We start from the raw sequence: 288358 nt of genomic DNA, 5'->3' as shown, positions 1-288358 counted from the left end.
ACACCTTTGATAATTCTTACAGATGATCATTGCAGCCTGGGGCTATAGAACAGTAAATGATCCGCATGCAGAGGTCCGATTGTAACTAGGAATGTACATGAACAATCACCCTGCCAGGACCTTGTTCTTATATTCATTAACACAGTCATAAGGTCTGAGCAGGGTGATTGTTCATAAACAGATAAAGATAACATGACCCTCCATGCGTGGCCATTTTATGGTTGGGAATGTTTGGCTGATGAGGTAAAAGACAAGAGGCCACACTTTGCATATCAAGAAAGCAGTGGAGAACTTTTAGTAAATGTATACTGGTAAGTTACCTAATATCCTGGTCCCTACACTTACACACACATTAGAAAAAACATGAGGTGGAGTGGCCAACCCCTTTAACACCAGTAAAGACAGACTCTAAATTAGTTTTTTTTTTTTCCTTGCGCATATATTGTACAATTACATGTTCAAATGTACAGTATGTTGTACTTTGTGTTATAGCAGCATCTTGTGGTGTAAAGCTGTTACTGCAGTAAAAAAACAAACCTGCAAAGTTTTACACAGGTCGATTGATATATAAATTTATCTTTAAACTGGATGAAGACACACAGATAAAATCCATACCAGAAATTCGAGTTCTGACAAATCATGGCAAAAATCAGCCGCTGAGGTGTTTTGTCTTTTTTCTTTACACACATGTGAGTGGGATTTGTTAAATCCCATTACCTATCATAACTATCATAAGTATATAGTGTATGCTTCTTAAGGGTATAGGTCACAAGCTGAGAACTCTCCATTCACGGCAGAAACCTGCTAATAACTTCTGTGACTGGTACTGACAGACTGAATTAGAGGAGCAAGATATTCACAATCAGACCCTCTAGGGTTCAAATATTTAGGGGGCCTGAGAAAGTAGTAATAATAAACAAAATAGAAAAAAAGGAAGAATTTAATTTACTCCATTATTCCTAGAATGGAAGTAAAAAAAAGTTACAGGTGCCAGAATATGATGATGTAAAGACAATGGAGGGAATTTATTGCCTGTGTCGTAGGACATGACTGTGGTGTTTCTGACTAGCTTTCAGCTTCTATGCTGTACTAGCTTGATGTGGTTCACAGAGGTAATATATTTGGTTATTACAGCGGGCTGTTTATACTTATTATAGGGGGTTGTATATAGTTATTACAGTGGGCTGTTTATAGTTATTATATGGGGCTGTATATATTTATTATAAGGGGGCTGTATACAGTTATAGCAGGGGGCTGGATTAAGGGATAATAAGGGGGTTGTATACAGTTATTATTGGGGGCTAGATATAGGTATTATAAGGGGGCTGTATACAGTTATTATTGGGGGCGGGATATAGTTATAGCAGGGGCTGGATTAAGGGATTATAAGGGGGTTGTATACAGTTATTATTGGGTGCTGTATTTATTATAAGGAGGGCTGGATATAGGTATTATAAGGGGGCTGTATACAGTTATTATTGGTGGCTGTATTTATTATAGGGGGCCCGGCTATAGGTATTAGGGGGATGGATATTAATATAACTGGGGGACTGTATATATTTATTACTAGCAACATTTACTTTAATGAAAAAAAATTGTGGGGAGCATGTGTCCAGGGGCCTCCACCAGCCTTAACCCGTCCCTGATGTTGAATTTGCATCAATCTTTGAATTAAATGCATTTAATTGGGTCAAATGAAAGTTCTAAACCTGTTTGGATGAAAGCTTTCCATGTATCTATATGTAATTTTACAAATTCTCCCATCTCCACAGAGTGGCTATTTTCTTTTGTTTTGAGAAAGTCTTTTGTAAAAAAAAAAAAAAAATCTGTAAGAAGAAAACAAATCTGGAATTGCTTAGAATTTTTACAAAGAGACAGCCCTCAAGGGGAGGTTGTGCAGTTCCTATCTTCCGAGATTATTTTTGCCTGTTCAGATGTCTTAGTCTCAGGGCTCATATTCTACATCAGATGATCTCTGTATAGCAGTGTCCATCTGAAGTGCCTAGGGATGACCACTAAAATCTTTCCATGAGGCCAAGCACTGAACAGCTACTTGCAAATATTACTTGACTTGCATTCGTGAATTTCTAAAACATAGCTAACCTATAAATAGAGAGGGGGGAGGAGGAATACGGTTTGGCTAGACATTAGATTTACCTCATCTCTAGACATTATTTATGACATCTCATTTATCCAATGAATTTAGAGTATCTAGAAATAAACTGTATAATCAATCCATATATATTATAGCTTAATATTGTTCTTCTTGCACCCTTAGAGATCAATTTTATGCCCCCCTTCAGTAGCCAATATATTAACAGGACCCAACAGTAGCCAATATAGTAACTATGCTTCCATTTTACCAATGCAGTAACAGTGCCCCCCTATGTAGCCATTAATAAAGTCTGCCCATGAACTGTAGCCATTTAGGTGAAAAAAAAATCAATTTCTTACCTTGTAGACTACTGCATCATCTGTCCAGACTGCAATGTGGATGGACGTATAGAAGTAGGATGTCATCATCAATGTGCCACACTTCCAGGGTCAGAATGTGATGTGCGCAGGGGAAGTCTATTGGCCATTTTGCACTTAAAGACGCAAATGCCATTTGCGGTCTCGGCAAAGGAATAATTTGCGAGCAGCTGGGTCTGGCAAGATCCAGTACTATCGTTATGAACAGGGCTCTCCAATAGAGCAGGGGGTCCCTGTTATTGTACCAGGTGGATTCATTGGTCCACCAGTGGTCAAGTCCAAGCCACGTCGGTGTGCAGCTTTTAAGTTGGCAGGCACAATAAAATCATCACGTCTGCCGACTTCAGAGCCGAGTAAGAGTGAAGAGAAATTCCCCGTCTTGGGCCATGGCCCGGAGGTTGTGGACACTTGGATTAAGGCAGTTTCACATTGCAGTGGTTGTTCTCTGAATCAGGAACTGTGCAGTGTCCCATTTCACAGAATGACCACACTGCCATGCATTGTCATTAGTGTTGAGCAGGTCAGTCGTAATTCAGGTTTGTCGAGTTCGTACAAACACCTGTGAAAAATTTAGTTAATGCGCCCAGATTTGACCTGAACTTAGAACCAAACCCCAATGAAATCAATGGGCACCAGGATTTTAATACCCAAAAATGGCTAGAAAATGGTGGTTAGGGGTAGAGGGTTTCCAAATGAGAGTAATAACAGGGCAGCTACCCTTCCAAAAATGGGAAAGTACTTAAAATAACAACCCAAGAAATTTTAGAAAACAACAAAATAAATGCTATTAATATCTTACGGTAACATTGTACTGCATGATACAGATATTACCAAGACTGCACTATATCAGCCTTAAGGGAGCAATGTGCATTTCTTCAGACTGCCCCAATTAGGGCTTGTATTTCATATTTCTACCTCTCCCTTATAGCAGCCACCTCTCCTTATTCTATCTGCCCTGAAAAGGAAAATAATTCATTGTTACCAAGTTCCTGCCTGTCTGACTGACCCTCTCTCAATCAGCACCTTGTCCATAGCCCTGTCTCCTCTTTGTAATCGACCTGGGACATGTGACCCTTCCTTTTATACAGCCGTGTCACATATCTCCTCTGGCCAATTACAGTCATGCCCAATACGACGTGTCTAAGGTTGCTAGGGGCTAAAAGCTGGCTGATTGGCTTCTCAATAGCCCATCAACCAGCTTTAAAAAGTTACAACCGAACCAAAACCTTTGACTGAAGTTCGTGTTTGGGTCCTAGACCACAGACCCATCAAATACGGCAAACCCTCAAACTTTGTGCTTCAGGGTTTGCTAATAACTACTTGTAGCATAGTGATATCCCCAATAAACAGCAGCGCCAGACTGTAATAGGTCTTAAAATACTGCCGTAATGGTAGTCCTGCTCTCCACCATTGAAGGACATACAGATGTACCAATCCACTTTCTTGGAAATATTAGTAGTACTGAACTCCATAGATGACCGCACCTATGATAACTGTATCTGGTCAAACTTGTGATTGTTTTCTTAGACACTTTGTAGCTGGAGATTATATTAATTTTGTAAAAGAAAATAACAGACAATTGTATAATTTAGCTTTTATTTAAAAATACTACACAACATGTTGACTTTTGGTACAAATAGTAAACAACTGTTTAGTACACGATTACCTCTCAACAATTTGATTCCATGAAGCTGAAACAAATCACAATTCATATTGTGGGTATTGCATATTATGGAATTTGTTTCTTAGCAAGTCATAAATATCTTTTTTTTTTTTAATAAATGTTTAGAGTATGTTTTTTTTTCATCGAGAGATTACTCTCCATTTTGTGGCACTTTTTTTTTTTTTTAAACATGACCAGAATAGCAGCCATGTTGGGTGCAACTTTGAAATATCTTCTCAAAACTCAGATGCTAAAACCATTGCTTTGAAATATATAATAAGATAAAGAACAAGTGACAGAGCACCTGGAAATTTCTGAAAAGATAGTTCTGCACTTCAGATAATCTCAGTAATTTAAAAGACTACAATATAATGGCTACCAATGTGAGGGTCATATAGTCAGTGACTTGCATAAAAATCCATTTCTACAGCCTTCATAGATAAAAGTTAAAATTTTAAAACAAAGACTCAAGGCCTGGTTAATTCATGCCTGCTAATCAGGCTGGCAACATGGGAGATTTTGCGATAAAACACTGTGCTGTCAAAAAGCATAGAAATTGCTGAGGCTTCAACTAGCAAATTTGAAACACAGATGGTTTGTTCCAATGTGGTGATGCAGCAGTGACAGGAAAACAGTAAAACCTAAGCCACTGTACTAAGCTTCATCATTGTATCTGAGATCATAAAATAAGACGAATTTGAAAGACATTCCAGATCCCCAGTGGAGAGGTGGTGGTGCAAACATCACAAAACCCCATAAAAGGAAGCATAACAGCATTGGTTCTCGAGATCAGTGTAACCTTAACTTTGTGTGTGTTCTTTGTAGCAGCAGGACTGAAAAATGCATTTATATTCCAGAATGGTAGCTGGACTTTGTACTGTAAGATGTCACAGTAGTGCACAGTCCCCCTAGAGCAGTAGCAGGCTCCTGGTTGGATATTACTGCAGAGGGGAGGGGCTGGGGCGAAGTTTGAATGCATAGATCAAAGTACAAAGCAGTTTAAGGAGGCCCTGCTACAAGTCTAGCTTTATTTTTGGAATGCAAATGTAGTCCCGATGTACTCCTGATACATCTTATATACAGGCAGTCCCCAGGTTACATAGAAAATAGGCTCTTTAGGTTTTACTTAAGTTTAATTTGTATGTAAATAACTCAAAGCTTATATTTTGTGTGTGTCCCTGGGACAATGGGATTTTAAAAATATAGTGCTGTCATGGGAAAAAGGACTCAAGGATCAATAAAGCTTCATTACAGACACCAGCTGGTCATTGCAGCCTGGGACCAAAATAATGCATCCAGAGAGCTTAACCAGGGGTCACAGTGGGCAGAGTGGTCCGTCTGTAAGTAGGGGTCGCCTGCAAGTCGGGGACTGCCTGTACATAGAGGTATGGAAGAGCCCCCCAGGGATAATACTGAGCGATGCCTGTTTGCATGGTCAAACCGGCCTAAAGGCTCCCTTTAAATACTAAACAGTGTGAAGCCATTTTACATACATTATGCAGTATTTTCCTACACAGCGATCTATGAAAAGAAATTGTTTTTAAAAAGCATATTCTTACAAAAATATTTTAACACTGTACATTAGGTATTATAAGTGATGATATGGTTTGCATCTTCAAAAGTAAGCAAGCAAAAAAATAAAATAAAAAAAACAAAAAACCACCTTCCTGTTTCAGCACGTGCAAAGCGCAAAGTTTACATCCCACACATCACTTTCACAATTCATTCCACATAGGTTGTATTTAACATATACAACACAAATTTAACTATTTAAATAAGACCAGTGCAAGTTACATTGGAGAGAGTACAAATAGAATTGAACAATGAAGAGAGAGTGACTTTCATTTATAGTGTCACACAACTTCCCATGTGACTCTCATGTATAGCAAACTACAGAAACCAGAGGCATAACTGTCTGTCGGGTCGAGAGACTCGAGTCTAGTCTACCAGGGCCATAGGATGCCAAAAAGCTCTTGGCTTGCTCATTTTGGATGCAAACAATATAAAATGACATATGACAATAGGGAGGGATCGTTATAGATTTTAAATAGGGAACTATGAGCCCATTGAAGGACCCTTTTTTTTTTACATATACAGCACATAACCCAATACAAATTTGCTACATATAAATATTTAAAAAATAGTGCCAATGTGTACTACACTGAAAATGTATTAACTGCTATTTTTATACTTGTGTGTTAAAGGTAGTTTTTGAGATTGGCTGAAAAGACTGATAAGGTGCAGCATCTTTAAAGGGAAGTGTCTAGGTTATATTATTGATGTGCTAGACATAAACCCTACTCCTCTGTGATTAAGAAATAAGAAGGAAGTTGAAGTTTAACACACATAATTTTGTGCCAAATTTGACTTTGTGCTAGGATAAACAAAAAAAAAAACTGTTTTAATAGACATTAAAAAAAAAATGTAAAAATGTACAAAAAAAAAAAAAAAAACAATAAACAGACCCAATTACTACAAGACCCAACATTGGAACTGCCCCAAGTGATATCAAATCCTTAAAAAAAAAAAAATCTGTCAATGTACAAAATTTTGCATTGTAAATTTAGTTTCCATTTTAACTTTTTTAAAATTCTAAAAAGGCCAATTCCGAAATTAATATGTTCATAGTTTTTAAAATAGATTCATGTTAAAAACCAGGTTTAACATCGGCCGATCATGAACAAGATCATACGCAATTCCTAAAAGTGGCTACAACCACAATGCTCTAAGAATTTAGACCCAAGTAAAAAATGTAAAAGTAAATCCTAGGTGTATACAAAGTGCTCGCTCATTTTTTTGCACAGACTTCTGCTAATGTCCTGAATTTAGGCTCCAGTTGATTCAAAAAGTCCAGTCTGTCTTCTTCACCCCGGAGCTCGCTGCAGCAGCCAACAGATCCAGCTGCAGATCCTTTTCCCTCATAGTTGTACGAGCGAACATAATCTTCTCCACGTTGATGTTCTTCATCCTGTCCGCACATGTACAATTTCTGAAAATAAAAATATATTGTGTTGAAAATACAATACAAGTAATGGGAAGTATAATGTTACCTAGGTTGATGGTTTGCCTCAAGTTACAATGCATTTTACCTTTACACATTTAACTCCTCAAAAATGTTTATACTTTGGCCATTAACATAGCTGTGGTTTTTATATTTATTTATAAAGGTATAAGTCAGACACACGATATGAAATTGAATCATACACATTCTCCTTGGTGGACCCTGATGTCAGTTTTTCTATGGATGCCCATGGGCATACCCTTCCAATCCACAATGAACCAGAAGAAGCGCTCGGCTCGAGCGCGAAACGCGTTGTTCGGAACCTATTTTATAGATTTTTATTTATTTATTTATTATTTTGTACCTATTTTATAAAATTAAAAGATCCTGAAAATACTAATTGGGTCGTCCTAGCGCCATTCAAACGCTCAACATCGCTACATACATCCATTGAAGTTTTTTTTTTATCCCTCATAAACCCCTTATCTCAGCACCCGTTTTCACATTAATGCCCAGGTTAGGTTTTTTTTTTTTTTTTTTGTTAATTCGTTTGACAAATATATTTTCCAATCACTATAGCTATATGGGAGTTTTTTTTGGAGGGGGAGGTTTAATAGAAAAATTTCGAGATACATATGCCCTACTGTTGAACTTCTATTAACTCTTTCTGTACAGTGTATATAGAAGAACAAAAATCGGATGTTTTGCCTACATCATTGAACCTAAATAACTATTTTTTTCTGGTTCAATACGCATACAGCAATACAAAACTATAGGTTTTTTTAATGACCTTCCAATGAAAAATTATTAGGGGGAAAAAAAAAACCTTTCTATACAATTTCAACTTCCAAGAAACATAACTTCAGAAGTTTTTTTTTTGTCAATGTGGCTTATTTTAGATTTTATTATTACACATTTGGGGGTTCATTAAGTTTTTTTATTGCAATCAATATATTTTTTTGTGTGATGAATGGTCCAAACATGGCAATTTTGCCATGGTCTTATCTTCATTTAAAAGGTTTTTGTGGTACAGGATACATACTAATATAGTTTTGTAGCCTGGATTCATACAGGTGTGGGGGTACAAAATAATTTTTTCCCTTTTTTCCCAATATTTGTGTGTTTTTAACATTACATGTAGTGCAGTGCATTATAGCTCACCAAACACAGGCTCATCTAACATAGGCAGCCCTCGGGTCCTTCCCTGAGATTACAACTTGCACTCCATCTGCAGTCGCTTAGACACTGCAGTCCATGTTTCATCACGATGCCCAAGTTAAACACCCAGGATCAGAGCTTTTTTCAATCCTGGGTATTAGTGCTGGGTCTGGGCTGTGATAACACAGCAATTGCGGGCCCCGCTGTCCTGCAATTTTCTTCTGATATGCAGTCATAGAAAGGCAGCGCATCAGAAGAAGTACCCTAAATGACCACTGATGAATACAGATACGACGGTCATTAGGGAGTTATAGAATCCTTGCACTACCATTTACATAGTGTAAATGGGAAACAGGCTAAAAAAAATTTTACGTGTAGAAAAAGCTTATAAAAGTGAGTAACATAGCTTCGCTTTCACGAGAAATAGAAAAATATTTTCACCCAGAAACAAGATTCAGAAAAAAAAAGCCACTTGCTATATAAAGCGCACCGCAAAAGCCATGTTTTAAACACCTGGAATATCATGTATACAGCAGATATATATATATATATTATAAAAATATGTGTGATTCTATATATTCAAGAGCACCATTACTTGAAGGGGGTCAAAAACATTAGGTACTTACATCTCCAAGATGTGTGTTGACAAAACTATGCCAGTCTCCGTAGGCGTGTCTTCCACCTTCCATCATGTGATGTCCTCCTTGGCGAGACTGGAGTGTTAGTCTACCACCAGTTCCTGAGCCTGAATGCAGATTTGTTGTTTTTATAGTTTGTGTTGTTATTTGTCCCATTTGTCCAACATTTTGTGCACTTTCATGGGAACCAGGTGGAGCAGTTCCGACAGTATCAGGATTTACCATAATCATAGGGACCTTGAAATTGCCTTCCTGCAGGAGAAGTAGAAATATTCAAGTATCCTCTTAATCAACAGTTTAGGGAAAATGAACGCTTTTTAAGGCTATAGCTTTGGATTGCCAGTATTCCTGTACATTATACAAATGTATGTTTGTCCTACAAGGCTTTAACTGCATTCTGTAGAAGAAAATAGTTTTCCCCATTATTTGATCGCCACTCGAGTATATGAATACCTTGCAGATTCTAGGTCAAAAACGTGGGACACTTCAATTGAATAGGCTGCTTACGGTAAATCTAAAGGCATCACCCAACTTGATGCTTTGTGCAAACCCTTCATTCATAGCATTACATCTTAACCACTTACCATAACATCTGCTCCAGGTGCTTCAGTGTTGTTAATGAGTAGGTTCTGCTGTGGTCCATCATCAGGGAATCCAGCTTTAGACATGCCGGCTCCAGCTCCACACAGGCAGGCGAGCAACAAGCCTATAGGTCATTAAAATATTCATTTAGATTTATTAGATCAATTTAGACAATATCATCGTAGTAAGAATAATAACTTGGCGCTACAAATTCAGTAATTAATGCACTGGCTTCAGTTCGTACACGTCACTCCAAATGGAACATCACCTACTACTACGATAGGAGTACTCATAGGCGGATCAATTCAACAGCACAAATGATTCCTGCAGTAACATCCAGTTTAAAATATATAAACACAGATGTGTTCATCTTTTCTGCAACTGCTGATAAAGGAAATCTACAATCAAAATCCATCACGATAAACTAGGCACACCACTCATAGATCCAGGCACCGTGACTGTGGTGATCATCTTATATTTGTCATGCAACAACCATTATGCTAATGAGACTGAAGGGCTCTGAAGGATGTTACCAGTGTCCCTCCATGCTGCAGCTTCACAGGTTGTGACACCATCTAACCCTCCCTCTCTGCCCGATGTCATCTCACTGCAGCATAGGATGTTGCAGTGGTTTGGAGGGGGGGGGGTGAAGAGCGCCCCACGCACAGCCTGGCATAATTTTAAAATTTGATTTTAGAAAGAGGCCATGGATAACAAAAACAAAAAGGATTACCACAGTCACGATACTTGGACCTATGGGTAAGTGACCCTGGTTTATCAAACTTTTTTTTTACAGTTTCTGAACAAATTCAATACTAACAAAATGCTCAGCAGGCTGTTAATCACATCACAACCACTGGCTGGAAACATACAGTTGTGTTGTATATACAATAGTCTAAAATAAGGACACATGTGCAAATCAGTCATTTTGAGCACAATAAGCTTCACATTCCGAAAGTTTTTGTAAAAAATGTATTTCAAATTAACAACATTCTCAAAAAAACATGATTTGAGAATTAGACCAATATACAGCGTTATATTTTGTAGAATATACAAAATTTGAGAATCTAAAGATCTAGGAATGTGCTAGTCTAGCTATCTGGATCCACTAGAGGCAGAATTGTGTTTATAATAATGCCAATACAGCTATATTAAAAAGAGTCTAAAGATAATGTGAACTTTTTTACATCTGTGCTGAAATCATTCTGATTTACATACATAATTATGTAGTTAGCTATGGGTGTACTTTTGCCGTTTCTATAGTATTCTCACCACACTGAAAGCAGAGTCGTTATTGAGTATTTAATAAATGATAATTTAAAAAATACAAATACTTACAGAGAAGTAAAGCAAACAGCAATGCTGACAGGACCATCACAAGAATAGCCAGGCCTCCAAGAGCCACATTTTTATCTGATGAGCGACTGCTGCAATTGATACTATCGGAACAAACACATTTTCTGATCGCAATCACCTGTGTAGTGCCATAACCTTGCTTATCAACTATATTTACAGGAACCATATAAGTTCCAAGAGGGAGGTTATTGACTTCTACGATCTGTGCAGTAGTTCCTGTAAAGAAAAAAAAAAAGAAGGATGTAAATTAAAGATTCTGATCTCTTATTTGTTACCAGGGCTGAGGATCTGGCAAACCAAACCGCCCCATTTTCCCAAATCCAAATCCACCAAAAAGGTCACTGGCTCCCAACTCCACAGCCCTGGTTTCCGGGTCACTAGCATTTATAAGATAAGGCAATTCCATCCCAGTGCATTTTTCCTTTGATCTGAACATGTACATAAAATGCAGCCACATTCATCTCATTTAAAAGAATAGATCATACTGCCCCTAATAGTATTATCTGCTCTATGATTTCCACTATCGCTGTCTGCCGTCAATGCAGTATTTGGTTGCTGGAGTAGTATTTACTGCTGTACGGTGGCATTTGTAATTTCTGAGGTGGTATTTTGTGCTGTACTGTTGCATCTGCTGCATCTAGGGTGCTGGTTACTGGTGCAGCCCCTTAAAGTGGAGTATAACAATGCAACCCTTGGAGCAATAAAAGGTGTTCTCCCCTGACCCAAATCCTTAGTTCAAGTTTGAGCCTTTGTTCAACATTCCAGTGATACAAATAGTATTATCATTTACATCCAAGGTTAGCACACAGGAAAAGTGTCCATAAATCTAAATCTATTATAATATATATATTACATATACATACATACACACGCATACATATACTATATGTAAACAATACCACTTTTAAACACACTACATTTGTACACTTAAGCAAAGCCAACAAAAGTACATACCATCCTTAGCAATAATGCGCCAGTTCTTTTCAACATTTGGATCTTTACTGACATCCAATGAAAAACTGTAAGGGTGGCCATGGTGCCCACTGTCCTGATCCTCTGCTTCAATGGTTGCAGACGGTCTCCCATTTTGGCAGAAGTTAACTTCAGTTCTTCCTACTGTTGGGACGTTGTCATTTATGTCTTTAATTATCATCATTAGTGTGCAGGTACCAGATTTACCACCTAAGTGTTAGAGAAGTTCCAAGAAAACAAAGTTTAAAATTCAATGCATTGTTTTGAAAAACGCTGCTCGACATCATTTAATTATTTCCATTTTAAAGTGTGAAAAACACATAAATATATCCAAACATGAAAACCTAGCATACGGGAATCAGATTTCATTTTTCAGTTTTCTTATCAAAAAATACTGAAAGTAAAAATATTTATGTGGGTAGGAGAGGTTGTATATAGTAGGGGGAGGTGGCGTTTGTAAGGTTGACCAGCATTACTGTATGCTAGGCATTCCTGTTTGGATATATTTGTGTGTTTTTCACACTTTTTTAGTGTTTTTATATGTTTGTTTATGTTGTGGCGTACTATGGTACAAATAAAATAGCTTCAAACCTTACTTCTGGGTCAAATAGTTTATATTTTTTGCTAAATGAGCCAACATTTTCATTGCTATCATTTTGACAGCTGTGCGACATTTTGATCACTTTTTATTACATTTTTTATGTCATGCAAAAAGGTGTAAAAGTCACATTTCGGACATTTGGGCGCCATTTCCCGTTTTGGAGATCACCGTCGGCAATAACCGTTTTTATATTTTGAGAGATCGGGAATTTTGGGACGCAGCAATACCCAACGCGTTTGTGATTTTTACTGTTTATTATGTTCTAGGGTTCTAGGGAAAGGGGGGGTGGTTAGAATTCTTAATATTTTATTAATTTTTAAACCTTTTTTTTTTTTCTTCACCATTTCTTAGATCCTCTAGGGTACATTAGCCCTAGATGGTCGGATCGTTCCTACCACATACTTCAATGCTACTGTATTGGAGTATATGGTGTTTTTGCATACGATTCATTACAATGAGCCACTGGCTCATTGTAACAAATCTGCACAAACCATGCAAACTCGGGTCTGACGTAGACCCAAGGCCGTCATGGCAACCTATCTCCGCCCCCGATGACGTTTGGGCAAGCGGTGATCTGAAGAAACATGGTGGTGCCATGTTTTAAGTGCCACTTGCGACATTGCCGGTGGCAGATAAGAGGTTAACATCAGCACCAATCGCGGGTGATAGCAATGGATCTTTGCTGCCTATCTCTGTAAGAAGAGGGCTCAGCCCGTGAGCCCTCTTCATACACCCTTCATAGTGTATATATTCATATATCTGCTGCAGAGTGTGAAGGGGTTTAAATACATAACAGTTATAGTTAAAAACGTCAAGAATAGAAGTCCAACAAGAATATATTGCCATCTGACCGAAGTATTACCAAAGAGTATAATTCGAAATATAAACGTGCATAGTGCGTGTAAACTTTTGTAATCGGTAAACATTGCTAGGAATGAACTTATTGATATCTCATAAAAGCAATGAATGCAACACAATGTCCATGTTAGTTATGCCTAGTATATACAATCATATAGAAGCTAATTGCACACACCCATTAACCGGTTAAGGACCGGGCCCTTATCTGTTTTTTCATTTCCCACCTTCTAAAACCTATAACTTTTTTATTTTTACACGTAAAGAGCTGTGTGATGGCTTGTTTTCTGCACAACAAATTGCACTTCATAATGATGGTATTGAATATTCCATGCCAAGTACAGGGATGCGGAAAAAATCCAAATGCATTGAAAATGGTGAAAAAAAGCATTTGCGCCATATTCTTGTGGGCTTGGATATTACAGCTTTCCCTGTGCACCCCAAATGACATGTCTACTTTATTCTTTGGGTTGGTATGATCACAGGGATACCAAATTTGTATAGGTTTTATAATGTTTTCATACTTTTACAAAAATTAAAACCTCCTGTACAAAAAATGTTTTTTTATTTTGCCATCTTCTGGAGCTAATAACTTTTTTATACTTTGTTGTACGGAGCTGTGGGTGGTGTCATTTTTTTCAACATTTGATAACATTTTCAAATGATATAATTTTTAGGACTGTACGACCTTTTGATCACTTTTTATAGGATTTTTAAAATATTTTTTAAAATGGAAAAAAAAGTGCCATTTTCGACTTTGGGCGCTATTTTCTGTTACAAGGTTAAACGCAGTTAAAAAACTTTAGTATATTTTGATAGATCAGGCATTCTCCGACGTGTCGATACCTAATGTGTTTAAGATTTTTACTGTTTATTTATATTTATATCAGTTCTAGGGAAAAGGGGTGATTTGAATTTTTAGGTTTTTTTATTATATATATATTTTTTTTATTATATTTTATTTTTACTATTTTTCAGACTTTCTGGGGTACTTTAACCCTAGGTTGCCTGATTGATCCTATCATATAATGCCATACTACAGCATGGCAGTATATGGAGATTTTCCTCATCATTCATTACAATGTGCTATCAGCACATTGTAATAAAGGGGTTAAAACAAGAGTCTCGGGCCCATGCACCGCCATCTTTTTGAAGCTGCCGGCAGCTTTGCTGGCAGCGATCGCTGTGATATGCAGCAAAGACTTACCGGCTATGGATACAAGGCCAAGGTTAATATTCCCTGACGCGCATTTTGCATTACCCTCCGCTTCCTCAAGCAGAGGTAACGCAAAATATTTTGAATTATACTTTTTGGTAATACTTAGGTCATATGGCAATATAGTCTTGTTGGAGTTCTATTCTTGACGTTTTTAACTATATTTCATTTAATTTCCTAATTAAGAATTGATTTGATGAATACTCTTGAAGTTGTTTGGTTTGTATCTCTATGTAAAGAGTTGGTCATAATCGATTTATAGGAGGGACACTTGTGTCAGCCATCCTTCACACGGTATATGTCTGTAACAGTTCGTTCAGTACCATTTGCATTGCATAGCTTTCACCAAAGTATTCGTTACAGATTTGCAAAAATCTTTGCTCCATATATCTGGTAAAAATAAGGCTTTAGGGCATCTGGGTATAAATATCTACCACATGCTCTTGGGGGGGGGGGCTGATTGTCAAATGTAGCAGCATAATGATACCCTCTAGAACCATCTTTTACTGATTCAGCTGCCCGGCCTTCAATTACTTTAGAATATATTTCCAAGCGACTTTAGCGACTTGGAATATATACATCTGGGTAATACTCCGGGCCATTAGGCGCAACGGACTATAAGGTGCATCAGTCCTAGACGCCTTATATATGGAATAATTCCATATATAAGGCGCATCGGACTATAAGGCGCAGGGTGGCCGGGGCCGTGGCGGAGGTCCGGGGGCGTGGCAGAGCGGAGACAGACCGGAGTGGAGAGGTGAGCGGGGAAAGGGGTCCCTTCAGGTGGAGGATGGCAGCGGACCCTACTTACATAGGTCCCCGCTACCGGAGACAGCAGATCTCCAGTGGGAACTGCAGACCGACGCGGCAGAAGTTGTTCGTGCCGTGTGGTCTGCAGTTCCCGCTGGAGATCTGCTGTCTCCGGTAGCGGGGACCTATGTAAGTAGGGTCCGCTGCCCTCCTCCATACATAGGGCGCACCGGACTATAAGGCGCACTTTGGATTTCTAAGGAAATCCTAGGCTTTTATGTGCGCCTTATAGTCCAGAAAATACGGTAAACAAAATTAACTTCAAGGAAATCAACCACTTATATTATGCATGTGTGAGCTAAGCTTTCTGATTACTGTGGTACTTTTATTTTTACCGGAAACCAAGGAAAAAGTTTTAAAATCAGGCTCAGGTGAGCATCACTGCTAAGGCACTCAGCACTCTGTCTACACTGCTAGAAAGAAGTGGAGAACCTGAACCCTTTAAAACTTTTTTTCCTGCAAAAAAAAATAAAATAAAAATGCGTGATGTCTGTAAGAACACGCTGAAGTAGAAAGTGATCTTAGCTTAGTTCATAAATATGAACCTAAACTAGGACAGCACAGATGTTCCAGGATAACAATAAATGCCATTGTTCACACTAAGTTTGTCCGATTCTTTTTCTTCCTTCCGGTCTCCTGACCCCATACCTAACTATATCTGAAGAACCAGATTGGGTAATAATGTAGTTCATATCCTCATTTGTTGTGTTATAAGTATTTTTGTATGTATATATATTTTTTCTTTTAGGAAAAAACAAAACACTCAAAAAAACAAAAACACAAGACTTTTATTTAGCAAAGCTAGAGATCATGTGTAACCTACAGTAAAGCTTGATGTTCTTGGCAATATTGATAAACTATTTAAATGATCATGTTTTGGGAAATGCATAAGAATTTGCCAGGAATACTTTTTATTTTTTAGTTTTTAGCAAGCCACGGGACATCTAACAGCACAGAATACTGTTGTACTGCCTTTTAAGAATACTAAAATGCTCAAATTTAAAAATCCAAGCTCTTTATCCCCTCATCTTCTCTTGAATGTTTGTCTAATTTTGCCTTAAATCACATTTCAAAATATTCCAATATTCATCTTCTGTTATTCTGTGGAGCAGGAGATGAATGATTCTTGGATTGTAACTTACCTGTGATGTCACTGTTGTTGCCATTTTGTGATATCTGCACTTGTACATTTTGAAAATAAAGGCTTGTTAGGAAAAAAAAAAACAAATATTTCTAATAACAGAAAGGCAGACTTACTTTGATCTGTTGTCAAAATGGTTACATTGTACTGATGGCTTGGAAGTTCTTTTGACTCATAATCCAAAACTTTTGCGGTTGTTATCCGTCCTGTATTTGCATCAACGTTAACATAGGACAGTGGATCTGACAAAATCTTGTACCTGTGGTAAAAGATTAATAGAGCACTAAATAACATTAAAGAATTTTTACAAAAAGCAACATCAGTGAATAGAGATGAGCAGACCCCATGATGGCGTCTCCCTAGCTAATCATAGCCATGGCTAGTTGCCAGGGACGTGGATTTGCCAGATTGGGTCCTGCTGGCGTGACCTTGACATATTGGTGGCTGCAGAGCCAAACACAAACATCAGTTCTGCTCATCTCTACCTGAATATATTTGTTTTCAGTGCAAAACTAAGCTACACCTGGCTTAGGTTGTCCGTGGTATTGAAGTTATACTCCATTTATCAAAATGGACAACTGTGTTGCATTTCCACATGCCAGCAGCATGATTTTCTAAATTCATTAACTTCACTAACACTTATCATATAGATACACCAAATGGATCTAGAATGTCACATACCGTACTCCAGCACTGCTATCAGTTTCAGGGTCAAAAGCTGGAAAGTCTGCAACAAGTGTTCCGATTGTCTGATTTTCATTCAATTGTACTTGTTTAAATTGGGGTCGGCACTCTGGTCCTTCATCCACATTTTTTACAATGACCGTAACTGGAATAGTGTTTACAGCACTGGTCTTTGACCCAGACTGTGTTATAATAGCCACTTCATTGGCAACTGCAACTTGCAACAGAAATTGCTTGGTTTTCTCATAGTCTATTGGCTAAAAACAGAAAAAAAAAAACAGCTTTGAGAAAAGTAACAAAGAAAACATGGAATTTAGCTGAATAATTGAATGTTATAAAGATGATCTAAAAAAACTGAAAATAAACATGAAAATTTAAAATGATTTTTACCTTGATAACACTGAGAAGTCCTTCATTTGTTTTTGGGTCAGTAGTTATGTTGAAATGACCCAACTCATTCCCTTTGGTGATTGAAAACACAGCTCTCCAGTTTGCTGTGTTAGGCATATCGTTGTCCATTACAGGCATATGGAGTAGGACCATCCCGCTTTCATTTTCATTTACTTCTACCTGGTACTGACAGATAAATAGGAGACTATAAGTGCACAATTCAGGGCATGGAAATAAGAACGATATATTAATAAATTAATTAAAACGCTGCAATGGCTAATGTTTCTTTGTGTAGATGTAGATGGCTGATGTAGAACTATAGGAGCTGATGACATAGCTTTAGGGGGGTTTTGCAAATGATACAGGATTAATGCATATTGGCAAAAGACAACATAATGGTGCAGGTATCCTTATCCAGATGTTCTCTTTTGTACCTCACTGAAGAGCAATGCATACTTAGGAACTGATGCATTAAGCTGTAGGCAAACATTGAAAAGTCTCAGACTAGGGTGACAGACTAGGACATGACATCAGTATGTTAATCACAGAACACCATTTAAACATAGTGGGTGGAATGTATTAAAACTGGCACATGGGGAAGAGGGGGGCATATGATATATCTCCCCTATGTCTGGCCAGATACATCAAGAGGCTTATTCTTAATATTCTCCCAGCCAGTACACTGCACACCAGATTTCCTAAGAGGGTCTGGCTTTTTAGTAAATGTGGTGGCGAGTACATGCCCAGAAAAGAATCCCTGCCAAAGGCAATAGTAGATACGGCAGGTTGGGGCTTTCATTGCCCCACCCACTTTTAGGAAAAGTGGCATGCAAAGGGATAAACTGCCAAAAACTATCTTGGTTTTGTCTGAAAAATTGGTGAATAAGGTATAGTCCACATCCCCCAGTGTATTATACTTACTGATTGCTTTACAAACGATGGAGCAAAATCATTGCCATCAACAACAGTTATAGACATTGTTCCAGTGGAAGATAAATAGCCAATTTTTCCATCCATATCACGAACTTCAAGTAAAAGGGTGTAATGGTCTTGAGTCTACAAACATAAGCATAGGTGGTCAGGGCTTGAAAAATCAGACTTCTGTCTACAGAGAAGTTGTTCTTCAGCGTTTGCCTAAGCAAATCACTGAAGTTGCTTATGTTCTTCATCTGATAAACGCATTAGTCATTGCTGACTTCAAGCCTTTGACACAGGAGAGAAAAGAAGCCAATCTGAGCCTTAGAGGACCAGAAAGTATGTTACTAGACCGCTAAATCTCACACTAATATGATAGTAGATCTTCACACAAACCTTTACAGGTCAGTTGATTCAGATAGAGGAAGACATTAAAGGGTTTATTGAGTGAAAGTCAAAATTACTTTTCTTATAACATATAGTATCCTAAAATGATATATTAAACTGACTTTTATGCTATATACAAGTATCAAAGTCAATACCTGAGGGCACACATTTTCAAGCACTACTACAGTATACCACACACTTAGGGTCGAAACAGATGTATGATAGGAAAATGTAGTACCTCTCTGTCCAGCCTGTTAGAAGATGTAGTTATTATGCCATATTCTGGATGTATGTTAAACATAGGAGGTACTGGAGGAATTTGTTGAACAATATAATATCTCAGCTTGGTATGTGCTGATCCAGGTTGATCTCTATCTGTAGCATTTACCCTTCCCACAATAGTGCCTATACAAAGAATAAAAGACATAAAAAGAAATATAATTGTAAATACACAATCTGTTTGATAATTAGATCATTATTTTATGTGAAATAACTAAAGTATATGGGTAGATGCCCAGTGCTGGATCTCTGTAAGCGTGGACCACTGCCAATACAAAGATCCGACTTACCAGCTTTGCTATTCTCTAGAATTTCTGCACAAAACGTTGTTTCTGTAAAAATGGGTGCATTATCATTGTCATCTTCTACCATGATCATCAAGTCCAGTGGAGATTCAGGTGCATAACCATCTACAGTTTTCGCATAACCCATAACCTTTAAGATTAAAAGAAAAAAAAAATCATATGGAAAGGCAGTTTCGAATGTAGCGCAACACTGCAAATTGTCACATTACTACATGAAATCAAAATGTATAAATATTTTTAAAATGCACATGGTCAGTTGTTTGACACCTTTTATATGGCTCATGGATTTTGGAGTTCACTTGCATAGAAAAACAGGTTAAAGATGCATCACAAAACTGGCATGTTGTGAATTTCAAAATCCATGGCTGCTCTGGACCTTGTGCCCAAAGTTTATAAACTTTAAACTCAAATTGTACTGAATTATTCAGTGGCTTTTCCAGGAAATATATGATTAACTAAAACTCTAATATTCCTTTTGTGGACTGGGTTATACACATACTCACTATACCAACATGAATCAACATGTAAGTGTTCAAGTCTGATGGCATGCTAAAAGCTTAAAAGGGTTATCCAGGAACCCTTGCACACCCACCAATCAGAAGATCATTGATGCTGTGTTTATGAAAAGTAGTGCATCTCCGACCGGTTCTTTGGAATGGGACTAAGGGACAACTCACACTCACACCATGTATTTCACATCTCAAACACTATTTCAGAGTGCGGTCAAAAGCAGTGCTTGCATTAGGTCTAGAAACACTATGCAAGCACATGGGGGTAACCAGCACCAAATGTCTTGCATTGTTTAATGCATGGAAATGCATATGCGATTGGGCCGATATATAACTATGATGCTTGGAGTCCTGTCAATAGAGCACTTTGAGGTCAGTTCTTCATAGACTGAACATAAAAATGAAATTACAATTGTAAATATTCTGATATTTTTAAAACTAAAATACGTTAAAGATATATTCTGGTTAAACTTCAAATGAAAAATGCAAGAGGGAAAAGAAAACATACCTGAAAAAAGGGATATTGTTCACGATCAACTTGAGCATTGATGTATATGTCGCCAGTTTTTTCATTTATTGTAAACAGTCCAATGGGATCCTGATCTACTCCCTGTCCAGTGATGGAGTATATGATGTCGTAATCTAGCTGAGTGTCAGACTGGATCTGCAGGAACAATTAAAAAAAAAAAAAAACTTTAGCAACTGTGCCCCTTATCTCCATGTGCAGATCATGCGAGGATAATTAGCCAGTACGTTTGCGTGCCAAAACATGCCACTTGCATCTGTTTGTACAGCCTTAAGGGTATATTCATAAAGCAAAATTCTCTGTGCACAAGACAAGGCCTGGAAACCTATTTGCCATGCTAAATTGTCATAGTTTATATAATGTTTATTTCTTTCCAACTGGAGGGGGGTTGTTTAGAAAGGTTATTTTACCAAGCCTGATTGTTTGTCAATTGGTATGTATTTTGGAGGCGTTTACACACCTGTATATACAATGAATAAAAACAGAGATGGACCAAACCAGTGCCAGGATTTTAGAGGCCAAGTTGTAGCTGGTAAAAAAATGCAGCGTGAACAGAAGTGAACTATGCTGCAAGAAAAATGAGCAAGTTATCTGACCCAGAATTATTCATACTTGGCCTGGGGCAGAAGTGTTGTAAAGAAAGCACTTTATTTATTTAAACTATAACTTACTAGTCGCTAAAGATCCGATTGCTGTCACCACCAACAATAACCAACCCACTGAGTGAGCTGCTGTGAATGTGCAGCCCTACCCCATTTACTTCCAAGCAAAAGAGCTTGGCTCTTAAAAGCAAGGCAGGTGTAGGCCTATGGCTTACACTACACTTACTTATAGTAGATATGAAAAAAGTAAAACATTGCTTCTGCAAAAGAAAAAAAGGTTTTGCTAGTGCACAGTTACCACAGCCATTTACTGGAGTGCACAACACATCTGTCCAAGTGAGTAACGGCTCCAGCTTTTATCCTCATCTTTCATCTTATTAATATACATGTATGAAGCACAACTGCTTGAACTTAAATCCTTTACTTTAAATGTCTCTTTGGAATGGTTTCTTATACAGACATGAAATTACCCAGCGAATCACAGGCCCTATCGTTGTTCTGAGAGTTCTTCAGCTGAGTGACAATCGTCTACTATACTGTGACAGTATATCGGAGAACAAAAATGTGAGGCCTCTCCACTCCTATTTGCGAAGGGCGTGTTCTGGTGTAATAGTTCACAAAGCTTACAAGGGAATTCCATCACCATTAGACTCGTACAAAATTTACTTTCCAAATGGCGAAATTTAAGAAAAGTTTGTGGAAATTTTTTTGTGTCTGCATTAAACTCTTAGTGAGCAAAGTGATCGATCATGATGGACTGTCTAGATACATTAAACATGTGTGCAAAAAAAAAAAAAAAAAAAAAAATTGTCAGCTTCCAAGAGTCAGTCTGGGGTTAAAAAGTTACTTAACGTTAATTTAAAAAAAAAACACACACAACAAAGTTGGACAAATGTATGAAACAAGTAGGTCATGGCTATGGTCATAAGTGCCACACTGTACCTGCTGCACATGGCATGGATATTTTCCTCTATAGTTCTCATGGACGGAAAAAGGCATAGGCCGCCATCTTCTTTTTGTACGCCTCAATAGTTCTCTGACATGTCTTGTTTTACCAACCTGAAAAAAAGCATGGCACATTTTAGAATTGGAGAAGATTCCCAAAGAAAAGAATAACTGCAGAGACAAAGAGATCGATATGTACGAGATCAGTGGGGGCCCTGGCAGTTTAACCCTCAGATATGATACCATTATCACTTACGTTTTTGGATAGGGATTATTGACACTTCTCTGTATAACTCAGCATTATCTTAAAGAAGTAAAACTCCAAAATCAGATTTTTATATGAGACAGCCTCCTTAGGTGCAGGTCTGATCTCAATCTGCTGCTAGGCTTTCTCTGTAATACTTCCACACTCTCAACATTTCATGGTAATTGGCCAAGAATGCTTTGATGATAAATGGAACAGAACAAGTTGCATAATGCTTAATCAAAGAATACAAAAAAGTGCTTTGTCATTGCACCTCTGGATTGCAGTTGCCTTCAAATATAGAAACCTGCAAAAGGTCAGGATTGAGTTCATGATTTCCCTTCACTTCATTAGGAGAATTAAAGGGGCCATAATCCATCACCTCCACAGTCATTGCCACCCCAATCACCTGGCTATGTAGAACTATGCTATGCTATGGCTCCTGCAGCATACTAACCCCATAGGATTTAGGACAGGCTCAGACCAGCAGGGTCATTGTGAATCAAGGACCATGCCAGGACTGAACTCCAAACAATGTTGTGATATATGATGCACTGAGGACCATCCTCATCACTGTGGTCAGTCTATGAAACAGTCCATGATTCAGAGACAATCCAAGAGCTGTGGTCCCTTTATTCTCGTGATTAGTGGCATTGCAATATACCATGCCTTTATGAGATGGCAAAAAAAGACAGGACTTACCTCTGCTTCATTTACAAGCTTAACATGAACAATCTTCTCAGTCAAAGATGAGGTATCCAGAATAATAATTCCAAATGACGATCCATGATCAGTCGTAGTAATACGTTTGGTAGAATATATGACATAATGGGAATTCACATGTTCAACAACAAAATCAGGATTGTTTGTACCGGCAACAACCTCATTGGGAAGCAGACATGATTTCAGATTTACTGGTGAATGAAAAAAATAGTTATAAAAATTAGAAAGTATTGGACATGGAGAAAGACCTTAAATATATAATGTAGACATAGCAGAAGAGTTGATGTATGGACCGCATTATGGTCATTGTACCATAAGATATTGCAGTTGCAAAGTATAATTTCCACTGTAAAACTTTGCTATAAAGCTTTATTGAATTGGCACACTTATATGCTTTTTAATCTCCATAATCCTACACTGTGTCGTTTATGGATATGGATACATGGGTGCAACTTCAATATGCCCTGTACTGTAAAGCCAGCAGTCGGTACATCAAACAGAAAAAGAGTCGGGACTCTTCAAGGTAATCCTGAGTTTGCAGTATCTACTTTGCATGATCCTGGTGTTGGTTATCGTTCAGAATATTAAAATGTGAGGTCTCCAAAGTTAGAAGGAAACGCTAATCAAATGATTATTGTACAAACTGAAGGTGGTAAATTTTATGAGAATGATGACAATCTTATTGGTTGGGGGAGGACTGCTGAAGCTCCTACCGATCACATTAACCGGGGTCCCATAATCCTTAACAGATGCAGAAGTGAGTCGAGCATGCAGCTCAGGGTGAGCTGGTGCCGGTACTTACTTTCGTTAGTGTTATAAACCGCGGTATCGTGGTTTTAACACTTTTTAAACTTTAGAGCAGAAGGGGCTTCGGCGCTGCGCGCAACCGTGCGCGCGCAACATCTCCGCTATTTCCTATGTAGGCGCGCGCGCAGCGCCGAAGCCTCCTCTGCTCTAAAGTTTAAAAAGTGTTAAAACCGCGATACCGCGGTTTATAACACTAACGAAAGTAAGTAGAGGCACCAGCTCACCCTGAGCTGGTCCCCGGTACTTACAGCTTACCCCTGCCATTCTAAATGGTAGGTTTCCTTTAATAGCATTGGAAATTGCTGAGAACAGAAATCGGGCATCTCTGGTACTCCCATACAGAGTGTATAAGAGTGCGGGAGATCAATTAGAGATGAAGGGACCTCTGTTCTTGTTGGATCCCCACCAATCTTATTGTTATCCCCTATTCACAGGATAATGATGAAACTTGGTACATCTCCTTTAATAACCTCCACTGCTGTGTGTAAAATGTATCTTATCTCTAGGAGTCAGCAGACGAGTCACACGTGCCCCTTTTCATTAGCTTATGGCAGTAGTGGAAAGCAAGCATGTCTGTGACTTACAGGCAATGTAATCACAGAGCTAGGAAGCCATTTTAGGAAAGACTCAACCTAGAAATCCAGTAAAGTCATGGAGGCACATGGAAAGAGCAGCCATCAGATATACAAATCATGTTTTTCATTCCTTAGGTATGTTTTACGTTGTGGCAGAGAGTAGCTTTAAGTGTAGAAACATTTTTTTCAACATTCCCCATGTGGCTATTGTACAAATACAGTACAGACCAAAAGTTTGGACCCACCTTCTCATTCAAAGAGTTTTCTGTATTGTCATGACTATACGAAATTGTAGATTCACATTGAAGGCATCAAAGCTATGAATTAACACATGTGGAATTATGTACTCAACAAAAAGTTGAAACCACTGAAAATATGTCTTATATTCTAGGCTCTTCAAAGTAGCCACCATTTGCTTTGATTACTGCTTTGCACACTCTTGGCTTCTCTTGATGAGCTTCAAGAGGTAGTCACCAGAAAAGGTTTTCACATCACAGGTGCCCTGTCAGGTTTAATAAGTGGGATTTCTTGTCTTATAAAATGGGGTTGGGACCATCAGTTGTGTTGTGCAGAAGTGTGGATACACAGCTGATAGTCGTACTGAATAGACTGTTAGAATTTGTATTATGGCTAGATAAAAAGCAGCCAAGTAGAGAAAAATGAAAGCCATCATTAATTTAAGAAATGAAGGTCAGTCAGTCTGAAAAATTGGGGAGGAACGTGAGGAATGCCCCAGGAAAGGAAGACCAAGAGTTACGTCTGCCGCGGGGGATAAGTTCATCCGAGTCACCAGAAATCGCAGGTTAACAGCAGCACAGATTGGAGACCTGGTCTATGCTCCACAGAGTTCTAGCAGCAGACACATCTCTACAACAACTGGTAACAGGAGACTGTGTGCAGCAGCCTTAATGGTAAAATAGCTGCTAGTAAACCACTGCTAAGGAGGCAACAAGCAGAAGAGACTGGGCTAAAGAACACAAGGAATGGACAATAGACCTGTGGAAATCTTTGCTTTTGTCTGATGAGTCCAAACTTTTTGGAGGCGGTGAATAACATTAAGGAGACTATGGGGACTACTACAGGGGGTTATGAGGACATGATATGGGGGGGGGCTGTGGGGCACGTTACCTGCGGCTGAGGGCTAATGGGGGCTATGAGGAAATGGGGGGCTGTGGACAACATTACAGGGTGCTGTGGAGGACACGAAAGGGGGCTGCAGAGAACCTTTTTGGGGGCTATGAGGACAGTACAGGGGGCATTTTTGGTGGCATACAGTTGCCATAGGAGTCCCCGGATGGTGAGCACTCTTTTGCGCCACCGTGCCATCGCTGGAAAAAAGATCTTTCTGGAAAGAACAGTCTGGCTGCACGACTTCATATGAAGAGGGAAGGAGTAAGGAACATAAGAACATAAGATTTATGTGTGGTAAACTCCACAGGGGTGACCCGTGGCTGAAGAGGAGACGTGGTGATGCCGGGCCTAATGGATTAGATCGAGAAACAACTACACGTCACCTTGTGATAGATGTAATAGGTACGGATATCTCCTCTGTTTTCTGTAGCTGTTAGGTACAGTTGTTATTGGCACAACCACACGTGAAGGGGGTTATGTACAAGATACACTATTGAAAATTTGGTACATATGTATTGGGGCCCGTGCCCCTGATCTTTTGCGACAATAGCAACGCCCCTGGGACCATGATTTATTTTTCAACAGGACAATGACCCCAAACACACCTCCAGGCTGTGTAAGGGCTATTTGACCAAGAAGGAGAGTGATGGGGTGCTACGCCAGATGACCTGGCCTCCACAGTTACCAGACCTGAACCTAATCAAGATGGTTTCAAGTGAGCTGGGCAGCAGAGTAAAGGGAAAAGGGCTAAGTGCTAAGCATCTTTGGGAACTCCTTCAAGACTGTTGGCAGCCCATTTTAGGTGACTAGCTCTAGAAGCTCATCAAGAGAATAACAAGATTATGCAAAGCAGTAATCAAAGCAAAAGTTGGCTACTTTGAAGAACTTTAAACTTCCCTGCCCTCTCCTGCAGCCAGGGAAGACAGAGAATACATCTGACAGCTTGAAGCTTACAGCAGCAGTGTGTTGACTGGAGATTACAGTCTCTCAGTATAAGGGGAGGAGGTCGGTGGCTACTGTCTTGTGTTTCTAACAGGCAGCAGCTAAAGTGTTAAATACTTAAAGGGGTTCTACAGGATAGGGGATAACTTGCTGTTTGTGGGGAGTCTCAGTAATGTTAAACTCGATAACGGGGGTCAGTTGTATCCATGTTGCACTCGGTATAAATGGAGCAGACCCTTTAAGTTTGCTGTCAAACCCCTTTGCCCCACAGACACCCTGCCAAATAGAATTGCCCAATCCTCCACAGTGCCCCGGCTACTATGCTTTCTACACCTTTTATTTACCACATGTGATTTTGTTCTTATTTCGTGGACCACATATTTCCATCTAAATAAGGACTTGGGGGTAAGATTTATCAGGACGCGTACGTCAGTTGGTTCTGATGTACAAGCCCTGAAATCCTCACAATTAATGACAAACTGCTAGTAATTGTGATTTCCCTTTTTACGTCACCTCCACACCATGTTGGCACTTTGATTTTGTCTGGTTGCACTCAGTCTCTAAAAGATTCGCCATCACTGTTATGTAAACACACACAACCATTTGTGGCCAAAATGAATTATCAAACAATTACTGTTTTTGTACATAAAACAACTCACCTTTGCCAACCATGGCTCCTGAGTGGATAACAAGTGGTACTGTGAGCTTCAGTTTGTGGCATGGCTTTTCAGAGACAATTAAGGGCTAAAAAACAAAAAAAATTTATGCATGTAAATATGATATCTTACTGTATGAAGTACCACTTCAAGAAGGAAAACTTGGCTATCCAAATTATACCAAATTCTAGAGAGGGTAAAATATAAGACTCACTTTTGAAGGAGTTTGTTAAGTAAAAAAGACACCATTTAACACACTTTTTCTTTCATTTTTCAATAGTTAGTCTCCCCCACACACAATCCTAAACAACACATACATAGATCGTATGAAGGTATTCAAAAGGATTATATATACACACATTTCTAATTAAAAAAAAAAAAATTACAAAAGATGCCTGAGAGTGAAACGCGCTGTAAAACAGGATATATTCCACCAGCCCTTGTTATAAAATGTTACAGGGTCTCCTATAAATCTCATCAATTCTATTCCACAAGAAAGAAAGACTATAAAGCTGCAGTGACTATTTAATGTGCTTGTCCATCAGCCTCCCTGAGTGCCCACCCCTCCACATTCCTGTGCCTCTGTGCCGGTCTTTCTGCAGTAACCTATGTTAGGGGTCATGAGACCAGGCATCGCTGGACAAAATAAATCAGCACTTCACCCTTCTTAGAGGGACAGCTCAATTTACCACTTATTCCTGGGAACAAAGGAGCAGTAGTCCAGACATTTGTATAGGATCTTTGCAGTACCGTTTGATAAAACAAGGAGGTAAAACTGGGGGTCAGCCGTCTCCCCTGTTCTGACAACAGATCCATAGCACCAAGTCCACAATCTTGAGCAAACAAGCATTGCTTTGGGCATGTTGGGCAAGAATAAAAATAAGGATCCTCAGGATGAAATTCAACAAGGAGTACTTAAAGGACCTCTAGATTTAGTTCATTAATAAGCAGAAACACAACATTTTGAACATTTATCAGACATACAGACAACATTCTATAGATAAAGCAGAATGCTAATGTATATACTGTAATCAGGGGGATCTTTATAACTGCTCTAGGAGACCCTTCTGCACCCAACCACTGTGCAGAACCCCAAATAACTGCATGGACTGCATGAAACGTAAATCACCCCTGGGAGTAGAACTTGAAAATATTTTATTGAAACCCCCAAGTAGAAGTCCTAGGAAATGAGTGACATCTGGATATACGTCTCCATATGACTGTAATGCACAAAAAAGAAACGCCCAATGGATTCCTACTTTTTAAAAGAGAAAGGATTTAAGTATAGAATACTGAAATACATGTATAATATTTCAATACAATGAAGCTTTTTTGACACAACTGTATCTGTCTGCCCAGCTCCTCCTACTGTTCTATAACGTGCTGCCAGATAGAACACTATGTACAATTTTTCTGCTTCTCCTGTTCTACAACATGTTGCTTACAGATAGGATAGTATGTACAACCTGTAGACACATATCAATGAGCAGGAATATCTAGTGTCAAATCTTCTGGCAGACAGTCATAGAATAGGATAATCTGCTCAGTCCTTCTCTATAACAAGACTGATTTTTTAATTGAATGAACTGAATGTGACCAGTTTCCTTTAAATCTGTGTAATAAATATCTAATTGGATTCTTTCTGGTACTGACAAATATTAAAAGGGGCCTACAGAAAATGAGAACAGCAAAGAATCAGAAATCCCCATCACCGCTGTGTACTTATATTCCCCATCTTTGGGCTCATTTGCACTTGCGTGTAATGATTCAGTTTTTCTATTTTGTTTCTTCTGTTACAAAAATATTAAGATCTAAAACTTTCCATCCTAAATCTGTATCTTTCTAATTGAATTTATCAATAGTCTATATCAATAGTTTTTTTGTGTGTTTATATATTTGATCCATATTTTCCTACACAAAATAAGTGATACAGGTAATGGTTTTACATTCGGAAACGCCCTATTAATATACAAATATATTTGATCTAACTTTCAAAGAACTTCCATAACCAACATGAAAGCTTGGCTGTCATTATAGCATCAACATGTAAGAGTTTGCTTTGGTTATTAAGTACAAAGAAAGAAGCTTTAGTTCTAAAATGTCTCTCCACATTCAGAGAAATATTTGTGGGAAACACAGAATAATCCAGTATAGTGCCACTCGTTCTATCTGTATAATCGTATTCAGTGGGTCAACTCATCTACACCTCACTTTAATTTAGGGGGAAATAAAATAAAGTTCTTTTAGGTTATTAAGATCCTTGCCAAACAGAAGGCTTACAATATATTAAGTATACATTGAGAAATAAAAGATACAATGTAGACTATATAAAGAAGAAAAATACATAAGATAAACAAACATTGGCATCTTCTGTAATACAATCTGTATACAATCTACGTAGCCACCTCCAATCCATTCCTAATATGTATACAGATAAACATTCACACCATTAATACAATGGACTAGGATCAGGAAATACAGAACCTACATTTCTCCTTTCACCTTCTTTGACTAAAGAAACACCACTCCCTGGGGGTGAGAGGGTCAACACACTGTCTGCATTAAAGCCCATGTCAGCAAAAGTATACAAGAAACACAGGTTCTTCATCTCTTATTGTATTGATGAAGAGGTTTATTGGAAACAATAGTTCTATATCTCTTATTGTATTGATGGAGAAGTATACATTATATATTGCTTCTATGTCTTACATTGATGGAGAAGTATATATTATATATTGCTTCTATGTCTTACATTGATGGAGAAGTATATATTATATATTGCTTCTATGTCTTACATTGATGGAGAAGTATACATTATATATTGCTTCTATGTCTTATATTGATGGAGAAGTATATATTATATATTGCTTCTATGTCTTATATTGATGGAGAAGTATATATTATATATTGCTTCTATGTCTTACATTGATGGAGAAGTATATATTATATATTGCTTCTATGTCTTACATTGATGGAGAAGTATATATTATATATTGCTTCTATGTCTTACATTGATGGAGAAGTATATATTATATATTGCTTCTATGTCTTACATTGATGGAGAAGTATATATTATATATTGCTTCTATGTCTTACATTGATGGAGAAGTATATATTATATATTGCTTCTATGTCTTACATTGATGGAGAAGTATACATTATATATTGCTTCTATGTCTTACATTGATGGAGAAGTATATATTATATAGTGCTTCTATGTCTTACATTGATGGAGAAGTATATATTATATATTGCTTCTATGTCTTACATTGATGGAGAAGTATATATTATATATTGCTTCTATGTCTTACATTGATGGAGAAGTATACATTATATAGTGCTTCTATGTCTTATATTGATGGAGAAGTATATAGGAAACACAGGTTATATTACTTATATTGTATTGATGGAGAAGTATATATAATATCAAGTTCTTATTTTAAAGTAGGTTCATAACTAGTTACATTATAAATGTCGGGTGGGGGGTGGGCTTGTATAGATTTTGCATTGAGGCCCAGCAGATATTAGTTACACATCTGAACCCTACGCCTTACTACAATACGCTGACCTATCACCAACACCGATGAATGTATTGAGCAAACAAATGGTTAAGCCCTGGCACACATTAACCAAAGTATATTACATATCTAGTAAGAATACACAAAGCAAATATTTGGCATATATTCTGCCAGGTAGTTACAATACTGTACAACTTAAGTGCGAACGTAGCAGCGCTGGGTTTGTCATTGGGCGCAGCTCATGATACGGTTTCTGTGTGTTTTACACATGACTGTGAAATTATATTATTTTCATGCACATAAAATGTGGTATAAATATTTAAATCACACACTCAGCTCTGTAGATGTCAATATACCACAGCGGTTTAGGATGATACAACATATCAAGGAAACAGAATTGTGGATTATTATCAGCCACATTATATCATGATATATAACAGTTGTTGAATAATATTTCGTCCGGAAAAAAACAAATAAAGCTGGGTTATGGATGTAGCATAGCTGAGTGTAACATGTAGCTGTTAGAGCCTTTATTTAGCAAATCCAAATAACACTCCCAGCCCTGCTACATCACTATGTACTGTATGTACCGGTATAGGGGAAATGATGGGAATAGGACCAGCTCAGAGCACAATATTCTATAAATCCTACAACATCCCAATTCCCTACATATCCTACAACATCCCAATTCCCTACAACATCCCAATTCCCTACATATCCTACAACATCCCAATTCCCTACAACATCCCAATTCCCTACATACCCTACAACATCCCAATTCCCTACATATCCTACAACATCCCAATTCCCTACATATCCTACAACATCCCAATTCCCTACATATCCTACAACATCCCAATTCCCTACATATCCTACAACATCCCAATTCCCTACATATCCTACAACATCCCAATTCCCTACATATCCTACAACATCCCAATTCCCTACATATCCTACAACATCCCAATTCCCTACATATCCTACAACATCCCAATTCCCTACATATCCTACAACATCCCAATTCCCTACATATCCTACAACATCCCAATTCCCTACATATCCTACAACATCCCAATTCCCTACATATCCTACAACATCCCAATTCCCTACATATCCTACAACATCCCAATTCCCTACATATCCTACAACATCCCAATTCCCTACATATCCTACAACATCCCAATTCCCTACATATCCTACAACATCCCAATTCCCTACATATCCTACAACATCCTAATTCCCTACATATCCTACAACATCCTAATTCCCTACATATCCTACAACATCCCAATTCCCTACATATCCTACAACATCCCAATTCCCTACATATCCTACAACATCCCAATTCCCTACATATCCTACAACATCCTAATTCCCTACATATCCTACAACATCCTAATTCCCTACATATCCTACAACATCCCAGCCCTAAGCTGATCTTTGCACCGCTCAGCCACTAGGCTGCACCTGGAGACTTGGAATAACTTCCACAAGTGAGGAGTGGCCTGATACCAAACAGAAGTAGAAGGCAGCAGATATTACACAGGCTACGAGTATCAGCTACAGGGTTAAGACACGGCTTTTAGGTAAAAATGTGAGATTTTAGTTCCCTATATGGAGCACTCATTACTAATATTACTGATGCTGTGTGATGGGGAGCACTCACCGCTAGCAGTGCCAGGTAGCAGCCCATAATAAGCAATCCTCTGTAAGGTCCCGTGGCCCCCATGGTGATCAGGGTCCCCGGCAGGTAGGTGTCCTCGGTGTGTGCGGCTTTCCTGCGTTTCCTCCTGCACAGTCTGGCCGCTGCCTGCCTCCTCTGCCCTGATTACACTGTGCACCTGTCCCCTCCCTTGTGGAAGCCGCAGAGCTGTGACCTCCCTGCAGGGCGGGATCTGCGCTTTCAGAAATAAACTTTTATTGACTCCCTCCTGTGAGTGAGAAGCGAGTCATATTCACTACCTGGGGAGGGCAAGGTCCTCTGCTTTGTGTCAGAGGCTTGTGTGAGTCACGGCTGGGTCCAGCTCCAGTCAGACACCAGAGCCCGGAGGAGGAACCTACATTCCTGTGTCCTCTCCACAGGACACATCCATTATGTCTCCTCAGGATGGTGACTGACGTGATGCAGCGCCTGAAGAATGTGAACAGTGTCACAGCTCTGCGGCTGAGGTCATGTAGGGCTGCCTCAGGCTTCCTGCACACCTCACATCACTTTTGTAGCATTTTGGGCGAATTTTTAATCTAGTTTTTTGACAATAGTCTTCATATGTTTTTTTTTTTTTTACCAGTGCAATCTATATAGTCTGGCACTTACTAAGTATACAATACCTACATATCAGACTGTCCACCATAAGGAGACCTTCAAATACAACCAGAAAACCCGCTTCTTGTATTGTACAACTTACAATAACCCTGCTTCCACTATGATTCTGTATAAGCAGCTACTGTTCACCTATAAAAGCCTCCTACTCCACTCTATGCACGTATTCACCTGGTCTTTAATTCAGCCATAGCACTTAGCGGAAAGGAGAAGAGAGGGGAGTGAGCGCCCTTCATCCCTCTCCACAGGATACAAATGGTGACAGGTTTGGCCCACAACATATTGCCGGATTGCCAGCCCTTGCCAATCATGGCCATGGCTAGTAGTTAGGATTGTCAACTGGAGGATGAACGGGCACATGTGTGGCACCGGATCCCCGCCGTCCCGCTATTGCCGTCTATGGGGACATACATGCAGCCGCAAATTTGCTGGCGCATGTATGGCCCCGCAGACGGCAGTGTGAATGAGACCTTACATGTTAAATACGGCCCAGTGACTTTGGAGAGTTGAAATGCACCGTTTTGTCTTTGTAGCTGTAGTCTTGCGGACTGTCTAGTACAGCGATGGGCAACCTTTTGATCTTGGCGTGTCAAAATTAGCCAAAAAACCAAGCATAACTCGGGTGGTGTATCACCTTGACAAAAAAAAACATGATTTTGTGATATTTATAGTTTAAATAACAAATATGTAATTTATTTAACCCTAGGTTGTGTGATTGATCCTACCATGTACTGCCATACTACAGTATGGCAGTATATGGGGATTTTCCACATCATCTATTTATTACAATGTGCTGGACAATCTCTCAGCCTCCCGGCTACTGCACCTGGCCGTGTAGGAGCCGAGGATGAAACTTAACTCACATAAAAGTGAAAGAATTCTGATACATGATGTCACTGAGTGAAATTACACTCTCCTGTCTGTCATAAAGTGGGAGACACTTATCATGACTGCCGATTTACTTTCCTGTCTTCATCCTTCGTGTGCTGAAGTGAACATGTACCACCCTTAATACGCCTGAGCAGCAGCTAATATATCTATATGCATCTATGTGCAAACCTTGTCATAAATCCTACAAGTGACTCCAATAGGCCTTGCACCAACATTCACATCCAGCGAGAAAGCTGGATAAATCACACATCAACCAGCCAAAAATCACTTTTACCCATCTCATCCCACAAAAAATGCAATAAGAACATCCTCTCCAAAATGGTAGTGATGAAGTTAACATTTTGAAATTAAGCCCTCACATGGCCATATTAACAGAAAAACAATAAAAATATTATAGCTCTCAATGTGATCCATTGAAAAACCTAAAAAAAAAATACACATCATATCCTGTAGTGCACAACTGTCATTGGCACGGAGGGAAGTATATAAGGAATATATAAAATGTCCTAGGACAGTGGTGGCGAGCCTATGGAACGGGTGCCAGAGGTGGCACTCAGAGCCCTTTCTGTGGGCACTCAGGAATTGCCACAATTTCACCAAACAGGACCACATCCATCAAATCTTCCTGCAGTCCCAGGCAACTTAAAGGATGCTGCTCTCAATGCTATTTTAAAGCGACACTTTACTGACTATTTTAAACTGCAGGAAAAGTGAGAAGGTGTTGACTAAACTGCATTATCTTTGGAGGTCATCCTGCTGGACCCACCATTCTTCCTGGAGAGAAAGCTACAATGATGGTCTGAATTTGCCCACCTTCTTTCAACTGCATTGGTTGCCTTAGGAGAGTCAATACAATTGAATGATGTTGAAGAACAGGTAGCAATAAGTTACTGCTTGAAATGCCATGTTGGCACTTCATGGTAAATAAGTGGATTTTGGTTGTAAATTGGGCACTCGGTCTCTAAAAGGTTCGCCATCACTGTCCTAGGATGTCATCAGGATACACAAGATTAGGGTTTATGAGGGTAACATAATTGACCCCACAACCTGATAGTTAGTGACTAAATAGAGTAGGATTTTGTGCAATTCGTGGACACACCGCATATTTATATTATTTACCATCTTCATTTGTGTAGAATAATAACAAGGACATCTATGGGTCAAAATGCTGTTTACACCCCTTTTCCTAGACAGGGTTATCTTTCTGGAATTCCTTACAGCAGTACACAGAGGGGGAGGGTTTGCTTTTTGGAGCACAGATTTGCACTGTTTTGTTTTTGGATGACATGCCACTTTTGCAGACCCTCTGTGGTGCCAGTATGGTGGACTTCCCTTTGCACTTTGATGTGACCACATTTCAGAGACTAAACCCTCAACCTAATTTTGACCACCCTGGAGATCTGGGGTCATGTGACTCACCAATCCCAGAGGCTTTATACAAACTTTACCAAGATAAATATTATATGGCTGACCCTATTAGGGTTTTGTGCTTACCCAGGTAAAGTTTGTTGATAGTGGCGACCCTCTTAAGGTTTCACTAATGATTTACAAATCCTGAAATAAACCAATAATTTGTTTAGTAGAAATGATCAAGATCGGTGCATTGTAAATGCAGTGAACCAGTCTTTTTCAGCAACATTCACCAAAAACACACCAAATTCATTAATAGATCATAAGCAGTAACGGGAACAAGAAATAAAGTGCTTTATAAGATAAATAACATGTTACCCGTGTCTTAAAAAAAACAGCAATCAACAAGACGTGCCATAAATGCCCAATAAATATTCAAACATATTCTTAACATTTTACAGCTTCCATTGAAACTCTGTATTAAAATGATGAGCAAAATAATAGAGATGCGCTTATCCTGCGTCCTGTGGTTTTCTAACACACTTCACAATCACACAGAAAGCTTCCTGGCTGCCTATGAAATGCACCAGTGTGTTTGCCTGTGGCACGGAAACAGCCCAAAGCTTCAGTAGAGGCAGGGACTTGTGTGAATGAATGGATCCTTTGTATGGTGCTGTAAATTATGTCAGTGCTATATCAATGACAGGATAATAATATTATCTTAGATAAACAGTGTACCCTTTGATCTTTAGTTTTGCAATATTGCTGTACACAGTCTGCAACCTACATTTTTGTTTTCTTCCAATGACTGCACCTATCAGCTTTTCTGAAAGATGGCTCTAAATTTTTTAGGGACGAGCAGAAACTACTAGTGATGGGAAGCCCGGCTCTTCTTAGTGAGCTGGGTAATTAGGCTCCGCTCACTAAGAAGAGCCGGCTCTTCTGGCTCCTGAACAGCTCCCTTTTAAATATATAGTAGGGAGCCTCAGTCCAGCCAGTCACCCCTCTCCACACCACTTTTAACCTGATTTTATTGAGTTAAAGGGGGCATGGTGAGCCAGTTAGAGGCGGGGCTAAGTGAGCTATCGGCTTACTCAAGGGAGCCCACTCCCGTTGTTCACAAGAAATAGCCGTCTCTTTGTGCCGGCTCGTTTGTGAACGACCCATCACTACAAAGGACAGCATTATGTGACATTATGCACAGCCTGCAGGTGTGGTGTGGTATGGCTATACCAATAACACCAACACAGATACACATCCATACTGGTAGCTAATGTATGCACATCCTGTAATGTGGAAATATACACAATAACAAGAACAAGGAAAGAGAAGTGCATGGAAAAAGGTTGTATGGAAGAAATATAAGTTTAACTGGTGTTGGTTAGAGATAAATAATTCTCTTCACTTGAATGATTGCTGGCCTACATAGAAGGATATCTAAAGGTGTGGATGTGGATGGCTATGGTGATGGAGAGCTGCACTGTGTCTGGAGGGGTCCTAGAATCATTGGAGATTATTGGAGGCTGCTTGCTGGAGAGTGACTGTGCTCTTGGTTATGAAAGCCCTGGTGAATTACCACAGAATGTGACCAGAGACTATGGGAGTGCCAGCTCAAGGTGCCCTGGCAAGTTTAGATACTTGTTGAACCTGTTGATATTATAACCATTACTGTGTGTGCTCTAAAGGGAAAAAGAGATTGTAACCAATCGGTTGTGTGCTTTGTATGAAAGAATATAACCCTTACTGTGTCTATTATTGGATCTTACTGTGTATCTGACCACCAAGCCTTGTCCTTTGTACTGTAAACATTATAGTATATCTACAAGCCTGATAAACCAGGGACACTTAATTATAGATGCAGGCACTGTGACCTTGGTAATCATATTATACTTGTTATCCATGACCACATTCTTTCTAAAATCAACTTTTAAAATTCTGCTAATGTGGCTACCATAGCCCCACAATGATCTGGCTTAAGACTGTTATACTGTCACATCCTCCCCCTGCTTCATTAAAACTTGTGGAGAGATAGCTTTACGCTCAGCACTTCCTGCTCACTGTACAAGTGCGGAGGGAGTAGGGAGGAGGGTGAAACAGTTTAACAGTCTGTGAAGCCAGATCGCAGAGGGACTAGGGTTACTCCTTAGAATCATTAGTATCATTTTAAAAGTTGATTGTAGAAAAAAGAAGGACATGGATAACAAACATAAGAAGTTTACTACAGTCGCAGTGCTTGGATCTATGAGTATGTGTCCCTGGTTTATCATGCCGGAATTTGATTGTATATTTCCTTTAATGGGTTTAGTATTCAATAATTGCATAGTGCATACATTCACGTTACCATAGTAAATTAGCTGTAAGTAACTGGACTAGCTATTTGAGCGTGACACCAGATAACTCAAACACTATAAAATGCTAATTATCCATATGACAAAATGACAATTGAGATTTCTGCCACTAGGAACCCAATGAATCACTCCTTCATACGATGAGTAAATGATTATTTACAAAGTTATCGACTTACTCTTCAAGACCAGCAAATTCCTAAACATTTTTAGGGTATATTGTCACATTTTGATAAATTAGAAATCCTTTTTGTGTAATTTGTCTATATATCATAAAAAGTAGTGCTCAAAATAGAAGAAAAGTTTCTTGTTCTCATTATCATCTATTGAATATCCTACAGAAGATTAACTTGTAATGCATTAAAATTTGATATTTCCTGACAAAACTTAAAATGAATTTAATGCTTGATTAAAAAGATTAAGACTGTATATTGGATCCAAGGGTGGTGTTAGCTTCTCCCTTTGTTTTGCCATTTAAAAAAGCATTACATTGGATTTGTATTCTTACTCTTTGGGTGTGTGTATGTATGAGTGGTTCCCTCTGGCAGGTCCGTGGAGGCACTAAACAAAGGGTGTGAAGAGAGCCAAAGACTTTTCACTGCAATTTTTACCATTTACTGTATGTACAGCTGTAGTACACATATTTGCATAGGAATCTACTTAATCAATTCTTAGAATTTCTGTAAAAGAATTTTCTTAAAGTGTAATTCCAATTTCATAATGATTTTGACCAAATTGTCATATGTGATAGTGATTTTTCTGTTCTAACCTACTTGTCAGAAACCCTCCAACGCAGTAGTGAAGTGGGCAAAGAGTAATCTATTTTTGTCTTTACCCTGAAGCCAGCTATAAGCTGCCCTCATGTCCCAAGATGCTTTTTGTTTTCTCATACGAAGTAATGTAGCAACAAAGTGAGATTCCTACAAGTAGATCCACGAGTCTGGCAGCCTTTAATCCCATGGAGGAGCATGCAGAATGTAACAAGTAGTAGAAACCAGCAGTAAACCGTTAGATGAAGTGTATAGTCTGTGCTGTATGAACACTAAAAGTTAACAACTTTCTTATTGTGTAGCTAGCATCTGGAGAGCAGAGATGGTGATGAGGGGGCTGCAAAGGATTATATATGACACAAAAGGTTATGCAGTGAGAGACATAGAGAGTTCTGCAGAATCACATACTAGAAGGACCATAAGGGAAGAAGGAAGATCTTGTACATCACTATTCTTTGCAAGAGACTTTGGCATCCACAAATCCTCACAGACACACAGCTCATCACATGATCTCCCTGTCCTCAGAGAGTGAGGATGGAGTAGCAGGCCCTCTTCCCACATGTTTAGAATCTATATACTTTTTGTGTAATCACACTACAGTCTAACAGAAATAAGCACCACAGCCAGGAGAGGCAGCTACTGCAGGGACATGCTAAACTGTGGAGGATAGCAAAGAAATAGGTAAGTAATAGGCAAAGTTGTCATACATCAAGAGTTATTGCTTTAAAAAAATATCGGATTTGTGATTTAAAGTTACAGAACATTATCAATACCTAATTGTTTTGCAACAATGCATCATTTAGCACAAGGTCTTTATAAAACTTAAACTTTTCACTTAGTGTGACCACACACCCTATTTATTAGATTAATTTGTGTAATGCTCATCGCTTCTCTACACGCCCTTATTATGAAAGTTCTAGCATGACCCTGCCCAGTATAGGCGACTCACACACCTTCAGATACAGGTCTTGTATGAAGTTTGGTATAGGAAGTGGCAGGTCACACCCTCTGATCTCTAAATCCTTTGTAAACATTTATTGCTCTTTGAAATAGTTTATTACTGAATAGCAAAGGAGCAGAGTAAAAATGAACATAGAAAAATTTAATAAAACATTGCAAATATTGTAAAAACAATAAAATGCCCAGTTACTGCTGAGCAAAGGTGGCTGTGATTTCACAACATTGGGGCACATTTACTAAGGACCGTGCGCCAGTTTTCTTTCAAAATGTACACATTCTTTTAGGTTGCACAGGTATTTAATGAGTATTCAAGCCACATTTGTGTCGCACATCACCATTTTGTGGCGCAGCTGCACTAGGCATCACACAACACAAATTTCTGCACTCAGGGGTGTTCCTGTGCTCAGTACCTGCAAAGCCTGACAGAGATGTATTACACCCCCCATGTTGAAGGCGCACCAAAATATGTGGTGCCCTCTTTCGGGCAGTGCAAGTTGCGCCCTATTCATGAACAACAGGCTCCAGAAATCCTGCATCTGGCTCCCACTATACACAGGCACATAGTGCAGTTTGCACTGTTGTTAGTAAATGTGCCCCCCGTTGTGTTACAAGGAATCTAAATCTGAAGTCATGAAAAGAACATTTTTTGAGCTATAGAGATAGAAAATAAAATGTTCCAAACTAGGCATACCCCTATCAACATGAAAACTTTAAAGAGAAAGAGAACATATTCTGACGTATGCAGCTTTAAGAAAAATGTATAGTTCTGCAAATGTCTGCATGTTTCAGACACAACCTCCTGTTCCTGGCTGAGTGACATCATCTTTTGTACTTTTCCATGAACTCAAAAACATTCTGTCTCAAGTATTACATAGCTCAGTAGTATAGCTAGCTACCTAATGCACAGAAGTACTTGCATGATTCATCTGTGAATATGGCATAGTCAGCTGTGTTTTAAAGGTGTTCATACCTTAGGGACGAAAATGAACAAATAGCACAAATATATAAGAGAATAAGTAGTTCAAGTTTGACATGTGTATACATCTGACAGTAGAATCTCTATACAGGCGGTCCCCTACTTAAGAACACTCAACTTACATACAACCCCTAGTTACAAACGGACCTCTGGATATTGGTATATTGTACTTTAGTCCAAGGTTAAAATGATCATCTGTAACAGTTATCACAGGTGTCTGTAATGAAGCTTTAGTATTAATCCTGATTCTAATGACAACCCAACATTTTTAAAATCCACAGAGACTAAAAAAGTTCTGGCTGGGATTACAATGATAAAATATACAGTTCCGACTTACATACAAATTCTTCTTAAGAACAAACCTACAGACCCTATCTTGTATGTAACTCGGGGACTGCCTGTACTGTACATATATTTTTGTGTGCAAGAGTTTGTAATCACTACTGTTTGTATTACTATATAATTTATACTTAACAATGTCTGTAAAGGGGTTTTCCATCCCAGTCCATATTCACTATTAAGCCACATGGATAACATCTTTATGGGTCAAACAGAGAGCCACTTAATAGAAGCAGATAAGTGATCTATTCTTCCTCTAAATAATGATTTTCCTTTGGAAAATTGCTATTAGACAAGCTGAAAGAATGATGGTCACCTAAAAAAAAGAATATCATAGTTTATACAGTTATAAAAAGACACATGTCCATCAAGTTCAACCAAGGAAAGGAAGGGATTGGATGAGGAAGGGATTTATGTGAAACATAACATAACATGCATTCTATATAACATTCTATATGACATAACCATCAATGTTATTTAGGTGTAAAAAGGCATCTAGACCCTTCTTTAAGCTCTCTGCTGTCCCTGCTGTGACCAGCGCTTGAGGCAGCCTACTCCACAGATTTCTCATAGTTAAAAAGCCCTGTTACCTCTGGTGATTAAACCTCGATTTCTCCAGATGGAGATAGTGCCCCCTCGTCTTTTGATTTGATTTAATCTGAAACAACTTTACATCATATTTTTTGTATGGACCATTCATATATTTACATAAATTAATCATGTCCCCTCGTAGTCTTTTCCAGACTAAATAAATCTAGTTTTTTTTTCCTCATAACTGAGACCCTCCATACCCCTTATCATTTTTTCCGATGAACCCTCTCCAGCTCCAGGCCATCCTTTTTATGGACCGGTGCCCAGAACTGGACAGCATATTCCAGGTGAGGCCGAACCAATGCCTTGTACAGTGTCAATATTATATCCCTATCCCGAGAGTCCATGCCACTTTTGATACATGACAAGATCTTGCTGGCTTTAGAGGCAGCTGATTGACATTGCATGCTGTTATTTAATTTATTATCTAGTAGTACCCCTAGTACTATTTTGTGGGGCTTGAAACATAGATTACCCCTACCAATTAGAACAATGAATGGAACAAATTCAAGAAGCATGAGATCTTTTGATCAAAGTCAGTACTCCAGTTTCATGTTTCTTTATGGGTATTTTCATATTTTTCGTATTTCTTTTTAGTATGGGTATTTCTTTTTATCCATCTAGTCTATCAAGATATATAGTTAAATAAAGTTAAAATAGATAGACTACATTTTCTAGACTGTAGGATGGACTAAGTTTGGTTTACACAACCTTGCTTGACCTAGGTAATGTGACCACCACAGTCTCGGACTGAATTTAGTTATTCGAAACCAGTCTAGATTGAAAGTACAAATAGAACTTTTTTTAGACACAATGGGGGAGATTTATCAGAAGCGTCTGAGGTAAAAGTGTTTTAGTTGCTATAGGCAACTAGAACAGTTCTGCTCGCAGACACTTTTGGTAAATCTCCTCTAATGGATGTATATATTTTTCCTATGTAAAAATTAAAGCCCAAAGCAATGTAAATGAGCCATATGTCTCACATGTCAGCCTCTGTGATACAATGAGCTTAGACTTAGAGAAAAACCTAAAAATGTTTCTAGCTCTCCCTGTAAAGCCATCACTCCCGATTTATACTTTTATAGTTATAGTATTTTGCATGTAGTATTTATTTACAGAGGCAGACAATTCTAGGCCTGTAATCATTATTATTCTACACAATTGTGTTTCTAAACCTTCCTGTTAGAATATTATTTGTTCTGCTTAGATCGGGTTTCTGTTTTCTCTAAAGACAATAATGCACCTGTTGCATAGTAATCTTATCCTACTGAAAGGAAAGATTAAAGTGTTTTGTTTTCAAGCTAAAATCACACTTGATAATTGCAGGGCAGTCATTGAACAAAGCAAAATATGTAATTAATAGAGATGAGCGAGCACTAAAATGCCCGGGTGCTCATTATTCGAGACAAACTTTTCCCGATGCTCGAGTGCTCGTCTCAAATAACGAACCCCATTGTCACACAAGTCAATGGGAGACTCGAGCATTTTTCAAGAGGACCAAGGGTCTGCACAGGGAAGCTTGGCCAAACACCTGGAAACCTCAGAAAATGATGGAAACACCATGGAAATGGACAGGAAACAGCAGGGGCAGCATGCATGGATGCCTTTGAGGCTGCTTAATCGCACCATTATGCCAAAATTATGGGCAACAGCATGGCGATGACAGAGTGACCGAATGAGGCTAGATAGCATCTAAAACATCCAATAATTGACCCTGACACTATAGAAGACGGCATGCAGAGGCAGCGGCAGCAGCGGCAGGCTAGAGAGTGGCATGGCGACATACCCCAAATGGACTCAGGCTTCAAACCAATTAAAAAAATTCCTTTTGGCGAGGATAACGTGTAGCACTGTATGCATCAGTATTTTGCCTGGTTAAGGCGGCAGAGAGGAACCAAAGGAGGTGAGCAAGAAGAGCTGAAATGATTTCCTATGTGAACAAAAGGTTGACGGTATATTTAGTCGATAACACAGCATGGTGGCGACATAGTGACCAAGTTCCATAACGTATCTGGTGAAACACCCGAAAAATAACCCTTACAGAGCTCGTTTGATAAGGGGACGACATGTGGAGGCAGCCATGGAGACGATTTCCATGATTAAGAGCAACAGTATGGGGCATCCATATTGCGCTGCTATGATTGAAACTTCAGGTCTCTAGCATGGCGGCAACAGATGCACCGAGTTCCATTATGTATCTGGTGAAACACCTGAAAATTCTGCCTGACACAGCTCGTTTGATAAGGGGATGATGTGCTGTATTTCCTCTCGTGCTCCAGCGTCTGGGGTATAGACAGTTGAAATTTGCGCATGGAGACATTGGTGGATGCTGTGGAGGATCATGAAGGAAAAATGGACAGGAAACAGCAGGGGCAGTATGCATGGATGCCTCTGAGGCTGCCTAATCTTGGGATGGAGCTGGCGGTCCGCTGCCAGGCTGCCTGCCTCTCGGCTCCTCCCCACCCAAAATGGGCCTGGGGGCCAGAAGCGTTTACTTTGAAAAAATTATAATTTTCAAAGCAGGCGGGGTCGTTTGAATATTTCATCTAGGAATAATGGAGTAGCATAGCGGTTCTATTTTTAATAGTTTTTTCGGAAATGGTTCCATGATTAAGAGCGACAGTATGGGGCATCCATATTGCGCTGCTATGATTGCAACTTCAGGTCTCCAGCATGGCGGCGACAGATGCGTCGAGTTCCATTATGTATCTGGTGAAACACCCGAAAATTCTGCCTGACACAGCTCATTTGCTAAGGGGACGATGTATGGAGGCAGTAAGGTAGTCGTAGATTAAAGGTGCTGCAGTTAAAACTATGTTAGTTGGATCTTGGGATGGAGCTGACTGTCCGCTGCCAGGCGAGCTTTCTCCTGTCCAAGTCCCTGCATCTCGGCTCATCCCCACCCAAAATGGGCCTGGGGGCCAGAAGCGTTTACTTTGAAAAAATTATAATTTTAAAGCAGATGGGGGCTACAAACAGCACTTCTAAGAACCTTTTGTATAAGATCAAGTGTAGTACTGTTCTTATATGTAATTGGCCTGGTTATGGCGGGGAAGGGGACCTGCAAGAAGCGCTGAAATAATATCGGTCAATCATAAAATATTGGTGGTATATTTTGTGGATAACACAGCAGGGTGGAGACAAAGTTAACAAGTTTGATGTGGAAGCCATGAAAACAACCCAAAATTCTGCCTGACACAGCTCGTTTGCTAAGGGGACGATGTATGGAGGCAGTGATATGGACGACTTTTGGAGGCAGCTATGGAGATGAAGTGTGGAGGTAGCAATGGAGACAACGTGTGGAGGCAGCTATAAAGACGATGTGTGGAGGCTGCTATGGAGACAATTAAATTTGGATAGTGTCTGTATGTGGCAGTCCAAAAAAGTTTTCAAACCAGAGGAGCAGGTAGGTGGTCCTCCAGAAAAATTAAATACATTGAGTGCCTGTATGTGGCAGTCCAAAAAAGTTTTCAAACCAGAGGACCGGGTAGGTGGCCCTCCAGAAAAATTAAATACATAGAGTACCTGTATGTGGCACTCCCAAAAATTGTTTAAAACTGAGGACCGGGTAGGTGGCCCTCCAGAAAAATTAAATACATAGAGTACTATATCTAGAGCCAGTTGGCCCTGGCAAAAAATAGCCAGTTTCCTCTGCTTTAGTGTACAAAGAGGAGGAGAAGGAGGACAATGAGGAGGAGGAGTGCATACATTATTCAGGTTGAGCTTCTTTCACCTGGTGAAGAATGGAAATCCTGAGAAATCCAGGCTTTATTCATCTTGATAAGCGTCAGCCTATCAGTGCTGTCATTCGAACCTCCAAGGCGTACAGCGCCAGTTCGTGCCACATGTCCAGCTTTGAAACCCAGTAGTTGTAGGGAGCTGTGTGATCATTTAGGACGATGGTATGGTCAGCTACGTACTCCCTCACCATCTTTCTGTAAAGATCAGCCCTACTCTGCCAAGACTGGGGACAGGTGACAGTGTCTTGCTGGGGTGACATAAAACTGGCAAAGGCCTTGTAAAACGTACCCCTGCCAGTGCTGGACAAGCTGCCTGCTCGCCTACTCTCCCTCGCTACTTGTCCCGCAGAAGTACGCCCTCTGCCGCTAGCGCTGTCAGAAGGGAAATACTGTTTCACCTTGTGCACCAGGGCCTGCTGGTATTCATGCATTCTCACACTTCTTTCCTCTCCAGGGATGAGAGTGGAAAGATTTTGCTTGTACCATGGGTCCAGGAGAGTGAATACCCAGTAATCGGTGCTGGAATAAATTCTTTGAACGCAAGGGTCAAGGGATAGGCAGCCTAGCATGAAATCTGCCATATGCGCCAGAGTCCCAGCGCGCAAGAATTTACTCCCCTCACTGGCCTGACTCTCCATTTCCTCCTCCTCCAACTCCTCTTCTTCTGCCCATACACGCTGAACAGTGAAGGACTGAGCAATGCTCCCCTCTTCTGTCTCGCCAACATTCTCCTCCTCTTCCTCCTCATCCTGCTCCACCTCCTCCGATATGCGCTGAGAAACAGACCTGAGGGTGCTTTGGCTATCAACAAGGGAATCTTCTTCTTGTGACGAGCGCAAAGCTTCCGACTTCATGCTGACCAGAGAGTTTTTCAACAGGCCAAGCAGCGGATTGGTGAGGCTGATGATGGCGGCATCGCCACTGACCATCTGTGTTGACTCCTCAAACTTACTCAGCACCTTACAGAAATCAGACATCCATGTCCACTCCTCATTGTAGACTTGAGGAAGCTGACTGACCTGACTACCAGTTCTGGTGGAAGTTGACATCTGGCAGTCTACAATTCCTCTGCTAGTAAACTCTGGATAACATGGTTAATGTTAAATTCCACCTCGTGGGCACGTCGCACAAAAGTCGGTGAGCGGGCAGTTGGAGGCGGTGCTGCGCTGCCCTAAGAGTGGCAGCATCTGAGCTGGACTTCCGGAAATGCGCACAGATGCGGCGCACCTTCGTGAGCAAATCAGACAGATTGAGGGATGTCTTGAGGTACCGCTGAACTATGAGATTTAACACATGGGCCAGGCATGGCACAAGTGTCAGTCTGCCGAGTTGCAGAGCCGCCACCAGGTTATGGCCGTTGCCACACACAACCATGCCTGGCTTCAGGTTCAGCGGTGCCAGCCACAGGTCAGTCTGCGCCGTGATGCCCTGTAATAGCTTTTGGGCGTTGTGCCTTTTATCGCCTAGGCTCAGCAGTTTGAGCACCGCTTGGTGTCACTTAGCGACGGCACTACTGCTGTGCCTACAGCTACCGACTGATGGCGCCATGCCCACGGATGGTAATTCGGAGGAGGAGGTGGAGGAGGAGTGGGAGGAGGCCTAGTAGGCCTGAGAGACCTGGATCGAGATAGGCCCCGCAATCCTCGTCGTCGGCAGTATATGACCAGCCCCAGGGTCAGACTCAGTCCCAGCCTCCACCAAGTTAACCCAATGTGCCGTCAGCAATATATAGTGGCCCTGCCCGGCAGCACTCGTCCACGTGTCCGTGGTCAGGTGGACCATGTCAGAAACGGCGTTGGTCAGGGCACGGATAATGTTGTCTGACATGTGCTGGTGCAGGGCTGGGACTTCACATCGGGAAATGTAGTGGTGGCAGGGGACTGAATACCGAGGGGCGGCCGCCGCCATGAGGTTGCGAAAGGCCTCGGTCTCTACCAGCCTATAGGGCAGCATCTCCAGGCTGAGTAATTTGGAGATTTGGACGTTGAGGGCTTGGGCGTGTGGGTGGGTTGCACTGTATTTCCTCTTGCGCTCCAGCGTCTGGGGTATAGACAGCTGAATGCTGCGCATGGAGACATTGGTGGATGCTGTGGAGGATCGTGGAGGCAAAGGTGTGGTTTTCGCACGGGAGGTGTTTGGGCCGGGGTCATGCGCAGGGGGCTGACTAGCAGAGGCAGCAGATGACACAGGGGAAGGAGCAGTGGTGTGCCCGGCTGGAGGTGAACGGCCTTGGTTCCTTTGAGTGAGGTGTTTAGCATTCATATGCCTGCGCATACTGGTGGTGGTTAAGCTGGTAGTGGTGGAACCCCTGCTGATCCTGGTGTGGCAGAGGTTGCACACCACAGTCCGTCGGTCATCGGGTGTTTCTTTAAAGAACCTCCAGTCTTCCGAAAATCTAGCCCTCGCCACAGGAGCTTCACTGCGTGAAACATTTGGCGCTGATGCACTAGCTCTGGCCCTGCCTCTCCGTCTGGCCCAACCACTGCCTCCTCCAACCTGTTCTCGTCGAGGACCTGCCTCCGTCTCAGAAGCACTGTGTTCACCCGGCCTATCAACCCAGCTTGAGTCTGTCACCTCATCATCTTCCGATCTCTCAGTCTGCTCCCCCCTCGGACTTCCTGCCCTGACAACAACTTCACCACTGTCTGACAACCGTGTCTCCTCATCGTCCGACACCTCTTTACACACTTCTTCCACTACGTCAACAATGTCATCATCACTCACTGCGACTGCGACCGGTGGAAAACCTGGGCATCGGGAAAGAGCTCAGCAGCAACCGGACAAGTGGTTTGTGACTCTGGGAAAGGTCCAGAAAACAGTTCCTCAGAGTATGCCGGTTCAAATGCAAAATTTTCCTGGGAGGGGGCAGACTGGGGGGAAGGAGGCTGAGGTGGAGGAGCTGGAGGAGTGCTGATTTCGGTGACATGGGTGGACTGCGTGGAAGACTGACTGGTGGACAAATGGCTAGAAGCATTGTCCGCAATCCACGACATCACCTGTTCGCACTGTTCTGGCCTCAACAGTGCTCTACCACGAGTCCCAGTAACTTGAGACATGAACCTAGTGAGTGTAGCTCTGCGGCGTTTCCCTGCTCCCTCATCAGCAGGTGGTGTCTCACCCCGCCCAGGACCACGGCCTCTGACCCTTGCAGTAGTTGGACGCCCACGCCCTCGTCCTCTACCCCTACCCCTAGCCCTCAGGTTCAACATTTTCAAAATTAAAGTGTAAACTGTACATTTTTTTTGGTTTTTTTTTGGTTTTTTTATTGTTTTTTTGTGTGTTTTTTTTTTTAACAAAACGATCAGAAGAAATCACACAGCAACCACAGAAGATGATGATGATTGCTATGGCTACTTTCTAACCTACACTGACTGCACACAACTGGATTTTGTGCTGTGCCTGTGACTTTAAGTTTTGAAAAAAAAAAATAATAAATCGCCAGACTGGGCCTAATTCAATCAAAACCCTAATAAATTGTCCCACTTAGGTGTTTGAGAGGGATATGTGTATCACTAAGAGCTAAATAGAACGTTCGCAAGTCTCCCTGCGAATTTGTCACAATATGGTACTAGCTGCACTACTAGTGCCAGCAAGGCCAGCCACAAGCAAATTAAAAAAAATAAAATTATATAACGCTATTGTAGCCCTAAGGAGGCTTGTTGGGTTCTTGTATGACTAGTTACTAACCTACACTGACAGCACACAACTTGATTTTGTGCTGTGCCTGTGACTTTAAGTTTTGGAAAAAAAAATCGGCAGACTGTGCCTAATTCAATGAAACCCCTAATAAATTGTCCCACTTAGGTGTTTGAGATGGATATGTGTATCACTAAGAGGCCTAACGGGGGCTGTTGGGTTCTTGTAGACTCACTCCTGCCTAACAGTAAGCTAATATAACACCCTAACGCCTTCCCTGACCAGCAGCAGCTCTCATCCTAACCGCATCCAGACAGATAATGATGCGAGCAGCGCTGGCAGGGGCTAGTCTATTCCAGGGTCACCTGATCAGGCCAGCCAACCACTGCTATCGACGTGTAAGTCTACCACTTCATGCTGGGTGGAGTGCAGAGTCTCCTGGCTTGTGATTGGCTCTGTTTCTGGCCACCAAAAAAAAAACAGCGGGAGATGCCATTTTCTCGAGCTGGCGAAATATTCGTCCGAGCAACGAGCAGTTTCGAGTATGCTAATGCTCGAACGAGTATCAAGCTCGAGTGTGTTCGCTCATCTCTAGTAATTAATTCTTTGAAGGACATATGACTTACAGATGACCCCTAGTTAAAGACAGACCCCTCTGTCCACTGTGACCTCTGGTGAAGCTCTCTGAATGCTTTACCATAGTCCCAGACTGCAATGATCAGCTGTAAGGTTTCTATAATGAAGCTTTATTGATAATCCTTGGTCCAATTACAGTAAAAAATTTTGAAACTCCATCACTGGGGCAAGAAGAAATTTTTGTTTGTATCTACAATGATAAAATATACAGTTTCGACTTACATACAAATTCAACTTAAGAATAAACCTATGGAACCTATCTTGTACGTAACCCCAGGGACTGCCTGTACTGTGCAGTATATTGTATTGCCACTATGAACATGATGTGCCACCAAATGAGCAACAAGAGTAAATGAATTCTAGTGTGGAAAAAAACCTGAAAATCCTAGAACACAAAAAGATGAAGGTACAGATTGGTTTTGATGAATGGCTTAACAATGTACGACCCTCTTCTTCAGGCCACAAATTAGAGGGGATAAGACAAAGACTGACTCATTTGAAAAAAAAAAAAGTTCATATCTCCCTTCTCACCCACCTTCCCAGGATCAGAAATAAAAATTGTAAATAAGTTTGGTATCCATACCTCCCAAAAAGCCTGGTCCAAGGGTGTTTTTAGGTGAAAAGATTCAGGGACCATGCCCCTTATCTTTTGGCCAGAGCCCCGAATCTCCTTGGGTCAGCAGGACATTTGTCCCGCTGTCCAGGCATTTATCCCTACTCTCATTACTATCTGTGTCCTCAGGACATAGATAGTGATGAGAAAGTATCAGTACTGAGGGCTGTGCGGGACAACACTGGGATGTTGTGAAGGATATTACTGTGGGCTGTGTGGGAACATTAATGGGGGCTGTGTGAGGACATTACTGGTGGCTTTAGGGACATTACTGGGGAAAAAATTAGGGGGCTGTGGGGGACATTACTAGAGACTGGGGGGGGCATTACTGGGGACAAAACTGGGGGGCAGTGGGGGGACACTATTGGGGGATGTGTGAGGACATTACTGGGGACTGTGTGAGGACATTACTGAGGAAAAACTAGGGGGCTGTGGGGGACATTACTGAGGGCTGTGAGGACATGACTGGGGGCTGTGGGAGACATTACTAAGGACAAAACTGGCGGGCTGTAAGGACATTACTTGGGGCTGTGGGGGACATTACTGGGGGCTGTTGGGGACATTACTGGTGACTGTGTGAGGACCTTACCAGGGGTTGTGGGAGGACACTATTGGAGGATGTGTAAGGACATTGGTGGGCGCTGTGGGGGCATTACTAAGGGCTGAGGAGGACAGCCTCTACGTTACTGTGGAGACATTACTAAGGACAAAACTGGGGGGGACGTTACTTGGGGATGTGGGGACATTACTAAGGGCTGTGGAGGACAGCCCCTAGGTTACTGTGGAGACAAAACTGGAGGGTTGTAAGAACATTACTGGGGGCTGTGGGGGACAAACTGGGGGATGTGTGAGGACATTACTGGGGGATGTGTGAGGACATTACTGGGGGATGTGTGAGGACATTACTGGGTGATGTGTGAGGATATTACTGGGTGATGTGTGAGGATATTACTGGGGATGTGTGAGGATATTACTGGGGATGTGTGAGGACATTACTGGGGCTGTGGGAGGACATTACTGGGGCTGTGGGAGATATTACGAGGGCTGTGTGAGGACTTTACTGCAGGGCTGTAACGGATATTACGGGGGCTGTGGAGGAGATTACTTGAGGATGTGGGGACATTACTGGGGGCTGTGTTTTGACATTTCTTAGGGTGCGTTCATATGTGGCACTAGCGTTGTTTTTACAAACGCGAAGGTAGCTTCCAGGGACGAGCCTCTGCTTGATCGCATATGGGTTTCTAGTGAAGCAAATGTGATATGTAACCAGCACCTGGTGTCTTGTGCACTTTAAATGCATGGCAAACACCATGTGTGAACACAGCCTTACAGTATTTTGCTAGAGTGTTAGGGGTAGCAGCAGGATAACAGTCAGGTAACCAAGATGTAGGGACACTGAAGAACATAAGATGTCTGTATGGTGAACTGCACAGGAAGGACACGTGGCTGAAGAGAAGACATGGTGATGGCGGGCCTAATGGAGACAAATCACCTGTAGTCACTGGAAATAACGTAGAGATTTCTCCAGTGTTGTCTGTAGCTATTATTAGCACAACCAAATGTGAGGAGTGGGCATTACTGAAAGTGTGATACATTTGCATTGGGGCCTGGCAAAATGCAAGTGTTGTGTGACCAAATGAGCAACAAGAGTTAATAATGTATGAAAAAAATTTAATTTCCTGGAGCACTGTTACCCTATGACCAAAAATAGGAAAAGACATCTTCTAATTACATATACCGTATATACTTGAGTAAAAGCCGTCCCGAGTATAAGCCAAGACCCCTAATTTTACCACCAAAACTGGGAAAAACTATTGACTCGAGTATAAGCCGAGGGTGGGAAATGCATTGGTCACAGACCCCCCCAGTATATAGCCAACCAGCTTGCCCCCAGCAGTATACAGCTTGCCCCCAGTAGTATACAGCCAGCCCAGCCTGCCCCCAGTAGTATACAGCCAGCTCAGCCTGCCCCCAGTAGTATACAGCTTGCCCCCAGTAGTATACAGCCTACCCTTAGTAGTATACAGCCTGCCCCTAGTAGTATACAGCCTGCCCCCAGTAGTATACAGCACTGCCCTCAGTAGTATACAGCACTGCCCCCAGTAGTATACAGCCTGCCCCCAGTAGTATACAGCTTGTCCCCAGTAGTATACAGCCTGCCCCCAGTAGTATACAGCCTGCCCCCAGTAGTATAAAGTTTGCCCCCAGTGGTATACAGCTTTCCCCCAGTGGTATACAGCTTGCCCCCAGTAGTATACAGCTTGCCCCCAGCATTTAAAAAAAATAAACTTATATACTCACCCTCCGGTGGCCCCTATGTGCAGCGCTGCTCCCTCGATGTCCGCGCTGCTTGTCTTCAGGCTTCCGCTTCCATTTTCTTTCTTCTGCTGGGCGCCGCCATCGCTTTCTCCCGGCCGGCGCTCTCCATACTAGGCGCCGCCCGGGGGAAAGACATGGCAGCGCCCAGCAGAAGAAAGAAGACGGGCGCGGACGCCTGAAGACAAGCAGCGTGGACATCGGGGGAGCAGCGCTGCACATCGGGGCCACTGGAGGGTGAGTGTATAAGTTTATTATTTTTGAAGTATTTTTTACTCTTTATATTGACTCGTGTATAAGTCGAGGGGACGTTTTTCAGCACATTTTTTGTGCTGAAAAACTCGGCTTATACACGAGTATATACGGTAACTAACATTTAAATTTTTACTCATACTAGGGAATATTATGTATACCTCTACAACTAACAAAAGTTTAGCGTTACCGATGCAAACTTCATTCCTTGGGCATGGTCTTATCGCTGAGAGTGTGGTTTCAGTGAATTGCTGCATGCCCTCCACCTGAAACCTTCCAAATTACAAGATGTGTTGTGTCTGCAAACTGTAAAACAATTTTATATTTTTGTACTAAGTTGGAGCTATAACATTTTTTTAGAAGATTGCTTCATGAGTCTGTCAGTAACGCTAAACTTTTGTTGGATATGTACTTAGTCATTGGGATAGCCACAAGTGATGATTGAGAATGGTTCTACGCGTTTCAAATGCTATACGCGGCGTTAATCATTGCACCCATGCCTTGCCATGACTAGGGGTGTGTATAGCACTTGAAACGCGAAGGCCTATACCCCACAGTATGTAATATCTGGTGTTGCCATTTGGATGTTCGATTTTATTGTACAATCTTCGGAACTTGAAGAAAATAAAGAATTGAAGTTTTAAGCCTTATCGGTGCCGGAGTGAACCTTTTTCATGAGTATAGAACAAAGCTATGTTTTTATTATTATGAACTATCTTTACAACTAATTAAGTACAGTAGAAATTAGGCAATAGACAATCATTTATAGACAAACAGTATATGCAATTAATGACATGAAGAAAATGTTACATTTTATGTATTTAACCGGTTAAGGACCAGGCCCTTTCCTGTTTTTTCATGACCATTTTTCATTTTTTAACTTTTTTATTTTTACACATAAAGAACTGTGTGATGGCTTGTTTTCTGCGTAACAAATTGCACTCCATAGTGATAGTATTAAATATTTCATGCCATGTACTCGGAAGCGGGAAAAAAATTCCAAATGCTGTGAAAATGGTGAAAAAACGCATTTGCGCCATTTTCTTGTGGGCTTGGATATTATGTCTTTCACTGAGTGCCCCAAATGACATGTTTACTTTATTCTTTGGGTTGGTACGATTAAGGGGATACCAAATTTGTATAGGTTTTATAATGTTTTCATACATTTACAAAAATTAAAACCTCCTGTACAAAAATTATTTTTTTGATTTTGCCAACTTCTGGCGCTAATAACTTTTTTATACTTTGGTGTACGGAGCTGTGGGTGGTGTCATTTTTAGCGCAATTTGATATTTTGAATGATATCATTTTTAGGAGTGTACGACCTTTTGATCACTTTTTATAGATTTTTTTATATTTTTCAAAATGGCAAAAAAGTGCCATTTTCGACTTTGGGCCCTATTTTCCGTTACGGGGTTCAACGCATTGAAAAACCGTTATCATATTTTGATAGATCGGGCATTTTCGGACACGTCGATACCTAAAAAATTTTTACTGTTTATTTATATTTATGTCAGTTCTAGGGAAAGGGGGGTGATTTGAAATTTTAGGTTTTTTTTATTATAATTTTTTTTTAAACTTTTTTTTATTTTTACTATTTTTCAGACTCCCTAGGGTACTTTAACCCTAGGTTGTCTGATCAATCCTATCATATACTGCCATTCTACAGTATGGCAGTATATGGGGATTTTCTTCCTCATTCATTACAATGTGCTATCAGCACATTGTAATGAAGGGGTTAAAACAAAATAGCCTCAGGTCTTCGGAAGACCCGAGGCTACCATGGAGACGGATCGCCGCCCCCCGATAACGTCACGGGGAGCGGCGATCCCAGGTAAGATCACGGCGCCCATGCGCCGCTATCTTTTTGAGGCTGCCGGCTAGCACCGATCGCGGGTGTTACCGGTAAGCCTTTGCTGCAATATGCAGCAAAGACTTACCGGCTATGGAGAGAGCTCACTCCGTGAGCCCTCTCCATGCAGCGCGACCCGACCGCCGCCGTGAATACACGGCGGGCGGTCGCAAAGTGGTTAAACTAATTATCATTTATTGTTTAGTTGTCTCTATAAATGCTTAGAATAGTTTCTTGGAATTCTGTGCATCTCTGATACAATGTTCATTTTGATGGAAATCTACCATCAAAATCCATCATAATAGGTAATAGATAATGAGGCACACTACCAGAGCAACAAAGGGTGCACCAGATTAATAATAATCTTTATTTATATAGCGCCATAAAATTCCGCAGCTCTTTACTAATCAATGAAGACAGTGCACTAGTTTTTATTAATCTGACGGACTCTGCACTCCACAGGCAAACTGTGCATAGTACAGACTGCACTAGTTTTGCTAAATGTGGGCCCATGTGACAATATCCCTTAAACCTATGGACTAAACCTTGTTTAGTATAGGGGATTACCTGGTATGTAAAATGTTACTAATAAATTCAAAAGGCTTACAACTGAGAAAAGTGTGATAGATTTACAAGTAAGGATGTGGTAACTATTTAATAGAAGGATAATCCAAGTATAAAATTAGAAAAAAAGAGTATAGAGACAATGTGAGATTAACCTTACTGAAGAAATCAATACTAGGGGGACTGTCTCACAAGGTGAAAGAAATATGATTTTTTTTTTAAAGATACAGTTTTTTTCATGTTTAATAATGTAAATGTACATCTCATTCCGAGCCTAGGGTTATTATTATGGCAAGCACTGCTAAACTTTACTTCCACATTTGCAGATTCTTCTTTTGAAAAATTTGAAACAGGATTAGAGTTTAGAACATGGCTGGTCTTGCATCTATTTACTTACATGAGAATTAATAGGCATTTCATACCAAATATACACACACAGATAAAACACAGATACCACATCACTGCACACACAGATAAAACGGGTGGTTTTGCATGAAAGAATCATAATGAACTGTCTCTGTGGAAAAGCCAGTATTGGGTCCTATTCTTTTTAATATGAAGATTTATGACCTAATAGAGGGTTTGCACAGAGGAGTTTCAATATTTGCAGATGATACTAAGCTTTGTCAAGTAATCAATACAGAGGAGGATAGTATTCAATTACAAAGGAATTTGTGGAAACTGGAGAAGAGGGCAATGAAATGGCTAATGAAGTTTAATGTAGATAAATGTAAAGTTATGCTCTAAGGCCAAGCAAAAGAAAGTAGAATTATGTTCTAAACAGTCAACTACTTGGTAAAACTTAAGCATAAAAAGACTTTGGGGTATTGGTGGACAGTACACTTAACTTTAGTTACCATAGCTATGATGATTTTATGTATCATTAGAGGAATATATGCCATGATAAGGACATAGTTTTGCCCTTATAAGAAAAAAATCACTGGTCACACCTACACCTAGGCTTATGGCTAGGAAAAGAGGGCATCCTCTACGCCTAGAGGAGAGGCTGTTCTACCATTACTGTAACAGCAGTGAGACTAAGGAACTCTCTGCCGAAGGAGGCTGTTATGTGGATATTTGGAACATGTTCAAAAGAGACCTGGATGCCTTTCTTGACAATAAAAATATCATATGTTATGGGAAAAAACTTTGTTATTCTTATGTTGGACTTGATGGACCTGCTTTTTTCCAACCTTACCTACTATGATACTATGCTAAAAAAAATATAATATAAATGTGATGTTTATTTTCTCTTTAGTACGGTTTAGCTATAAAAAATGGCTTACTGTACCATTGTAATTAGTATTTGTGATAGGGTCCTACAAGTCCTGCAACTGCCTTAGGGAAGGGAGCAAAAAAGATAGATTTAATGCAGAAATACACAGGAACTCATAAATGAGAAGATGAGAAACAGAATAAACAATATGACCTACCTGTATAAATAATGAATTAATGTTAGGTATGATATGATGTTAGATGAAAGGTATGAACTTTTACCCATTGATATACCAGGTGATACCATAAGTAATATGATTAAATGTTTGCATGTTCAAAGATCCCTATGAGAGGCTTATTAATTACGCTATATCATACGTATTAAAACAAGTCTTGGAAAAACTCAAAGTCATTACACTCATACATGTAATAACATTTTCAAAATTGTCTCTGATGTTTAGATTCCTCCATGAAAAAATATTATTATTACATAATATTGGGGGAATAATATTGTTACAAGCAGTGAGATGCGGGCCCACTGTGCTATCCAACCAGTTTCACTGTGGGGCCAATACTATAAGTGTTATCATTAAACCCCTCCAGTATTCCCTCTTTCATCCCTATACAACTATCTGGACTTCGCTTCAGGGAGGTCATAAGGCTGCTTCCTCTTGTGGTGGTCCTGGTACTAATATAATAGGACTAGCAGTCAGAAAAAAACTGAGGTTGAACATAGGGGATCAACAGGATAAGAAATCCTTACAGCAAGACAAGACTAACTTATAAATGTTTTGCTCATGCCCTGGGAAACAGGCAATGATAGACTATATTCAGACTATATTGAGTGTCCCATGGGCCCTGGGCTGTTCACACGACAAGGGCCTCCCCACGTCCAAACCAACCTTGTGCTCCGAGACCTAATCTCCCTGACTTGTTGACACCACCGCAGCCTGTACTAACCCCCTTTAATGAAATGTGCAAAGCAGAGTCCCCCTTTAATGCAGTTTCCACAGCAGAGTCTTCCTTTAATGAAATGCCACAGCAGATGCCCCCTTTACAGAAATGTCCACAGCAGAGCCCCCTTTACACAATTATCTACAGCAGAGCCCCCTTCACAGAAATGTCCACAGCAGACTGCCCCTTTAATGAAATGTCCACAACAGAGCCCCCTTTTTCAGAAATGTCCACAAAAAGAAAAAACATTTGGCATGTAGCCAAAAAATGATTCTTTATTAATCAATGCATGATTGAACCCCAGAAAAAGACACTGGTGGACCCAGAGGAAGCCACTATACGTGACGATGCACGTGGGGCACTTGTCACCCTTCTCCCTCCACTGCATCACATAATTATCTTTGGCAGGCTAGCACAGTGGGATACTGTACTTCTTTATTGTTGTTCGTTGTATTTTTGGGCGTATAAAAGTGTATCTTGTCTATCATGGCTTTACTCAGGAGTTGTTTTTGATTCTCTTAATGCATCTATTGCATATTGAGGACATTATTAGTTGTCCTAGGTCTTCCTCTTGTGCTTTTTTTTGGGGGGGGAATTCTTTCCCCATTTTTTATATTTTTAACTGTTTTTATGTGTCTTTGTCTTGTTTTCAATCATGTATTGATTAATAAAGAATCTTTTTTTGGCTACATGACATATGTTTTTTCTTTTTGCATATTGCCCTATGTGAGCACATCTGTTGATGCACAAAATAGACCTTTAAGAAGCTGACAGTTCTGATGCTGACACCAAATTACAGGAGAAGTCAGGGGGTAGACTGGGGACACATATTGGGACTACCATAGTTGATAATTTTGAGGGACCACCCTCCATTCATAAACTCCCCATGTAGGATGCATCATCAATAAGATCTAATAATCTAATATATTTGTGTATCATCCTATAAGAAATGTACCAAATTGTAAAGTGATTCATCCTTTCACATCCGCATGGGTTTATCTTTTACTAGATTGTAATGTATTACAGTATGGGCACTCCGGAAAATTGTCTGTTACTGCAGTAGGCCAGTCTAACCAAGACAAGAAACAAGACACAAGCCAGCATGTTGAATATTTTCTTTTGCCCCACAGTACCTAAGACCTTATTTTTGATATTCAATGTGGTAATTAGGTTCTTAGATGAAGTAGACAGCTTTGTTCCACACCGTTCTCAAAATAGAATTATGGCGACTAGAAAAAAAATTCCAAATGCACCTGAGGAGTAACACCTGTTAATGCAAAATATTTGAAGTTTGCAAAGGTCATTTTGAAGGGCTTAAACAGACTGGCCATGAATTGGTTAAGGTCTGCATTTATGTCTTTATTTGTAATCTAATAGCAAGGAATTGAAACAATCAATAGAGAGTCCCTAGGTAATTGCTTTAGAAAACTAGCCAAGGGGCTGACTAGAATTGCTTTATTACAAAGCAAATGGTGATTTACCGTGTCCTCTAGTGCCAAAGACTTGCAATTGGGATTTAATGTAACTGATAATAGTAGGTAGTCCATACAAGAAATTTCATTTAAAGTGACCCTGCCTCAGTGGTGATAGTTTCTTTTACTTAGGCTACATTCACATAAACGTGTGCCCGCCGTACCGTAGCACGGCGGGCACACGTCCACGCCAGGAGAGGAGGAGGGGGTGAACATTTTTTCATTTCCATTTTTCTCTCCCCACATTCACAAATCTATAACTTTTTTATTTTCACACTTAAAGTGCTCTGTGCGGGCTTATTTTCTGCATAACAAATTGTACTTCATAGTGATGGTATTGAATATTCCATGGCATGCACTGGGAAGCTGGAAAATAATTCCAAATACAATAAAAAATGTGAAAAAAACGCATTTGCACTTTTTCTTGTGGGCTTGGATTTTACAGCTTTCACTGTGCGCCCCAAATGATATGCCTACTTTATTCTTTGGGTTGGTGCGATCATGGGAATACCAAATTTGTATACAAAAATTAAAACCTTCTGTACAAAATATTTTTGGGGCGTTTTGCCATCAAATCTTTTTTATTTGGTGTACAGAGCTGTGGAGGGTGTCATTTTTTGTGACTTTTGATGAGGTTTTCAATGCTACTATTTTTCGGACTGTTGACCTTTTGAACATATTTTATATAGAAATTTTTATATTTTTCAAAATGGCACAAATGTGCCATTTTCAACTTTGGGCGTTATTTTCCATTACAGGGTTAAACACAGTAAAAAAAACTGTTATTATATTTTGATAGATCAGGCATTTGATACATATTGCAGTATATGGGGATTTTCCTCATCATTCATTATAAAGTGCAAATCGCACATTGTAATGAATGAGTTAAAACTAGAAAGCCTTGGGTCTTCGGAAGACCCAAGGCTGTCATGGCGACCAATCGCTGCTCCCTGATGACGTCATGGGGAGCGACGATCTTCTCCAAGATGGTGGCGCCCAGGTGGAGTCCTAGGACGCCCCCTAATTTGTGTCACATGATGCCTAGTGCAGCTGCGCCACAAAACGGTTGCGTGCGACACCATTGTGCTGCAAACACTTCTTAAGTACCTGTGCAAGCAGATTTCACTAGAAAGAACTTGCATAAAGTCCTACAAAAAAACTGGCTCAAGGCCCTTAGTAAATGTGCCCCATTATGTTCCTCTCTTAATTACAAAACCACCAGTGTAATTAACCCCTTTTCATGAGCAGATCAGGTGCATTCCAATACTTGCTGGACTGCAGGAAGCGTATCCACAGAAGAATTTTGAATCTCAGCACCTGTAATAAAACCTTGAATCTTTTAAAATCAGACTTGGAGGCATATTATGTCAACATGTTTCGCACAGCACCCTGCTCTTAATCATGGCACAATATACGCAAATATGTGTAAAAGATTTAAAACAAAACTCTACCATTGATGAACAACTATACAAAACCTGTGGGTGCCGCTTAAAACAAGCGGAGTATACCTAACAGCGGGGTCGGCTCCAGGTTTCAGTAGGACCCTGGGACGAAAGGGCCTCAGTGGGCCCCTTTGCAGTAAGTTCACATAATGCATTAAAAATTCAGAAACAACAAAAGTCTACTGTTCCCTAAAATATCCCCTAGTTTATCATCCCAAACTGCCCCCTCATTGGTATTTTATATAAATCATCCTCACACCCTATGGATTCATTAGATACAGCCCCCCTGAACTCCATGGATTCCTCATGTGGGCCCCCCAGCATCTCTGGTATGCCCAGTGCTGGCCCCGGCCCAGCCTACCAGTCTATAATGTTTTTATCATTTTACATTTTATTAAAGAATTTTTGCCACAAAGCCATGCCCCCTTTTTCATAGACTGTGCGATATGCACATTGTAATGAATGAGGAGGAAAATCCCCATATACTGCCATACTGTAGGGGGTCCGAAAAACTGTAAAAAAAAAAAGTAAAGAAAAAAGATTTAAAAAATTATATTAAAAAACTTAAAAATTAAAAATTGAAATCACCCCATTTACATAGAACTGATATAAATATAAATAAACAGTAAAAATTCTAAACATATTAGGTATCGCAGCGTCCGAAATGAAGAATTTTTTTTTTACAGGAGGTTTTAATTTTTGTAAATGTATGAAAACATTATAAAACCTATATAAATGTGGCTATATCCCCATGATTGCACCGACCCAAAGAATGAAGTAGTACATTGAAAACCATAAAATTAAGCCCACAAGAATATGATACAAATGCTTTTTTTCACCATCTTCACATGGCATGAAATATTAAATACCATCACTATGAAGTATGATTTGTTACACAGAAAACAAGCCATCACACAGCTCTTTACATGGACAAATAAAAAAGGTATTGATTTTTGAAGGTGGGGAGTAAAAAATGGAAACACAAAAATTAAAAAGGGCCTCGGGGGAAGGGGTTTAGTTAAATGTTGCACAAACAGTCTTTTTGGTGCAAATTACAACCCAATTCTGTCTCAAACAGATTGATAATTCTGCCCTATGTGCCTAAATGTATACTGTATCATACAAGACTGCAGTTTGGTTATAATTACTTTATGTAATTTAGTGATGAGACCTAAATGTTAGCACAGGGCAAACTGCTAAATATTACACCTGCTGATGGGAGAAGCTGGCCACATTACTGGTGCTCTACGTATACAATGGAACAACATGTAAGAGTAACAATTCCCTTGTAAGTAGTAAACAAGAAAAAATATATGGCAAACTCTTTCTCATTATCTTTTTTTTAAAAGTATTTATTTTTGCAATTTTTGAAATTTTATACAATTACAATAAACAAAACCAGAAAACAAGATTGTCTGCCACATATTTCCTTCCCCCCATTACAGGATTATTATACAACAGCCATGGTAACAATCAGGTTCTTGCTGTGTTACAAAACTACCTGAGGGATATTACACAATAGATAACAGCAGGATACTGCAGCCAGACATCTTGATACAACACAAACAACTATTGACACAGGGACAATCAGTCACACACACACACACACCAGCACGCTCAGTCTCCTTCATCATGGAGAGGAGTATATGTCACATGTGATTATAAGGCTGTATGGGGAGTCGCGCACCATCTGGACCAGATGCGATCAAACTTCTGGGGACACTTCCTGTTGGTATACAGGGACCGGTAGTGGGGAATGACGCTGTTAATAAGTAATATCCATCTTTTTAATGGAGGGGGCTCCTGGTCCTTCCAGGTCATCACCACCACTTTTCGGGCGTAGTATAAGACAAACCTAAAGAAAATTTTGTCATAGTGGCCATTGACAACTTCATTTATGATGCCGAGGAGACACACAGAGGGAGACAGTAATCGTGGGAAATCAAAGTGTATATTTAGGAATTCCAGCACTTCGGACCAGAAGACATGGACCCTAGGGCAGGACCAGACACAATGCAGGAAGGATCCGACTTCAGCCTGACAGCGAAAGCAAAGATCATTGGGCATTGCTCCCATGCGGAATAGTCTAGCAGGGGTGAAGTATACTCGATGGAGGAATTTAGATTGGATCAGGAAGTCCCTCGCACTCACTACAGATGTGAAGTAGGACAGTTCGACCTCCCTCCAGTCATCATCTGACAGGTCAGGGATATCCTGTCTCCAGCGTTCACAGGCTCTATCAAACGGTCTGGACTTTTGCTCTTGTAGGAGAGCATAGCACTGAGTGAGTGGCTTAGGGAGGTCCGGGGTACTCATCAGAGTCTCTAGTTTGGAGAATTTCACTGTCAGGCTGAAGGAGCCGAATTGGGCTTTGAATGCGTGCCGCAGTTGCGTGTAATGGAAGCTAGCCGTATTGGGTACAGTATGTCTCTCCCTTATCTCGTTAAAGCTGAGTAACTCTGCTACCGGGGATAAGAGCTGGCCTACAAATTTCACCCCCGCTGCCCCCCACATTGTCCAGCCCGGGAGGGAGAGGAAGTGAGAGAGCCATGGATTGAGCCACAATGGAGTCCTAGGCGAGAGAGGGGGAGAGCTGCTCGGTTCTACCAGGGATTGTGCCCTACGCCAGCACACCGCTACCGTACGTAGGGGAAGTGGGGTATCAGATGGGGACTTATACCTGTACAGCAGGTTTGTAAGGGCCTCGTAGGAACCTACCAGGGCACCAGCCAGTGCAGTAGCTGCATTACCCATGTCTATATCTATCCACCACTGGGCATATACAAGCTGGGAAGCCAGGTAATAAAGATACAGATCCGGGGCAGCCAGTCCACCCCTAGACTTGGGAGCCTGAAGCAGCGCTAAACTGAACCGCGGGGCACTACTCTGCCAGTAAAAGGACCTGAGAATGCCGTCTAAGCGTTTAAACAAACTCTTAGGAAGGAGTATAGGACAGGCATGGAAAAGGTATAGAAATTTTGGGAGAAAAATCATTTTAAATATGTTAATACGCCCGTACAAAGACAGGGGGAGAGTGGACCAGGCTTTTAGGCGTGATTCCGTTGCAGTTATCAAGGGTGTAATGTTTAACTCCGTATATGCCTGGACCCTGCGTGACACCTGAACTCCCAGATATTTAAAGGTGGACACCACCTGGACTGGGACGGGGAGGGAGTGTACCCCTACATCAGATAAGGGGAAAAGGACCGATTTGTCCCAGTTAACCCAGAGACCTGAGAACCCCCCGTAGCGTTCTATCAGGGACAGAAGGGATTCCAGAGAGGGGCCCACGTCTCCAAGGTATACAAGTGTATCATCAGCGTAGAGAGATACCTTTTCAATGATAGGACCTCTAGCAATGCCCTTAATGCTATCAGAGTGACGGATCGCCACAGCAAGGGGCTCAATGGCAAGTGCGAAGAGGAGGGGAGATAGCGGGCAGCCCTGCCTAGTGCCCCTGGCCATAGGGAGAGTAGGTGAGATGTTAAGGTTGGTCCGTACCCTAGCCTTGGGATCATTATACAGTAGTTTAACTAATGCTGTAAATCGAGGGCCAAGACCCATTCTAGGCAAAAGGGTCCACAGATATGCCCATTCCACAGAGTCAAACGCCTTACAATTGTCTAAGGATAAGATAAACCCAGGGTCTGGAGACCGCTCTGCCTCTGCTATATTCAGGTGTAGTCTTTGTATATTTATGTCAGTTCCCCTCCCAGGCATAAAGCCTGTCTGGTCCGGGTGAACCAAGGATAATATCACTTTATTAAGCCTTGTTGCCAGAATTTTTGCTAGGATTTTAACATCTGAGTTTAGGAGGGAAATTGGGCGGTACGAGTCGGGAAGCAGGGGATCCTTGCCAGGCTTAGGAAGAACTACAATAAGGGCTTCTCGCATAGAATCAGGGAGGGAACCGCTGTCGAGCGCATCGGAGTACAGGCTAAGTAGATGAGGGACCAGGGTCTCACAGTTATCCCTATACCACTCACCTCCCAGCCCATCAAGTCCAGGTGTCTTACCGAGGGGCAACGATTGGATGGCCAGTTCCACCTCCTCCGCCGAGAGCGGAGCATCAAGCTCCGATGACTGTGCCGATGTGAGTCTCCAAAGTGGAAGACTGTCAAGGAATCTGGAAATCTCGACGGAAGAGGCGGACAATCTGGAGCTGTAAAGAGAGGAATAGAATTCATGAAAAACCATGTTTATGGCCCGGGGTTCTGTGATCAGGGTTCCACTACTGTTAAGGATAGAGGGAACGGAAGCACAAGGACGTTCAGCCCGCGATAAATACGCAAGCAGCTTCCCATTTTTATCTCCGAATTCAAAGATGGACGCTTCCCTGGCTAGCAGGCGCTTACTGGTGCGCTCCTTCACTACAGCTAGATGGTTCCTCTGCGCCTGAGCCCAAGTCTTTTTATTCCCCGGAGTAGGTTTCTCTAGATACTCCTTTTCTGCATTTACCAGTGCAGCGGTCAGCCTCTCCTCCTGCGCGTTTAGAGACTTTCTATGGCCAGCTACACCTGACATGAATGCTCCCCGCACCGAGGACTTGTACGAGTCCCAGACTAGGAGAGGATCAGGATGGGTTGAGTGTACATCCCAGAACTCGCTGTGCGCAGCCCTGACAGTACTCAGGACCGCTGGGGATTGGAGCCAGGCCGGGTGCAGGCGCCATACGCGGGAGTCGCTGGGGGGGCCTATAAGGAGACTAATGAGCAAGGCGGAGTGGTCTGATGCACTGCGTGGGCAATAGGATACCTGGTCAACGTGCGGCAACATATCAGGGGAGACAAAGGCCAGATCAATCCGAGAGAAGCTCCTGTGCACAGAGGAATAGAATGAATATTCTCTCTCTTGAGGGTGTTTACTACGCCAAACATCGGCGAGGTCTAGAGAAGTGAGCCACTCGTTCAGACGGACCGAGCCTGTGTCCAGACCACTTGTACGATCTAAGGAGGGATTAGGGACTGCATTGAAGTCACCAATGCAGAGTATCGGACTGGGAGGCATAGCAGCCAGCTTACTGGATATTAGGTGCAATACAGCTGGATCAAAGGGAGGGGGGACATAAATAGACGCTATAGTAAAGGTAAAGCCCCACAAGGCACAATGTACGATCACATAACGGCCAAAGTGATCCGGCGCTACCTGTATGACCTCTATGGGAAGCGCTTTGGATATGAGTATGGATACTCCCCTAGCGTAGACAGAGTAGGAGGAATGATACCCTCTAGCCACCCAGGCCCGCTTCAGGGAGAGGACCTTCTGACCCGTAAGGTGTGTCTCTTGGATACATACAATGTGAGGGGCTTGACGCTTAATGACATCTAACATCAGAGCCCTCTTGAATTTAGAATTAAGTCCCCTCACATTCCAGCTCATTACCTTAAGTGAAGACATCTTAGCGGAAGGGAAAGGGGTGTGGGGAAGGAGACGTGAGCAACCAAGCATTCATCCTTTCATACCACAAAGACATAGACAGACAGACAACAGTGAGCATAACAAATATAACAGAACTGAACTAACAATCCCAAGAATACAAACCCCCTGTCTAACACCCTAACAGCAGTAGTGTAGACCTATACCCACTAACAGTCAAAGAATAGAACAGTGGTCCCTAACTCAAGACAAACTTACACCATTTGTCCCGGGACCTTCAACCCTTAATGTATATATGATCAGGAGGTTATTAGGCAGCCATATTTAGAGAAAACCAAAGAGGAGATAGGGGAGGGGGGGGGGGGGAAGGGGGAGGGGAGAGGAGGAGGGGGGGGAATAGGGAAAGAATGAAGTGCCATATGTGGCGCACTGGTCGATATGACCAAACAGAGAACACAAATCAATCACAGGGTACATTTGTGAGGCACGTAATGTGTAAACAAATATTAGAAAACTGTAACAGTGATTTGGGACCCCTAGATAACTATTCAGGACTAAGTCCAGCATTGTCATAGCACATCAGATAAAAGGATATGTGAGTCCAGTCACTCAGGAGGTGCGGGCCTTCCAGCAGGAGCCCGAGGGGCTGCGTCAGCCCAGTGAAGTGCTTCGGTTGGGCAGGTGAAGAAACGAGTCTTCTGGCCGTCCACAATTCGGAGCTTGGAAGGGTACATCATGGAGTATTTATACCCCTTGTCACGGAGACGGGCACGGACCTCGGTGAATTGTGCTCGCTGTTTCCTGACGGATGCAGAGAAATCAGGGTAGAAGGACACTCTGCTGTTGGCATAGAGAATTTCTCCCTTGGTACGGACAGCCCTGAGGATAGAGTCCCTGTCCCTAAAGTGCAGCAGCCGGGCCAGGAAGGGTCTTGGATTGCCCCCTGGAGGGCCAGGGCGGGATGGCACGCGATGGGCCCTTTCCACTGTGAAGAACGGGGAGAAGGTATCTGCAGGAAGCATATTTTTGAGCCAATTTTCAAAAAAGGATACAGGGTCAGACCCTTCCACTTTTTCGGGGAGACCAACCACTCTGACGTTGTTCCGTCGCAGGCGGTTTTCGAGGTCATCAGCTCTGTCGATGGATGCAGACATTTGGCGCTGAAGCTCTCTGATCTGTGTCGGCATAGGCCTCTGGACATCCTCCACCACAGATATTCTGCGTTCAGTTTCGGTGATTCGCTCTTTGGCTTTGTGGACATCATGTCGTAATAGAACAAAGTCCTGTCGCAGCTCATCCACCTTGGTGACCAGTTTGGATTGGCATCCGTTAATGGCCGCCAGCACCTCTGCAAATTTCCGATCCAACTCCGTGGCCGCGTCAGACGGATCAGCACCCTCTTCATAGCTTACAAGCTGTGGCGGGCTCTGGGAGCCTTCAAAGAGGGAGGGAGAGGAGTTTGGGGACCCCTGAGGAGAGCAAGGCTGTGTGCGGGAGAATCTCCCTAACTTTTTGGCAGCGTTTGACTGTATCTGCTCCAGAACGGCTTGTGATGTGGAGCATTCCTGCGCATCCAGGGGTTCCAGGGACTGGAATGGAGGATCCCCATGGACGGATTCATCATCCGAAGGAGGTGCAGACACCCCGGACGCTGCTTTGAGCATTTTAGCCGTCTTCCTCCGATTACCCATGGCGTCTGGGCAGGGGGGGGCCAGTGATAAACAATCAGGAAGCCTAGCGTCCAGTAGTTAGCAGAGATACAGTCCAAACCCACGTGGAGTATTGCAGCAGGACTGCAAGGGTTAATATAAAACAGAACCCAGGAACAGGGGATCTCTGGGAATATGGAGGACTCAGTGCTGGGCTGTATAGCTTGGGGTCCCCAGGGCAGAGGTGGGCAGCAGCAGGGGAATTACTTCCCTACCTGGTCCTGGATCAGTCCAGCAGTGACAGGGTTAACCCTGCGCGCCTAGGCCTCAGGCAGCGCAGGGGAGTCCACAGGATGGCGCCTCCAGCAGGATAAAGGGCTGGCTGGAGCGCTGTCACAGTGCCCTCGGCGGTGGGAGCGATGTCCAGGCGGCAAGGTGCAGGAAAATGTCCCCGGCGATCGGTTTACCGCTGCACCGGGCGGCTAGGAGCGGGCCGCCGCGCGGGTCACGTGGTCGGCCGCGGGGGAGCACGGAGGAGCGGCGCGGTGTCCGTAGCCGCCTCCAAAACGGCACCGGAGGACAGTGGCAGGTGTGTGGGGCACCCCGGGGCGGAGGGGAACGGGCACAAGTGAGGGATGGCTGCCTTAGGAGGGAGATGGGGTGTCGGGTCCCGGGAGCTCCGCGGCGCACGTCCTTCTCAGTCCGGCATCAGGCCACGCCCCCTCATTATCTTGATATATGATCAGGATGCAACATATACCATAGCTTATGAAGACAAATAAATATAATAGCTAGGCTATGGCCTGTATACCTGAATCATAACCACACCAAAAAGTTTTGTTGTCATTTTTTGTTGTATTCCTCTGACATAAAAGTGTAGATTTACCAAAGTTTTATGATGAAGCCAACGGTTATTACAAGTAATTTTTTGTAAAAATGCATTTAATTTCTTTTGCCAGAGTATGTATTATACTTCCCACTCATCACAGGCATTAATATATATACAGGCAGTTCCCAGGTTACATACAGGATAGGTTCTGTAGGTTCTTTCTTAAGCTCAATTTTATGCAAGTCAGAACTGTATATTTTATAATTGTAACTTCAGTCAAATTTTTTTTTTTGGTCTCTGTGACAATTTGTATTTTAAAAATGTTGGGTTGTCATAAGAACCAGGATTAATAATAAAGCTTCATTACAGACACCTGTGATACCTGTTACAGCTGTTTATTGTAGCCTAAGGATAAAGTACAGTAAATTACCAAAATCCAGAAGTCCGTTTGTAACTAGGGGTCGTCTGTAAGTCAGGTGTAGGTAGGGGACCGCCTGTATATACATTGATATGTAAAGCAATGTTCAGTTCTCTATTGACATAGAAACAAACTGTAGTGAATGGTATTTCGAGTTATTTGTTGCATTCGGGCAGAACAGTTTTTAACGCCTGGAAGAGCGCACCCTTACTTCAGATTGTTTCTAGGACAACAGAATTTTACTTACACATGTTAAAAAAAGCAAAATCGTGTGGATGATTACTGGCTCAGTGCGTGACTAAAATGAATAGAAACTATAGAGTTGTTGTCATAAGCTTACAGCATTCCTGGGGAGTATCATTACTTTATATAATCCAGTCCATCACTTAACATACTTTATAGATAGGATATGTCAGCAGTCATACGTAGAGAAGAATGCTGAAACTGTGGGATGGTTTCTGCAAGGTGGAACTGGCAATCTATGACGATGCCCGTGTCATTTCACAGTAACACTTACATCATAATTGCAATGTCGCAATCACATTTCACAATATTCATATACCACAGGCAAATGTATGGCTAACAACACTGCCATCCATCGACCTCCCTCCATCATATATTGTAGTCTGTCTTGTATTTTATATACACACTTACATTGAATTTACTAACCAAACTTAGTGCATTGTGTGTCACCATGTCCTTCCAGCAAAAATATAAATGATCATAAAAAATGCATGACATGCTTTGTTAATGGGTTTATATGTGCGCATAACATTTATGTGCATAACATTTTTTATTTTGTATCTCTCACTGGCATCTAGTAAAATCACATTTGTCATTTTATAAAATTTGGGTGTATCCAGCTATATATCGGGTGTGTGGAAATAATTGCAGGGCATGTGTAGCTCTGACTATAGCCAAACAATCAGTCAACATGCAAGAAATAAAGGCGCCTAAATAGATGAATCATTCCCTGTAAATATGAAAGGATGCCAGATTATAATAATGATAAAATACATGTCATTTATTGGTGTCCGTGTATGAAGGCAGAGTGCCCTTTAAGACCTTCTTGATGTAAACCTACCATTTGATTGAATGCATTATGAACCAAAAATACCTTGAGAATGATGTAGCTATACTGATGCTGGCACATATCTTGTTTAATCTCTGAGCTTAGTGGTTTTTCTGAAAAAAACTATGACAAAATTATGATAATGAAGCTCTCTCACTCCTTTGCTCTCTCACTCTCTCACATTAGTTATGCACTACACCAGAGAAGGATGTAATCACTGTGTTGTGCCTGACAGGCAGAAGTAATCAATCACTGCACCATCCCCTAGCTGCTGTGCATGAGTGATTCAACTCAGGTTGATAAGTCCAGTCTGGACTGTTTAGAAAGCTCCTTGTAATGTGTTTATCAATGCTAGGCTGAAGCAATCCAGCTTTCCCTTGGTCCTGAATGCTAATTGTTTTTTTCAGAAAAACCATTTAGCGCAGAGATTAAAAAAGATATGTGTCTGCATCAGTGTAGCTACAGAATACTCAATGTTTGCTTCATAACGCATGAAATCAAATGGTAGATTTCCTTTAAAGGAAAGTCTTGTTGGTCCATCTTTGTCACAAATATACTGGGATTCTGTTGCCATATCTGTATTAAAGGGGTATTCCCACGAAGACAAGATTCTTAAATATACTCAGGATAACAAAATAACACAGTCTCTATTCAATGTAATAGGTATCTCATGCATCTTTCATATGTCCCATCTCTTTCTATCTGTCAGTGTGTTAGTACAATGTCAGAAGCCAGATAAAAGTGTTTATACACCTGTACCCTGATAATGTAACCACATTGTCACCCCACAGAACTAGATGGATCATAATGTGTCTGCTTAGAGAGTCCCTGTCCACACCCTTAGATTTTGCACTGAGCAGCCTAGGGAGTGATGAGAACTAAAATAGCAACAACACTGAGTAAAATTGTAAAGCAAGGGGTTAAAATTATTTTTATTGTGTTAACATCACTAGGGGATTGAGATTTGAAAATTTTTTTTCTACTACTTTAAAGTAGTTAACACTGCTCCCAATCTATGCTGCACTGGGGCCCTGTGCAGCGTTTATCTTAAATGCAGCTGGCAACCTTTCACATGTGAAAATTTGCCAGCTGCAGTGAGTGCGCAGGCGTGGGGACGGTAACACCCCCCGTCTTGGTTCACTCCCAGCAGCCAAGCCCTCCGCTGTCCTGGCCACGGATCCCCTTCACACTCCTTCATTCTCCACTAGTGTAAAGGTGGTGGATTGTGGAAAATAATCGCAAGTTCAAGCAATAAGCTAGCATTTGCGATTATTTCAGGACTTCTATGCCACTGAGGCCCTGATAAATATCCCCTATAGTGTAGTTTCCACTACTCTTAGTAAATGTGCCCCATTATGTAAACACAACCAAAATACTACAAAATGCTTATTTTCTATCCTTTAAATTCCTATGTGTGAAGGTCAATTTCTCTATTTATTGTTATCGGCCTCACATTGAGGCACCCAAAGGAATTGATAGAGAAACTGATTTCCTGCAAACAAGTAAGAGTGTTCCTTTGAGATTTGATAACTGGCTTAGCTTTAATCCCACATCATGTCATAAGGCTTCATGAAAGTCATGCTTGATGATAAGGGGGTAGAAGAGGTGTGGTTTTCCTTGTCCTTTCTTTGAAAACATATTTGCACGTTTCCCAGCATTCCCTAGTGGGGCATCAATGGCTATAAGTCTCCACATGCTTGCAAGAAAACCTTAATTGGCAAAGTCTCTGTAAGGAGAACTCTTACTCTCTGATCCTAGTGAAAAGCCTCTCACTCAGCTAATCTAGTTCCCTAAACTGAAGAGTTGCAACCACAATGAAACAGTGGTATTTATATCTATTTCTCTTCTGAAATAGATATACACGGTTTGCTTTAATCCCACATCATGTCTTTAGTTAAGTATTAATGCTTATAAGTCTCCACAGGCCTATAAGGCAGCCTTTATTGGCAAAGTCTCTGTAAGAAGAACTCTTACTTCCTGACAACAAGTAAGACAATGGGGCTCATTTACTAAGGGTCCACGGACCGCATTTTCGTCGGGTTTCGAGACGATTTCTGATTTGCGCCGCATTTTGCAGGGGTTTTTGGCACACGCAATCTGATTTTGGCGCAATCATGCGACACAAATCTGGGGGGGGGGGCGTGGGCAACCCAATGGATTCGGACTACGCGCGGGATTTAAAATTCAAATTGTGTCACAAGCACCGGGAACAAGAAGGTGAACTCCGGCGGACCTCAGCGGGTAAGCAACACATGCAGGATCTCGGCGCACGAGCTACGTGAATCGCGCCAGACTTCATCGGACCGCCCGGATGGGGGATCGCGACAGGACCGGGTAAGTAAATGTGCCCCAATAAATCAGACAGGGAGTCAGATTACTGGTCAAAGAAAAAGGAAGGATTAACTCACAAATGCAACCACAATTAATGGGAACCTGTCACCAAGAGACCTATTTTAGGCTCCCTTTCCAGTCCCTACAGAGCATAGTACATACACAGCCAAACAGTTTCTTTATTAAAAATAGTTTTTACAGAAAAAAAGATATGTTATATTTCACCTGACAATTCAATGTGAGCAATGACTCGTCTTCTGGGCATGTCTATAGGGGAGCACGCCCCACCCCGCTCTCAGGAAATCACTCATCCATGCGTGCTTTTCAAATCAAACAGTAGCTTAGTGGTTAGCATTACAACCTTGCAGCGCTGGGGATCTGGGTTTAAGTCCTAGGGTCAAGATCTGCAAAGAGTTTCTATGTTCTCTCTGTGTTTGTGTGGGTTTCCTCTGGGTCCTCAGATTTCCACACTCCAAAACATACTGGTTTATTAGAGCCCCGTTGGGGACGGGGAAGGTCTGTGCAGCGCTGCATAATCTGTGTGTGCTATATAAATTAAGGAATTATTATTATTAAATTTTAAAAAACTCTCATCTCCCAGCTGAGCTCCACCCCTGTTCTTTGCCTCCTGGGGACATCATCCTGCGGACAAGCGTAGTTGAAGTGAAGCTGGCCGCCTGGTCTCTGCATTCATCTGCGCATGTACCACTCTACGCTTCTGGTTGCCAGGCATTGAGGCTAATATGCAATGTACTATGGAGTTTGCGCGCCTTAGTGCCTAGCAACCAGAAGCGTACAATGGCACATGCACAGATGAATGCAGAGACTTGGCGGCTGGTTCAGCTCCATCTGCGAATGTCCGCTGACCGCGCAGGTGGAAGACTGTGAGACTTGGAGACAGTGGGCAGAACATCTATGGATGATGGATGACATCCACAGGGGGGAAAGAACAGGGGGCATTGCTCAGCCGGACGATGGGAGGGTTTTTTTTAATTTCAAAAGAGGGATCGCTCCTCTTTAGCCACGGCCAAGTGCCTAGTCACTGCTCACATTGGGGGTCATTTACTAAAGGCCCGATTCGCGTTTTCCCGACGTGTTACCCGAATATTTCCGATTTGCGCCGATTGTACCTGAATTGCCCCGGGATTGTGGCGCACGCGATCGGATTGTGGCGCATCGGCGCCGGCATGCGCGCGACGGAAATCGGGGGGCGTGGCCCAATGAAAACCCGACGTATTGGGAAAAACCGCCGCATTTAAAAACCGAAAAAGTGTCGCTTGGGGAGCGCTTACCTTCACCTGGTCCGAGGTGGTGCATTCCGGCGCGATGAGATGACTTTCAGCGCAGCAGCGCCACCTGGTGGACGGCGGAAGAACTACATTCATAAATCCCGGCCGGACCCGAATGCAGAGCAGAGAACGCGCCGCTGGATCGCGACTGGACCGGGTAAGTAAATGTGCCCCATTGTATTGTAAGGTGAAATACAATATATCTTTTTTTTTTGTAAAAGCTATTTTTTATTCCAAAACTATTTGGAAGTGTATGCACTATGCTCTGTGGGGGAGGGGGGGAGCCAAAAATGGGTCTCCTGGTGACAGGTTCCATTTCAGGTTACCGTATATACTCGCGTATAAGTCAAGTGTTTCAGCACAATTTTTGTGCTGAAAATTCCCCACTTGGCTTATACCCGGTATATTAAAAAAATAAACTCAATACTCACCATTCCGACGGCCCGGGCAGCTCCGCTTCCATCTTCATGTGCGCGGCAGCTCCATCTGCACGGCCCGGTCGGCACACAACTTGACGTCAGCAACTGTGTTGTCACAGTTGTGTGCCGGCCCGGGCCGTCGGAATGGTGAGTACTGAGTTTATTATTTTTAAGGGCTGGCAGGCTATTTACTACTGTGGGCTGGCTGTATACAATAGGGGGCTGGCAGGCTGTAAACAACGGGGGGGGTGGCAGGCTGTATACAACGGGGGGCTGTCTGACTGTATACAACGGGGGCTGGCAGGCTATACTGGGGATACTGTGGGCTGTGACCAATGCATTTCCTACTCTCGGCTTATACTCGAGTCAATAGGTTTTTCCAGTTTTTTGTGTTAAAATTAGGGGTCTCGACTTATACTCGGGTGGGTTTATACTCGCGTATATACGGTACCCATATTGCCATTTACATCATATAATTGTTTCTAAAGGTTCACAGAACACAATTTTTGTTAATCTTGACATCATAGATCGCAGACAAGAGTTAAATACAAGACTTCACCTTTTAATTGCTGTTTAACCCTTGACTAATACTTGTAGATCTCATCCTACTTTATCTGAATAATCTATAGCAGTGATGGCAAACCTTATAGACACGGAGTGCCCAGACTACAACCAAAACCCACTTATTTATCCCAAAGTGTCAACATTTAAGTACAATTTAAGCAGTAACTTCTTGCTGTTAAAGCTTTCAATCGTATCATTATCCTAAGAACACCAATACAGTAGAAAGAAAGGGTGACAAATTCAAGTTCCTCTGAATAGGAAGAATTTTTGGGCCTGGAGCTGAAGCTACAATTATAATCCAGATCTGCCCACACCTTCCTATTCCTCCTGTAGTCTCAGGCAGCACTGTCACTTTAAGATAGCACTGAGCACAGAAAGTCCTGGGCCTTCTGGGAATCCATGAACATACCTTGTGTCCTCTATGGTGATGGCCTGGGTGCCCACAGACAGGACTCAGAGTGCCACCTCTGGCACCTGTGCCATAGGTTTGCCATCACTGATCTATAGTATAGAACACAAAGGTTTTGACTTACTGAAATATTGCTGCATTGCTATAGCGGCACATATACCAATAACTGTGAACAAGTTCAACTTTTATGAACTTTTTTATTTGGCACAATGTACAATATGCAGTAGATTTCATCATGGGAACAATAAGAAAAGTCATTCAAAGAACTAGTCTGCTTACAAGAACACTACTATGTCTTTTCCCTCCCAGGATTCTAGGAGTACAGCATTGTAAGACTTTGGATACACCTTCTCTTCAGGAGCAAGTGCTTACATGTGTGTGCTTCTTCTGTTTTTCTAAACAACCATATACTGTACCACAAGTACTTGAACACCTCCAGGTTGTTCTTGTAGCTGTTCTTTTACATTCACTTAGTGTTTGCATAGCACATAGATTTATGTGTACGTGACACAATCAAGGTAGGCTTCTTAACAAAACATAAACACTCCACATTCACTTTTCTTAGAAAGTACTATTACTAATATTAACAAAAAAAACTAGGTTTTTACTATGCCAGAAATAGTCTATCCTTTATACAAATTGCAGCAGTTTTTTTTAAGTAAATGAAAAGCCAAGGTAAAATATCCTGGTGGTAAAGTAACATTTATGCTTGGTATGTGACAATAGAGCCATAAATTACACACTTGGTCAGAAGTGTAAATGGAGTAAGGCAGAAGGGACTATAATGCAGCCTTCATTAGCTGTTGTACTGGTTTATCAAGTTTCGATGTGTTGAAGTCCACTTCAACCAGTCACATTAAAAAAAATCTCATAAAAGATCCGTCTGGACAGGTGATTAGCAAGATTTTATTACTTAGGTTGAACTATGAGGATGGACTTATTAGTATGGTCATTAAAACATTATAAAAATTGCACTTGATTCATCACTGGAATGTGCTGACTATATTTACACCTGACCTGAATTTACAGATGCAAGATAGAGATATATAAAGGGGTTCTGCCTTCTGGAGATCAGCATCAGACTTTATTGTCTTGTACACAACCAGAGAAATATCAAATGGGTAATCCCATGAAACATATTATTCATATAATAAATCAATTATTTTGTAACACAAATGTGTAATAACTTACATTGGCATCAGATGTTTCAAAAAATATCATATCCTGAATGCTATGATCTTCTAGTGCACCAAATAGCATTAAATAACCTTAAATGAAATAGAAGCCGGTTCACACATCCCAAACTTATTTTCATTCCTTCAGACAATCCAGTTGTTAGCCAGAAAAAGAACTTTGTAGTCATATGCAAATAACTTGTGTACCTGGAGGTAGTCTAAGATTTGTTTTTACTCTTGTCCAAAGGTATAAATCATTCTTTACTGTCTGCTATAAGGGTATTTAGATCTCACAGCCCATCCCCTCTGCTCTGAGTAAGAGCAGTAGCAGGCTGCTAGTTACATATTGCATGGGAGGAGTGTGACTGGGAAGCAAAGATCAAAGAATATAGCTGGTTGAGGAAACTCCCCCAGTAGTCCAAGTCCAGCTACAATGTTGGTATATAAATACGTTGTGGCTCATTTACTTACCCGGTCCAGTCGCGATCCCGCAGTGCGTTGTCCGACGAGGATTCGGGTTCTGCCGGGATTCACTAAGATTGTGCGCCCGATATCCACCAGGTGTCGCTGCTGCGACGAGGTCCGCCGGAGTTCACCTGCTTCTTCCCGCTGCATGTGAGTTCTTGATTTTGTGACACATTTCGTTTTTTAAATTCCATGATTTTTCGTAATCCGTTCGGTTGTCCGACGGCCATGCCCCCCGATTCCTGTCGCGTGAAAGACGGCACCGATGCGCCACAATCCGATCATGTGCGCCAAAATCCCGGCGGAATTTGGCGCAATACGGAAAAATTCGGGAAACCCGACGGAAATGCGGCTACGGCGCCCTTAGTAAATGAGCCCCATTATCTTCAGTCCTGCTCCAATTAACACATAGAAAATTATTTTTTTCAGAGCTCTACAAAACTTCTACCTAACACTGTCTGCAGCTTTGTATAGCCAAATCTGCTGGTAGATTCCCTTTAATAAACTAGGGGAATGGATGAAAAATGACACTTATGTTTTTCTTCATGTGTTAAAAAGAATTCTTTTTCTGACAATACCTTTAAGGAGTTAGAATAATTAGGATAATACAGGTTAATCCTAAGTGATATACCTCCGGGGATTGATAACATCCATGTATAGACATGAGGAGCTCAGAAGATACAAATCTCACAGCTTTATTTTACTGGTTGTTGTAAGATTGTTAGTAAGGTGGATCAGTAAGCATTGCCTGTAAAAATCGCAACAGAGCTTTTGACACTTTCTCTAAATACAGTAATTGGTGGGTTAAAACCCTCGTATCTACTGTTTGGTTTTTTTTAAAGGGAACCTACCACCACAAATCTACCTATAAAGGTAGATTGGGTGGTAGGTGGATCAATGGGACGTGAGGAGAGCCCTTTTAAGGGCTAATCCTCACGTCCCCACACTTTTTTGTTAACTTTTATTAGACATTTATGCAAATTTACTTATGCGGCTACAGGGGCGTGGAGTAGTCGCATCTGAGGTTACACGAGGCGGCTACTCCACGCCCCGGTAGCCTCTTTTCCCCTCCTACTCACCCATCTTCGGCGTGCAGTTACGCGTAGCTGCGCGCCCTCGTCCGGCGATCCTGCCGTCTGTGCATGCGGAGCAGTGACTGCGCAGGCGCGGGCTTGCTCTTCTGCGCATACGCAGACGGCAGGATCGCCGGACGAGGGCGCGCAGCTACGCGTAACTGCAACTGTAGCTGCGCGCCGAAGATGGGTGAGTAGGAGGGGAAAAGAGGCTACCGGGGCGTGGAGTAGCCGCCTCGTGTAACCTCAGATGCGGCTACTCCACGACCCAGTAGCCGCATAAGTAAATTTGCATAAATGTCTAATAAAAGTTAACAAAAAAGTGTGGGGACGTGAGGATTAGCCCTTAAAAGGGCTATCCTCATGTCCCATTGATCCACCTACCACCCAATCTACCTTTAGAGGTAGATTTGTGGTGGTAGGTTCCCTTTAAGATACAAGGACTGGAATTTTTCTACAAATAGTAGAACATAAATGCTAAAAAGTATTCCAGATTTTATTTATCGATATATCAAAGTGTAAAGAAAATGTGCAAGCTGCACCCAGTTTAAATCCTGGCTAAGAGCTCATTCACACGTAAGTACAGGCGGTCCCCTACTTAAGGACACCCGACTTACAGACAACCCATAGTTACAGACGGACCCCTCTGCCCACTGTGACCTCTGGTGAAGCTCTCTGGATGCTTTAAAATAGTCCCAGATTGCAATAATCAGCTTAAAATTGTCTGTAATGAAGCTTTATTGATAATTCTTGGTCCTATTACAGCAAAAAAATTTGAAACTCCAATTGTCACTGGGGAAAAAAAAAAAATTGTCGGGAACTACAATGATAAAATATACAGTTTCGACTTACATACAAATTCAACTTAAGAACAAACCTACAGTCCCTATCTTGTATGTAACCCGGGGACTGCCTGTAATGGGGACCGATATGTGGCAGCACAGCACACAGTCGCTGGGTGGGATTTACTAATTCTGGCGCAAGCACCAATGTCGGCATCAAAGATCAGTCTCCGGAAAGCACAGCCCCATGTATTAAAGTTTTGCACGGCTGTAAGTAATTAATGGGTAGATTGAACTACTAAGTCGTGCGCCATAAAAATGCAGACATCAATGAGATGTGTGCCATAAACTTACATGGACTGTGTCTTAATTTTGCTCTCTGACCATTTTTTTCCTGGTCTATTGTGCACCAAAATTTGCACCAAAAAATGCAGACATAATACAGATAGATGTGACAGATAATGTGGAAAAGTAAGGCCACACCCACTTGCGTAAAAAAAAAGACATGAGTCGGGAAAGTCGGAAACATCTGTTCTTACTGGTGGAAAGTCATTATAAATGATCAGCAACAATTCTGCTCCAAAAAACCCCAAAGATCCCGACATTTTTTAGGCGCAGAGACGATAATACATCTGCCCCACTGTGTTGTAAAAACACGTTGTCTCACCACACCGTGACCGCTTGCTTCTCTATGAAGAGGGGAGGGGTGAGCAGCGCTCACCCCTCCTCCTCTCCAGCGCGCAGCTGTATGTTCAGCCGGGCTCTGGCCCAAGCAAACCTACATTGTGTGAATGTATCCTAAGGCCCCTTCCACACTTGCGTTGCAGATCACGTCAGAGTTTGATCAGGGTGCGATCAGTGTTTGGTCAGTGAAAAACGCACATTTTGCATCAGAGTTCAATCAGTTTTCAGTCAAAGTTTGTTCAGTGTCTCAGTTTTTCACGCGCGTTATCAATGCAATTTCAATACGTTATCTGCGCGTGAAAGGACTCAGGACTGAGCTCTATCTTTTCTATGGCAATTGATGCGTGAAAAACGCATTGCACTTGCATTGCACTTGCAAGTGTCTCAGAGTGCAATGCGTTTTTGATGCGTCTCCATAGACTTATATGGTGCGTTTTTCACGCGCGTGACTTGCAAAAGTTGAGCATGCTGAGATTGAAACGCGCGTTTAAAAAAACGCGCGTGTGCGCGTGAAAAAAAATGCAAGTCTGAAAAGAGCCATTGATTACAATGGGTCAGAGCGCAATGCAAGTTCTGCGCGTCAAAAGCACGCGCAGAAAACGTGCGTGCAAAACGCAAGTGTGAAAGGGGCCTAAGGGTGGAATTAATGCCCTTATAATTACAGTTACAACATAACTGATGGAACTTGCTGCATAAAAATGACTAGACTCTGTACTGGAATCTACAGTAATACAGTAATTCCTCTGCCCTAAGGTAATTGTCTTATCATGATAACCCCTCTTTAAGTCTAACCAGTCAGTAGATTCCAGTGTAACAGCTAATATCGAGGCAGACAGGGCTAACATAGCTGACCTAGAGACTAAGAAAGGAGAAAGCATTATAAAAGACTCATCTCCCTGATTTAACAGTTTCTGAGGAATTGTAAGGAAGATATCTTCTCAATGTTATCAAGGTAGATCAATGATACAATATGCATGCAGTGAAATATGCAACTGAAATTGCTTCAGCACAGCCTGGTCCTCCTTTTTGGAACTTTGACTTACCTCCAGATAACTCTAAAGTTACCGCATGATCAAACAACACCCCCACTCTATTGTCATTAGGAAGCCAGGGATAGCACATATATAATAAGATTACCACAGTCACACTGCCGGGATGAGTAAGTGTCCCTGGTTCAAGTATGGAAAAGTAAAAACATGTAAAAACACTAAAGTTTACACATTAGAATAAATAAAAAATAAATACATAAAAATATAAGCCCCTAAAATGTCACTTTCCCATAAAAACACTTCATAAAGTATAAAAACACAAAAAAAACCCAACATATTTGGTATTGCCGCTTCCATAACAATCTGTATAATAAAACAGAATCATTACTGGACCTGCACGGTAAACGCCGGAGAAAAAAAACACAAAAAACGTTCCGAAAAAAGATCATTTTTAATTAATACCTTTAAAAAAATGCTCTAAAAAGTAAAAAAAAAAAATAAGCCCACTAAAAAGAACAAATAATAAGCCCCTAACCAGATTTGACAGCCAAAAAGCAAAAAAAGTTATGCATATGAAAAGATGGTGATCCTAAAATGAACAAGATTTTCTCCAAATTAGTTTTTATTCAGTACAATTGAATAAAATACACAAAACCCCCACATATTTGGTATCGCTATGTCCGTATCAATCTGCATAATAAAACAGAATCATTATTAGATCCGCAAAGTGAACCCCATAAAAAACACAAAAAAAAAACGCTCCAAAAAAAGAGAATTTTTAATTAATACCCTATAAAAAATGCTCTAAAAAGTGATTTAAAAAATGTGATGCACTCTAAAATAAGACCACTAAAACTAACAATCCTTCTTGCAAAATATAAGCCCTTTAACAGATTTGTGAGGCAAAAAATAAAAAAGTTAAGCATATGAAAGTCGGTGATGTGAAAATGAACAACATTTTTGCCAAATTACTTTTTATTCAGAAAAAATGGGAAAAAATTAAAGAACTATATAAATGAGGTACTTTTGTAATCGTGGCGACTCATAGAATAAAAATAATATACTATTTTTATGGTATGGTTAACGGCCCCCCGCCAAAAAAAAAAACACAAACATTTTCCTAAAAATTGATGATTTTCATTTCTTCCACCAACAAAGAGTTAATAAAATCTCACCAATTAGCTATAGATGCCCCAAAATTACGCACCAGAAAAGTGCATCTCATGTGGCAAAAGAAATAAGCCCCTGTAGGTCCACATTAAAAAAATAAAAAATATATATAGCCTGTACAATTTGACAATGCAAATCTGATCTGGATGGCGCCTCCTTCCCTTCCATGCCCCGGCAGTGCGCCCATACAGTAGGATACCACCACATATGGGGTATCAGTGTACTCGGGAAAAATCGGGTATCAAACTTTGAGAAGCTTTTTTTCATTTAATCCATTGCAAATGTCTAATTTTCCACCCAAAATGAGTGTATTGTGAAAAAATATTACAATTTGTAGACTGCACCTCCATTTTGTTTTAACCCCTATAAAACACCTAAAGGGTTAACAAACTTCTTAAAAGTGGTTTTTCATACATTGAGGGGTGTAGTTTCCATAATGGGGTAATTTACGAGTCTAGCTATTATTTAGGCCTCTCAGTGTCAATTAGAAATTGAGCAGGTCCATCTAAATACGGGTTCTGGTGATTTTACAAAAAATGTGAAAAATGGCACCTGCAAACTTACGGCTCCGTACACGAAGAAAGATAGGACATGTCCCATCCTTCCCCGTGTTACCCCCTGTGCACCATGGATCTCTAGCTGTGCAGGCATACATCAGTGTGAATGCAGCCATACAAAGTAAACCTGAATAAAGAACTTTATAAGAAAAAGTTGTCACTAACTGATGAAAAATATCTAGCTCATCTTACTCCACATGTGTCTATTTATCTGCTCCCTCTGGCTTTCACTCTGCTCAATTTCAAGTGCTACAGTAAAATGGTCTAAAGGTCACTGATATGTGGAGGGAGGTGTGGAGGAGTGGGAGAGGTGAGACACAAGCACAGGAAGCTTTTTATATCACTTCAACTGCTTTACTCATACCAGTGCTGCTTAATTCTCCTCTGTAACATCAAAAAATTATGCTGCTGATGCTCCTGAGAGCGAGTTGCTAAGCCCAAATATCTTTACATTTTTTGTCCAGTTCATGAAAAGCATAGCCACATTTAGTCTCAACCCACTAGTTCAGCAGCTCAAAACTAAAAAGGTCATAAAATGGCTGAACATCATGTTACGTAAATGTTACCTATGATTTATGTTGTCTTGCAAAGCTATAAAAAGCTACAATATAGTATCCTGCAAATAAGTGAAAGTAGCAACTTACTTTCTGCTATTCTTTCAAAACTATCTAGTCAAAATTCAACTAGTGTGCTGCTTCTTTTCTCAGACATAGTAATGAACAGGAGAAAATATAGCCCGGTAATCACAAAATTGCCTGGGTCCAGGGCGGCATGTGCCATGAAGCATGATGAAGTTCCTACCTCAGACGGCAGATTGCGGATTATTTAAGGGGCAGCATATCGCCGATGGCTGGCAAGTCTGTACTAAGTGAAAAAGTACAGCTGCTTTCTTGTTTTTACAACCTCCTCACTCCACTAGTAAAGAAAACAAAATAGAAGCCTGGACAACCCCTTTAATCATGAAGGCCATGTATGTGAATATATTATATATAGGGGGACATGTATCTTTATTTTGATCTGTTTGTTGCTCTTTTTTTTGCATTTTTTTCTTTTTATTTTTTTGGACTTTTTAGGTGCATTTTTGCCAAGGTTTAAAGAATGTAGTGAGTGGGAGACTGGGAGAGACTGTGTATGCTGGGGGATGCTGTATATTTTAGGAGAGGCTATGTATACTGATGGAGGCTATGTAAACTTTAGAGTCTGTGTATAGTGGGGGACCTGTGTATACTGGATGATGCTTTTTACTACTGGGGAAGTCTATGTACTATTGGAGGAAGTTGTGTACTACTGGGGGAGGCTGTGTGCTGCTGGGGGAGGCTGTATATGCTAAGGAGGCTGTGTATGCTGTGGGATGTTGTGTACAGCGTAGAAGAATATGTATGCCGGGGGCGGCTGTGTATGCCGGGGGAGGCTGTGTGTGCTGGGGGAGGCTGTGTGTGCTGGGGGAGGCTGTATATGCTAAGGAGGCTGTGTATGCTGTGGGATGCTGTGTACAGCGTAGAAGAATATGTATGCCGGGGGAGGCTGTGTATGCCGGGGGAGGCTGTGTGTGCTGGGGGAGGCTGTGTGTGCCGGGGGAGGCTCTGTGTGCCGGGTCAGGCTGTGTAAAGCACAGTAATGGGTCTCACATTGACTTACTGGGTAACTGCCTATAGGTATAGAATCTTATTTGCATACATTTTTTGTGGTAACTATAACTACATTCCCCAGTTAGCATCTTCAGAAGAAGAAATAATGCCCCCAGAGAGTTTTATCATACACTTAGAACAATTGTACCATCATTTCTAAAAATTGAAACATAAGCATTGTATCACGGGACGGCTAATGAATAACCAAGATAGACAAACGTTTTATTTAAAAATTAAACATATTGGTTGCTCATACTTGATGGTAAATTTCATAATAGAAATATTATATGTGTACATTTTTTTTAGAACCAAATTGAATGGAATCATCCAGTAATCGTCTCAGAGAAGAAATAATAGTATAGTTCTCACGCTACTATCATTGTGGCTGATTCATTCATAGACTGTCAATCATGACGTCTGGAACTGGATAAGATTTCTCATAGAAACTGAATTTTGTTGCTATGTTTCGAGGCAAACAAAGTAATGTTTAGCCAGTTTCTGAGCCTCATTTATTTGAATAAATAAAAGTTCAGGTAAAGCAGATTAAAGGGGTTTCTATGCTCTGTATGCTGTCGACAGAAGAGACTACTTTACAAGTAAATAATTGTGCTTATTCTATGAGAAAATAGATAGATATAGAGATACAAAAGGAAAATTCAAGCAGCATCCACAAATAACATTCACGAAAAAGCCTTGAGCCTTTTTCAAGCTTCAAAAAAGCTCAAGATGAGACAAAAAGTTTCTCTGATGTTAGATTGATTACAAATCCTTTTTTAACCCCTTAAGGACCAGGCCCTTTTTCGTTTTTGCGTTTTTATTTTTCACTCCCCACCTTCAAAAATCTATAACTTTTTTATTTTTCCATGTACAGAGCTGTGTGATGGCTTATTTTCTGCGTAACAAATTGCACTTCGTAGTGATGGTATTAAATATTCCATGCCGTGTACTGGGAAGCGGGAAAAAAATTCTAAATGCAGTGAAAATGATGAAAAAACACACTTGCGCCATTTCTTGTGGGCTTGGTTTTTACAGCTTTCACTGTGCACCCTAAATGACATGTCTATTTCATTCATTGGGTCAATACGATCACTGGGATACCAAATTTGTATAGGTTTTATAATGTTTTCATACATTTACAAAAATTAAAACCTCCTGTACAGAAAAAAAATTCTTCATTTTGCCGTGTTCTTGCGCTAATAACTTTTTCATACTTTGGTGTATGGAGCTGTGGGTGGTGTCATTTTTTGCGACTTCTGATGACGTTTTCAATGCTTCTATTTTTAGGACTGTTCGATATTTTGATCACTTTTAATAGAATTTTTTCTATTTTTCAAAATGGCAAAAAAATGCCATTTGCGACTTCGGGCGCTATTTTCCGCTACGGGGTTTAACGCAGTGAAAAACGGTTATTATATTTTGATAGATCGGGCATTTTCGGACACGGCGATACCTATTGTGTTTATGATTTTTACTGTTTATTTATATTTATATCAGTTCTAGGGAAAGGGGGGTGATTTGAATTTTTATGTTTTTTTAATATAATTTTTTTTTTTTTACTTTTTTTTATTTATTTTTTTTACTATTTTACAGACTCCCTAGGGTACTTTAACCCTAGGTTGTCTGATTGATCCTACCATATACTGCCATACTACAGTATGGCAGTATATGGGGATTTTGCATACCATCTATTATAATGTGCAGATCGCACATTATAATAGATAGCCTCGATCATGACAGCCTGGGATCTTTGTGTGATCCCAGGCTGTCATGGCAACGGATCGCCGCTCCCCGGTGACGTCACGGGGAGTGACGATCGGAGCCAAGATGGCGGCGCCCACGAGCCGCCGGCTCTTTAATGCCGCCGGCAGCTTTGCCGGCGTCAATCAAAGGGTTAACACCCGCGATCGGTGCAAGCACCGATCGCGGGTGTTAGCGACGGGCGTTTGCTTCATTATGAAGCAAATGCCCGGTGAGTATGAAGAGGGCTCAGCCTGTGAGCCCTCTTCATACTCCCCCATGCGCAGTAAGACGTAAGGGTACGTCTTATTGCGCTATGGGGTTAATAGTATCTGTGTGAGATAGAAAGACAGAAAGAAAGATAGATAGATAGGTTGAAAAAAATGTAGGTAGCAATCCAAAAATCCAAATTTTCAAAGGGTGAAGTTTATTGAAACAGTGTCGACATTTCGGTGTGAACCACCTTCATCAAACTATTTCATAAGTGAACACAACCGGGTTTATATAGGAAATACACGGTACAACAATACAAGTGGGCGTGTCTTAAAGTGCAAGGTGCATAATTTACATAGAAATAGATTTGTGCATATAAAATTGATACATATATAAAAATATATTTCTATACACAGTAGTCATCACATACAAATCAGTGCAAAATATATACATCCTGGGACATTTTGTATCCCTGAAGTGTGCATAGTAATGTATCAAGGTGTGAATAGGTGTTTTAAAAAAACCTCTATTGGGTCAGGGCGTGCCTCCATCTGTTTTACATCCCACCCCAGTGGATCACATGTATTGGCGTCCCTGCAGTCACAATGCACCTGCACGTACACTGCGATCCAGAGACGCTTGGCACCATGTGTGTAAAGGGCAACACCATATAGTGTCTTAGAAATTATGCCCATAAGGAAAAAAATTAATAAAAAGTATAAAAGTATGTGGCTACTGTTTGACAGGAGAACCATGGGATATATATAAAGCAGGATGTGCTATGTAAATTCACCTTGCAAGCATATCGCTCCACTGCTAGTAAAGGAGAATACATGATACTAGAATTAAAATAAATCGATTATTAGAATTATGGTTCAGTGCATAGAAATATACAGAATGCATGTGCAACACTTATTAAGGGCTAAAATGTACCCCATCCTAAAGTGCCAAATAATGCAAACCACCATGTGTGTGGGTGTGTACAAATATGAATGTGTGAAGTTTGAGTACATTTAAGGGGACTGTGCTTTATCCCCACAGTTGGTAACTCCACTTCAATAGATTTTCAAGATTACCTCCCCATCTCAGGGGTGGTATATGGTCTATGAGTACACACTTAAGTTGGCCCTCGGTATGTCCCTTTTCTGTGAAGTGCTAGATACGGGTAAGTTAAGTTGTACGGACTGTGTAACGGTGTTGAGTGAACCTAGTTTTGAAATCTAATGTGGTCTCTCCTTTGTATAGCAGGTCACATGGGCATTTTAACAAATAAATCATACAGTCCTAGTAATGTTTAATTTTAAATTCCTTGTTATGTGTAAAGGTTTCTCCTTTTAGCTTATGTGGACATTTGACGCATGTTCTGCATGGAAAGCTTCCAGTGCGCCTCTTGCCCCATAGGCCTGACTGTATGTGGGTCTTTAATAGGCCCACTTCAGCCTTGACTACAATGTCCTTGATATTTTTGGATCGCCTACTAAATGAGTGGAGGATTATTGAATTTAACAAATGTACCAAATAAGTTGTGGGATCCTTTCTGTGCCCTGGCAGTCAGCCTAATTCATGAGGGGGGCGGCCAACACACTCCCTCCAAGCCCCTGTAAGCAGGGACCTGTAAGAATAGCCAGCAGCGCAATGCATATATTGCGCAATTACTGCCGTCTCTCTGCGATGTGGCGCACTGACAGCGCTGTCCGCGCCAAACTGACAGTGACTGCGCCACGCCAATCTTATTCACAACACCGGCCGAATATACACTCACCGGCCACTTTGACATGATGGCATCACACAGTTGCCGCAGATTTGTCGGCTGCACATCCATGATGCGAATCTCCCGTTCCACCACATCCCAAAGATGCTCTATTGGATTGAGATCTGGTGACTGTGGAGGCTATTTGAGTACAGTGAACTCATTGTCATGTTCAAGAAACCAGTCTGAGATGATTCCAGCTTTATGACATGGCGCATCAGATGTTGGGTACATTGTGGTCATAAAGGGATGGACATGGTCAGCAACAATACTCAGGTAGGCTGTGGCATTGCAACGATGCTCAATTGGTTCCAAGGGGCCCAAAGAGTGCCAAGAAAATATTCCCCACACCATGACACCACAACCACCAGCCTGAACAGTTGATACAAGGCAGGATGGATCCATGCTTTCATGTTGTTGACGCCAAATTCTGACCCTACCATCCGAATGTCGCAGCAGAAATCAAGACTCATCAGACCAGGCAACGTTTTTCCAATCTTCTACTGTCCAATTTGGATGAGCTTGTGCAAATTGTAGCCTCAGTTTCCTGTTCCTTAGCTGAAAAGAGTGGTACCCAGTGTGGTCTTCTGCTGCTGTAGCCCATCTGCCTCAAAGTTCGACATACTGTGCATTCAGAGATGCTCTTCTGCCTACCTTGGTTGTAACGAGTGGCAATTTGAGTCACTGTTGCCTTTCTATCAGCTCAAACCAGTCTGCCCATTCTCCTCTGGCATCAACAAGGCATTTCCGCCCACAGAACTGCCGCTCACTGGATGTTTTTTTTTCTTTTTCGGACCATTCTCTGTAAACCCTAGAGATGGTTGTGCGTGAAAATCCCAGTAGATCAGCAGTTTCTGAAATACTCAGACCAGCCCTTCTGGCACCAACAACCATGCCACGTTCAAAGGCACTCAAATCACCTTTCTTCCCCATACTGATGCTCGGTTTGAACTGCAGGAGATTGTCTTGACCATGTCTACATGCTTAAATGCACTGAGTTGCCGCCATGTGATTGGCTGATTAGAAATTAAGTGTTAACGTGCAGTTGGACAGGTGTACCTAATAAAGTGGCCGGTGAGTGTATATAACATTCGGTCGGTGCTGTGAATAAGCACGGCGCTGCCGCTGTCAGTGTGCCGCATTGCAGAGAGGCGGCAGCGATTGTGCAATATGTGCACTGCTGCCGGCTATTCTTACAGGACTGACTGACTGGGGCGTGGAGGAGGTGTTTCGGCCAGCCCCCCAGAATACAAGGATCCAACCTCTTATTTGGTAAGAGGTCGGAATGATTAAAACCACCTTTGCCAACATAAATTTTAATAAAAATGGCATAAATAGAAAGGGGCTGGGGAGAGGATTAGGGGGGACATATTTGGTGGGAGTATTTTTGGGGGGTGAAATGTCCTCTTTAAAGACACATATTCAAGCACTATACCTTGATCCGGGGGCCAGGGTTAAGCTCAGTGGGACCCTGTCTCCACCATTCTCTATTAGGAATGGGAAAAGAAAGGGATGCCTGCTCTCCCCTATTTTATATGAGCTAGAAATAGAGACCAAATCTATCAAGTACTTGGACATTAACATGACATTAAGATGAGAGAGCACTAAAATGCTCGAGTGCTCCTTACTCGAGTCGAACTTTTCCCGATGCTCGAGTGCTTGTTTCGAATAACGAACCCCATTGAAGTCAATGGGAGACTCTAGCATTTTCAAGGGGACCAAGGCTCTGCAAAAAAAATGTGTCATTTTATTGAGAAATAAGGAAGTCAGTCCTGTTTCTTTGTTCTTTTTATTCAACGGAATATTCGTGGAACTTCAAAAAGGAGAATGATCTGTGTTAAACATCTGCAATGTGTTCTTCACACATATTGTTTTTCACATACTATTGTGAAGAATACCTTTCTGTACTCATGTCTTCTGATAAGTTAGCAGATGTACGGAAACATCTGCAATGTGTTCTTCATTGAAGAACACATTGCAGATGTTTCAGTACATCTGCTAACTTATCCGAAGACACAAGTGCAAATCGGTGATCTTCACAATAGTATGTGAAGAACAATACTTCACAAATATTGTGCTTCACATACTATTGTGAAGAACACCGTTCTGCACTAATGTCTTCTGATAAGTTAGCAGATGTATGGAAACATCTGCAATGTGTTCTTCACTGTGTTCTTCACTTAAATGATCCTTAATGATTTTTAAATGATCCTGTGTTCACTGTGTTCTTCACTGTTTTTCACTGTGTTTCCTTAAGTGAAAGCTCGTTATCGAGCAGGCAAAATACTCGTCCGAGCAATGAGCCGTTTCGAGTACGCTAATACTCGAATGAGCATCAAGCTCAGACGAGTATACTTGCTCATCTCTAATTAACCTCCATGCAAATTTTAAAGATATTTTAACAGTAAACTATGTGCCCTTGATTTGACCTTGTGGAGTAAACTACAGGTATCTTGACTATGAAGTATTAAAAGTGTTAAAATAAATATTCTGCCTCATCTTTTGTGTCTATTTCAGGCCATCTCTGTCAATTTACCTGCATATTTCTTCCGAGAAGTGTCTTCCCTCATTGAAAAATTTGTTTGGGTGTCCTCTCCCTCTAGTGCGTAGGAAATCAATGGGTGGTCTGGCCTCGCTAGACTGCAGGGCATATTACATAGCTGCCAATGCAGTGAGTGTTTTAAACAGTTTTCCTTTCACAAAATCCAGGTTATGGGTGCTTCTTGAGAATGATCTCTCTTCAGACCCCTTAGAAACTCTCCCATGGTTACCCCCATCAGCCATTACATAGTCAGAAAGACCCTTTGTCATATCTCACACTCTGGCCTCCCTCTAGTCTAAACCAGGAAGCTGACTCTCCTATCCTCTGAAGGCTCCTTATTTCCGATTGTGGGTAATCCTATCTTTCCCACAGGTTAAGAAGGGGAATTCTTGGGGAGAACTAGAGCTGACCTGACCTTGACATTCAGATATGTTCTGGCACTCACTAGGGTCAAGTTCATAGACAACCTACTCCCTAACCAGCAAGTTTTCAATAGGTCGCAATGGGAATACCAATTACTTGTCCATTTTTATTCCACACAGAATGAAAAAAATGTGTCTGCACAGAGATTTTACCCCATTTGAGGAACTGTGTACCTCTCCACCCTTATTAAAAGGCCAATTATCAACTATTTATGGATTGCTTATTTCCTTACATTCGTCTCTACCCCCCTTTGTCCAGAGCTGGGAGCATGAACTTGGCAAAACATTCCCGATAGCAGCCTGGATTAGAGCCTTTGAACAGAGTCATAAATGTCTTGCAAAGCACAGGAGACCAATTACAAAATACTAACTCAATGGTATAGGGTCCCAGTTGAATTCCACCGCCTCTTATCTATGTTGGTGTTGTTCTCAAGCCAGAGGTACAATGAGACACATTTGGTGGGAATGCCTGCCTCTGAAAACATTCTGGGACAGGGTCCTTACTCTTTTTCACAAATTGCTATCTCTGGCCAATGACCCAGAGATAGTATTATTATCTCTGCTCCTGCATCCGATTCGTAAGCCCTCTCACTGCCTGCTCAACCATCTGTTGGTGGCGGCAAGGGCATAATTTCTAGACTCTGAAAGTGCGCCCACAATCTCTAAATGGTTTAAGGAAATTGCACATATTCAGCGCATGAAAGCATTAACTGCTGATCTCAATGACACGGTCTCACTTTGAGTGCTGATCCCCGTGGCTGGATTTTTGTGGCTGTCTAGTACACAACACTTTTGTTTAAATCTGTACCTACCTGCCACCATAGAGTGTATATAGGCCCCTTCCCCTGCCTCTCCTTTCCCCCACTTATCCTGTTTGTTTCACCCGTTCTTTCTTCTCTGTTTTAAGAAATTGTTTCTCTTTGTCATGTGTTGTCTTCTTCCTTAAAACTGAGAAAGTTACAATCTGTTATGCATAATTGTCATTTTAATGCATTTGACTTTCCTTCTATTCTCTATCATAAAATTGCTGTCTATTGGGAATGTATGTAAAATTTACTTCATACACCTTGATACGAACTTATAGACCATCTCTTGAACTCAAATGCTTAATTTAATTTCTCTTTCTGATTTGTGTCAATAAACTTTCTTAAGTGTTTTTTTTTTTAAAACTTCATTATGAAAAAAAAGCTTCTCTGTCCATATTTTCTGTTCTCACTGAAATCCTTCAGAGGGCTGTACACAGTGGATAGACAAGTACAGGAAGCTAACGATTGACTCTTTTCATAAGTCTAATCAATGTAGAAGAGTTACATAATAAGAGACCTTACTACCTTCCTTATGTTCTTTATACGGAAGGGAAACTGTGAAAACCATGAAGATGGGCAGGGGAAAAGACATACATGTTTTTCTTTAACTCTTTCAAGACCTGTTATTTTTCCGTGTTTTTTTATTTTTATACTTTTCCATTTGCTAAGCTATATGATAGCATGTTGATTGTAATTTCTAGTGCCTTTAGTGGCAATATTCTGTGGGTAGCTGTAAAAAAAATTCCAAATGTGGTGGAATTGCCAAAGATTCAGTTGCAACATTTTCTGATGGGCTTTGTTTTATGACATATATTTTTTATTCTTTGGGTCAGTATGATTGCGGAGACACCAAATGAATACAGTTTGGTTTCCTCATAATTACTTTGAAAAATCAAAAACTTTGCATTAAAAAAGTCCTGTTCTGCCATATTCTGACACCTGTAACTTTTTCAAACTGTAGTGCACAGAGCTAGCCTCTGTAATAGATAATGCCAAATAATAGTTATGGTAGTTATGGTTACATGCTCCCAGCTGTCATGACAATGATGACGTCATACTGGGCTATCTAACAGATTAACTGCCACCACTGATGTCCAGTTAGCAGCAGGTGTCTGCTGTATGTTGCAACTGACACCTTCTAGCGAATGGAGAGGGCTCAGTTTTAGGATCCCACTCCATAACCGCTTAATGCATGGCTGATTTCATTTAATAAAGTATGTTACTATTATCCTCTGAACTATTGATCTTTGCAATTTTGTCAAAGGTTTAGTCATGGTCTAACTTCAGTTAAGTCTTAATTCCTTTACAAATTTCAAAAACTTTGCAAACTGCATTTAAGAATGAAGAAAAGTACTAGGGGTATAATCATTTTAAAACCCAAGGTATACAGTATCCTGCTGTTTCCAATCCTTTTTAATATGTTCAATACAACTGTTAAGCTACATTCACACTGCCGTTGCGTAGCGGGCAACGGCAGTGCGCGGGGAGATGACGGCCGATGACGCCCCTCTCCATAAGAAGTCATGGCGCACATGCACTGCACCGTACCGCTCCCGTAGGGCGCCGCGCACCCATTGCCGTCTATGGGGGACGTATATCGGCCGTATATACGTCCCCCATACGGTAGTGTGAATGTAGCCTTAGAATTGAAAACTGTATTAATAGAACAATATAGCAGTAACTACTAAGACAGACATACAATAGACATATATAACACATTTTGGTGACTTTGTTGGTGAGACACATTTTGAGAATTTCAGAATATAAGATATAAAATGATACTTCTGACTAGTTTTCAATCATATAAATGTTTGTGTACATAATATGCAAAATGGGTATTCAAAGAAGATTGCAAACAATACTATTGCATTTGTATGATTTTGTATGAACCTGTTTAGGATTACCCTGGAACCATATATTCAGAGAGATCATGTTTTCATTGTATCCTTATTATCCTATGATTTTTTTTTTTCAAATAGTTGGATGTAGTGATACATCATGGTAATTCAGATGTATTTTTCATCAGTATTTGCAAAGTTATTGCATCTAGAGGTCAAACAAAGACCCTAATGCTTGTCAGGTACAGCGCATGTCAGAGGCACAGCATTATCAATTGCCTCTCAATTTTTCACTGGCAAACACTGATAAATTTGTATCTGGAGAATACTAAGTATTATATCGCACATTTATCTCTCGCTTTGTGATGTTCCATTGTGGGACATCACAGACTTCTGTACATCAAAAAAGTTCATACATACATTTTTGGTATCATCGCTTTTAAATCAACATCAAAATTACTGTTATACAGTATCAAGAGTACGTGGTGAATAACACAAAATTTAAAACACAAAAAAGTGGACGATTTGCCAATTACGAATGTCCACAGAAAGGGTTATTTAACCGATATAAAAATGTGTATGTAGGACCAAAATTGTATAAATTAAAGAGCAACCTGCATAGACAGAAAATGGTAAATGTAAAATGAAAGAAGATACTAGGAAACACCTATCTTGGGGTCATCCTCTGCCCTTGGTATGCAGCTGAGGAGGTGAACTACTGCAATGTGAACACAGGTTTAACTGGCTATGCTGTTTGGATTGATTAGTACCACACCCATCTATTTCCTGCAGCATTAGCTGTGGTTCATGGTCAGGTACACCATTGTGATTGACAGCTCTTCATGGTAGTCACCATCTCCCTATGTTCTGAGAATTCTGGCCCAATATATATTCATTCAGGCCAGGCTCTGAGCTCACATAAATGTCCTTCCCACCTTTCCTAGGGTTCTGGTTTCCTAGCTCCATATTTTTCTTGTCGTAATTGTTTTCATGGTATCCTGGCCTTATTCAGACTACTCTTCTATTTTTGTATTTTTTTTACTTTGTTTGCTCACTTTTCTTGTGAGCTTGATCTGGCAATTATTCTTGTCTGTTTGTACTGTTTTGTCTTTTCCCCCATGTTTTGCACTTTGACGGAATACAATTATGACTTTAGTTTTACATTATCATATTCAAGTTTAAGTTTTCTATATCTGTACTTTAAAGAAAGGTGACTGTGGCATGTATTAGGTTTGCAGTGGTTTAGACACTTCAAAGGTTATATATTGACAGCAGGCACAGACAATAAGATATTGAAAAGTCATTAGTGGCAAAAGTTTGTAAGTGGCATCGAAGCTCATATAAGCTTCTGTTATGCACATTTCTGTGCCAAGTTTTCAAGCACATTTAAGGTAATTATTGCACAAGAACTAACTTGTTTTCAGCCTGTTGTATACATTTTATTTTTGAAAGTTTCGACAATTCAGCTATTGACATTTGGCCAATACGGGTGGGTTGGAATTAAGTTGTGTTAGTTTTGCCAACACTTGGCAACTCCTACTTTTTCTTCAAGATAAATACAGATAATGCAAATTTGTTATGGGTGTTTAGGGATAAATAATTTTCTGCTCCCACACCGAATTGTGATTTTACATTGTGAAACTTAATCATTTAAGGTGTGGTCTGTGTAATTATAAATCGTTGGCCATTTTCCCGTAAGAATACCTGTAATCACTGGCATCCCTTACATGCTTCAGCCTGCAACATTCTGTTGGCATAGTACCACCTTATTAAATTATTCATGCTTCAACATAACCCTCTTCCAGAATGGGATTGTTAACAAAGACAGAATTGAATACTTACTATACCACCATGTGCATTTGATACCTACGGCAACATATGGAGATTATGTCTGAAACGGGGTCTTACACAAGCTTGTCAGGCAGAACAGTGCACAATTTAAGGGTGTCATTTATCAGAACAGGCATTTTTCATTCTGATCTTTATACCCTCTTGATCTTGTAGATCTTGTAAAGTGTGTATGTTAAAGTGCAGGCCAATTGCAACGATTGACTCCAGTATGGGTCTGAAGTAAATTATAGTGATCTTTTACTCCGCTTTTCTGTCTTAAAAGATGTTTATTCTGGGAGAGATCAATGACTCACCTTTTCTCTTCCCATGCTGCACCCCTTTATTTGTAAAGGCACAGAGGGTGTGGAGAAACCTGCATTAGTGCTATATGTTTTGAGCAAATGGTGGAGAAAAAGAAGCAATCCAGTTGTTACACCTTTTTATATGCCAAAAAAAGTTAAACATACATATCCACCTAAATGTCTGATGGGGAATGATAAATCTGGTGTGGTGTGGAAAAGAGAGGACTGGGAGGTGGCCTGACAGAGGCAATTTCCATTGCACATTATTCCGCCCAAGTAATTTTAGACAGTTGTTTGGTGGAAATTATGGTTACATTTCTGTTGTTAACACATCAATAAAATCTGAGCTTTGTGTCTGTTAAAAACACTGCAAAGTAGTGGAAGAAAATGTCCACAAAATGAATATATACAAAATGAATATGTACAAGATGATATTTTCCCCTAAACACTTTATATTCAGCACCTCCTCTAATGTACATGGTATGATGCAAGTAGAACACTATATTATATATACTCACCGGCCACTTTATTAGGTACACCTCTCCAACTGCTCGTTAACACTTAATTTCTAATCAGCCAATCACATGGCGGCAACTCAGTGCATTTAGGCATGTAGACATGGTCAAGACAATCTCCTGCAGTTCAAACCTAGCATCAGTATGGGGAAGAAAGGTGATTTGAGTGCCTTTGAACGTGGGATGGTTGTTGGTGCCAGAAGGTCTGGTCTGAGTATTTCAGAAACTGCTAATCTACTGGGATTTTCACGCACAACCATCTCTAGGGTTTACAGAGAATGGTCCGAAAAAGAAAAAACATCCAGTGAGCAGCAGTTCTGTGGGCGGAAATGCCTTGTTGATGTCAGAGGAGAATGGGCAGACTGGTTCGAGCTGATAGAAAGGCAACAGTGACTCAAATCGCCACCCGTTATAATGAGGCAGATGGGCTACTAGGAGGCAGATGGGCTACTATGAGGCAGATGGGCTACAGCAGCAGAAGACCACACCGGGTGCCACTCCTTTCAGCTAAGAACAGAAAACTGAGGCTACAATTTTCACAAGCTCATCGAAATTGGACAGTAGAAGTTTGGAAAAACGTTGCCGGGTCTGATGAGTCTCGATTTCTGCTGCGACATTCGGATGGTAGGGTCAGAATTTGGCGTCAACAACATGAAAGCATGGATCCATCCTGCCTTGTATCAACGGTTCAGGCTGGTGGTGGCGGTGTCATGGTGTGGGAATATTTTCTGCGGCAACTGTGTGATGCCATCATGTCAATATGGACCAAAATCTCTGAGGAATGCTTCCAGCACCTTGTTGAATCTTTGCCATGAAGAATTGAGGCAGTTCTGAAGGCAAAAGGGGGTCCATCCAACCCATTACTAGCATGGTGTAACTAATAAAGTGGCCGGTGAGTCTATATACAGGGTACAACTAAATAAAAGGTCAGGATGGTGGAATATCTCCCAATATACACATCGGTGGTAAAAACTAAAAATATACATGTCAAATATTCTTTCCAATGATTCCATCACTAGGGGTGGTGTGGGAGGCCACTTCAAATTTTAAATAGGAACCCCCATTTTTTGCGGATACATATTCCCCAGGAAAATTTACATTGATTCAATCTCAATCTCATTGATGCAATTGATTCAAGTAATTTTCATTGACATATGGCACTGTAATCACCAAAAATCAAATAGGTAAAAAATTGTACAAAAATAGGGATATCTCGAAAAAATACACATTGGTTTAAAAAAACACTGAAATACTTGAAACAAGAAATACTGTATGTGACAAATATTTCTTAAAAATCTATCCAATTATAGTAAAGTTGACCCTATAGCTTAACCTGTCAGGGGTGAGGTAAGGGGGATCACATTTTTTATGTAGGGACTACATTCAGCATAACCCAGGAACAACAAAATGAACTAGCAGCTTTCTGTTCTCTTCGAGCTGCTGGTCTAATGTAAGTCCCTTTAATCTAAATATCCACTTTTTCACAATTTTTGCACACATTCACACAATCCATCAACAAAATTTAAAAAGACCTAGGTCAAATCAATGTGTGGTGTGGAAAAGAGAGGACTGGGAGGTGGCCTGACAGAGGCAATTTCCATTGCACATTATTCCGCCCAAGTAATTTTAGACAGTTGTTTGGTGGAAATTATGGTTACATTTCTGTTGTTAACACATCAATAAAATCTGAGCTTTGTGTCTGTTAAAAACACTGCAAAGTAGTGGAAGAAAATGTCCACAAAATGAATATATACAAAATGAATATGTACAAGATGATATTTTCCCCTAAACACTTTATATTCAGCACCTCCTCTAATGTACATGGTATGATGCAAGTAGAACACTATATTATATATACTCACCGGCCACTTTATTAGGTACACCTCTCCAACTGCTCGTTAACACTTAATTTCTAATCAGCCAATCACATGGCGGCAACTCAGTGCATTTAGGCATGTAGACATGGTCAAGACAATCTCCTGCAGTTCAAACCTAGCATCAGTATGGGGAAGAAAGGTGATTTGAGTGCCTTTGAACGTGGGATGGTTGTTGGTGCCAGAAGGTCTGGTCTGAGTATTTCAGAAACTGCTAATCTACTGGGATTTTCACGCACAACCATCTCTAGGGTTTACAGAGAATGGTCCGAAAAAGAAAAAACATCCAGTGAGCAGCAGTTCTGTGGGCGGAAATGCCTTGTTGATGTCAGAGGAGAATGGGCAGACTGGTTCGAGCTGATAGAAAGGCAACAGTGACTCAAATCGCCACCCGTTATAATGAGGCAGATGGGCTACTAGGAGGCAGATGGGCTACTATGAGGCAGATGGGCTACAGCAGCAGAAGACCACACCGGGTGCCACTCCTTTCAGCTAAGAACAGAAAACTGAGGCTACAATTTTCACAAGCTCATCGAAATTGGACAGTAGAAGTTTGGAAAAACGTTGCCGGGTCTGATGAGTCTCGATTTCTGCTGCGACATTCGGATGGTAGGGTCAGAATTTGGCGTCAACAACATGAAAGCATGGATCCATCCTGCCTTGTATCAACGGTTCAGGCTGGTGGTGGCGGTGTCATGGTGTGGGAATATTTTCTGCGGCAACTGTGTGATGCCATCATGTCAATATGGACCAAAATCTCTGAGGAATGCTTCCAGCACCTTGTTGAATCTTTGCCATGAAGAATTGAGGCAGTTCTGAAGGCAAAAGGGGGTCCATCCAACCCATTACTAGCATGGTGTAACTAATAAAGTGGCCGGTGAGTCTATATACAGGGTACAACTAAATAAAAGGTCAGGATGGTGGAATATCTCCCAATATACACATCGGTGGTAAAAACTAAAAATATACATGTCAAATATTCTTTCCAATGATTCCATCACTAGGGGTGGTGTGGGAGGCCACTTCAAATTTTAAATAGGAACCCCCATTTTTTGCGGATACATATTCCCCAGGAAAATTTACATTGATTCAATCTCAATCTCATTGATGCAATTGATTCAAGTAATTTTCATTGACATATGGCACTGTAATCACCAAAAATCAAATAGGTAAAAAATTGTACAAAAATAGGGATATCTCGAAAAAATACACATTGGTTTAAAAAAACACTGAAATACTTGAAACAAGAAATACTGTATGTGACAAATATTTCTTAAAAATCTATCCAATTATAGTAAAGTTGACCCTATAGCTTAACCTGTCAGGGGTGAGGTAAGGGGGATCACATTTTTTATGTAGGGACTACATTCAGCATAACCCAGGAACAACAAAATGAACTAGCAGCTTTCTGTTCTCTTCGAGCTGCTGGTCTAATGTAAGTCCCTTTAATCTAAATATCCACTTTTTCACAATTTTTGCACACATTCACACAATCCATCAACAAAATTTAAAAAGACCTAGGTCAAATCAATGTACCATATATACTTGAGCATAAGCCGACCCAAGTATAAGCCGAGACACCTAACTTTTCCGCAAAAACTGGCAAAATGTATTCAGTCAAGTATAAGCCTAGGGTGGGAAACCTACTGTTCAATAAAATGTCCGGCAGCAGCGCCCACCCCTTATTCATGAAATGTTCAGCAGAGTCCCACTTTATGATTAAATGTCTAGTAGAGCCCCCATTTAAAATAAAATGTCCTAAGAGCCCCCCCATTAAAGTATAATTTCCAACAGAGCCCCCTTTTAAAGTATAATGTCCATCAGAGCCCCCTTTTTAAATGTAGTGTCCAGCAGATCCCCCCATTAAAATATAATGTCCATCACAGCCCCCCTTTAAAGTATAATGTCCAGCAGAGCCTCCCCCTTAAAGTATAATGTCCAGGATAGCCTTCCTTTAAAGTTTAATATGCAAAAGAGCCCCCCTTTAAAATATAATGTCAAGGAGAGCCCCCTTCATGATAAAGTAATAAACTTAGTACTCACCTCCAGTGCTCACTGACGTCCTTCTCCTCCATGTGGGCAGAAGCACGTCTATGCTCTCTACCCGCACACACACACTGTGAAGCAGCTTGACGTCATCAGCCACCTCATAGTGTATGCGTGAGGGCACTACGGCCTGGACTCCTGAAGATAAGAGGAGAAGATGAGTCGTGAGGAAAAGAGGATGCCGGGTGTGAACGTCGGAGAAGAGCCCTAAGCTATTTTTTGAATACTTGAGTATAAACCGAGTGGGGCTTATACTCGGCTTATACTCGAGTACATACAGTAATTTTTCAAGCAACACTAACTCCATTAGAGCAGCACATGTAAATTGAAGTCAAGTGCAAGCATCCAGAAGGCTGGCCTTCAAGGTGAAGCAACACTCCAAATAAATGTAGATTTACTCCACCAAGACAAATAGTACAGCAATATATCACCCTCTCATTGAAGGCATTTTAAAGCCTTCACTAATTGGTAGGAATTTGGGCCCATTCGCCCTGACAGCATTGGTGTAACTGAGCCATGTTTGTAGGCTGCCTTGCTTGCACCTGCCTTTTCACCTTTACCCATATGATTGAGACCAGGGCTTGTGATGGCCACTCAAAAACTTTGTCTTTGTTACCCAGTTTGGATCCAGTTTGGCAGTAAGCTTTGGGTCATTTCGCATTTGGAATACCCATTTGCATAGGTGATGTCTTCATAGATGATGTCTTAAGCTGTTGCTTCAGTATTGCCACATAATGTTTTTTCCCCCTAATGCCTATTCTATCTATTTTGTGAAGCACATCACAAAATGCCAGCTCCATGTTTCACAGTTGCAATGCTGTACTCAGGTTTGCAATCTTCCCCCTTTCTACTCCAAACATGTATCCAACATGTCTCAGAACATATTAAACTGTTTTTTTTAATGTTTCTTTTGCAGTAATAGCTTCTTACTGGCAGTACGATTTAGTACTCATTTCACTGTGGATAATGGCACATTCAGCTTAGCTCATACCAGCATCTTCACAAGGTCTTTTGCTTTTATTCTTGGGTTGATATGCACATTTTGGACCAAAGCACATCCATTTCTAGGGCATAGAATCCATCTCCTTCCTGAGTGGTATGATGACTTAACATTCCTATCTTGTTAGTACTGGTGTATATTTGTTTTTACAGATGAAAAAGGCCCCTTCAGGTTTCTGGAAATTGCACCCAAAGATGAAGCAGACTTGTGCAAGTCCACAATTCTCTTTCTGCTATCTTGGCTGATTTCTTTAGACTATTATGTTACACAAAGAAGCAGTGTGTTTCGGGTGTCCCTTAAAATACATCCACAGGTGTGTTTCTAATTATTTCAGATGTTGCCAATAAATCAGAAGCTTCCAAAGACATTACATCATCATATGGGCTGTCCCAAATTGTTTAAAGGCATAGTTATCTTAGTGTATGTAAACATTTGACTTTGCAGAAAGTAATAAAAAAATGCCATAAAAAGTTTTCTCTTTCTTATTATTCTAGCATTTGGCAAATATAAATAATTTTGGTAATCCTAACTGACCTAAAACAGGAAAGATTTATTCTGATTTCATGTCAGATAATGAGAAGAACATGCAGGTATGTTACATTTATGCCCACATTAACCGATAACATTAACAATAGATGAAATTAAAAGCTGATCTGCCAGTGATCTGCATATGAGTATCTCATGTTCATGGATAGTTTATGTAATTTAGAATTAGCTGAAATCTGTTCTCACTGATAAGCGATTGCTATGACTTTCACTAATCTTCAGTTATTTAACCAGTGTTAAAAGATCTGTTTTAAACACAGGAGGAGATTTCTGCTCTTTACTCTTTATTCAGAAATGTACGTCATTTGCTTACTTTGTGTTGTTCAAATAATAGTTATATCATTTTTCAGTGGAGTCAGTCTTTTGCATTACTTTCACTTCATAGTTCCACATGCCAACACATTTTCTGGTTACATTCTATATTATAGTAATTTTTTTTACAGATTTTATCTTTACATCATATAGCTACCTAATTGTATAATCAGTTTTAGACTATTATATAGGTATTTGAACCATAAACTCTGTAGGTGGTGGGTGGTCTTGTTGCAATGGGTCTGTCCTTTGCACTTTACATCTTTTTTTCAATAATTTCATTGTATGTTTTATGAACTGATCAATGGTGTTCTGTTTTTATTAGAAAATGTGTTTATTTGGACTTTTCCCACTTTTTAGAGATTAGTGTAAGGGCTGGAAGAAGCTATATAGGGGCTCTTCTCTGCATCGTTTATCATCAACTTTCTCATAGTAACCACATCCCCAATGCTGCACTGGGTATGTGGCCAGATGTAGACAGCTCTGTCCTAAGTGTAGTAGACATGGACCTGCTGTGAACCTGAGTGACCTCTTCACTATGGATGGAGCAGTCTGGTTCCTGCTCCATCCATGGGATCAATAGGCAGATTTGTGGGCGGTGTTGTCCCTATTGATTTTTAGGATAGAAAATAAGCTAAACTTGTTCAACAAGCAAATAAACATTTGCTTGATCATTGGCAGTGTAAACCTGTTCATAGCTGAATGATTAATATCTTTCATATTTTTAATATTAGAGGGTAAACATTAAAAGGGCATAGGAGGTGGAAAAAGCTTTTTATTTATTAGCATATGCCCCAACACCTTGAGTCAGTGGTCCCAACCTTTTTGTATCCGGGACCGACTGCACCCAAATTTTTTTTCCAGGGATGCCATAAAAATTTGTGTGCCCCCAAAATACTCCATATCTAAACACAATCCATATAATGACGCATTTTCCGCAGTCCAAAATCTAAAATGCCTCTTTCCCTGCAGCTGCTGCCGTTTCCGAAGCCTGACTTTATAGTGCCCCTTTTTCTGTAGCCCCCAACTCATTAATAAAATTTCTAACAGCAGCCGCTCCTCATTAATTAAATGTCCATGGAAATCTCTCTTCATTAATAAAATGTCCACAGAGACTATTGGGTCATGCTGAACCGTACTGTAGCTCGCTGCCCTTCAGAACCCGAACCACTACTCACCATATATTGGGCTGAAGAGACACCTTATATAGATTATGCCCAAATACATTTTTATACTCGTTAATAAATGTATTAATTCAGGTAATGTCCCTTCTGAGTTATGGAATCAATAAAACACAAGAAAGCTTTTATTAAATTATAAAATTTTAATATAAAAAGGACAGTGCTTATAAAAAAGGGGGTTATCATACAAAAGGAGTGACACATAAAACAGACAAATACATACAATGCAAAAATAACAGTTTGATCAAGTTAAAGGGATAAAAACAGAACTTAATACATTAAGTGACGCTATAAGTCTGGTGCCTCAGGAAGCAGAAGTAAGCAATCAATCTATCCACTAGGGATCTCCAAAGAATGACCTATTCCTTTTTGTAACGTTCTACCTAAGTATGATTATAAAAATAAACCTTAGCCCCATACTTGTATTGACATGATAAAGGCTAGGGGTATATAATATATATATATATATTGTGACAAGGTCACTAATGAATTGGAGAGAAAATGAGTGTTTATGTGTATTACAGCGACCACAATGTGAATTGGGTCAAACTGGAAGCTGTTTTCCATGTGTTGGTCTCTTGGAAGAACTGGTACAGGACCCTAATTGCTGGAGTGGAGACAGAAGTGTGATCTCTGCTCCAGACCAAAGCTTCCAGATTCTAACGGGTCTAACAATGCACCAGGTGTGCAATCCCTTAAAGAAGGGTGTGGAGCAATCAGAAGTCGCTCTCTAACTGGAGACACAGAAGCTTGACTGTGTGAGAGCCGCACGTGAGTGACACTGGGTTACTGAATGTATGTTTCATGCTGGCAGGGAGAAGCCCTCCAGTGGCTAGTGAGGGCCCCCAAGTGTTTAGTTAGAGCCGGACAGGCAAGGATTTTATTTGATGTTTTGTTTGTTACTGCTGTTTTTGCTGGAATAAATGCACAGTTTCAACTTTAATCCTGCTGTCCAAGAGAGCTTTGTCATTGCTGATCCCCACATTTGAGCTGAACCCCTACAATTGGTGGAGGATTCAATGGGCAGGTTGCTAGCGGCAACGGCATGACAAAAGCTGCGGATGAACTTTAACATTGTGGAAATTTAAAGGGCCAGAAGCTTATGTCTTGTGTGAAAGCAGCAGGCCATGCTCCAGCAACAGGAGGAGAGGTCCTGCCAGCAGAAGGCCATGCTCCAGCAACAGGAGGAGAGATCCCGCCAGCAGCAAGCCATTCTCCAGCAACAGAGGGAGAAGTTCCGCCAGCAGCAGGAAGAGTCCCGAGCCAAGTTCCAGCTGATGATGGAAAAGTTTAGTGGTATTGTGGCAGCACCGCAAGTGTTGACTACTGAGGGGTCCCATACTGGTTTGCAAGGGTACCCGGTTGTCCAGCGTTCCACACCGGCTGCGATAAAAATGGCTGTGACGTCTAAAGGTCCAGATGCAGGGAGTAAGAGTACTGTTGCTATGGGCAACCAACAGGAGCCATGTTGGGGATGTCTGCAGGTGGATCACTGCATGAAAGGATGTCCTGTTGCTAAGAGGCCCAGTGTTTTGTTGGATGTGCCATATAGGAGGAGCAATACTGTTTCTACAAGCAACCAACCTCAAAAACGCATGGACACATGGGATCGATTTTCTGCAACAGAGGAATTGCTACATACAACCCAGCACCGATACCAAACCCCATGTAAAGTGAAATATCCAGGAGTTCCTGGTAAGACTGTTTGGGGCTTTAAGGGAGCTGGGAGGAGTGTGAACACTGTGAAAAATAATGTTACAGTGGGCTTGGGAAAGCCAGAGGTACATAATTATGGACTAACCAAAGGGCTGGTGAAGTGTGCGTGTTTCCAGAGGCTTGGGCACGTTTCCATTGACTGTCCTTTAATGGTTAAACCCTCTGCTGGTTCTGATCAGAAGTATGATGTGGTCAGAGGGAACCAAACTCCTGGACCTGTGATGACACAACAGGTGCAACCTCCAAGGAAGACATTTGAATGTGCTGTGGGTGGAATCCCATTAAGGGTTAGTTTGGTTCCAGACCAAAAGATTTCCAAAATCAGGCCAGAACTAATACTGTTTCTGGATGTTGTTCATGAGACCCACAAGACTGTGACTTTAAACTTTGAGACTGAGTTTGGAAAAATGGAACATGAACTTATTAAGTCTGATGATATTGATGTGGAGATTGTGCTAGGTAGAGATTTCAAGTTCTGTGGGGAAATTCTGGGGAAAAAATATGTTCTTGCTAATCCTGGTGTTTATCCGCAGGAGACAAATTCCCCAGAAAATGCTGTGATCTCTCACAAAGGACATACATCCATAGAGCCTTTATCTGATGATAAAAATGTGTGTAATGACATGCTATGTGATAACAATGTCACCCAGTGTGCCTCTGGTGTACACCTGAAGCCTCACAGTGCAGAGTCTGTAGACTTGGGGGTAGGTGCTCCAAAGCTTGTGAAAACACAGGTGTCTAAGTGCGCAAAGGTGCCCCTAGAGGTTGTGGCTGGTAATAGTGAAAATTCATTATGTGAGGAAAATGTACCATTACATGATGTCAATGTTGTTACCAATGCTAGCACAGAAAATGTTATGACTATGCCAGTATTAAGCACTAATAATGTGTTTGCTAATATCGACCAATTCTCTCCTATACTGACAGGGAACAAAGATCAGATGGACATTTCTGTGGGGGAAGAAAATGTGGTGGTAAATGTGTTTTCCAATGTGACCACACAAGACAGGGAGGTACATAATGGTGGGGAGATTTGTACTGATAATTTAACCCTCCACTCACATAACACGTGTGCAGGTGATGGAGGTGACGCTGAGTGCTGTGTGGAGATGACTGATTGTGCTGTGGACTCAGGTTTGACTGAACTGAGTAAATCAAGCGGCAGAGATCTGTCATTACATTCCGAGAAGTGCCCTGGTGTGAATGAAGCCATAAGTGAGGCAGGCGCGTTTCCAGTTGGAAGTGTCAGTGAGGTGGGTGCACTTGTGGTGGATATGGCACCTGTCAGTGAGGTCGGTGCACTTGTAGTGGATATGGCACCTGTCAGTGCTGAACCGCCCAGTACTGAACCAGATAAATATGGAATAACTTCCCTAGAAGTCACCATTGTTACTGATGTTATGGAGTATGACACAGACGGGTACGATTGTGATGAAAATAAAAATAGTGAGGACAAGATTTCACCCCTAGAAATTGGGCCCCCTGCAGGATGTTATAATGAAAGAGAAAGTAATTGCTATGTAACGCTTGATCATGTCAAAGGGATGAAGGGAGCCATGGATTTGGAGTTCAGCCCTGGTTCTGTGACTAATGGTGCAGAGCAGGATGAGGGTCCTGACTGCTTTGAAGAAAGGACCTCTACCTTGAGTGAGATACACAAGCTGAGTGTGCCTGAGAATTGTAATGGGAAAGTGATCTTTGCTGACCTGGTGCAACATTCAGGTGATAAAATAGCGGCAGATTCCTTGGTTTCCAATGTGGAGGGAAGTGTAGCGGATGAAAGTGGTTACATTCCTGTGAATCTGGTGTCTACTACAATGACTTCTCTTGATTTTCAGTTGTCTATAAATGCTGGGAATGGTAAGGATTACAGTACAGAGGATAGTGGTGATGCATGTATGTCGGTCATGGACACTGGGCGATCTCATACACAACTGATGAGTGTGAGTGGTGATCAGAACACTAACTTGCAGCTTGAAACAAATACTTCAGAAGATGTTGGGCTGATTGTATTGTCCTCAGGCCATGAATATAAGATACATGAGGAACCTATGGAGTGTGTGCATGTGTCCTGTGCGTTTAATGTGGTACTAGCTACACAGTCCATATTACAAGTGGATATGTCCAAAGTTGCTTTTGAAAGCTTGAAGTGTGGTATGACTGATTCTAAAAACTGTTTGCCCATAAAATCTATGTGTGTGCAAGATGTGGAGCCTGAGACCTGCTTTGTCCAGGCAACATTATACATGGACGACATCCCACGCAGGAAACCTTATTACAAGGGGGTGAGCACATTACAAAAGAAAGATGTTCATTTAAAATTTGGAAAATTTGACCCTGGGTGTTGTAGTCAGGTGATCCCACCTACGGTTGTGATCAAAGGGGGAGGATATGTGACAAGGTCACTATTGAATTGGAGAGAAAATGAGTGTTTATGTGTATTACAGCGACCACAGTGTGAATTGGTTCAAACTGGAAGCTGTTTTCCATGTGTTGGTCTCTTGGAAGAACTGGTACAGGACCCTAATTGCTTGAGTGGAGACAGAAGTGTGATCCCTGCTCCAGACCAAAGCTTCCAGATTCTAACGGGTCTAACAATGCACCAGGTGTGCAATCCCTTAAAGAAGGGTGTGGAGCAGTCAGAAGTCGCTCTCTAACTGGAGACACAGAAGCTGGACTGTGTGAGAGCCGCACGTGAGTGACACTGGCTTACTGAATGTATGTTTCATGCTGGCAGGGAGAAGCCCTCCAGTGGCTAGTGAGGGCCGCCAAGTGTTTAGTTAGAGCCGGACAGGCAAGGATTTTATTTGATGTTTTGTTTGTTACTGCTGTTTTTGCTGGAATAAATGCACAGTTTCAACTTTAATCCTGCTGTCCAAGAGAGCTTTGTCATTGCTGATCCCCACATTTGAGCTGAACCCCTACAATATATTATATTTTTATGACAGCTGTATGCCTCAGAATCTTTATATAATGATATCTTGCATCCTATAGACCTGGTGTTGCTTCAACCTTTTCCCTCCCACACACTTACATACTAATCATGAGGATATCAGTACTAATATTTTGGGAGTTATTTCTTTGGTTCCTGTTACTGAGGAACCATTTGTTTGACACAGTATAAGCATAGAGGTGAATGGAATTATTAGGGAAAGGTATGTGGCCAAAATATGAATTGCATTCGACCCAGGTGCTTTTAAATTAGCAGGAGACTGCATATAGGGGCCGCCTACTTCCTCTCAGCTAGTGTCTGAGACTACATGGAACAGTGAGTATTCAACACCTGTTCACACATGGTGAGCCTTTTTCCTGTTCACATGGTGCGGTATTGCATGGTGTCCGCTGTTTCTGTTGTGCGGTGCTGGTGGGGACCCGGCCTGGAGCCATGGGGGCTATGTCTGCCAGTACGGGTGCTGGGGGCAACCGGGTCTTGGTCCCTGCCGGCGCTGTGCTGCGGCAGTGTTGGACGCCATGTGATGCCGCACACAATAGCGTAGGGACCCACCAAAAAAAGGTCACCTTGAAGTGGTTGGTGGGCTTTTACAATTTGATCAAAATGTAACTAAGAACCTCGAGTTTGTTATATAATTAGTCTAGCGGCAGTAGATCATTGTATGATGTGTGGATGTGCGGTCCAGTTCTTTTTCCCTCCCCATGTTGGCCAAAATATGAATTATAGGCCACTATCTCTTGCTTACATTGTTATTGGATGTAGAGAGAATCTCATATGTTTTGAGACCTGTGTATGTGGGATTTATTACCCCACCATCCTGGACTGGGTTAGTGGAATACCAAAGGAATTTCATAGGGGAGGGGTGCCATTAATAAAATGTCCAGGCAACCCCCTCCTTAATAAAATATCCCGGCAGCCATCCTCCTTAACAAAATGTCCAGGCAGCTATCCTCCTTAATTGAATGTCCACAGCAGCCCCATTAAAAATAATAAACTATATACTATGCACCTGTTGTGCATGTCTATGTGCACTTCTGCTTGCATGCACACTATGATTTCAGCAGGCGGCAACACCACTATGTCATAGTGTGTGCGTGTGAGCCATAAACATGTTGGTTAGCCATAGAGAAGATTCCTGTTGCATTGGGGGAGCAGGGAAAGGCGAGTATCAGCAACAAGTGTTCCATGGTCCATATTGGGCTGTGGCCTGGTGGTTGGGGACAATACAATATTATGCAATAAAACTTTATTGATCTCTGAGGAAATTGCAGTTCACCTAGCTCCAGCATTGGTAGTATTATAGCTGCTTAATACACCAGACTTTTTAGGTTTTGGTTTATTTTTGTTTTTGGGGACTTTAATTGTATCCTTGAGGAGATGCAAGATAGAAGGAATACATTATAATGATAAATAACTGGGTCTTTCACTTGGGAAAATGTATGAACTTGGAGGTAAATCTATGCCTGTGAAGGTATTTAGATGAAGATATTGGAGGTATTTAAGAAAAAGATGAATATATGTGTTTTGATTTCATACATAACAGTTTTCCAAGATTTTATATCATATTGGTTAACGAGAAACGTCTGCCTAAGGTAATAAACATTGTGCAATGGAAGTGTACTAGACCAAAGTGAGTGAGAAGGGAAGTCAGCTGTAATCCCTACTCAGGGCCGGATTAAAGGAGGGGCTCATGGGGCTCGAGCCCCGGGGCCCCCACCACTTTCACTTTTAAAGGGGCCCCCACCAGTTTCCAACAGTCAGCAACTCAGCTCTGTGTGCAATGCGCAGTGGCCCGTAACCGCCCGCAGTGACATAGGGGTCTAGGATGACAGCTGTGGCATTGAGACACAGCTGCCTTTGCTGGGGGAGATCTTCGAGATCGCCATTTTCTGCAGGGGACTGGCGGCTAAAGTCTACAGGCGGCTGGTGGCTGTATACTACAGGGGTCTGGCAGGCTATATACTACAGGGGTCTGGCAGGCTACATACTACAGGGAGCTGGCAGGCTATATACTACAGGGGGCTGGAAGGCTATATACCTCCAAAAATATTATTGGAAGGGCCCCCACCAGTTTGCGCCCAGGGGCCCCCACCACCCTTAATCCGGCCCTGTCCCTACTGCTTGAGGTTGCTGAACACACATGAGAAAATTAGAGGCAATACATTAGTCCATATTCAGCAGGGACTATTGTGAGAAGTATTGATAATATTGTGTCTGTGTGGTGTGAATTATGTGATGATTTTCAGAAGTCCAGGCTTACCTAAGGTAATGTTAATCTAGATGTGCACTTACAGACAATGCAGTTACCAAAGCTATCATACAAACAGCAGGAGATGGTGGTTGGTCCTATAGAAATAGCTGAACTGTAATAAGTGTTTCTAAGCATGACAGTAGAAGTTCAGACAGGATTTTTTTACAGACATACAGGAAATATAAAAGTATTCTACTTGAAGAACTACATTGAGGTTGGCATTGTTCAATAAAAGGTGATTGCCAGATTCTATGTATGATGCAAATATTGTGCTTATACCTAAAGCTGGTAAAGACTCAATGGGGGAGATTTATTAAAAGTGTCTGAGAGAAAAACTGTTCTAGTTGCTCATGGCAACCAATCAGAGCTCAGCTTTCATTTTATTACAGCAGTTTATAAAATAAACGTTGAGCTCTAATTGTATCCCATTAGAAACTAGAACAGTTCGTCTCTCAGTTCTAATAAATGAGGCCATTGGATCCAAGTTCATATCACCAAATTTTGTTAGCCAATTCTGACAAAAAATTATTTCCAAAGTCTTGGAATATACGTTATACAAGGTGCTATGATAGATACAGATCAAGTGGCTAAACTATTATATCTAAAATAGTGGAGAAACATACAAGGCACTATATATCAAATTTGTCCGAGAGCAAAACTGTTCTAGTTGTTTATTGAAACCAATCAGAGCTCAGCTTTCATGATACAACCTTCTGTGGTGAAAGACAGTGGAGCTCTGATTGGTTGCTATGAACATGCAGAACGGTTGTGCTCTCAAACACTTTTGATACATCTCCCAGACAGTGACTATCATGAAACAAAACTCCCTATATACAACCATCTTAAAATAGACCTACTTTGCTGTAGTATCATTTGGAGTATAAGAACATTCTCATATTTTTAGTCTTCTATTACACAAAACATTTCCCATGGATTTTCAGGAAGCTTTTTTATGAATGAATAATAAATTATGTGTATAAGAAGCTGCAAATTCTCTTGGTTTTAAAAACTGAATATTCATTTAAGTTGAGATTATCTAAACACACAGATTCACTGGGCTTGATAGCATAAGGCTCACAAGATTAACACTATTCAGTATACAACTCCATGTTAGAACCTGCTGACGTTACATGAGATGTTCTTAATCCAGGAAGGGCTGCAAAGAACAAATATAAAGTCTAGCAAGCTATGAAATTTCTGAAGGTTCATGTTCCCATGCATCTAAGAATGACTTATCAGCCAAACCTTTCAATAAAATAGCATAGGTGCCAAAAATGACTGCCATAGTACTATGTTAGTCAGCAGTTTCATTGTGCTACAGGATCCACCTTTGTATCTGGCAAGGAATGACTAAAGCTGAGTTCACCTAAGTGTGCGTTCATATGTACTTCTGTTCCGTCATAACAACCAAAGAGTAGAATCAGTATAGATGTATCTGTCTAATAACAAAGAAGAGCAAACCAATCAGCTATTATGGGATTTGTGGATGATTCTTTATGATATCCAGTATTTTGCCAGATCAAAAAGTCCTGAAATAGATGTGAACATAAGGTTAGATTATTTATACCTGACAAAAATGCATAATTTTCAAAAAGTTGTAAAAAATATATAATTTTGAATCATTTTACCTCTAAAGCATACAAAACATGAACACAACTGCATAAATTGATAGTGCAGACAATAATAGTAAACTGCCATAAAGATTATTATACACTTGTCCTTCTGTGTTGTTTTCCCCCTTGCCTTTCTTCCCTACTTAAGCAGTTTGTATACATCTGATTTCTGTCCAGTATCCTTACACTCAGTCCCTACATATAGTAACAGAGCTGAGTCAGCCAGTAGAATATTCTCATTGTATGGAAAGAGTTAGGTCAGCAGCAAAAAACTGTGGATGGTCTGGTGGTCTGACTGGATTTCATGGACTGACCACCGTTGTGTTAAATGATGTAAGGTGTCCCTTCTTCGCCACAAAACAGCAGCACTGAACTGTAATCGTGATTACAGTTTGGCACTACTGTTTTGCAGGGAAGAAGGGACACCTTGCATTATATATCATATGATGCATGGAGTCCCGTTCTCTGGACTGTGGTCTGTCTTCAAAATCCAGCCAGTGCACCCCCCGTGACTGACCATGTCTGACCACAGTTATGTGCTGCTGGCTTCAATCTTCCTTTTCTTGGCCCTCTGCAGTGTATCAAACTTCATATACACTGCTCACCATAGAAGAAGGAAAGTGCAAAAATAGGCACAGAAAAGCTGTTTTACTTAAACAACTATATTACAAAATTACTATTGTCAGCTGCTCTATTCATTTGCTTAAAGTTACACTTTTCCAATCAATTTTGTTATACAAATAATCATTATGTAGTGTTAATTTCTCAACAAAATAAATGTCCCCAACATAGATGAAGATATAATACTGTAACCATAAAAGTCTATGGAACCAAACTGTACATTTAAATTTCATATTAAACCATATTTTATTGAATGTATTATGGGCGAATATGCCCTGTTAACACCATAGGATATCATTATACCTAGACACTGTGGGGCACATTTATTGTACAGTAAGACTAATTGCACCAGCAAATGATGCTCCAGAACGAGGGCCGCCGGCCGGCAGCACAGAGCAACAATGTACTGTACCACCGGGGCTCTTCTATGCCAGGTGTGACTGTTTTAGGAAAGTATATTTTCTTTATATAGGTATTCTGGATTTGTACATATTTTAGAGGAAATTTTGAATGTTAATTGCCAAATGCATCACCTGGTTGTCTGCTTTCAAAATTCTATAGGTTTTATGGCGCCTTTACTTTTTATTCTGTTTTATTTCTATATTTTGCAGGTTGTGACTGTCTGTAGCTGAAAAGCAGATATTACAGTTTTAGTGATATTGGGGGTCATTTACTAAGGGCCCAATTCGCGTTTTCCCGACGTGTTACCAAAATATTTCCGATTTGCGCCGATTGTACCTGAATTGCCCCGCGATTTTGGCGCACGCGATCGGATTGTGGCGCATCGGCGCCGGCTTGCGTGCAACGGAAATCGGGGGCGTGGCCGAACGAAAACCCAACGTATTCGGAAAAAATGCCGCATTTAAGAACGGAAAATGTGTCGGTCGGGACGTGCTTACCTTCACTTAGCCCGAGCCGGTGAACTCCAGGCCGGACCCGAATCCAGCGCAGAGAACGCGCCGCTGGATCGCGAATGGACCGGGTAAGTAAATCTGCCCCATTATGTGGATTTATTTATGTGAAAATATCAATATGGGACATTTGTGAACAAATGTCCATCTATTACATTTAGGAGATGTGAAGGTAAATATAAGTCAAATTTTTAGGTATTTTTTATAAAATGTTTCAGTTTGAATCAAAATTGCACAAAGGTGTCTATGTCTATAAACTCTTTAATGCAATTTTGAAAATGGGGCAAGTGTCTGCTTTCAGAAAATATATAGTTTGTTGGGTTTACTTTAATTCTTTTTGCTGTAATTTAATTTTTTAAACGTCAAAATAGTAAAAATTGCTCTGGTCAATAACGCGACAAAATATCCAGAAATGCCGGGCGCCGAAAGGGTTTATACCCCTTGGTTGAATTACCAGGTGAAGATGCTTATCATCTATCTCCTGTCTATATATCTATGTGTCTAGTTATCTATCTCCTATAATCTAACCATTTATATATCTCGCTTTTTCTATTTACTAATCAATCTTCTATTTCTCTTCTACTGTATTTATCTCTCATATCAATCTTCTGTATACACTCACCAGCCACTTTATTAGGTACACCATGCTAGTAACGGGTTGGACCCCCTTTTGCCTTTAGAACTGCCTCAATTCTTCGTGGAATAGATTCAACAAGGTGCTGGAAGCATTCCTCAGATTTTGGTCCATATTGACATGATGGCATCACACAGTTGCCGCAGATTTGTCGGCAGCACATCCATGATGCGAATCTCCCGTTACACCACATTCCAAAGATGCTCTTTTGGATTGAGATCTGGTGACTGTGGAGGCCATTTGAGTACAGTGAACTCATTGTCATGTTCAAGAAACCAGTCTGAGATGATTCCAGCTTTATGACATGGCGCATTATCCTGCTGAAAGTAGCCATCAGATGTTGGGTACATTGTGGTCATAAAGGGATGGACATGGTCAGCAACAATACTCAGGTAGGCGGTAGGCTGTGGCGTTGCAACGATGCTCAATTGGTACCAAGGGGCCCAAAGAATGCCAAGAAAATATTCCCCACACCATGACACCACCAGCACCAGCCTGAACCGTTGATACAAGGCAGGATGGATCCATGCTTTCATGTTGTTGACGCCAAATTCTGACCCTACCATCCGAATGTCGCAGCAGAAATCGAGACTCATCAGACCAGGCAACGTTTTTCCAATCTTCTACTGTCCAATTTCGATGAGCTTGTGCAAATTGTATCCTCAGTTTCCTGTTCTTAGCTGAAAGGAGTGACACCCGGTGTGGTCTTCTGCTGCTGTAGCCCATCTGCCTCAAAGTTCGACGTACAGTGCGTTCAGAGATGCTCTTCTGCCTACCTTGGTTGTAACGGATGGCGATTTGAGTCACTGTTGCCTTTCTATCAGCTCAAACCAGTCTGCCCATTCTCCTCTGGCATCAACAAGGCATTTCCGCCCACAGAACTGCCGCTCACTGGATGTTTTTTATTTTTCGGACCATTCTCTGTACACCCGACAAATGTTGTGTGTGAAAATCCCAGTAGATCAGCAGTTTCTGAAATACTCAGACCAGCCGTTCTGGCACCAACAACCATGCCACGTTCAAAGGCACTCAAATCACCTTTCTTCCCCATACTGATGCTCGGTTTGAACTGCAGGAGATTGTCTTGACCATGTCCATGTCTTGACCATGTCTAAATGCAGTTGCGGCCATGTCATTGGCTGATTAAGTGTTAACGAGCAGTTGGACAGGTGTACCTAATAAAGTGGCCGGTGAGTGTATATAATCTACTTTAAAGTTCTGTATCTAGAAATCTATATCATCTTTCATATTTATCTTCTATCATAATAATTACACACACAGCGCAATAATTACACACACAGCGCTCACAGATTACGCAGGGCTGCATAGAGCTTGCCAGATCAGCCCCTGTCCCCATGGGGCTCACAATCTATTCAACCTACCAGTAATTTTTTGGAGTGTGGGAGGAAACCAGAGGACCCAGAGGAAACCCACGCAAACACAGAGGGAACATACAAACTCTTTGCAGATGTTGACCAGCGCTGCAAGGCTGTACTGCTAACCACTGAGCCACCGTGCTGCCCATCAATCTCCTTATCATCTATCTCCTATAAAATTCTACCATATTACAGTTTGTTTTAACATACTAAATGGAGCCTCTTGCTGACTGTGACTGGTCATAAAATAGTTTTGATTTAGGGGCCCACTTCTAGTTTTGCCCAGGGCCCCACTTTGTCTAAAACCGGCCCTGGCCATAGCCTGCGCTTAAATAAGTGCAGGCTTTAGGCAGTGCACAGGCCCCGGACAGCAACATGCTAGCCCACTGCGGGGTACTGCGCGGCACCGCCCCCTTCCCGTCCAAAGGCAAAATATCCCCCAATTTGTTGTTAATTGCGACTAAATCACGGCTTTTACACCTATTTTCAGGCATACAATCCATTATAAATATGGCCCTGTAATGTGAAGCCAACAGGATTTGATGTCTGTTATCTGTACATTGTAAAAATGTCAGTGTCACTTTAATGTATGCTTCTCCCTATGAGGGCCATTGTAACAGAATAAAAAGGCAATTAAAAAGTGTAATTTAGTTAAGTGCATGAGTCTCAGGGTTCACTTAAACATATATCTACAATGATTACTAATTATTGTATAGCTCCAATGAACAAAAATGAAAAACTGTTGCAAAATGACTTCACCTTTATGTCTATAAACAAAATCCATTGTTTATTGTGATCTTGTAGTCGGCCCCTACTTTTGGCCAACATATATGATAGCATTCAATCTGTGTAGAAGCATATTCAAGACTGAACGCTCAACCATATTTTGTATGTTTTATACATATATATAAAGGGACACATTTATCACTTTTGTGCGCCTAAGTGTAGTAGTTGCGCCTAAATTCTGGCGCACTGTTTTGCCAGAATTATCACAAGCTACAACCATCTGTGATAAGTATATTTTCTGCCTCTTATTAATCACTTTACTTTAACACAGTTTAGGCGCAATTTTGGCGCAGTTTAGGCGCAATGTTAGATTCAGGCACTTACATGTGATCCTGCTACAAGCTCCTCTCTGCTTCTCCCACAGCCCAGAATGAAGATAACACTCACAGCAGCACCCAGGTGTGTGACACCCTGCACCCAGTGACCTCCTCAGCAGTGGCTTCTCCTGCTGCACCCCTGTAATTCTGCACAATATCCCCCTCAGACACTGTGCAGAATTACATGGGGGACACTTGTTTGTAGTATCTGCAAACTTCTGCAAACATTCTGCAAACTTGTGCAAAGTTCTCTTGCTCTTGCTGTGAGCTCAGCGTTTTGCAGAATATTTTGTAAATAGAAGGTGATGAACTGTAAATAGAGTCTGCAGCTCCTGTCTGCAATGTATCTAATGTATCTATTATATGTTCTAGTGTCTGGCTGAGCTCTGCTGCTAGAAATGAGCTCTTCTGCAAAGGGGCTCAGTGCTTTCTTCTCAGATAACGCCACCTTCGGGCTGGAGTGTTTTTGCGCCTGTTTTTGCGCCTAAATGAAGACGTTGCAAGTGATGAATATCATTAGGCGCAGCAAAACATCTGGATTGGTAAGATAGATGAGGGAAAGCTGCTTATTTTTGCTGCGCGGCTAGTTTGGCGTTTAATCGCAAAAATGGCGCAAAAACTGTGCGCCTGAATGAAAAGGCGCAAAAACAACAGAAAAAACGTTACTTACTTTGCAAGATTTTTCACAAACTTTGATTCACTTGGAAGTAAGATGCATTGGTAAATTATAAAATGTTATAATTGCTGTTCTGCATGGGACTAGGCTAGCCGGTCAGAAAACTGCAAACTCAGTAAATGAAACATGCATAATTACCCCGTCGGATTATCCAAGCAGACAATCAGGTACATGGGATCTTTTCTTGAAGATTCCAAAATGGTGCTATCCTAAACTGTTTGTGGGTGTAGCTTTCCAGAGAAGTATTTTTTCTTATTGGGAATACAGATATGTACAGATTCTGTGTGTTACCATATAGGGTCTACTGTATTTACCATATGCTGCAATCCAATGAACATTACATTGCCTTATATAACTGTTTGTATCATCTTACCCTGTAATTAGCACAAGTTAAAGGAAATCTACCACCCAAATCAAGCATAATAAACCAGGGAAACTTATCCATAGATCCCGGCACCGTGACCGTGGTGATCTTCTTATATCGACGGCCTCATTCCTGCTAAAATTGACATATTATGCTAAAGAGCCTGAAGCGCTACTGGAGCAGTTCCCAGAGCCCCTCCATGCTGCAGATTCACATGGTGTTACAGTGTGCAAGGAGCACTACCCCCTCTCACTTTGTGCTGAAACTTTGTGTGCTGCAGTAAGAATACAACGGACAGAGGAGGGGCAAGTGCTGAGGAAGAGCATAAGGGGTGGGTGAGACGGTCTAACTGCCTATGAACCTGCAGCATGAAGGAAGTCTGGGAACCACCACAGTAGCCCTTCAGGCTCATTAGCATAATTAAAAATGTTGATTTTACAAGGAAGGAGACCATGGTTAACAAATACAAGAAGACTATCACAGTCACGGTGCCTGAATCTATGAGTAATTTTCCCAAGATTGTCCATGCTTGATTTTAATGGTAGATGTTCTTTAAGCAGCAAAAGTAAATTTTTGGAGTTTGTTTCCTTTTTTTTACCCATAAAATTTTTTTTTAAAAGTAAAAAACGGTTTTACAATCCCAAAAATGATTTCATTGAAAAAACAGTTACTCAAAAAATGACATTTTACACAACTACATACCGCAAAAGTATAAAAAAACCCTACAAGTGTCAGAAAATGGTGATACAGAAAATGCACTATTTTTGTAAAGTTTTTAAAAATTTTTTAAAAGGTTTTAAAGGTAAAGACATAACAAAACTATAATAGTTTGGTGCTCCATGTCTGTAGTAACTTAAAGACTTAAAGAGAACCTGTCACCCTTAAAAACGCACTACCAGCTGTTTACTAAAGTAAGCAGCTCCTAGTATTACAACAGATGCGTTATCATCAATCGGCGTTCTAAGGCTAAGGCGCTGCAGTGTTTGCTAGCTTTATTGTAGGGTTCCGATAATAACACTGCTAAAAATGGGTTAGCTCTAGGAGCTGCTTACTAAAGTTTTTTTTTTAGGGTGACGACTGGTCCTCTTTAAGAGGATGTTTTATTTGGAACACAAAGTGATAGCTACAAAAAAAAAGTGCTTGAGAAAATGGATAACTTTTTGTAAATTTCCCAAACTGTGCTGGTTTTCAGCATATCAGATGGCCACTGTCAGAGCATGCATGTTATGGTGGAGGTGAGAGGAATAACTGCTGGTCGAGCCTGTGTTTTTCTTACAGCTATTTTATCTTCCTCTAAATTTGAACAATCATGCAATATCTATGATGAGGTTCACATAGTTGTTTTGCCTTATTGCATTCATTCTAATTTCACAACAATTTGGTCAATTTGATACCCACAAACATGTCAAAAACTAAAGAAAACTCTGATATGTTTTTTTCCACACTTTTGTCATAAAAGTTGCAGAAAAGCTTGCAATGCAGGAATATATCCTTGTTATGCAGATGTTTCCAAAATGCTTTTCACTGCAGCAATAATTTTTAAAAAAGCAAATGTAAGCAACATATAAATACAAATATGCAATGACTGGGGACATTTGTCATATAATTGCACTCAATGTTACCTTAATGATGGCCATTTACCCGGCCCTTCCTTGAGGCTTCAAGATATCATCACAATCTGTCTCTTCAATCAGACAGGTGACATTTTTAGACACTTACTGAACATGCGGTAAGATGAGGTTAAGCACAAGTTATGCATTGTGTGAATCACATCAAATATGTAGAGTTTAGAAGATCATTTTGCTTTTATCCTTAATAACAATAACGACAAACTTCTTTGTTGTAAAATATTTCCAGGGGTATTCTCGTCTGGGCAATCACATTCAATTTCATTCATCTGCCATATATAAACATTTCTTTAATTAGATGTTATAAAAAAAAAATTACCTGTGTGAAGATAATTTCTCATTAATGTAGTCATTTGGTCCCTTAAAAAGAAGACTGTGTCCTTGGATACGGCCACCACTGCTGGACGGATTGCACAGAGAAACAAAAGGTTTTTGTATATGAAATGTCTGGGAGTTACTGCCTGTCCCCCAGTCGTCCTGTGGTAATGATTGCTGTATCCAGGTGGTCAGGCAGGGCTCAATAGTGCATGTCTGGCCACTGCTACCAAAATGTGAGGTGGTCGTATGCGAGGAAGCTATCATGTTTCTAAGGAACAACATGACCACATTTATGAGAAATTATCTTCACACAGGAACAATTTTTTTTTCAGAACATCCAATTGATGAAATGTTTACATATGGTAATTGAATTGAATTAAATTTGAATGCCCAGATGGGAATACCTCTAACTTTTACCCTAGCTAGTCACAATAAATAATAATATTATTGACAATAATAAACGAGTTATATTTTAAATTTGTAAAATTCTCAGAACATTTTATGGGGATTCATTTTTGTTTGGAATATAAGGGGGCTTGGGGACAAAGTTAAAGGAAACCTACCATCAGAAATCTACCAGTTCCTCCACTGCCCGGAGAGGCTACTCCACGTCCAAGTAGCCCCTGTGATCCTTTCCTACCTGAACGTTTAGAGTGTGTTCCACACTGTTCCTGCTGTTCTTTGCTCCATTGGAGCTCTGCACATGCCGACGGGAGCTCAGTTCACAATGCCGGAAATACTACTAGAAATAGCCTCTCTAAGAAAATTTACATATTAGGTAGAAATTATTTTTTTAAATATCCTAGTGCACGCAGAAGAATGAAAATATGTCTTTCCTTATGGAGCTTTTGAAGGGGGTGAGATACCTACTTTTGTTTATGTTCGACCTCCATATAAATGGTCATTCTTCAATAAATTAATTAAATTTGTTGATCGGTACAATGGTTACCCAGCAATGGTCTGATCCACATGACAATAAAAAATAGCTGTGTGTAGTCCGTTTTTGAACTGATGTCACATGGCTGCACTAAATGCAATATTTTTCAATAGACCAGTGCCCACTACCGTTATATTAATAGACTGTGCGACCAATCCACAGTTTCTTACAGATCACTCATGTAGACCATAGTTTATAATGAAGAAAATGTACATTTTTCAAGGCTGAGATGGCTTAGATATGACTGTAACTTTTCCTTCTAAAACGCAATCCAAATAGTTATTTGCCCCAAAATTATTGCACTGAAAAGAACTCATCATGCAAAAAATAAGACCTCAACCAGCTCAGTAAACAGAAAAATACTAAAATCATGCATAAAGATGGTGATGCTAAAACAAATGAGATTTAGTCTTAGTGATCTAAAGAATAAGGATAAAATATTATATTCATAAAAAGATGCGAAAACCCAAAAGCAGCTTGATGATTTTCTTTTCCTCCCTCAGTTATTAAATTCAAACCAATAAGCTAAGTACCTTAATTACAGCCATTTTTGATCTGCAAATGAGAAAAGTCATGTTTTTTCAGGCTGCCAGTGAACCACAACTCCCTCTTTTGATTGACAGCTTGTTGTCTCTTTAGATTTCAGCCTGAGCAGACAGGAAGTTCTTTCCCTGTCCACTTCCTGTCCTTACCAGAATGCTGTCCCTTTCATTGCAAGGTGAATTTAGCAGTGAGCACTGTGTGGTAAAAATGCAGATCTTCATGCATCCCACAATTGGCGCCGACAAACAGCGATGAAAGTTTGAAAAAGTTTGGGAAACAATTTTACTGGTGGCAGGAGGCAGATTTAAGCTGGGACGTCTGCATTGCAATTTTCAACAAAGTCTCAGTTGGGGGGGGGGGTAATGTTTATTGTGCCTGTTCTTGATGAAAAGTTCTTTTTAAGTGTTTGTAAAGTGCAAATACATGTGTCAGGAAGGTGCAAAATAGCTCAGTCATGAAGTGGTTAACATGTCCTTCTCTGATGCTCCATTCTCTATTACAACGCCTTTTGGTGGGAGACCTGTGCTGTGCATCATTCTCTTTTGTTCAGTAATAGTTGAGTGAAGGATTCAAATGATCATTACCCTCCCATAATAGGTGACATATTAAAAATAACGTCATTAGAAGGTCCTATTCAATACATCCGGAGTGAATTAGACAATTCCTCAGATAGTTCTACAGATATAATCTCCTTTCATAGGATTACTGACAGACTGACAGACGATAATACTGACAAACAGCTTTGAAAATAATTATACATTTTACATATTTACAAGAGGCTTCCACTTGTGATGCCGATTGAAGATGTACAGATTTGTCTCTTTTACGTTGCTACTATAGCTCAGTCATTGGCAGCATGATTTTTCTTTTCCTTGTTAAACAAGGAGAGATGACAAATAATGCAGGCAATGCTATTAGTATATTAACTCTTCTCTGACTTTATACGTCAGTGGGCTAGGGTCCGGAGTCTGCAGTGATGTCTTTTCTACTGCTGCCACGCTAGCCGGGTCAGAGACACCCGGAGACCCTAGGGAAAAGGCAGATGCGGTTCGTTACCGCTTCTCCCCTCTTCACTCCTCACAGCTCCTCTCGGCTCCAAAGACTCGGCGGTCAACTGATCGCTGGGTCTAAAAGGGTTAATTACAGCTGCTGGGTCTAATTAGACCCAATACACCTCTGAACAGCACCACCAGTGACAGGTGGTAAGTTTCCTATGTAACTGAGGCTAAACTTAGAAAAACAATGTGAAAATGTCCCCCAGGGGTCTTTTATGTCCTCATGGGGGACATCTAAAGTAAAAACACACACACACACAAAAAATATTCATAAAAATACAATGACATTTCCCCATATAATTAAAATAAAAAATCCCCTGCTACACTACAAAAAACACGGAAACAGTCGCCCCATTTGCCCGAGACTAACCATATTATATATCAAAACGTCCAAAGCAAAATAGGTAATTCAATAATAATGTTAATTTTGAGTCTAGTTTTTTGTCTAGTTTCTTACTCTAATTTGTCTTAGGTGGATTCTCCTTGTGTTTAATTGCACCTGTGCCAGTTAGGCCCGTTCCACACTTGCGAGTGTGATGCGATGAACTCGCAACGCATGCTGCCAGGAACGCACAGGCCGAACGTTGCGCATCGGGAGTGAACTCAGCATGTCAGTTCACTCCCATTGTGCAGCGCTCGGGCCGTGCGTTCCCAGCAACATGCATTGCGAGTGTGATGCGAGTTCATCGCATCACACTCGCAAGTGTGGAACGGGCCTTAGTCTAACGTTGCTCCCAGGTGTGAAGGATGCAATTTTTTTTTTAAAGTAAAATTTTTATGCAAAAAAAGTCTTACAGTCAGCTGTGCAATGTCGGCTGTCCCCTTTCTTTATATAATGCTTTTGATTATATTGTCTGCATATTGCAGATAAAAGACAGTTCACGGACAGGCTTTTTTTTGTTTAAAAATAAAGCATTTTATATACAAAATGTTTTTACTGCATTTTTACATTGCTATCTAAAATGGATGAAGTTAGACAGGTCAGTGCTGTCTAGCTTTTGCGACTTTTTTAAAAGTCCCAGTTGGCAAATACATCTAACTTCTAACATTACTCTACGAACCTACATCTAACTTTAGTCAAACATGTGCATTTGTTAGATAAATACACCAAATCCATTAAAAAACAGGGCACAAGGAGTTGTGCTGCAAATGTGGAAAAGTCCCAAAAAAGTGTGCAAAAAATCTGTGACTTTCTTGTTCTAACATTTAGAAGAAAAGTAGTGAAAAATCTCCCCCTGCAACTTGGGGTGCATGTCAGGCTTCAGGGGTAGTGGACCCACTGTACCACTGCGAGCAATGACGTAAGCCGACACCTTTAAGAGGAGTCTAAGTGGCACCTGGTTTTCATGAAAGCCCACTGCAAAGCGGGTTGGAGTTTCTGCGACGGGATACCACCAGGTCCCGCGACTTTGTTAGCGGTGGCAGACAATGTGAGGTACAGAGTCAGCAAGCAAAATCGTAGTTGTGTTCAGGCAGAAGGTCAGGACAGGCGGTACAGTATCGGATTCGGGATGTAGCAAAAGCAATCGGAGTCAGGGACATAATGGATACTCAGGGCAGGGTGCAGAGAGTCATAGTCAGGAGGTCACAACGGAGAGTATACAGACAGGTTTGCAACGCTTTCTCAGAGGCATAAGAGCACAAAGATCTGGCAGGGGTGACAGGAAGAGGCAGGCCATTTATAGATCAGTGGATGGCCAGCGCCAATTAGCGGTGCACTGGCCCTTTAATGTTTTGGTATCCACTGGTATTGTTCCATCTTCCTTTAAACATGCAATTGTCACACCCATCCTAAAGAAGCCATCTCTGGACCCATTCACTCCGCTGAACTATCGCCCTATTTCACTACTTCCATTTGCCTCAAAACTCCTGGAACAACATGTCCACCTAAAACTACCTCTTGTCAAACTTTCTCCTTGACAAACTACAATCAGTTTTTTGACCCAATCACTCCACTGAGACTTCCCTGACCAAAGTTTCTGATGACCTACTGTTAGCCAAGGCAAAACATCCCTACTGTTCTCCTCCGCCATGATCTGTCCTCTGCTTTTGACACTGTTGACCATTCTCCTGGATATCCTCATACCTTTCCAACCGGACATTCAGTGTCTATCACCCTCGCACCACCTCTTCACCTCGCCCCCTCACTGTTGGTGTCCCCCAGGGCTCTGTCCTGGGATCCCTTCTCTTCACCTTCTACACCTCTGGCCTGGGACACCTAATTAAGTCCCATGGATTTCAATACCATTATTATGCAGACAACACACAGATCTATATTTCTGGTCCAGATACTTCTGGTCCAGACACTTCTAGACAGAATTCCAGAGTGTCTGTCAGCCACATCCTCCTTTTTCTCTTCCTGTTTTCTAAAACTTAAAATGGACAAAACAGAACTCATAATCTTTCCTCCACCTAACACACCCCTCCCACCTGACCTAGCCGTCACAATTCATGGTTCCACACTGTCCCCGGTCCCTAAAGTCCGTTGCCTTGGAGTCATCTGCTAGTCCTTCAGCTCTTCTCACAACCACATCCAGGACTTCTCCCATGCATCTCCCATACTCTGGAACGCTCTACCAAAATGTGTCAGACTGTCCCCCACCTTTGAAACCCTGAAACAAAACCCACCTTTCAGGTTAGCTTACAATACACATTAACTGCACTGCTCCCTCACCTCATGTCTCTATCTCTCCTCCCATATAGATTGTGAGCCCTCATGGGCAGGGTCCTCCTCCTACTTGTCTCCTGATCACTGTAGTTTTATATTTTGTACTTGCACCTGTTTTTGTCTTAATGTAACCACTACTGATTTTACAGCACCATGGAATTAATGGTTCTCTATAAATAAATAATAATAATAAAAGGTAAAACTGTTCTATTTGATAATAGAAACCGATCAGAGCTCAGATTTTATTTTATAAGCAGCTGTGGAAAAAGTATAAATGGAATTTTATTGAACAAACCTCCCAATGATAACAGTGTATTATTCAAAATTAAAATAAACCCCCCAAAATACACAGTTCCAAATTATTATGCACAGAAGAGTTTCAAAACATTTTATAGTTATATGTTGAATTTGCAGCATTAGGAAGTCACATTCACTGAAATCAAAATCTATTTCAATCCAAAATATCCTAACAGGCCGAGTTATACATAGGACCTTTCTTTGAAATCACCTAACAATGCGTTCATCCATTCCGATCGTGGCTTTGGGTTCCCCTTCCCACATGCAACTCAGCGTTGCATCATCGGTGCTCATTAGCTGATTGCGTCCCTATCTTTTTATACACTAAGTGTTCCATGCTCAGCACCATCTCCAGACAAATCAGTTTGCTCTGAAAAGAGGATGTACATGCTGGACCTGGAACTTTCTGCCCCCTGTCCACTCTATAAATAGATGTTCTGTTACAGTGAAATCCGGGGCTACTACCTAGCTGTGTAATATTTGGGTTGTTCATTGTGTATCCTGTATGATGTTTTTTTATTATAATTAAAACTGCAAGTAATACAATTATATTATTTTGGTGTTTGTTTTGGTGTGTGTAATACAAGGGAACTAGAATGTGGTACAGATTTCTCATTGTATTTCATAGTATTATCCCTGTTGTAAGGGGTTTTCTTGGTTTTGTATAACTAGCTTTTGTATAACTGAAATGGTAGAATTGAATGTTATTGCCAGTTTTTTGCCTTCGAATATTGTCTTTAACAGAACTAGAAACAATTGGTTACTCGAAAACGTACTTGTTGTGGCAAAGTAAGTTTCAGGTCCAAAATTGAAACCAATGAGCCAGTGTAGAGAGCTCTTGACTATTTTAATGATGTGACATCTGATGATATTTGTTTGATAAGTAAATAACCTATCCATTTATTTTCTTTACTAACATGTGCCAAGCATCGGAATACATAATATTAACCACATAGAAAAAGCAGATCTTCTCCAGTTGCTACTGCATTGTCACAGTAGAAGATCACTAGCAATTTCATCTTCTATCTAAGTTTACATAGGCTACTTTTTAAGAGCGTGCAGCAAAATAATAAATTTTCCTTTTTGTATATACTTTTTGACAAGTCTACACATAATTCATTGCAATAGCTTGTCATACAAGATTGACTAAGCACAAGCCACACCCTATGTGACCCAGAAGTAATGTAGGTGTCTTTTATTTAATGAGTAAAGTCTGTATCGCCAGTCTGTAAATCGTGAAAACTTGTGACTAGTGAGTTTAGTCAGAGTATCACACTATGACACTTGTATGCGCATGGACTATAACAATCTATTTTTTTTATTACTTCTCATACACATTGTCCAGTCTCATTTTATTATAAGTTGTAAACAGATTAGTTTATAAATTTTATTGAATGGTTGAGTTATAAATTGGTCTCCATTGTATTTAGTATATCTGGTAAACTACACTGGCAAAGCGAAAATACCACATTTCCTTAGGCTTGTAAGTAAATATGAGCCAGTAATGTTGTGCAAACACTATATGCAATCATACAGGAATTAATACATATAGGAATGAAAAACATAAACCATGACGGCAATCACTTCCACATTAAAAACTAATGCTTACTGTCCCAGTCCACTGTTATCCATACCAGCCGAAATACCCATATAACAGGTACTGAACCAAAAAAGATACACAGCAGTTTATAGAGTTTATTTTTTGGGTAAATAGTATGCCTATTACTTCATATCAACCAAGCCAGATACACCCATATGTGGATATGTTTATGGTTACTTTTGTTGTGTGTCTTCAATCAGAAATAGTACCGTACCCTTCCCAAGCTGTTCATGCAGACATCCAATACCTTTACATTATGCCATACTGATCGGAGCACCCCAAAACAATGTTGTCTAGTATTAGCTAATATCCATACTTTTCTTATAGAGTGGCTCATCTTGGAAGAAGTATGGATATTAGCTCAGTAAGCTGCATTTAAAGCATTTCACCCAACCCTATAGTAACTTTGCTATACATGGATACTACAAGCAGGGGATTAGTACCCAAGCTGTAGAGGATGTTAGGGGCATCTGTTGCTACCAGGCCTAACTAACTACTGGAAGATGCTGTGGCAATTTTTTTCTTGCTAAATGCTTTGTCCTATACTTTAAATGTAAAATTACTGATGCTTAAAAGGTATTACAATGTGCATGGGTCAAGGGACTCCAGGTACCGCTGGCGGTGCCTTTACCCAAACCCCTTCTCTGGCCACAAAGTAAAACATTGCTATGCTATATAGTGTCCCCCGTTAGTGGCCACCTATCCTGCAGGCCCCTATAATTCATTCCTATCCTGCATATACCCCCTTTCCTGCAGTCCCCTAAAAAGCCTCCTTTCCTGCAGCCCCCTTTATAGGGCTCCCTTCCCAGCAGCTCTACCTTATAATTCCCTCTTTTCTGCAGCTTCTCCCTATAATGCCCCATTTTCTGAAGCCCCTCTCTTATATTGCCCCCTTTTCTGCAGCTTCTCCCTTACAATGTCCAGGATCTGCATTGCCCAACTGTTTGGTCATGGCCCAAGACCAGATGTTTCACGGTCCAGTCTTGGCCCGCAATATGTTTTTGGTGGCCCTGCTCTATACATATTGAATGTGATATTTTTGAGCTAGTTGACAGATCTGTCAGGAATATTAGCATAGTAGAGATAAATGCTACTTCCTGCAGTATAAATGATAATATTGTGGTAATGACAGTCAGTAAAATCAGGTAATCATAGGATTAGTAAATTTTTTACATTGCAACATCACTCATATTTGTAATTGCATTAAACAGACTAATCTTCATAGACTGCAAATGACCAGTTGTCATGTTAATTGATGACAGTCAGATTTATTCAGAGTATTTCTGTTCACTGTAAAAGGGATTACCATAATGTAATATGTAAATCCCTGCTAGCCGCTCATTCAATCTTGTGCACTTGTGCTCTTTGTTCAATAAATTGTCCTATCATTCTCTGTTTAAATGCTCAAAATCTCCAAATCTCCAAATCTTTCTACATCATGCACTTCATGTTTGGAGTGCATTATAATCAGTATAACGTGGCAATATCAAAGGCATGCCTATATTAGTAAGGAGATGATCTAAAAGAAGGTATTTGTAGTTTGGATGGCTAATTTTTAATGATAGATTTCCTTTCCTTAGGACCAGAACAATCGGAGGCAAGTAAAAACAAGCAAGCTACTACTGGAAGAAATTTGTAGGGGTTATATTTTAGGAACTTGAGAATGGGTGTCAAATTGTGTTTTTATGTGCCGTTGTACATTGAGCCCCATTTATAGTATCTACTATAGATGTGCAAAAAAAGGCCCAATGTAAACAACGTGTATTGTGGCCACAATAGAGGTCTAAGGCTCCCAGTTGCAGGGCGGTGAGCACACTGTGTCCTTTATTTGGCCAGATTGGCTTTCTATGCTGAAGGGAGGGGTGAGGAGAGTTTACTCCCCCTCCCTTCTCCACCAGCAATGTGCTTTATTAGGGTTAAGGCCCAATGAGCACACGCTCATGTGCATGCAGCCCAAACATGAGATTATGGTATACCCCTTTAAGCCTTGAACACTAATTTAATCAAACATAATTTTATGGCAGTTATACCAAAAGCCTAGAGCCATTACTCAACTCTAATTCCTTTTACTTTCTTTTATTCTACCACCCATACATGTAACAAGAAGATTCTGTGTCTCAATGCAGAATCTGAAAATTTATATTGTTATATATCCCACACAAAATAGCAACACAATGGGGCAGATTTACTTACCCATCCCTGCGCAATCCCTGAGGTGCGTTCCCCGACTCCAATGCACAGCTGCTGCAATTCACTAAGATCGTGCGCCCGAAATCCTGCATCTGCCGCTTCCCCGATCAAGTCCGCCGGAGTTCACCTTCTTCTTCCCGGTGCATGTAAGTGCTTGATCTTGCGACACAAATTCAAAGTTATATACTATGGTTTGTCCGAATCCGTAGGATCGTCCGGCGGCCCACTCCCGATTTCTCACGCATGAAAGCCAGCGCCGGTGCACACTATTATGTGGCGGTTTCGCCACTGATGACCTTATAGTGTGCACTGCTTGGCAGAATGCATGGACGCTTCTCTGCCAGCTGCTACAGGAGAGGAAAGACAGAAGAGGAGCTGCAGGGACAGGAGCATCAGGGAACCGCGCCACGCATCGGGGACCGCCAGAAGGTGAGTATGTAAGTTTATTTTTTATGTGCTGGGCAAACTGGGGGCTGGCTGGCTGTTTACAAAAGGGAAAAACTGGCTGGCTCCAGAAAACATTTTTCAGTGTTTTGTAGTACCGGCTACCTAAGTCTGTCACACAGCAAACTTAGACCAAATATAGGTAAGCTTATGCCTGGGTTGCCATCCTTTTTTAATTGTATACAAAAGGGGGCTGGCTGTATATCAAAGGGGACTGGCTGTATACAAAAGGGGGCTGGCTTGCTGTATAATAAAGGGGGATGGCTGGCTGTATACTAAAGGGGGCTGGCTGGCTATATACTACAAGTGGCTGGCCATATACTACAGGGGGCTGGCTGGCTATATAATACAGGGGGCTGGCTAGCTATATACTACTGGAGACTGGCTGGCTACACACTGCTAGGGGATGGCTATGTACAACTGGGGGCTGGCTGGCTATATACTACTGGGGGCTGGCTGGCTAGATACTTGGAGGCTGTGACCAATGCATTTTCCACCCTCAGCTTATACTGGAGTCAATAGGTTTTCCCAGTTTTTGGTGGTAAAATTAGGGGCCTCGTCTTATACTCAGGTCAGCTTATACTCAAGTTTTTACACTCATATCTACACACATTTATATAAAAAGACACACAAAGTTCTACACTCATACACTCACATTGATGTACTAATATATATATACATTTATACACTCATACATACAGCATATACACATAATAAACACACATGCAGTATATACACACCAAACACACATATACAGCATATACACACATAGAACACATACAGTACACACATATGTACAGTATATACACAGCATGCACACACATAGAGCATATTCACACATACAGCAGATTCATCGACAGCAGATATACACAAATATATATTATACTCACACCATGAACTAAACTGATAATCCATACAACAGCTAAAGAACAAACAAGGCTAGTACTGTAGAGCATGGCAATCATTGAGAAAAATCTTTTAGAATGTTTAAATGATTTTTTGTTGTTTTACGCTGCCTTAACAACTATTGAAATCCATGCAGCCCTTATCCATACATATTAAACACAAAGTATGTGGTTGTGTAGTGAGTTGCAAAAGTATTTATACCCCTTGAACTTTTCCTCACTGGACATGTCTACAGGTTATATGTGGTATTGCAGCTCAATCCCATTCCCTGCAATGGAGCTTAGCTGCACTACCACACTACAACTTGTAGACAGGTGTGCTAACTTGTTTTTACATGTTCTTAGTAAAGCAAGGTGTGACTATAGTTTACGGATATCCTTTCCAGTTTTATTATACGACCTGCAGAACAATAAGGTTACATCCTCATGTGTAGCTTTTAGTGTTATTGGGTAATTGTGGCTTTCTGCTGAACAATGGCACATGGCTAATTTTGTTATGGGAACATTCTCGTATACTTTGTATGCAGGGACTTTAATGTAAAACTCCGTGCAGACCAGGATGATACAATGTAGGGTCGCTCCGGCTGTCTGGTTATCGTACATCGAGGTTATATATGAGAAATGTCATAGGAAACATACAGCAATAAAGACATAAAAATTCATATAATTACACCTGACATACTCTTGCTTTAGGAAATGCTAATTTTTTTCGCAATTTGCAACCCACACTACAAAATGTGGGTGATCACTTAATAATTTCATCAATTACCCAACAATTGTCTGTGCTCTTCATGGAAAGGTGTAGTTTAGGAGGATGAAATACAACTTCTTTCATAAAACAGAATACAAACTTAAATTAATCCCAAATAATTGACTTATTCAATTTAGTCCCAGAGTCACATGATATAAAATAAAGGTGGGTATACCAGGGTGGATCCTTTAATTAGGCAGGAGGATGAGTTCTCCAGATACAATACTCTCAGGGCAAAGCTTGGATGAGTGATAGAGTCACACCCAATAAGCCAAGCTAACATGAGAAAAACTCACACAGTAAATGCCCTAACTCAGCACATTCGCAGCTCCAAGAACCTGATTTACAGATTCAGCAAGAGTCAGTCTTGTGTTTTCTCATGCACCCTCTCCATATGTATGGGCTTGTAAAGCAGCTTCAAGTTCTAGTGTTTAAAGAAACCAGGGTTTTGTTCATGCTTAGTCCATTATTAGAAATCTAAGCTGACCCTTTTACTATCAAGACAACTTATCCCCTATTACCAGAATGGTTGATCAATGTCTCATTTCTGGGACCACCACCTATTACAGGAATTAAAGTCCTTTTTTTCCCATTAAAATGTAGCAAGAGTCCTGTAAGTGAAAAGCTTCTTACTTCATCTGTACAGAACTGTTGGAGATAGCCAAGCATTGTACTTAACGTTTCTTCAGCAGCCCAATAGAGGAAAATAAAACAGAATAAAGCATTGAAGGCCAAGGTGCCATCCTTATAGGGGAAATAAGGAACCACCGCTTCATGAACAAGAAGCCAACAAGCCACCATACACACATAGACCACACCCATAGACCACGCATGTATACGGGTTGTACCATGTGGATAGAGGATAGCAATCTGATCAATAGGGCTCAGATTTTTGGGACTGTTTGGATCTGAAGAACTCTCAAAGAGAGTGTGGGACGTAATCAAGCGCCATGCTGGGCAAATTCTGACACCCCCTTATGTATGTAAACACGTAGGCTTAGTCTCTCCATCTATTAGTGAAAACAGGATCTCCATTCTCAAAATCAGTAGGGATCCGAGCAGTTGCTTTTTATAGTGAAGTAAAAAATAGTTCCTCATGTTGTTCTAGAGCATCTGTGAAAACGGACCTATGCAGTGATATTTGTGTCTTATTTCGGATATGTGCCTCAACGTGCATGAGACTATGGCTAATCTTGTGCAACACCCCTGCCGATGCAAGGCAGAGGGGTTGTTGCGAATACATCCCAATATGTAGCTCGCAACCTGTGTGGAGTCTGATCAACCCCACAGCAGGTCACTACACAACACGGGGAACACTGCAGCGGTAGAGTTAATTGTTTAATGTGATGTAATTCCATCAACCAATCACAGCTGTTATAATGTTGTATTGTAAGCTGGGATGCAATTGGAGGAGTAACCACCACCTGACCAGTGGGAGTAATAAAACTGCTGGTCAAGAAAGTCCAGCCTGACAGGAGTCAGTCAGAGGAGAGAGACAGAGAAGGGTCAGTGAGACCAGTCAGTCAGTCAGACAAAGCAGAGCAAGAGAGCCAGCTCACTGCTTAAACAGCTCTGAGGAGTTAGTGAGAGTAAAGGGGTATCATCCTACATTCAAGGGTGATATCTGAAGTAACCCAGGACAAGCTGAAGCATCCTACTAGGACACAGCTATCTCCCAGCCTGCCCTTGCATCCAGGCTGGTGATCAATCCCTGTGGTTCCCTCTCCATGTGCATCCCCAGCCTGCCACCATTGTTAAGATTCGTTTGGCATGTTATCCACTGTTTCTGTTGGTTCCAATAGAACCAGGATGTAGGACAGCCCTCCTATCCCCATACCAAGCACCGTGACACTAGCGTGCCTAGGCCGCAACCACCAGCCACTCCGGTATCTTGGGCCCCGGCTGTCTCCAGGCCCCAAAAAGAAAAGGCTAGGCCCCGGTGGGGGATGTTGCACTTGTATTGAGAGAAACTTTTTTCTCCTGTGAACTTTTGCCTCAAAGTCTTGTTCTGGGGATTAATTTTGTCCCAGATTATTATCATCTTTAGACTTTCTGTAGGCTGGAAGTGACCATTTTATGTTTTAAGGTGTTAATCATTTGCTTCGGCAGACTGTTCCACAGCAATGTAGGCAGGTGAACTGGAGCAAAGGACTACTAAACATCTTGCATATAATTCTGTCTACATTTTGTACTTTGCATAATAATAGTCACTGAACCTTGTACTAAATTCCTATCTGAATGTGTGTTTTGATAAGATCACCCAGTTACCAAGTAACAATCATGTAGTGTTAGTGTGAGTCACTAACAGATCACAATCCCCACTGCAATACCAGACCCTTCTAGATTCCTATATGTTATGAGGTTGTCAGTGTTAGTTATGCTATATCAGTCCATGAAAAGTAGTTTTACTGTGAAAGTGTCCTATGTCCTTGTGAAAAAGGGAGTGATCAATGGCAGCCATCCAAGCTGAGCTGAAACAATAATTTGGATCGTCTGCTGTGTACACGCCCAACAGAAAACAGAAGCCTTGTTTCATATTTTGATGAGTGTTTAGATTCCTTATACAGAGGTTTATATGTCAACATTTAAAATTCACAATTCAGATTATATATATTCTAGACAGGCAGGGGATTATGGGCATGATACAATTGGTTTTACGTGCCATGAGGCACAGAGGTGTGACTGTGGCGGGGCTGAAGAAATGCAATCATAGTATTCAAGAAGTTGTATATAGGGCACAATATCAATATAAATCTGGTGGAGAGGGGTATTTAAACTTACATTACAATAGGGACTGCTTGAATAAAAACTCAAAGAAAAAATATGGAGCAAAAAACTAAGAAAGTCAGCACTCCCAATTCTAGTAAAAACTTCTGCTTTATTAATGAAGAAACAATACAGAATCAGCACACTAAAAGCAGATTTTCCGTAACTTAGTCTGATGTTTCTGACCCTTACAGTCTTAAAGGTGTATTCCCATATCAACAAGTGATATTGTTTGAATAATGGCACATTATACAAATTTTGAATATACGTTCTATATCATTTCTCCTTACGGTTTTCCGGACCTCTGCTTGCTGTCATTCGATAGAAAGCTTCATTGTTCACTTGCTGTGTAGAGAAATTTTCCCATGGTCACACAGGTCCACGACTCGTTATATCACACAGCTCTGATTACTCTCTATGATACTAACAAGCCGTGCACCTGTGTGACCATGGTCAGATTTCTGTTCACTGGAAGTAAACATAGAAGCTTTCTATAGAATGACTGCAAGCAGAGATCTAGAAAACTGGGAGGAATTAATACAGAAAGTATATTGGAAAATTTAATTATTTTTCATCATACAAAGAATAAAATGTATTTGCTAAAGTGGGAATACCCCTTTAAGTAATAGCTGACTAAAGACCACAAGGGTCAGAACAGAAATGCTTCAGGTTAATTTACTGATAACCTTCTGCTATTTTTACGGTAATTTTTTTTTAAAGGAGTAATAAAACTGAGGTTACTTTTTACTGGAATTGGGAGAGCTGATCATCACCTCATGTTTTGTGCTTCACATTTGGAGTTGTGCTCCCAGGAGGTGAGCTGTAAGTATAAACTGAAGGCGCATATGCTTAACGTTCTAAACTTAATGAAATCCCATGAAAAATAAACAGCAAAAAGTTGTAAACCCTCTCATAGTGAATTACAATTTAGTATTGCTTTTATACAGAGGCATGCTGGCAATAAAAACCAGCCCAACCTAGAAAGTTAGCATTGTTAGAAACACTCCCCAAATGTCACAAAACTTCTAGAAGAGAAGCTTCTCTCTTGTACATGTCTCTATTAGGTTGTCTATGTAAGTAACTATTTAGCATAATGCCAGTATACTTTTGATACCTAATATATTGACACGTCTTATGCTTCATAAAATAATAATACGTAGGATATAATTTTCACTTGAGAACTGCCACTCAAAAGTCAAAGGGGGGAATTTATGTCTATTTTCGGCTTTTGGAGACCTCTTTTGCGCCTGGTTAGTGTCCTTTTTCACATCCAATTTATCATATACCTGGCTTTGCTGTGAAATATGTTGGCTTTTCTTGCACCTAAAAAGTTGCATATTTCTAGTGTCTACTGGGGAGTTTTGTAGTTTAATTTGTGCCATTAGGGATAAACACCGCAAAAATCCAAGAGCGACAAATCGGCCGCAAAAACAAAACAGAAAAAGAGCTATATACAGCGATAAATCCCCCAACCCCACCAAAGTCTACAGATCATAAAAACTGTTGATAGTTATATGTGGTCTTCATATAACATCATCATTTCACACCATTTTACAAAGGAAGAAATGATACAGACTTCATTGAAAAATCTCATCAGCAGAAACTCCCTGGCTCCTCCTTTACGACATCTATGTTTATAGATGAATCACTATGATGTAGTGATGCAATGCTGCCTTACCAGAAAGGTGTGGCTGGACCAAGGAGAACAGATAGAAAAAAATATGACGGATTTAAAGGAAAAGAAATGAGAGAACACGTCAAATTTCTCCCAAAACTCAGTCTGTGAAGTAAATAGGTATGAGGTCATTATTTGCTATAATAACTCATTTACCTCAACGATGATTCACTCACCAGATTTGTTCTCCACACAAACAGCAACGGAATGAGAATTCAACTGCCTAATAGAAGACTTCCCTGCAGAAATACCTGCACTTTACATGCATTAAAATGTCTTTTAAGACAAAATATTATATGTTTTACTTATATACTTATCAACCATCAAAGCAAAAATTTGAGGTAGTTTGGAGATGGGGTGACCCCCTCCATTGCTTCAAATCTTTAACACTTTGATATAAAGAAACCTTGTCTTGACAACATTACGTTTCTTCTACTAAAGTGTTGCAAAGAGATCTGCCTTGTGTTGCATAAATTGCATAAAGTTTATACCATATTACCGTTTCCCTAGGGGAATATCAGAGTAGAAAGAGTATATGTCACAGACATGCACGGTATGCTAGATATATACTAGAAACAACCTTTGGCTTGCTGTTGTAGGGCTGGATTGACCCACCAGAGTATCAGAGAATCTTCCAATGGCCTCATGGTTGACAAAAATTTGCCACTAGGGGCTTTTTATTATGGGTTAATTACAAACACCGTATCCCTTATGAGAAGGTGCAATTAGTGTATATGATGTGTATACGGTGGTCCCCACCAGAAACTTTAAGATACATGTCTACCACTATCAAGCCTGTAAAAAGCCAGATGTGAAATTTTTGACCACTTGTATATACTGTAAGTCTCCAGGACAACACTGCACAAGACAAAACAGGAAGCATAGCGGCGCCTCAGACTCTGGGCCTAAGGGCTTTTGTCTATCTTTGTTGTTGCATTACATATGGAGATATTCTCCTTTAGAAGCATTGCTCCAGGCTGAGAATACCTATGTACATGTATATGAATTCGATCATTTATAACTTAACCTTCAGAAATTTCTTCCCAACTTCTTATTTCTCTGTTTTTATTAGATCTACTGTTCAAAAGTTTGAGGTCACTGTTTTTAATGCAATATCTACATAGGTGTATATAGGCTCATTTCCAACAACCACCACTCCATTAGTTATTTGTACATTGGGGCACATTTACTTACCCGTTCTGAGGAGTTCACCCAAAGTGCATTGTCTGACCTGAACGCACTGTGCCGCAATTCACTAAGATGGTGCGCTCGATATCCTGAATGTGTCACTTCCCCGCTCAGGTCCGCCGGAGTTCACCTTCTTATTCCCGATGCATTCAAGTGTATGATCTTACAACACAATTTGAGTGTTAAATCCAGCGCTTAGTACGAATCAGTCCAATTGTCTGATCGCACCGAGATGAAAGCCAGCGCAGCCACGCCACATTCCGTTTTGTCACATCGGCACAAAACGTTGGAAAGTCCTACGAAAGTGCGATCCGCCACCCTTAGTAAAAAAAGCCCCATTGTGTTTGTTCACTGTGTAAGAAGGCTAATGTATGTTTAGAAAACAATTGTTCAAGTATGCTAGCACAGCTGAAAACAGTTTGGCTGTTTGGAGAAGCTATAAAACTGACCTTCTTTTGAACTGGTTGAGAATCTGAAGAATCACATTTGTTTGTTCTTTGAAAGCCTCACAATGGCTTTCATGTGAAACTCGACAGTCTATTCCAAATCAAAGCAGTCCATGCGATTAATTGCCAAAAAACTGAAGATTTCCTACAACGGTGTGTACTACTCCCTTCAGAGGAGAGCGCAAACAGGCTCTAACCAGAGTAGAAAGAGAAATGGAAGGCCCCACTGCATAACTCTTTAACCCCTTAACGCTCTGCGCCGTAGCTCTACGGCGCAGAGGTATAAGGGATGTATGAAGAGGGCTCACGGGCTGAGTCCTCTTCATACAAAGGTGGGGGTTTTTGCATAACACCGATCGCGTTTTTGCTAGCACCGATCGCGGCTATTAACCCCCCCATTGCCGCCGGCGACGGGCGGGTGCCGCCATCTTTTTTTTGATCCCAAGCCCCCGAACGTCATCGGGGGGCGGCGATCGGTTGCCATGGTAGCCTCGTGTCTTCTTTTGACACAAGGCTATCTGGCAGCTGCAGATACGTTACAATGAGCCAGTGGCTCATTGTAATGAATGTGCTGCAAAAATGCCATATATTGCAATACAGAAGTATTGCAGTATATGGTAGCAGCGATCTGACCATCTAGGGTTAATGTACCCTAGATGGTCTAAAAGATAGTGAAAAAAAAAAAAAAAAAAAAGTTTAAAAAATAAAAAAAATTAATAAAATATTAAAAATTCAAATCACCCCCCTTTCCCTAGAACTGATATAAAACATAATAAACAGTAAAAATCACAAACATATTAGGTATCGCCACATCCCAAAATGCCCGATCTATCAAAATATAAAAACGGTTACGGCCGGCGGTGACCTCCGAGGCGGGAAATGGCGCCCAAATGTCCGAAATGCGACTTTTACACCTCACATAACATAAAAAATGAAATAAAAAATGATCAAAATGTCGCACAGACCTCAAAATGGTAGCAATGAAAACGTCGCTTCATTTTGCAAAAAATGACCCCTCACACATTTCCATGCGCCAAAGTATGAAAAAGTTATTAGCGTCAGAAGATGGCAAAAAAATGTTTTTCTTTTTTGTACACATTCGTTTAATTTTTGAAAATGTATTATAACACAATAAAACCTATATAAATTTGGTATCACTGCGATCGCACCGAACCAAAGAATAAAGTAGGTGTGTTATTTGGAGCGAAGAGTGAAAGTCGTAAAAACTGAGCCCACAAGAACGTTTTTCCACATTTGGAATTTTTTTTCAGCTTCACAGTACACGGCATGTTGAAATAAATAACATTACGGGAAAGTAAAATTTGTTACGCACAAAATAAGCCCTCACACAGGTCTGTACACAGAAAAATGAAAAAGTTATGGATTTTTGAAGTTGGAGAGCGAGAAATGAGCCGAAAAACCCTCCGTCCTTAAGGGGTTAACAAGACAAGTACATTTGAGTCTCTAGTTTGAGGAACTGAGACCTCACAGGTTCTCAACTGGCAGCTTCATCAAAAGATACCTGCCAAACGTCAGTGTCAACATCTACAGTTAAGAGGCGACTCCAGGTTGCTGCCCCTCAGGGCAGAGTGGTAAAGAAAAAGTCATATTTGAGACTGGCTAATAAAAAGAAAAGAAGAATTTAGGCAAAAGAACACAGACATTGGACAGATAAAGATTGGAAAAAAGTGTTATGGAGAGACAAACCTAAGTTTAAAGTGTTTGGATCACACAGTAGAACATTTGTGAGATACAGAACTGAAAAAAAAATGCTGGAGGAGTGCCTGACGCTATCTGCCAAGCATGATGGAGATAATGTGATGGTCTGGGGTTGCTTTGGTGCTGGTGAAGTGGGAATTTTTTACAAAGTCAAAGGGATTTTGAATAACGATGGCTATTACTCCATTTTGCAACAACATGCTGCACCCCGTGGACAGGGCTTTCATTGATCAGAGCCAATTTCATCCTACAACAGGACAATGACCCAAAGCAGACCTCCAAATTATGCATGAAATATTTAGGGAAGAAGCAGGCAGCCGGTATTCTATCTGTAATGGAGTGGCCAGCCTAGTCACCAGATCTCAACCCTATAAAGCTGTTGTGGGAGCAGCTTGACCGTATGGTACACAAAAAGTTCTAATCCAGCCAATCCAACTTGTGGGAGGGGCTTCTGGAACCATGGGGTGGAATTTCTGCAGATTACCTCAGCAAATTGACAACTAGAATGCAAAAGGTCTGCAATGCTGTAATTGCATTCTTTGATGAAAGCAAAGTTTAAAGGAGAAAATTATTATTGCAAATTTAAAAAAATTCAAACCTTGTTAATATCTGGATTATATTTTTTTATTCATTTTGCAACTAATTTTAAAGATAAAAATTGTCTGTGTTACCTCAAACTTTTGAGCGGTAGTGTTTACCATAAGGTTAAAGGAAATTTACCATTAAAATCAAGTATGATAAATCAGGGACACTTACTCATAGATTCAGACACCCTGACTGTCATAATCTTCTTGTACCTGTTATCCGTGACCTCTTTCCTTCTAAAATCAACTTTTAAAATTATGCTATAAGCCAGAAGGGCTCTGATGGGTGTTTCCAGTGCTGTAGCCTTACAGGTTGTTACACTGTGCAGGAGCACTTCCCACCTCCCACTGTGTGCTGAAACATCCTCTGCTGCAGTGAGATTACATCAGGCAGAGGGAGGGGGAAGTGCTGAGGGAGTAGGGGGAAGTGCAACAGCCTGTGAAGCCAGAGCATGAATGGACTCCAGTAACATCCCCCAGAGCTTTTCTGGCTCATTCGCATAATTTGAAAGATGATTTTAGAAGGAGGGAGCTCATGGATAAAACATATAAGAAGATTACCAAAGTCAGTATGCCTGTAAGTGTCCTTTGTTTATTACACTTGATTTTGATTTTTTAGACAGGTCAGAGAGGGGACAGGTTATGTTGGTGGGTGGTGAGGTGGGCGGTGTATGGGAGACTAAGGTAGAGGATAAGGAGATCCACCCGTTACAAAACAATGGTGAGGATATATGTGCTGGTAAAATTACATTAAATCAGATAAATAACTGTGGAAAATGTGGGGAGACATTTTATCAACTTTCTGCAGGATAATTTTAGGGTGCAGCTTGTAGAAGATCCCACAAGAGGTGTTGCATTGTTGGACCTTGTGATTTCTAACAATGCAGAGATTGTCCAAAATGTCATTGTTCGGGAACCCCTAGGGAACAGTGATCATAATACAATCATTTTCCTCTTAAACTGCAAAAAGCAGAAATAGGTGGGAAAATCGAAAACTTTGAATCTTAAGAGGGTTAATTTCCAAAAATTCAAGGCTGCACTACAGGATATAGACTGAGATCAAACACTGTCAAATGATGATACTAATGTTAAATGGGATAAATTCAAATCTATCCTGGGTCATTATACTTCTAAATTTATTCCAATAGGTAACAAGTATAGATGGGCTAGATTACACCCCATGTGGCTACAGCTACAGTTAAAAGGGCAATTAATGTGAAAAAGAGAGCATTCAAAAAATATAAATCTGACGGGTCACCTGAGGCTTTCAATACTTACAAAAAACTTACCAAAAGCTGTAAAAAGGAAATCAAATCAGCCAAAATACAAAATGAAAGACAGGTGGCTAAAGATAGCAAAACAAATCCCAATCATTTTTTTAAGTATATCAATGCAAACAAAAAACAGGTTGGACCCCTTTATTCTGAAAATGGGGCATCGGTGACTAGAGACCAAGAGAAGGCAGAGATACTAAATGGGTTTTTAGCTCCGTTTATACGATAGAAGAAAGAACTTCTGACGTAAGTGGTGCCAGTGTGGGTTATGCATCCTGTAATATACTAGACTGGCTGAATCTAACTAATTGTACATCCCTTTGTGGAAGGGTTGAAAAAAACACCAATAAAGATTGTTGAATAATACAAACAAAAATTAATGTAGTCAGAAAAATACTTTATTAATAAAAAATAGTTTTTTTAAAAATTGTCCTAGATGGGACACAAAGAGGGTTGTATACCAGGCAGCAGGTGGTGAAATCACTTATATCATGAAAATATCATAGTATAATTGGCTACTATGGCTATAAGAAATCCAATGGTATAAATGGGAAAAGCATGATAGTGTGTATTAGTATAAATTACATAAGAATACCACAAGAAATAACTATCAAAGAAGGAAATGATTAAGTAAAGATGGCTTACTCATGTAGACAACACCGCTGCACCGGGATGACAACCGCCCCGAGGTACGTTTCGGCTGGTTTGGACCCCTTTATTCTGAAAATGGGGCATCGGTGACTAGAGACCAAGTGAAGGCGGAGATACTTAATGTTTTTTTTAGCTCCATTTATACGATAAAAGAAATAACTTCTGACGTAAGTGGTGCCAGTGCGGGTTATGCAACCTGTAATATACTAGACTGACTGAATGTAGACATGATCCAATCTAAGCTCAATAAAATTAATGTGTACAAGGTTCCTGGACCAGATGGGTTACACCCCAGAGTTCTTAAAGAACTCAGTTCTGTTATTGCTGTACCGCTTTCTAAAATCTTCAGGGATTCCGTAATGACTAGCGCAAGGCAAATGTGGTGCAAATATATAAAAAGGGCTCTAGAAATTCGCCAGGCAATTACAGGCCTGTAAGCTTAACTTCCATTGTGGGGAAAATATTGGAAGGGTTAGTAAAAGACTATATACTGGATTTCGTGACATCAAATAGTATAAAAAGTGACAGCCAGGATGCGTTTACTAAAAATAGAAGTTGACAAACTAACCTGATCTGCTTCTATGAAGAGGTGAGCAGATGCCTGGATGTAGGAGCTGCTGTGGATATTGTGTTCTTGGACTTTGCAAAGGCATTTGACACTGATAAGTAAAATAAGGTCTATTGGTTTGGCAGAAATCATTTGCAATTGGATTGAGAACTGGCTGAAGGATCATATCCAGAGAGTTGTGGTCAATGATTCCTACTCAGAATGGTCACCAGTTATGAGTGGTGTACCTCAGGGCTCTGTGCTTGGCCCACTACTATTTAATATATTCATTAACGATATAGAGGTAGGAATTAATAGCACTGTGTCTATTTTTGCAGATGACACCAAGCTGTATAGTGTAATACAGTCTATGGAGGATGATCATAGGCTGCAGGGTGACTTGGACAAACTGAATGTTAGGTCATCCACTTGGCAAATGAGGTTTAATGTGGATAAATGTAAGGTTATGCACCTGGGGGCTAATAATCCAAAGGCAAAATATGTCACTGGGGGAGTAAATATGGGAGAGTCCCTTGTTGAGAAGGACCTAGGGGTACTAGTAAATCATAATTTGAATAAAAGCATGCAATGTCAATCAGCTGCCTCTAAAGCCAGTAGGATCTTGTCATGTATCAAAAGTGGTATGGACTCTCAGGATAGGGATGTAATATCACCTCGGTACAAGTCATTGATTCGGCCTCATATGCTGTCCAGTTCTAGGCACCGGTCCATAAAAAGGATGCCCTGGAGCAGGGGAGGGTTCAACATAGAGCCACAAAAATGATAAAGGGTATGGAGGGTCTTAGTTATGAGGAAAGATTAAAACAACTAGATTTATTTAGTCTGGAAAAGAAAGACTATGAGGGGACAAGATTAATTTATATAAATATATGAATACAAAAAATATGGTCGTAAATTGTTTCCGATTAAATTGAGGGGGCACTGTCTCCGTCTGGAGAAATCAAGGTTTAATCACCGGATGCCACAGGGCTTTTTTACTATGAGAACTGTCAATCTATGGAATAGCCTGCCTCAGGCACTGGTCACAGCAGAGACAGCAGAGAGCTTCAAGAAGGGTCTAGATGCCTTTTTACACCTAAATAACATTGATGGTTATGTTATATAGAATTGTTTCCCCTGAATCCCTTTCTCATGCAACCTCTTCCCTTACTTGGTTGAACTTGACAGACAAGTATCTTTTGTCAACCATATAAACTATGATACTATGATACCATGATAAGTTAACCACAGTTACAGTGCCTGAATCAATAAGTAAGTGTCCCTGGTTTATCATGTTTGATTTGGAAGTTAGATTTTCTTTAAGCAAATAGATTAGAACTTGTCTATATATATATAAAGATAGAAAATGTCATTGCAGGGATTTTCTTAGAATTTCGAAAATTTGTAGATGAGCAGGGAATATTCTAAAGTAAGGCTGCATTTAGACGGCCGTTGGGGACGTATATACAGCCAATGTATATACGTTAGGTATATGTCCCCCATAGGCCGGCAATGGATGCACGGCGCCGTATAGAGTGGTACGGTGCACCACGCGTGCAGCACCATACCATTCCGTATTTGTGTTGCATGGAAACCAGTGCAGCTGCGCCACAAAAGGATAGTGTGCAACACCATATCAGCGCAGACACTTCTTAAAAAGCTGTGCAAGCCGTTGTAGCCTAGAGGATGGTGCACAGGGAAAGTGCGGAGCAAAGCCCTTAGTAAATGTGCCCCATTGTGTTCCCAGACTTAGACATAATGCAGATTTAGGAAAATTCTTCCTGCTTTCTCCACAGGCCAGAAAAGGATAAAAAAAAGTTACACATTATGATGCATTACAATAAATGAGCAAGACAGATATTGTGCCTGCCAATCTAAACATACACAAAAATAATTTGGTTTCCTTCCAGTAAAACCTGAAGCATTTCTTTGTGTGGCTTCTACAGACTCTGCAGAAGGAATTTAGCCTAATAGTCATTAACATCTGTCAATGAGGTTTCTATAGGAATAGGAGAAAGAATTTTCTATTGTTTTGCAGAAAAGTCAAACATGTCAGTCTCTTCCATTCCATCACATAGACTGCTGGCTTTTCCAGGATTTCCAGTTTTAAGAAAAGCCAAAGTAGTTTTAGTAGTTTTTTAAACCAACCATTCATATTTTTTAAGAATTGTTGTTTTAGTTTTGTTTGTTTGATTTTTTTAACCCTTACAGGCCTTTTTCATTTTTGGGGTTCTATTTTTTACTCCCTTCATTTCAAAAAGAATAACTTTTATTTTTAAGTTTACAGAGATGTATGAGGGCTTGTTATCTGCGGGACACACTTTACTTTTTAGTGGCAACATTTAATATTCCATACAATTTACTAAAAAGCTGAAAAAAAATGTCTGTGTTCTTTATTCTTTAGGTCGCTACAATAACAGGAATACCAAATTTATATAGGTTTTATTAGGTTTTAGTAGATTTAAAAAATTGCCAAATTCTGAGGCCAATTACTTTTTCACACTTTAGTGTGTGGAACTTTGCAAGATCTCATTTTTTGTGGTATGTGCTGGCGATTTAACTTATATCAATTTGGGACCGATATGACTGTTTGATAATTTTTTATACAAAAATTCATGGACGGAAGAATGGCAAAAAACTGTAGATGCAGACATTTGAGTAATATTTTCCATTACAATGTTTACGGCCGGTAGTAATCTTATTTAAATTTTGATAGAACAGGCATTTTGGGACGCGACGATACCTAACATGTATGACTATTTTATTTAAAAAAAAAATTTAAAAAATTTTCTATCTTTTCAGATTCTCAAAGTTTGATTGTTTATACTATATAATGCAATACTGCGGTATTGCAGTACATAGCAGTTTTACTGATGATCGCTAATGTCCTGTCATTTACAGGCTATTGGAGATCTTTTCACATGGCAAGCCTAAGAGTCTCTGTGAGACTGTAGGCTGCAATGGCAACTGATCGCCACCCTCTGATGATGTCACTGGGGGCGGCGATTGGTCATCCAATATGGCGACACCCATAAGCAGCAATGTTAGGCGCCGTGGTCAGGTTGGAATGTGGCACTTAACAGGTTAACCATTATAAATTGGTGTATTATACAGCTGACACCCACTGTGTATGGAAAAAGCTCAGCTCCCTCCATAGACCCTCCGCAGCACCAGGATGCTATAGTACGTCCTGGTGTGCGAAGGGGTTAAACACCATCGTTGCATTCACTACTGACAATAAACAATTCCACAGCTTATATGTTCTTTCCCTTCATAAAGCATGTTTAGAAAATGATTCCATAGTAGCTTCAATCTACTAATGTTTATAGAAAATAGGGTGCTAGAGTCAATCACCAAATTAAGTTAGAGCTCAGGCAGGGTGGCAACTCTCTTCTACCTTCCTGGATTCCAGCTCTGCAGGAAACTTTGTGGATGCAGCCCTGGTCTAACAGTATAATTTTCCTGTGGACCGTCTCGAGAAGCCGCTGGTCATCTCGTCTGTCAGTGGGCAGATTCTCTACGATACGGTCGAGTGCCGCACCGAGCCTCTGTGTCTGCAAGTAGGATCATGGCACAAGGAGAGACTTTCATTTTACATGCTACCCCCGGTCCACGTCTTCTGTTCTTCTTGGTCTTCCGTGGTTGCTGCGCCACACACCTATGCTCAATTGGCAGACTGGGGAAGTTGGGGACAAGAATTCCAGTCTCGCTGTCTGGTGGCACTTCATCCTGTGGCCTCCGTGTTTTCTCCGGTGTCCTCCAAGGCTCTCGTGGGTCTCCCAGCTTCTAATACAGACTCTGCTGATGTCTTCTCGGAGAAGTAAGCAGAGATTCTGCCACCGCACCGTCCCTACAACTGTCCTATTGACCTGCTGCCGGACACATTTCCTCCTCTCCTCCATGGTACCCATTACCCTTGATCATGAACTCTTTGATCGCCTCTGTGGAGCCAAGATCTTCTCTAAATTGGATCTTCGGGGGGAATATAGTCTTATGAGGGTGATGAGTGGAAGACCGCCTTTAACACTCGGGACATCCACTTCGAGTATCTGATCATGCTCTGCAATGCACCTACAGTATTTCAAGAATTTGTCAATGACATCTTTAGAGACCTACTGTACAATGTACACTCGTTTTCAGGCACCTAAGTGCTAATCGCCTATATGCCAAACTCGAGAAGTGCCATTTTCACCAGAAGAGTCCACCATTCCTCGGATACATCATCTCTGACAAGGGACTACAGACTTCAGTGGCCTTTTCCAGTAGGAATTTGTGCTATACAAAGATTCCTGGGTTTCACTAATTACTACAGGCAGTTCATTCCGCATTTCTCCTCCCTTGTGTCTCCTATTGTGGCACTGACAAGATAAAACGCTAATCCTAAGATGTGGCCTCCAGTGTCTGAAGAAGCTTTCTCCAAGCTGAAGTCTGCCTTTGCCTCTGCTCCTTTACTCACCCGGGCCCGATACTGAGAAACCATTCCTACTCAAGGTTGACGCCTCCTCGTTTGGTGCTGAAGCCATTCTTACCCAGAAAGGGCCCAAAGGTCAAACCCTCACACGTGGCTTCTTCTCTAAGACCTTCTCAGCCACAGAGAGTAACTACTCTATAGGTGATCGGCAGCTCCTGGCAATTAAACTTGCCTTGGAAGAGTGACGTTGTCTTCTGGAGGGAGCTCGTCATCCAGTCAGTGGCTGTACTGATCACAAGAACCTCCTGTACCTCCAGATTGCTCAGCATCTCCAACCACGACAGGTTTGTTGGTCCCTCTTCTTGTCCTGCTTCAATTTTCTCATATATATTTGTCCTGCAGAGAAGAATGTTAAGGCTGATGCTCTCTTTTGTGCCTCAGATGTCATTGGGAAAAATCCTGCTCCTCGACATATTGTTCCAGCTGAACGCCTGGTTTTCACTGCTCCTGTGGATCTGTGGCTGCTTCCTCCAGTTTAGACCAAGTCTGAACTGCTCTTCAGAAGAGGATATTGACTTGGGGACATTTCTCTTGTGTGGCTGAGTACCCTGGGGTGCAACTCTTTGTTTCTCTCATTTCCCGTTTCAACTGGTGGCCAGATCTGGTCATGGATATACAGGATTTTGTGGGCTCCTGCACTTCCTGTACCCGAAACAAGCCATCTCATCTTAAAGCAGCTGGTCTTCTTCTGCCGTTACCGATACCCACTTTCCCGTGGACTCACGCGGCTATGGACTTTATCACAGATCCTCCATCTTCATCGGGCAATACCGCCAACTGGGTGGTAACCGACCGGTTCTCCAAGATGTCCCACTTTGTTCCTCTGTCAGGTCTGCCATCTGCTCAACGTCTTGCCAGCCTGTTCTTCTTCCACATCTTCCGGCTTCATGGACTCCCTCTACATATTGTATCGGACAAAGGGGTCCAGTTTGTTACCCGGTTCTGGTATTCTCTGTGCAGCCAACTTTAAGTGAAACTGGACTTTTCCACTGCATACCATCCGCAGTCTAATGGACAAGTGGAGCGAGTTAATCAGACTCTTGGCTGTTATCTCAGCCATTTTGTCTTCGCCCGACAGGACAACTGGTGCACCCTGTTGCATCTGCCTGCAACAAAACACAGGTGGACAAGAAGCGCAGGCTTTCTCCAGTCTTCTCCCCAGGTGACAAATTATGGCTGTCTTCTAGGTATGTTCATTTGAAATTCCCAGCTACAAACTTGATCCACGTTTCCTGGGTCCATTTGAGGTGCTGAAGGGCGTCAACCTGGTGGCATATAAGCTCCGTCTTCCTCCCACCATGCGCATCCTGAAATCCTTCCATGTCTCTCTTCTGAAGCCAGTCATTCTGAACCTCTTCTCCCGGCAAGTGCCCCCTCCTGCTCCTGAGGCTGATTCCACCAATGTAAAGGAGATCCTGGATATTAAGACAGTTCGGGGGAAGCGGTTCTTCTTTGTCGACTGGAAGGGGTTCATGCTTGAAGGGAGGTCTTGGGAGCCCAAGGACAACATCTGGGACCGTAATATTCTTTAGAGGTTCCTTCAGGTCAAGAATAAGGGGAGGACAAATGGGTGGGGGTACTGTCACGGGTGACCATGCGACTCATGTCTCAGGTCACAGGTGCACATATGTGCCCCTTAGTGCCCCTGCAGCCCGGCTCCAGTGGCATCCCCTGTGCTCCGGCAGGTGCGTCCCCTCCTCCTAGTGTGCATGGGCGCCAATTCAGTGAGATTTAAAGGGCCAGTGCACCGCTAATTGCCGCCTGCCCTAATAAATGAACTTTTTCCTCTGCCGGGTTGTTGAGCCTCGTGCCTGAGAGAAAGCTTTATCCCTATGACTTGCGACTGTTTGCTGAATCCCTGTTGTGACCCCCGTTCCGTTCCTGATTCTGCTCCTCTGCTGCCTGCCTTGACCTTTTGCCTTGCTTCTGACTCCAATCCTGTGCCACCTGTCCTGACCTCCAGCCTGTCCTCGATCATGATTCTGTTTCACAATTCTGTACTTTGCCTGGGCCACCACCGCGGACAATGTGACGTCTGTGGAGTGACCTGGTGATACCACGCCACAGCAGACTCCGCTCCCAGATGTCTGCTTATGTCATCATCCACGGTGGTACAGTGGATCCACTAAAATCATAAGTTCTTTCTTTTCTGTCAACTGTTCATTGTTATTACCAAAATACAGCATTTCATAGATATAATTCCAACCTGTGTCTATCAGTTCTGGTGTACACAATTTTGGTTGGCCCTAGATCCGACCCTGTATCTTCTGACTTTAGGGTCGGCCATCTTGCCTGACACTATGGAGCTTCTCTCTCCCTCTGCTCCCTGCAGGGGCCTCTCCCCCTGTATTCCAGGATGAGCTCTCACACACTGACACAGACACTGAAGTCCTGCCGGCATGTACACATCACAGCGTAAGAAGTACAAAGCTACCAGCAGATACATTCTTTATCCAGGACAGAGGGAGGGAGGTACATAGTAGAGCTGACAGTATGTAATGGCACAGTATGTCACAGCAGAGGGGAGAAAGTCATATTTAATATGCATCTTATGGATCTCATTATCTCTCATCTGTCTTGTCTCTCTTAACAAGTGTCAGATACTAGTACAATGTTCAGAAACTAAATGAAAGTGTATATAAACCTTGTACCCTGATAATCTAACCACATTGTGAGCACATAAAACTAGGGAGATCATGAACTGTCCACTTAAAGGGTCCCCAAACACACTCTGAAATCTTACACTGACCATCACTGAGTGATAGGAGCTAAAACAGAAAAATGTAGTAAAATTGTAAAGTAAAGGATTAAAAATTATCTTTACTGCATAAACATCACTAGAGGATTGAAATTTGAGAATTTTATTTCATGGGCTGCCATAGCAATCATTGGCACTTTTGCATTTGTCAATATCTGATTACCTGTCTCCAGTACATCAGCTGTCCAATCCTGCAATTATGGTGACCACTACACCAAGCCAGGAGCCCAATGGCAGGACGAAGGTGGACCCAAACACCAAAAAGCTGATTTTTGTAAGAGCTGGATGTTGCCTCCCATTAATCAGATATAGACGGCCTATTCTAAGTCTAGGCAATCAATAAAAAATACTGAAAACCCCTGTGACAGTTAGCCCTGCCAATGTCAACAAGAATAGACACTTAAAAAACCAGCAACTGAGTCTTCTCTGTTCATCTATGTGATTATCAACCAAGCGTTACTAGGTATTAAAAATCTGTGTGAACTATAGTTACTGAGCTGTGCATTGGTCCCCATTATTGGTGAAAAGCTGTTCACAAATGTGTGCGAGTGAGCTGAAAACTGCAGTTTTCAGATTACAGAAGCTGAGTGTGATGAACAAATCTAGTCTAGTTATTTACATCATCATTCCATATACTACACAAATTTTTATGTTCATACCTTTCAATAGAAGCATCCACTCAAGTATGGGAAAATGTGTATGCAAATAAACAACATTTTTAATTATTTATTAATTTTCTTGTACATTAGTTGAGAGTCAGAATATAAATATGCAAAACTGTTTAATCCTTGTAGGAAAAGCTGGTATTCCCCCAGTAAATAAACAAACTACAAACAAACATTCTGCCTGCTATCTTATCTATGTCACACTGTGGTGCGTTTGTGTTCAGCTATGTGTGATCGGACAACAATGGATCTCCTCTGTGTTTCTCCAGGAGTGGTTTGGCTTTGCAGGGTGGTAGCATATTTTCTCAGTGTGCAGAATGTTGATATTAAGCCACACCTGTCCCCTCCCAATATTTTACCGTCTATGTGTGCACAGGCTGTTCCCTCTATGCCTCGCTTAGATAATTGCACGTGAGGAACCGACCAGCACATGAAACATAAAATGTGACACAGGCATTTTATTGGCTTGTGAGTAGAGCAGACAGGTATCGCTGACAGAATCCCAGTTCCTAGTTTTCCTAGATTATGGTAAGCACAGTAATCTTTAGTCATATGGACGTCATGGTATAGACATATGACACTACCAAAAGCATAACAGTTACAAAGAAATGTTCACACTGTGGCATTAGTAAGCAGATAATTGTCATAATCCTTTTAAAGTGATATTCCAGCAAAAAACTATTAACTCCAATAAGGTAAATGAGAGAGAACGGCACAAAGCCCTCACTGCCAGTACATTCTCATAGCGATTGCCACCAGGTAACTAGTACTGGTGATGATTGATAGGGAATCCCTATTTTCAGATTTGATTTCTGTGACATGCCACCCAATCAACCATATATACTTGAGTATAAGCCGACCTGAGTATAAGCCGAGGTACCTAGTTTTACCACCAAAACTGGGAAAACCTATTGACTCGAGTATAAGCCAAGGGTGGGAAATGCATTGGTCACAACCTCCATGTATATAGCCCGCCAGCCCCCTGTAGTATATATTGCCTGCCAGCCCCCTGTAGTATATATTGCCTGCCTGCCAGCCCCCTGTGATATATATTGCCTGCCTGCCCCCTGTAGGATATATTGCCTGCCTGTCAGCCCCTGTAGGATATATTGACTGCCTGTCAGCCCCTGTAGGATATATTGACTGCCTGTCAGCCCCTGTAGGATATATTGACTGCCTGTCAGCCCCTGTAGGATATATTGCCTGCCTGCCAGTCCCCTGTAGGATATATTGCCTGGCTGCCAGCTCCCTGTAGGGTATATTGCAAATATTGGTATGCTTCTATTTCAAAGGATCTTCAAATCTCCAAGATGTATTATTGTTACTCGAGTATAAGCTGAGTTTTCAGCACAATTTTTGTGCTGAAAATGCCCCACTGAGCTTATACTCGGATATACAAAAAAAATAAACTAACTACTCACCATTCCAACGGCCCGAGCAGCTCCTCTTCATCTTCATGCCGCAGGTGCGCAACAGCTCTGTGGCTGCGCCTCTTCTGTTTTCATGTGCTGACATCACAGTTGTGTGCCGGCAGGACCATGTGCACTAAGCTGTCGCGGACCTGCAGCTGTCATGAAGACAGAAGAGTTGCGTCCATGGAGCTGTCGCGGACCTGCAGCATGAAGATGAAGAGGAGCTGCAGGAGACGTCGTAATGGTGTGTAGTTCGTTTTTTTTTTTTTTTTTATATACCCGTGTATACTCGTGTAACAATAATACATCTTGGAGATTTGAAGATCCTTTGAAATAGAAACATTTTAAAAATCCCTATAAATTAGACAAGAAAAACAAGATGTATATTTCTCCTTTATTAATTTTATTGTTCATGCTTAAAGTGTAAATAATCTACTGTGAATTCAATTGTTACATTCATCTTTCTACACATGTGATATTCCAATTTTTATCAATCTGCATCAAATGAGGTTAGTATAAGGGCAATATCTAGACAAAGCGGAAAGATGTAGCCCTTTATCCAGAAACTAGTGTTCATAGCAGTCACGGAATTAGTGCGCAAAGTACTCAAATTAATGACAACTAAGCGCACCAACTATGGCCTACAAGCTGGAAAGCTGTATTACAGCAAATTTATCTACAGATTGCAGCCCATTAAATTAGGTACTATATTTAACATCCATTAGTCCTAGTCATTGAGGACACTTGAAAGATTCCATCATTTGCAGTCACCAGTTAATTACAGGTCATCCTTATACCCAGTCATCTTGGACAAATTTATACCTCCACATGCCTCTAGTAGTATGCCATAAGGGGTTAAGGTAAACTTGAATCTATTTTTGAAGACTTTGATGGTAGAGCTATAAAGAGTTTTCCTAAATAAACAGAACGGGTTCAAGGAAGAATTGTTCAGTTCCGTTAACCCCTTCCAGGACTTGATGCAAGATTTTGAGAGAAGATTTCTAAACATGAAACATGATTTGATATACGATACCAATAATTACAAAATATTACAATACCATACTATACTAACATTACAACATACAACATGTAAACAGTTGGACATAAAAATGCCTTAAGCCAGTGATGGCGAACCTTTCAGAGCCTGAGTGCCCAAACTTCAACCAAAAGCCACTTATTTATAGCAAAATGCCAGCACAGCAATTTAAGCAGTAATTTATTGCTCCTTGTTCTTTGACAACTTTCAATCGTTCAGCCTCCCAAAAACACCAACGCAGTTGAAAGGAGGAGGGCAAATTTGCCTATCATGGTAGGAAGATTCTATAGGAAGATTCTTTGAGTCCTGTCTGGTGAACTTCATGCTGGGGCGATGGCCCAGGTGCCCACAGAGAGGGCTCTGAGTGCCGCCTCTGGCACCAGTGCCATAGGTTCGCCACCACTGCCCTAAGCCTTCACACATTTAAAGTGATATATTGTTACAAATGTTATCACTTCTTGGCAAAAAATGACTTATCTAAATAACCAAGCTTACTTTATAGATATAGTACCAGAACTAAGCTTGCTAAATAGATTAACTACCAGAAGCAAGTTTATTACACAGAAAATATACTAGGAATAATCTAACTACACAGATACAATGCTAAAACCATCACATAGATAAGAAACATACAGGGTTAATAATGAAAAGATGGTGTTTGAGTAAAGCAAAATGGCAAAAAGGTAGAATCCAAGTTGTATAATGACCAAAAATAATGAAAGTGAAGGTTCATAGTCTATGATCTTTATTATTATTATAGTACATTAATACTACCACTATACAGGCAGTCCCCGGGTTATATACAAGATAGGGTCTGGAGGTTTGTTCTTAAGTTGAATTTGTATGTAAGTCGAAACTGTATATTTTATAATGGAAGTTCTAGACAATTTTTTTCTTTTGCCCCAGTGACAATTGGAGTTTCAAAATTTTTGGTGTAATTGGACCAAGAATTATCAATAAAGCTTCATTACAGACTCATTACAGCTGATCATTGCAGCCTTGGACTATAGTAAAGCATCCAGAGAGCTTCACCAGAGGTCACAGTGGGCAGAGGGGACCGTCTGTAACTATGGGTTGTCTGTAAGTCGGGTGTCCTTAAGTAGGGGACCGCCTGTACTACTATATATTTTTTAAATATTTTAACAAATCAATCATCTAATTTTACCTCTGTTAACCATAACTCGTGCCTTGTAGCTCTTCTCACCAAGAATGTAGCCATATGGTCATATAGATCTTTGCAGCAATCTATTCCATGTAAAAAAGATATATGTATATATATATGCTTCTATGATGTCACCACTATTTGCCTAAATATCATGCCTGCGCACTGATATTAGTTCTGCACTGCCGCATTCAACTGCAACCACCACATTTCAACAGAGAGTGGTAGTGTCAAGCAAGCATGGTAGAAGTGCTGCAATAAAGCCAAAGCCCAAAAGGCCTTTAATAATTCCCAACCGTCCACCCCAAAAACACTGTTGTACAATTTACATATGTATATATAAATTTATTTTAAGGAAAGGAGCTCTGCAAAGACCTATCTGAACATATGGCTCCAATCTTACTTACAGATTTATACACCAGGAGAAATGGTTAAGGCCCCTTCTACACTCGCGAGTGTGATGCAATGAACTCGCATCACACTCGCAACGCATGCTGCTCGGATCGCACGGCCCGAATGCTGCACACCGGAAGAGAACTCAGAATGTCAGTTCAGTCCCGGTGTGCAGCGTTCGGGCCGTGCGATCCAAGCAGCATGCGTTGCGAGTGTGATGCGAGTGTAGAAGGGGCCTAACAGTGGTAAAATAAGATGATTGATTTCCTTTAACCCGATATGGAGAGAGGGTTCATAGATGGGTGTCACCGATGATTGGAACTGATTCTGCTACTGACACAAGTGTTAACCATTCAACATGGGTGTCGTCATCTTCTTAATTATGGCCACTGTGATCTAATAGGGGAGGGGGGGCAATCGTTGAATTCAATGCTGAGCTCTCCACCTTCATGACTCCCATGACAACCATTTTACAAAGTTGATTTTATGGATGTTAGTTGAGCCATGAAAGTAACATGAAAGATTCCTAAATGTATTTAGCTGCTGGTAGCAATTTATTAGGGCAATACCTGCTTACAGGTTCTGTTTAAGTAAACTAGTAATTTAATATCCCCTTTTTCCTATAATGGACATGTTAGGTATCCCTGTGTGTCCCAAAATGTCCCAAAAAGAATTATCAATATAATCATAAATGTCTAAATACCTCAAGCAATGATTTTTCGCCAACCATAAACATTTTAATAAAAGTGATCAGGTGGTACAGTTCCCATATTGGTTCCCCTAATGAAGCTATGTTCTACAGCGATACACCCACCCCCTCTAAATTGGTTGTATGTTTACTTTTTACATTCTTTATACTTACTTTGTACATGTGATTGTTTCTGTGGCACAGATATCTGTGTTTCGTTATATACATTGATCATTTTTGCCGTTTGATGACCTTGGGAGGATATATCTAGTTGTATAATATATATATATATATATATATATATATATATACAGGCGGTCCCCTATTTAAGAACACCTGACTTACATACGACCCCTAGTTACAAACGGACCTCTGGATATTGGTAATTTACTGTACTTTAGTCTTGGGCTACAATAAACAGCTATAACAGTTATCACAGGTGTCTACAATTAAGCTTTATTGCTAATCCTGGTTCTTATAACAATCCAACATTTTTAAAATCCTATTGTCACAGAGACCAAAAAAAATTTGACTTACATACAAATTCAACTTAAGAACAAACCTACAGACCCTATCTTGTATGTAACCCGGGGACTGCCTGTATATATATATATATATTACAATTACAAGCCGAGTGTGGGAAATGCATTGGTGACATCTCCCCAGTAGATATCCTGCCGGACCCTGCCCCATAGTATATAGTCAGCACCTGCCCCCCAGTATATAGCCTGCCAGACCATATCCCCCAGTATATAGCCAGCCCCCTGCCCCAGTATGAAGCCAGCCCCCTGCCTCAATATATAGACAGCAACGGGGGAAGCCAGAAAGGTGAGTTTTGATATATATTTTTTTACTCGAGTATAAGGCGAGTTTGGGTTTTCAGCACATTTTTTTGTGCTGAAAAACTAGGCTTATACTTGAGTATATATGGTATATGTATGTGTATTTTTTCTGTGTCACCATTTGAGTGTTTTTTACTATTATTTTGTTCTGTATAATTTTTTTATACATAAAGGCGGTGGATGGGTGCCAATTTTAATTTCTTTCCAGCTTCCTGATATATAGTGCTGAATATTAAATGGTGACATATAATCTATTCTGCAGAGAATAAGCCCTCATACATCTCTGTAAACGGAAATATAAAAAATAGTTATGGCTTTTGGAAGGTGGGAAGTGAAAAATGGAAAATGCAAAAATGGCTGCAGCATTAAAATGATGAAAAAGTCGGAAATGAAAACAGTCAGATATTAGTAACAGTCTGCTGGAAAATGGGTCGTATATGTTAACTAGTGGTAAATGAATGTGCATAGTCAGAAATAAGCATTTATAAGTGGTTATTCATGTCTGGATGGGTTGACTGATACAGCAATAAATGCATGATAATGTGTGTCATTCTAATTATATTAGTAACAAAATGTATGAGGAAACATGTCACATTGTAAACTCACACTCAATTAATAGTCTAGTGCATTAATATAAAAAAAATATTTTACCTATGCATGTATTTTACCAAACTAAATTTTTAAAGTTTTTTTTATTTATTGATATTTTTTTTAAGTTATTGATAGAATTTGTTATCAAAGTTTATACTAAGACTCGTATACCAACATTATGCTGCTTAATGTCATAAAGACAACACATTCACTCATTCCAGTGCCTTAACATATGCATACTGCAAAACTGATTTCATAGGAAGTCAATTAATGATAATTAGTATCTGGATCTGGATTCATCATAAAATATGTGTACCATGTTTTAGTGGTTGGAGTTGCTTGTGTAGGTTACTATAGTTGTAAAAATAGTTTACTACCTGCTGAGAACATTTGAAATACGGTACCTTTTATTACATACCATTAATAATATAATATCCCAAACATTTTGTCTCTACTGGCCATCTGGTAGCACCTCATCTTAGGTAAATTTTGGCTTGTTGAGCCAAGTTTGTAAAAATATATAATAAACTGTAACATTATATACAACCAGTAAGCTATTTTTGGATTATTGAGTTACATTGACAAGGTCCAAAAAGACAAATTCTATGTCCCCTAGGTAAAAGACTTTGGTTTCCTAAAACCTTACATAGTAGATTTTTTATTGAATAAAACAACATGTGAATGGAGTTTTAGCAGTATGTTTTCCATGTTGGGCCTGCAAAGAACTTATAGGAGAAACCAATGTACCGTATATACTCGAGTATAAGCCGACCCGAGTATAAGCCGAGACCCCTAATTTCAACACAAAAAACTGGGAAAACCTATTGACTCGAGTATAAGCCGAGGGTGAGAAATGCATTGGTTACAGCCTCCCAGTATATAGTCTGCCAGCCCCTGTAGCATACAGCCTGCCCAACCCCTGTAGCATACAGCCTGCCCAGCCCCTGTAGTAGGAAAAAAAATAACACTGTACTCATCTTTCCGACGTCCTCCATAGGTCCTCTTCTGTCTCAGACAGAAGAGGACCTATGGGTGACGTCAGAAAGGTGAGTTTTGTCTTTGTGTTTAGTTGACTCGAGTATAAGCCGAGTTAGGGTTTTTGAGCACAAATTTTGTGCTGAAAAACTAGGCTTATACTCGAGTATATAAGGTAAATATGGCAAATGCCTTGTGCTAGAAGTCCGCAGTAAAGACTATAACCAAGTTATCAGGTGAATTGATCAGAATGTAATACTGGAAGGAACTTGACCTTGACTGAACAAGTTAAACAACCTAGTGGATAATCAATCAACTGTAGGAACAAGAGTACAAATTGTTATGTTCTGTAATTAAGATTGACTATGTGGCAATGTGGTTACTATATCTATTGTTTGCTAATTTATTAAAGAAAAAAATTGACATTGGAAAGAATTATTAGAGAACAAGGTTAAATCTTTACTTCACTGTGGAGACACTTTAAAGCAATAGTCAAAAGAAATGAAACATAATTTTTTTTTGTTAAAATAAAACTTAGATAATATACTGTGTGTACTGCGGGTGTCTTGTGTTCCTAGTATATTATCAAAAGAAGAAGAAGTGTTATGCTTTATTTACACAAAAAATATGAATAATGGAATGGAAAATAAGTGTGCAGGATATCAAGAGAAAAAATCACAAAAAGGATCGAGTACAAAAATGAAAAAACTTTATTAATAAATTGGATGTCACACCCACCATGAATCACATCAATTGTAAAAGTTTAATTTAGAAAATAGCAAGGGGGGGAAAACAAAAGCCAAAAAACACTTACAAAACACTTCCCAAACAGCATAGCTTATCTGTAGTAACTAATCAGGTGACAATAGTCTGATTGTGACAAGGTGATATACCTATACCCCATGTGACTTGTAGAAGACGTGTTATAAAAGTTTAGAGGTATACTGCTTGTAAAATAAAAGCACCTAAAAGAGTATTGACATATATAATAGCACATCTCTAAATTTCTATTGTGACATGCTGTTTATGATAAAAGTTTGACTGTTCTTTATATCCATCACTGGTTCAAAGGAAATTTAGTACCAACTATAAACCTGCTTTAAGAAGGTTACTTATGTGAAACCTATGTATCACCATCTCCAGTATTCACCATTCTTAATACCTCACTACCTTTGGTGGCTAGTAGTTCCTAAAATAATGTTAAAAATATTATAAGCAGTAGTGGATTATAATATGGGCATTTTGGGTAGTCGTCTGAGGCCCAAGGTTCCAGTGCCTCATTTACCGTTACCAAATTTGATGCTGACAAAAAATTTATAACATAATGGGCCATATTTATGAAAAGTAGTCTACTATGTTCAGCTTGCCTAGCAACTGTGCAGAGTTTGTCATATTATTGAACATTGACCCATGGTCTTCAACTATCTGGCACACCCTGCACTGCTATGGAAGTGTGCACCATCTTTTTTGAGGTGCACCTATAACTTACAGCATGCAACACAATTCAGTCAAGTCGCTGTATTAAATATGTCAAAAACTAAACAATAACACACCCCTTAAAGTGCATATTTTTTCTGTCTTGTAAACACAAACCGCAAACACAAAACTGGCGCAGACACTCTATAAATAGCAGTCAGAGTTGACTGCAAGTTTTAGTAGACCCCTGGGCGACAGAGCCTCAGTGGGCCCCTTTACAGTCTCCTGTTCCCTAAAATATTCTCTAGTTTATCATACCAAACAGCCCCCTCATGGTAATTTTTATATAAAGCCCACCTAACCCCCTATGGATTCATAAGATACAGCCCCCAGCGTTATGTGTTCCCCCCAGGATTTCCGGGGGGGGGGGGGGGGGGTCAGGATAATAGAAAGAAGTGTCTTCAACCTTCTATATTGCTACTCTTATGGTGCATAAAGGGCAGAAAATTCCTTCTTCTCTTTTATGGCCTCTGTACATCACACACAACTATCCTGCATATATGAGAACTGAACTACTACTAGTGAACTTTCTATGGGACACAGTACTGTACTTTACATACAGGCAATGCAAAATACTACAGAAAAACTGTTTATGCGACACACCACAGTTTGGTATTAGTATTATAATTAGGCAAAAAGATCTTAAATATTCTCAAATGTTCCGTTTCAGACAGCCAATGGCACGTGTCTGTGTTAATCAGCTTCTGGTTATAAATTTACCTGATTGAACTCGAAATGATCTCATGAACATTTTGGATAAAAAAAAATACTTTCCAAAATGTTAAAAACTAGATGAATCTACAATATATCATCTTTGTACATTTTCAGAATATCTTGAACTAAAATATGTTCTGTGTCTATGTACCTTTATCTGTCATAGATTACCTCAGACAAAAGTCCCTGGCACTGATCTTGGCATAAGTTAAATGTTATATTTTATTATTTTAGTAGAGTGTGTGTTCACTTACTTCCCTCAATTTAAAGCAAGCATAACCAGCATAACCAACTATACCTTCTGTATCTCATAACTGCCATACCTACAATTTGCAACTTGCCAAAGTATTAACCCCTTAAGGACCAGGCCCATTTTCGTTTTTGCGTTTTTATTTTTCACTCCCCACCTTCAAAAATCTATAACTTTTTTATTTTTCCATCGGCTGTGTGATGGCTTATTTTCTGCGTAACAAATTGCATTTCGTAGTGATGGTGTTAAATATTCCATGCCATGTACTGGGAAGGCGGAAAAAAATTCTAAATGCAGTGAAAATGATGAAAAAACACATTTGCGCCATTTCTTGTGGGCTCGGTTTTTACAGCTTTCACTGTGCGCCCCAAATGACAGGTCTATTTCATTCATTGGGTCAATAGGATCACGGGGATACCAAATTTGTATAGGTATTATAATGTTTTCATACATTTACAAAAATTAAAACCTCCTGTACAGAAAAAAAATTATTCATTTTTCCATGTTCTTGCGCTAATAACTTTTTCATACTTTAGTGTACAGAGCTGTGGGTGGTGTCATTTTTTGCGACTTCTGATGACGTTTTCAATGCTTCTATTTTTAGGACTGTTCAACCTTTTGATCACTTTTTATAGAATTTTTTCTATTTTTCAAAAAGGCAAAAAAATGCCATTTGCGACTTGGGGCGCTATTTTCCGCTACGGGGTTAAACGCAGTGAAAAACGGTTATTATATTTTGATAGATCGGGCATTTTTGGACATGTCGATACCTAATGTGTTTATGATTTTTACTGTTTATTTATATTTATATCAGTTCTAGGGGTTAAAGAGGGGGGTGATTTGAATTTTTATGTTTTTTTAATATAATTTTTTTTTTTTTACTTTTTTTTATAAATTTTTTTTACTATTTTTCAGACTCCCTAGGGTACTTTAACCCTAGGTTGTCTGATTGATCCTACCATACACTGCCATACTACAGTATGGCAGTATATGGGGATTTTGCATACCATCTATTACAATGTGCAGTTTGCACATTGTAATAGATAGCCTCGATCATGATAGCCTCAGACCTTTGTGTGATCCGAGGCTGTCATGACAACGGATCGCCGCTCCCAAGTGACGTCACGGGGAGCGGCGATCGGAGCCAAGATGGCGGCGCCCATGCGCCACCGGCTCTTTAGTGCAAGCACTGATCGCGGGTGTTAGCGATGGGCGTTTGCTTCATTATGAAGCAAATGCCCGGGGAGTATGAAGAGGGCTCAGCCCGTGAGCCCTCTTCATACTCCCCCATGCGCAGAAAGACGTAAGGGTCTTATTGCGCTATGGGGTTAAAGAGAACCTGTCACCACGGACTTTATTTTCACTAAAGACAGGTTGCAGGTGCCCATTACAGCTGCATTGCAAATATGACCTTCTGCTTTCTCTAAGCATTTGCATTACTATATAATTGAGTGTTTTAACTTACCTTGCACAGTGACAAAATCCTCTGATAAGTCCCAGGATTGTTCCATTTCGCATGATTTAAAAAAGCAACACGTGAATTGTGCACTCCTCGGCTCTCAGCCCCCACCTTTCTGCTCCTTTTCCCACCCCACTGATGTTAGCTCACCTGGCTATGAGCTCTGTTCCTGTAATTAAAAAAGCAGGAGCTGTACAGTAGCGCAAAGGTGGAGGCTGAGAGCTGAGGAGTGATTGAGCCGCACAGACGAGTCACAGTAAGTGCAAAGTAAGTAAAAACACACAATTATATTGTATTGCAAATGCTTAGAGAGGGCAAAAAGGAATCTTTGCAATGCAGCCCTACTGCAAACTGTCTTTACTGAAAATGATGTCCCTGGTGACAGGTTCCTTTTAACTCGCTAGTCAATTCAATGTGACACATTTACTAAGCTCTGTGAACCAGTTTTCTGCCAGACTTTGCACAGTCTTTCTAGTGCAATCTGCTTGCACAGGTATTTAAGAAGTGTCTGCACCTCATATGTGTCGCACACGACCCTTCTGTGCCGCGGCTGCAGTAGTCTTCATGCGACACAAATTTCTACACTGAAGGGGGCATCCGATGCTCAGTCAGACCGTGCATTAGATTTACATGTTACACTATGCAGAGCCCCTCCCTCTCCCACTGTGTGCTGAAACTTCCTCTTCGATGTTCTGGTAATGCTCCCCAGGGTCCTGCAGGCTTATTAGCACAATTTTAAAAGTTGATTTTAGAATGAAGGAGGCCATGGATAACAAATATAAGAAGATTACCACAGTCACTGTGCCTGAATCTATGAGTAAGTTTCCCTGGTTTAGAATTATGGATTTTGATGACTTTACGCTATTTGTTCCTGGTTCTGAGTTTTTCCCCTTATTTTGTATAGAAAGGTTTCCTGACTCTTTCTCAAGGGTAGATCATGGGGAAGGTAGTTATTTTACATGCTCAATAGTTCCTTCCTTTTGGAGATACATCACTGCCAAGGGGATCTGGTAGCAATTAAATGATCCTTCACACTTGGCCAAGGAAAGGTTTCATGTACTTTATCCAAGTCAAAAGAAACAAACATTAGGCAAACGATTTTTTGTGCACAATCAACTGTACTCTGAACCCAACGTATTAACCATAAAGCAGTAGGTCCTGCACAATATGCAGCTCATAATCTTTACTTTACAGTCTCGGTAAATAGGTATATCAGAGGTCACCTTTTTCTATTCTTAACCCAATTCACTTAGTTTTTACCTTTTTCTGTAAATATAGTTAGAAGTCAACCTCTATTCTTGTTTTCAATTTCCATTATCTGCTCCTAATATCCTAAATATTGCACAGACATAGTACTTCTTATTAGAAACATTTCTATAGCTTTTCAGATTTTAACAATTTAATTCAAGAAAATTATTTATTATTTCCCTTTAGGCTTTCTATCCATTTCATCATTTATTAGCTTTATTTTAAGAGAAGCTCAGCTGTTGGGAGCTGACGTAATTTTCCTGTTGTATACTGGTCACATTATTGGCACACATTTGGGAAATGTCACACTGTTCGCACAGGTTTCCTTCCTAACTGAAGCTAAACTTTCCTACTTAAGCCGCACTGGACATTTAAACAACTAATATACAGTAAAACACTTGCCTTTAGAACTGATTAAAATATAAAACAGCAGTCTCTTCAAACATTTTACAAGAATTCTTAGTTTTTCCCCTGCTTTGGCCTTGCTTTTGATAGGAATGGATAAGCTCCCTCAACCCTATAGAGTGGTAACCACACACACCCTTGTGCTTGTCATAACTAGACACTGGAAAGAGGTAACCTGCCCAACTGCGTTTATGAAAAATACATACATCTCCTAGAAAACAGATACCACAAATTTAAAAAAGATTGGGACTTCTGGATAGCGAGCCCTTACCACTAAGAGTAAATTTTGAGTATTCTCAGGTCACTGTTATTATGGTTACTGTTTTTGTGTTTACGACGGTTTCCATGTTAACCTATGTCCAATATGCCTTTGAATGATATGCAATATAATATTCGATTGTATTATTAATGCCAGCTTTAACGTACAGAACATATCTATGCAAACTAAACCTGTACCAAAGCAGAGAGAAATCTAGCAACAAGACTCAAGGTGATGGACTGTAAATAAAATTAAAACAACCTGCTTTGGCTAAGACAAGAATCCCAATGTACAAATTTTTATGTTGGAATATTATGTATTATGTATGTTTATGAAAAAATAAATAAAAGCAAGTTTAAAAAAAACAAGAATTCTTAGTCACCAATAAAACATGTTATGAACCTAAAAAGCTGTATTGGTAAGGTAGTAGGTGAGGGACTCCTAACTTCAAAAGCCCATTCCAATATCAACAATGTCCTCCCCATCCTCACCTAAATGGACAGGAGTAGATTAAGATTGCCATGGGCACTGGGCTGTATGAATATTATGGTCCCTACAAGTCTTGAATCACTTCCTACATATGGTTCTAGAATCACGCTTCTTGAGGAATGGATGATGCCTCCATTGTCCCTGCAGTTTCAAGACATTTGGAGGCCCTTCAAAGGTCCTGAATGGCTCTTGTGTACATTTGTATCAAAAGCAGGAACAGCTGTAAAATTTGGTTAGTGGTTTGGATGGTCCTGGGCCCCCGGGAAGGCTTGGCCCCTGGACTAAAGCCCAAACATCTTATATTATAATCCACTACTGTAAAAGGAGTGTTGCAGGTACATTGCCTCACCAATACTTTTTATGGGACTGCCAGATATTTACGTAGAACGTAGAACTCTCATTTTCAATGAGTTGGATAGAGTCGCTGCCTTGACCTAGTCATGGCCAAATCATAGCTTCATACGTTTCTTCTCTGATTTTCAGGCACAATATCACATTGGTAGTCCAAGCTAAAATCGCAGATCATTCAAAATGAACAAAGGTCCATATTAATTAAGTTTACATTTACCCACATCAATATAAACACCAATACTGGATAATTTATCAAAGATTTAAAGAGGCCGAAAAAAAAATTAATGCAAAAAAGAAAAGTTCTATTTATCAGTGTTTTTAATTGATGTGTCCCATTACTGAAGTTAGAGACAAAAGATAATTCAGACCCTAATGACCTGATGATACTTGTTCTATGTTAGACATTTGTTTGGCGCATAAAAGAAATCCATCCTGTCAAATTCCTGTTTTCCTACTAAGAAGACACATTCGAGCAGTGGGCACAGAAACCTATTATAAGCTCAAAGTATAACTGTCATGAGATAATTTCTAATATTGTGAGTGGGAGATGTAGTGACCATTTTTATAATATACTTCATTAACAAATTCTGCTCAGTTTGAACAAAAATAATCAAGCTTCTCCCTCCCACAGAGATCCATATTCTGTACAATGTTCATCTATGGAGGCTGCATAAGCTCACATCTAATCTCCTTGTGTGTGTTTAAACAGCTCTGAGATGGGAGGGTTAACCCCTTTACTTTCAGCTTGATGTTTGAATATAATGTTCATAGTATAATACAGCATGGGAGAGCAGGAAGGGTTAACACTCACAGCTGTGTAACAAACAGGAGGGAAAAGAGAGATCTGTCTTCAATATGACAGATTTGCCATAGCGATGTAGGAGTAACATGGTAACTGAGGGGCACATTGTAGCTTCTTTTTCTACAAACTTGTTCACAAAGCTCCCACACACTAAAAATCATCTGAAATGAAGGCTACACTTTATATTAATTGTCCAGTCAGGAGTTCGCGAGTCACACGTAAGTCAGCTACTACAGTACTGCCTGGCGTCTTTAATGTAAGCTGCAGTGTATACAGGGAGCCTCATGTAGTCTTCTACGTTCCTCTAAATTTGTCATAGGCCCATAATATAGTTTAATCTCTCCCCCTGCAGCGGTGGCTCTTTGAATAGGGGTATGATAACCTCCAAGAATGCAGTTTATTTAGAAAGTATTTTTATTAAAACAGAAGATGTAGTGCAGATAAATTAATCTGTGCTAATTGACCAATAAGAGACAAGCTGGAGAACATACATTTTGTTAAAGGAAATTATTACCATGGAAATGTCTCATTTATGGCAGAATTTATACTTGGAGAGGGAGGCTCTCACAAAGCAGCTGCCCTCCATGACTAAGCTCACAGGAACCAGGTCCTCCTGGTCCCTGACGCCCAGGAAGAACACCTTGGCTAGACTATTTTTTCAGATCCTTGACAGAAATTGGCAAGTTATTGGGTCTTGCTAGATAGGGTTTCCCCAACCTTCTGTTGTTGTAGATCTAATTGAACATGAACATTTTTTTCTTAGAAATCTCCTCATCTCTAAATATAATCTACAAAAAAAAATGATCCACTAACTAATCCTGTTATTTTCCTCTGGTCCTCTAATCCAAAACCATTATTTTTGGACAGTAGAGGGAATGGATTAGACCTTATAGGTTTATTTAATATATTTAGGCCTATTGTCAATTTCATATAAACAATTTACACTGAGTTACCTAAGTAGAGGCGAGATGGACAACTGAGAGCCCACATGTAAGAATAATGTATGGACATTTCTGGTAGTATTTCGTGAACTGTTTATTTGCTTTAACCAACAAAGAGGGAGCCTATATGTAACATCTAATTTAATGGCTATTTAACTAGTAGTGATGAAGGGTAAAGAGTGGGTTAAGAAAAGTGGAGGAAAAGTGTTGATGGAAACAATGCATATGGTCAATTTTGCATATAGATGATGCTTGAATGAAAACTTCCATGTTGGCCCCCTCAGGGTCAGACTATGGTTCCTTGCGGCTACCAGATAAAAATAATTGTGAGACCCATCATTATTGTCCCCCAGGAAATAGATCTTATTAGCCATCAAATAATGGTAGCTTCTGCTGTACCTCTGGGGTCCAGTATTAAGTTAGAGAACGGGGCTGCGGGAGGAACCTCTGGTACTCTGGTGAGCTAGTACAACACTGGACCCCCTGAATGGTCTTAGTCATTGTTCAGCTGATCTGGTTGCACTTGTAATATATCCACCTATGAGCACTAATTGTAGATGGGAAAAATCTTTACTTGTTCAAGACCTATAAAAATTAAGAAACAATAAACATTCAATAACTAAAAAGCTTGTGAAATTGTAATACATACTTAAAAATCCCATAGGTTCCATTAGTTTACTGTTACTTTGGTCAGAAAATAATGACCCCCCCAAAGCATACTTTTCATTGAAGTGTAATAAATGACACAAAATGGTTTGTCTATTCTGATTAATTTGTACATTTGTCATAATGCATTACTTGGGAATGGTTTCATAGCAATAAGATGCAAGGTGTGTCTGAATAGTGAATTATCCAGCTGCAATAATGATGCTGTCATGTGTTTCAGGTGAGACCAACCCAAGATTATGGGTGGAGAAAAAGACTCTTCTGTTCAGCATCCACGCTCATCCCTTACTGAGGGAAATCTTTAACATCTACTTGTGAGAGCAGCCAAGAACAAGAATTGCTTGACTCCAACAGTGAGTGTGGGATAAGCAGCAGGTTCACCAAGGACTGTGGCTGATCGCACAGGAAAAGCACACAATGGACTGGAAGATCGCTGCACCTTTTAGTGTCCTCATCATTTTAGCGGTGAGTAGGTTTTTTTTTTTTTACAAATTTTACATAATCAGGGGATTTAAGGGAAAGCTTAATAAACTGATAGTTGGTATGTAAGTATGGGGAGATCAGTCATTTTTCTCTGACTTTTGGACACTTGAGGTTTCATGTTCTGTTGTACAGTCTAATGTTTAGTATAAATCTGATTATGTATGCGGGATCAGGTGCACCGTGTAGCTGTTAGTATAACAGATATTTCAGGTTTATGACATGTATGTGCTTCCTATACATGTTTCCTCATTTATGGTGTGTATGTGTGGATAATATCCTACAGAATTTTATTAATTCCTTGGATTCTTGACTTGTTATCACAGGCAGATTCAGCTCTGTAATCCCAACATGATTTATGTGAAAAATTAAAACTCTTATTATAGGGTAACTGATTTCTTAAAGGGGTATTCTCCCAATCGACATAAATCACCCATCCATTGGATAGCGCCATATTCAGCTTTATTCATCACGCTGCAGTGCTTCTCCATTCATACTTTTCCTGGCACCTGCTGTTGACATGTTGGCATCAGTGGTGGACTCCAGGTTGATATTAATCGTCAGTTCTATGTATAGATAAAAAATTGCGAATGGGAGAATACCCGATTGAAGGGCATGTTTTTTTCTAAATCGAGCCACGGGCATTGTTTATGAAGACAGCGAGGCACATTTACTAAGAGCAGTTCAAACTGCAGTTTGCCTGTGTATAGTGCAAGGTGCACAAGATTCATGATTTCTGGTGCCCGTTCTTCATGAATCTGGAGCTCCCTGCACTGCTCCGACAGAGCTCACCAACTTGGTCGCGTGCGACACAATAGTGGCGTGGACGCTTCATAAATACCTATGCAGGCAGTTTGCACCTAAAAGAATTTGCAAAGTCCGAAAGAAAACTGGCGCACAGCCCTTAGTAAATGTTCCCCTTAGTAAATGTTCCCCATTATGTTTTTTTAGTAATTCCATGCAGTGCAATATATCCTGGACTATATTAACGACTACACTGTGTGGGTGTATTTGTTTTATTAAACACTGATACAAAGTTGCCAAACCAGCAGTATGAGTATGTTCTCTTTTGGAAAAATATTTCACTACAGACTTACATGTAACATGTGGTCACATAAAAAATGATGTTAAAATGCTACAAAAACTATACAGTAAAAACACACCAGCACAATAGGCAGTGGTAACATTTCTTTTCTCACAAATTTTTTCCAGTTGCCCTGTGAAATATTCCTTTATTTTGGAATGATTGAGTATTAATTGAAAGGAAACTACTTTATTATTCAACGTCATGCACAAATAAAATGGATCAAGTGCTACAATTCTCACTGTCTTGGTGTATGTAGCAAGTAGAATGGGTGTTCCAAAACTTGAATTGCACAAAGCACATGTATGTATCATGTAGCTTTCATTTCTGGATATGCTTATGTTACGTTAGCATAGAGAATTATACAGATTGTGCACGGACTTCCCATTTGCACACAAATACGGACTAATCATTTAGGCTTTAGGACCCATTAATGATGAAGGCCCATAGCCATTGGGTCTGATGTATCCTAAGCTTTAATTGCATGGTCTACCAAAAAAAAAAAGAGATACATGTGACAAATCCTTCTCATTGTGTTAATCCGATTAAAGTGTGTACTATTGCTATGTGCATTATTATGGTTGGCAATGGTCCTATGAATATTTTGCTGAGGGCCCCAGTTCACATCTAACTATAGTGCAAATAAATACCAGTACAGCAGTTGTGTACTTACATAATAAAACACACCACTCTTTGAATAATAGCTCCTTACTGCAATGTCATGTAGCAATGATGGTAGCTACTCTGCTGCATAAGCTGCCGATAGAAAATATGTATTTACATAATGTAATAATGCCATATGATTAGTAACATTGACACACATCCTGGGAAATCCATCTGTGATACTGAACTTATGTTAAGGCATTTTTGGAATCATGGTTACAAGTCAATACACATTATACCTTCCATTGCAATTTTTACTTACAAACCTCCAAAGCCAAGCTCATTTTTTACTTTAACCTAAAGAAAAGAATTCATCAACTGTTTTCATTCATCTATACAGGCTATAAACTAGCTCATTTATTAAAAACTGTGCATATAGTGCAGTTTGCCTGTGTATTGTACAGGCGGTGCCAGAATCATGAATTGTGGTGCCCGTTCTTCATGAATGTGGCACTCCCTGCACTGCCCCAACAGAGTGCACCAATTTTTTTTGGTGCACCTTTAAAATGGGGAGTGCGACACACTTCTGATGGACTTTGCATGATTATTGTGGCACATGTTCCGCCTGAGCACCATAATGGTCATTTCAATGCTAAAATTTGCGTCGCATGAAGACAAGTGCAGCTGTGACACAAAAGGGTTGCGTGCGACACATACGTGGCGTGGACACTTCTTACATATGTGTACAAGCAATTTGCACATGATAGAATGTGCAAAGTCTGACAGAAAACTGGCGCAGGGACCTTAGTAAATCTGCCCCTGAATGTCATCACCAAAGCCACAATGAAATCTGATATTATGTATCAACTGTCCAATCCATATTGAGTGAAAACATTTGAAAATAAATAAATTGAATAATTAATTAAATAAATAAAGCACATTCTGTATGCATGGAAAATAATTGTCAGCCTGCTGAAAATAATGACTGAACATGTTAGGAATTGATTCTAGTTACACCCAAAACTTATAATTACAGTTTTGCCTCATCAGAGATGCTTCACAATACCTGGAGAAGCAGTTGTACAAAACGTGGAATCAGAGAGTCTCTGACATGTTACATTTTCTAGTCTTGACACATCAGATTTTAAGGCATCTGTGGTTGATCCCTACATACGTATGTACAATACGTACAATTTTTCCTTCCCCTTTTTATACGCAAATGAACATGATGTTAGGATCTGACTATGACAGATAGAGATTAGTTTGAACAATTTCCAAATTCCAAGACTCCCCTTGTTTACTTAATGTGAGTTTCACCATCTATGAACTATAGAAATGTGAGACCTGCAAGTTTTCACTTATGGAATGGTCTGTGGGGACACCCTACCAATTTGTATTGTATTGTTTGAATAATTTCCTTTTTATCTGCATAACTTTGTTGAGAGTAGCAATTATCTTTACTTGTCTGAAAGTGAGGGGTGGGACAGTCTCATTGCCCAGGCATCTGAACAATTACGTCCCGTATACTTATTGATTGTTACTATAGTCACTTTTCTATAGTTCAGATTGCCATTCAGATTGCCAATTTTTCAGGCTTCCAATTCCCCTTTGTGCGATATGTTAGTTTAAGGCTGGGCTAATAACTATACTGGACATCACTAACCAGCATCTGCACCATTGAGAATCTGAAAGCTATAAACAGATAGGCTACATTTTTTTTGCAATAATAATAACTGAAGTTTTTTCACTTATAGCCAGGTACAATAATGGATTGTGTTCTGAGCTATTCATGTATAATTAAGTTGCTTTTTGATTGTTTAGGGCATAAAAATATGATGTTGTTCTTTAGTCAATAATGTAGTAAATAAAATTCATCATTATTATCACATAATATTAGATAGATTAAGGTATTTCTTGCATGTCTTGTATCTTTTGTTCTGTACAATAAAATGTGTCTGACAACCCATTGACTATTATGGCTCAAGTTTTGGGGCCTACCAATTTATCGGTCAAAATAGTAGAGATTTGGTCTGCCATTTTTAAACGACTTTGTTTGTACTGGATTCTTTGATGTATATGTAAATGTTTGGCTGTGAATTATAATTAATATCTGTAATGTTTCTTAATCGAGAACTTTACCTTTCTCTACACTGCTGTGGCAAGTACAATTTGACAGGATGAGGCTCTATAGAGATGCTTTCGATGGTGGCGTTGTCACCTATGGCTTGTCGAATGATTCTGTCCAGCTGAAAATCTTTTCACAGTGATCCTGGAAAATAAGATGGGAAGAATACTTTGCGCTACTTCTTGCAATGTAATGGCCAAGTGAGGTTAACTGCAGTCATACCCTTATTTATAAGTTTCTATTGCAAAATTATAAATGCAGCTTGCGAGAAACTAAATATAGGAACTGACCTATTGACATATCAACAATATCCATGGGAAGCTTCCTGATACATATGGAAATGTGATAAAATCAACAAATGTTCACATTTTCTCCAAAAGATTTTCTGAAGAAATCAACAGTACAAGTGACCAAAATAAATCTCTGTAATATAGAGTAACAGAGAACTGTATCTTCATCCATTTATCTTGCTCATCCTTCCTTTCATCCTTTACTGTTCACTCACTGCAGATTCTTTGCATCTCCAGATGTCAATGAAGTCTATAGAGAGGGGACAGGGGCCAAGTGGGAGTGTAGCAGAGGTGCAGATTGCTATGGTTGTATGGCAGTAACATGTCACCTCATAGCTTCAATCACATCATTACTGTTCAGTATTTCTCTATAATTACTTACCATATTTTTCAGACTATAAGGCGCACAAAAAATCCTGATTTTCTCAGAAATCAAGGGTGCGCCTTATATAGGAACCGTACTTACAGACAACAGCTGCCTTGAACAGTGCACAGGTCTGTCACCTGCTGGTTATTCATCCTTATAATAAGGTACGCCTTATAATCCGGTGCGCCTTATATATAAACCTAGATGTTTTAGCAGGCATTTATTGATGGTGCGCCTTATAGTCGAAAAATACTTTACTATGAGTTTGCTAGTATAGATTTAAAACAGTTGCCCAATTTGTTTAAAGAGGACCTGTCACCCTGAAAAACGGCAATAGAGCTGCTTACTTAAGTAAGCAGCTCCTTGTGCTAAAACAGACGCAGCAGTGTTACACTGCTAGCGTTATCGGAAAGTTCCGATAACGCTAACAAACACCGCTGCGCTATATACTGGTAACGTGAGGGTGAGGGATTGGGGGCAGGGTTAGGGGCGGTGACTGCCGCATGGCGCACAGTAGTCACCACTGGCTTATGGAGTGAGCAGGGAAGAGGCAGCGCCTCGGACCGCCCCCCTCATGAATACGCAGTGTATAGCGCGGCAGTGTTTGTTAGCATTATCAAAGGTTTCCGATAACTCTAGCAGTGTAACACTGCTGCGTCTGTTTTAGCACTAGGAGCTGCTCACTTTAGTAAGCAGCTCCTAGTGCCGTTTTTCAGGGTTACAGGTCCTCTTTAAGTAAATGATAATAAACCTTTGTCCACTTATCCGTTTCTGTGCAGGTCCATTAAGTAACTGCTGCAGCTTTAAAACTTTTGTAACCGTGTCTGAGGGCAGGTCCCCAATGGACCAATCACCTCAGCAGTCAATTACTTGCTATTTGATGTTACTGCTATGGTCACTGATTGGCTGTAGTGGCCCAACTTTATGAAAGAGTCACAGATTTCAGCCATTTTGTACTTGTTGTTTAGTTTTTCTGTGAAGGTTATTATTTTGGATCAAAAGAATATTCCAATGGTCCAGCCAAAGTCCAAAGTAACTTCAGGTTTATTAGGTCATATCTTCATAAATCCACAGTGCAATCCCACAGAAGCCAACGCGTTTCAAGCGGCTAGGCCCGTTATTAAACACATTAGTTTCTGTGGGATTGCACTGTGGATTTTTGAAGATATGACCTAATAAACTTGAAGTTACTCTAGACTTTGGCTGGACCATTGGAATATTTTTGTGCTACATGTTTGCCTTCCGTGCCATATCCATTTCGTAACATGGCGGTGGTGAGCTGGATTCTATCCTTCCTATATTATTTTGGATGTCTTCTACTACTCATAACAATTTGATCAATCAATTATTTGACCTAAGGCTGGGGATTCTACACATGGAATGCATATCTTTCATTTGCCTCAAATGACTTTCCAAGTGTTGGCAACAACAAAAATGTCATTTAAATGTGCTTCTACCCAGAATAGCAAATTATTGAGCAATACCACCTCCAAGTAACCTCTAAAAACCCACCCACTTAAAACTATGCCAGGTCAGACCTGATTGTATGGATCCATCCTTGATATATCCACTGTGGTAGCGTGGGGCGGGCTTTATCATACACTGGCACATGGAGATCTCCCCCAGAGAGTCATTGTTACTTTTGAATTATTTTAGAACCAGTGTCTCATACAATATAATAATTAGGAACTATTATAAGACATTAATATTTAATCATACATCTCAGCTTGAGATTTCAGATTTGTTATTATGTGTGATAATAAAACAATCTACAAGACTGCATGTGCTTTTTTCAGTGGATCAGCCCATAGAAATGTATTTGTCCCAGTGCTATCCATTGAATTAATTGACTGAATTAAAGGATTAAATCCTTGGATGGCCCAAGGATTTATTATGGTCTCTATCATGTTCCTCAAACTGTTTCAACATGCTTTTTTGCAGTGTATTAGGAAGTGTTATCTTGCTGAAAGAGTCCATGTCCAATAGGGAATCCTGATGCCACAAAGCATTTAGCAATGTAAGTGAGATGTTTATGTCAAAGCAACATCCACATGAATTTCAAGGCCCAAGGTTTTCCAGCAGGATATTGCCCGCTGCATTATATCTGCCTATTCCCAGAGTGCATCTAGGCACCATCTCTTCCCAGAGAAGGACAATTTGTCTATACTTGGGCCACCTTTAGTAGATCCAAACACAAATGGAAAACACAAAAACCTGCCCCACACACACCAACTTGATTATTGCTTTCAACACAAGAACTTCTAATGCCCATTGACAATTTGAAAATATGTTGTTTTATAAAATTAACAACTTTTCACTCTACAACCACTGAAAGGACAAAACATGGTGACCATTACCATTTTGTTATTCCTGCTACCCAGCAAGTTATAAAATGACTGAATAAAAAGTAAGTTGCCCAATGCATTTAGTAAAGCGTCTTAGCTCAAAGTTATTAATTTATTTAATCTTATAGTACTTAATGGTTTGTATAAGTTAATAGTTCATAATGAGAAAAAAAGAATGATTCAATCTATATTTTAGTATATTAGAACAACTCATTCAACTAACATAAAATGAATGACTTATGAATGACTGCTCTAGAAGATGTCCTGATAGTCCTCCTACTTGTTGACAAGCAGAATTATAACGAAGTAGTCATTGTGATGATGGGAGTGGTGGGTGGAACCCAAACCTTACTCACCATTCATCAGACTCCCATGTAATTGATCACTGATGAAAGCACAATGCTAATAAATGAAGGTTTAAAACACGAGAACCTGCATAGGTTTCAATTAGACTGAACGATCTCTGTAATCTCCAAGAAAATCATCCAAGAATTCAAGAATATTCATATTAGTCTATGTCAATTTATGTTCAATAAAACTCCTAATAGCTATATAGACATTGATGCATTATATTCAGTAGAACTTTTACTTTTTGTTTTTTAAAAATTTCTGAATCCTTATTGAACTCACAAGAACATCTGAATTTTTAGTCGAGAAATAAAAAGACATTAATATTTTTCCATATAATGGCTCCTCAGTATTATACTGGAGGAGGCCCAGCAACTGATTGACACATATTGGAGCTGGAAGAAGATCATGCTATTCTCTTTGTATTGGCTAAACGAGGTTACTGCAGATCAGCTCCTATTCATTTGAATTAATGGTAAGCTGCAATAACTTGGTTCAGCCACTACACCAAGTGTTCCATTATCCGCGTATTAACTGCTGATCCAATGTAATTTTAGTTTATCTTTGAAGTCTGCATTATTATATTTATTTTGTTGATTTCAATGGGTTGCACTGTACTTTATTTTATTCAAAGCACAATATAGTTTTGTTCATAGACGCAATGTGCAGGGTATTGTTATTCAGGTTCAAATACCTTTTTGATCAAGTGTCACCAGTCCCAAGTTATAAATCGTGATAATACTGTGCATTGGGATATATTTGCTGCCCCTGAACAATTGCCCTGAATCACACCGAGAAATTCTTATAGCTGTAATCTATGATGTGTGCGGCATGTAGTTAGATACAGTCATAGTTATGAGATTGTTTTTTTTCAGCTTCTTCCACACCCTCTACTTTTAAGCAGGCAGTCTGTGGCTTAAAGGTTTTGACTCATAAATGTACGGCTGGTAAAAATGGGTGGTGTACTAGATATATGCCTCTGGCATTTATCTGAAGAATGATTCATAATATAGGGTGCGGATTGCTTTTCTCTGATGATACCTGTGCTTGTGCCCAACCAAAAGCATTTTCGCTCCAAGCAATCTCTCCATGAACCTAGCTGTCAGTTTCCTTATTTCACTTTGTGTCAATCTATATATTAATAATTTATTGGCATTGGTATACTTCTAGACAACTGAGTATCATCTGTTAATTACAATATAAATTCATAAATAAAACCAAAGACATGAGATCTTTGTACTTTTTGTATATTAACTTTATGTTTGCTGTCAACCTAGGCAGATTTCATACTAACAAAGAATGCTATGCTTTGTCACTTAAGGTGACTTAAAAAACCTGGTGCTAACTGTTTAAATGGTGCCAGCAAAGTTGCCAGCATCACTTAAATCAGAGCAGTGTGTGCGCTCCCATAAAAAAACGGGTGGGGTTTTACCAGATATGGTTCTGCGCTGCTGGTCGAGTTAAACTGAATTTCAGCGTTCATATATAATATTATACATAATCAAATGCATATCAGTACATAAAAAACAGATTTTTGTCAAACATTTATTGATCAGTGCATTTGTTAGGTACAGGTCAGCAAAATAGGGACAACGAGTTTCCGGGAGGATTTCCCCTTCTTCAGGTCCAAAATAATATTCTGAAAGTACTTATTTTTCACCTGAAGAAGGGGAAATCCTCCCCGAAACGCGTTGTCCCTATTTTGCTGACCTGTACCTAACAAATGCACTGATCAATAAATGTTTGACGAAAATCTGTTTTTTATGTACTGATATGCATTTGATTATGTATAATATTATAAATGAACGCTGAAATTCAGTTTAACTCGACTAGCAGCGCAGAACCATATCTGGTAAAACCGCACCCGTTTTTTCTGTGATTATTATCAGGAGCTAGCTCCTGTTTACCAGGCTCTGCAGTAGCTTTTACTCATATTATTTACCTTTGTAATAGGGCTTGTTCCTGCTTAAGGTATATAGGTTGCTAGTTCACTTGGAACCCTGCAACCCCCATACCCTCAAACCCTCGTGGAGTGCAGTGTATAAATCCCATTTAAACAGTGCACTCCCATGACATTCTTGGGTAATGAGAATCCTCCCCAAAATGGTGGCACCCAGCTTTGCTGGCATGTAGGTGCTGGTGTGCACACACTGGAACAGCAACTTTGCTGGTGGCATTTGAACAGTTAACTCCCCCATTTGCTGCCAGCACTTCTGAAGAAATTTGGGGTCTGGTCTGGTCTAAAATCCACAATGAGTCGGCAAAACTAATCGACACTGGTGCCATTTAAAGTGTTAACACCCGCAATTGGTGGCATCTACTATTGTGGTTGTTAGCAGTGGGTCTTAAAAGCTGGTCTACGGGCTGCTGATTAGTTATATTATAGTATCTATACTATATTCTATAGCAGTGATGGCGAACCTTTTAGCGGCCGAGTGCCCAAACTGAACCCCAAACCCCCCTTATTTATCGCGAGGTGCCAACCAAAAATTAAAGCAGTAACTTACTGCTCCCTGTTCAACAACTTTCAATCATATTGGCCTCCTGAGGACAGCAACACAGTAGAAAGATGGACAATTTACATCACTTCTTTCCAGTGTCCCTCTGTACACAGAGAATCATGGGGCCAGCAGGAGGTCCTCCAAAGATAAATCGGCCCTGTCTACACATTCTCCCTCTTCCTACAGTCCCAAGTAGCGAAGTAAGCATCAAAACATGAATGAAAGCAGCATCTTTTAAGTTGCTTGGAACAGCAGGAAGATTCTTTGAGTCCTGCCTGGTGTGCTGGGGTGATGGACCTGGTGCCCACAAAAAGGGCTCTGAGTGCCGCCTCTGGCACCCGTGCCATAGGTTCGCCATCACTGTTCTATAGTATCTTAATATATACTATGCAATGTTTAAGTTTGACGATCTTTGCCAAACTTTCTACAGAATACATGATTTTTGTGTATTTTCAAGGGGGGAATTTATATTGTTACTATATTATATCTAATCATTGAGGGAACATCTGGCCCTTCAACAGTTGTACCAGCAGAACACAAAGCACATATTCCAAAAACTGCAGCCACAGCTCCAATTCTTTTCAGTTAGGGCAGCTGATTCTGGAATCTTTTTGGCTAAGCCATAGGATGTTGTATTTAGTGATGCCCCAGTGGTCCTGAATCTAATTGGATAATGGGATCCACTGATTTTTGGATGCAGTGGACAGAAAGGTGGTGCACAAAAAGAAACTCATACCTGCACAGCCATGTAGACAGAGGTTTGATGACTCCTGTTCTTGTGATGGGGATACCTAGATGATCTTAGTTGTTTTCTATTCATGTTCTTCCAATACTTCGTTTCAAATGATCAATCAGATTTTGAAAAAGGTCAATCTACCATTCTTGGACCATGGGTAAGGGTGGACTGAAGCAAAGGATATCCAGAATATGTTCTAGTATAATTATCAGTTATGTAAACACCTGCAATTCCTGTATTAATTAAAGATTTTTTTTCTAGATATGTTCGCAATGCAACTGTAACTGGAAACTCCAGGTAAAATCTATATTATGAATTCTTCATTACTGTAAAATTATTGCCACTTTCTATCTAAAAAAAACTTTCATATGAGTACAAGCAAATAAAGAAAGAACTGGTGCATGATGCATCAGCATTTGATAAATCCCCACAGTGTATCATCATATCCCTTAAAGGGGTTGTCCACTTTAAGCACATTCCTGCAAATAATTGATATTGTTTGTGTAATGAAAAGTTGTAAAAATTTCCAATAGTTATACTGTCAATTCTTAACAGTTTTTCTAGATCTCTGCTTTCTGTCATGGAACAGGAAACGTAATTCTTTAGTTCCTGTAGATATACAGTGGTCCATTGTCATGTGATGCCACACAGGTGGCCAGCTTGCTAGTATGACACAGCTCTGATTACACTCTCTGATATAACGAGCCATGCACCTGTGTGACATCACATGACCATGGACGGCTGTCTATCTACAAGAAGTAAAGAATTAAGTTTTGTATTACATGACAGCAAATAAAGATTGGTATAACTTTTCATTACAAAAAATATCAATTATTTGCGGAAATGTGCTTAAACTGAACAACCCTTTTAAGCATGAACTATAAAAGTAGCATGATATTTAATTCCAAAATAAAAAAAAAGGAATAAAAAAAGTATAAGTTCATATTATTTGTGACCTAAAGAAATATATTGTCACTTCTTTACTTTCATTAGTAGATATTTATAATTTTGTTGAGTTTTTGCTACGTTATAGAGAGAGACATGTTAAATTTGAGTTGGTGGAGCTCCACACAGGCTGATTAAATAAAGGAGCAAAATGATTCTGTCCCTTTGTTTTAAGTGATTGGTGAAGGTCTAAGCTCCGAAACCCACAAAACTTTTCCAATATCACTATAACATGTTCATAGGTATACTTCAAAATGTAAAAAATAAATTAGATACGTCAGATTACAGTGTGTTAGTATTATAAAGCCTGCAACAACTTGTTTTTTTTTTTGTTTTTATATCATTTCAGGTGAACAAAGGAAAAAATGAAAACGGTAAAATAGCATGGGAAGACTTTCATTTTCCTCATAGACAAAAGCGTGAATGGATCGTACCCCCAGTAAATATTCAAGAAGAAGAAGACAACAGATACAGAAATCCTATAGCAAAGGTAACATGCCAAATTGGATTTGCTACAATCATCAATTCACCAGAGTTCACCAACGTTTCTTAGGAAAAATACAGAAAAATTGTTAAAATATTCTCCATGAAGAATAGTGGGAAGTTAGAAATTGGCAAATGGAATAGAACCCATACAAAGAAATCTGTACAAAAGTAACTTTAACATTGCCATATAGTTGGTTATACTAAATTTTTGAGCAAAATGTCTTAAATTATAAACAAGAATGTCCTAAATGTGGAACACCAAAAGCTGATACATATAATCCAGATACGGTAATAAAAAAGAGCTAATAAAAAAAGTCAATGAACTACAGAGATGGGAGGGGGTTATAGTTAGTTCTTAATTCTTTGCCCTATCTTAGTCAATTGTCTTATGCTTTTGTATTTAGGGAATCTCTTATAAAAGCTAGCTGTTCTTTTTATTACAAAACAACATTGCCATATAACATAAACAATGATCTTTAGAAAGGATCACCCATAGCTCACCAGGACACTATCTTCTTAAATTTTATTCTACAGTGGATTTTTCTTATTCACACGTACAAAAAAAATTATTATGTTTACAGGTTCATTCTGACATCGAAGTGAAAAAAGGTGTTGTACATTACAGAGTGACAGGACAAGGTGTAGATCAACCCCCATATGGAGTTTTTATAATAGATCCTAAAACAGGATACCTGAATTCAACTGGAGTTATCGTGGATCGTGAAGTAATATCAATGTTACATGTAAGTTACCATGAGATAAAGTGACAGATTGTGTTGAATATTTTAAATACTCATATGGAAATCCTGTTTTCAACATAGTTTCATGTTGTATTATGTTATTTGTAGATTACCGTTCACGCAGTAACAATTACTGGTGTAGAAGTGGAGAAGCCTCTTCTGTTACGTATTAAAGTCCTGGACAAAAATGACAATCCACCAATATTCTCTATGAGCGTTTTTGAAGGTTCTGTGGAAGAAAACTGCAAAGCGAGTAAGTGATGGATTCCCTAAACATTTTAGGGCTTACCTAAAAAATGATTACAAAAATTTTGAGACACATACATGCCATGAAGCTGTTATATGTAAAGAGTGGAAGAATTACTCCTGCTCATATCAACTAATCAAGGACAGGGTAGGTGCTGGGGACAACCACAAAGCTTGTGGTGGAGCCCAGTACCTACCCTGTGATTGATGTGGTGATATGAACAGGAGTAATTCTACCACTCTTTACATGCTGCAAACATTTAGCAAGTGTGTAAAGAATGAGCAAAGGGAATCCAAAACCATCAGACTGCATATATATTACTACACCATTCTTTTTGTATTATATGCATAAAGTCAGCTGTATATAAAGCAGCTGATATGGTTAGTCCATGGTGTGGGGTGGTAGGAGGTACCCAGAATGAGGTTTTCCCCACAAAGACACTGATTTTTTATTCAGAGAATAAGGAATAAATATCTGAGTATTTGACCACGAGAAAAGGGGTGTGGAAGTGCACTACATCAATGGAGTAGTGGTTTGTGTGTTCATGTCCACCACTTCATTCAAGTTTATAGAATCTTATGGCAATCCAATTGAAGTGAATAGAATAGTGGTAAACTATAAGTATCACAGCTCCATTACAGGGAGTAGTTGTGGGTTTACATTCTTGTATGACAGGAACTTCCAGTATTTGGACTCATACTTATTACGTGTGGAAATAAGTGTCATAGGGGAAAGCTCTGTTAACATGATGCCATATTGAAAGCCTGGAAGATAGCAATGTAGATTTAAAAGACAAAAAACACATCAGGTCATAGTGGTCATTTTTATCATCTACCTTTAACATAAAATGAAGCTTATACATCCATCTTGAAATTGTTAATTTGTGCATTTCAGATACTCTAGTGATGCAAATCACTGCCTCTGATGCGGATGAGGAAAATACAGTAAATTCTCAAATTGCCTACAGAATATTATCACAGAATCCTGGTGATCCTCCGATGTTTATTATGAACCAATATACTGGCCAAGTCTTCACTATGTCTAATCAACTGGACAGAGAGGTATATTTTAAAATTCTAGGATGTGTTAAAGAAACACCAGAGATAAGCTCAAAAATTGAGGAGAATTTATTCAATCCAGAATAAGCAGTATAGCAATCCAACAAAAATTATTATTTTGCAACGTTTCGGTCTTATAAAATCAGACCTTGGTCAGGCACGGATTGCAAGGTATAAGTAGAAATGGAGATGAGATGCGGTGCTGTGACCGCTGGAGCGCAGGTGGAAAGGAGGAAAAGCGGGTGCTGCCGCTGGAGAGATAAGCGCTCCAGAAGCCTCTCCTCAGTGCATGAAATATGAAGGCTGCATATAGTTTGCAAGAAAACACATAAGGACTCCCAAACTATAAGAAATAAGATTCTCTAGTCTGATAAGATAAAGATAGAACTTTTTGATGTTAAATCTAATTTTGATGTGTGTGCAAAAAACAGGCACTGCGCATCAACTGCTAAATACAATTCCAACCATGAAACATTGTGGTGACAGCATCGTGCTGTTGGGGTATTTTTCAGCTGTGGGGACAGGGTGACTGGTAGCAGTTGATGTAAAGATGAATGTGGCAAAGTACAGAGATATCCTGGATGAAAACCTCTTCCAGATTGCTCTAAACCTCAGACTGGGTCAAAGGTTAACCATTCAACAAGACCATGACCTTAAGCACACAGCTAAAATAACAAAGCAGTGGCTTCAGAACAACTCAATGACAATTCTTGACTGGCCCAGACAGTGCCCTTACCTAAACCCCATTGAGCATGTCTGGAAAGACTTGAAAATAGCTTCCACCAACATTCACCATCCAACCTGAGGGAACTGGAGAGGATCTGCAAGGAAGAGGCAGAGTATCCCCAAATCCATGTGTGAAAAACTTTGCAACATTCCCAAAAGGACTCATGGCTGTACTAGCTCAAATGGGTGCTTCTACCTAGTGCTGAGCAAAGGGTCTGAATACTAATGACCATGTAATATTAATTTATTAAACAATTAAGATTGCAGAGTGTAATTAATAAGCAAAACGGAACTTTTTTGATCTTTCCAATTGGCTGCAATGAAACAAATAGTGAAACATTTAGAGGGCTCTGAATACTTCCTGTACCCACTGTGTATGTCATCAGAACATGTAGACTACGTAGGACCTACTTAAGGGTTTTTTTATATATATTTTAGATGGTATCCGGGTACAGCCTTGTTGTTAGTGGAACAGACTTGAATGGAGGACCTGGAGGAATGTCTGGACAATGTGGTGCCAGCATCAAAATTTTAGATGTTAATGACAACTTCCCTTACCTTGAGCATGATTCAGTAAGTATACACCCATATTCCATTAAAGTTTCTAAATTTCTTGTTAAAGACAAGAGCCATTCATCACAAAAGGGGTTGTTCGGAGGGGCCTTTCATAATTTACACTTCATTAATACTATTTTTTTTCAACTTTCTAATATAGTTTTTTAATTGTAAACCATTGTACTGTAAATATCACATAGACAAATCATAATTTACCAACAAATACCAATTCCTTGAATGGTTGCTAGTTGATGCTACTGGGAATTACATTAATATAGTTTATGACATTTTTCTTTATTAGCAATCGGGTCTTTTCTTATTGGAATATTATATACACATGTAGTTAGGAATACTTATAATATTGTGGCAATGTAAAACATGTAAAACAAAATAGCATTTTATATAATGTATACATTTAATTCTAGAAAGGGTATTTATACCACAAGACACACCATGCAGCTGTTGTGGGGCCCATGGAGATAGTAGACCACATACAGAGTGCGCCCATTTCTTTTGCTACAAGTATGTTTTTTATTTTTTTTTAAATTGCTCAAAAACCCCCAATGACTATAAAATGGGCTTCAATCTTAGAGGAATTATGCAGGACTTTTTGCCTAAACCTTTTTTTAAGGTAGATGTGAATAATTTCCCTTAGAGAAGTTGGTGTGTGACCAACACACCAATACATCATACCATAAAAATGAGGAGTATGGTCATTAATTTCCTTTTTTAATTTTCAGTATTCAGTTCAAATCCAAGAAAATTATGTTGGTTTAACAAGCCTCAGGATGAAAGCTTTTGATCTGGATGAAATGTACTCTGATAACTGGATTGTATTTTTCGATATAATATCAGGCAATGAAGGAGGATGGTTTGCTATTGAAACAGATGCTCAGACAAATGAAGGTGCTCTGAGAATCGTCAAGGTAAATTTTCTGCAGAAATAATATATATCAATTTGGTTTAGGAACATTATAGGCGACTCAATTTGCTTTAAACATATCTGCATGCAACTTTGAAAGACATGTACTGTATATGATCTAGTCAGGATTGTAACTTGGAGCACATGGATCCTGAATACAGACGGTCCCCTACTTAAGAACACCTGACTTACATACGACCCCTAGTTACAGGACCTCTGGATGTTGGCAATTTACTGTACTTTAGCCTTAAGCTGCAATAAACAGCTATAGCAGTTATCACTGGTGTCTAAAAGAAAAAAAATTTATTGCAGCACTACCCTGACATTAACTATGTATAGTATATTATTTTTATTTTTAACTGTTATACTTCAAGTGTTTGCACTAAGGTATACCTTTTAAGTGGATGAATATCCCGGGAATATTTGTGAAAAGTGAAAAAAGAAAAGTTTTTTACATCTACAGCTACAGTGTGGATTGGTGCTTGGTGCTACTTTCTGTCTTGTTCAAAATGACTGGTGTCTACAATGAAGATTTATTGTTAATCCTGGTTCTAATGACAAGCCAACATTTTTAAAATCCAATTGACACAGAGACCAAAAAAATTTTGGCTGGGGTTACAATGATAAAGTATACAGTTCCGACTTACATACAAATTCAACTTAAGAACAAACCTACAGACCCTATCTTGTATGTAACCCGGGGACTGCCTGTACAGAGGATACACCTGGCCAGACTACTTAACAGGCAATATTAAAGACATTTTCAAATTTTCAATAAAAACCCTCAGATGACATTCTTTTCAGGAGGCCCCCCTATATTCCAGCCATGGCTATCGTTCTCAAGTGTTTCCTGCCCCATTACACCGGAAGCTCTAAAATGACATTCATTCTGCATGTCTGCAGCTGAGCCAACCTCGTTTCTTTAGATGTGACTGCTCAGGGATTACCTCAGTGGTTACATGCAAAATCAACTCGCTGTCAGCACTTTCAAAAACCATCCTATCAGAAAAAAACCTCTTTAAGTCACAAATTGTACCTACATACAATTGCAATTAGTATATTAACAGGTTTACGCCTGCCCGACCGCCGTTTAGTCATGGCGTAGGTACGGTCCCGGTGCATGGAGAGGGCTCAGAGGCTGCGCCCTCTCCATTGGCGGTAAGTCTTTGCTGCATGTTGCAGCAAAGACTTACCGGTTACACTCGTGATCGGTGCTACATCAATGGAGGGTGTTTTACAGGCGATAGCCGCCGGCAAAGCTGCCAGCGGCTCCAAAAAGATGGCCGCACATGGGCGCCATCCTGCCGAGGATCACCACCATGGAGCCGTTGCCATGACAGCCCCAGGTCCTCGGAAGACTCGTGTTAACCCATTCATTACAATGTGCTATCAACACATTGTAGTGAATGAGGAGGAAAATTCCCATATACTGGCATTTTGTGGTATGGTAGTATATGGTAGGAACAATCAGACAACCTAGGGTTAAAGTACCCTAGGGATTCTAAAAAATAGTAAAAATTAAAAAAAGTTTAAAAACAAACCCTAAAAATTCAAATCACCCCCTTTCCCTAGAACTGATATAAATATAAATAAACAGTAAAATTCATGAACACATTAGGTATCGACGCGTCCGAAAATGCCTGATCTATCAAAATATAGTAACGGTTTTTCACTGCATTTAACCCCGCAATGGAAAATAGCGCTCAAAGTCGAAAATGCCACTTTTTTGACATTTTGAAAAACATTTTAAGAATCTATAAAAAGTGATCAAAAGGTTGTACAGTCCTAATAATGATATAATTGAAAACATCATCAAAAGTCCAGGACCCAGCGGGTCCGTACAACGAAGTATAAAAAAGTTATTAGTGCCAGAATATGGGCAAATCAAAAAAAAATTTTGTACAGGAGGTTTTAATTTATGTAAATGTAAGAAAACCTATACAAAATTTCCCCGTAATCATATTGACATATTGAGTGCAATTTGTTACGCAGAAAACAAGCCGCCACACAGCTCTTTACTTGTAAAATTAAAAAAGTTAGAGATTTTTGAAGGTGGGGAGTGAAAAATGGAAATGAAAAAAATAGGAAAGGGCCTGGTCCTGAACCGGTTTAAACAATAGTTTTCTACTTTTAAGTGTCAAATGTGTACTTAGGGCTCTGTCCACCAAAGCAAAAACCCCAAAAAATCCTGGTGTGTGATCACACAGAGAGGACATAATCATAGGGGTTTTAAATGATTCAACAAAATATAAACATTTTTCATGCATGTTAAAAACACCTTCATAATAAACCCCCACGATACTGTCAAAAAATAAACCTGCTACAGTAACTGTTTAACTAACTATTTTTGATGGAAATGGTAATATTACGTCATATAGTAAAGATAACATGAATAAATAATACAGGCAGTCCCCATGTTACGTACAGGATAGGATCTGTAGGTTTGTTTTTAAGTTGAATTTGTATGTAAGTCGGATCTGTATATTTTATAATTGTAACCCCTGCCAGAATTTTTTAGTTTTTTTTTTGACAATTGGATTTTAACCCCTTCACAACGCGCAGCGTACTAGTACGGCGTGCGCCGGGTCCTGGTGCATGGAGAGGACTCGTGGGCTGAGCCCTCACGATAGCCGGTAAGTCTTTGCTGCATATTGCTTAGTGTGAGTACCGACCTCGGGTGTTTTCCCGCCAATCAACGCCGGCAGCATTGGTGCCGCCATCTTGCAGCGGATCGACACTCTCCGTGATGTCATCGGGGAGCGGCGATCTGTCGCCATGACAGCCTCGGGTTAATTGCACATTGTAATGAATAAGGAGGAAAATCCCCATATACTGCCATACTGTAGTATGGCAGTATATGATAGGATTGATCAAACAACCTAGGGTTAAAGTACCCTAGGGAGTCTGAAAAATAGTAAAAGTAAAAATAAAAAAAAGTTAAAATATTAAACTAGAACTGATATAAATATTAATAAACAGTAAAAATCATTAACCCATTAGGTATTGCCGCATCCTAAAATGCCCGATCTATGAAAATATAATAATGGTTTTTCACCCCGTTTAACCCCGTAAGGGAAAATAACACCCAAAGTCAAAAATGGCACTTTTTTGCCATTTTGAAAAATATAAAAAAAAATATCAAAAGTGATCAAAAGGTCGGACAGTCCTAAAAATTAGAGCAATTAAAACGCCATCAAAAGTTGCAAAAAATGACACCACCTACAGCTCTGTACAGCAAACTATAAAAAAGTTATTGGCGCCAGAAGATGGCAAAATTGTGCAGAAGGTTTTAATTTTTGTAAATGTATGAAAACCTTATAAAACCTGTATAAATTTGGTATGGTACCGACCCAGAGAATAAAGTAGACATGTCATTTGTGGCTGTAAAATCCAGAGCTGCAAAAGCTGTAAAATCCAAGCCCACAAGAAAAAACATTGCAAATGCGTTTTTTCACCATTTTCACGGTATTTGGAATTTTTTTCCTGCTTCCCAGTACACGGCATGGAATATTAAATACAATCACTATGAAGTGCAATTTGTTATGCAGAAAATAAGCCATTACAGAGCTCTGTATGTGGAAAAATAAAAAAGTAATCAATTTTTGAAGGTGGTGAGTGAAAAATGGAAGTGAAAAAAACTAAAAAGGGCCAGGTCTTTAAGGGGTTAAAAATGTTGGGTTGTCGTAAGAACCAGGATTACCAATAAAGCTTAATTGCAGACACCTTTGATAGTAGAATAAATTACCAACATGCAGAGGTCTGTTTGTAACTAGGGGTCGTCTGTAAGTCGGGTGTTTTTAAGTAGGGGACCACCTGTAAATAAGTATCTTTTCTTTTGCTTTAACATCCCAATAAATGCAGTGTGATATGACCAGCTTTCAGAAAAGTTTTCAACACTCTTCAAGAAATGTAAATGTACTGTAATATAAACTGATGGTTTTGCTAATATGTTGTAATACTGGAATTAAATTTGGATCATGTAGAATTTAAACATTTTAATAATCACAATTCTAAGACCGTAAAGGTTGAATACATGTGCAAGTCCAACACATGAAGTATTTCAAATGCTTTAACTGTGTATTTTTTGTTTGTGTTGTGCCTATAGGCATTGGATTACGAAGCAATGCAGGCTCTCAATTTAGGTATTCTTGTAAGAAACCGGGCAGCTTTCCATTACTCTATCATGTCTGAATACCAAGCAAAAGTGACAAGCATAAATGTTCAAGTACAAAATGTTAAAGAAGGACCTGTTTTTATTCCTTCCACCTACAATATACAAATTCCATCAGGATTAACAGCAGAACAGGCAATTAACTATGTATTGGCCAAAATTGTAGCTATCGATCTAGATACTGGAAGACCAGCCACAAATGTTGTGTAAGTTAAAATGTTCATTTCACTCTTATTGTAAATCTGTGATCAGTTCAATGAAGAAAATGCAGTTTAACTCTACATAATCCAGTGACAGAGCTGGATAATGGATGTGACATCACTGGGCTGTGTTGCAAAAGCCACATAAGGCAGCTGGTCAGAGAGGATATTGGCATCGATTGCATATCCTCCCAGCTCCATAGTTTTCATTCAAAGATGCTACATCCATCGTGATCATTCACAAAACCAACGGTCTGCTCCCTACAATATTAACCTTAAGTGGGTCATAAAAGGTCAGGGGATGCGGTTGGATAAAAGAGGAATAGACTGATAATCAGTAACACAGGTTTGGACATGGGACAAGAGTTAGGGACTTTTCCCAATGTATTCTTGGAAGTCAAAATGGATTTCACAGAAAAAAAGTATAATAGAGGGATTCAACACCTTTTTGGTTAATGACACATTTCTGATTTTCACTTACAAATACTGAGAAAAAAACACTGTAGTATGCACCTGCAAGCTCAAGGGCAACAGAAAATTAAAGATGAAGCTTGCAAAGTGGAAAGATCCCCCAAAAAAGATGAGAATACAAGTGTTATGCTGCCTGGCTGCACTCATCAACTCCCTACTGTACTGATAATTATAGCTGTAGATGCTGTTTTACTTTTTCTGGGATAATGTCCTTAGAATTAGCTCAAACTAGTTTGGTGATGTAGAGGGTGCATGCTGTTGACGTGAGTTACTATTGAGCTTTGGTATACCCATAGTAGCTGTCAGTGACATGAGGAGCCACATTACACCAAGGAAAGTTCTTTATTATTTTTACTCATCATTGGACCAATGGTAAAAAAAAAAGCTTCAAAGGAAAAACCTTAAACAAAAATGCATATTTATTTTATTATCTTTATTAATGCTGTCACTCTCTATAGGTATTCATTGAATAAAGATTCCAGCAGGTGGCTTATCATTGACTCTGTAACTGGAGAACTCAAAATGACTTATGAAATGGTTCGAGATGGTTTAGGCAACAGTGGTCCAAACTACACAGCTACAATCTTTGCTGAAGACACCAGTAAGACTATAACAGTACATTAATGATTAATTTAAAAGTCTTCACTGCTTTTACCTATTTCTTATTCCTTTTTTACATAGATAATCCTGACCTAACATCAACTGCTACAGTAGCAGTAGTAGTACCAGATACAACAAACCCAAATCAAGCTTGCCCTGTGTTTACACTAGAACACCGTATGGCATGTCTGAAAGATCGTAGCTTTGTTATTAAAGCAGTTCAAGACCCAATGAATTCTCCTTTGAAAATAACTATTGCGCAAAATTCTGATTGGACCGTCCAGCCATTAAATGGTGAATATTAAACAAGATTTTACAAACTAAGAATAAAAATGGTTACAGCTTGCCTTCTCTATATTCTTTGTTATGTTGTTTGCTAGAGATAAAATGGAAAAGACAGATATATATAGGTATTTTTTAGCAGAGCATCCCTTTTTCCATTTCTACAAATTGGCTGTGCTACTGTCTTTTATCCTTTTTATATAGATAGATAGTTCCAATAAATGAATGCCATTTATTTTTAGTCCGATAAAGTTACATGAAAAAATTATTGACTTTCATTTATTTTATTTTTTAGACACGGCTGTCACTTTGATTGGAAGCCCTTCTGTTAGTGTTCGTAACTATACCTTGCTAGCCTACGTTACAGACAAAAATAATATTTCCTGTCCAGGTTCCTTTCCTATTAATGTAAAAGTCTGTGAGTGTACTGCTGCTGGAACTTGTGATGCTTCAAAACAAGCAGGCAGGAATGTATCCCTTGGCCCCGCTGCAATTGGCCTTATGGTACTTGGATTCTTAGTTCTTCTATGTAAGTAATCTCCCCTTATATCATCTCTGGTAAAACAGTCACAGGAAGATATTGTAAGAATGTAGGGGTGTAATAAGTACTGAATGCAGGTAGGGGAATATGCTTCTCAGCCACCAGGGACCCCAATACACATTATAGTATATCAACACCAAAGAAACAATAGGGGAGCTGTCCCTTTAAACCACTGGTCAGACCCCCACAGCATGGATTAGAGACTGACATCAATTTAATACTGTGGTGCTCAGCAGTATAACAATAGAAATAGAAGTTATCTCATGAGCAGAAGTGTATGAAGCATGAAGAAAACCTCTGCACTCACTGATTAAAATAATGCATAATCTTTATTCAAAAGTCCTTCATAAAAACAGCAGCCGATCAGGCGGAGTAGGAGCAGAGCAGCTATACAAGTGCTTTGTCCACCTCAAGTACAAGATATCTGCACCTTTCTTTTAATCAAAAAGGGGCGGGCAGCATTGCTCTGGTAACAAGAGGAAGCGAAGGCTGTTAGCTAGTATAAATTCGCACCTTTTTCATGCATCACCAACATGTCACCAAAGTGAGAAGAGCCAAAATCGGGATATCCCAGACATTGATCTTTCAGAAAAGCTCAGCCCATGTGATATCCTAAGGGAGCATTATTGATGTACCGGAAGTATAGAAGGGAAAATTGCCTATTTGCATCACTTTTTCCCCTTCTTGATCAATGTCATAGGATAGCCTTTTTGACAAAACCTAATTTTCAAATATCCTGCTAGCTAAATAAAGGGCTCATCAATTGCTATTACCATATATACTTGAGTATAAGCCAACCCAAGTATAAGCTGAGGTACCAAAAACTGGGAAAACCAATTGACTCGAGTATAAGCTAAGGGTGGGAAATGCATTGGTCACAGCATCCACAGTATATAGTTTGCCAGCCCCCTGTAGTGTATAGCATTGCAGCCCCCTGTAGTATATAGCCTTGCAGCCCTCTGTCGTATATAGCCTGTCAGCCCCTTGTAATATATAGACTGCCAGCCCCCTGTAGTATATAGCCTGACAGCCCCCTGTAGTATATAGCATGCCAGCACCTTGAAGTATATAGTCTGCCAGCCCCTTGAAGTATATAGCCTGCCAGGCCCTGTATATAGCCTGCCAGCCCCCTGCAATATATAGCCTGCCAGCCCCTTGTAGTATATAGCCTGCCAGCCCGCTGTAGTATATAGCCTGCCAGCCCCTGTAGTATATAGCCTGCCAGCTCCCTGCAATATATAGCCTGCCAGCCCCCTGTAGTATATAGTCTGCCAGCCCCTTGTAGTATATAGCCTGCCAGCCCGCTGTAGTATATAGCCTGCCAGCCCCTGTAGTATATAGCCTGCCATCCCCATGAAATACATAGCTTGCCAGTCCCTTGAAGTATATAGCCTGCTCCCTGAAGCATGTAGCTTGCGCATAAAAAAGAATTAACTGAGTACTCACCATTCCGACGCCCCGGGCATCTCCTCTGCCGGCATGAAGAAAAAAAGAGGTGCTGCCCACTGAGCTGTGGCGGACCTTCTGCACACATGAAGATAGAAGAGGAGTGCAGCAGACTGTTTGTTGCTGTAACCTTTCTATGTACTGATGTTTTCAAAATGTCATCTTCAGATGTGACATCCAAAAAAAAAAAAATCACATTTCTTGTCGTCTAGCCTCGTTGTGAAGGACATATTCGTATTGTTGGAGTTCCAATAATCCATAAACTCCAGAAAGTAGTTAAGTGTACCAGCCCACACCATGAATATGTCATCCACATACCAAAGGTACAGACAAACACATCCTACAAATTTATCACTTAGTTTAAACACACAATGGTCTTCTAAACATGCCCAGAACATATTTGGATAAAAAGTACATCATTTATCCATGAATAGAGATTTATTGTATTAGAGAGAGAAGGGTGAAGAGTTCTGAGTTATGCAAATGGACGGTTTTTCCCTCTGTACTACCAGTACATTAATAATGCTCATTTAGGATATTATAAGTGGACGAGCGTTTCTGAAAGATGAATTTTGGCGCTTCCCACTTTGATAACAAGTTGGTGGTGCAGGTTTATAATACCTAGCAGCCTTAGCTTCCTCATGTTGCTACAGCAATGATGATTGCGTTGATTAAAAGACAGGTGCAGATACCCTGGACAAAGCGCTTGTATACTGCGAAACAGGCAGTTGCTTGTGGTACTTCTTATTAGAGTTTAGTACGCACTGGTCAGGTACACTTACCATTTTTGCTAAAATAAAATGCAAGGATGTTCAATCTTCAAGAACCATATTGGTTATGAAAATGTTAAATAAAGCCTTGTTCATATCAGTGTTGAAGTTTTTTCTAGTATAGAAAGTTAGACCTAGTTGGAACTAGATAGACTGGGGTACATATATCAAACTGTTTGTTTGCCTTTTTGTACTGTAGAGACTTTTCATGGTGCTTGTGTTCAATTGCAACTTTTTTTGCGCTCTTTTGGAAATCAGTTTCTATACAGTCCTTGCTTTTTTGTATATGTAAAATTTATTGACACTGAAATAAAAAAAAATTAAATGCTTTTAACACAACTAAAACACCATACGATTATCTAACAGAAGTGAATGTAGTGGTGGTTGTGTTTATTCCCCAATAGCACTTGAACGACCCTCTTCTCATGGTCATGCTCACTGGGTGTCCAAACAGTTGGAACCCCCCCCCCCCCCGCCTCCCCGTTTTCTAAATAGGTATAGGTGCTGTCAAGGAAAAATTTCCCACAACACCTTTTAAACATGGGTCCCACAATCTCATGTGATTTATCAACCGTTCATCATTTATTTTTGTGGTTTGTCAATAATTTGTATTAAAATTCATGCATAAAGTATGTTGGTCTTTAGTTGAAAATTTTCTTTTAGATTAAAAATGGTAAAATGTTTTGCTAAAGTATATGCTACTTGATTGTTTCTTAACAGTGGCTCTGCTCCTACTGCCACTATGTGTATGTGGCTCTGCTGCAGCAGCTAAATTTGTTCCAGTAGCAGCTGGGTATGATGGTGCTTTTCATCAATGGGGAACCGAAGGTGCCAAACCTGAAGATGTGGTAAGTTTTTGGTATTGTTAAATGAATTACAAACAATAATAATTTGCCTGCAAATCTAATATGGATATTTTGAATACAGAGGTAAAACAAAATTAAACTCAAACTTAAAAGGAGGCCGGGCAGGGGTGCCAAAATGTGTACATACTTTGCTCCAGCTCCCACATCACTCTGGTACTTCCAGTCTTCTGCCCAACTATTCAGCCAAAAGTGCCAAGGGGTCTCAGGACCTGCTTCATCCAATCAGTTCTCATCTAATACCACGTGACATCTAGAAAGTGGCATCCCATGATGAGAGGAGGCCAATTATTAGCTGAAGGTGATCCCATGAACCCCCTGCACTTCAAAAACTAGAAGTTCCAGAGTGACGCAGGCATTGGGAGTGTTTTGCTGCCCCAAAGGGTTTTCCCAGTTTCCATTACAACCTTGTTAACACCACTTACAATAAAAAGTAGTATTCCAGAAATAAAGGTGTTTTTTATGCTATTTTATAGTATACCAAATACTCCTCATAACACACTGTACCCCAGCATATCTCAAACATTTATCTCACAGCAGAACTGACTACATTGTACTCCTGCAATTATCAAATACACCTCTCACAACATAACTGACCCTGTGCCAATGAGATATAACAAAACTATGCCTCACTAATGACCATGCTGTACTGCAGCATATATCAAAATATCCTGACCATGCTCTGGCCCTGCATACATTAAAATATCTCTCACAACACAACTGTCGACAATGTGTCCCTCCCATTTATCAAAAATGTTCCTCACAAAAATGCTACCTAAAATTATTATAACATGCTATACAACCTGCGTCATTTATTATATAACACTCCTTTGATGAATATATATTTTACTCACCAAGTTAACGACATATACAGTGCTTCATCATTTATTATAACATGAATAATTATAATATACAGTGCTGATAATGGCCCACATTTATTAATATTTCTGTGCCAGTATTCTGGTGTAGTTTGCACATAAATACATGTACAAACTACTGGCACACGTTTTTGCCACTATTGTGTCTCGGCTGCACTATGTTCACCTAAACAGGTGTTTCAGTGCAGATACGCACCAGCCGCCTCATTTATGTCTTCAGGGTAAACATAATTGTGGTGCACGCCATTAAAATGACTGCACCAGAAAAAAAACTGTTCATTAATCTGGTACACCCTGCACATTAGTGACACAAACTGCACGTGGGGCTAATGTAATTTATTATATAGAGTACAAACCAAAAATTTGTATTATATATATATCATCCCAATGAAAAAACACTATATACAGCAACCTGTTATTAATGAATTTATATTCAGTAAAATTATGGCACACAGGATGTCTAGACATCAGGTGATCGCCCCAAACTGACCATATTATAATCTGCCACTGGCTGGTATTATAGATAATGGTGTGGCACAGTCATAGGATGCCACTTCTGCCACATGGCGAATTTTAGGTTTCCATGAACACCATGTGCCCTGTAAGCTTACTCTTCTTTTTGTACGATTTTAGACAAACATTGTTGCAGCAGTTTGTTAACCCCTTCCCGCCGAGGCCCTTTTTTGTTCTGTTCTGTTTATGATTGTGGTAGGCATGGCATGTTTCTATACATTTAGTGTGAAGTTACACAGTTATCAGTGCATCTTTACATAGTATTGATATGTAAGAATATCAACTAATAAACAGTCATTTGTTCTTTCCTATCTAGGATATGACCAGTCCATTTATAACTACAGGGGCACCTGATTATTCTGGTAATTTTACTCATTATTCTTTTATTCTAGTAAGTTATAATTTAAAGGATATGATTACATGCTGTTGTGTCACTGTTTTTCAAAATCATGACAAATAAGGACACTGGAAGAAAACAAATGAATTGTCTAAAACGTGATAACGAATAATAATGATAATAATGACTACAAAATTATCTTATTTAAGATACCATTAAAAAGAGGTAGATGGATTCCCAGCATAGATGTTTCATAATCGCCCATGTTACAGAGGTATTCTGGAATTAAGCTTAGTATTATTGGACTCACTAGCGAGTTGCATATAAATTTAAAGACTGATGTTTAACATTGCAGCCGTAGAAATGAACCATTTAGGCATAAGGACAATGCTTTCTACTTATAGTTTTAAGTCTTTATTTTGGGTGGGTTAATTTGCATGGCAGGTTCTCTTTAACTCCTTAACGTATAAGGAGTGTATGAAGAGGGCTCACGGGTTGAGTCCTCTTCATACAAGGGTGGGGGTTTTTGCAAATTGCAGAAAACCCCCACCGCTAATAACCGCGGTCGGTGCTTGCACCGATCGCGGCTATTAACCCTTTCATTTATTACCCTTTCATTTTCATCTTTATTACGATCTTTATTCATCTTTATTATGATCCTTTTCATTTATTACCCTTTCATTTTCGTCTTTATTACGATCGCCGAGCCCCCGAACGTCATCGGGGGGCGCCGATCAGTTGCCATGGTAGCCTCGGGTCTTTGTTTGATACGAGGCTACATGGCTTCTGCAGATTCGTTACAATGAGCCAGTGGCTCATTGTAACGAATGTGCTGCAAAAATGCCATATATTGCAATACAGAAGTATTGCAGTATATGGTAGGAGCAATCTGACCACCTAGGGTTAATGTATTGGTAATTGGAGTAGTATACCTAGTTTTGGGTTTATCTTGTTTTTTGGTATTTAATGTACCCTAGATGGTCTAAGAAATAGTGGGGAAAAAAAGAAAAAAAAGCTTAAAAAATAAAAAAAATTAATAAAATATAAAAAATTCTAATCACCCCCCTTTCCCTAGAACTGATATAAAACATAATAAACAGTAAAAATCACAAACATATTAGGTATCGCCGCGTCCCAAAATGCCCGATCTATCAAAATATAAAAACTGTTGCGGCCGGCGGTGACCTCCGAGGCGGGAAATGGCACTCAAATGTCCGAAATGCGACTTTTACACCTTTTTAAAATTAAAAATGAAATAAAAAATGATCAAAATGTCGCACAGACCTCAGAATGGTAGCAATGAAAACATCGGCTCATTTCGCAAAAAATGACACTTCACACAGCTCCGTGCACCAAAGTATGAAAAAGTTATTAGCGTCAGAAGATGGCAAAAAATTTTTTTTCTTTTTTGTACACATTCGTTTAATTTTTGAAAATGTATTAAAACACAATAAAATCTATATAAATTTGGTATCACCGCGATCGCACCGAACCAAAGAATAAAGCTGAGGTATTATTTTGAGTGCACAGTCAAAGTCGAAAAAACTGAGCCCACAAGAACGTACGGTTCTTTTTCAATTTTTCCACATTTGGAATTTTTCTTCAGCTTCGCAGTACACGGCAAGTTAAAATAAATATTTGTTACGCACAAAATAAGCCCTCACACAGGTCTGTACACGTAAAAATGAAAAAGTTATAGATTTTTGAAGTTGGAGAGCGAGAAATGAGCGGAAAAACCCTGCATCCTTAAGGGGTTAAGGGGCCAGATAGGTGTTCAATGCCAGTCATAAAAGTCATCTTAGCCAATAACATTTATGGTCAAACACTCTTGAATGGATAGTGCATGTATTCTTATTTCTGTAAATTCTTCTTTTGTAGAGGTCAATGCAAGTAACATACATGGAGTTGGTACTGGTGCAGGAAGCATCTCAGGGACTGGTATAAGGGCTACTCGCACTGACGTGTCCGGTACTGGGATTGAGACAACCATTGCTCAAGGAGATGGGTTTGATGGAATGGTTGGAATGGGTGGAATTTCAGGCGAAAGTAATGTAGCCAATTCTTATTTGGGAACCATGCTACCACCATATGAGAAGAGTGGCACACTCAACACGGCTTATGTAGAAAACTACTTTGCTGAGGTAAGATACACAGTGCATTGTATATGATAGACCTGTTTTCTGTTGTTTTCTAGAAAGTGTAACCATCATTTCACTTATTTTCAGGTATATTAAGCAGGTATATTTAATGCCACAAGAAAACAGAGTACACATTAAAATAGTAACCTAAGGGGTTAAAATAACATACTTCAGTTAGGAAATTGTTTATAGGAAATTATGAAAGATGCTGCATGTATTTAAATTGATCTTATGGAATTCAATGATTACTTTCATTTCAGAAAGCTGAATCGTATGCCAATGAAGATGAGAGTCGTCCAGCAAATGACTGTCTTCTAATCTATGACAATGAAGGGATTGGAAGCCCAGCTGGATCTGTTGGGTGCTGCAGTTTTATTGCTGATGACTTGGATGACAGCTACTTGGACACTTTGGGACCAAAATTTAAAACACTGGCAGAAATTTGCATTGGTTCAGAGATTGAACCAGTGTCAAGTGGTGAGGAGCCAAGATTATTTCCAAATGTTCCAATTATAGAAACTGACACAAATATTATGTTAGATGAATCAACAGTAAACCGTTCCATGCCAGTTAGCAGTTCTACATACTTAACCGAGAGCTCAATATCATCAGCCAATCTTCAACCAGTAAGAGCTATTCCAGAAACTTTAATTCCAGGGAATGTAGTTGTAACTGAGACCTACACAACAACTGGGGGTACACTGAGACCAGTTGTCAGAAATGTAGATCCTGGCATACCTACAAATATTTTGGTAAGAGAAAGGTTGGTTGAATCTGCAGCACCACCTGCTCACAGAGGTTCCAATGTCATTGTAACAGAGAGAGTTGTCCGTCCAGCATCTGGTGTTCATGAATTTATAGAAATACCAAATCTGACGAGCATAGCAGATGGATCAAATGTTGTATTACGAGAAAGGGTTGTTGCACCAAACAGTTCAAGGCTTTCTAATTCATTTAATATCCCAGACTTAGATTTAGGTGATGCACAAAATGTTGTGGTTACTGAAAGGGTGATACAACCAATCTCCAATGCCCAGGGAAATTTAAGTATTCGCCCAGAAATGGGAAGCTCTCAAAATATTTATGTTACTGAAAAAACTGTTAGATCTGCTGGACCAGCCATTAACACCCAAATGTTGACTGCAGAACCTTTGCTAGCTCAAACTGAAAGAGTTATACAACCCATCTCGAATGCCCATGGAAATTTAAGCATTCGTCCAGAAATGGGAAGCACTCAAAATATTTATGTAACTGAAAAAACTGTAAGATCTGGTCCAGCTATTAAAACCCAAATGCTAACTGCAGAACCTTTGCTAACTCAAACTGTGGGTTCCACTTCCCCTAGTTTAACCCGCAGCAAAGTGACAAAATATAGCACAGTTCAATACACAAAAAAATAAGTTTGCCTGTTGCCCTGGACATTGACTTACATAAAGGATAAACTATACACAATTATGGTAAATTTTAGATATGTTTAGAATTATTAACTCTTTAAGACATAATGAAAAAATGTTATTTATCTAGAAAAATCGTACATATTGGTTTCCATTGGTCTTAATAAGTTAAGTATCTTGAAAATGAACTTATAAAGAAATTTTTTCCACTGCTTTATAAGCATTAGAAATAAAATAGTAAATTGAAATAAAAATGCAAAGGAACAAAAATTTTAATTCTTCCACGAAGTTGTCTTTGTACTTGGCCAACTGTTTTCCACTTTTGTCTCACTTGATGTAATATATGTAAATTAATATTGTGTAACTGTGCTGTAAATATTATTCCCACCTGACCCTGCCACATGTTGTACTTCCAATGCCTTTTATGACATGCTTTACTTTACATCAGGTCTGCTAATGATCCCTATAGAAGCTTCTATAATAATATGCAATAAAACAAAAAAAAATCTATGTTTTTCTTTATAGCAAATATTTTTATACAGTTCTATTTTCTTATATTTTCTTAGTTGCCTATTAGGGGATGCTAAAGTAACTACCTGCCTATTATTTAACACCCCTACTAAACTATGTTTTTGCTAAAATAGGTATCGCAAGGCTAAGTTATATCCATATTTGTTCCTTCCTTGTCATTATGTAATAAATTTGGAATAACAGATAAAGTAAAAATATACCCGATGTATGTTTATTCTTTTTTAATAAAAAAATCCTCTTTAACAGCATTAGTGTGAACAAAGTTTTATAGGAAACCTTCCACCAAAGCCGGGCTTGATAAACCAGGGGCACTTACTAATAGATCCAGATGCATTGCCTACCCACCCCCTCCCCCTGCACTTCCAGTAATCTCAGCAGCAGCAAGCACAAAGTCGGAGGGGAAGTGCTCCTTCTGTACCAGTCTGGGAATCTGCAGCACAGAAGGGGCTCATTAGTTTAAATATCAATTATTTGCTGAAAGTGGCCAACCCATTTACTTTTAAAAGTCTATTTTAGTAGGAAGGAGGCCATGGATAACAAATCTAATAAACATTACCACAGTCATTGTGCCTGGATCTATGAGTAAATGTCCCTGGTTTATCATGATTGATTTTGATGGTAGATTTTTTTTAATCCATGTATAATTCTAGCTAACCAAGCAGTGGCAAGGCACTTAAGGGGACATTCTCTTCTCCATGGAAATATGTTGCTCATTATGACCACATAGTACAGTCTGGTTCGCCCCATAAACATGATATCTGTGAAAAGCTGAATTTATGAAACCTAATCCAATTGACTCATGAAAATCCATCTCCTATTTCAATTAGTTAAACAATAGTTATGCTTCTTTAAGGGGTGCTGTTTAAACTCTGGTACAGATAAACTGAGTAAAAACAAGTGGTGATTTTACTTTCCCACTGTTTTGTCTAGTTTCTTAGAATAGTACTTCTTAGATGACTCACTAATTACTAAAAGTAATTTCTATGTGCCCCATTTTCAAAGATTCTAAGTATACAGATTACAAATAGCCAGACAGTGGCACACCTAATGCAGTATTGGGACATTTTCACTTGAGAATGACCACTATGTTTTGTTTTATTGTATGTATGTATGTATATCTTCAGCTTCTTATTTTGTACTGCATTGCTTTTTTTCTTTATGTTTCTAGTTGTATGTCTATTTTCTCAGTTACCTCTAATGGCATGGTTTAAGTAATTGGTTATGAGAGACTGCCCAATGACACTGATATTATTAGGATATTGTACTGGTGTGAAACCCATGGTCCTTGTGTCAAATATCCCATATACAGTATTACAATGATAACAATGATAAGGTTCTTTACCAGATATTGGTGATTCATTAAGTGGTCCTTACCCTTATGTAAGCATCTGACCTATTCCGATAGTCTTCAATGGTGCATAATAGTTTCTGTAGCAGACAACATATGGCTCCAGGGCCACAGCATTGGCTAACAATGGCCTAAACATTACTGACTAAAATAATATAGAAACTAAAAAAAAAAACACCAAAAGTATCATAAAATCTTCTGATTTACTAAAAATATGGTCATTTGTGGCAAGAGATAGCATATATGGTAACTGTGTGTTAATAACACTGGTACCATGGGATAATAGAAAATAAAAATCAGTTAAAATATGAAGAATAGCATTGTCACAATTTAGAATTTTTATTAAAAATGTTTAAACTATTATAGTTATTTGTCTGCAACTTAAAATTGTGTTACAGTGCAAACATGAATTTCGAGAAAGTCTCCCCCCCCCCCCTTTAAGTTTCCTCCCCTTTGAATGCAGCCTCATTCCAGGTCTGATGGCCACCAGAGTCCATGCAGCTTCATGTGCTTCACGGCTGTCACTCACTGGCCATAAAACTTTTGACCATCAGTGCTAAAAGTATCACAAAAAAGTATAGCAAAATTTTTGTTAACTTTGAAGAACTTTGAAAAAGAACCATTTTTAGTATTTAGAAGCAAATGTCAAAACGATAAATTTATCTGTTACAATACCTTGTAAACTTCAAAATGGATGTGCATTTATATGAACTAAAAAGTTATGCAATATTTTTGTATTTTGCTGAATATATTAATAAAGCACTTTTAAATAATTCCAAATCTTCAGATATCTCATTCAGCTTTTATAAAAACAGGTAGAATGTAAGAAAATCATTGCAGTGGTGTATATATACATGTGTCGCATTGTGTATAGTTTTTTTCTTATTCTTACCTGATGGCATTAGAATTATAGTTTTTATTCGGCCATTGCCAGAACATTGTTCTCCACGATAAATTTAGCACTTAAACATCCCGTAAATGTTAGTGATGTAAGTGATCCATGATGCTCTCTCTGTGTGTCCTCGGGCAAGGAAAATCATGATTCGAATGTCAAATGTACAGAATGTAAGATATTCTGTGTAACCTAGGTTTAAGTTATTTAGAAATAACATCTATTGAGAAATGAGAAACACAACATGGCTGTGTATGCCTCAGACAGCAAAATAATAATAAACTTTAATAATTCTTACATGACTGTGCAGGCAGGCTTGAACCCAGCCAGTTCTGAGACTGAAAGACAAAAAAGAAAATAGAAAGTGAAGGACTGTTAACACTACGCTTGTCTGTTTTTGGCAAAAACTTTTTACAATAAATATCCATACAAAAATACCGTTAAATGACTGGGGAACTGAAGGAGGACATTTATCATATGCAGACGTTTGGGCAGCAGTGTATGATTAAGTTCCTGAGGAATATATCAAAAGCCTCTGAGGTATTTTTAGTGAGGCGGCTGCTCCAGTGTACTCTATCCTGCACCCGTGACCTTGATAACTCTCCATGCTGCTATGGTGTGTAGGTGGTGTCAAGAGGGAAATAGTTGCAAGACCAGGAGGTTTGCTAGGGATTATTTCAGTGCTTGTAAACTGGAGTAAATAACCCCCTTTGTGTGTATTAGTTTTACAAAAAACGTATCCGCTATCCTGTAGCTAAGTTGGAGATGCTAAAACTGAAGACCACCCTAACAAAGAATGATGATTTTGGATTAGATGCATATCACAGGTAATATATAAAATCATTTTAATGAAATTAATAATAATAGTAATGTCTTCGATTGAAACTTATAAATCTCTCTTCTTTCTAAACAGTTTAACACACAGAATGAAACTTACTGCAAACACGGGTAAGTAATGTGTCGTTTTTATATCATATCAAAAATCAATGACATATTCAAAAGTTTATTTGAAAGATAAACATATTGGCCCAACTGGACTTGGTACAGTTTGCCTGAGAGGTGTGAAGGGTGCAACAAATTTATGAATTGTGGTGCATGTTCTTCATGAATCTGGCGCCACCGGCACTGCTCCTACACAATGCACCAACTCTTTTTTGTTGCCCCTTTAACATGGGACGTGCAACACAATGGTTTATGGCAAGATTTGTTTTATGGCTTTCTGGGATCATATATTTTGTGTGTGTGTGGGGGGGGGGGGGGGGGGATTTATCAATGTGTCACACATTAGAGAGTGCAGAGTTATACTACAATGTCTCTGCTATGCCAGATTTATCACTGTGTCTAATGCTTGATGAAAAATCCAAGTAGTTTTAGACTGTCAAGTGGTACTTTGCACCATCATTTACTTGATCTTGTTTAATGCTCCAAAATAATACATTTTTGCAGCACAGACTTTTTCTGTGAAGCCACGCCCCTTTTGTCCATTTCATGTCCATTTCCATAATTGTGGCAAATTCCTTAATATACAATTTTACAATATGCTTTCTTTATCAAATACTTATGGTTTTCTATATCTGTTTGCTTCTATGCTTACTGAAAGTGTACAAAAAACTATTTGTGGTGAGGTGATGTCATATGTGCACGGCTCATTGGAATCTCAGAAAGTAATCAGAGCTGTGTGTTATAAGGGTGCCCCTGTGTGACATCACATGACCATGGACTGATTTCTGTCCAAAAGAAGTAAACATAAAAGCTTTTTTTTTTATTAAAGGGAACCTGTTATCAGAAGCCCATTTTCCATCTCCCACATGTCTCCAAAGAGAATAGTGTACATATTGCAGAAGAGTAAAACTTTCCAAAAAAAAAAGATAAGTTAAATCAAAGTTTACCTTTCTGTACGCAGAGCTGTCCCTAGTTCCCTAGACATGGCCTGGTAACTGGGAAAACCTTAAACCACATTGGTATGCATTTGGGAATTAAGAACATGCAGTTTAATGTGGTTTAATCCTTGTGTTTAAAAAGCTAATATTTTTTTTAGAGCAGGAACCAATCATCTTGGTGCATTTTACGAGTTTAAAAACATAACTGCATCAAAAATCCATCTTTTTTGAGTGTGTTTTTTAAAAACAAACAAAGCCCTGGTGATGCAGGAGAGCTGGAACAACAAACTAAACCAGCTCAGTCACTTTGCAAGGAGTGCTTTGTCTGTCAGACATAGGCGTGGCGGGATCAGCTTTCTGTAAGGCTGGCTGCTTTTCCCTGTCCTCATGTTAAACAGAAGGGACAGCTAAAGTGTTCAGTGTTTGAAGATGGTGACATTTTTTCCTTGTTTATTTAATGGATATTTCCTTCGTAGACTTTCATGGTATATCCACAATTGACAGTAGTTGGATCTGACTCCCACTAGCAATATGTTTGAGGCTCTGTTGAGGATGTCCCCCTCTGTATTTAAGAAAGCAGACTACCTCGCCTTGGTTAAAAATGTCTTATTGCATTATGTCATCATGTATGGAGTCCTATATATCTCCATGGTTACAGGCTATACACAAACCATGTACAGTCTTATTCTGCACTCCTCTCACATTCTGTCTGTCCAAATTTACTATGGGATGGAATTGTTCACAATTTACACGGACTTCATCACAAACCTGTCAATAATTGACAAATCAGAAGATCTATCCCTTCCTGGAGGTGACATGTCATGTCTCCGGACAAGTATGTTTTAGTAAACACTGACACTCTCCATAAAAAACATTTTGACAGAATATTTTCCTACATATTGTGCTGCTGCTCTGTTATATATCCTGGATATGCAGGAATTACTGTGTTACAAGCCACCTTGTCCATCAGGTTTGTTGGTAGATAATCTGATATTGCCATCACTCATTGGGATGTGTGACTATCAGCCTATACAAACAACCACTATTAACAAGTGTATAGTCTATAGTAATGTGTAAGTAAAGTCTGTTTGGCAATGTATTTGTATATTTACAGGTTAAATGACAAATAAACTGGCATAATGTAGAATAGAAAAGATATATGAATAGTTATTCTATGGTAAATGCATGTCCTACTGAAACAGAAATGACTTAGGCTATATACATTGTAAGGCTATGTAGGGAGGATCCCTTACAACATTTGGCTAGGTCGTATCCTGCTGTATGCTGATATATTTTGGTCTGACCTTCATTCCCTCCTCCTGAATACAGATGTGAACATCGGCAGCAGCCAGCGATTGGCTGTTTCCTATAATCGATGCTCACGGTTTTTGTTACTTTCCTTATTTGCAGAGTGCCATCACCGCGGTCTTCTACAGCAGAGGTCATGGGGGAAGCAGTACTGCTGTATCCCCCCCCCCCCCATGGAGTTCTATGGCCTCCGCTGAGCTGCATGTAAAGATGTTGTAAACTCTGCAAAAAGCACCATGTGTAGGGATAACGGACTTAGGTTCAGGAAGGGAGCCTCTCCCCTTATATATTTATTTCTTGTAGAAAAGCAGATACTTTAAAACCTCCAGTTCCTTAGAATTCGTCACATTAAATATTTTATGTATAAAATATCTTTTTACTAGTTTTGTAACTTTATAACAGGTCGTTACTTTGGCCATAAACTGATATTATTTCGGCTATTGTAGAACAGACCCGGTAGACAGAACACTTATGATTTCAGATTGATTTGGATACCAGCCGATATACGAAGAGCATTTGCTTGTCCCACTTCCATGTGAAATAGCTGCCTAGTTACTGACTGACACTCCCACATTTAACATTGGGCTGTTAACATGACATGAAAAATGCACTTTATTCACTGGAAGAAGAGTGAAGAAATCAGGCGATACCGCCTGATTTCTTCACTCTTCTTCTGTTCTCCATGGCTAACATGGTACAAATCTACACTTTATTCACTGGATAAACTATTACTCAGGACACGTGAGACAGGTAACTTCTGTGGTATTGCATAAGGATACATACAGGGAGCGAGAATATTGTTGCCTGCAGTAGTACAGAACTCTTTCCTGTATTCAGCTTCCATTTTTATTGAGCCGTAATAGTACACCAACTGTATAGCTTTGCGAGGGGAGGGGGATTGGAATTAATCAATTATTCTGTCATTTTATGGAAAATTTTATTTGTATATTTATGCAAATTAGCATATGTGGGCAGCAGGAATGTGGCTGTGCTTGCTGGTGCACCTGTTTTCTTCTTTCTAAGCCGGCCAGCACCAACCAGCAACACATCTTTACATACTCCTATTTACTCCTTTCAGAAAGAAGTTCTAGAAAGAGGAAAACCAAAAAAAACATATATGTATAAAGATAAAAACTGAATTTTCTCTAAAAAGACAGATGGCTTGTAAACAAGAAAGATATGTCTGGAAAGTAGGGATCAGCTGACTCATTAACCCCTTCCCGCACCCTGACGTGATTCTACGTCATAGGATGCGGGTAGTTCCCGCACCTTGACGTAGAATCACGTCATGGCGATCGCCCGGGCTCAGAAGCTGAGCCCTTGCGATCGCCGCAGGATCCCAGCGGTACGCGGTAGCTGGGATCCCGCAGTAACAGCCGGGATCGCGACTATCGCGATCCCGACTGTTTAACCCTATAGACGCCGCGGTCATAGTGACCGCGGCGTCTATGGTGTATCGGCGCGACGATCGGCACCCTCTGTGCAGGGCACGGAGGTGCCGATCGTTGCCATGGCAACCCAGAGGCACGATCAGGTCCCCTGGGCTGCCTGTGGCAGCTGCCTGCTAGGATCGTGCACTGTGCACGATCTAACAGTGCAGCTGTCAGCCTATGCAGAATGCATAGGCTGACTATGTAATATGCTGCAATACATTAGTATTGCAGCATATTACAATGAACAAGTGATCAAATGATCACTTGTTCATGTCCCACCCTGGGACAAAATAAAACAGTAAAAAAAAGTTTAAAAAAAAGGTGCAACTAAAAAAAACTTATTTAAAAAGAATAAAAGTCCCCTTAAGTCCCGTCCCATGCAGTAATCATATAAAACATAAAAAAAGTGAAAATCACCAAAAAACCCACAACATATTGGGTATCACAATGTCCGTAACAACCCGTACAATAAAATAAAATGGTCACTGAACCCGTACGGTGAACGCCGTAAAAAAAAAACACAAAAAACCTCAAAAAAATTATTACATTTTCACATCTGACCGCATAAAAAGTGCATAAAAAGTGATCAAAAAGTAAAATGTACCCCAACATGATACCAAGAAAACGTACAGCTTGTCCCGCAAAAAATAAGCTCTAAACCAGCGCTGTAAACAAAAAAATATAAATGTTCTGCCCATTGTTACATGGCGATACAAAAACAAGTAAATGTCTCACAAAATGAGTTCTATATTCTGCAAAACAAGTTAACCATAAAAAAGCCATACAAATGGGGTATCGCCGTAATCGTGATAACCCATAGAATAAAAATAACACATTATTTTTATGGTACGGTGAACGTCCGAGGAAAAAAATGCTAAAAACCATAAACAAGAATTAATTATTTTTTTAACCACCACCAAGAAAGAGTTAATAAAATCTGATTATTGGCTATTGAGCCCCCCTGTAAATGATGTACCTGAAAAGTGGATCTCATCCACAAAAAAATAATACCCCATATGTCCAAATTACAAAAAAAATAAACATTTTATAGCCTGTAAAATGTGACATTGCAGATCTGCTCTGAATGGCGCCTCCTTCCGTTCTATGCCCGGCCGTGCGCCCGTACAGCAGTCACCACCACATATGGGGCATCCTCATACTCGGGAGACATTGGGTATCAAACTTTGTGGAGTTTTTTGTCATTTAATACTTTGTGACGGTTTAATTTTTGGCCAAAATGAATATATTGTCTAAAAAAATGACAGCTTGTAAATTAGACCTCCATTTTGTTTTAACCACTGTGAAGCATCTAAAGGGTTAACATACTTCTTAAAGTTGATTTTTTACACATTGAGGGGTGTACTTTCTAAAATGGCATAATTTATGGGGGTTTACTGCTGTTTAGGCCTCTCAAAGTCAGTTAAAGCTGAGCAGGTGCCTCTAAATAAGGGTTTTGGCGTTTTTCATAAAAATGAGAAAAATTGCTCCCAAAATTCTGAACCTCCTAACAACCTAGAAAAGAGAGGGGATGCATAAAACCCTATGCCGATATTAAGCAGACATTCGTGAAATGTTAGTTATAAAGTTACTTGGGTGCTATGACTATCTGCCTGAAAAGCAGAACATTTTGAACTATGAAAATGAAGAATTTTTAGAAATTTTTGCCAAATTTAAGTTTTTTTCATAACTTAACACAAAATATATCATCAAAATTTTTCTATTACTTTGAAGTACAATGTGTGACGGTAAAACAATCTCAAAATCCCCTGGATATGTTAAAGTGTCAAAAAGTTATAACCTCCTATAATGACACAGGGCAAAATTTTAAAATCAGGCCTGGTCCTAAAGGTCTAAAATGGCATAGACACGAAGGGGTTAAAGTTCTTATCCGAACCTGAAAGTTCTGTTTGGGTACCAAACCCAATAGCTCACCACCACTGGAATCTGCTGGCACTTATCACAGTGTTATCTCTTTAAATTCCACCGGCAAAGCCATGATGTATGGGGGAGGAATTTTGGAAAAATGGCAGTACGCAGACAAGATTCAAATGCCAGTGGTGGCAAAGAGTTAACACTAGAGATGAGCGGGTATACTCATCTGAGCTTGATGCTCGTTCGAGTTAACAAGTATCTCGCTGGCTCGATAACGAGCATTAAGTTAACGAAACACAGTGAAGAACAGTGAAGAATACAATGAAAACAGTGAACACAGTGAACACAGGATCATTGACGTGAGGAACACATTGAAATAACACAATGAAGAACACATTGCAGATGTTCCGTACATCTGCTAACTTATCGGAAGACACGCGTGCAGAACGGTGTTCTTTACAATAGTATGTGAAGAACAATATGTGTGAAGAACCCATTAAAGATGTATGGAAACATCTGCAATGTGTTCTTCACACATAATGTTCTTCATATACTATTGTGAAGAACACCGTTTGGCGCTCGTGTCTTCCGATAAGTTTGCAGATGTACGGAACATCTGCAATGTGTTCTTCCCTGTGTTCTTTCAATGTGTTCTTTCAGTGAAAACATCTGCAAACATCTGCAATGTGTTCTTCTTTAGTTTTCGTTCAATGTGTTCTACAGTGAAAAATGCTCGAGTCTCCTATTGACTTCATTGGGGTTCATTATTCGATACAAGCACTCGAGCATCGGGAAAAGTTCGACCCGAGTAATGAGCACTAGAGCATTTTAGTGCTCGCTCATCTCTATTTAACCCCATTTGCAGCATTAACAGCAGGGGGCGAGTCACATGTTGTACTCGAACCCAAACGTCTGGTGTTAGTTTTCAGTTATCCAGTGCCGAAAATGAATTATTTAGGTTGGAGTTTCCCTGACTCAATAAATAAAGCGTTTTATGTTATGCAATTTTCTAACATATTTAAAGGGAGATTTTTTAAGACCATTGCATCATGTCAGATATGAGGTCCTGGACTGGAGGATAAAGCCATAAAGCCAGCCACCCATCTGAGTTGAAAATAATGATATTGATTGTTTAGGAATGATTAGGACAAGAGAGTAATAAGTTTTAGAGAAAAAAAAAATTTTTCAGTTCAGGTCACCTCCATAATGAAAAACTGTATGAGAATCTGGGTTGGGGAGCCAGCAAACAATCCAAGCACGCTAGACTTCGACACATATAATGGACGTCTATTAATGTTTTTAATCTTTTATTTTTCTTAATTAAGTGGACTTTTAATCATTATCTTCTGATACGATTGGAAGTCGGACTCACCTATTTTTCTTCTTCAACAAGTGTTACAGAGCCCCATAAAGGATGGCTTCAGTTTTGTGAAGATGGTTGATTTAATCATCTTGGTCTTTCACTTTCCTATGGACCTGATCAGGTTCAGTTTCCCAGGTAAATGCTATATTTTTAACATTTGAACAAAACTACAACCAAGGAACTAAAACGTACAACATAAATTCCAACACATTTATTCAGAAACCATAGCAACAAACAACAAACCCTGAACAAAAGTTTGTAACTCTGACGAAAAAATATATTTATAAAACTGATTATACTGTACCGCAGCCTGTTCTGTAGTTTTCTTTTGCCCCCCCCAGCTATAAACCAGCGAATACAAAAGAAAACAGCCTGGTTGCTATGGGGACTCGGTGAGTCAGAGCCACACCTGTGATTACTGTACCTGCAGGTTAGAGCAGCACATCTATAATCCATGTGCTGGCCAGACTTTATCTTTATACTGCAGAACAAAGGTCTAGTTTAATTCCCCTTTGTATTATTCCGCTCCATTAAAGCTAATGACAATGCTGATCACATCTACAGACAAACTGTATAGGATATAAAAACTTGGGAGTAGTACAGTAATAGTAAACCACTGTTAATGGGGAAGACTCAAAGCAAAAACAGGTTTGGTAGGACCCTTTCATTGACTTATTACTGAATTCAAGAGGCTGATGGTGGGTTCACACCATATTTGAATAACACAGTTGTCAAAGTGCCCACAGACCACATCGTAAACATGTGCCAGACTGGTGTCCATTGGTTTACTATTTACTGGAATATATGGGGATCGGACATAAATACAGTATACAAAAAACTTTAAGACTGTAAATTTCCTACTGGTCTTCTCCAAAAGTAGTCTCTCCTTTTTAGCATCTGCTATATAACTTTCCTCTCTTTGTGCTAGTCCTTGCCTATATTGCCATTGCTGATTAATATTTGTTAAAACTGGATGACATCTGAACAGAGGGAAATATGACATTTTCCCAAATATATCCTCCGCCATCCACAATGGGGTCCGGCACACGGTCGTAATAGAGCTTGAGTTTTTGAATTTATCGCACAGATGAACCCTGGCAAAGATTACATCATAGCCTTTTGTCAGTCTCCTTTAGTATATAGCCAACCCCATGTAGTATCTAGCCAGCCAGCCCCCAATATGGCAAGCACATATAAAAAATAAACTGAGTACTTACTATTCCGACACCTGGGCAGCTCTTCTTTCTTTAAGTGCAACGGCTCCAGGTAAGCTACAGTTCTGTGCGAATGGCCCGCCGGAGCACAAACAATGATGTCAGTAGCCGCTGATTGCAGTTTAAAGGTGGGGAGTGAAAAATGAAAACACAAAACGAAAAATGACCCGGTCTTTTAGGGTACAAATGCATTTAAATTGATATGGCACACGATTGTCCTTACCAAAATGGGCCGTGGTAGTGTGCATACAACACATTGGAGCAGATTTATCAAGTCAAGTCATAATATTTCTAGTTGCCCATGGCAACCAATCACAGCTCATCTTTCATTTTACCAGTGCTCATGAATATTTTAAAGGGGAGCTGTGATTGGTTACCATGGGCAACTAGAAATATTCTGACTTTCAGAGAGCTTGATAAATCTGCTCCAATTGCAGCAGAGGCTTACTGGTAACACCCACGATCGGTGCTAGGGTGTTTTCACAGCGTGGGCTGCCGGCAAAGCTGCCGGCAGCCTCAAAAAGATAGCGCCGCATGGGCGCCGCCATCTTACCTGGGATCGCCGCTCCCCGTGACGTCATCGGGGGTGGCAATCCGTCCCCATGGTAGCCTCGGGGCTTCCGAAGACTTTCGAGGCTATTTCGTTTTAACCCCTTCGTTACAATGTGCTGATAGCACATTGTAATGAATGAGGAAAATCCCCATATACTGCCATACTGTAGTATGGCAGTATATGGTAGGATCGATCAGACAACCTAGGGTTAAAGTACCCTAGGGAGTCTGAAAAATAGTATAAATAAAAATAAAAAAAAGTTAAAAAAAAAAAATAATAAAAAAACCTAAAATTTCAAATCACCCCCCTTTCCCTAGAACTGACATAAATATAAATAAGCAGTAAAAATCATAAACACATTAGGTATCGACGCGTCCGAAAATGCCCGATCTATCAAAATATGATAACGGTTTTTCAATGCGTTTAACTCCGTAACGGAAAATAGCGCCCAAAGTCGAAAATGGCACTTTTTTGCCATTTTGAAAAATATAAGAAGTGATCAAAAGGTCGTACAGTCCTAAAAATGATATCATTGAAAATATTATCAAATTTCACAAAAAATGACACCACAGCTCCGTACAATAAAGTATAAAAAAGTTATTAGCGCCATAAGTTGGCAAAATCAAAAAAATAATTTTTGTACAGGAGGTTTTCATTTTTGTAAATGTATAAAAACATTATAAAACCTATACAAATTTGGTATCCCCTTAATCGTACCGACCCAAAGAATAAAGTAGACATGTCATTTGGGGCGCTCAGTGAAAGACGTAATATCCAAGCCCACAAGAAAATGGAGAAAATGCGTTTTTTCACCATTTTCATTGCATTTGGAATTTTTTTCCCGCTTCTGAGTACATGGCATGGAATATTTAATAAAATAAACATTTAAGGTACAGTATGGTAACATTTACAGTAAAATGGATGATGGTAATGTTGTTGTTGTATGCCTTATGTTTATGAGCGACAGTTTTCCTGCTATATACCTGCATGTCATAAGAATCTAAATTAAAAAAGGACCATGTTAAATTCAAATCTGTTTTTTTTAAAATTTTTACCGGTGTTTTGTATGCGTTGCAAAAGGGGTAGTCTTATACGGCGAATATATCTTAAACTCTATATTTTAAACAGGAAAGTAGGGGGGTCGTCTTATACACCAGGTCGTCTTATACGCCGGAATATGCGGTATATGGGGGTGATTTGAATTTTTAGGTTTTTTTAATATCATTTTTCTAAACTTATTTATATTTTTATTATTTTTCAGACCCCCTAGGGTACATTAACCCTAGGTTGTTTGATTGATCCTACCATATATTGCCATCTTTTTCAAGCCACCAGCAGATTTGCTGCCGATGGGCGGGATAACACCTGCAATTGGTGCTGGCGGGGTTACTGATAAGTGTTTGCCAGCCCGTAAGCCCTCTCCAAGCACTCGCAGCCGACGTGCGGCGTACTATTACGGTGTGCGTCAGGAAGGGGTTAATAATTGATTATATTATTGTATCAGATAGTTTTGTAGCAAACCTAATCCATTTATCATTTTCAGATTGTATTTGTAACACACAGATGAACAGAGGTTATTTAGCTGCATCTAGAAAAGAATGTCACATCATAAAGAACTTGTATACACTTAAGGTTCATCATTTAAAATGCAGAAGACAAAATTAAGGTAAATATGATTCTTTCTTTATCTGTCTGGTCACATAAAGGGATGATCATGAGGGGATGATTCAGATGGAAGGCATTTCTCAGCACCTCTGACATCACAATGTGTACCAGACAGTAAAGGGGAGGTTCACACAGCTTGAAACTTGTTCAGAAAATAAAATGCTGACAGGTCAGATATAATGGTGAGCAAAATTTTAAACAAATAAGCAATCTATTCTTCTTTGTCTGCAAGGGGGATAAGTCCATAACTCACCATCATCCCTCTTGTTTAATTTAAGAAGTAAAAAGAGGTTTTATGGAGACAAATTCTGAAGTTTGTATACCACATGAACCGACATAAATATAAAACATAATTATGCTTGTATTGCTCACATATGTAGATATTACCAATATCAGCGGTAAAAAGTATCTAAGGCTTTGTTCACATTCTGTTTTGTCTTCCCTTGTAAGTATATAGTATATGGTTAGGATTCTTGGCAAATACCTATGACAGATGTAAACTTTTGACAGAATGTTTCAAAGCATACAACGGTATAGATGGGATATGTCTACTACACAGCCCCTTCCCCAGTGTGCCCCTTTCACTACCTGTATGACAGCAAGAGACTGCACCTACGATTCACAGATTAGTGGCTGCAACGACTAAAAATAGGGAATCTATTACTATGCTCTAAGCACTCACCATTATGGACTGATATTGAATCACCATTAACGACCATGGACAAAAATGCCTTATCCACCAGCAAGCAGACATGTAAACCAAGTCTGCCATTGAGTGTCAGGAACTGAAATGTAATATCTGCCAATGAACGCTGGAGTATCAGGATCACCGGTATATTCTGTGTGCAACAGACAACCAGATATGTGGATGCTGAACAAACATTGACAACAAGCGTTGCCTTCCAAAGCATCAACAGGCATTGCACTTGATGGACCCCCCCTATGTCTTTTTTCATCCTTATCCACTACTGTATCTACTATGATATTAAGAATATCTACTACTGACCACAAGGATACAGGATGCTAAATCCGCTGACCACTAGCAACTGTACAACTGGACACACTTGTCCACAAAGCCAGAGTTCTGCAAATGCGCAGAACTCCGGCTTTGTGTACGAGTGTGCGCAGGTCTTCGTTGCTGTGCGCTGAAGATATCTTGGTAGGAGGTTACTAGGGTGTAGCTGCGCCGTGAGGCTTCTTCAGAAAATTTGCATATTACCCCACTAAAAGATTATAAAAGATAGAGTGGAGTAAAAAGAGCTATCCTTATATATGTAAGATGCACCTACCACCGGATCTACCTTAATAGGTAGATCCGTGGTGGTGAGTTTCCTTTAACATATATATCAATGTTCACACCGGATTTTGTCTATGTGTCCGTCAGAAAAGGAAATTCTGCCGTTTTAATGCACAATGCCACTGCATATGCCGCAAGGTTCACAATATGTCCCGTAAACACGTCCAGACATTTGTTTCCATAAACATAATAATCCAGCCAGAGTCTTATATAAATCCTCATTGTATAACAATTAAAAGTAATTCAATAACAGTACTTGTAAACAAGATCGACTGGGAAAGCCATAATTAGTGCATATCATTTGTAGTTTGTTCCTCGGCGTCTGCCGGCATTCCGCCTTGGGCTTGTGCCAGTAAGCCGCGCATGTGTGTGGAGACTCCAGGCGCGCCATAGGTCACAGAGAGGTAGCGCAACATTGAAGATAATTACTATATGTAATAAAGGCACGTGCCACAGAGTGATCCTGGCTATGGTCCGGGAGCTATTCCACCTTCTCCAATGGTAAGTATCTAGATAAATCGGCCAATATTTTCTTATGTAGAAGGGTTTTCTGAGTTCTTGGCTATATGCATTTCGGAGTGTCACACTTCTTCCTCAGTAGCTCAGTATCTCTAATCTTCAGACTCAACGCTGATATAAAATGTTTATTTATGTGTATAAGAATATATTCCATATTCACCAATATTGACCAACATTTTAATAATACCAACTTCCACAATATTCCATGGTGGAAGTCCGTATTATTAGGATTATTTAAAAAATGTCGGTGAATATTGGTTTTTATAGGGATTAAAACAATATGGAGATGTGAGTAAACATTCACTACGGAATAAATGACATAAAGCTCAACAAAGTTTGATTGAGTCTTCTCCTGAGTTTACTGGTATCCCATTTATGGTTAACTGCTGCATGGGGACACGACCGGGCATAGAAAGGAAGGAGTACCATCCAGAGAAGATTTGTATTATCACATTGTAAAGGCTATATATATATATATTTTTTTTTTTGTGTGTGTGTGGACATATGGGGGCTTATTTATTGCCAAATGAGATGCACTTTTCCGGTTGGGGCATCTATAGCCAGTTGATGAGACTTTATTAACTCTTTCTCGGTGGAAGAAAAAAAAATCATTAATTTTATAGATTTGTTTGGCCGTTCATAGTACCATAAAGATGTTATTTTTATTCTATGAGTCATCAATACCTGATTTATATAGCTTTCTTTATTTATTCAAAGTTTACAGAATAAAAACTAATTTGGTGAAAATCTTGTTCATTTTAACATGACCATCTTTTCAGAGGCATACGCTTTTTATTTTTCAGTTGACAAGTCTGGTTAATGGCTTATTTTTTGCGAGAAGAGTTGTTCTTTTTAGCAGTCTTTTTTTGGGGGCATGTAATATTCTTTGATAACTCTAGAGCATTTTTTTAAAGTATTGATGAAAAATCATCTTTTTCTGAAAGTTTCTTGCAGGTCTAATATGTTCTGTTTTATTATGCAGATTGTTACGAATGCGGCGATACACAACTAACAATTGGAATGTGTCATTTGTGGGACTTTTAACTTTATATTATTTTAAATGTTTTTCAATGTTTTTAAACTTCTTTTACTTTATTAAAACTTGGACTTGAATACGTGATGCTATGATCGCTGGTTCAAGTCTAAGACACTGTACTGCAATATTAATGTATTGTAATGCTGTGCAAACTGTCTGAGCATGTAAACGTATATGCAGACAATATGCAGTCAGACCAGAAAGGGGTCTTAGCTGCTAAAGGCACCAGGCAGCCTGGGGCCCTTGGCAGACCTCGTGGCTCCCCTAAAGAGGATTGGATCCCCCGGTAAGCAGCACGGGAGGTCCGATCAATGGAGGGAATCCTTGAGAGATGGAATGCTTGAGAGATGGCTGTGAGTGCGGGTGCTACAGCGCGGTGTCAGCTATGATATACAGATGATACCTGTTTCTCGGATTACTATTATTGACATTTATTATTATTATATATGTATATTTTAGCATCATTATTCATGTTTTATTACTATACTTATTGTAACATTCATGTATTCATGTACTATTTTACTTTCAATATCATTAAAAATATTATTTATTTAGTATTCCCATGAAGACAATAAATATATTCAGGATAACAAAATGACACATTCACTGTTATTAACAAAAATACAGCATTACACAGATATATTTCCAACCTGTCTCTATCAGCTCTGGTGTACATGATTTTGGTAGCCCCTGGAGCCGACCGGGTCAGGCATGGCAGATTTTTCTCATGAAAATCTTTCAGCTTGCTGCAGTCTTGCTGCACTCCAGCCCCTTCCCCCTGTATTCCAAGATGAGCTCACACACAGACACTTCCTGCTAGCAGGCGTGAGGAGTCTAAATCTACAAGCTACAGGAAAGATAAGATCTTTATAGCAGGGGACTGTGTGTTTTATAGCTCTGAAGTAGAGTGTCATTGTGTGTTATATCTATCTCATGGATCACATCATCTCTCATTTCTTATTGTCTCATCTCTCTTTTTTATGTACATAAGTATGTACCTTCTTGAAAGCCAAGCAAGAATATCCAAGTTACCTCCACACCTTAGTCCAAGATCTGGAAACTCATTTCCATAGTCAAAACAGCTGCAACACTGGTGAGTTTTCTCATTTTAAAACACAACTTTTATTCCAAAACTCTAAAAATTCTAAAATTATGCTCCACAAACACTTCAATTACTGAGTCGGTTAATATTACAAGGGCAGTCTCATTCCTTGTAATGGTTCAGTCAACATATTATGTGCTCTATCCTCGCCTACGGATTCTATCCTATTTACTTCATAGACAATCATGAGGGGCTTCACTGAGGTATCCCACAGAACAATAAGTGTCTGTGGGGCAAAACAATTATCCTACTATTGGGACATGGGAACAGTGGGGTGCTCTATCCTCGTTTGGAGCTGTGACTACCACTGCTATTGTCTGCCATGGAGCACTAATTTGGTGCCATATCGGCCTATTTAAAGCTATAACTCCTCCACTAACCTGTAACACTTTGAAAGCCTGAACTCACAGTACAGAATGGCTTCTACAGACATCGGGAGGGAATCCTTTTCAGAGAAGTGTCGGGCTTAGCTTCGGACTGGAAACGATGTGAGTTCTATATATCCTGCATAATCACCTACAGCAATGGTAAGAACGTTCCATATTGTATAGTAACATTGGTTGATTGAAGTCCTCTGTTAATCTTCCTGTCAGCAACAAGACCATGCTAAGGGTGCTGCCACACCTCGTGTTAAGAAACCGCTTTAAACCATGCATTTTCAGTCTGTATAACCCCTACCCGCTCAACGGCGGATATATCCGTCACTGAGCGCAGTGAGATGATGCCGGCTCAGTTCTGGATCGCAGCCGAACCGGCATTGGCAAACACGGGGTGCCGGTTGTAACATAAAGCCGGCACCCCTGTGTAACACCCGCGATCAGAGTGGGCTCTGATCGCGGGTGTGTAAACTGTTAAAAGCCGCCCACGGCATCTAACATGCCTCTGGGGGGTCTTTCCCCCACGATCGCCAACCCCCCCCCCCCCCGAACCGTTTTCGGGGGGCGCCGATCGCTGCTATGGCATCTCTGGGGGATCGCTGCTATGGCATCTCGGGACCGCAGAGATGCCTGCAAGAACTGCCAGTAAGATGGCCTCTATGATGTCATCTTACTGGCACAGTGCCAGCCTATGCATGTGCATAGGCTGGCACTGCTAATACCCTGCAAATACATCAGTATTGCAGAGTATTATCATGAACAAGCAATCAGATGATTGCTTGTTCATGTCCTATGGTGAAAAAAGTGAAAAAGTAAAAAAAAAATGTTATTCAATAAAAAATAAATAAATCAATAAAAATGCCCATAAGCCCCATAACATATAAAGATAAATATAACCCCCAAAAAATTCTAATTCATAACACAAACCCCACATATATAGTATCACCGTGTCCGTAGCAACCAATAGAATAAAAGTAACTCATTATTGAACCCATACGATGAACGCCGTAAAAAAAACTGTTGAAAACCCACCAAAAATTATCATTTTTACCTATTCAATCTTACAAAAAATGCAATAAAAAGTAATCAAAAGAACATATGTACTCCAGAATGATACTGGTGCAAAGCACAACATGTCCAACAAAAAACAAGCCATCAACCAGCTCCGTAGCCAAAAAAGTAAAAAAGTTATGCGACTTGGAATACGGCAATGCAAAAATGATAGATTTTTCCCCTTATTATGGTTTTATTTGACAAATTTAGTAAAATGTAAGAAAATATATTCAAGTCTGGTATCCCTGTAATTGTATCGACCCATAGAATAAAGATAACATGATTATTAGGCTAAACAGTGAACACGAAAAAAAACAAGTAAAAAATCCAGTACAGAATTCATGCTTTTCTACTCCTGCCCTCAAAAACGAGTTCCTAAATTTTCAACAATAGGGGATACCAACCCCAAAATGGTAACACTGGAAAAAGCATCTAATCCCACAAAAAAAATGCCATCACATGGCCCCAATAACGAAAAAGCGAAAACTAAAATCATGGCAGCTGCAGGGCGCTTCTTCCCTTCTGCGCCTCACCGTGCGCCCACAAAACAAGTAACGGCCACATGTTGGGGGTCTCTGTATTTGGGAAAAATTGCAGAACAAATTGTATGGTGGGTTTTCTATTTTTATCTTTTGGAAATGTGTAAATTTAGGGCTAAATAAACGTATAAGGGAACAATTTGATCATTCTAAATTTCACCTCCATTTTGATTCCATTACTATGAAGATCTCAAGGGGTTAACAATCTTCCTAAAAGCTGTTTCTGATAGCGTGAGGGGTGCAGATTTGAAAATGGGTTGGTTATGCAGGGGGTTTTGATGCCAAATAGGTAATATTTCATTCAAAACTGTATTTATCCCCAAAATCGTCAATTCTGAAAATACGGAAAATCGATATTCGATTTGTAAGCCGCGTGACATCAAAATAAATTATCAAGACACTTCAAAAATTATGAAAATGTAAAGAAGACATATGGGAAATGTTATTCAGCAATTTATTTAGGTGGTAAATCTGCCTGAAAACGCAATGATTTTGAATTTCGAAAATGCTAATTTTTCAAAAAATTCATCATTTTTTCTTTTTTTTTTGTAAATAAACGCAAAACTTATCAGCCAACATTTACCACTAAAATTAAGTACAACATGTGGGGAAAAAACAATCTCAGAATCGTTTTGATAAGTAACAGTGTTCAAAAGTTATAACCATATAAAGAGACGCAGGTCAGAATCCAAAAAATTGGGCTGAGCTTTAAGCTACAAAAAGGCTGTGTCCTTAAGGGGTTAAAAACACATGCGTTTTTGAATGTTTACCATGCGTTTGGGTGTTTGAACCTGTTTATCTTCATCTCTAGAAATGTCGGCAGCTGTGAAACAGATTAAAACCAGCCAAACGCATTTTAAGCTAACAAAACCGCATCCGTTTAAAAATGGTCCAAGAATGCGATGTGTGGCAGCAACCTTAGGGTGATGCCACACGTTAGCGTTTTAATTCCGTTTTGTAACGGATTCAAATTGCACTGGGACAGGCCGCGGCGATCGCATATGCATTTCAATGCAAACGCATGCGATCAGAGCCCGGTGTCTTGTATTGTGTAAATGTGAGGCACTGATTGCCGATTGCATGCGTTTGCATACAAACGCATAAGCCGCGGTCACACGTACCGCTAGGTGTCCGTCATAACTTGACGCTAGCGCACAGGGGGAGGTCCTCAGCCCGAACGCACATGTGTTTCCAGGGAAACGCATGCGATTGATAAGCCGATCGCATGCGTTTCTCTGTAAGCGCATATGCGTTCGGGCCGAGGACCGCCCCCTGTGCGCTAGCGCCGTGGGTTACCCCGGTGCGCTTTGGATCTATTAGAAAGCAGAATCATATGGTAAGGATGATGCCACACATGGCGTTTTGAACCCGTTTTTGGTCTGTTTTTAAGCAGTCCGTTAAAAAAAACGCATCCTTTTTTGACCAGTGTTAGTTGAGATAATTGGTCACACCTGTAAAAAACGGATGCGTTTTTCAAAAACGCGTGCATTTTTTAACGCATGCGTTTTTTTAACGGACTGCTTAGAAACGGACCAAAAACGGGTTCAAAGCACCATGTGTGGCAGCACCCCAACAGGTAATGTGATCATGTCAAAGTGTGTTACATTACATCTTATTGTTGTGATATTCAACAAATTCAAGTAATTGAAGTGTTTGTGGAGCATAATTTTAGAGTATTGGAATAAAAGTTATGTTTTAAACTGAGAAAACTCACCAATACTACATTTGTATGTAACATGTGTATGTATCTTCTTCCTCATTGTGTTATTATCAGCCTTACAACCAGTACAGGGAGTGATGAATAATATGGGATATGGAGGCAGTAACAATGTAGTCACTGAGATCCCTGGTGCATAGAAAGTGCTGGGTTTCTGTCACACCTATGGCTACGACATGTCTGCGGGGCGGGAATATTTACCTGGTGCACACAGGGGACAGGAGAGGCCGCTCCGGGTCCCTCCTCCTCCTCTGGCCGCCCCCTCCCCGGTCTCTACACCTTTCCTCCCTCACAGTCAGGGCTCCATTTTCCTGTGTGCCGGGCTCCTCTCTCTGCCTGCGCCCGGACTTCTGCACTGACTGCCATATTCTCGTCACTTTGTGTCACTTTGTGAAGAGCTGGGAATGAAGCGGACCCCTGCAGGAGGAGGAGGAGGAGGAGGAGGCATCTCCATAATGTTACTACTAATGGTAAGTGACTGGTAGACACTTACCGCTGTTACCTGTGGAGACCACACCCTGGCAGCAGGGCATGCTGGGACATGTAGTTACATAATATCGCAGCCCTTCCCATGGAGATGGATACTGTGTCTGCACTTAGTGTTACACTATGGGATGATCCTCTCATACCTCCAGATACTCAGCCCTGGCTGCGGCTGGGAAGGGTCACTGTCATGGAGACCTTGCTATTGTCTCATCTGTTTATTCTCTCCCCCTGTGATAGATGGGGGCAGTCACCTCTGCACAGAGCCCCTCAGTATGGTGAATGGATAGGGGGGTCTTGCCCTGGCATTGCTCTGGGTCTGTGCTGTGTCTCTACTTTGGCCATTGATAGTGTTTTGTCATTAATCAGTGTTTCTTCCTGTGAAAAATGTAAGGAATTCCAGGACACAAAAGCCCAGAGAGAAGCAGATACATTGTGCTGCGCTGTACTGAACCTGGACTTCTCTATGGGGTACTGGTGCTTTTACTATACAAACGGGATTAAAAGGTTTACACTAAAATCATTTCTATATAGACTTTTTTTGGTTCATTGAACTTCATAGTAGTTATCTTAAAATAATAAAATAGTTCCATAACTGCCCATGGGTTGGGTCTGATATGACATTAAAGTGGATTGGGCAAGTGTGAGGCTGTTTTTGCAAGTAATTATCCATGTTTCTATTCATGGACAAAACCTTTAAGTCTATGTTCACAAAGCAGATTTAGCACTTTCTGTCGGTAGGATTTGTATCTAATTCACCATGTAAAGGTTTGTAAAGTTTTATGAGAATTAAAAAAATCTTTTTTAAAAGAAACGTTTTTTTTACACTAAATTTTGACATGCCTTCTCATTGAGCAATGATTCTGCTGTGTAATCACTACACTACAGCATAGTGACATCACTAGATAACATACACTATACTATGCACTACAGCATAGTGACATCACTAGATAACATACACTATACTATGCTATACACGACTATACACAACACTATAGCATAGTGACATCACTAGATAACATACACTATACTATGCTATACACGACTACACCACACTATACACAACACTATACACCACACTATAGCATAGTGACATCACTAGATAACATACACTATACTATGCTATACACGACTACACCACACTATACACAACACTACAGCATAGTGACATCACTAGATAACATATGCTATACACTACAGCATAATCACATCACTACATAACTACACTATACTAAACTATACACTACAGCATAGTCACGTAGCTACATAACTACGCTATACTATAAGCTACAACATAGTCACGTCGCTACATAACTACGCTATACTATACTATACATTACAGCATAGTGACATCACTACATAACTACACTATACACTACAGCATAGTCAAGTCACTACATAACTACGCTATACTATACTATACATTACAGCATAGTGACATCACTACATAACTACACTATACACTACAGCATAGTCAAGTCACTACATAACTACACTATATTATACACTACAGCATAGTCACGTCACTACATAACTATACTATACATTACAGCATAGTGACATCACTACATAACTACACTATACACTACAGCATAGTCACGTCGCTACATAACTACGCTATACTATACATTACAGCATAGTCACGTCACTACATAACTACACTATACTATACACTACAGCATAGTCACGTCGCTACATAACTACGCTATACTATACATTACAGCATAGTGACATCACTACATAACTACACTATACTATACACTACAGCATAGTCACGTCATTAGATAACATACACTATACTATGCTATACACTACACCATAGGCACGTCACTACATAACTACACCACACTATACACTACTAGATAACATTGCACCATAGTCACACAATATACTATACAGCTGCTGGGGGAGGGACACATAAGGCTGTACATAAGGAATCCATAGGGCTAAGGGGGGGCTGTATCTAATGAATCCATAGGGTGTGAGAGGGCTTATATAAAATAACTGACGGGGCTTATATAAAATAACTATGAGGGGGTCTGTTTGGTGTGATAAACTAGGGAATATTTTAAGGAACAGGAGACTGTTTTAGTTTCTGAACTTTGAATGCTGCCACGTGAGTTCACTGCAAAGGGGCCTACTGAGGCTCTGTCACCCAGAGGCCTATTGGAACCTGGAGGCGATCCTGTATACAACATAGTGAAATCACTACATAACTACACTAGACACTACACCATAGTCACGTCACTAGATAACTAGATTACTCTTTACATCATAGTCATATCACTACATAACTACACTATACACCATAGTCATATCACTACATAACTACACTATACACCATAGTCACATCACTACATAACTACACTACACTATACACCATAGTCACGTCACTACATAACTACACTACACTATACACCATAGTCACATCACTACATAACTACACTATACACCATAGTCATATCACTACATAACTACACTATACACCATAGTCACATCACTACATAACTACACTATACACCATAGTCATATCACTACATAACTACACTATACACCATAGTCACATCACTACATAACTACACTACACTATGCACCATAGTCACATCACTACATAACTACACTACACTATGCACCATAGTCACATCACTACATAACTACACTATACACCATAGTCATATCACTACATAACTACACTATACACCATAGTCATATCACTACATAACTACACTATACACCATAGTCATATCACTACATAACTACACTACACTATGCACCATAGTCACATCACTACATAACTACACTACACTATACACCATAGTCACATCACTACATAACTACACTACACTATGCACCATAGTCACATCACTACATAACTACACTACACTATGCACCATAGTCACATCACTACATAACTACACTACACTATACATCATAGTCACATCACTACATAACTACACTACACTATGCACCATAGTCACATCACTACATAACTACACTATACACCATAGTCATATCACTACATAACTACACTACACTATGCACCATAATCACGTCACTACATAACTACACTACACTATACACCATAGTCACATCACTACATAACTACACTACACTATGCACCATAGTCACATCACTACATAACTACACTACACTATACACCATAGTCACATCACTACATATCTACACTATAGTATACAGCATAGTGGTGTCCCTACATAACATACACTGTACTATACAGAATAGTGACATCACTACATAACATACACCATAGTCTATACACTGATCTCCACCATAGCCATGGTGTGGGTAGGAAAACTGGATTTTGGACTTGTGCAAGTGTATTATGTATGCAGTGTCCTTGTCTGACCTCAGGATAATTCTGTAAGTTGTATTTGGGACACTGCTGTAAATCCAGGTGCTAAAGACCCAATGCACCCGAGTAACGCTGGTCTTTGACTTTCCTACGTTTTGTGTGGTCTTTTAGTTGTAATGGATTCAAGTTTAGGTTCTTCTTTAATCCTTTTCCTTTCCTTGCATGTACTTCTGGTTAGGCTTAGAGCATTGTGAGAAACAACTGCAGCAGAAGCAAAACTACAAGTGCCTTTCCTTCATGAACTCTTTAGATTGGTGAAAGCTTTTGACCTGTAGCTGATGCCTCTGGGGTAGGCCATGAAGAATGTTACCACACCTTGTGACATCTCCTGTTATTTATGATTCCCCAGTACTTTTGTCATAGGAGGTTTAACTATTTGTATTCTATATTCTATCTATATATATTTTTCAGGTACATGATCTTTGGGTTAAAATAAGTTGTACATTGAATCTATAAATTGACAGATTTTTTTTGGATTCATCTCTCTTTTATAACTCAATTTAAGGCACTGAAATTTCTGGTAAGGATCTGCAAAAATTATATATACCCTACACTAGTGATGGTGAACCTTTTAGGGACCGAGTGCTCAAACTGAAACCCCAAAGCCCCCTTGTTTATCGCAAGGTGCCAACTAAAAATAAAGCAGTAACTTATTGCTCCCTGTTCTTCAACAATGTTCAATCATATTGGCCTCCTGAGGACACCAACATATTAGAAAAAAAGATGGAAAATCATCATCATCATCATTGTAGCTTCTTTCCAGTGTCCCTCTGTACACAGAGAATTGTGGGGCCTGCATGAGGTCCTCCAAAGCTAATTCGGCCTTATCTGCATATTTCCCTCTTCCTACAGTCCCAAGTAGCCAAGTAAATATCACTTTAATATATGACTGAAAGCAGCATTTTTTAAGTTGTTTGGAACTGCAGGAAAATTCTTTGAGTCCTGTCTGGTGCGCTGGGGTGATGGCCCGGGTGCCCACAGAAAGAGCTTGGAGTGCCACCTCTGGCACCCGTGCCATAGATTCGCCACCACTGCCCTACACTTTGAACAGCTGCAGACGCAACTGTCTTGGGCCTGGGAACACAATGAAAAGTGTCCCAAGCTTAGACTAGACGGTCTTATTCTGCAGCAGATTCATATTCATAAATCTGTCCTAGTATAAGACTGTCTAGTTGTACTCTGTACGACCAATTCTGTCGTGGACAGATTAAGAAATCTCCCCTAATTTGTTTGTCAGTGGCCCAGACAGGGTTTGGCTGATCAGAATTCGCAATTGATCTGTAGTACTACGAGTCCAGTTTAACTGAGCTGCAGTCGGCCCAGCTAATGTAGCCAAGGCTTGCACCCTGTTCCTGCCCTGAACATTCCCTTCTGAAGCTTTCCTAGTTATTCAAGCAAGTTCCACATATGTAAGTGAGTTCTTATGAACTTGCTGCCTGTGCCTGCTATATTGAGGGTCTGATGTGCTGAGCTCAGTTCAGATGCTCAGTATTCAGGTCAGTTAATCCAGGAGACATGCAAACTTGGTTGTATGAAATCTGCCTGAGACATGGCTTCATTTGTACTGCAACATTGTGAGCCTGTTCTTGTATGTAGGATAATTTCATTTATAGCAGTTCTCTAATATGTTTCTGTTGTAATCCTAGTGTGAATTGTAGTTTGTATACAGGCGGTCCCCTACTTAAGGACACCTGACTTACAGACAACCCATAGTTACAGAAAGACCCCTCTGACCTCTGGTGAAGCTTTCTGAATGGTTTACTATAGTCCCAGATTGTAATAATCAGCTGTAAAGTGTCTGTAATGAAGTTTTATTGATAATCATTGGTCCCATTACAGCAAAAAGTGTTTAAACTCCAATTGTCACTGGGTCCAAAAATTTTTTTTGTCTAGATCTACAATAATAAAATATACAGTTTTGACTTACATACAAATTCAACTTAAGAACAAACCTCCGGACCCTATCTTGTACGTAACCTGGGGACTGCCTGTATTCCCTTAGGCCCTATCCTTTTGCAGAACACGAATGTGCATTCACTTGGCTGCAAAAACAGCTGTTTGTGGCTTGTTTCTAGAAAAAAAAAATTGCTTAAGGATTAGGACCTGTTTTAAAATGTTCTACTTGGGCAGTCAGCGTAACAACCACGGCAATGTAGGAGTCTATACACATGACGCTAGTCATTGAAACCTCAGCAAGTGCATCTTCCCAAACTAAGTTGTTTGAATCCAAAGTCACAGGGGCTTACTTACTAAGGGTCCCGTGGCTGCATTTCTGTCGGGTTTTCAGGGATCACGCCGCCAGGACCGGGATTTAGAAGGGCATTGTGTCACAAGTGATCGGATTTTGCCGCAATTGAGTCGGCGTTCGTGCGACACAAATCAGGGGGTGGGCCGTTGGACAAACCGCTGGATTTAACTTTAAAATTGTGTCGCAAGCCAAGCACTTACATGCATCGGGAAGAAGACGCTGAACTCCGACGAACCTGAGCGGGGAAGCGACACATGCAGGATATCGGGCGTACGATGTAAGTGAATCGCGGCACAGTGCATTATTGGCGGACACTCCGGATCGGGGAACGCATCGGGTAAGTAAATGTGCCTCACAGTCTCAACAAGACAAGTTAAATGGCTATCAGACAAGCAATTGTTTGCGTGTTATCTTCCTCAACTTCCTCTTGCACACACAGTTTAGGTTACATACTTTTTTGATCCAGAAACTGGACAAAATCACCCGAATTTTCAGACCATGCTTCATGCTTGTGGACCATGGTAATAAAATCCAAACTGTAATGGCTTGGAGGCACATACAGGTATACTGTGTATGGGTATTCTTCCAAACCTACAGAATAGGACTCTCTTTGTGTCACTAGCTTTTCCCCTTTCCTGATGTCAATGTGCCTTCAAAGGAGCTTGCAATATAAACAATTGTTTGTAGAGGTACATTAACACCTAGAATCCCCATGCAGTGGCCATGGCTGTCCAGGTAAAGTTGCAACATAAATGTCTCATCACTAAAAACCCTTTGGACAATAACTATGTACGGGCAAGACCTTTCCAGTTCCGCATATCCAGATACAAAGGCTGTATGAGGATGAATCAACAGGATTGTAGGTGGTTTCACATTTCCTGTAAACATCATCAGTCTGAAAGTGACTTATTGCCCGGAGGATGAATGTCGTCAGGCTTTTAGGCTGTTTAAAAAAAAGGCGTTGTGAGACATGGAGAAACGCTGTTATGATTTATGTGGATGAGGCCCCTTGCCTTACTCGACCATAACACGGGCGGGCAAAAAGACTGGGTGGGGGAGGGGGAGCTCGCCTTGTCCCATACCGTGTCTTGGTGCATTGAGACACTGTGTGCTCACCGCATTGTGACCGGGTGCGGTAGACCTCTATTCTGGACAGGCCTTAGGTGGTTATATATATATATATATATATATATATATATATATATATATATTTTATTTTTTTTTATATATATAAATGTTTATTAACTTTTTTAACAAAGAATGTAAAATAAAAAAAATAGTAGTCAGACATTGGAATTTTAGTAGTCACACGTTTCACAATTTAACAAAATTGTTATAGTGGGGGTGTGAACCCACAGTCTGCTAGACATAGTCCGACCTCACCTGAAACACAATGGTGGAGATTTATCATCAAGTCTCTGAGGTAAAACATGGAAACCAATCAGAGCACAGCTTTAATTTTATAAACATCTGTGGGAAAATGAAATCTGAGCTCTGATTGTTTGCCATAGGCAACTAGAATAGTTCTACTCTAAGAGATTTATGATAAACCGCCCCTAATATGTAGAACTGTTTTTCCAATTAACCATCAGTATTATGAACATTACACCAGTGCTGTAGTACCATAGTCATGACTTCTACTGTGGGCTGCGTAGAAACCATAGGTGAGTCTTGTGTTACTTCTTGAAAGCATGATGTTCACATCCTACAATAACATCACTGTTAGTGATTAGGGAGTTAATCAAAGCCCTAAGAACGTAGGCTGTAAGAGGGGTGGCATAGACAGTGGAGAACCATCTGAAGACAAATAGGATATCCCTCCAAAGATTCTTATCCCCTATCCAAAGGATAAGTGCAAAATCACAGGGAATCACCAATAGAAGCCCCAGCAATTTCGAGAATGGACAATCAATTGTCCTACCTATAATTGAAGTACCGGTACACAAGCGCTTCTACTCGCATCTACCACATGTGCTACATCACCATCCTGGCTGCACCATAGGTGTGAAAAAAGGTACCATTCACACATACACATCAGCATCTAATTCACATGAAGGTTGAAAACCCCAACAGAAATAGCAAATGTCAGCCATATTATTTGGCCAAGGCCAGAAAATTGCAGGATGTATTTTTTTTTTTGTAGGAGTTCGTGTTGTGTACATGTTAATGGCAGACAACCAGTAAGGCTTTTCCTCTATGCCTGATCAATTATCATCATAGTTCGTTGTTGATCCTTCTGTGCATTTAGACTTGGCAGTGATTGTTTAACATGCGCGTGTGGCACCTTACACAGGGATAAGATAGACCACATTCTAGCTTTCCCCGTTCCTACGGCCATGCACTCACTCCTCCTCTCCAGTGTGCCTGCCGTATGCTCGCCTAGCTATGGATGACCCAGCATAGGGTAGTGTGAATGTAGCCTTAGGCCAGACTTCTCTGTGTATGAGAAGCCTTAGGGCAGCTGCACATTGGCAAGTTTGTTCTGCGAGTTTGTTTAGTCAAACTTGCTGCATGTGCTTGCTGGAATGACCAACCTGAAAGCAATGGAGCTGAGCTCACATGCTGAGATGCGTCAGGGGCTGACTTACCAGGTATCTAAGAGAAAATGTTTTCGTTATGCCGTCCTGGAAAACATATTTACATATTTCCAAAAATCCCCCAGTGGAGCATCAATGGCTGTAAGTCTCCACACACCTGCAAGGTGGCCTTAGTAGTCCTCAGCGTTTGGACCTATTCTTCTGAAAAGCACACCCAGCAAGCTAGACTGAACAAAATGATTTGTGTGAATACGGTTTTAGAAGTAGCAGGATGTATTTGCAATTGGACATGTGTAAAAAAAACAAAAAAAAAACACGTCAATGGGATAAAGACTATTTCAGGCTGACTAAAAGGTAAAGTGTGCGCTTGGTGGGAAGAGATCAGATCTGTGAGTTTTCTTAACCGAATGGTCTATAGATAACAAAAGACTGATCGTACAGGCTAAGGACATCCTCCATCCATAGAAAGTGGCATCCATCCGACATACACTTCTCAAAATTAGAGAACTCACAATTTCCTATGAATGTCAAGATGTGAATATATCCTAACATTTGTAAAATAGCAGTACTTGAAGCTTTTTTTTTCATAGATTGTATATATTCTAAAGGCTGCATTCACACGTGGCGTTTTTGTTGCGTCAGAACGCATGCGTTTTTACATTTTACTATGCGATTGGCTACTTTGAAAGCATTTTTCTTCATTGCTGGAAGTGTAAGCAGCTCTATAAACATTTTCACAGCTGCTTACACTAACAGCAATGAAGAAAATTAGCCAAACACATAGTAACATCTATAAAAACGCATGCGTTGTGATGCAACAAAAACGCAACGTGAATGCACCCAAAGAGCAGAATAAAAATGTAAATTAGATGATTGTAATAAAAGAACCCTGATCACAATTAGAGAACAAGTTATTGGTGTTGATCTGGCAAACCACATTTAAATGTCAGTATAATGGTGGTTTCATAGGGGCGTTTTTTCACATCAGTGATTTTTTTTTTTTTACTGAACCCATTTTGGCTTATGCCAAAAGTAGAGAATGATCCCAGATGTTTGGTTTGTTATGGCGACGTGTCATTCCCATACACGCTAGTATATAAGCCCGCCTGCTCCCGGACATCTCACTTATCCCTGGTACCTGCATACATTGTGTAAGTATTCTTACCATTCGTTACTCTTTCTGACCTGACTATTGTCTCCATTTCTATACTATATAGGGATCATCTCTATGGCTTCCCTGCCTCCTGGATTGTCTATACAATCTATACTGCTTCCCTGTTACATATTTCTTTGGATCCTATATTTGATGTAATTTATTCATCATCCCTTATTATTATTACCAGACATTGCCCTCGGCTTCTCATAACATTTAGCTCCATGGTTCTATTCTTGGGTCCAGTGTAGTCAGTATATATGTTAATGTTAACTTGACGGTAAACTTTTTTTTTTTTTTTTCATTTTCCTCAGAACTCATGTTCTTGCGGCATAACTCGGTTTTCAAGTGACTTTGAAAGCCCTAAATAATAGTAAAACCACATAAACTACCCTATGTACACACCTCTATGTATGTAAAACAACTTATATTAAGTCTATTAACTATTTAAGTGTTTCACATGGGTTAAAACCAAATGGAAGTGCGATTTAGAAACCTTTTTGAGTTTTTTTGGAATATACATGCATTTAAGCCAAAAAGAACACTTTCATAATTAAATGCTGAAATGTCCCGCAAAGTTTGATGCCCAATTTTTCCCAAGTTTAGCGACACTGCTCTATGGGCAAGGCCAGGTATGGAATTTGGATTTTTAGCATTTTTTTTTCCCCGCTCATCATTTTTGCTGAGAAAAAAACAATATTGGAGAAAATCCCTTTCAACGTTTTTTTTTTTTAATAACCATATTCTCCATTTTTTAATAACCATTTTTTAAGCCGTGTGCTATTTTTAGATCAGACCTAATTTTAGATGACCAAAATGTTATATTTTTTTTTTTGTGCATACATCATGGTGAAGGATTACATTTTGTGTCTATGTAAGGAAAGTAAAGTTATTCTTTGATGTGTGCCATGTTTTTCCATTGATACTGCTGGAGTGAGAATCCTACATGAGCACCACTGAATTTTGCGTGTGTGGCATCCCTTGCTCTACAAAAATAGGATTACTAAATGATGTACTAACAGATGTAAATATTTAATAGCTATCTACTTAAATTACCTGTATAGAATGCCATATACTGCTGTGACATGCCACCACTAATATATACATCATGTGAGCTATCACCTTCCGCTATATACATACACCTACACACAGCCTAAAGTGCAAGGCCATTTATTGCAAGTCCAAGACTGGGACAATAATACCTGCCAGGTAGTTTGCCAAAACGAACCTCCCTAAACCACAGTTGGATTGCAGTTAGCTGCCGGAAGAACCATTGTATCTCTCCGGACTCCCTCCTACATGTTCACAAAGGTCTTGGCTCTCGGGAACAACTATGTATAATGAATGGAGAGAGCCGCTCCCAGACTCTTCTCAAGCTTGGGCCATATGAAGATAAGTTATAAAATTATTACATAAAATTTCATTTACAGAGTACAGCACAATCTGTGGAAACCGTGACCATTCTTGAGCTGTGCTTTCCTCTCTATAAGAAGTCCAGACGTGCTGACACTAATGTATTATTATCCATTTCACAGCGGTGGGTTTAAGTGTGATGACTTTGTGACAGGGTGAAAGGCAAGAATTGTACTGATCGTAAAAGGAATGTGAAAGTTTGCCTCTGGGTTGGGAGGGAGAGCAGTAAAGGAAAGGAATTTTTGTCACTGAAATTCGGCTGAAAAGTGAGTGCGTGTGTAAAAGTCTGCAGAAATGAAGTATAACTGATATTGTGAGGACAAACTGGAGGCTGCTGGGAGCTGCATGGGGCTTAGGGCGCGTAACTACGGCAGGATCTACCATCACCAAAACCTGAGTCAGAGTAAACAAAGAATCAGGGCCTGCCAGCCAACTGCCTACTTTAGTGGTGGCTCCATCAGATAGTCCATGTGCTTGTTATTACACTAGTTAAATCGTAACACATCTAAGCAGATGGCCATTGCCTGATTAGAGGCTTGGCACATACTCATTGTATGCCACCTCTTAGGGCATTTCTGGGTTCAGGGTGTGGTCACACGTTGCAGGGCATCTACTACCAGGATGAAGCACTGTATGCAAATGAGCCTCCAGGTGTTAAAGGACACCTGTCATCAGGTCTGTGTCACTTGTCCTGTCACCTCTACCTGTTGCAGCAGCTCACAAGGATCCCATCCCAGCCTTTATCTAGTTATTTCATACATTAACCATTGTAAAATCATCTATTCTTTATTATGTAAATGAGGCTGATCACATGGTCAGAGGCAGTGATGTCACTCCTGTTCCCCCTCCCCTCTCCTCCCCCTGCTCATGTCTGTGTGTAATGTATAGTAAAGTATTGCTGGTATCTGTGCTGCATCTGCTGACATGCTGCATCCTCCTAATATACAGGTGAGAGACACAGACATCAGCTACACATGAATCTGACATGTTCTGCTGTAACATGGCTGCCTGGAGCTGCTGTATCTCTCCTATATACACACATGCACACACAGGCTGCAGGGGGCGTGGCCACCAGCACCAGGAAGCTCATCATTATGCAGCCTCACATCATTATACAGGCTGTCAGTCATGCACTGGGGGTGTGGCTGTGCCTCCCACTCATGAATAGAGTGGACAGCTTGAATATGCTAATGACTCATTGGACATCTCACAGGTCATTTGCATACAGCTTTAGGACCTCATTGCTTAGGTTTACAGGCATGTAGAGGGACAATGAAGGGATAGAGGCAATGCCTTCTAATGGCAGTTTATGAAAATATATTTAGTTTAGGGGGTTATTTTGCATGACGGGTTCTCTTTAACATTTATTTTTTCATTTTTTGTAATGCACTTTAAAGAGTACTCCTTCTGTTTACAAGACAGGCTCGTTTGTATGCCGTCTTTCATCCTGGTGGTAGATGTCCTTTAAAACGTCATAAAAATCAGTTTTGAGGTGGTTGTAGGTGCAGTTTTGTTAACGGGTGAAAGACATGAAGTGAGCAGATAAATTTGATTTTGATAGGGAAACCATTTCAATGTCTTTCACCTGTTAAATTAACAAAACCGCACCTACAATTCCCTCAAAAGTGATTGTGATGCAGTTATAACTGCAATGTGTCACTGCATCTTCAATATATTGATAAATACCATATTATTCATCATTATTAAGCCCCCCACTGCAAAATGATTTGTGGAATGGAATCCTTAGCATGGATTTACTGTGTTGTATTGTAACATGCAGCAAATTTCAACAATAAATTCCAAGAAAATTTACCTTTTTGCATTTTGTGTCCCAAAAAAGGAGAGCCATTCTTTATATCAGTCAGTAGTGCTAGTCTAGATAGATGTAGGTCAGAAAGGGAAATACAACTCCTTAAATGTGCAAATCGTTAGGTGTGTGCATGTTCCACTGAGAATCACAGGAACTAATTACAGGCAGTCCCCGGGTTACATGCAAGATAGGGTCCGGAGGTTTGTTCTTAAGTTGAATTTGTATGTAAGTCGAAACTGTATATTTTATAATTGTAGATCCAGACAAAAAATTTTTGGCCCCAGTGACATTTGGAGTTTAAACATTTTTTGCTGTAATGGGACCAAGGATTATCAATAAATCTTCATTACAGACATCTCACAGCTGATCATTGCAACCTGGGACTATAGTAAAGCATCCAGAGACCTTCACCAGAGGTCAGAGGGTATGTCTGTAACCATGGGTTGTCTGTAAGTCGGGTGTCCTTAAGTAGGGGACTGCCTGTATACAAATAAGTTTTCCAAGGTAAACTCTGCATCTAGCGTGGGAGGGGTGGAGAGACAGAAGATAGGGGAGTGCTTGGGTGGCCCCATCATGAATACGCCGGACTGCTGCAAGATATGGCTGGCGATTGGACCGCTAAGAGCCACAATGTGGCAGAGCTTATCAGTATAATCTGCTACATCAATTATTTTAACAGTGGGATAAATAGGAGAAGGCAAGGGACAGTTTTTCATTATTATGTGCAGCTAGTCCTGTTTTTGACCTGACAGGTGTCCTTTAAAGACTCTGTATCCTTACAAAGGCGGCCTACAAAGGTGGGAGATATATCGCTCTTCCTGAAATACTTTTGTGGCCAGTGACTCAGCCAAACCAGTTGCCTGCACTGTACTGGTTGTAAGCACTGGCATTTTAGCCATAATCCCAAGCCACATCTCAAGGCATCCTGAAAGTTGGACCTTGATCTATAGGGAGATTTCTTCTTTAAGGGTGCTCTAGATACATAATTTCCCCTTTCTCATCTTAGAACATTTATTTGCATATTCCTTTCCCATAAGTTGAAGTAGACACCATTAGTTTGTGGAGACGACTCCAAGATCAGTCTTCATTCTCTCTCTCTCTCTGTCTCTCTCTCTCCCCATATCAGTATGGTCTCTGTAACCTCTTCCCTGCTCTGTCTTTCTACCTTGCCTCTCCTTTGTCTACATTATACCTCTCCAAGTTTTTCACTGCAGTCCAAGTAAAATGAGACAGGCTTCCACAGGCCTCCTGGAGGAGAACCGGCTTATCCACCTCCAGTTAATCTCCTAGATAAAAGTCTGGTGTTAGGAGGGGTGGGTGCAGCAGTCAGTGGGAATGTTCCAGTATGTGCAGTATGTCATAGGCAAGCACAGGACAGAAACGTAGAAAAGTCCTACAGTAAGCAACTATTCTCAACAAGTATAAGCCAGAGTGAAGAGCGAACAAAGCAACATCCACACCCACACAACCTTGTGAGATAGGAAGATGAGGGAGTGTGCAGAGCCCAGCATGTGGTGGGATTCCACAGCCCTGATCGCATGGGAAAACTTGTGTGCAAAGTCTGCAACCAAGAAGGGAGATCATTTGTAGCAGTATAGTGATAAGGGATTGAACTGCTATCTTATTTCAAGAACTTCTCACCAGCTCTAGCAGACCAGTACCTGCTATATTACATCATTGACTGTAAAATTAGAGAATCTTATTGCAATCTCAGGAGATAAATGTTGCCCAAACATCTCATTTATATTACGCCGCCCTCAAATCGAGAAGAAATCATATTGACAACCTGATCCTTTTATTGTGGGAGAGGGATGGGTCCTTCCCCTACAGCACCTCTTGTCGCTTGTACAACCTCGGCTGAGCTAAGCATGCCTGTGTTTAGAGGCGAAGGACTGATAAAAATGTGAATATTAGAAAAAAAAAACTACCATCAAAATCCTAGCTTGATCAACCAGGGACACTAGCTCATAGATCCAGGCACTGTGACTGTGATAATCTGCTTTTATTTATCCATGGCCTCCTTCCTTCTAAAATCAACTTTTATGCAATGAAACAATAATGGTAATGAAGGCCTCTGGGGGGTTACCTGAGCCCCACAGTGCTGCAGATTCTCAGGCTGCTACAAAGAGCAGAACATGTCTAACTCAACCTCCTGCTGTCTCTTTTCTCCCTCTGCCTGTGTAACCTAGCAGCAGCAGGAAGTACAGGGGGAGGGAAGACCTTCTCTGCTCATTGTAACAGCGAGGGCTCTGGAAACGCCTACCATAGTCCTTCACGCTTTTTATAATAATTTAAAAAGTTGATTTTAAAAGGAAGGAGGCCATGGATAACAAATATAAGATGATCAGAGTCTCAAGTGCCTGGATCTATGAGTTATTGTCACTGGTGTATCCATGCTTCAGTTTGATGGTAGATTTCCTATAAGCCTTAAAAGTATGTATGCATTTTTTTTTTCTGTTTCAATTTAAAAAGCCTTCATAAGAAATTGCCTTTCTGTGATGGTTCTGATCTATGGTAACTCTTTAACAGACCTGCACCATAACACAGCTATGTGCATCAGCCCTTTCTTCCATTATTCTGAGACCTGACAATACGTACGATTAGCTTGAGATTAGTTTATTGACCAGAGACTGTAGTGGGATTAATGTCTTTCCTATTTGTATTGTACACAGGTTATTCTTGATTTTGGACAAGGCCTTCATTTAGAGGTAAGGTACAACATTTTATTCATTGAGTAATAGCTCTATAGATATTGTATGACTCCTAAAACTAAATATTTGAAGTGAATGTTATTGGCATCGTCAATAGCCTGAGATTTTGAATGCTATAAAACAGACCTGCTATTGTACATTGTTGTCATAGCTTTAACAGCCATTTGTATCACTTTTTATAAAGGAAGCTGATGGCGTCCTCTGCTGGCTGATTGTGTTTTTTTTTCCTTTGGAAGATTCACAATTGCTTTTCACATTATCAGTTTCTTTGGTCTAAGTTGTGTGCTAAATAAGTTTGCATGACTTTTCTATTGAGATTTTTTTTTTTTAATTTCCATTAGAGGGTAAAACGTGCCGGAAAACCGGGTGAGAAAACTGTATATTTAGCAAGGCATAAACGAGAATGGATTATCCCGCCAGTTTCCATCTATGAAGAGCAGGACAATTCATTTAAGAATCCTATTGCAAGGGTGAGTATAGTCTGCTGTATTTATTGAAATTGGCATCCTTCACAAAAAAGTAATGCTAAGTTTACAAAATTTTTTTAACCAGATACAATCTGACATAAAGCTGGACAGATCCCGTAGAATTCGCTATTCAATCATTGGACCCGGAGTTACTCAAGCCCCACTGGGTATATTTCTTATAGATGAAAATTCGGGTGATCTGAACGTCACTGGAATCGTGGATAGAGAGGAAATCTCAATGTTTTTTGTAAGTTGAACATTCGATACCAATTATTGTTTTCATTAATTCATATTTTTTTTCAAGAAATATTGAAAGTGTTTATTTTTTTTTAGTTAAAAGGCTATGCCCGAGACCAGAATGGTGTGGATGTTGAGCCGCCTATAGACCTCAGAGTAAAAGTTCTTGACATCAATGATAATGACCCAATATTTGCACAAGACATATTTACTGCAACAGTAGAAGAGTTAAGTGTTTCAAGTAAGTCTATATTTGCATATTATTTCTGCTATTAATATTTGGTTTTGAAAAAAATCACTCTTTTACTACCAACCCTTGATGCACAAGAGGTATTTGCACTGTGCTCTGGAGCTGAGTTTGCATCATATTCGGTGAGTGCCTGCTTTGTTGCATGGCTGACTCCCGCTACTAACAGCTCTGCTCAATGAGACTTCCTATCACAGCTGTTGACTCATAAGTTTCTGCAGTAAATTTTGACAGAAACAAATGTATTGTATGTTGGCAATCTGGGGGGGGGGGGTTCTCCTTCTTTGAAATCATAGGTGCCATGCAGTGTCCCACGGAAGCCTATTGAAGGCCCCGAGGTCCCCATGCCTTATTATCAAATACAGGCGGTCCCTGACTTAAGAACACCCGACTTACACCTTAGTTACAAACGGCCCTCTGGATGTTGGTAATTTACTGTACTTTAGTCCCAGGCTACGATGATCAGCTGTAACAGTTATAAAAGGCGTCTGCATTTAAAGGGAACCCGTCACCACATTTTGACATATACAGCCAGTGACCGGTTCCCGTAGAATCCTACTAACTAACTGAAACAAACCTAAAGAACCTGTCTTGTATGTAACCCACAGACTGCAAGTACACTCTGCCCACTGTGACCTCTGGTATAAAAATGATGTTTACCTGCAGATAAAAAGGAAACTTTCACCCTAGTGCCAAATAGGATCTTTATAACTTTAACAGGGGTTTAATAAGTACTGTTTAACTGAAAGGAAATTTACCATCAAAATCCATCATGATAAACCAGGGACACTTACTCATAGATCTATACAATATAACAAATATCTGGTAATCTTCTGTTTGTTATCCATGGCCTTCTTCCTTTCAAAATCTATTTTTTTTTTAAATTCAGCTAAGGAGCCCAACGGGTCCCTTTGGGATGTAACCAGAACCCGTCCATTCTGTAGCTTCGCAGGCTGTTACACTGTGCAGGAGTACTTTTGCCTTCCCAATGTGTGCTGAAACTGAGATTACAGTAGACAGAAGTGGGGGGAGAAAAACTCCTTCACAGTGTAACATCATACTTTATTTTAATGGTAAAATTTCAAGCCATACATACTCTTGGTATGTATGTATAATTACAGATTTAGATAACGGGCATCCAATTACATTTTAAGTGGAAAGCCACATTTAGCGCTGGATAAATTTTAACATTTTTTTTTCCAAACATTACACAGATAGCCTTGTTATGGTCCTGAATGCTACTGATGCAGATGAACCCAATACCGTCAATTCTCAACTTGCGTACAGAGTCCTGTCTCAAGAGCCTGGATCATCTGAATTTGTGGTGACTAAGAATGGTGAAATTCGCACAACTTCAGTTGTACTTGATAGAGAGGTAACAGCAGGTTGTGTAGCACTGCCATCACATTGGATTTTCATGAATGAATGCATTGAAAGTTGCATTGGATATTCACAGAATGTTCTGGTGTTTTTACTGCTACAATCAGAATGATGATTTCTTATGTCCAAGAAACATTTTTTTTTCAATCTTCACCTAATTACAGTAGCTGAAATACCCCATGACGATATGTACACACAATGCAAAAAGGAATAAGAATTTCATGTCCAATACCAAATTCCACTAATTCCTGTAACCTATAGTTAGAATGAGCAACTACATGCAAAATCTTGAAAATGGAAAACTGCAGAAAATAAAAGAAAAGTTCTTATAAATTATAAGAACCGTGGTCATATTTTACATTCATGGTATATCCACAGTTTTATAAATGCATGTAGGACAAGCTTTTGGTCAACGTGAATACAATGCTTAATTTTCTTTGCCTTATTTCTATGGAGTACTATTTGGTACATCCTCAAAATCTATCTCCTGGTGTGACTGTGAATCGAGAGATGGCTGCATTTACATGTCTTTCTCCATTTCAATGTGGGGCAAAACTGACCAAGCAAGTATTCTCAAAATAGAGGTGAATGCAGTGAACTGAGCATGCCAGCTCCTCATCCAGCTATGAGGAGCTGCACGCCAAAGTTATCTGGTAGGCGAATCAAAGAGGCTACTGGGGCGTGGATTAGCCGTGCCATGTAACCTCATCTCGGGCTACTCCACACCCCAGTAGCTTCTTTAGAAAATTTACATTTTAGCGAAATAAAAGGTATAACAATATTGCAGGGATGTGAGGATTAGCCCTTAAAAGGGCTATCCTCACGTCCTATAGATGTACCTACCACCCGATCTACCTTAATAGGTAGATGCGTGGTGGTAGGTTCCCTTAAAATGGGGAACCGTTGGGAACTTTTAGGTTATATAATTGCGTCAGATTATTCCATTATACAAGCTCTTATTCCTCTTGTGTCAGACTGTAAGCTCTTGCGGACAGGGCCCTCACTCCTATTGTTCCACAAGACTGTTTGTACTCTGTAGTGTAATATTATATTTGTATATGTCCCCGATGATTTGTAAAACGCTGCAGAATTTGATGGTGCTTTATAAATAAGGATTATAGCTCCTAATAGTTTTAATAATTGTAACCTAGGTTTTTTGTTTTTTTTTAATTTAGAAACAAAGCAGCTACACCCTTGTGGTTGAAGTAAGAGATCTAGATGGAGATCTCAAGAATGGCAAAGCCAACACAGCTTCTGTTAAAGTTAAAGTAAAGGATGTAAATGACAATATTCCCATACTTGAAAAGGAACAGGTATGCTAAACAAAAAACGTCCGTGCATGCCTAAAATGTGCATGCTAATTAAAGTTAATTAAGGGTGGTGGCACACATCAGCATTTTGAACCCGGTTTTAGGCCGTTTTTAAGGAGTCTGTTAAAAATCGCATGTTTTTGAAAACGAATGCGGTTTTTGAAAACGATTTCGTTTTTTCCCGTTTTTTGTCTGTTTTCCAATTATCTTAAGATAATTGGGAAAACCGATCAAAAACACATGTGTTTTTTAACGGACTGCTTAAAACCGAGTTCATAACGCCACGTGTGCCACCACCCTGATAGAACACCTGTCATGATTTTGTTATTTTGTTTTGCTTTTAGTATCCATGTGATCTGACTTTTTATGTTGTGTCTGTTTTAGTATGAAGGAGCTGTCGAGGAAAATGTTGCCAATGTTGAAATACTACGTATGAAGGTGTTTGACAATGATCAAGAGTTCACTGATAATTGGTTTGCTAAGTTTGATATAATATCGGGCAATGAAGACAACTATTTCGAAATCGTAACGGATACTGACACCAATGAAGGAGTTCTAATGATCGTGAAGGTAATAGAAATTGGACTTGTTGAAAAATGGTGTGTTGCAGTAAAAACCTGCTACTTAAAATCAATAGATTTATATATTCTTCATCCACTGTAATTTACTGCAGATTTTAAAGGTGTACTCCAATGCAACTCCACCACTTCGATATAAAATGGACGCCTGAGGCTACATGCATTTGTTTGTGTGCTATCCATTGTTTCTAACGGCTAGCACACTGCCCCATGTATTTCAGTGGGCTCAAATATGGGTTTCCATGACCCAGTGCATGAGTCGACTGGTCGAGGCACAAATGTGTGTGTTCGGCTTAGGCATTTTGCATGTGAATGGACTTGAAACACCAAGCACAGGTCTATTGCTTGCAGCCTGATATTGCACATTATTGTGTGCAGGTAACATAAGTGAGAGATTTTTCTTTGTTGCTGGAAAGATGGAGTTCAAATAAATTTCAGTGTGAAAAGCTGGATGTTAAAGGGGATTTCTCATAAAATCTCCACTTTAAATCCCCCTTTAAATCAGTCCCTTTAACCACTTTATAGAAATTTATAAAAACTTTAATTTAATATGTATAACCCAGCCTAAATACTTTTCTGATAACTTTATATCTTTGTAAAACAATGCAGAAGACGCTGACTGGGGCAGTACTGTGAGTGTAACGGATTGTGTGTTTGGTGCTATCACTCGTGTGAAGCTGAAAATCCCTCCTTCCAGCAAAAAGAGGCTAAATAAGCCAGACCACAAAAGCATATAAAGATAGAGACAGTCTTGCACTGACTAAGTAAATGAAGATAGTGCTTGCAAAACTAAATGAAACAGATTACAGCCTTCAAATGAAGGATAGATCTATCCTTGAGGAAGGAGACAGTGAGCCTTTGAAACTAGTTGTAAATCAGTTGTGCATACCCAGGGGACGTCACCACAGCAGGATTTTTATATCTGCAGTAGGGTCAGAGCCGCCAGCCGGGGCTCACCTACACTTACAGCAAAGTGGATATTTTTTGGGCTCTTAACATTCAGCAGCACACAAGATGGTAATCCACCACTTCCAGAAGACTCTCAGCTTCAGCCAGAGTTCTGTGTGAGCCACGAGGAAGTTATATGGCAAAACAAAGTTACAAGCAATACGGTCTAGTTGTGGAGGCAAAACTATTGCTATTAGCCATTCTAATGGACCAAGACACACACACTCCATTTATCAGGCTGTAATCTGTTATATTTAGCATCACATCTTCATTTACTTGGCCAGCGCAGGAGTGATTGTATCTTTATAAACATTTTATCTTTGTTCCATGTACCCTATAAAATCATATTTGTGTTTTTTTAAGGAAGCCGATTACGAGGTTCTTCAGTCTGCTGAACTGAGTGTTGTCGTCTCAAACCGGGCTGAGTATCACAGCTCAATTAAGCATCTGGTTGTTGGCGGTGGAGGTGGAGGTGCAGGTGGAGCTGCTGGTGGTGCAGGTGGTGGTGGTGGAAAACCAATACCCATAAAAGTGCAGGTGAAGAATGTTCGAGAGGGCCCAGTGTTCAAACCCAGGAGGAAAATTCTTACTATTGCTGAAGGAAAAACCGTTCTAAACAAAGTCATTGGGTCATATCAAGCATACGATTCAGATACTGGGAAAGTTGCTGATCATGTTAAGTAAGTTGGCTTTTTGTTTTACACTGAAAGTCTGTAAGCTAAGCCAGGCAGTAAAATGTGGTCTTCAGGTTTTGGAAAGAAATCTAACTTTAGCACAAACCTTCAGACGCCAATCTAGCAAATCTGACGCACAAAAGAAACTCTCTGTGTATTAAAAAGTTGTGTTTCTGAAGTCTCTTCACAGCAGAGTGATGAGGAGAAGAGGATATTGCCTAACTCCTTACATACCTAGAATATTTTATTTGAGCTAGAAGCACTCCGAGCTATGGCTGTCTGCCCTTAAAGAGGACCTGCCACCCAAATTTTCGGCACTAGGAGCTGCTTACTAGTAAGCAGCTCCTAGTGCTTGAACAAACGCAGCAGTGTTAGAGTGATAGCGTTACCGGAAATACGCGGGGTACAGTGTAATTGTCGGACAGCTCACAAAGCTGTCCGACGTATTCATGAGGGTGCGGGGTTGGGGGCGTGGCTAGGGGCAGTCACTGCCGGCCTATGGAGTGAGTGCGCGGTCCGGGGAAGAGGCAGCTTGATTACATTGTACTCCCCTCAGTGTTAGATAGCGTTACCAGAGCGTTAGTAAGCAGCTCCTAGTGCCGAAATTTTGGGCGACAGGTCCTCTTTAAGGCTAATTTGAGTTAATTCACATATAAATTTCCGGATGCCATTTGTTTTGAGTGTTTTGATAAACATCCTGCAGCTTGTTTTGTACAAGTGACTTATTGCTATTTCTTATTTTGTAAAAGATATGCCAAAGAATATGATCCAGATAATTGGTTCATGATCGATCAAACTACAGCCGAAATTAAACTTATAAAAATACCCGATCGAGAGTCTATATATGTAGTCAATGGAACCTATGTAGCAAAAATCTTGGCTATAAGTGAAGGTAAGAGTCATTTTCTTTTATGAGGTCCATTTGCTCCCCTTTTCCACCTAATGACTTTAACCTTTCAATAATGGTCATCTTGGCTTTATATTTTGGAGTTCTTTTAAAACTGTCCAAAAATTTACAAAAATTAGATTTTTATTTTTTTTATTTCACATTCATTATGGCACCCACAATATGCAAATAATATTCTGAAAGTTTTGGGCACACAGAAGGGAATACCTCTGATACAAGCAAAAACTGAGAATATGGAGCCTTATTCATAGAACATATCATCTGTCTAAAGAAGGCTGACCTTGCCTACTATTTACAAAATGCTGTATGTTTAAAACTCCAATCTTTTTTCATTCTAGATCTTCCCGGAAAAACTGCCACAGGAACTATAGCTATAGAGGTGGAAGACGTGAACGACAACTGCCCAGTTCTGATAAATCCAGACCAGACAGTTTGTAACAATGCAAAGTTCATTAACCTGACAGCAATGGATCCAGATGGCTTTCCTAATGGAGCACCACTGAAATTTGTGGTTGTAGATGATCCCCCTGGTAACGCTAAGCTGTGGTCAATTGGTAAAACTGATGGTAAGTTATTTTTTTCTTTCTTTCTAAAGACCAACTTAATACACTAGAGATGTTCCAGTTATGGAAAATGCTTACCGTATATACAAGAGTATAAGCCGACCCGAGTATAAGCCAAGGTACCTAATTCTACCACCAAAAACTCAGAAAACCTATTGACTTGAGTATAAGCCAAGGGTGGGAAATGCATTGGTCACAGCCTCCCAGTATATAGCCAGCCTGTCCTCCTGTAGTATATAGCCTGCCAGCCCCCCCTGTAGTATATAGCCTGCCAGCCCCCCCTGTAGTATATAGCCTGCCAGCCCCCCCCTGTAGTATATAGCCTGCCAGCCCCCCCCTGTAGTATATAGCCTGCCAGCCCCCCCCTGTAGTATATAGCCTGCCAGCCCCCCCCCTGTAGTATATAGCCTGCCAGCCCCCCCTGTAGTATATAGCCTGCCAGCCCCCCCTGTAGTATATAGCCTGCCAGCCCCCCCCTGTAGTATATAGCCTGCCCGCCCCCCCCTGTAGTATATAGCCTGCCAGCCCCCCCTGTAGTATATAGCCTGCCAGCCCCCCTGTAGTATATAGCCTGCCAGCCCCCGCTCCCCAGTATATAGAATGCCAGCCCCCTGTAGGGTATAGCTTGCCGATTTAAAAAATAAATAAATTAACTACTCACCATTCCGACGGCCCAGGCAGCTCCTCTTCATCTTCATGCCGCAGTCAGTTTTGTTTTGTTTTTTTGTTTTTTTAACAAATATACCCTAGTATAAGCCGGGTGGGGAATTTTATTGCAACTGAGCTACATATTGAAGCAAAGGCTTACCGGTTAGACCCGCAATCAGTGCTAGCACTAATCGCGGGTGGTACACATTGCCACCAGCAAAGCTGCTGGCGGCTCAAAAAAGATGCCAAGGATCGTCGCTCCCCGTCTTCCAAAGACCCGAACCTGCCTTCGTTTAACCCCTTCATTACAATATGTGATCAACACATTGTAATGAATGAGGGAAATTCTCATATACTGCCATACTATAGTATCGATCAGACAACCTAGGGTTAAAGTACCCTAGGGAGTCTGAAAAATAGTAAAAAGAAAAAAAGCCCCCCTTTCCCTAGAACTGAAATAAAAACAAATAAACAGGAAAAAAATAAACACATAAGCTATCTCCGCGTCCAAAAATGCTCGAATTATCAAAATATAATTAGTTTTGTACTGCGTTGAAAATGGCCCCTTTTTGTCCTTTTGAAAAATATTAAAAATTCATTAAAAAGTGATCAAAAGGTCGTACAGTCTTTAAAATGATAGCAATGAAAACGACATCAAAAGTTGCAAAAAATGACACCACCCACAGCTCCGTACACCTAAGTATATAAAAAAAAGTTATTAGAAGATGGCTAAATAAAAATTGTTTTCATTTTTGTAAATGTATGAAAACATTATACAGGCAATCCCCGGGTTACGTACAAGATGGGGTCTGTAGGTTTGTTCTTAAGTTGAATTTGTATGTAAGTCGGAACTGTATATTTTATAATTGTAGCTCCAGCCAGAATATTTTTGGTCTTTGTGACAATTGGATTTTAAAAATGTTGGGTTGTTATAAGAACCGAGATTAACAATAAAGCTTCATTGCAGACACATTTAATAACTGTTATATCTGTTTATTGCAGCCTAAGAATAAAGTACAGTAAATTACTAATATCCAGTGGTCCGTTTGTAACTAGGGATCGTCTGTAAGTCGGGTGTTCTTAAGTAGGGGACCACCTGTATAACCTATACAAATTTGGTATCCCTACCACCATACAGTGAGGAACACTGCCGCCATATAGTGAGGAACACTGCCGCCATATAGTGAGGAACACTGCCGCCATATAGTGAGGAACACTGCCGCCATATAGTGAGGAACACTGCCGCCATATAGTGAGGAACACTGCCGCCATATAGTGAGGAACACTGCCGCCATATAGTGAGGAACACTGCCGCCATATAGTGAGGAACACTGCCGCCATATAGTGAGGAACACTGCCGCCATGTAGTGAGGAACACTGCCGCCATATAGTGAGGAACACTGCCGCCATATAGTGAGGGACACTGCCGCCATATAGTGAGGGACACTGCCGCCATATAGTGAGGGACACTGCCGCCACACAGTGAGGGACACTGCCGCCACACAGTGAGGGACACTGCCGCCACACAGTGAGGGACACTGCCGCCACACAGTGAGGGACACTGCCGCCACACAGTGAGGGACACTGCCGCCACACAGTGAGGGACACTGCCGCCACACAGTGAGGGACACTGCGGCCATACAGTGAGGGACACTACCGCCACACAGTGAGGGACACTACGGCCATACAGTGAGGGACACTACGGCCACACAGTGAGGGACACTGCCGCCACACAGTGAGGGACACTACCGCCACACAGTGAGGGACACTACCGCCACACAGTGAGGGACACTACGGCCATACAGTGAGGGACACTACCCCCATACAGTGAGGAATAGTACCGCCATGTTCCTTTCTTCTTCCCAAAATTCTCTGCCCCATGAAACTTCGGATTCGTGACAAATTTTTCCTGAAATTCTAAACAAATTTAGAATTGTTAGCATCGAATCGCCCAGCTCTAATAATTATTATTAATATGATGATGATGATTTATTATTATTATGGAGATTATAATATTTTAAGGATATAATACAGTTAAATTAAATTACATAAAATAAGGGGTCATTCAGACGCGCATGTCTGCTGCTCATCTGCAAAATATGCGGACGTGATGCCTGTGTTCAGTCCATATTGAATCAGTTTTTTTCTGATATGCAAAAAAAGCTGAAACACTCTGCATATGTATATCATGCATGTGCCGACAATTTTTTGCGTATCCTTTGAGTTCTATGGATGTACGCGGTCTGCATGCTACAATTTCTTTTTCTCACGGTCTGCACATCCGTGAAAAATTGGACATGCGAACAGAACCACAGGAAACAGTGGGTCCATTTGCCATCTGTCTACATGAGCCCTAAATTATACTATTTAGTATAGTATTTTATATTATCAATACTAGGACAACCTTTACAACACATACATTCTACACTGTCATAAAGCACTGAAGCTTCTCCTGGCAGATCACTGGTGATCACTGATCGCATGATAAAACGTTTTTTTCTTTTCTTGAAAGTATTGTATCTGTAGCGAGAATCGCAATACTTTTCTGAATATCACATCGCACTCAAAATTCTGGTATCGGTGCAACCCTAATGGAAACCTGGCGCCACTTTGCTGCTTGCCCTTTTCTTTCCAAAGTTCTGGCATTTTCTGTTCTGAAAGTGTTTAACAAAAATCTTTCTCACCAGAGGTGAAGTGGGTAAAGACTAACGTCTGTCAGTCTATGCCCTCAGGCTGAGGCCAGTTATCTTGCCTATAGATCCCATGAAACATTGTGTTCTCTCTCTATGTAATTTAGCATTAAATCCTTGTTTCCCATATGTAAATCCACTGAACACTGCTATCTGCAAAGAGCTGTAACTGCCATGGCAGGTTGGGGGAAGGGAGCAGCATAAGGACAGCAGACAGAGAAAGTTCTTTAGAATCACAGACTGGGATGGAGGGACTGATATTGAACAGGGGAGATCTTGTACCTCACTATTCTGTGCAGGAGACTGTCACATGGCCGCCTCCTCTGTGAGCAGAGAGCAGCAGCTCTTCCCCTCCCATGAAATTGTCTGAGAAACATTGTGTAAATAAGCTACGGACTCATAGGGCTTAACAGCACATAGAGAGTAGGCAGCTATTGCAGGTAATCTGAGGGGGATAGCAAAGAAACTGGTACATATAGGTAACAAAGAAAATAGGCAAAATTGTTTTACATCCCAAAAGCTATTGATTTGTGAAAAAAACCCTTTACAGTTACTCTTTAAATGTGATCTTTCTCTTTTGGTTATGATAGCGGTTAGTGCACAGCTGATTCCAAAAGATCTCTGGGAAGGACCACATAAAGTGAAAGTTCTAATAACGGACAACCAAGGGTTAAGTTGCCCAGAAACTCAAGCCTTGATGCTGACCGTTTGCACCTGTAATAATGATGCTTTCGCGTGCAGTGAACGAAGGACTGACAGCTCCATAGGCCTAGGAGGTGGTGCGATTGCTCTTATGATACTTGCTTGTCTCCTATTACTACGTAAGTAGATCAGTTTTTTTTTCCTCATTGATATACTGTGATACTTGAAATGATAACAGGAGCTTAGAGGTGACTGGTATATGGGGTATTAACATTGAGTGATTTATGCAGTTATGGATATAGGCATTCTATATCACAAACTATAAATTAAAATAATAATAATAATTAGAAATGACATTTTTCTTTCTCTCTAGTGGTACCACTACTATTGCTTTTATGCTCTTGTGGCTCAGGAGGGAAAGGGTTTTTGGCTGTAGATGGTCCTGAGCAGTCCATGCTTATACACAACAAAGAGGGCCCAGAACCTGTAGACGCTGTAAGTATCATGTAATTTAAGTGTTACGAAACATTATTTGGTACAGTTGACATTTAAATATCTTGTCTTCATATAATTGATATTGTATGTGTAATTTTCTAATTTACTTTCTATATAAATTCATCAAAGTTTTCTAGATCTATGCTTGTTGTCATTCAACAGGAAGCTTAATTGTTTACTTCCTATGGATAAAAACCAGTCTCTGGTCATGTCATGCCACACAGGTGCATGGCTTGTGAAGTTTCTTGTTCAATGACAGCAAGCAGAGTTATACAAAGTATACTATAGGCATATATCATGCAGGTGTGATGGGGGTCTGATGGTTCAGCTTCTTTGCCGGTATGTGGTAACAACATGCTATGCTCCCCTCTTTACCCTGCCACCTTATAGAGAGGAACAACAATATACAGTATTTTTCGGACTATAAGGCACACCGAAGTATAAGGCGCACCATCAATAAATGCCTGCTAAAACGTCTAGGTTCATATATAAGGTGCACCAGATTATAAGGCGCACCTGATTATAAAGATGAATGACCAGCAGGTGGCAGACCTGTGCACAGCTCAAGGCAGCTGTTGTCTGTCAGTACGGTTCATATATAAGGCGCACTGGACTACAAGGCGCAACTTTGATTTCTGAGAAAATCAAAGGATTTTTTGTGCGCCTTATAGTCCGAAAAATACGGTACATCATTTTCATAAAACAACCATAGAGGTGGAAGCTATGGGCCTTTCCGTCCTAGAGCTGCATCTTGCTCTTTGCTACATAAACCTTTCTTCTATATATTGATTCCTGTATTTGGTCTTGAAAGCTTACATAGTGACTCTGTAGCAAGCAGTACAAACAGCTCAGGCAGCAGCTTATCTGTCCTGGCACCTAAAGGAGAAATATTATTATGTACTTGTGTATTATGGTACAAATCATGTAAGATTTTAGGGCAACCATAGATTTATAGCATAATTTTTGTATTTATGACTATGGCATGTTCATTTGCATCTGTTTATTTTATGTCTACCCTAGGCAGCTATTCCCGCTACAATTGGAACAATTGGTGCTGCAGGACTTACAGCGGGGGCTGGTGCTGGCATGGCCTATGGTATGCAATCTATGGATGGATATGGATACAACAAGGAAATGTACCATTCTAGTATGATGATGGATAGGCAATATGAAGAAAACCAGGTTCTTATGAGTCGAGGAGAAATGACTGCCAGAGCTGGTAGCAGTGGTGGTGTGAGAATGATGAGCGGTATGGCCTCCGCAGCAGGTGCTGCAGCAGGAGCTGGATATGGTTATGGCGTTGCAGGTAGTGCCGGGAGTCAGGCAGCTCTGAATGAAGAATTTATCAAAGGATATTTTTATGATGTAAGTATTGTTGTTGTGATCGTTTACAGATTTGAAATCTGTCAAAAATAATGTGCTGGGCATCTTCATAATGAATATATAGAGTATTAATATGGTTTGGAGCTCACTGTTTGTTACCATAGTCACCTCTGCACAATCATAGGAATGCCTAGCTCAATAATAATAGTTTTCTGTAGCCACCAGTAGGGGGAAGACTATGTGCAGAGGTAGAACCAATAGTTAGTCAAGCAGTTGTCTCATGTTTAACTGATATCTTATATTCTGTAGGTAGGATAACAGTCTGATAAGTGGTGGTTTGCTAACTGGAACCCCATATTCAAAAGAGCAGGGTCCCACTTCCCCTAAGTGATCATGATGTTGATGAAGGGAGCAACAGGACACTTGCTCACAATGCCACTCCGTCAGTTAAGGGCAATAGGACCACTGTTGGGGTGTACCAGCCGTGGGAGCCCCATCTATAATACTATCCCCCATCCTGTGGATAGTGGAGGATAACATGGGACAACCCTTCTTAATATCTGTAACATGTCCTAATATTGCAGATTATTAATTTGAAAACCTGCAACCAAGGTTTGCAAAACATATTTAAATTTGTTTTAATCTCTTTTATAAAAAAAATATGCAACACATCTGTCACATATGAACATGGTATTGAAGGGAACCTGTCAGTAGATTGGGCTGCTTGAAATAAAAAATGAATAATGTTTATTAACTTTTTTCCTCCTTTATACATCCTTATGGCATTAGACTGCCTAGAAGGGGGAAGTCTTTGTACACTGTCAGATAGTGATGACATGCAGGATGCAAACAGACCAGAGCCCATTTTTTGTGGCCCATTATTGCTGGTAGCCTTAGTATGTGCTTGCTTCTGGAACTCATAATGGTGTCTTATTGAATGATGTTCTAACTGGGAATATTTACTTCTCCTATGCTGTTTTGTTATTACTCTTTACAATCCTTTACTCTTTTTACTTATTATAGAGAGTCATGGGATGTGCGGATGAAGACATGGCCCAGGCGTCAAAGGACTGCATTCTCATTTACTCTCAGGAAGGCACAGGCTCAATTGCTGGTTCAGTTGGTTGCTGTAGTATCATTGAAAGCGAATTTGAAGATGACTACCTGGATGATTTAGGATTGAAGTTCAAGGCCCTGGCAGATATTTGTCAAGGAGTAAATAGCAGCGTGGAGATTTCCCAGTATAAATCTTATGAGCAACTTCATCAAGCAGCCTTAGAGGCCGAAGCCATCACTGATATCAGAGTAGTCGAGAATGAAGAGACTGTGGAAGAGCATCACCAGGCTATGGACCATTCATATATGTCATCGGAATCCCAGGTTGAGAGGTTGGAGCCTCAAAGTATGGCGACTGAGGAGTCTTATGTGACTTCTCGATATGTCCAAGAACCGGTTATGCGTGGTAACTTGCTTGTGACTGAAAAGTCTTACACCACTGCACCTACAATAATTCTTGAACCTGTACGTCAACAGAACGTATTGGTGACGGAGAGAATCATTCGTCCTGCCACCAGTTTACATAACGTGGTTGACATCAATGAGGGAGAAAATGTTTTAGTAACCGAGCGAGTGATTCAGGCTGACAAAGGGTTTTCTGGCTTTGTGAGTGAGCCTCGTGATTCACAGTACATGCTGGTAACTGAGCGTCTTCTTGACCCTAGTTCTAATCTAAGTGCCTCTTCCATAAGCATTCCCGACCAGTCTGTGGGTAGGAATGTAATGGTGACCGAGCGACATTACACTCCTATAACCACAGTTAATGGGAGCACTAGAACAGCTATCAATGGGGGCGCTAGGATTCCAGTAGAAGTGTCAGGGGGGCAAAACATGGTCAAAGAAAGTGTCTCCATTTTGGATGGTGGGGTGATTGGACAAACGCACTTAAAACAGGGAGGTTATCTGGTGGAGGAACTAAATCCAGCAAGCAGTAATGTAGAGAAGTCATCAAGCAGGGTGACAAAGTACAACACTGTACATTACACACGTTCCTAATGGAAAACATTTTTCTTTAGCACATGTTAAGTTTTGAGTTTGTGTTAAATTAATACCATTTAACACCTCCCTAATCCAACTGCAAGTAAAATAGGGATGGGCCCACGTGTCCTGTAAGCTGCTCCATTTCCAGTAGGTCCTATACAAAATCATTTTCAGACTTTGCCTTGTCACAATGCAGAAAACTATATTTGGATTGCATCATCGCTTTGAAGTTTAGAAGGAATGTCATTGCCCTATTTTAGACCACCTTGTAAAATAGGAAAATTCCAATCCCTCCTTCAGACAGCTGTATATTATTGAAAATTGATTGATATTAGTAGAGACAATACCAATACTTATTCATTTTGGTAGAGACAAAACTTCAGCTTTACCTTCATCCTGTCATATTAGTATTATGTCCAGTAAAAAGTTATTATCAAGTCCAAGTCCCAAATAGTTTTTCTTCAACAAGAAATCTGTAATGGCTCCACAAAATTCAGAACCTATAGATCTACATCTATCTAACAACCTATATGCTTAGTTAGATACGCCACATTAAATGTCCACCTTTGAATATTTGCACACAGGGGTGAGAGCATTGCTGATAGGACAGTGCTTTATCCTTGACTCTTATTCTAAATATTTTCTAGTAACCAGAGCATACCCCTACTACAGCAAACACATATCCATTCTCGTACGACACTTTGATTCACATTGTTTCTAAGCGTCTGTATATTTCTCGTTTGTCTGATGTATAAAACAGATGTAAAAATATAATGATGTCATCTTATAATTTTCATAAAATTTTATAGATACTGTAATAAGTTGAAGAATTTTTTTTTTTTTGTGTTAACCTTTTTGTCACTTCAAACAGGTAAAATGAGCTATTTTGTCTCTGATTGCAATTGTCTACTTCTGTTGCAATTATTATTTTACAGACCTCATATTTTTGTATGGAAAAATGAATTGTAGGAATTTACTAGGACTTTCAAATCCCATTCTCCTTGTAAGTGCTTATTGCTTAGATGTTTTTTTAGTTAGTTTTATGTTTACATCAGCTTCTTCAGGTAATTATGTAGCTTTTCTATCACTTAAGTGATTTTATTAGCTTTTATTTTAGTTTGTTTTTTTAAATAGTCTTGTAGTTTTTTTTCAAGCTAAACTTTTTAGAAAAGACTCTTTTTTTGTATATAATGTACATATGTGAACCAAACGTTCAAACACTGGAAACTATTGATTTGATTGTTAGAAATCTGCTAACTGCAGGAAATATTTTTTACTTAGGAATTTTGTACAAATAAAATATATGGGAGGGAAAAACTAATTTTTGTTTTTGTACTTTTTTTTTTTTTAGAATAAAAAAACTTTAGACCTCTAACTAGTTGGTTCGGAGTGTGCCCTCTATAGAACGCCACACATTCAGAGTGATTGATGAGTACAACAAAAGGCAAATTACTTCTGAGTGGGTCATGATAAAGGCATCACTTACATTAGATTTTAGGCCTTTCAGACAATAACTGGCCCTGGTAATTTAAACGAGTGACAATGGCCACATACTTAATTGTTTCTAAGAAGAAGCAAGGGAACCAATTCCTTTTCACATACGATACAATACCATATTAGCAAATAGGTGCGGAGATGGGCTGACACAGTGATAGGAAATGGACCTACTGCAGAGCCTTCATTAACTCACTGCCCCCCCCCCCCCCAAATTGTATACACAAGTGTTGTGCTGCATATTCTTGGACATGCCCTAGAAGTGCTTACTTTGTAACACGATAGAGAAAATTTTGGTATGAAGGCATAAAAATCTCAGCTTTGAATAAAAACATTTCCTCTCATTGTATGTGGGCTTTTTACATTTGCCAAGGTTGCTTTGGTAAAGTAACCTGGTAAATTTTAGCACTGTTAGTTACCTGTTATTGTCAAGAATGTTTCTCATATTTTGGAACATCTATGTTCTTTCTTCTGTCTTGCTGAATAATATTTTGCTGGACTTTGAGGCTAAGTGTTCATAAGTAATCCTTTAACAGCTTAGACTTGTATGTTTATTGCAAAGAATTTTTAAATGGCCAATGTTTAAGCTTATGTGTAAATTACTGGTTTTGCACCATTGTCTATCTGTTTTTGGTTAACAAATAAAGTTTATTTTAAAGAAAATTTGGTACAGCAATATTTTATTTTGATTAGCTTTTTGCTACAAAAGAAAGGCAGTTCTGGTATACTATTTATAACGACAACTATAAGTTAAACATGGGTGGGGGGTGGCCTTTAAAGAAAATCAAAATCCATCATGATAAACCAGGGACACTTACTCATAGAGCCAAGCACAGTGGCTATGGTAATCTTATATTTGTTATCCATTGCCTCCTTCCTCCTAAAATAAACTTTTAAAATCATGCTAATTAGCTCGAGGGCTCTAGGGGTGTTTCCAGAGCCCTCAGTGATGTCTTTTTGCTCCTTGTTACAATGAGAAGAGCAGGTGTCGGCTCCCTCTGCACTTAATGCTGCTGCTATATTACACAGGCAGAGGGAGAGAGCAGGGGAGGGGGAAGAGGTATTCTGCTTATTGTAACAACCTGTGAAAAGGGTCGGGAAGTAAGAGTTCTGCCAATTAAGGCCACCGTGTGGAGTCCGATAGCCATGGATGATCCATCAGGGGGATTCTGGGAAAATACGCAAAGTTTGCTTGGATGGCCTCTTTTAGCTACCATGCCTCTCTTAGCTACATTGTAAGGCAGCTCCCTTGACATCAAGCAGGCATGGTTTTTCTTATCCCATCCTGATATGGAGTCAGGGGAATATGCCAATTAGGAAGCGCACATTACCTTTTGAAATGCAGCTGTCCCCAGGACTTCAGTGGGACCTGTTGGCAGGGTGAAAGGTAAACTTCACCTGTGAATATTACAACAACTATAGATCACCAAGATATTATACATGCATGTCTGCTATTAATGTTTGAAGGTCTATGGGTACCTGTCCCCAATGAAATATAGCCTTCTGATGATAGGTTCCCTTTAAACAATTCGAAATGGAATTGTACGCCGCTCACAAAATTTTCCTAAAATGACAAAATGCAATAGTTTAGAATACACTTGGATGGAGAGTACCACTTGAGATACTTCCCAACCAATAAAATAAAATAGAAGGTGGCAATACTGGGACATCCCATTTAAGATGAGACCATTATAATCACATCCTATTGTTAAACATGATGTGGAGCAGCCATCTGTGTGCTGAGTAATCAGCCTAATACAGAAACAGGTTTATTTTGTTTGATAGTTGTCACTTATCACGATGGCTAATAAACATCCCCTACGAACAGTGTCGAAGATTACGTCGTAATTGCACTACAATGGAAAAATTAGTGAACTTATAAAAGCCTAAAAGTGAAGATATTAACAACATGACTAGAGATGGGCAAATTGATTCTAACGAATCGGAATCCGTTCCAAATTTCATGAAAGTTTTTTTTTTTCCTCTTTATTAGCAAATGGCCGCGAGAACAGCATGTTACATGGAGCAGAGAACTCTGGGAAGAAGAAAGGAACACCCTCGATCACATGTGCAGACATGAAAGTCAATCAGCAACCAGCAGTCTTATGTCATGTCACAGCCCTATAAAAACAGGCAGCCATTTCCAATCTTGTCATTTCACACTGCATGTGCTGTCTCTAGCGTCTAGCTGCTTGCACTCAGTAGCTGATGGTGTGATTCTTGCTCCAATTCCAGGGTGTCCTTTTTGGGGGATCTGTTTACCCCAAATTTCAGTTCTTTTTTGTTGCTAAAGTTGATAGCAAGAAATCCATGTCAAATCCACATAGTTGCTGGAGTGATTTTTGCTCAAAGTCAAGGGTGTCTGTTTTGGGGGACCTGTATAACGGAAATTTTCAATAGTTTTTTTTTGCTAAAGTTGATAGCAAGAAATCAGTGTCAAATCCACAAAGTTGATTAACCAATATGTCAGACAGACAGGTGGCAGGTGGAGCAGGCAGAGGTCGCAACACAGTAAGGGGATGTCACAGCAGGGGTGACTCTCTTCCTCCCAAATGACATCTAACAACCCCAGCCTAGATTCCATGGGTTCGTCAGATACAACCCTTAGTTGGCATGGCCCTGGAGCAGGTCAGCGGCCCTCATCTGTCCTCAACCAGCCTCTGCCCTGTTCTTTTCCCTCAGCCAGAGATCTACTAGCTGGTCTGGTCTTAGCGCGAGGACAAACTCTTTGAGGACAGTCAGCAGTTGCTTGGCAGTGAAGAGGTGGGGCAGACATCCGCTGCTTCGCGCACTAGGTGGGAAAGTAGAGATGTGGAGAGTGGCACAGGAGGTTATGTTGCACTAGCATTAAGTCGGGCTGTGCATACTGAGACCGTTGAGAAAAAGAGCAGTGACAGGGGAAACACAAATCGATGATGATGTAGCCGATCGCACTTGGAAGCCGGGTGAAGCAAGGGCTTAATCATTATCATCTTCGAAAGAAGAGGGCGTCAGCTTGCGCGTCATATTTTAAAATATGGGCAGTTTTTCACATCCTGCTTCTTGTTTTTGCAGGCCTGCAACAACCCCTGAGTTAGAGTGATAAGTTCAGGGCTATAACTTTTCAGGAAAGCAATGGCACAGCTTTGATGTTTATCCATCATTAGAAAAAAAGATTTCGCCCTTCAGTGGTGCCCATCTTCTTTTTATCTTAGCAATTCTACCCTGAATATAACCAATGATAAAAACAGACAAAGAGATAATATTTTCAGTAAAATTTTAATGAAAGATGCATATGACGTCTGTAATCTTCAGGAGAGGATTTTTATAAAATTCAACAAATGTAAATTTAAGTTTTAAAAAGTTAATTTCAAACCTTGCTCCCTCTAAGCAGTGCTCAATGCTGTACGAGACAGCTCTGACACCAGCGCACATGATGATGTCATCAGATAACGTGAGCCGGATTCAGAGCCGGTGCGCACAGTGGCCATATGAGAAAAAAGAAGGCAGCTGCTGGAGCTGCTCTGTGGGAGCGAGGAAAGGTGAGGGTTTTTTTTGTTTCCCAGAGTGGGGGGGAACAGTGTGCTTTATGGGTGGGGGACAATGTGCCTTATGGGGCGGACAGCATGTTGTGCCTTATGGGGTGGACAATGTGCCTTATGGTTGGGAAGGAGGCAGTGTGGCTTATGGGGGAATGGAAGTGAGGCTTATGGGAGCACAGTGTGGCAACATAGGGGGACAGTGTGGCTTATGGGGGGAAACAGTGTGGCTACGAGGGGACGATAGTGTGACTACTGGGGGGGGAGACAGTGTGGTTAAGGGGGGACAGTGTGGCAGTATGCCCTCCTCCTTCCCTAGTGCCTAGAAATTATATAATCCCTGACTCCCTAGGTAATATTTTGTGTCGCAGTAACGTGGGCCCCCAGAATCAATTCCACTGGTGGGCTCCAGGCACCCCAGTCCGACCTTGCACAGACTGTGTGCTATTGGTGAGCTCTTCGATGCAAGCAACACAGAATTCTAGTTCCAATGATCCACAGGGAATAAAAAAATATCATAGCAGTTGTTTAAATAATGAATAAACAAGTTAAATTCATCCATGCTTTTCAAGATATGCTCCATTTTTCAGAGCTGATGTGCCTTGCCAGAAAGTTCAATTTGAGTCTTATCTTGTCTATTGTCTCATCTTGTCTATTTAGTCTGTTGTCTATGAGTGGTGCCGGCTCACTTGTGATATTGAAGCTGACGGCTGTGCCTGGAATCTGTTTGACACCCCATCAGATATGATTGATACATTATAAGGGCACAGTCAAAGCTATCCCGACTATAAAGCATCTTCATTATCAGTGAATGGTGGGATGAGAATCTAGCACCACATTTTGTTTAAAGTTTTAACCCAGTCTTAATTTCAACCGGTAACACTTAGATCTATCAATAGGTGACATTACATTGTGGGGATTTTGTGGGATGAATCTAATTTATATTGCTGTGTTCTATTGAGAAAAATCCAAAGTGTATGTTAAAAATATGTGTGTAATAATAAAATATTAAACTGTAGTGAACTTTGATACGGTACTTCATTTGTTGTCAAATCCTAGACAAAAGATGTTATCTCTCTCCTTCAGTGTAATCTTCTAAGCTATATATGTCTTAGTGGTAATCCACACACAAAAACAAGCAATAGCAGTTTAATATCTTGCAGACCTTGGAATGAAAATCTCATTGATGTGTTTAGCAATCGAATAAATTTAACATGAGAATATAAAAGTTGCAAACTAATGTTTTCTTCAACTAAGGCTCTATTCACACGTTCAGCCATAAGCCGCAAGCCGAGTGAAGAAGGGGGTGAACGCTGCCTACCATTCTCCTCCCCATACAGCGTTGCTCAGCCAGGCCACAAATCCAGACAGAGATAGCATCTGCCCCAGCTCGATGGCTCGATGGCTCGATGACCTTATTTACTAAGGTCCCGCAGACGTATTTCCATTTAGTTTTCTGACGTTTTCGGGGATCACTCCAGGGATTGCGTCGCACGCGATCGGATTGTGCCGAAATTGCACCAACTTTCATGTGACACAAATCGGGGGGTGGGCCGTTGGATTGGGACAATGCGCAGGATTTAACATTTCAAATTGTGTCACAAGACATGCAGTCACATACAACGGGAAGAAGAAGATAAACTCCGGCAGGCCGGAGCGGGGAAGTGACAGATGCAGGATCTCGGGCAGACTTCATCCTCGTCAGACAATGCACCTCGGGGATCACACAGGGACTGGGTAAGTGTGCTGACTACACCATGCCCGTACATAATGCACATGTAAGGAGGCCGTGAGCTAGTTGACGTTTTTGCAGCTCACGGTCACCAATTGTGGACATGTGAATGGAGACTTCATCTATCACTGAATATTCAATATGAGATGCCAAATATGTATAAGTAATCAGAAATTTATTTTTTATTTGAAATGCTCTCGCTTCCTCTTCTATTTGTCAGGGGTTCCTCAGGACTCAGTCATAGGTCCTCTTCTCTATTTCCTCTACACAGCCATTTACTAACCAACTGAATCCTGACCTTTCCATTTGTAGTATACCCATAACCCCAAGGCAGCAGGTTTCTTCTAAGCTGCACCAGTTCCCCGGAATGCCCTATCCCAGACTATCAGGCAAATACCCAACTGCCAAAGCTTCAAACACACTTTATAAGCCCATCTCTAAGGTCCAAAAATATTTGGTAACTGACACAAATGTATTTTTTACCCATTTACTGTAACATATTCATAGTTATACATAGAAGATAAAATGTTGAGCACAACTCATGGAGTACATGGAAAGAGGAAAAATTGAAAAATCATTGATGAATGTTAAAAATATCATAGTATCATAGATTATATGGTTTAAAAAAAGACACATGTCCATCAAGCACCTGGTTCCAGGCCGCAGCCAGTGAATTTGCATGTTTAAAAAAACACAATAACCTCACCTTTCGGCTTTTTCTAGACCCGCGGCTCCATCTTCAAATCATCAAATCCGGACATCACACTGTGTCGCGGCCGGGTGACGTCATAGTTGAACGTTTGCATTAAAGGGGTAGCAGCTGTATTTCCCTCACTAGGCTTACACTCCAGTCAATCAGTTTTTCCATTTTTCTTGTGGTATAATTAGGTGCCTCGGCTTATACTTAGGTATATACAGTATGTATAGTAGTATGTATATACAGTATGTATAGTAGTAGGTACATACAGTATATATATGTAGTAGAAATATACAGTATGTATAGTAGTAGGTGTATACAGTATGTATAGTAGTAGGTATAGTAGTATGTATATACAGTATGTATAGTTTTTTCCTCATAGTGAAGAGGCCAAAGATGTGTGGGGCTATAGAAATATAGTGTCCCCTTTTCTGTGATCCGTGGGTTTCCCAATTTATTATTACCACTAAGCGTGGTATATAACTCTTTGACCGTTTGGGGGGGTTGTGCTGAAACTGGTGATGTCTGCCCAGCACTGTCTTGATGAGGAGGAAGCGGAATAGGAGGTGTAGGCAACAGGAGGCAAATCCTTGTTAGTCCTTGGTGGTTGGAGTATATGCCCCACAATTTCTGCATAGGACCAAACGGGCACTACAATACTCCAGTGGGCAATTGAAGAGATGTAACATCCCTGCCCGTGCTTACTTGTCCAAGTTTCAGTTGTGATGTGCACCTTGCAACTAATGGCATTGCACAGTGCACTCTCTATTTTCTCCACAACCCGTTGCAGCAAGGGAGGGGTGGCCTGCCCAGAAAAGTATTGGTGGCTGGGAATTACATATTGTGGGACAGCCACTGCCATAAGATTTGAAAAGCTGACCAGCAATTTTGCAACTGTCCCTGTCAGGACCACGTTTTGTGGGTGAGAAAGCCTATATTTTGGTGAATAGAAAGATGAATGATAGCCTGTGATGGTATGGACAGGCTTGGTGATGCTGGTGGTTTCAGATCTCTTCTTTGTGAGGAGACAGGTGGCCTAGTCACCCAGGAGGCAAGAAAGAGGTGGAAAGAAAAAAAGAATGATGAAAACATGGAATAGCTCATGATCAAAAGCATGCCGCAACATCTGTAAAACACAGCAGAGGTTGTGTGATGGGTTGGGCTTTTATTGATGATAGTGACACAGGACAGAAACAGCTGGTTGAATCCTGAGGTATTCAGAGACATACTAGACTACATTTATCAATAGTGAGGCAAATTGGTCTTTAATAATCTAGCGCACCCTGTTTGTCCTTAAAATTTAATGGGCGTGCACCACATTTCGACAAAAATGTCAATCGCGTCACAAAACTGCTACAAAAACACTTCATCGCGACACCAAACTGCTACAAAAACACTTCATAAATACATGTACAAGCAAATTGCACATGTATTTATGTGCAAAGTAAATTGGCATAGTCAGTTTAATAAATGTCGCCCACAGTATGCTCCAGCCAAATGCAACCAAACTGATCGGTAGGCGTTTCATAATATAGGTGGACAATGACCCAAAAACCTGAAGTCAATTGAACCCAAAAGTTTTTTAAATCAAAGAAGTAGAATATTTTTGAATGGCCAAGTCAGTTAACTGATCTCAATCTAAGGCCAGATTCACACGAACATGTGCTGGCCTGGCCATAGCCCGGGTGACCAAACAGCAGCGCGCTGAAGAGAAGGAGGGATGAGCGCTGCTCCTGTAAGCCCTCTCCATACAGTGGCAGCTGATGTGTGACGTATGAATTGTCATATCAGGAGGGGGTAAAGCTTAGCCGGCAGCAATCAAGGGCTTAACAACCGCAATCGGTGTTTCTGGTGGGTGTTTGCTGTAATATGCCACCTTGTAGCCCTCTCCATACAGTGGCAGTCGCTGTGTGACATAAAGGGGTTAAGACACAGATGCTATTGACACAAAGTATAACGTGGCTGGGAGACCCACCCTGCAGGTGTCACACTTGACCTAGGAAGAACATGGCATCATGTCGTCATAACACGGCCATGCTTCCTTCCACATCCTACCTGACTCCCATTAACTGAAAAGAAAGGCGGAGGACTATGCACCAACAAAGGTGAGAAAATTATTTTTTTATTTTTGTTTAACCGCTAAAGTGGACTGGGAAATATGAGGGGGAGGGGCTGTGACTATTGGCTATATAGTGGCTCTGTGATTAGAGGCTACACTGGGGCTCTATGACTATTTTCTACATTAGAGGCCTGTGATTATTGACTACATAGGCTCCCTTTGATGGTTAAATACATAGGTGCCATGTGACTAGTGGCTATATGAGAATCCTGTGAATATTGACTACAGAGAGGCCCTGTGACTATTGCCTACAGCTTGCTGTGACTCTGGTATATTCTCTCATATAGGCAAGCTATAGGAAACAGTCTTACACTACATCAGATTTATCATCCAGAATGAGACCTTGTAGTAAATCTGCTACAGTTTAAGGCTCTTCTTTGGTTCCAGTCCCATATCTATGTAGCAGCTGCTTGATTCTGGTACCATATCTTTGTAGTAAGCTTGGTTCTTATGCCATATCTACATTAAGTATGGTCCCCATGTAATACATTTATAGTTGTGTTATCATTTCATTGCAGTAAGACTTGTTAACATCAGATTATCTAAAAAATCTAGACCCTTTGGAAGGCCACAATATCTTTACAACCCATTCCTGTCTTTAACATACACTCACCGGCCACTTTATTAGGTACACCATGCTAGTAACGGGTTGGACCCCCTTTTGCCTTCAGAACTGCCTCAATTCTTCGTGGCATAGATTCAACAAGGTGCTGGAAGCATTCCTCAGAGATTTTGGTCCATATTGACATGATGGCATCACACAGTTGCCGCAGATTTGTCGGCTGAACATCCCTGATGCGAATCTCCCGTTCCACCACATCCCAAAGATGCTCTATTGGATTGAGATCTGGTGACTTTGGAGCCCATTTGAGTACAGTGAACTCACTGTCATGTTCAAGAAACCAGTCTGAGATGATTCCAGCTTTATGACATGGCGCATTATCCTGCTGAAAGTAGCCATCAGATGTTGGGTACATTGTGGTCATAAAGGGATGGACATGGTCAGCAACAATACTCAGGTAGGCTGTGGCGTTGCAACGATGCTCAATTGGTACCAAGGGGCCCAAAGAGTGCCAAGAAAATATTCCCCACACCATGACACCACCACCACCAGCCTGAACCATTGATACAAGGCAGGATGGATCCATGCTTTCATGTTGTTGATGCCAAATTCTGACCCTACCATCCGAATGTCGCAGCAGAAATCGAGACTCATCAGACCAGGCAACGTTTTTCCAATCTTCTACTCTCCAATTTCGATGAGCTTGTGCAAATTGTATCCTCAGTTTCCTGTTCTTAGCTGAAAGGAGTGGCACCCGGTGTGGTCTTCTGCTGCTGTAGCCCATCTGCCTCAAAGTTCGACGTACTGTGCGTTCAGAGATGCTCTTCTGCCTACCTTGGTTGTAACGGGTGGCGATTTGAGGCACTGTTGCCTTTCTATCAGCTCGAACCAGTCTGCCCATTCTCCTCTGACCTCTGGCATCAACAAGGCATTTCCACCCACAGAACTGCCGCTCACTGGATGTTTTTTCTTTTTTGGACCATTCTCTGTAAACCCTAGAGATGGTTGTGCGTGAAAATCCCAGTAGATCAGCAGTTTCTGAAATACTCAGACCAGCCCTTCTGGCACCCACAACCATGCCACGTTCAAAGGCACTCAAATCACCTTTCTTCCCCATGCTGATGCTCGGTTTGAACTGCAGGAGATTGTCTTGACCATGTCTACATGCCTAAATGCACCGAGTTGCCGCCATGTGATTGGCTGATTGGTGTTAACGAGCAGTTGGACAGGTGTACCTAATAAAGTGGCCGGTGAGTGTATGTATGCAATGTAATGTACTAGTATAAGATGAAAAATTAATATGCTGGGACTGGAGGTTTTGATTATCTTTTTTTTATTTCACTTCCATTTTGGACTATGAATTATTTAGGGTGGGCCCTGGGCATCTACACTGCCTATAGTTGTTCATGAAACCTAAAATCCTGAGAAACTGACTGCTCTTTTAGCAACCAGTTTTGTGTCAATGTCATAATTTCAGTTTTAGAGAAGTATTCAGATACTTGCAATTCACATTTTTTTTAATTTGTAGAAACTAAAAAGATTACTATTTAAATTACATCACCACTTCCAAGTATTTCGCAAGGATTTAGAGTACTGTGAACCCATGTCTGTGAGTTCATGGTCTGGCAAATGTGTTCATCCACCCTCCCACGAAAGACCAGCAGGATTGTGTACATCTGATAATTCTTTGTTTGATTAACTACCAAGTTATCCAGAGGATCGTAAAATTCTTTAGCAACGTCCAGCGATAAATGACCCTTTATAGTTTTGTATTTGTGGACTTGCTCGAATGTAAGTTTGGACTATCCCTTGTGATTGGGCAATTGTACGGTTTCCGCTGCTAGGACCCCCAGAAAACCACAGCTGTAATCTGTAAAGGAACTGGGCAAGTTAAAAAATAACCTGAAAAATTCTCTGCTGGAGCCTCCAGATGTATCTGGTCCAGCAGAACTTACATTATTTGCTGGTGCACAATGGCACCTGGGTATGATAAATGTGTTGCCAATGTAGAGTAAACACCATATTTACTTCCACTATTGACAATAGATATTGTCACATCTCATTTACACCTCCTGTCTGCCCAGATCCATCCCAGATAACTCTCTATTGACCTCCATAAGTTGGTTCCATACTTAAATCCCTAAATGCTGTTACTAGATCTCAAGATGGCATGTCCAATGATCATTGACAGAGAATAACATTGAAGGGGTTTTCCCACGAAGGAAAGTTAGGCCCTACCCTAACTCGCTGATCAGTGGGGGTCTCAGTGCAGATCGAAAAAAAGAGGATCCGTTCTGCCCCATTAATCTCTATGCAGCTGATGGAAATTGCCCAGCGTGATCCACGTCAGCTCCATATAGATTAATGGAGCAGAACGGTCATGCGCGGCCATCTGCTCCATTAGTCTGAGGAGCGACAAGGGTCCAACGGACCCCTCGTTTTTGCAATCTGCGGGGGTCTCAGCACTGAAACCCCCACTGAGCAGCAAGTTAGACCCTATAGTTGGACCCGTGGATAGGGCCTAACTTTTCTTTGTGGGAAAACCCCTTTAAATAATCTACAGAAATGAAAACAGATTAGAAAAAAAGTAATATATTTTATTTTATATCTGTTTTTAATTAATATTGACAACACATTCCCCTTAATTTGCATTTCTAAATTGCAAGATGACCTGTGCTAGCAAAAAATTTCTCGGGATGTAATCATGAATCTCTTGATGAAATGATGTACTGTAGCTGGTGGTATAATCATAATCTTTGCAATTATGGGCCTCAAGCACAAACATTTTTAGTTTGGACGTAAGCTAGGCGCCTTTTTTTGTGCCTAAGTTATGACCTCATTGGACTCTATTGAGCTTGTTTATGAGGCTGCCGGCCCACACATCAAATTATAGAAGAGGTTCTATTCCTACTCGTCTTTGCGGCCCAGTCAGTCTTTTTCTATTAACGTCGGCCAGTTGAGGAGGGATCATGTCTCCCTAGTTCCAACCCACAAAATGAAAAATTACCCTTAGGTTTTTTTTTGTGGTCCATAATTTTTTAGACTGTATTAAAAAAATGGTAACTCTAAAATAAAGAACTCAATTTGTAACCCAGTCCAAAAGAGTTTGTTTCTCTAATCTCTTCAAACATAAGCTTTGCATGGGTTACTTATTTTCTTGTTGTTTGCTAAGTCAATACCCTGATTCAGCAGGTTATCCTTTATATAGGCATTGATTTGCACCTTTCTTCTGAATTTCTCAATACATTTTCCACTGTGGAGATTGGTTTACTTTGGCAGCAATGAAGATGACTTGTTTTAAAGTCCTTACTGTGTTAACTGCTGCTCTCCTGTTCTCTGATACAGTCCAGTGGGTGAGTCAATCTAATCTTCTAATTGATGGACTATATGTTGTGGTCCATAAATTTAGGCGCTGTGAAACTTATAGGATATCTACCATCAAAATCAAGAATGATTAACCAGGGACACTAATTGTATAGTTTATATGTTGATTTGTTTTACTTTATTTAGTGACACATTTTTATTTTTGTTAATATTTATAAAACACATTGGGGATAATTTATCATAGTTTTTTCTGTCTAGGTTTGGCGTTGTTTTGGCACAGTTGCTTTACAAATGCTGTTTTGTGACTTTCCATTTCAACAAATGAACATAGGGCAGTGCAAAGTCACTTTGATATAGACCCTGCTTGTGCCAATTCATTAATTGCATAGACAAGTTTTCCCAATAGGACTGAATTAATTATTTACAACTTTCTATTTAGGCGCAAGTTTTGGTGCAAATTGACACCAGTTCCTGCCCATGCGACTGTCGCAAACATCTTACATTGCATAAGACACTGCCATGAGATTTATCAAGGGTCAAAGCCACTTTAATCAATCTGATGGCTGCGGAGCTCCAAATACAGACGTACAACTTTCATAAGAAGCCTGCCTAATAAAATAAATACCCCCATTGAATCTTCATCTTTACTTTAAACTACTTTACATTGTTATTTAGCTTCCTTGTCTAATAGAATAATAACTATATATATATATATATATATATATATATATATATATATATATATATATATAGTGTAAGGAATATCAAATAGTCCATCTGCCCCAACGGTGTGTGCATTGGAACCCAGTATTCATGTAACTCCCCTGTACAGAGCACTGTGCATATAATCAGGTATACAGGTGGTCCCTTACTTAAGAACAACCAACTTACAGACCACCCCTAGTTACAAACGGACCTCTGGATGTTGGTCATTTACTGTACTTTAAACCCCAGGCTACAATGATCAACTATAAAAATTATCATAGGTGTAATTAAGCTTTATTGTTAATCCTGGTTCTTATATCAGCCCTAGATTTTTAAAATCCAATTGTCACAGAAACCGAAAAAATTTGCCTGGGGTTACAATTATAAAATATACAGTTCCAACTTACATAGAAATTCAACTTAAGTACAGAATCTTGTACGTAACCCGAGGATTGCCTGTATATTCATTTTTAATAATTTGTCAGTGGAAATCTAACACTCTTAACTTCTACATACTGCTGGTATGGTTATGGAATGTAAAAGAATATTTTATCTTGATAGTCGCTGACATTCAATATAGATTTTACCTGTTAGCTTTAAATGCAGGCTGATGTGTATGTACAGTAGCTTTATTAAACCGTGGGAGGAAATGTTCAGATAAACAATCAGTTTCATGGGAAAACATTCATCATTAGTTGTCATTTATATATCTATACCTCTTTCATGGTGCTTTGAAACTGTAGATGAGTCTAGGGGGAGATTATCAGTGATTGACATGCTTGACTTCACATTTTATAGTCAAAACAAAAAGGACAACTCATTGACTCATCTGCAGTTTCAAAGCATAGAAAAAGCAGATAGCTACATGAATTAATGAAAGTGGTCTTGAGTGTTTTCTCACAAAACTATCAGTCTGTTTAGCTCCTGATCTATGCCTGAATGTAGAAAAGTATGTGTAATTTGCTCTGAAAATTCCTGTTCTATAACATGCTGCCTGCAGACAGGAGACTATGAAATATCTTCTCCGCTTCTCTAGCTCTATAGCATGCTGCCTGTAGATTGAACCAGTTTTCCAGATTGCCAGTTTTCTCTCTGACTTTTAACTAGAAAGAATGGAGGTAATTTATCATGGCCTTTCAAACTGTTTGGGTTTTTTTTCCTTTATCCGCCTCTTGCGCCTTTATTAATTAATTGTCAGTGCCTGGCACCTCTATTTTTCCAACTTGTTTTTGACACAATTTGTGGCGCAAAAAGAGAGCAGCTAAAAGCAAATCTAGGGAGCTCTAAATATTTTAGTCTGAGCGCCAACTCATTAATCCCTTGCACCACAAACTTAGATTCCACTGAAAAATATAGCACGTCTCAGGGGCCACCCTGTGCCAAAATTAATAAATGCCCCTCAATATCTTTGGAGCATGTACATGTATTTATAAAGTGTCTGCATCAGTTTTGTGTTGCGGCTTCACTGTGTCCGACAAAAGAAAAAAAAATGTGCACCTAGGGGGGTTAATAACTGCACAGAAGTGAGGCAAACTGCACTACAATTTACAATATCTATGATAAAACTGGGCCACTATATTCAACCTGCTCAGCTTTTCCTGCTCTATAACAGGCTGCATACAGAAAAGACTGCATGTCCATGTCACAGGTTGTAAATTGATGATCACACAGCAAACACCCCAGTTCTGTTTTATGAAGCAAATTTCTCTCCAGAGTCTGCTTAATTGTGAATTTTGACTTGGAAATGGATGCAGATTTTTTGCTAGATAATCCTTCTTAAATTCCAACATATGAATTAACCCTCAGCTTTAACTAAACGTTTGATTCTGTAGGCCACATGACACTTATTTACATAATTCTTCTTATTTTAGGTACATGGTGCACCTACACAAGCTGAATCTAAGTGCCCACTAATGATCAAAGTACTGGATGCCGTAAGAGGAATCCCAGCAGCTAAACTCAGCATCAAAGTTTACAAGCAGAAGGAGGACAAGAGTTGGGAGCTGCTTTCTACACGGTAAGTAACTCTAAAAGATGCCTCTAAAAAATTTGTACTTGTTAATAACAAGAGTCTCTTTCTCTTTTTTTCAACAATGCAATGCTATACCAGATACTTTTCATTTTCCAAAAATGGATTCCTGCTCTATGGATCTTGCATTAAGGAGAAATATGGGTTCTTCCTATAAAGCACTTCCAGCTAAGGCTCTAAGATTTTCATAATGTCCACAAAATCTCTTTTTTTCATAGAAATGTACTTTCTCTTTTTTGTGTTGCATATTGGCCCCACTCCTGAAGATGGTGGGCGCTTGGGATAGGAATCCTACCCCCAATAGTACGAGAAATAAATCCTGGCACTCCAAGGGTTAATTGCTTAACTAAAAATGCTTTTTATTATTGTGGTTTATAATAAAGTTTAACGTTTCGACCTGTCTGAGGTCTTTGTCAAACACTGATAGCCGCTGGTGGGAGAGAGAAAGAAAAGCCAAAGGTTGTGTGCAGCGTTATTGACTGGCACAAATGTTCTTCTGGGAGACATTTTTTTTATTAGAAGAATAAATTGTGTATTGATGGCCTCCCCATAGCATAGATACTAAATGCTGGCTAATTCTATTACCACAAAAGTATATAGAACATTCTTACTTCTGAGTGTTATGATTGGCTGATATCTTGTGTGATGCTAGGCAAAAGAACATAGCACAACATAGAATTTGTCTGTCTTTATGGTTACAGGGTAACCGCTGAAGATGGTGAGGTCCACGATCTTGTTAAAGAAGAAGATTTTGTTGAAGGAGTTTATAAGCTAGAACTTGGTACCAAACGATTTTGGAGCAAAGTAGGAATTTCCCCATTCCATGAATATGTTGATGTAAGTATACAAAATACAAAGTAACAACTATAGTCTCAGTTCCAGTTCCAGGACCAATGTATTATATTCACCAAATCATGGGTCACCACATCATGAGTCACACTGGACCTGTCCCGATGGCTTCTCACACTGCCCCCCACCCAGGCTTCCACTCTAGTTGTTTCCGGTTTTCAGATAGAGTTGAATAAAATTATGATGGAGAGAGCTGTGATATCTCCCACATCATCGCTATGCTGTCAATGCTGTGTGCAGCAGAGCCAACATGTTATCAAGCTTGCTTTCATCACGGTGCACTTAGCAGCAACAGAGAAGGGTAAAGGACTACTTAAAGGGAATGGAGAGTGGCGAGTATCCTCTGTTTATTATTTTAATTACACAGCAACAAGGAAAGAAGGGGAATAGGGGACCAAAATGTGTGGGAAGATGAGAGGGAGTCCACAATGTGAGGGGAGATGAGAGAAGGCCACAATGAGAAGGTAAAGATGAGGGGGAATAGAGGTGGAGCCCACAATGTAAGGGGGAAATGATCCCATGGGCTGCACACAGTGCAGTGGAAGGGAGTCCCTGCATTATATAGAAATATAATGCAAGGACATTCTTTCTGCTGACTGGACAGCCGTGCCGGAACTGTAATAGTTAATACATTTCCGGTGTGGCTGTTCGACCAGGAGAGGAAACATCCTTTCATTATATTTCTATATAATGCAGGGACTCTTGTCCACTGCGCTGTGTGCAGCTCGTGGGATGGTGCCACCATAAGGCACATTTTCATATGCTGCACACGTTTGTGTGCATAAGCCCTTATTGTCTTATGCCAGACCCTCCTGACTGCTGTAATGGAGACTGGGTGAAGCACTGATAAAGCGAGAGGGAGGTGATGGGGGTATTATTTAGAAGAGGTAAGCTGAATGGATGTATTTAAGGGGGAAAATAAAAGGAAACAGATTTAGGAAATATGGTGGATGAGGAGCTGAAGGTATTGAGAGGATTTAATAATTAATCAAAGGGTTAAAAGTTAATGAGGGGCGAGGCTGGGGTTCCCAAATGTAGCAAAGCTATCTCTGTGTGTATGTAGCAGAGCTTTTGCAGAGATGTGTATGTGATTATTAATATCTGATTGGTTTTAAATCTATTTTTCCTTATTATGGTTTCCAAATCTTGGGTGTGTCTTATAGTAAGGTGCATCTTATAGTCGAAAAAATATGGAACTGTAGAGTAACAGTAAGTTAAAATTGTTAATAACTTCAGCTTATTTTGCATACATCATGAGTACAAGTGACTTCCAGAAACTGGGAGGGGGAGATTATTAATTTACTTTGGCCAGACTTTTGGTATCATTTGCATCAAACAACTTTTTAAAATGCCTTGCACCACATTTATTGAGAGTTTTAGATATATTTTTTTAACATTTTTCTGACAAGTCCGACTGAGAGAGTGTGATCTCTGGCAATGGGTGTGGCCTTTGTAAACGGGGCGTGACCACCAGAATTATCATCACACTGATAAATCTGGTGGAGAAATAATCTGCTTGTATTTTCCTCTAACACAGAATATTTACTGCTTTTATTCTAGGTGGTGTTTCCTGCCAATGATGCCGGTCACCGTCACTACACCATTGCTGTGCTTCTCACTCCTTACTCCTTCTCCACAACTGCTTTGGTCAGTGAACCAATAGAAACCCATACATAACACATATGCAGTCTTCACTGCTTATCTTCACCTATATGCACATATTACACATTGTTTTCTAGGTCACATAATATTTTATCTTTACAAAACAATTTACTATTCATGTGTTTTCCTCAAACTGCAATAAAGTTTTCTTTTAAATACATTTTTATATGGGTGTGACGTATTAATTTCTAAATATACCTTATACTGTATACATTAAATGGCCCAAAGTATTGACTCTTACAAATTAATGAGCATGTCATCCCATTCTAAAGTAAAACAGCTGCTATTCTTTTGCTAAAGCTTTCGACAATATATTGAGACCTGAGCTTTGTGGGTTTCAGTCTGGTTCTTCCACGTCCTAATCGCCCCCACTTTGCGTTTATGGACATTGCTTTATGTCCCGAGGCACAGTCAAAAACAGGGAAGAAAAGAGCCTTCCCAAAACTGCTCCCACAGAAATGGAGGCATCCAAATATACAAAATGTCTGAGAAAGCTGAACCGGGCTGATTTCACAAGAACTAAGGGCCATGCGAATCCCTTAAAAACCTATAGCATTATAACTCTTCTATGACACTCTTTAGCTGGTGGGCAGCTCTACTGTTAATTACCAAGGACATTGAACTGCTTCCTTTCAATAATAACACATACAGGTAAAATATCTAGGAGAGAAGTCATTTACAAACTGACTTGTTGCTATTATGGAATGCTATTAATGTTTCTGAAGGGGAACTGAAGGCAGACTGTCGCGGGTGCACCCGTGCCTCTCCAGGCTCCGGTGCCCGGCGGCACTCACCTAGGGCGCGCGCGCGCCGGCGCGCTGAGATTTAAAGGGCCAGTGCGCCAATAATTGGCACTGGCCTGATTTAAATTCCAGCCTCTTCCTTTTGCCCTTGCTGGATCTTCAAGTCTGCCCATGAAGTGAAAGCTCTCCTGTGATTCCTGTGATTCCTGTGATTCCTGCGTTCCTGTGATTCCTGCGTTCCTGTGATTCCTGCGTTCCTGTGATTTCTGCGTTCCTGTGATTCCTGCGTTCCTGTGATTCCTGCGTTCCTGTGATTCCTGCGTTCCTGTGATTCCTGCGTTCCTGTGATTTCTGCGTTCCTGTGATTTCTGCGTTCCTGTGATTTCTGCGTTCCTGTGATTCCTTTGTCCTGTGATTCCTGTGTGCCAGTCCGTCTCTGTGGTCCTGCGTTCCTGTGTGCCAGCTCCTGCGATTTCTGACGTGAGTGGTGTCTCCTGTATTACTACCTTGGCAGCCACCGCGGGCTAGTCGCACCTGTGGAACGACCTGGTGGAATCCCGCCGCAGCAAGTCCATCCCGCTTTGCGGCGGGCTCTGGTGAACACCGAGGTTCCACTTAGACTCTGGTCCCAGGTCGGCTAGTACCACCTCCCGCGGTGGTCCAGAGGGTCCACAGACTTCCGGCCCTGACACAGACCTGAACTAAACACTGTAGAAAAAAGTCCAGCAATGCGCGGTTCCAAAGGGAGAATATAAAAACATCATTTTATTGGAGACATGTTAAAAACATCACAATGCGATGGCAGAAATAAGGAGACATCTGACGTGTTTCGAATCTAATAAGATTCTTAGTCATAGATACAAAAAAGGTTTGTCACATGGTTAAATATACTCGGTGATACCGGAAGCCTAAAATGAATGACGTAAAGACACACCTCCATGAAGACGTCATGACACACCTACCTAGAAATCACGTGATCATATGGAAGAAACATACAAAATATTTTCACATTAATAAATTCATGAGAGAGATCATTATAGATTTTATTCTACCAGTATCCTTGTTTGTATAAAAAAATTTTCTTCTGTCGATCATGGGATCCCTTAGTAGGCGTGTCTCTAAGCCATCAGCTGCCCCGTATCTATCTATCTCCATCCATTCCATCTCTGAAATCATTTTATGTATGTATATACCTCATGAATATCTCCTTATAGTTTGATATCTCTCATTAATTTGAAAATATTTAGTATGTTTCTTCCATATGATCATGTGATTTCTAGGTAGGTGTGTCATGACATCTTCATGGAGGTGTGTCTTTACGTCATTCATTTTAGGCTTCCGGTATCACCGAGTATATCTATCCATGTGCCAAACCTTTTTTGTTTAGTCCAGATTAATAAAGAGGTGTATATAGTCCTGTGAGACTTTTTAGCAGTAAAAAGTCTCAAAAACCCTCAATTTGACTACTTTTTTGCGCCAAAACAGCCGAGGAAAACCAATAATAAATAACCCCAATTAGCTCTATGTCATATTACAAACTAAACATTTCAAAACCACAAGTGATGTCCTTTCATATCACTCCTGAGAGCCTACACTGGACTGGAAACAACAGTTCATATCATATCTAGGAATTAAATTAACAAACACCAAAAAATTCTTATATTCACTAAATTACGCACCACTATTAACCCCTTAACATCGAGTCTCTTTTAAATTTTTTGCCTTTTCATTGTTTTCTATGTGACAAATTGTACTTCACATTGTTGGTATCTAATATTCCATACCATGTACTGGGAAGCGTGAAAAATGCAGTAAAAATGGTTAAAAAAAAAATTTATTTGCACAGTATTCTTGTGGGCTGGGACTTTACCTCTTTCACTGTGATCATGGCAATACCAAATGTGTAAGGGTTTTATAAATATACATGTTTTCATACATTTACAAAAATTAAAACCTCCTGTACAAAAAAAAATTCTTCATTTTGCCATCTTCTGGCGCTAATAACTTTTTTTATACTTCAGTATATGGAGCTGTAGGTGGTGTCATTTTTGTTAGTGGGAAATTTTGATATAAGCATTTATTTGTGAAAACAGGTGAATTTGGTAAACATTTTGAAAAAAATTGCTATTTTAAAATTCAAAATGTTTTGTTTTCCAATCTGATAGTCTCACTACTAGAGATGAGCGAACATACTCGTCCGAGCTTGATGCTCGATCGAGCATTAGCGTACTCGTAACTGCTCGTTGCTCGGACGAGTATTTCGCCCACTCGAGAAAATGGCAGCTCCCGCCGTTTTGCTTTTTGGCGGCCAGAAACAGAGCCAATCACAAGCCAGGAGACTCTGCACTCCACCCAGCATGACGTGGTACCCTTACACGTAGATAGCAGTGGTTGGCTGGCCAGATCAGGTGACCCTGGGATAGACTAGCCGCTGCCCGCGCTGCTCGGATCATTCTCTGTCTGGATGCCGCTAGGGAGAGAGCTGCTGCTGCTCAGGGAAAGCGTTAGGCTGTTCTATTAGCTTACTGTTAGGCAGGAGTGATTCTAAAAGAACCCAACAGCCCTTCTTAGGGCTACAATAACGTTATAATTTTTTTTTTTTTTTATTTGCAGCTAGTACCATATTGTGAGGAATTAGCAGGGGGACTTGCTACCGTTGTGTTTAGCTCTTAGTGACACACATATCCACCTCAAACACCAAAGTGGGAAAATTTATTAGGGGTTTGAGTAGAATTAGGCACAGTCTGCCAGTTTCTTTTTATTTTACGTTTATTGTTTTAATAACTCAGCGTCATCTCATCTGGCATAGTAGTGTGCTGTAATACTTGGCTAGAAAATAGCCATAGGAGAATACAAACGGCTTAATTACGCCTACAGTAGCGTTATATATATTTGATTTCTGGTTGATCTGCTGGTGGCTGTACTTGCTGCAGTGCATCTACTATCAAATTGGGAGCAATTTGGAGTCAGACTTGCGACCACTGTGTTTTAGTGACGCACATATCCATCGCAAAGACCGAAGTGGGAAAATTTATTAGGGCCCGGGGTTGTATTTCAATTAGGCACAGTCTGCCATTTCCTTTTTTATTTTACGTTTATTTTTTTCATAACTCATCGTCATCTCATCTGGCATAGTAGTGTGCTGTAATACTTGGCTAGAAAATAGCCATAGGAGAATACAAACGTCTTAATTACGCCTACAGTAGCGTTATATATATTTGATTTCTGGTTGATCTGCTGGTGGCTGTACTTGCTGCAGTGCATCTACTATCAAATTGGGAGCAATTTGGAGTCAGACTTGCGACCACTGTGTTTTAGTGACGCACATATCCATCGCAAAGACCGAAGTGGGAAAATTTATTAGGGCCCGGGGTTGTATTTCAATTAGGCACAGTCTGCCATTTCCTTTTTTATTTTACGTTTATTTTTTTCATAACTCAGCGTCATCTCATCTGGCATAGTAGTGTGCTGTAATACTTGGCTAGAAAATAGCCATAGCAATAGGATAGCATCGTTTGGTTTTAAAAACTAAAAAACACAAAAAAAAAAAAAAAAAAAGTTAAAAAAAAAATTCAAGTTATAACTCTCATTTTCAAAATGTTTAACCCGAGGGCTAGGGGTAGAGGACGAGGGCGAGGATGTGGGCGTCCAACTACTGCAGGGGTCAGAGGCCGTGGTCCTGGGCGGGGTGAGACACCACCTGCTTATGAGGGAGCAGGGGAACGCCGCAGAGCTACACTCCCTAGGTTCATGTCTGAAGTTACTGGGAATCGTGGTAGAGCACTGTTGAGGCCAGAACAGTGCGAACAGGTGATGTCGTGGATTGCCGACAATGCTTCGAGCAATTTGTCCACCAGTCAGTCTTCCACGCAGTCCACCCATGTCACCGAAATCGGCACTCCTCCAGCTCCTGCACCTCAGCCTCCTCCCCCCCAGTCTGCCCCCTCCCAGCAAAATTTGCCATTTGAACCGGCATACTCTGAGGAACTGTTTTCTGGACCCTTCCCACAGTCACAAACCACTTGTCCGGTTGCTGATGAGCAATTTTCCGATGCCCAGGTTTTCCACCAGTCGCAGTCTGTGGGTGATGATGACCTTGTTGACGTAGTGGAAGAAGTGTGTAAAGAGGTGTCCGACGATGAGGAGACACGGTTGTCAGACAGTGGGGAAGTTGTTGTCAGGGCAGGAAGTCCGAGGGGGGAGCAGACTGAGGGATCGGAGGATGATGAGGTGACAGACCCAAGCTGGGTTGAGAGGCCGGGTGAACACAGTGCTTCTGAGACGGAGGAGAGTCCTCGACCAGAACAGGTTGGAAGAGGCAGTGGTGGGGCCAGACGGAGAGGCAGGGCCAGAGCTGGTGCATCAGCGCCAAATGTGTCAACTAGTGAAGCTCCCGTGGCAAGGGCTCCTGCGGCGAGGGCTAGATTTTCAGAAGTCTGGAGGTTCTTTAAGGAAACACCGGATGACCGACGGACTATGGTGTGCCACATTTGCCAAACCAGGATCAGCAGGGGTTCCACCACTACTAGCTTAACTACCACCAGTATGCGCAGGCATATGAATGCTAAACACCCCACTCAGTGGCAACAAGCGCGTTCACCTCCGGCCGTGCACACCACTGCTCCTTCCCCTGTGTCAGCTGATAGTCAGCCCCCTGCCCAGGACCCTGCCACAAAAACCCCATCGTCACCTCCACGATCCTCCACAGCATCCACCAGCGTTCAGCTCTCCATACCCCAGACGCTGGAGCGGAAACGCAAATATAGTGCAACCCACCCGCACGCCCAAGCCCTTAATGTGCACATCTCCAGATTGCTAAGCCTGGAGATGCTGCCCTATAGGCTAGAAGAGACCGAGGCCTTTCGCAGCCTCATGGCGGCGGCCGCCCCTCGGTATTCGGTCCCCAGCCGCCACTACTTTTCCCGATGTGCCGTCCCAGCCCTGCACCAGCACTTGTCAGACAACATAATCCGTGCCCTGACCAACGCCGTTTCTGACAAGGTCCACCTGACCACGGACACGTGGACGAGTGCTGCCGGGCAGGGTTAATTGGGTTAACTTGGTGGAGGCTGGGACCGAGTGTGACCCTGCGGCTGGTCATATACTGCCGACGCCGAGGATTGCGGGGCCTACCTCGCTCCAGGTGTTTGAGGCCTACTATGCCTCCTCCTCCTCCCACCCCTCCTCCACCTCCTCCTCCGAACGACCATCCGTGGGCATGGCGCCATCAGTCGGTAGCTCTAGGCACAGCAGCAGTGCCGTCGCTAAGCGACAGCAGGCGGTGCTCAAACTGCTGAGCCTAGGCGATAAAAGGCACACCGCCCAAGAACTATTACAGGGCATCACGGCGCAGACTGATCTGTGGCTGGCACCGCTGAACCTGAAGCCAGGCATGGTTGTGTGTGACAACGGCCGTAACCTGGTGGCGGCTCTGCAACTCGGCAGACTGACACATGTGCCATGCCTGGCCCATGTGTTAAATCTGATAGTTCAGCGTTTCCTCAAGACATACCCCAATCTGTCTGATTTGCTCACGAAGGTGCGCCGCATCTGTGCGCATTTCAGGAAGTCCAGCACAGATGCTGCCACTCTCAGGGCAGCGCAGCGCCGCCTCCAACTGCCCGCTCACCGACTGTTGTGCGACGTGCCCACGAGGTGGAATTCAACACTGACCATGTTATCCAGAGTTTACCAGCAGCGCCGAGCGATTGTAGACTGCCAGATGTCAACTTCCACCAGAACTGGTAGTCAGGTCAGTCAGCTTCCTCAAGTCTACAATGAGGAGTGGACGTGGATGTCTGATATCTGTCAGGTGCTGAGTAACTTTGAGGAGTCAACACAGATGGTCAGTGACGATGCCGCCATCATCAGCCTCACCATCCCGCTGCTTGGCCTGTTAAAAAACTCTCTGGTCAGCATGAAGTCGGAAGCTTTGCGCTCCTCACAAGAGACGGGGGAAGAAGATTCCCTTGTTGATAGCCAAAGCACCCTTAGGTCTGTTTCTCAGCGCATATCGGAGGAGGTGGAGGAGGATGAGGAGGAAGAGGAGGAGAATGTTGGCGAGACACAAGAGGGGACCATTGTTGAGTCCTTCACTGTTGAGCGTGTATGGGCAGAAGAAGAGGAATTGGAGGAGTTGGAGGAGGAGGAAATGGACAGTCAGGCCAGTGAGGGGAGCGAATTCTTACGCATTGGTACTCTGGCGCATATGGCAGATTTCATGCTAGGCTGCCTATCCCGTGACCCTCGCGTTCAAAGAATTTATTCCAGCACCGATTACTGGGTGTTCACTCTCCTGGACCCACGGTACAAGCAAAATCTTTCCACTCTCATCCCTGGAGAGGAAAGGAGTGTGAGAATGCATGAATACCAGCAGGCCCTGGTGCACAAGCTGAAACAGTATTTCCCTTCTGACAGCGCTAGCGGCAGAGTGCGTAGTTCTGCGGGACAAGTAGCGAGGGAGAGTAGGCGAGCAGGCAGCTTGTCCAGCACTGGCAAGGGTACGCTTTACAAGGCTTTTGCCAGCTTTATGCCACCCCAGCAAGACACTGTCACCTGTCCCCAGTCTCGGCAGAGTAGGGCTGATCTTTACAGAAAGATGGTGAGGGAGTACGTAGCTGACCATACCATCGTCCTAAATGATCACACAGCTCCCTACAACTACTGGGTTTCAAAGCTGGACATGTGGCACGAACTGGCGCTCTACGCCTTGGAGGTTCTTGCCTGCCCTGCCGCTAGCGTCTTGTCAGAGCGGGTTTTCAGTGCAGCTGGTGGCATCATCACCGATAAGCGTACACGCCTGTCGACTGACAGCGCTGACAGGCTGACGCTTATCAAGATGAATAAAGCATGGATTTCTCCTAATTTCAAATCTCCACCAGGTGAAGGAAGCTCAACCTGAATAATTTATCCACTCCTCCTCCTCCTCATTTTCCTCCTTCTCCTCCTCTTTCTACAGTAAAGCAGAGGAAACTGGCTGTTTTTTGACCGGGCCCACTGGCTCTAGGTATAGTACTTTATGCATTTAATTTTTCTGGAGGGCCACCGACACGGTCCTCTGTTTTAAACAATTTTTGGGAGTGCCACATACAGGCACTCAATCTATTCAATTTTTCTGGAGGGCCACCTTTCCGGTCCTCTGTTTTAAACAATTTTTTGGGACTGCCACATACAGGCACTCAATCTATTCCATTTTTCTGGAGGGCCACCTACCTGCTCCTCTGGTTTGAAAACTTTTTTGGACTGCCACATACAGGCACTCAATCTATTCCATTTTTCTGGAGGGCCACCTACCTGCTCCTCTGGTTTAAAAACTTTTTTGGACTGCCACATACAGGCACTCAATCTATTCCATTTTTCTCGAGGGCCACCTACCTGCTCCTCTGGTTTGAAAACTTTTTTGGACTGCCACATACAGGCACTATCCAAATTGAATTGTCTCCATAGCAGCCTCCACACGTTGTCTCCATTGCTACCTACAAAAGTCGTCCATATAGCTGCCTCCATACATCGTCCCTTTATCAAACGAGGTTTGTCAGGCCGAAATTTGGGTTGTTTTCATGGATTCCACATCAAAGTTGCTAACTTTGTCGCCACCCTGCTGTGTTATCCACAAAATACACTGGCAAACTTTTACCATTTACGGATATTATTTCAGCGCTTCTTGCGCATCTGTTTACATTCCCCTCACCCGCCATATCCTAAACTTATAAGAACGCTACTACACTTGATCTTATACAAAAGGTTCTTAGAAGTGCTGTTTGGGGAGTAGCCTAGAGACAGGGGCTTGGATTGGCGAAAGCTCGCCTGGCAGCGGAGCGCCAGCTCCATGCCAAGAACCAACTAACATAGTTTTAACTGCAGCACCTTTAATCTACTACTAGTTCACTGCCTCCATACATGCCCGCCTTATCAAACGTGCTGTGTCAGGCAGAATTTTGGGTTGTTTTCATGGCTTTCACAACAAACTTGTTAACTTTGTCGCCACCCTGCTGTGTAATCCACAAAATATACTGGCAAACTTTTACCATTTACGGATATTATTTCAGCGCTTCTTGCGCATCTGTTTACATTCCCCTCACCCGCCATATCCCAAACTTATAAGAACGCTACTACACTTAACTTGGTGCAGGCTGGGACCGAGTCTGACCCTGGGGCTGGTCATATACTGCCGACGCAGAGGATTGCGGGGCCTACCTCGGTCCAGGTCTCAAAGGCCTACTATACCTCCAAATCCTCCCACCCCTCCTCCACCTCCTCCTCCTCCGAATTACCATCCGTGGGCATGGCGCCATCAGTCGGTAGCTCTAGGCACAGCAGCAATGCCGTCGCTAAGCGACAGCAGGCGGTGCTCAAACTGCTGAGCCTAGGTGATAAAAGGCACACCGCCCAAGAGCTATTGCAGGGCATTCCACATCAAACTTGTTAACTTTGTCGCCACCCTGCTGTGTAAGCCACAAAATATACTGGAAAACTTTTTTCATTTACGGATATTATTTCAGCGCTTCTTGCGCAGATGTTTACATTCCCCTCACCCGCCATATCCCAAACTTATAAGAACGCTACTACACTTGATCTTATCCGAAAGGTTCTTAGAAGTGCTGTTTGGGGAGTAGCCTAGAGACAGGGGCTTGGATTGGCGAAAGCTCGCCTGGCAGCGGAGCGCCAGCTCCATGCCAAGAACCAACTAACATAGTTTTAACTGCAGCACCTTTAATCTACTACTAGTTCACTGCCTCCATACATCGTCCCCTTATCAAACGAGCTGTGTCAGGCAGAATTTTGGATTGTTTTCATGGCTTCCATGTTAACTTTGTCGCCACCCTGCTGTGTAATCCACAAAATATACTGGCAAACTTTGATCATGTACCAATATTATTTGAGCGCTTCTTGCTCACCTCCTTTGGTTCCTCTCTGCTACCCATTGGTTTGAAGCCTGAGTCCATTTAGGGTATGTCGCCATGCCACTCTCTAGCCTTCCGCTGCTGCCGCTGCCTCTGCATGCCGTCCCCTATAGTGTCAGGGTCAATTATTGGATGTTTTAGATGCTATCTAGCTTCATTCTGTCACTCTGTCATGGCCATGCTGTTGCCCATAATTTTGGCATAATGGTGCATTTAAGCAGCCTCAGAGGCATCCATGCATGCTGCCCCTGCTGTTTCCTGTCCATTTCCGTGGTGTTTCCATCCTTTTCTGAGGTTCCCAGGTGTTTGGCCAAGCTTCCCTGTGCAGAGCCTTGGTCCCCTTGAAAAATGCTCGAGTCTCCCATTGACTTCAATGGGGCTCGTTACTCGAAACGAGCACTCGAGCATCGGGAAAAGTTCGTCTCGAATAACGAGTACCCGAGCATTTTAGTGCTCGCTCATCTCTACTCACTACCCAAATTATTTACTAACATTTACCATATCTTAGCTTTGTGTTTGCACAATTTTATAAGTGTCCTTTTGTTTTATTACAACAATAGAAAGATCACAAATCGAACAGTATTCTCTCAAATTTTCAAGAAATTTTAGAATTTTTCAATTTCAATTATTTTAGGGACCATTTTATTGCTATAGGGGTTGTGGAAGCTCTGTTAATAGAAAGCCCCCACATATCACCCCGTTCTATTAACCCCTCAAACTATTCAAAACAGCAGGTAGGAAACTTGTTATCCCTTTATGTACAGGCGGTCCCCTACTTAAGGACACCCGACTTACAGACAACCCATAGTTACAGACAGACCCCTCTGACCTCTGTTGAAGCTTTCTGAATGCTTTTTAGTCCCAGATTGCAATAATCAGCTGTAAGGTGTCTGTAATGAAGCTTTATTGATAATCCTTGGTCCCATTACAGCAAAAAATGTTTAAACTACAATTGTCACTGGGGCCAAAAATTTTTTTGTCTAGATCTACAGTTATAAAATATACAGTTTCAACTTACATACAAATTCAACTTAAAAACAAACATCCGGACGCTATCTTGTGCGTAATCCGGGGACTGCATGTATTTTATAGAACTAATCTTTATTATTAATACATTCATTTAGCCACAAAATTTATCCACATAAACTGATTAAAAGTAGTAAGAGGACACCCCATATGTTGATGTAACCCAAGGACAGGGCACATGACAAGCGCCATTGAGCTTTCGTAGGGGAGAATTTTAATAGTTTTAAGGTGCCGTGATGTGTTTGTAGAGCCCCTGAGACTATGTTCCCAAGTAGCATTTTGGTTGTGTTTTAAAAATGCAATCCAAAGGTTAACGCGTTGAAAACAGAATGCTACAAAATATGTGATCACTAGTGGAGCCCTTGGAATGCGTTTCCAAACACAACCAAAATGCTACATATGAACGTGGCATCAGGTACCACAAACCTTTATCCCAGAGAATTTGTAAACTTTTTATTGTGGTATAGGGGGCATTTTAACCCCTTGCCACTGATGGGATTTTTCCATTTTACTTTCAGTTTATCCCTCCCCACTTTCAAATATCAATAATTTTTTTATTTTTCCGTGTACAGAGGTGTACGGGGGCTTGTTTTCTGTGTAATCAATTGTACTTCCTAGTGCCGTTATTTTATATTCCATGCCGTGTACTGGGAAATGGAAATAAAATAAAAAATGAGGTAAAATTGTCGAGAAACCGCTTTTGCACCATTTTCTTGTGGTCTCTATTTTTGCGTCTTTCACTGTACATTCCGTATGGCATTTCTAATATATTCTTTGGTTCGGTACGTTGACAGGGATAAAAAATTTATATAGGTTTTATTAGGTGTTAATAGATTGAAAAAAATTAAAAACTTTTGTACCAAAAAAAAATTAAAAATTAGTGTCATTTTTTCCAGGAAGAGCTGACGTTTTCATTGCTACCATTTTTGGGACTGTGCGACTCTGATGGTGCCTCAAACTCTTGCAGTCTGCTCTGACGGTGACCCTGGACTATCACAGCCACCTTTGAGGGGGTTCCGGACAATTGCAGCCCACTTTTAGGGGGGGCCCACATTCTTGCAGACTCCTCTGAATTTGGCCCCAGACTTTTGCAGCAAGCTCTGAATATGGCACCGTCTTTCCTGACGGTGGTCTTACAAACTGCTCTGATGGTGCCACCGGGTTCTTGCAGCATGATTCTTATAGTGGCCTTGGACTCTTGTAGCATGCTCTAAGGGTGGCCCTGGACCTCTGCAGCCCTCTCTGAGGATGGCTCCAGACTATGGCAATCCGCTCTGGGTGTGGCGCAGCCCGCTATTAGGGTGGACCAAGAAACTTGCAGTCCATTTTGATAGTAGCCTTGGACTCTTGCGGCCACCTTAGTCGATTCCCCTGAACTCTTGCAAAACACGCTAAGGTAGGCCCTGGATTCAATTTCAGGATGGATGTGGACTCTTGCAACCTGCTCTTAGTGTGGCATGGGACTCTTGCAGAATTCTTTTACAGTGTGCCCAAAACTCAGAGTGGCCTTAGTCACTTGCAGCCCATTTTGTGGGTGGCAGCGGAATCTTTTAGCCTGCTAGGTCTGCAGTCTTGCAGCCAGTAATGAGAGTGGCCCAGACTCATGCAGCCCTTCTGAGGCTTTCCCCTGGCTTTTGTGGTGTGGCCCCAGACTCTTGCAGGCAGCTTGGTCGATTTGTCCCCAGAGTATTGTTTCAAACTATGAGGTTGGACCTGGACTCCTACAGGTCACTAAGGTCATCTCCGGGCTCTTGCAGCTCGCTCTGATGGTAGCACTGGAGTCTTGCAACCATACTCAGGGTGGCCCAGGACTCTTGCAGCACTCTCTAAACTTTTTCAATGGACTTTTGCAGTCTACTTTAAAATGGCACCGAAACTCGGTTTCCACCTGGACTATTTCCACCTGGATTATTGCAAAGTGTCCGTGGAGTGGCCCGGACTTTTGCAATCCACTCTGATAGTGGTCCCAGACTCTTGCAGTTCACTCTCACGATGGCCCTGGTCTACTGCAGTCTACTGCTCTTAGGGAGGACTGAGAGTGTATCAATGTTTTGAGGGTGGCTCAGGACTCATATGGCCGACTCAGAGGGTAGTACAGGACTCTAGGAGCTTGCTATGGGGGTGGATCAGCACTCTTACAGCCTGCTCTCAGTGTTGCCTTGATCTCTTGCAGGGTGGTCCCGGACTCTTGAAGCCCTTTCTAAGTGTGGTCCCAGATTATAGCATCATGCTCCCAGGGTCGCCCTAACTCTTGTGGCCTGCTGTGAGAGTTGCCCTGAACTCTTACAGCCCATTTAGATGGTGGCCCTGGACTCTTGCAGCCAACTCTTGGGGTCACCTGCTGCCTGTTATGAGGGTTGTCTCTGACTCTTGCAGCCCGTAGTCAGTGTCAACATAAACTTTTGCAGATTGAAGGTGCCCCCATGGGGTCAAAGTTCTCCCCCTCCATGGCAAACCTTGTGATGTCATGGTGGGAGGAGAACTTTATTTACACCCCTACCAATCCTTTTCTTGCACATATGTTTCATTATAGTAGATTCATAGATGATCTGCTTTTAGTGTGGAGAGGTGACATTTTTTCTTTAAAATTTTTTTGGATTACATCAATTCCAATTGCTATAACCTGCAATTTACAGGTGAATTGTTCCAAAACAAAGTCAATTTTTTAGATCTCACATTGTATGTAAATGAGAACACCAACAAGATAGAAACACACACCTATGTAAAACCTATAACAGGCAACACAATTTTGGATGCGAACAGCTGTCACCCAGCGAGCACGATAAAAGCCATACCCATAGGAGAATATGTGAGAGCCAGGAGAAATTGTACAAATGATAACATCTTTTTTGAACAGTGTGAGAAAATAGATAATAATTTAAGAAATAGAGGCTATAGAGATTGGATGTTAAAAAGGGCTAAAGCCTATACAAAAAATACAACTCAGAGAAGCTTTCTAGGGGAAAAAAAGAAAATGGGAAAACAGCGCAGCAATTTGGTATTTTCCACACCTTACAGTAGTGAATACAAAAATATTTGTGAAATAATTAATAAGTACATCCCAATATTAAACAAGGACAGTGTTCTAAGAAATATCTTAAGCGAAGGTTTTCAGTGTGTGGCAAGAAGAGGAAGATCTTTGGGGTCTATTTTGTCTCCTAGCTATTATAGCGATAAAAACTACCAGAAAAACAAAACCTGGCTATCAACCAAGGGCTTTCATGCTTGTGGAGGTAGCCGGTGTAATATATGCCAATACACAGAGAAAAAGAAAAACTTCACTAGCGAGGAAAAAACATACAACATTAAGTCTTTTATTAATTGTGACACCTGCTATATTGTCTATATCAAGGCTCCCCAAACTACGGCCCGCGGGCCACATGCGGCCCGCGGACCATTTTGATCCGGCCCCCGACACTTGGCGTGCCAGCACCGGGTCCTCGCGGCCTGCAACAGTCGGGCAGGAGCCTCCGTCCGTTCGAACAGGAAGCTCCTGCCCGTCACTGTATAGTGCTCGATGCGTCCGGAATCGGCCGCTCGAGCACTATTACTGGAGTGATGTGGCCGGAATACAACCCCGGCGCACATCGCTCCATGAACTAGGCTGCGCGGCCGCGCGATGACGTCATCACGCGGCCACGCACCCCTTCCGGCCCGGACGCGGCACGAAGATAGAAGACGCGCGGCGGGAGACTTAGGTGAGTACAGCGTTTTTATTTTTTATTCAAAAGGACAGTAAAAAGATTGTGGCGACTGGGGGCCAATAGTTAGTTATGAGGGACAGCTTAGGAAATAATTAATTGTGAGGGGCAGGTTAGGAAATAATTAATTATGAGGGGCAGAATAGGAAATAATTAATTGTGAGGGGCAGGTTAGGAAATAATTAATTATGAGGGACAGCTTAGGAAATAATTAATTATGAGGGGCAGAATAGGAAATAATTAATTGTGAGGGGCAGAATAGGAAATAATTAATTGTGAGGGGCAGAATAGGAAATAATTAATTGTGAGGGGCAGAATAGGAAATAAAATAATTGTGAGGGGCAGGTTAGGAAATAATTAATTATAAGGGGCAGAATAGGAAATAAAATAATTGTGAGGGGCAGAATAAGGAATAATTAATGGTGCGGGTATAGAAAATAATTAATTATGAGGTCTAGTAATTAATGGGGGGGAGGCATATTCAATAATTAATGGAGAGATGTCCCAGTATATTAATTAATTAATTGGGCCAATATATAAAATAGTTCAAAAGGGGGAGCAGTACCGGTATATTAAATAATTAATTGAGGGGGGTGCTAGTGTATTATGGATGGGGGTGCTTTAGTCCGGCCCTCCAATGGTCTGAGGGGGACAGTGAACGGCCCCCTATGTAAAAAGTTTGGGGACCCCTGGTCTATATCATAGAGTGTACAAGCTGCAATAAAAAATATGTTGGCAGCACCATTCGAAAAATGAAAGCAAGAATAGCAGAGCATTTGTCTGATATTGATAAAAAAAACTACTGGTATATCAGGTGCTGCAAGGCATTTCACTGAAGTCCACAACAGACAGGTAAACTCCTTCTCCTGCTATGGCATTGAAAGGGTGTATTTCCCGAGGAGGGGGGGGGGGGGGACTGGGAGAGCATTCTCAGAAAGAGAGAAGCTTTCTGGATTTTGGAGTTGAAACTCGATTTCCCCTTGGTTTAAATAAAAAAGATGATATATTTTATATTTTCTAGAGATATATTTACCATATATGACAGGAAAAAAAAAATCTATACTGAATGCAAGTGTGTGTTTTTTCTATCTGTGACATCATCAGCCTCTCTTTGGTTCCAATTTTGTTTTAAATACAACATCAGCAATAGTACATGTTAGCCATGATGAAGAGTTTTTTTACTCGAAACGCGTAGCTGTTTGTGGATACCACTATGTGCTGACCGATTTTATATGATGATTCAATAAAGAAGCAAGAATTTTTTCATAAAAAAAGTGCTGGATCGTTTGAATCTTTTTCATTGTCTGCAAAAACCTACAACTAGAGGGAATATCCTTTTGCACTTTCAGGAGGACGGGGAGGATCACCAAATGCTCACAGTTGTAGGGATTTCCTTCAAAACACACTTGCCGCATGGACTTTTCTTTTATAAACTTTTGCAGTATGTTGTGACGATGCACCCTGGCTTTTGCAGCTGACACTAAGGGTGGCACCACACCGGACTCTTGCAGACTACTTTGATGTTGGCCCGTGTTAGGGATTTTTATGCAGGGCCCCAACAGCCCTCTTGACTTTTGTAAGGTGAGTCCTAATTAACCCTTTCATATGAGAACATAGAGACCAAGACATGTCAATCTCTTAGTCAAGATCTTCTCCCCTTTAATAATGAAAATGCATAATATATAACAAACAGAAGAATCATCAAAGGGGCGTGAATAGTATACTGCAAAGCTATTGGTCATCAGCAAATTCTGGGGAAAGAAAGTTAATTAATTGTGCTCAGTTCTCAGAGACCTTGTACACAGATATTGTTTATACCAATGCTGAGTAGGAGATGATAAGTGGCTCCAGAATCACAACACAATGCAGCCTCGAGGACAGACCGGCTTCTCATCAAATGCCAAAGGGAACTAGCTGACAGGCGAGCAAACAGGCCACACAAAACGAAGTCTGAACCATGACATTAACCTGACAATGGTCAGGGAACATGGCCGCTGTATCTAAGATGGCGGACAGTAGTCAAGATGGCGTCCGAAACCAGTGCGACCTCCTTAACAATTCCCCCCTTTGAGCTTTGCTGGCCTGTAACTCCATCCTGAGCGACCTCCTCAAGCTCCAGGTACCCACAGATAGGCTAAGCCCGTACCTGCTGGACTTGTTAACTCTTCACCAGATCCCCTGGAGGCTGGTCACTCAGGGGTTACAGGCCCGCACACTCAAATCACATCACTGAGTTCCCATAGTCCATTGGTTTGTAAACAGGCAGCATCATCCTCCGCTCCGGGCACTTCTCCTGTCGTGGTTCTTACCGCTTGGACGGCCATCTGGGACATGGTGGACTTGATGAGGGGGACCACACCGCACAATTAGTGACAAGAGCAAAATCACAATATCCAATATCACCCCCACTTAAAGGAAACCCTTCCAATCCCCCACCCACAAAGTGAAGGGCAAAGTGTCCACCCCAGAGTTTCTCTTGAGTTCCCTGGGCAGTCCTTCAATCTTTTCACGAGCATGGGTAATGGATCCATAGGGGGCGATGTCATCTGGGATGTATATGCGACAAGCCACTCCCACCATCTTACAGACTCCTCCCTTCTCAGCAAGGATCAAGTCCAAAGCCATGCGGTTCTGGGAAGCATCTTCGATATAATTCACAAATCTCTGTTGATTACAATAAAAAAAAACAGTTACCCAACCAACATCTTTGCTCATAGCTCTCTGGGGAATAATAGACTCTAGACCTGCCCATATCTGATTGTGGGCCTTGTACTCATCTGGGACCCCCCTTGGTGCTCCCACTGTATCCATATAAACATTGTCATCTAGGTGCTTCTCTCTCAGACCTCCAGAATCCTTTGGGATTCTCTACCTTTTCTTATGTGTCTGATCACCCTTATCCCTGGGGATCACGAGGAAGGAATACACAAGTGTTATCACCGTACACTCACCTTCCCAGCCTCTAGGCCTGACCTGACTCTCCTATCCCCACAAATCCGGTACACATCAGACACTGCTAATACAGGGCTACCTGTGCTGTCAATGTTAAAGAAGGTCATTGTCTTGTTGCACCGACCATAGGTAAAGTCTCCTACCCTGGGGGCATCCTGATCAGCCCTATAGATACAGTGATAGTCATGGTTGGGGTGTCCCTGAGCAGCAATAGTCATGGTTGGGGTGTCCCTGAGCATACAGTCAGTCAGAAGAGACCAGTTAGCAAGAAGTAAGTTTGCAATAGAAAGCGTGGAAGCATGCTGACTTCCCTCTAGCTTCACAGACGTGGCACTGGTCAGCAGGACTTGGAAAGGACCATCGCAGCGAGGCTCCAGACTCTCTCCCTGGTGTGTCTTCACCACCACGTAGTCTCCAGGCTTCAGGTTATACGTCCTGAGGTCTCTGTCTGAATCTGAAAAAGTGTTTCTGAATCAGAAACACTTTTGCTGACCTTTTCCAAGGCCTGGCTCAACTGTGTGGCATATTCCACTTGGTTTCCTGCCATCAGCTGCAGGGTCTGTGGGAAGTAGGGGCCTAGCCTGGGTGCACAGCCAAAAAGTACTTCAAAGGGGGACAATCCCATCTTTCTGTTGGGTGTGGTCCTAACTGAATGGTGGGCAGCAGGAAAGCCCTCGCACCATGGTTTCCCTGTTTCTTACATGGCCTCCTGGCTCTCTAACTTAAGAGTGCAGTTTAGTCTTTCAATCCCACCACTAACTTGGGGATGCTGAGGGGTGTTCAGGGCCTGTTCTACACCCAGGAGGGACAAGGTTTCAGGTCTTTACCTGTCCAGTGAAGTGGGTTCTGCAACCGGACTCTATGGTCTCTGGAAGTCCAAACCTGCAGAAAAAATCTCACTCACCAACTTCTTGGCTGCAGCTCTGGCAGTAGCCTTGGTCATGGGAGAAGCTTCTGGCCACCCTGGAAAGAGATCAATGCACACAAGCACGTACTCCTACGTACCACTTTTTGGTAGCTGGATAAAATCCATCTGCAGTCTCTGGAAGGGATACAGCAGCTTGGGTGTCACCTTCTGTGGGGTCTTTACCACCTTACCCGGCTGTGGCGGGCACAGACTATACAGGCTTTCACTAGTGTAGTGACAGGGGTAGTAATGCCGGGGCAAACCACTGGTGGTTTATGAGCACTAGCATGGCCATTTTGGATATGTGTGTGTCCGTGGGCTACTTGACTTACTGCCGGGTGCAGGGCTCCTGGCAGGCATACCCTCTCTCCCAGCATCCAGGTCTCATCGGCATCTGGGCTCCAGCTTTCCTCCACTCTTCCTTCACTTCTGATGACACTCGGGCCACCAGGGACTGGAACACCTGTGGATCAAACTTTTAGCTCAGAACTCACCGCTGAGTCTTCAGGACAGTCTCCAGGCCCCATCTGTGCAGCTGCCTTCGCCATCCCGTCAGCCACATACTTGCCCTTGGCTTGTGGAGTTACCAAATTGTGTGTGCTTTTAGTTTTACTATCCCCACCTCTTATGGAAGTAAGAGAGCATCCATGAACTCTTTAACCAGCGTGCCATGCTTAAAGGGGGTCCCTGCAGAGGTGAGGAAATCTCTAGCCTTCCATAAGGGTTCATAGTCGTGTTAAGACCCCAGACCTATACCTTGAGTATAGATGTTCGCCCTTTTACCTTTCACCAGCTGTAGCGCTTCCCTGAGTGCCGTCACTTCACCTCCTGCGCTGACCTGTGTGGAGAGAGTGGTTCTGCTTGTACTACCTTATGTGCGCCACTGACCACTGTATATCCAGCATAGAACCGTCTGTCTTCTCCTGCAGACTTGGAGCCATCTATGAGAAAAAACTCAACATCTGGGTTAATCACCCTTCTCTCCCCCCCTCTGAATCCTGGAAGACTGGTGACAGAATGGCAGGATTCAGAGCTGTGCACCTTATCAGTGTATCCTGGGGCATCAGGAGTGCACACTAGAGTCTGAGCTGTCTGGCCTTTGCTCAGTTGCTTGGGCTGTACTTGGGTGAGGACACCGTGCAAGGTATGTGGGGTTTGCACAGTAACTGAGTGATCTAGGGTCTAGGATCAACTCACTGGCCTTGCTGAGCAGATTGCTGGCTGCAGCTACTAACACATGAGGGGCTCCCCTCACGACTGAGTCTAACCGGGCCTAAGAGTAGGTCACTGTGGAGGCCACCACGTTCCTGGGCTAAGACACCTGTGGCCTACATACTCAGTGCAAAATAAAATAAAAGGTCTGGTTCAGTGGCATGTGCCTAGGGCCGGGGCAGACAGGATTTGCCAGCTTAAGGCTATGGAATGCATCGATTGCCTCCTGACTAAGGGCAAATGGGGAAGAGGCAATTCAGTCAGAAAGGGGCAGCATTGGGCTGGGGGCAGTAGACCTTATCCCAGGCTGCAGGAGCTGGCCAGTCCTAGAATCATGTGAAGAGGCTTAGGGCCTCAGGGCAGGGGCACATTCTGGACTGCCAGCTTTCTTCCCTCTGTCAGGTGTCTGCCTGTGGCTGAGAAGCAGTGGCCTAGGAAGACCACCTTCTCCTGGCAGTACCGGAGCTTGTCTCTGGGAACTTTGCAACCCTTCTAGAATAGAAAACACATAAGGTCAATAAATGCATCCTGGCAAACAAAAACAGTAGATCTTCCGCATACTGAAAAGGAGAACATCCAGTAAGGGGCTAGTCTGCCAGTCTACTCCCTATAGGGCCGTGTAGTATGGAGTACTGGCTGGGGGACGTTTACCCCCCTTGTGGGAATCTGCATCAGGTACACTGGAATACTGAACTGGTAAAGGCAAATAGGTACTGGCAATCTTCATGTAGGGGCACAGAGAGGAAAACATTTGCCAAATCAATAACAGTGAATAATATGTCACTCTCAGGGACTGCTGCCAGTTTGGGCTAGGGACCACTGGGCTTCAGTACACTCATTGGCAGCTTGGAGGTCATGGACCATCCTACATGTATCCAGCTGTTCTTTCTGAGTCTTTTCTTGACCGGGAATGGGCTAAAATCATCATCGGACTAGCAGAGGAGAGTTCTACAATGCAAGGCGATAACTCTGTTTGGGGGGGCTGTTCAGAAGGGGGACTGTTCTCGCTAACATCCTTGTCCGTAACCACCCCCCTTGTCTTGCCCTGTCGGGGCCGTCTCCGCCACTCACTACAGTAATGTCTCCTCCCCGCAACGCCCACTTGGGTTGGTCGGTTGAGACTTCCGGAGATGTTGTCAATCTCACTTTGGCGTGGTCTGTGAAACATCCTCTATTCCCTCTGAACGTCAATGTCAGAGTCCCTCCACCACATCTCCAGCCCAGTGTTCTGTGCTACCTATAAAGTTCTGGCCAGACTCCAACGTCTCAATAAAATCCAGGTACACTTAAGATGGTTTTTAGTCAAAAAGGAACAAAAGTCAGTTATAGTCTCTGTAATACAGTTGGGGGGCTCGTTCTTGCTTAGTCTGTTCATGGGTTACACAGGAGGACATCACATCATACTGTATTCTTGTTCCACAATCAAATAAATTCCTTCAAGTCTTTTTTAGATTGTCAGGGAGAAGTCTAAACGCAGCGATCTACCCCTCCCAAATGTAAATGTTCTCACTAGCCTGTAAACCACGAGATAACAGAACACAGATTCCAAGCAACTCAATATGGAGAAATTCAGTTTTTCGTGAACATCAAGGTCACTATCGTCTCTCTCGTAGATAAGAAAGACACAGCATTCAGGGCCTTAGACATGTCAGTTCTTCACAAAACAAAACGCAGCTCCAACAGCCCCCACCCTTTTGTTAACCCCTTAAATGCCAGAAAGCAGGTACCGGAGACATTTTAACACTTTTTATAGTAAGTTTTCTCTAATTGTCGGGATCAATAAATTTGAATAATACTCAAACAACCTCCATCCCACACTCCAAGACCCCTAGCAGACGGCCCAAGCATGGTCAGCTGTTTTCCTACAAAGCCCCACAACAGCCTTTATGGCTGCCAACAGCAATCAACTTTCAGGGACTTGAAGGGAATATAACTTAAAATGGCCGCCACTGAAAAATAAACTGTCTTAAGATGGCCGCCACTGAAGAATGGTAGGGTGTGTCATCTTCTCTAACCACCAGATACAGGGGTGGAGTCTGGATTACAGGGGCCATTTTTCACTCCAAGGAAAATATAATTAAATCTCTTTTTCTCAAATTCTTTCCACATCAAAAACTTTGAAATGTCCCTTATCGCCTGTCTCTTTCTTCATTGGGCACTCTAAAGGATTCCTGTCACTCTGTCCTGGTCCGTCCGTCAGTCAGAGGCTATAAGTGTCTGTTTCCTAATGTGATCAAGTTTTCTCACTTGTACAATCATCAGATCATCTGACACATCCCAAAACCTTCAAACCTTCAATACTTTTTACTTAAAACACAAAACTACCAGCCCTTATGTCCTATTATGTCAACTTGCACTTTTCCATCAGTCCTACTTAACTCAACAACCTTTTGTCTACTTA

The 288358-nt window shown here is 40.6% G+C and overlaps 4 protein-coding genes and 1 long non-coding RNA gene across 9 annotated transcripts; 3 read left to right on the top strand and 2 right to left on the bottom strand.

Annotated features, from left to right (window-relative positions):
- Positions 1–4051: 4051 nt before the first annotated feature.
- On the bottom strand, positions 4052–32513 carry LOC140132798 (desmocollin-2-like). Its single transcript, XM_072152027.1, has 16 exons — positions 32270–32513; positions 27089–27173; positions 22954–23165; positions 22005–22121; positions 20443–20598; positions 19411–19555; positions 19080–19246; positions 18461–18595; positions 17540–17725; positions 17147–17406; positions 16582–16724; positions 11825–12052; positions 10853–11086; positions 9517–9638; positions 8921–9184; positions 4052–7124 (listed from the first exon to the last, which is right to left on the bottom strand). The coding sequence occupies exons 1-16, from the start codon at positions 32330–32332 to the stop codon at positions 6924–6926; spliced, it is 2718 nt and encodes a 905-aa protein (XP_072008128.1). The 5' UTR covers positions 32333–32513; the 3' UTR covers positions 4052–6923.
- A 130847-nt stretch (positions 32514–163360) lies between these two features.
- LOC140132797 (uncharacterized) lies at positions 163361–217510 on the bottom strand. 4 transcript variants are annotated; one of them, XR_011855716.1, is made up of 6 exons: positions 217150–217410; positions 198319–198358; positions 198021–198212; positions 168394–168523; positions 166325–166407; positions 163361–164006 (listed from the first exon to the last, which is right to left on the bottom strand). It is a non-coding gene; the product is annotated as an uncharacterized lncRNA (long non-coding RNA). The 4 variants fall into 4 exon arrangements; XR_011855715.1 differs by lacking the exon at positions 217150–217410 and adding an exon at positions 206181–206211; XR_011855714.1 differs by lacking the exons at positions 198021–198212; positions 217150–217410 and adding an exon at positions 217442–217510.
- Positions 164351–197352, top strand: LOC140132795 (desmoglein-4-like). Its single transcript, XM_072152023.1, has 16 exons — positions 164351–164552; positions 175228–175263; positions 176261–176401; positions 176979–177140; positions 177246–177390; positions 178279–178445; positions 179607–179741; positions 180464–180649; positions 184751–185022; positions 185946–186088; positions 186169–186381; positions 186665–186898; positions 189847–189974; positions 191697–191742; positions 193596–193858; positions 194116–197352. Exons 1-16 carry the CDS (start codon positions 164505–164507, stop codon positions 195253–195255), a joined length of 3459 nt encoding a protein of 1152 aa, XP_072008124.1. The 5' UTR covers positions 164351–164504; the 3' UTR covers positions 195256–197352.
- On the top strand, positions 217197–249939 carry DSG2 (desmoglein 2). Of its 2 annotated transcripts, none has more exons than XM_072152024.1 (15): positions 217197–217418; positions 232638–232673; positions 233018–233146; positions 233229–233390; positions 233477–233621; positions 234842–235002; positions 236183–236320; positions 236702–236887; positions 238207–238523; positions 239267–239409; positions 239763–239990; positions 243916–244146; positions 244341–244462; positions 245483–245827; positions 246809–249939. In XM_072152024.1, the coding sequence occupies exons 1-15, from the start codon at positions 217353–217355 to the stop codon at positions 247835–247837; spliced, it is 3438 nt and encodes a 1145-aa protein (XP_072008125.1). In that variant the 5' UTR covers positions 217197–217352; the 3' UTR covers positions 247838–249939. The 2 variants fall into 2 exon arrangements, with proteins under 2 accessions (XP_072008125.1, XP_072008126.1); XM_072152025.1 differs by lacking the exon at positions 217197–217418 and adding an exon at positions 231489–231557.
- An 11228-nt stretch (positions 249940–261167) lies between these two features.
- On the top strand, positions 261168–266673 carry TTR (transthyretin). Its single transcript, XM_072154682.1, has 4 exons — positions 261168–261297; positions 263845–263990; positions 264704–264839; positions 266412–266673. Exons 1-4 carry the CDS (start codon positions 261226–261228, stop codon positions 266526–266528), a joined length of 471 nt encoding a protein of 156 aa, XP_072010783.1. The 5' UTR covers positions 261168–261225; the 3' UTR covers positions 266529–266673.
- The last annotated feature ends 21685 nt before the right edge of the window (positions 266674–288358 follow it).

Source organism: Engystomops pustulosus, chromosome 5, assembly GCF_040894005.1.
Source record: "Engystomops pustulosus chromosome 5, aEngPut4.maternal, whole genome shotgun sequence".
Classification (NCBI taxonomy): domain Eukaryota; kingdom Metazoa; phylum Chordata; class Amphibia; order Anura; family Leptodactylidae; genus Engystomops; species Engystomops pustulosus.
This window is presented reverse-complemented; position numbering and strand designations above follow the sequence as displayed.

Excerpts from the sequence above, each read along its gene's own strand:
- LOC140132798 (XM_072152027.1), bottom strand. The coding sequence starts at position 32,332 with ATGGGGGCCACGGGACCTTACAGAGGATTGCTTATTATGGGCTGCTAC. Across the intron at positions 22,122-22,953 it reads AGCTTGTAAATGAAGCAGAG|GTTGGTAAAACAAGACATGT; the intron begins GTAAGTCCTGTC and ends GCTTTTTTTCAG. Across the intron at positions 7,125-8,920 it reads TCAACACACATCTTGGAGAT|AAATTGTACATGTGCGGACA; the intron begins GTAAGTACCTAA and ends TTTTATTTTCAG.
- LOC140132795 (XM_072152023.1), top strand. The coding sequence starts at position 164,505 with ATGGACTGGAAGATCGCTGCACCTTTTAGTGTCCTCATCATTTTAGCG. Across the intron at positions 186,089-186,168 it reads AATCTTTGCTGAAGACACCA|ATAATCCTGACCTAACATCA; the intron begins GTAAGACTATAA and ends TTTTTTACATAG. Across the intron at positions 186,382-186,664 it reads GACCGTCCAGCCATTAAATG|ACACGGCTGTCACTTTGATT; the intron begins GTGAATATTAAA and ends TTTATTTTTTAG.
- DSG2 (XM_072152024.1), top strand. The coding sequence starts at position 217,353 with ATGAAGCGGACCCCTGCAGGAGGAGGAGGAGGAGGAGGAGGCATCTCC. Across the intron at positions 235,003-236,182 it reads CAGTTGTACTTGATAGAGAG|AAACAAAGCAGCTACACCCT; the intron begins GTAACAGCAGGT and ends TTTTTAATTTAG. Across the intron at positions 236,321-236,701 it reads CCATACTTGAAAAGGAACAG|TATGAAGGAGCTGTCGAGGA; the intron begins GTATGCTAAACA and ends TGTCTGTTTTAG.
- TTR (XM_072154682.1), top strand. The coding sequence starts at position 261,226 with ATGAAGATGACTTGTTTTAAAGTCCTTACTGTGTTAACTGCTGCTCTC. Across the intron at positions 261,298-263,844 it reads TCTCTGATACAGTCCAGTGG|GTACATGGTGCACCTACACA; the intron begins GTGAGTCAATCT and ends TTCTTATTTTAG. Across the intron at positions 264,840-266,411 it reads CATTCCATGAATATGTTGAT|GTGGTGTTTCCTGCCAATGA; the intron begins GTAAGTATACAA and ends CTTTTATTCTAG.